The 285908-nt window shown below is 36.8% G+C and overlaps 16 protein-coding genes across 45 annotated transcripts in view; 10 read left to right on the top strand and 6 right to left on the bottom strand.

The window, feature by feature from the left end:
* The first annotated feature begins 400 nt into the window (after positions 1–400).
* On the top strand, positions 401–73337 carry mark3b (MAP/microtubule affinity-regulating kinase 3b). Of its 16 annotated transcripts, none has more exons than XM_048207604.1 (19): positions 401–1080; positions 7812–8003; positions 9015–9068; positions 35958–36006; positions 43025–43090; positions 43209–43279; positions 47650–47706; positions 48847–49083; positions 49470–49589; positions 50667–50766; positions 53034–53146; positions 54202–54352; positions 55277–55488; positions 56454–56557; positions 58528–58704; positions 61895–62164; positions 65270–65296; positions 69055–69099; positions 71829–73337. In XM_048207604.1, exons 1-19 carry the CDS (start codon positions 1030–1032, stop codon positions 72172–72174), a joined length of 2442 nt encoding a protein of 813 aa, XP_048063561.1. In that variant the 5' UTR covers positions 401–1029; the 3' UTR covers positions 72175–73337. The 16 variants fall into 16 exon arrangements, with proteins under 16 accessions (XP_048063561.1, XP_048063571.1, XP_048063570.1 ...); XM_048207601.1 differs by lacking the exon at positions 401–1080 and adding an exon at positions 3683–3955; XM_048207614.1 differs by lacking the exon at positions 69055–69099.
* Positions 73338–74755: 1418 nt separating this feature from the next.
* Positions 74756–80888, top strand: laptm4a (lysosomal protein transmembrane 4 alpha). Its single transcript, XM_048207617.1, has 7 exons — positions 74756–75008; positions 76010–76130; positions 76309–76385; positions 77089–77211; positions 77305–77400; positions 77503–77601; positions 79745–80888. Exons 1-7 carry the CDS (start codon positions 74883–74885, stop codon positions 79817–79819), a joined length of 717 nt encoding a protein of 238 aa, XP_048063574.1. The 5' UTR covers positions 74756–74882; the 3' UTR covers positions 79820–80888.
* A 132-nt stretch (positions 80889–81020) lies between these two features.
* On the top strand, positions 81021–93029 carry matn3a (matrilin 3a). Of its 7 annotated transcripts, none has more exons than XM_048207595.1 (10): positions 81021–81924; positions 82675–83700; positions 85012–85587; positions 86509–86634; positions 90534–90764; positions 91011–91163; positions 91374–91499; positions 92169–92267; positions 92409–92478; positions 92555–93029. In XM_048207595.1, exons 1-9 carry the CDS (start codon positions 81768–81770, stop codon positions 92462–92464), a joined length of 2550 nt encoding a protein of 849 aa, XP_048063552.1. In that variant the 5' UTR covers positions 81021–81767; the 3' UTR covers positions 92465–92478; positions 92555–93029. The 7 variants fall into 7 exon arrangements, with proteins under 7 accessions (XP_048063552.1, XP_048063551.1, XP_048063555.1 ...); XM_048207594.1 differs by having other exon boundaries at positions 90534–90773; XM_048207598.1 differs by lacking the exon at positions 82675–83700 and having other exon boundaries at positions 90534–90773.
* A 1408-nt stretch (positions 93030–94437) lies between these two features.
* ttc32 (tetratricopeptide repeat domain 32) lies at positions 94438–95461 on the top strand. The gene is made up of 3 exons (XM_048208104.1): positions 94438–94598; positions 94757–94923; positions 95120–95461. The coding sequence occupies exons 1-3, from the start codon at positions 94483–94485 to the stop codon at positions 95245–95247; spliced, it is 411 nt and encodes a 136-aa protein (XP_048064061.1). The 5' UTR covers positions 94438–94482; the 3' UTR covers positions 95248–95461.
* Positions 95462–96936: 1475 nt separating this feature from the next.
* On the top strand, positions 96937–103443 carry zpax1 (zona pellucida protein AX 1). The gene is made up of 21 exons (XM_048207593.1): positions 96937–97263; positions 97363–97439; positions 97580–97675; positions 97754–97878; positions 97952–98092; positions 98169–98276; positions 98353–98517; positions 98605–98701; positions 98924–99141; positions 99210–99363; positions 99673–99881; positions 99951–100068; positions 100154–100353; positions 100421–100535; positions 100639–100808; positions 100879–100991; positions 101083–101213; positions 102321–102510; positions 102916–103054; positions 103121–103223; positions 103325–103443. The coding sequence occupies exons 1-21, from the start codon at positions 97238–97240 to the stop codon at positions 103399–103401; spliced, it is 2772 nt and encodes a 923-aa protein (XP_048063550.1). The 5' UTR covers positions 96937–97237; the 3' UTR covers positions 103402–103443.
* Positions 103444–108815: 5372 nt separating this feature from the next.
* Positions 108816–111872, top strand: mixl1 (Mix paired-like homeobox). The gene is made up of 3 exons (XM_048207592.1): positions 108816–109388; positions 109489–109697; positions 111032–111872. The coding sequence occupies exons 1-3, from the start codon at positions 109289–109291 to the stop codon at positions 111695–111697; spliced, it is 975 nt and encodes a 324-aa protein (XP_048063549.1). The 5' UTR covers positions 108816–109288; the 3' UTR covers positions 111698–111872.
* Positions 111873–111899: 27 nt separating this feature from the next.
* lin9 (lin-9 DREAM MuvB core complex component) lies at positions 111900–121144 on the bottom strand. Its single transcript, XM_048207591.1, has 15 exons — positions 121017–121144; positions 119871–119903; positions 119660–119751; positions 119434–119538; positions 119198–119328; positions 118658–118783; positions 117513–117670; positions 117094–117227; positions 116859–116984; positions 116363–116464; positions 116187–116267; positions 115958–116083; positions 115657–115839; positions 115295–115392; positions 111900–112829 (listed from the first exon to the last, which is right to left on the bottom strand). The coding sequence occupies exons 1-15, from the start codon at positions 121045–121047 to the stop codon at positions 112724–112726; spliced, it is 1632 nt and encodes a 543-aa protein (XP_048063548.1). The 5' UTR covers positions 121048–121144; the 3' UTR covers positions 111900–112723.
* A 3586-nt stretch (positions 121145–124730) lies between these two features.
* Positions 124731–145164, bottom strand: LOC125278426 (poly [ADP-ribose] polymerase 1-like). The gene is made up of 23 exons (XM_048207589.1): positions 144878–145164; positions 144199–144361; positions 143948–144063; positions 143635–143849; positions 135305–135386; positions 134813–134929; positions 134487–134663; positions 134224–134398; positions 133125–133265; positions 132408–132650; positions 131509–131574; positions 131277–131409; positions 130639–130834; positions 129917–130045; positions 129732–129815; positions 129466–129588; positions 129249–129377; positions 129062–129160; positions 127760–127912; positions 127425–127552; positions 126790–126851; positions 126577–126691; positions 124731–125601 (listed from the first exon to the last, which is right to left on the bottom strand). Exons 1-23 carry the CDS (start codon positions 144998–145000, stop codon positions 125520–125522), a joined length of 3051 nt encoding a protein of 1016 aa, XP_048063546.1. The 5' UTR covers positions 145001–145164; the 3' UTR covers positions 124731–125519.
* LOC125278427 (adenosine receptor A1-like) lies at positions 135503–141804 on the top strand. Its single transcript, XM_048207590.1, has 2 exons — positions 135503–136331; positions 138402–141804. The coding sequence occupies exon 2, from the start codon at positions 138408–138410 to the stop codon at positions 139545–139547; it is 1140 nt and encodes a 379-aa protein (XP_048063547.1). The 5' UTR covers positions 135503–136331; positions 138402–138407; the 3' UTR covers positions 139548–141804.
* A 4814-nt stretch (positions 145165–149978) lies between the features above and the next one.
* On the bottom strand, positions 149979–152965 carry LOC125278425 (poly [ADP-ribose] polymerase 1-like). The gene is made up of 3 exons (XM_048207588.1): positions 152592–152965; positions 151829–152092; positions 149979–151312 (listed from the first exon to the last, which is right to left on the bottom strand). The coding sequence occupies exons 1-3, from the start codon at positions 152712–152714 to the stop codon at positions 151133–151135; spliced, it is 567 nt and encodes a 188-aa protein (XP_048063545.1). The 5' UTR covers positions 152715–152965; the 3' UTR covers positions 149979–151132.
* Positions 152966–153122: 157 nt separating this feature from the next.
* On the top strand, positions 153123–163499 carry LOC125278422 (adenosine receptor A1-like). 3 transcript variants are annotated; one of them, XM_048207586.1, is made up of 3 exons: positions 155726–155996; positions 161189–162088; positions 162229–163499. In XM_048207586.1, the coding sequence occupies exons 2-3, from the start codon at positions 161195–161197 to the stop codon at positions 162292–162294; spliced, it is 960 nt and encodes a 319-aa protein (XP_048063543.1). In that variant the 5' UTR covers positions 155726–155996; positions 161189–161194; the 3' UTR covers positions 162295–163499. The 3 variants fall into 3 exon arrangements, with proteins under 3 accessions (XP_048063542.1, XP_048063543.1, XP_048063541.1); XM_048207585.1 differs by lacking the exon at positions 155726–155996 and adding an exon at positions 153123–153425 and having other exon boundaries at positions 161189–163493; XM_048207584.1 differs by having other exon boundaries at positions 161189–163491.
* A 720-nt stretch (positions 163500–164219) lies between these two features.
* On the bottom strand, positions 164220–185001 carry si:dkey-206f10.1 (adenylate cyclase type 8). Of its 2 annotated transcripts, none has more exons than XM_048207579.1 (19): positions 181842–185001; positions 180019–181012; positions 179642–179791; positions 179371–179501; positions 178934–179045; positions 178334–178461; positions 177926–178084; positions 177542–177764; positions 177259–177444; positions 176337–176437; positions 176009–176213; positions 167986–168084; positions 167730–167902; positions 167551–167632; positions 167221–167379; positions 166702–166848; positions 166513–166605; positions 165467–165584; positions 164220–165041 (listed from the first exon to the last, which is right to left on the bottom strand). In XM_048207579.1, the coding sequence occupies exons 2-19, from the start codon at positions 180907–180909 to the stop codon at positions 164614–164616; spliced, it is 3585 nt and encodes a 1194-aa protein (XP_048063536.1). In that variant the 5' UTR covers positions 180910–181012; positions 181842–185001; the 3' UTR covers positions 164220–164613. The 2 variants fall into 2 exon arrangements, with proteins under 2 accessions (XP_048063536.1, XP_048063537.1); XM_048207580.1 differs by having other exon boundaries at positions 164221–165041; positions 177575–177764; positions 181842–184959.
* A 118-nt stretch (positions 185002–185119) lies between these two features.
* Positions 185120–231546, top strand: efr3bb (EFR3 homolog Bb (S. cerevisiae)). Of its 3 annotated transcripts, XM_048207582.1 has the most exons (24): positions 185120–185270; positions 185690–185854; positions 205351–205427; positions 209245–209372; positions 209487–209637; positions 210652–210773; positions 211148–211297; positions 214777–214911; positions 219211–219289; positions 219555–219690; positions 221111–221269; positions 221364–221475; positions 221746–221797; positions 221891–222063; positions 222852–222927; positions 223073–223234; positions 224708–224839; positions 224958–225025; positions 225160–225287; positions 225707–225798; positions 227569–227617; positions 227773–227879; positions 228006–228055; positions 228154–231546. In XM_048207582.1, exons 2-24 carry the CDS (start codon positions 185848–185850, stop codon positions 228257–228259), a joined length of 2451 nt encoding a protein of 816 aa, XP_048063539.1. In that variant the 5' UTR covers positions 185120–185270; positions 185690–185847; the 3' UTR covers positions 228260–231546. The 3 variants fall into 3 exon arrangements, with proteins under 3 accessions (XP_048063539.1, XP_048063538.1, XP_048063540.1); XM_048207581.1 differs by lacking the exons at positions 185120–185270; positions 185690–185854 and adding an exon at positions 187073–188378; XM_048207583.1 differs by lacking the exons at positions 185120–185270; positions 185690–185854 and adding an exon at positions 193320–193594.
* A 2654-nt stretch (positions 231547–234200) lies between these two features.
* On the bottom strand, positions 234201–239466 carry pomcb (proopiomelanocortin b). Its single transcript, XM_048207587.1, has 3 exons — positions 239240–239466; positions 237250–237369; positions 234201–234737 (listed from the first exon to the last, which is right to left on the bottom strand). Exons 2-3 carry the CDS (start codon positions 237367–237369, stop codon positions 234201–234203), a joined length of 657 nt encoding a protein of 218 aa, XP_048063544.1. The 5' UTR covers positions 239240–239466.
* A 3289-nt stretch (positions 239467–242755) lies between these two features.
* On the top strand, positions 242756–259121 carry si:ch211-203k16.3 (fibrinogen-like protein 1). The gene is made up of 7 exons (XM_048207578.1): positions 242756–243039; positions 248178–248679; positions 250875–251109; positions 252601–252738; positions 256085–256301; positions 256465–256660; positions 257995–259121. The coding sequence occupies exons 2-7, from the start codon at positions 248335–248337 to the stop codon at positions 258139–258141; spliced, it is 1278 nt and encodes a 425-aa protein (XP_048063535.1). The 5' UTR covers positions 242756–243039; positions 248178–248334; the 3' UTR covers positions 258142–259121.
* Positions 259122–261435: 2314 nt separating this feature from the next.
* Positions 261436–285908, bottom strand: part of snx9b (sorting nexin 9b) — a 26665-nt gene continuing 2192 nt past the window's right edge. Inside the window, exons 2-20 of one of the 4 annotated variants that reach the window (XM_048207574.1) lie at positions 285189–285275; positions 284998–285072; positions 282609–282707; positions 277427–277489; positions 274925–275087; positions 272793–272828; positions 271592–271730; positions 270600–270681; positions 270290–270415; positions 270096–270213; positions 269883–270013; positions 269636–269742; positions 269337–269440; positions 268879–268956; positions 268478–268554; positions 265797–265886; positions 265440–265554; positions 262426–262517; positions 261436–262336 (exon numbers count right to left, since the gene is read on the bottom strand). In XM_048207574.1, the coding sequence (XP_048063531.1) occupies positions 262289–262336; positions 262426–262517; positions 265440–265554; positions 265797–265886; positions 268478–268554; positions 268879–268956; positions 269337–269440; positions 269636–269742; positions 269883–270013; positions 270096–270213; positions 270290–270415; positions 270600–270681; positions 271592–271730; positions 272793–272828; positions 274925–275087; positions 277427–277489; positions 282609–282707; positions 284998–285072; positions 285189–285275 (1830 nt within the window). In that variant the 3' untranslated portion in view covers positions 261436–262288. The remainder of the gene's footprint in view (positions 262337–262425; positions 262518–265439; positions 265555–265796; positions 265887–268477; positions 268555–268878; positions 268957–269336; positions 269441–269635; positions 269743–269882; positions 270014–270095; positions 270214–270289; positions 270416–270599; positions 270682–271591; positions 271731–272792; positions 272829–274924; positions 275088–277426; positions 277490–282608; positions 282708–284997; positions 285073–285188; positions 285276–285908) is intronic. The other 3 variants (XM_048207575.1, XM_048207576.1, XM_048207577.1) reach the window with 3 other exon arrangements.

Raw genomic sequence — 285908 nt, 5'->3', positions numbered from 1 at the left:
AAGAAACCTCAGAACACCTGAACACTTTAATCTAGCTATAATGAGTACATGACCACATAAGATAGATAGCAAATAAATTAATATAAGTATATAAACAATTAATATAAATATAATTCTAAAGTACTATTATAGTGCTTTTCGTATTTATTTACCATAGATTTACATTATAATCAAATGTACTATGGAACATGTTCAAAAAGATTATCTGACATTTTCTAAACTGTTAAGTGTTTTCCACATTCCTGCATGCTCATGGTCACGAACGTCACTGGTTGAGCGCATCTGAGCATGGACCACTGAGGTACCACTGAGTTCTTTTGCCGGGTTTTTGTGCGACAGGTACATTTTTCTCCTTAGTAATCACCCCAGCAACAACAAACAGCGCCGCGCCGGCCAATGAGCTTGTGCAGCCGCCTCTGTCCTCACTTCCTCCGGCTGCGCTGCGCTGGGTTTGGCTTGGCACCATCAGCCAGCACGCAGCCATCTTGGACTGAGCTCTATCTGGACTGGCAAACCCACACTTCGGGATGGGAGGAATTTAATCAACCTGGAGTGATTTAGAGCAGATTGTCTGGAGCCAGGGGACGAGACTGCGCATTCGGAAAGCTTACATCAAGCTCCAGAACCGGTTTTAAGCGGACGCCCCCCTCCCCTTTTCCTTGTCTGAAAGCTGTGTGCAGTTTCTGAGGGGCCTGTGAACTGTTTGTGCTTGAGTTTACAATAGGCACTTTTTCAAAGTTTTTTAAAGTAATACAGTGCAGCATATTGGTTATGACCTGTTGGTTGCCAGATCTTTGTGGAGAGTTCCTCCTTTGTGTCACCGGTGACCTGTTGTGCCGTTATGCGTCTGGATAAATTATTGCATTAATCTGGATCTTTTATTTGTGCTGGAATTTGGTTTTGATGTCGATCGAATCCATGGTCTTCATCAGCTGGTGCCCGGCAGCTGTCCACCCTGCGAACTGAAGGTTGATGTGATCAGACAGACTTGGACTGCAAGATCCACTTTGGAGATAAAGACACATTAAAATGTCAACTAGAACACCACTACCTACTGTCAATGAGAAAGATACAGAAAACGTGAGTATGAAAAGCATTGAGGTTCGCTGGGGTTTGTGTGTAGTATTTCACAGCTTTCATTTGATGGCTGCAAATTCCTATTCACTTCTGAACTTTTGGAGAGTGCATGTGTTGATGAAACTATCAGCAGGGTTGTGAACGTGTTTCCTACAGTTGTGACATTTTCTGAAGTTATGGATGTTTTTACATCGCTCCATAGGCAAGTAGTCTGATCCGTCAGCGTGACACAGTTTTAAAAGAATAAACATCGAGACGCATGACGGTGTGACTCACGCGCAGCTTTACTCCGCTAAAGAACTGTCAAGTCACCCTCACGCGACTTCCTGTATCAATATTTCCGATACACTGATGCAGACTAACAATAATGTTTCCTCTAGAGTGATACAGTGTAGCAGAATTTCAGTTACACTGTAAAATGATACATTGTAATGAAGAATGTTACATTGTAACGATTCCACTAAAATGATACATTGTAACGATGTTTTCACTACAGAGGTACAGTGTAACAATGTTTCCTATGGTGCGAAACATTGTTTCAACTCCATAGTAACCTTTTTTTTTTTACTACCGTGATACAGTAAAAATATTTCCGCTACAATGTAACACTGACACAGTGTAACAATATTTCCGATACACTGCTGTAGACTAACAATGTTTCCTCTAGAGTGATACAGTGTAGCAGAATTTCTGAGTGATAGTTACGCACTGTATTTCCATTAAAATTATACATTGTAACGTTTTTTTCCTCTACAGAGGTACAGTGTAACAATGTTTCTGAGTGCGAAACATTTTTTCCAACTCCATTGTAACCTTTTTTACTACTGTGATACAGTAACAATATTTCCGCTACAGTGTAACACTGATGCAGTGTAACAATATTTCTGATACACTGATGCAGACTAAAAATGTTTCCTCTAGAGTGATACAGTCTAGTGAAATTTCTGCTAGAGTGATAGTTACACACTGTAATTCCACTAAAATGATAATTTGTAACAATGTTTTCCCCTACAGAGGTACATTGTAACGATGTTTCCAATAGTGTGAAACTTTGTACTCCATTGTAACTTTTTTACTACCGTGATACAGTAACAATATTTCCGCTACAATGTAACACTGATGCAGTGTAACAATATTTCTGCTACAATATAACAGTATTTTAACTACAGTTTTTTTTACAGAGAAACAGTCATATACATCACAGCAGTGTTTCCACTACACTGATAGAATGTAACATTGTTTTCTGCTGCATATTTATACAGTGTAGCAGTATTTCTGCTAATGATATTGTTACACTGTATTTTTCACTACAGTGGGTGATACAATATTTCCGCTACAGATGTACAAAGTAACAGTGTTTGTTATAGTGTGAAACACTGTTTTTGCTCCTGTGTAATAGTTTTGTTAACTACTCTGACACAGTGTAACAATATTTCCATTACAGTTGTAACGTGTAACAGTATTTGTAACCATGTTTCCATTAAACTGATACAATGTAAAAAAAAAAAAAAAAATTGCTACATATTGATACAATGTATTGGTATTTCTGCTAGAGTGATATTGTTACACAACTACAATGATAACTATTTACGGTTACACTTTATTTTACGGTGTCCTTGTTACTGTGTAATCATAAATTTAAGTACAGAGTAATATTAATTAACATGTACTTACTATAGGGTTATGGTGCTTAATTTGCTGTTGTTACTATAGTAAGTATATGTAACATTTGTAACAAGGACACTGTCAAATAAAGTGTAACCCTATTTTCTGCTGCAGAGGTACAGTGTAACAGCGTTTCCTATGAAACGACTTATGAAACAATCCAGTGTAAAAAATGTTTCCGATACAGTGTAACAGTTTTCCTTTGCACTATAAATTTACAGAGTAGCAAAATTTCAACCATAATGATTTTTAAAAATATTTCCAATTCAGCATGAGCGTAACATTGTTTCCACTGCACTGACACAATGTAACATTTTTCTGCTACACTGTTGTGTTCCACACAGCATATCACATGCACTGGCATCTTCTTTTTTTAAGTTTAAAGAGAATTCTCAGGTTTAAATTTGTATGAAAGTATAAAGGTGTATAAGTGCAGGTGATGTAACCAATCACTTTTTAAGTTTTTGTAGCTGTAACTTTTCGCAGCTGATGTAGATAGTCCTGCGTTGTATATTTAAAAGTGGTAAATATTTAAAAGTACAAATATTTAATGTTGGCAATCAATGAATAGGAGGTTACACATTCACAGTCACACATACACATTGCATGCATGACAAGAATACAAGAAATGTTGCTTCAGTAGTTTTAAATTAAATATAACACTGCATGACACTACTGTAACTGCCTGACATGTCACATAAACTACCCATTAACATTTGGTAATGTAGTTTTTAAATTGCATCCATAAAATAAAAAAACTGGAAATAGAATATTGAATGCCCCACTTATTTTTTAAAGCACTTTGAGTTACAGTGTCTATAAAAAGCGCTGTATAAATTAAGTTTATTGTGCTGGAGCTGTAGCTCTTGTGCGTCATTGATAGAAAAGGGACACACAGATAAGCGAGGAGACCTTACCTGCCTTGTTATGCAGTCTCATTACTGGTTAGTCCTTGAGTGACGACTATTCCCTTCTTTGGTACCCAGAGAGTTAAAGAGCGAGAGAGAGAAAGCTCAAATCATCTGCACCCGTCGGACCTCTAACGACAAGTGTCGGAAATGTTTTCATGCTCCTCTGAGCATCGGTTTGTGCCAGGCGATCAATGAGCTGTCTTCATCACAAAAACAGACCGATTGTCAGTTTTGATGCCATTCAGATCGCCAATGCTAGAATGAAGGGCTCCCACTCTGTCAAGAGGCACCGCATAACTATAGTAAGTGCTAATTATTCATTTTAATTAGGCTGATTAAATTTAGGATAGAGGGAAAAGGCTGTTAGTAATGAATCTTTTGTAATGTGCAAAGCCATTCAGAGTCAGAGAGTAAGCAGATTTGTTGACACAGGAAGGTTTTAATGTATAATGCACTTGAAACCCGTCCAGGCTGTGAGGTTTTAGAGCATATTTGGGAAATGTTTCATCAGAATTACAGTGAATATTGTGATTAGCCCCTTAAAAGGTGTAAAAACCGACTGATTGCATTGTAACACTTTGGCTGAATGCTGCTTTGACTGAAGCTGGATTGAGACGTTTAAAGTGAAACTATGTTGAGATCTTATCAGCAGCAATAATGTTTTATGGGTGGCTTGCATGTTGTGATAGAGAAATATCACTCTGTGCTCTAGAATGTCCTAGATGAGAGCATTTGTCCTAGAGTGAGAATTTAGGACAGTCTTTTTAAGGATCTCTCCTGGTCCTAAATAATGGTTTTAAATGGTTTTGCTCTGCAAACGTCAGTTAACATAGTTTCAGACTTGGCACTTGATGTTTTTTTTTAATGCATTCATGGGGGGGGGGGGGGGGGGGTATATACATATAATATAATATATAGTGCGGGACTTAATTTAATCCACTGGGAATTGATTGGATGCTACATACATTTAAGATGTTTGGCTCACTATTAGTTTATTGTAATAATGTTAACTGTTGTGGCTGGAGGATCTGTAATGGGAACTGATGCTGTGTTCCCCATATTGTGCATTTGTTTGTGAGCAGTTCCTGTAATTGCTTTTGATTTCATCCTTATTCCTGTTACCAGTATTCTTAGGACATGAGTAACTTAATAACCAACAGCTTAATGAGTCCCAGGCTAGTGGGCCAGTCAGGAACTTAAAGGGTTGGTTCACCCAAAAATAAAATAATGTCATTTATTACTCACCATCATGTTGTTCTACACCCGTAAGACCTTCAGAACACAAATTAAGATATTGTTGATGAAATCCGATGGCACAGTGAGGCATCCATTGCCAGCAATGTTACTGCACCTCTCAAGATCCATAAAGGTACTAAAACCATATTTACATATAATACACTTTTTGTGTGCCAAAAAAACAAAATAATGACTTTTCAACAATATCTATATAGGCCGATTTAAAAACACTGCTTCGGAGCTTTACGAATCGAATCAGTTAATCGGAGCGCCAAAGTCACGTGATTTCAGCAGTTTAGCCTTTTGATAGGAGATCCGAATCACTAATTCGAAACAAAAGTTTCATAAAGCTCCGAAGCAGTGTTTTGAAATCAGCCCACATAGATATTGTTGAAAATTTGTTATTTTGGCGCTCAAAAAGTATTCTTACCGCTTTATAATATTAAGATAGAACCACAGTATTCGCTATCTCACCGTTGGGCCGAACGGTTCTAAGAACAGTAAGGAATGGACCCATTTTGTGTTTTGCAATCATGCAATCAAATTTTGCAACATAATTTTTTTTTTTGTGGGCGGAGCCTACCTGGTGGCAGAAAATGACAGTTCTGTAGTAGCAGTCTATGGAAGCCATGGAATAAAAGTTAATTTCAAGTTTATATCTCACAATTCCTAGAAGGAAAAACAGAATTGTGAGATATACTCATTGTTCTATCTTTTTTTTTTCTCAGAATCGTGAGTTTATATCCCGCAATTCTGACTTGTTTTTCCCCTCAGAATTGTGATATTAAAAGCACAGTTGCGAGTTAAAAAGTCAGAACTTGGAGATATAAACACGCAAATGCAAGAAAAAAAAGTGATCCATTAAATGCAGCCTTGGTCAGCAAAATGGTATGACTAATGTCTGAGATCACACTGTAAATCTAGTATTTAAAATTTTATTTAAAACTGGACTTTAAAAAGTTTTAAGATTTTGAAGGTTATGATGTAAAATGAATAAAAATATTTAAGATTCTGCACAATTTATAGGTCATGAATCAAAATCATGACAAACATGAATCATCAGTGACCATGTGACCAAACTCTTTTGTACAGACAGTACATAGTGAAGCACAAGATGCTCTTTGCAACATCTTGGCACCTGCCTTTCCTTTTCTAAACTGTTATTTTGTGGTAATACAACTAAATGGGTATTGATTTTGAAAAACAGCTGATCTTTCTATAGAGTTATTGATGTCATGTGAATCATTGCTGGATGGTGCTGATGCTTTCATCGTTGTTTCAGTGCAGCTTTTATGAGCTTCTGTTATCTAGTTTGGACTTGAAATCTCATTCTGTAGTTTAAAGGAGTAGTTCAACCCAAAATGTAACTTCTGTGATCATTTACTAACCCTCATATTGTTTCAAACCTGTCTTCTGCGGAGCATAATAGGTGATTTTTCAACGATTCCTTCGTAGTAATCTGCATGACTAATGGTCATGTCTAAATTAATAGTAGAACTAAAACCTATGCAGTTTGAATGTCAAACTTAAGTATTCTTGACCCAGATCTACTAGTACTACCCAACTATAAACACCAGAGCTCTTTTCATAGCATGACTCACAGTGATGCAGGCCACATCTTGTCGATCTGTCTCCTCTCAGGTCTCCAGCCATGTCATACCTCATTTCCTGCAGCCCGTATTTAGAGACCTTGTTCATTTTTCTTTATCCCGACAGCACGCGTGCTGTGGTCTGTTCATCTACATTGGATATTATTATTAAGATGTCTGATAATTTGAGTCCCTCTGTTCCAGATGGACCGGCATGCTGCTTGAAAACGTATCATAGATGATTCCTCATTGTGCGAGCCAATGGTGTCATCTCTGCCTTTTGTTTGCTCAGTGATGCTGACATGTTTAATAGATTTCTACAACCATGGCCACTAATTATCATCGCTCTTCCATTACAGCTGGGTGTTTTTGTCTTTTGAGCAAACTTATAGTTTTAAATTGACTGTCACTTATAACTTTTTCACATAAAAACTGATCTAGCATTGGTGTACATTTCTAAAAAGGGCCAAGTATTAGATATACTAGACTGGCTCGAAGAAAAAAAAATCATCACATTTTGTAAAAGCACCATGTCTAAAAAGGATGCAGCTTCAGTATTTTTCAGCGAAAGAGGAAGTCAAAGCAGAAATCCAGGATATCGTCTGACATTTTGTCCAGATTACTTTATTTACATGTTTCCCTTCCTATGAGGGGAAACATTTTAGGCACCACAAACAGATGTAGACTGGAACTCTTTGACTGGCACGGTTCACAGATATATATCCTTGTAGGGAGGAAATGAAGATATTTCCCCCGGTGAAGCTCCTCTTTGAGGTTGTCGGGTTCAAATATCTTCATGCAATCAGCATTTGACATTCCCTGTATTTTCATTTGGCTGGCATTTAACGGTTGTCAGACTACCAAAACAAATGCGGTATACAGAGATCTCCGAAGTGATTAGAATTTTAATCAAACCTTTCTGACACATTCTGAGAATTTATCTAATCTAAAGCTGTTGAGCTGTATGAAAGTCAATCATTCAAAAGTTTGGCTTCGGTAAGAATTTTTAAATGTTTTTGAAAGTCTCTTATTCTCACCAAGGCAGCATCTATTTGAACAGAATTGCCATAAAAATAGGAATATTGTGAAATATTATTACAATTTAAAGTAACTATTTTCTATTTGAATATATTTTAAAATGTCATTTATTCCTGTGATCAAAGCTGAATTTTCAGTCTTCAGTGTCACATGACCCTTCAGAAATCATTCTAATATGCTTATTTGCTGCTCAAGAAACATTCTGATTATTATCAATGTTTGAAGATATGAAACTTTTAATCAGTAGTGTATTTGTCTTTACTAATCATCTTTCTTTTTTTTCATCTGTCTCCAGCACACATCACACACAGATGGGCGAAATGAAGTGGCGTCCCGTCCCGGGCGGTCAGGGGCCCGCTGTCGGAACTCCATCGCCTCCTGTGCTGATGAACAGCCACATATCGGCAACTATAGGCTCCTCAAAACCATCGGCAAGGGCAACTTTGCCAAGGTCAAATTGGCACGACACATTCTTACAGGACGAGAGGTGAGCTTTATGAAGATATGAATGAAGAAACTGGTTGGTTATAGTAAAAGTTTTTCAGTGTCATAGTAGCACTTTATGTAGAGGTTATATATTTAATATATTAAACTGTGTCGAAAAAAAAAACTTAATTATGCCAGATAACACTTAAGCAAAACATGGTCAGGTCAAAGTGTCTGAATCATTTTTGATTATACTTACAAAATAGCATGTTCTTAATAGCATATATATATATATATATATATATATATATATATATATATATATATATATATATATATATATGCTATTAAGAACATGCTATTTTGTAAGTATAATCAAACCTGTTTTTACATTAAAAATGTCACTATGGAAAAAAAATATGTATGTATGTTTATGTACATTTTTCTTTTGATACTGGGATGAAATAAATGGAGCCCTGTATGTCATGTGGGTAAAAATATGAATATCATGGCAATGAACTAACAATTTGTTCCCACAACTTACTAATACATCAGCACATTTTGCTAATTCATTCCCTCGCTTTAAGTAAAAACGATATAATGATTCGTTCCCTTGTTTAATAAATTGTGGCCATGTTGTAATAAATTGTTCCCTTGTTTTAGTTTAGTTATATCCTGTGCATGATTTAGTAAAATGAGGAAATTAATTATTATATTGTGTGCACGATTTACTTAAAAGGAGGGAGCGAATTCTTAATTCGTGGCCACGTTTATATATATATATATATATATATATATATATATATATATAAAATAGAATTTTATTTTATTTATTTATTTATTTGTTTGTTTATTTATTTATTTATTTTTTGTCCATATGTCATGTGCTGGGTTCCGTAGAAATATAAGCCGGATTTGTTCCTGACTGCTTTTGTGGGATTCACTCCGATGTTGAGTTGAGCTGTAGAGATAAAACCATCAAATTGATGCTCTTTTACTGGCTTCTCGTCAGACCTCATTGAACAAAGCAGTAAAATGTGTTTTTTTTCCCTCTTCTCTCTTTTTCCTGCAGGTGGCCATAAAAATAATTGATAAGACACAACTTAATCCTACCAGCCTTCAAAAGGTAAACATTTTAGGATTCCTGCTGAACTATAAAAATCCTGTCCCGCTCATTCTCAATCTCCCTTATCCTTCTCTCTTTTGCTGGTTTAAGGACAAGAGTGTGCCAGAATGGAATCCCCCCATTTGTTCTTGTAGAGGGAATTAAACATTAACCAGATATGTAGATAGCATTGCTTTACTTCTTTGCAAGTTAGAGGGACAGCTGGCTTTGCAACACTGGTTTTTATTGCCTATTTTTATAATCATCATAGTTGTCGTTTTGATTTGGCATTAGTTGACATGTTCGTTTTCATCAACACAAGATGCAGACCACAAATCAAAGGTACTTCTGTTCAGAGTGGTGCATGATGGGAGAGCAGTAGCTGATGGAGGAACCCTCAGTGGACTTGAATTTCAGAGGCAGCTAATTATAGCATAAGCCGAGAAATCAGAATGAGAGGCTCGAATAATAACTACACATTTGCAGAGCGCTTAGATGGGAAACTTTGCTTAGCTTAGGTCTCCTGAAGTTTGTTGCTTCTGATGTCATATTTCGTGCCAAAAATTGTGACCAACCTCTTTTTTTTCCCCTCTGGATGAACCATATAGATCACATTGTCACATTGAGGCCAATGTGAGGTGTTGATGTTCTCTTCGACTGGCTGCCCTTTTCCCTATAATTAGCTGCCACTTGTTTTTCCAGGCCATTGATTTAGGCCGTTTTCCATTTGCGAGCCGATTGACAGTCCATGGCTCAGGTTGTGTCTCTGGAGGGGAGGCGATGATTAGTTTGGGGCATAAGGGGCAAAGACTGGGTATGACCCAGTATGTATTTCTAATTAAGAATGTAGGGGTGTAACTCCGGCATCCTGGCCAAATTTGCCCATTGGCCTCTGTCCATGATCATGACCTCCTAATCATCCCCATAGATATATACACTGATTGGCTTCATCACCCTGTCTCCTCTCCATTAATAAGCTGGTGTGTGGTGGGCGTTCTGGCACAATATGGCTGCCATTGCATCATCAATAATATTTATTTATTTATTTTTATTTATTTATTTTTTTTAATTAAGGACACATTTATTTAAAAAAATAATACACTAATTTGTGGAAATAAACATTTTTACAACATTTACTAAATAATTCACTAAAATGATAATGTTAATTTTGCATGTAATGCCTCAGTTTTTCTCACTAATTTTAAACATGGCTGATACACACTACAGTTCAAAAGTTTGAGGTCAGTAAGAGTACTTTTTAATAAATTAATACTTTTATTCAGCAAGGATGCATTAAATTGATCAAAATTGACTGTAGAGATGATTATAATGTTACAAAAGATTTCTATTTGAAATAACCATTTCTTTCTATTCTTCAAATAATCTTGAATGTTGAACACAATCGTTTTCAGCATTGATAATAATGAGAAATGTTTCTTGAGCAGCAAATCAGCATATTAGAATGATTTCTGAAGGATCATGTGACACTGAAGACTGAAGTAATGATGCTGAAAATTCAACTTTGCCATCACAGAAATAAATTGCATATTAAAATATAATAAATAGAAAACAGTTTGTAATATTTCACTTAAATGCAGCCTTGGTGAGCACAAGAGACTTCTTTCAAAACCCTAAACTTTTGAACAGTAGTGTACATTTTAACCCGACAAGACTATAAGCAATATGACTAGTTTGGTCTAAATGCCTCGGTTAATGAAAATTCAAAAGTCAATTCTTTGGTGTCAAAGTGTTTCATTATCGTTCCATCATAGGATACTTTTTTGTTTGTATTATTTCTCACACCCTCTGCAAAGTTGTTTGCCATCTCTGCTCATAACTCATGTCAGCGGGAGTGTGTAATGACTGCCGTCTGTACTCCATAGTCCTGGGCAGGAGGCTGAGTCATTATCATTGCTGATTCAGACCCTGCAGCTGTAACTCACTTTCACTGCTTGACATTTCATAGCTCTGATATCTCATGTCTGATCTTTCGTATCATAACAGTGAAAGGGGGTTAGCATAACAGTGTTGGGGTAGTGGTAGTCTCAGCCTCAGACATCATACACACGGACCGTTGGTTAAAAGTCTGATGCATAAGGCACACAAAATAGGAAATGCTTCAGGAATTTTGAAGTCCTCATCTGATTGGTGGTCTGTATTGTGTTCTTTTACAGTCCGCCTGGAAACAAAGCCGTCCTGACACCAAAACCCCTTAATGGAAGAAAGCCATTATGTTTACAACCGTGACAATTAGGGGTTTTAAGAATCGTATCTGATCCGTGATCCGTACAGACCAGGCCCCACGATTTGGCACGCATATGTTTTGCGAATTAAATGCTAAGGCCCTGTTTCCACCTGGTATTAAGATGCATTTTGGTCTATCGGATCACAAGTGCACGAGGGAAACGCATATCCGTTTACACCTGTTTTTTTTAATCCGTCTCTTTTGTCTACTTTCAACCACTTCTGTCCTGATTTCTTCGAGGGGTGGGTCTATAGACAGGTAAATGCATGGGCTTTTTCAGATCTTTCGATCTAATGGACAAAATAAGCTTGCACAATTTACATGCAAATGAGACCAGAGACGATGGAAAAATACGGAGAGCATCAGTTTTTGTTTCTTTTCTGATAAGACCACACCGAATGCTGTAAGTGCATGGTAGAAATCAGCAATGGTGAGACAACATTGTGCTTGATACAATTTGTCTTCAAACCAAACTTGGGCCTTCAGTCGACAAAGTTTAAATCCCGTGCTTCTCATAATGTTTATGTATTAGTTCAGTAGGCAGAGAGTAGGCGGTCTTTACACTGCGTTCCAAATTATTGTGCAAGAGACAAATCAGTAAGATTTCTGTACAATAAACATTCAGATTTTAGTTTTTCTAAGAGAATGTTTGTTTGTTTATTTATCCATGTCTTTTTAGCTAACTGGTATCAATCTCAGACAAAATAATTTGCCAGATCTATGGAAACCCTACTTAGAGGTTGTTCCACATTATTAAGCAAGTCACAGTTCTCATGCAATATGGGGACGAAGAAAGATCTTTCTGAAGATGAAAAGCATGAAATGGTGCAATGTTGTGCAAAAGGCATGAAAACAACTAATATTGTGTGAAACTGAATGGAGATTATCGAATTATCATAAGATTTGTTAGTGATTTAGAGCACAGCAGAACTCGGTCAGATAAAGGCCTTTTAATGAAAGTTCCTGTCAAAAAAATTAATTGTATTAAAAGGGCAGCTATAAAAAAAGCCAGTGTTGAGCAGCAAACAGGTATTTGAAGCTGCTGGTGTCAATTATTTTGTCTGAGATTGATACCAGTTCCCATCTAAAAAGACATGGACAATGTCATAAATAAACAAACAAACATTTTCTTAGAAAAACTAAAATCTGAATGTTTATTGTACTGAAATCTTACTGATTATTATCTTACTGATAATTTGGAACGCAGTGTAGTGGCTGTTCGAACACATTTAACCCCATGAGCATTTACACTACAAAAGCAATCCAGTCGAATGCATTTTCTTTACCTCTGGAAGTGCTCGAAAGGACAAGCGCAAAACCTTTTACACCCCGTTTACACCTGTATTCAGTGTCGCCCACTTGTGATCCGATCAACTAAAACACATCTTAATACCAGGTGTAAACAGGGCCTACATTTCACCATCAATTCAGTACTCACATGCTGTTATCTGTGTGCGCAGTCGCATACACACACACACACACAGAAAGGTGATTCCTCTTTCGTATTTCCATGCGCTTGAACGGACACATACACACAAAATTGCCAAAATAACTGTCTCGGCAAGTATTCTTGTAAATGCAGTAGGTTATGTCTTAAGTGAGCGTAAACAGTTCTGAAAGAAATAGGTTGTGTATCATTATATTGGATCTGTGCATTCACACTTAAAGTGACAGCAACCTATAAATACCTGCTGCTGTCTTGTTATTCATGTTAATCAAACAACAAAACACAGCTTTAACAAAGAATCTGTTTTCAATTTATACTGTAGTGTTAAATTAGTTAGGCTAGTGGTTTTTGCTGTGTTATCGAAAAGTGTGCTTAAAGTAATAAATGGACCCCCAATTGCCAATTTAAAAAAAAAAAGAAAAAAAAGTGATCCGTTCCGTGAATCTAAAACTGTAGAATGACCCGAGCCGTGAGTTTGGTGATCCGTTGAACCACTAGTGACAATGAGCATTTATCAGGATCAACTAAACGCTGGAATTTCAAAAGGATGTGAAGTTCACAGGGCCATTGTTGCAGTAAACTTGCACAACATTCTTGAATGAATAACTTATTAGATGCATGCTGGTCTGTTTCTGCAGGGACATTGACTTTACATTTTCATGCCCCTAAACATTATGGTGAATAAATCGAACTGTGATTGGTTGCTTTACCTTTCGGTCAGACATCCTCCCCTGGGCGATCCTTGGCTAATGAAAGCTGTGATGGAGTCCAGACCTTCTGCTTTCAGTCTGAAGTTCTGGCAATGCTGGACTGGGGTAGTGGTAGCCTAATGGGTAAGACAATGGTTTGGATGGCAGTGCTAGAATTTGTCTAAATGTCTGACCTGTAGATGGGTGCAGTTGAAGAGAGACTTTCCTTTTTCTTGTTACAAGTAACAAGGTGCCTAAACTCCTCCTCATGTACTTTCTATAAACACCAGGGTTTCTCAAGAAAAACTGGGTCACAGATTGCTCGATAAAGATTCATTCTTGAATTATTTTCTTTAAGGCGATAAATATTGGAACGTTTTTTCTTCTAATTGACTAGAAGAATTTCTGAATTCAGCTTTATCCTTCTATCTTATCTTATTTTTCACTTAAGCATTAGATACAGCATCAGTTGCAAAAACAACCTTTTATAATGGCCGTTTATCTGTGTAGGGATCTTTGGCCGAGGTCTTGAGTGTTGTTTGTTGTGTAAGTGTATTGTTGTTTTCTGCTCTGGACTTGCTAATGAGACCCACATGTGGGAGTGAATGGGAAGCGATGACCCCGTTTGGTTAAATAATATTTTTGTCAGTAGTGGATGTCTGTACTGGACTGCCACAGACAATGGTTTGGATGGCAGCGCTAGAATTTGTCTAAATGTCTGACCCATATTGCCGTAGTCCACATCAATCCCTGCGCAAATAGATGTTAATATCATATTAATGCTATAGAAACATTTATTAAAGGGATATTTCATTCCAAAATGATAATTAGGTCATCATTTACTCATCCTCATAACCTGTATGACTTTCTTTCTTCTGTGGAATACAAAAGAATATATATATTGAAAAAATGCCTCAATTCAGTGGGATACAATGCTGTTTTGGTCTTCCATGTTCTTCAAAAGATCTTCTTTTATGTTCCTCAGAAGAAAGAAAGTCATACAGGTTTGGAACAACGTGAAGTTGAGTAAATGAAGACAGAATTTAAATTTTAGGGTGAACTGTCTCTTTATTTATGTTTCTTGTTGGTTTCAGATGTTTTTAGCTGTTTATATACTTACAAATAAAGACCGCACCAAATCACAATTAGAGTTTTGTGCTTTCAAGTCATCTCTATGCTAGTGTACTCCTAAACACTGACAAAATAACCTTTTGCATGCGGTTAAAATGTATAGTCTTTCATTCCTGGGACAATGGAGCAAAAATATTAATGATGCATCTTAAATTTGAGGGCATATACTTTTTTTTTTTTTTAATTTATACGTCTAATACCACATTATTATCAATATTATTACTATGCATAATAATAAATTATGTATTTAATTGGGGAGTATACATATTTTCTATGTAACATACCACACCATTATTATTATGATTATAATGTATTTTTATTTATTTGATCGTTTGTTTGTTTGTTAGAATCTTTAAACCCCAATTAAAAAAATCAAGCGGCATGTTCGTATTCAGGATACTTGTGATGCTTATCAACACTTTGCGGTTTATGACTAAGCAAAAGGCACTCTGAGATCATATTGCTGCTTACAGTGCAATTTAAAAAAACATGCAATGCATACTAGATATAGAGGAAAATTGCTACGCTCAATACTGAGTCAGTTTTTACACGTCTTGGAACCGTTTCATTTGGCACACAGCGCTTTGCCGTTAACCTTAATATTTAAATACAGCATCCACCCACACACCTCAGGCCCTCTCGCAGACAATGACCACTTCTGTGCTTCCCAGAGCTTTTTCTTCTACGTCTCTCACCGATGCCGTTTTTATTTGCGTCGGTGCGACCTCTTACGCAACCGACGAGAGTGGGAAGACAGGCTCTGGTGCTAGTTCCATCTCCTCATTTAAAATTAACCTCTTTTCATGTACGAATATCAGGTTGGAATCAGCGATCCACAGACGCTGCGATCGAGTCAAGGTTGAGAGCACGGAAGCACGCCGAGCGTTCAATAGCTGAAAGAAGCGGGTGAACGTCATCGCTGCGTGTCTTCAGATCGTGCATGTGGGCGTACGTGGGTGTTGATGTAAAGGAGAAGTTCCGTTCAGCGATCCCAGATGATTTTTTCTGCCGTCGGTATCCTAGAAACTCACATACAGCTTTCTTTCTCGCAGCTAGTGAATGAGGAACATCTGAGATCAGGGGATGTGAATGAAAATGGGATGAGTCACCATTTCTCTGGTGAAGAGAAGACTTTAAATCTGAAGTTCAGTCTTGATCACATCACTCTGATTTGGCCTAAATCAAAACCGGCCAACACCTGCTCAAATATGTTTATTTCTGGTGTGGTGCGCAGATGGTTCAGCCTCTACTTTGTGTGTGGTCATGAGGAAAGGGAAGGTGCCTAGGGGTATTTCATAAAGTACAGGTACTCTTCTGGATGGGTACTAGGGCTGCATGATCTATAAAAATATAATTGATATAACAGTATAGCAGTAGAACAATTGTCAAATCGCGCAGGCTGTGATTTAATTAAATAAATATGTATGTGAAATACTGCATGCATGTAAATGAACAAACAGTGTCGCGCTTCATTCTGAAACCAGCAGCACATATTTATACTTGCCGGCAACCCGTCAAAATAAAAGCTTGATGGTGTACTATTAGAAAATGAAGAAATTAAGACATTTATTTAGTGAAATGCTCCCCTCTAGAGTTAATTTCTCCAGTGAACTAACATGCTGTGGACACTAAATGACTTGACTGAGGTAAATGTAATGCTACGTGAGATATTATTCTGCGGTTTAAACAATGGTTGAGAGATTACATGTAAACATATCTATGCATGGATCGTCTGTTGTTCTTCTGCACTTTTACCTGTTGTTGCGGTTAGCAAACGGTGTTGCATTACCGCACGCGCCCCCTTCTGGATTGGAGTGTTGATCACCTGTGACTTACTGTATTTGTCATTTGACTGTATGCACCGAACCGTGATTGTTCGACCCCTAGTATTGTAATTTTACCATACAGTTCTGTTTATTGTTTTTATTTAATTATATTCACAATCAAATTATAATAATTATAGCTGTGTTCACGCCATGTCGTAATTTATAAGATTTCAACTTGTAAAAAGCGTTCACATCCTTGTAGAGCTTGTAATTACAATTTGTAAGCTGGGGATTTTCTGAGAGCTCCTACTTGTACCACGTGACCGCTGTACCACCTGATCACTGCAGATACATTTAGGCGTTGATAGTATTGCCATAGAAATGCATAATTCCCAGTCTGAGGACATGAACAGTTTCAGGTACACATCACATGTTGTCATCTTGAAATTATAGTAATTACAGCATGGCATGACGCAGCTATTTGATTTTATAGTCATTTTTGTATTTGTGAAAAACAGCGGGAATGCGGCCTATGAAAACAACTCTAGTGGAAAGAGAAAAGAAAAAAACAACAACTCTTCACTTTGTTTACTCAGAGGTTTGAGTTGGTTTGTGGAAAAAGCATACCTAAGTATGAACACTCAAATGTTTAGGTTTTTCCTGAATCACTTAACCCTACAAGGATTTTGCACTCTAATAAAAGTCCTCAGAATAAAAGTCATATTTCATTTAAAAAATATATTTTATTTTTTATGCAGATGCACTTCTCCAAAAAATCACCCCACTCACTCTAGAATGATTCATTCTTTTTAAATATAGTTATTCAACTCATCTGGTGAAAATCCCTATATTTTTTCATATCACAATAAATTTTGCAAAAAGACAAAATCTATTTTTTTCCAATATCATGCAGCACTAATGGCAAAGGAAAGGGAATGTTTACAAACCCACAAAACCTCTGCAGTCTGGCAGCGTTTTGCGGGGCTTTCGTCCCGCTGGCATTGACCTAATTTGTGCTTGCATCATCCAGAAAGCAATGCATATGTGCAGGTCCATTTGTTACTTATTTTACTTATTATGTCTGGATTTGACCTGAGATTTCATAACATCTGGATTGGTTATTATTTCTGTCCTCCTTTTGGATGTCATCTGAAAATATTAAAATAAAGAGCACAATTATGTGAATTACTTTTTATTAAGGATGTAAAATGTACAAATGTGGTAGCAAAAATCCACAAGCACAAAGGCAAGACTTTTTGGGTCGCTCCTCTAGCCAGACATGCAAATCTTCAAGTGGCTACTTTGTTCTTTTTTAATTCAACGTTTGCCAACTGCTGATATCCTGGACTTCCCATTTCCTGTTTTTATTCCATCAACCAGGTTTGACTTTTTTATTGTGAATCTCTCTGGTGTGCCTTCCTCTTACAGCGACATGTAGAAATTGTATTTAAGCAAATTCTCACTGCAGTTTTTAAAAACAAATCATATCAAAAAGAATAAAGACTGAAGAATGAAGAAAGCTTTTCTGCCAGAGGCAAGGCACTTGTGTCTGACGTTTCAGTTTTTACAAAAAGAACATGCATGAATGTAAAAATAAATTGCAATACATTCTTTATGTTAAACAGACTTATTAAGTGCAATAAGGCACAAAAAAGATCTTAGTGTGCTATTCGCAATGACTGACACACACCCAAAGCACTCACACAAAAAGACTCCTCTCTCAGATAGCGTGCGATCCTGAATTCAGTTCTCTTTAGTGCTTGAACGTTCAAAAACACAAAGAATTGTTTGTGTCTTAAGTGAACATAAACAGTTGGGGAAAAATTTGATGTGTAACATTATATTAGATCCATGTATTAGGTCTTAATATAATAAACCTGCTGCTGTCTGTGTCATTAATGTTAATTAAACAACAAAAGAAAAGAGGGAATCACTCACTGATCTTAACTGAATAACTTTTGTAGCTTTAATAATACATTTGAATATTCAATTTCTGTATTTTAAAAAAAAATTCTGAAAAAGATACAAAAAAGTTAACTCTTACAAAAATAACTATATTGTGATTATTAATATAGTAATTATTATTAATAAAATAATTTACAGGAAAGATAAATTGTGATGCATCGAGAATCATTCTATAACTAAATCATTTTATAATTAAATATTACTCTTTGAATCATGAGGCAAGTAAAGATTCACACCTAATTATATTTTGCATTCTGATAGGATATTGACAATCAGATTCATCCATTTATTCTTCATTCTTTATCATTTCTTTGTTTATTTAAAAAAAAAAAAATTCGGTTTATTTTGAGTTGAAGTTCCGTTCACATCCCCTGGTTTTCATGACATTCACACTGGCACTTTTTTGTAAGCGAAGGAAAGGTATAAAATCATGTCAACTGTGATCTACGCTTGTTTTCACAAAAATGGATATCATAAATTTAATCCCAAAGAACCAAAAGTTTAATCCCGTGAGTCAGGGATATGTTGAAGTCACATTAGGACACTCTTTCAGGTCTACACACACACACACACACACACACACACACACACAGGGATGACCTGAATGCATTTGTCCCATATTCGTTTAATCATCATGTCTACCCGTGTTTGAAGAGAAAAGGGGCAGAAAAGGTGTCAGGATTATGCAGGGGTCGGTCAGACCACATCGCATCCTGTCCAATGCAACAACACCCAGATGGGCTGAAAGCTCTCTTCTTCTCTTATCCGTTGGTGTCTATCCTCTTCTTGTTATTGTTCTGTTTGTGTGTCGAGGATGGAATATTTTCTTCATTTCGTCTGCCTCTCGCTCTGTGGGAAATTGTTATTAGATGCCAGACCTTACAGGGCACAGGTCGTGTTTCCTAGGTTGTAACTTCAGCTGCTCAGACACATTTGAGTTATTGTCTCTGATGCTTACTATTTAGATGACATTCATTTATTAAAACTACATTTGAATTACAGTTAACAACATAAGACATTAAATGCATGCAGTGCGGGAGAGAAATCTGTAGTTATTTCTAAGATAGGAGTGTACAGTCCTGGATGTGAGCGTTACACAACATATGCTCTGGATGTGTGCAAAAATGTGATTAATTGTATAATTTTACTTTAGTGTACACATTTTTTGATGGTCTGTGATGTCTTAAACTCCTTTAGGACTCTTACTTTTCACTTGAATCTTATGAAAAGGTCTTTAATGAAGCGAGATCAGATTTAGTTTTAGGTAGTTTAAAAACCCTTAAACACTTTTTCTTACTTTTTTATTTGTTTTATATATTTTTTATTGATATACTTTATTATTATATATTTGTATATTATTATTTACTTTTCACCATGAATATAGTTGTTTTAGCTGGTATGGTGTTAAATTATAAACAATCAATCAGCTATTATGTACGGAAGAGGATTAGGGCCAAGCAATAATAAAAAAATAAAACCATCTCGAGATTAAAGTTGTTAAATTTCGAGAAAAAAGTCTAAATAAAATGTTGAGAATAAACTTGTTAAATTACGAGAAAAAACGTGTTAAATTTCAAGAAAAAAGTAGAGATAAAATGTTGAGAATAAACTCGTTAAATTACGAGAAAAAACTTGTTAAATTTCAAGAAAAAAGTCGAGATAAAATGTTGAGAATAAACTCATTAAATTACGAGAAAAAACGTGTTAAATTTTGAGAAAAAAGTCGAAATAAAATGTTGAGAATAAACTCATTAAATTACTAGAAGAAAGTCGTTAAATTACGAGAACAAATTTGTTAAATTATGAGAAAAATGTCGTTAAATTTCGAGAAAAAAGTCGAGATAAAATGTTGAGAATAAACTCGTTAAATTACGAGAAAAAAACCCGTTAAATTTCGAGAAAAAAGTTAAATTAAATTATGAGTTTATTCTCAACTTTTTATCTCGACTTTTTTCTCGAAATTTAACGACATTTTTCTCATAATTTAACGAGATTGTTCCCGTAATTAAACGAGTTTGTTCTCGTAATTTAACGACTTTTTTCTCGTAATTTAATGAGTTTATTCTCAACATTTTATCTCGACTTTTTTCTCGAAATTTAACGATTTTTTTCTCGAAATTTAACAACTTTAATCTCGAGATGGTTTTATTTGTTTATTATTGCTTGGCCCTAATCCTCTTCCGTAATTATGCACACTACCCTTTAAAAAAATTGGGGCCATTCAGAATTTCTTTTAATATTTAAATTTATTTATTTATTTTTAATAATAAATGAATACTTTTATTCAACAAGGATGCATTAAATTGATCAAAAAGTAAATATTCATAATGTTATAAAAGATTTCTATTTAAAAAAAAATGCTGTTCTTTTAAACTTTATATTCATCAAAGAATAATGAAAATACAACACAGTAGTGTACATAAGAGATTTATAAAATTATGTAAGGAATTAATTACCAATACCTGTAGTTCAATTGGCTCTACTTTAACCCAGAATGTTGGAAAAAAAGGTCATAATAGGCAGCAAAACACATTATTCAGCCACGGTGTGTTTAGCTTGAAGCTTTAGTTACGCTATTCGACGAAAGTTAGGAGAAGCATTGTGCAAAGATTAATATACCACAATCACAGACATTCCTATTTGCGTGGGATCAGATTTCCCCAGAGTTAACTGAACAACAGTAGATAATTTGCGCCTTAATTTTACCAAGGTTGTGCAAGGGAAAAACACAGGCTTGTTTGATTCAGACAGGATTAAAATCACAAAGTTTGTCTGTGAGACTCAAATTTACCTAATTTCGTCATGGCAAATGAGTCGTGTCCAAACTGAGCTAAAGCTATGTCCCATTGTTAACCAGAATTGTGGCTTTCCTCACTTGATTGACATCTTTTAACTCTTTCAAAGTCATTTTATACTGTACATTGTTATAAAACTATGCTTGAGCGTACAGTATTTCTTTGAAATGTGCCTTTCATTTCAGCTCAGATGTGTAATGTCTTTGATCTTTGTTTAGATTCAGGTTGTTGTTTCGGCTGGTATTTAGTCTATCTTTTGGTTATTTTCGTCTTGTGTACGCGTCTGACGGAATGAATGACTTGTGAACAGTTGGTTGTGATCAAAGCAGATTGATTCTCCAGCATTGCTGCACAGTGTTCAAAACAAACAACCCAACATCTATTCTACACCTAGAAGCTCCATACTTTTAAACAAAGGAACATCTAAATATTTAGATCTTGAAGTTTCTATTTTGAGTCCCTGAAGTTTTTTTTTCTAACATGTCTGTGTTTGCTGTCATAAAAACTGCCTAATGTAATTATTCATCTTTTTCTGTTTAAGCCTCTAATATGCTGACACGCTCTTTGTTGTTAAAAAGTGAGAAAGATAACTTTGTGCCTCCTCAGAGAACAAATTTAGACTTGTCATTTTTTGTGTTTATTTAGTGGTGGTGCTAAAGCAGGAATCATTGTTACCAATGAGGGGTTTGGATTTCAACAAAACCCTAACATTAAATATTAAAGAGACAGTTCACCCAGAAAATCGAAATTCTGTCATTAATTACTCACCTTTATGTTGTTTCAAACCCGTAAGACTTTCCTTCATCTTCGGAACACAAATGAAAATCCTTTTGATGAAATCTGAGAGCTTTCTGTCTCTCCATTGACAGCTGTGCAACTACCATTTTGACGCTTCAAAAAGTTCATAAAGAGACCTTAAAACTACTCCATATGGATTGAGCGGTTTAGTCCAAATTTTCTGAAGAGACTTGATCGCTTTATATGATGAACAGATTGAATTTAGGCTTTTATAAATGTTTATATGTGAACAAAAGCCTTGGGTTTGTTTGTTTGTTCTTTGATGTTATTTAGGGCCCTATAATTTCCAATCCAGAATCCAGTCATAAAAACGGAATTTACTCTATAACGCGGAATGTCATGGAATTTGTCAAATTTTTGATGAATGAATTAAAAGCAGGTCAGTACACGTAAATTAAATCGCGATATAGACTAGCGACTGAATATTAAACCGCAAAAGACTATTTAAACATGAATCCTGCATGCCTGTGTGCCTCTGAAATGAATGATGCGGAAGCGCGGTTTCATTTACCTCACACCGCCTCACACACAATCGCGCGGGCGCACGCACGCTGAAGCACACGCGACGCTCGCAGTGTTTTCGTCCTCTGTCGCCTCACTATATGAACGCACAAATTCATCTCCAGAGCTGCTCTGAAAGTCACTTCATCAGCATTTAACCGCTTCGTTTGAGAAAACTACCGTCATAAACACAGAGAAACTCAAAGCTCTAATCAAACCGTCAAAATAAAAGTTCGATTTAACTTGACAGAAACATATTACTGTTGTACAGTAGAATTTAGATAAATTAATTTAATAATAAATTATTAAAATATATTTTAAACAATAATTTCAGTGTTTCTTTCATGTTTTAATTTTAACAGTAAAGCTCTGTTGTGCAGCACATTGTTTGACAAAAAGTTTAATTTCATGATTAAAAAATAAATTAAATGGTATGCGTTAATTTGATTGCCAGAAAAATTTAAATACACAACAAAATTTCTGAAGAAAAAAAAATCATAAAAATATATTTTTGAATTAATATTGTTGTTTTTAAGAATTCAATTAATTATTATTAATTATTAATTTTTATTATTAAAATGGAATTAAACCATTAAAATGGAGTCCAGAAAACAGAATTTGGTAAAAATAAAGTTTGAGGGGAAAGAATAAAACGTAGGGCCCTAAAAAAAAAAAGTAATTTTTTTGTTAAACTTTTATTAAATTGTTGGTAAATTGGACAAGATTCATTATTTCAATAAATTAGACATGCTTTTTGATTACTAAAATTTAATTTAACCATTAAAATGGAGTCAAAAAATAAATAAAACTGAAAAAACGGAATCCAGAAAAATTAATACGGAAAAAACGGAATTTGGGAAAAAATAAAACAGAATTTGGAAAAAAATAAAACGGATTTTATAGGGCCCTAGTTATTGTACGTGTCTGTATTATTTGAAAATCAATCATTTTAAAATTACTGTTTCACTGAATTTTTCATTGAATAAATGCAGCCTGGGTGAGCATAAGAAACTTCTTTCATTAAAACAAATCTTACCGACCCCAAACATTTGAACGGTAGTGTATATTCTAAAAAACACTCGGAACACGTTAGCAACCGCAAAGCAATGTCCTGGCAACAAGCACCACTCACTTTTCCTTAAGAGAAATATACAATGTAATTATTGCATCTGTTTCTTTTATGGCTCTTTTCTAAAAGATCCTAAAACAGGCACTTAATGAAGCGCTAAAATGGAATCAGGAATATGTCATGACAACCAAGCAGGCATTCTGTTTTTGCCGCCAAGCATTCCAAGCACTTGTTTTAACTCTTTTCATGAGCCATTTGAGAGTGTTTCATGTTCTCAGAAGTGGAGCAGTGAGGAACGGTAACTGCTGTTTGCATGCACCTTAAACGGGGAAATGAGCCATGGAGGAAGTTAAAGACACAAACACGTTAACATGCTGCTGAGGGAAAGCGGGCTCTTGTCCAATTAGGCCAGCCGAGAGATCCCTCTGAGCGAATCTTCTAATATTCTGTAATTATAATGTTCAGTAATTGTGATGGAGGTCTGTGTTCACTCACCCATTAGTGTGTCCAAACTTGTATATTCTGCCCAAACTTGTTTTATATTACTTTTTAAGTGTCCCTTTTCATGCTGTTATCATTCCCATATGCTGTTTGATTATCAGGTGATGGTAAATCTTGACTCTCTTCTTCTTCTTCTTCTTCTTCTTCTTCTTCTTTTTATGGGAAGCTCTTTATAACTTGCCCCAATAACCTGGAAGGCAGCCTGGATTTATCAAAGGAGGGAAAGAAAATTAAATGTTTTAGGAAATAAATATCACCCTGGCAATTCAGTGAGCTCTTAAAGCCGCCTCATATCCTTCATCTGTGGATTATTTTCTTTACCTAAATGTGTCTGTGTGTGTCCTTTTTTCACACTATTCTCTTCCAAATGTACAAAAGTCATCTGAATTGGGTGGACAGTGTTTTTTCTTCTGCTCGAGATGGAACTACATGAATGTTTACTAAAGTGGGAAATATAGTTTGAGTCATATGTTTGTGTGTTGTGTAGCACGTGCGCATTAAGTTTGACTTCCTGTTGCGGTTTGTGGTTTAGGGCCATTTTGTTTGATAGATCATAAAGTCATAGTGCTCAAAGAGAGATGTTCCTCTTTTTAAAGTAAACAAAGTTGGGTTTTATGTATCGTTTATCTTAAAGAAGAACTCATTTGGCATGAAATTGGCATGAAATGGCCCTTTTAATGTAGTGTGTTTGTTCTTGTGTACACTTGCATAATGAGTTATTGTACATTATCTGTCCCTTAATAGGCTCTGACACTGGACATGCTCTTGAATCATTCTCTACAATAGGGGCTTTAGCACCAAGGAACCTTTTCATAGTTCCTAGAACTAATGGTGGAAGTACCTGCTTTTTGGCATATTCGCACCACAGGAACTGGGAACGATTTTAGTTCAAGGAGCTAAATTAGCTCCTACTTCAGAGTAGGGTCTAACCCAGCAATACAGGTACTACCAGTGACGTAAGTGTACGCTGATTGGCCGAACGCGTTGCCAAGTCCGCGGTTTTCCCCTTTTTTCTTAATCGTTGGGTTGAAGGAACCCCAAATAGCATGATATTTAACCCCCTGGAATGCGAATTTTACCAGTGGAACCCCACCAAAAACGCGTATTTTACCCCCGGAATGCATAGCAATTGGGCGGGCAACCTGGCAACCCTGTCGAACAAACGCGAACCAGTGCCGGACATTTTTTTTGGACCTCTTAGCCTTTACGCTACGGAGGAAATCCAACGCAACTTTGAGGGGACCAAGCAAAACATGATTATGTATTTCTGCTCAGCTACCGACATTGGGCATCAACCACGTGGCAAACACTAATACTTTTTCATATACTGTCTATTTTCATTGTATAACAGTTCTGTCTAGTGAATTAGACAGGACTGTTAAACCGATCGTAAACTAATAAACACAGAGAAAGGGAGCGCTGTGTGCTCAGGCTCTGGCATTCTCAGTGCCATCAAAATGAATGTCCGCCACGTGTCCCCACCATCAAAATAAAAGTCACAACAACAAGCGTGACTTACGTCACTTCAGAGTTCCTACTGCCGGTGTGAATGCAAGCAGGAAAATGGCCCACGGGCAGGGTTGCCAGGTCTGTGCAACAAAAGTAGCCCAATGGCCAGTCAAAAATAGCCCAAAAATAGGCCAATGCGATTTTCTCCAATGCGGGGCGGCTGAATTGTCCAGTGAATTTGTGTGTCTGGGTGGTGTTTTGGGGCTGTTGAATCACCAAAATCGTACGTACAGGGGTAGAAATCAACCCGCAGAATTTTTTTTCACCCGCAGCAATAACTTAAAAGTAGCCCAATTCCACGAGAAAAACACGGACTTGGCAACACTGTCCTAGGGGAACACTCTGAGAACCACCCTAGTGGCTAGTTCCAATAACTTCCTAGTGTAAAAGCCCCTTATGTAGTCAGTGTGTGTATATGGACAGTATTGTTGGGATTTTTCACCAACACATTTATTTGTTGTGGAGTGAGGGGAACTAAAATAGCCTGTAGCTATGTTTATAGTGTTTATAATGTTTGTAAACATTTAGCTTTATTTACCGGTACTTTACATGATTTCTGAATGTATTAATAAAGTGCGACTTATACGTCTACTTATGTATATGTGTTGCATATTTTTTGACCATGCAGCAAATGTTTTAAAAATATCTTAAAACAATACTTACCCTAACCCACTAACCCTACCCAGCACGGTTTGTGCTACCCACAATTTGTGAATTATTGGCTTTAGAGTGCTTGAAACGATTGAAATTTCAGATCTTTAGACCTATCTACATTACCGCAGCAGCTCATAAGCTACAGATGTGTATTTGTAGTGGTAAAAACTCTGTGTGCAGTGTGGACGGCCCCTCTCTTTCTAGGTCGGTACAAATGACTACATCTCTGTGAGCGGCTTCCTGTTTATGAGATGTGCTGAGAGAGGAGGGGAGTGTGGGGTGATTGTTGAGGGACTGCTGAAGTGTTTCCTGTTTCTCCACTGCCAGTAGCCTACTGCTATCCAGAGTGACCAGTGTGCGATTGGTGTTTGTACAGTGGTGGGCGGGGCTATTTTACTAACCTCAGGAAATTAGCTTGCATTTTTGCTTTTCCTTCAGAGGCTCATCATCACAGCATCCTTTATCACTTGATAGTCTGTGGTAACTAAAACCTTTGTTTCCAAAATGTGATTAAATAATTATGCTACAAATACACTACCATTCCTACCATACCACGTTTGGGGTTGGTAGGAATAAAAAAAAAAAGAAAAGAAATTAGTACTTTTATTCAGCAAGAATGCATTAAATTAATCAAAAGTGACAATAAAAAACATTTATAATGTTGCAAAAGATTTCTATTTCAAATAAACTTTCAATAAAATTAAAGAATCATGAAAAAATGTCACGATTTCACAAAAATATTAAAGGTGCCATCGAACGTTTTTTTTTTTTACAAGATGTAATATAAGTCTAAGGTGTCCCCTGAATGTGTCTGTGAAGTTTCAGCTCAAAATACCCCATAGATTTTTTTTAATTAATTTTTTTAACTGCCTATTTTGGGGCATAATTAGAAATGCACCGATTCAGGCTGCGGCCCCCTTTAAATGCTCGTGCTCTCCGCCCCCTCCCGAGCTCTTGACTCTATCATTGCATAAACAAAGTTTACACAGCTAATATAACCCTCAAACTGGATCTTTACAAAGTGTTTGTCATGCATGCTGCATGCATACATCGGATTATGTGAGTATTGTATTCATTTGGATGTTTACATTTGAATCTGAATGAGTTTGATGGTGCTCCGTGGCTAACGGCTAATGCTACACTGTTGGAGAGATTTATAAAGAATGAAGTTGTGTTTATGAATTATACAGACTGCAAGTGTTTAATAATGAAAATAACGACGGCTCTTGTCTCCGTGAATACAGTAAGAAACGATGGTAACTTTAACCACATTTTTTTTCTTGTTATTTAACTATGCCAAGGTAAATTCAATTTTTAATTCTAGGGCACCTTTAACATTGATAATAATAAAAAAAAATTCTTGAGCAGCAAATCAGCATATTAGTATGATTTCTGAAGAATCATGTGACACTGAAGACTGGCGTAATTATGCTGAAAAATGTGCTTTGCCACCAAAGAAATAAATTCCATTTTAAAATATATTCAAATAGAACATTTGCATTGTAATAATATTTCTCAGTATTACTGTTTTTACAGTGTTTTTGATCAAATAAATGCAGCCTTGGTGAGCCCAAGAGACTTTTTTTTACACCAAATTGTATTCTGGAGAAATGTACCAGGCCAAAATAGCTTATTTTTGCAAGCTAATATCTCATTATATCATTTGAGATGTTTACCAGTGACTGATTCTTTGTTGGAAGTAAAAGCATGAACTGGACTTTTCTTTTCATCATTTTTCCGGTCTGCTGTCTTTGAAGTCACAGCTCAGTATAGTTAGTGAGGAGTTTGTTATTGTGCACGTTCCATCAGCCAATCAAACATTGTCATAATGTCATTTCTCCAGAGTGATTAGTCACATCATTGCATTTACTGCTCAGGTGATTGATTCAAGTACTTCAGTTGGTCTGATGGTAGGAAATTCCTTACAAATATTATTTTATAATTCATTGCACTAGTGTATTAAATTGACAGGCCTACATTTAATGCTCAAAACCTGATTATGCAAATCTGTTTGGCGAATAGAACAGCGCAGACAAAAACCTCTTCCTGTCACTTCAGAAGTTCTGAGTAGAGATGAGCTGTTTTCTGTGGTTTCCCAAACTAGCCTGTTTGTGCTTATAAGACTCAACATACATCTGTGGCCCTTTTCATGGGTTCTTAACAGCACTTGAAATCACTGTTTTTTGGGGTTTTTTTTTCTGAAGTTGTAAATAAAACAAAGATTATCGGAGTATAAACAAAAAATACTATTTCAGTCTTTATCAAAGTTGATAATAAAACAAAGATTATCAGATTACATTTTACAAGAAAATACTATTTCAGTCTTTCTACTTCAAAATGTTTATTTTTCTTTTTTCTCAGTCAGTCTTTTTTGGTTACTCCTGAGATTCCTAGATGGCATCTACCAATGAACAGTCATTTGGCCTTAAAATACTACCAACCTGACTCGTTCTGCCTCCTCATGACTGTCTCTGATGAATTGACAACATTCATGCAACCTTATCTTGGTTTTTCCCAGGCGTAAGAACCACGGGCAAAGGCAGAGGGTCTTCACTGATTGCAAAGAGAAGCATCATCACGTTGTGAAACTCTTGTGAATTATTCAGCGGTGCTGTTGTTTTTTTCCCACAGAACACCATTGAGAGTATTCATTGTGAAACACAGGAAGTAGCTGCCACCTCAGGGCATGAGAAAACCCACACATTTTTAGAGAGATGGGCACAAAAGTGCATGCTGCAATTGCGCTTTAATGCCACAATAATGAACATGTGCATGCATGGAAGCGCTTTTCAAAAATACTGCGCTAATTGCTTGTAGGTGTGTTACAGACAAGATTGCATCCATTTACAAAAGTGCATGCATGCGTCTTAGAGAAAGCTTTCCTCTGCAGGCAATCTCAGTGCAACTGCACACCTACACACCCAACATTAAGCACTTGATGTTGAAGAGAATGGCATCTACACCATGTGTCATTTACAGGAGAACGTTCAGTCCACCTAGAATTTAATGAAGACGGGCAGGTTGTCACCATCTCAGTCCAACCCCTGCAGGTCATTTTTCCCCATGTGATTATAATTCATGTGGGACTGGAGATTTCAAGCTTCAAAAAGGATCTATCATAGAAGTCTGTAGATTCTGAAGCCATACGATGTGTGAGGAACAGATGAAAATTTGAGTTATGTTGTAAACAAATCATTCTTTGGTCACACTTTATAGATTAGAGTCCAATTCTCACCATTAACTAACTATTAACTATGACTTTTGCCTCAGGAAACTCCTTAATTACTGCTTATTAATAGTTAGTAAGGTAGTTATTAAGTTTAGTTATTGGAAAGAATTATGGGATGTATAATATGGTCATGCAGAATATGGTCATGCTTTATAAGTACTAATAAACAGTTTTCCTAGTAATATTTATGTTAATAAGCAACGTTAATAGTTAGAATTACTAAATAACTGAAGTGTTACCCATTCTTCTTGTCTTATCTGATTGATACAAACACTTTAGTTATTTATTTATTTTATTAAATTATTTATTTTGGTATTTTCATAAGTTAAAAATTTAAGTCATTATTCACTGAAAACAAGCCATTCTTCTAGTCTGATCCGATTGATACTACACATATACTTTAATTATTTTATTACATTGTTTTTTTTATTTTCATAAGTTGAAATTTATAAACAAATTGCACTATTCTAGTCAAATTGATACTACACATGCTACATTATATTTATTTATTTATTTATTAAGCTGTTACTGTATTAAGTTTTATTATTTTCAGAAGTTAAAATTTAGGTCATTATTCACTTAAAATAGTCTGATATGATTGATACTACACATAATGCTACATTTTATTTATTTATTTATATATTTAACAATTATTGTTTTATTACGTTTTATTTTTATAAATTGAAATTTAAGGGTTAGGGTTTATGACAAACCTTTTCCTAACAGAAAATATAAATTATGTTTTGTATGTTTAACTTATAATTTTGCATTTAAGTAGTTTATAACATAATTTTTACTAAAATTACTAATTGGGTAGCATGATCCAAACTTTTGAGTCGCTTTTTAGGATTTAAAAAAAAAATAATTCCATGAATAATTAATTAATTTGAATTCTTATTGTATATAGTGATTCTTAATTTATATTTTTCTCATATTTTTCTCTCCTAAACACCTAAATGTGTCAGCGATGAGTGTTTGTTTTACACTCCCAGCAATGTGCTGTGTTGACATCAAAACAGGAAGCTCTGGGTGGCCGTTCGCAGTTTGTCATTCCCATCTCCAATACTACTGATGACTCATCGCTTATGATCCACTGATGATGTTAAACAGCTGATGTTCCACCTCAGAGCAGCTCCGTTCTAGACGCCATGCCTGTCTACGTCTGGATGGCTTCCGCTCATTAGCGGAGACCTCGCTCTCTTTAATTAGCGTTCTGTAATTTGTGGCTGCGGGCTGAAACTACTGCTGCGCGGTCTTTTCTACAACATGTGCTCCCAGCATCTCGCTTTCTGCAAGTCATAAGGAAAAGCCCCAGACCGTGGTCTCGGTAATCTGTTTTGCCAGTTTAAACACCATCAGCCTGTTATCAGGGCCTGATTATCAAGGAACCACCAGGTAGTGTTTTGTAGTTGAGTAGATCTCAGCTGTTGCTGCTGGTGCTTGTTATTATGCTTTGGTAGGACCAGTATAAATATAAATATACAATTCAATTTATATAATATAAAAACAATATATATATATTTTTTTTTTGCTACTTTAATATGTCTTAAAGATTTAGGCCTGGTTTATGCCAGTTGGGGCATTTTAGTAGCTTTTATCAATGTGCCTCAGAAAAAAAACATTACTGGTGTGCATCTTGAGACAAAACAATGGCACTGACATATTTTAAGATATGTCAGTACAAGTTACTTTTAGTTAAGACAGCTCAAATATGCATTTTAGTCTGGGACTAGCTTAATTATTGTCTGTGAAACCGAGGGTTAGTGTTTTAAACTGAATTAAATATATCAACATTGTCGTCATATGATCAAACAGTCAGTATTAATACTGTTCACAAATCTTAAATACACAAAAGAATTCTTGTTTTATTTTGAGTTAGACAAATTTGAATTCAGTCAAATTTAGTGAGTTAATTTGGATTAAAAGCTAAAGCTATTAAAGCTAACATTACACACTGTTGGAGAGATTTATAAAGAATGAAGTTGTGTTTATGAATTATACAGACTGCAAGTGTTTAAAAATGAAAATGGCGACGGCTCTTGTCTCCGTGAATACAGTAATAAACAATGGTAACTTTAACCACATTTAACAGTACATTAGCAACATGCTAACGAAACATTTAGAAAGACAATTTACAAATATCACTAAAAATATCATGATATCATGGATCATGTCTGTCATTTTTCGCTGTTGTCCTTGTGTAACGGAGGCCAGCTAGTAGTTGCTGTGCGAGTAAACCTCACTCCTCTGATCTCAAGAGATGCTCTAGCGACTGACGCTAGAGGTTGCAGCCTTTAGCCTCCTCGTTAGAGCGTCCGACTCCCACGCCGGAGACCCAGGTTCGAGACCCGCGCAGAGCGGGGTGAGAAGGACCTGGGTCGGAGGGGTTACACTTGCTTGCTTACCTAGTCTGATGATTCAGCTGTGCACATCCAGACGTCCTGCCCTTGTCTAATGCTTGAACATGAGCTGGCATATGCAAATATTGGGGGCGTACACCCCGACTGTTACGTAACAGTCTGTGTTATGTTCAGATTCGCCTGTTCTTCGGAGGTCTTTTAAACAAATGAGATTTATATAAGATGGAGGAAACAATGGTGTTTGAGACTCACTGTATGTCATTTCCATGTACTGAACTCTTGTTATTTAACTATGTCAAGATAAATTCAATTTTTAATTCTAGGTCACCTTTAAAATGTCTAAATTTAGACTTCTAATTTTTGACCGGCATTTTGTTTTGCTCTACATTAGAGGTCACCCTTCGACTCTCTCTTGAATGCACATACGGCCATTGCCGAAAGCCAGTGATTATAGTTTATAAAGTTATAAATATGGATATTTTTCCTACAAAACCCCATCACATTTGTTAACCCACTTGAGTCGTATGGATTACTTTTATAATGGATGGATGTGCTTTTTGGAGCTTCAAAAACTCGGGCACTATTCAATGCCATTACAAATCTGGGAAGAGTTAGGATATTATTTAATATAACTCCAATTATGTTTGGCTAAAAAAGAAGAAAGTCGTATACACCTAGAATGGCTTGGGGGTGAGTAAATTATGGGGTCATTTTCATTTTTGGGTGACTATTCCTTTACTGGTAAAGGGTTAAACATACTGGTTCGAACAGAAACTGATAAGTTTGTGAGTCTTTTTGGCTTATTCACTACCACTCTGATAATTTAGTGAAGGACTCCTCATACTGACTCTCATCAAACTGAAAACTCACGAGTTCTGGGGTCTTTTTAGTCCATTCACCATTTTGACAAATTTTGGTGAGTTAATTCAGAGGAGGGTAATCATACTGAATCAAACATACATTTGTGAGTCTTTTTGGACAATTCATTACTGCTCTAATAAATACAGAGAGTTCATGAAGTATTCATCAGGCTGATCAAATGAATAACTGAATTTCTGAGTCTTTTGGCTGATTCATTTCAAGAACCAGCTCATGAATTGTATCACACTATTTTTTCTGTATGGCTGTTTTGAGAGCAGCCAGCAAAGACATTGTAATGTGTTACAGACGTGTTATGTTGCCTTTATTCACTTATTTTGTCTCATTACATTCAGTGAAGTCTGCATATTTTTGTAAAATACGATTTCTTTTGCTGTGGCGCTGTAGATTCAGCTGCAGCGGAGCTATCTGTGTGGAAAATAAACTGCACAGCGGCTGTATGAACAGATTGTGTTACCACTTTTGATGCTTAAAGTCACAGGCTGTGTATACTGCTAAATTTAGTCTTTTACGCTCTGGCCTGTTTAAATGAGATGCCATTATTTAGATCTGCCATGCTTGGGGCGGCTACTGTACTGCAGCGTTGGGGTTCAACGGCCACAAACGTCCACTTTGATGTCAGCTCAGGTTATTCTAGAGTGCCTGACCGTGTCCACATTTTCTGATGTATGAGACAGCATGTTTGTACTAGTGCTTTAGTATAGATTGCTGGGTTTAGAACATTGCTGGCTGACTAAGAGCCTAATTAGCCCTGCACTCAGAGGCGGCTATTGATTTTTAGTAGTTTCTTTTTGTGCAATGACTACTGACTATTGAACTCTGTGAAATGGACACAAAACATTTTGTACCTTTCACTCTTTCTCATGCTTTCAGTCTTTTCGTATGTGACTGCACGCGTCAGAGTGACGTACGGACTGGACTCTTGAAAATAATTGAAAGAGGAAGGAGACTGGTGTGAACAGATATGTGGCAAAAACATAAAGAGAGAAAAATGGAATAGGAATAGAATTCTCAGTCAATTCTGAATGGTGCACAAGCCTTGTAGTGGTTCCCACCAGGGAGTCTCAACAAACTTCCAACGAGGCCTCAAGATGACTTAAATGTATTTAAAATGAGATAAATCAAGCATTAAAATAAGTTAAAACAACAAAAATCAAACTATTGTTTAGCATTTAATTACTTTTATAACAAAAAAAATACATATTTCTAGTTATGCTAAGCTCTAAAATATTTTATTGGGTAGAAATTGTGAGTAGGGGGGCCTTCAGATATTGTTGTGGACAATGGGTATGGAAAATTAAATCTGAATGGTATAGGTGAGAATTTATTTTTTTGAGTTGCACAACAAGTGTACTATAACTTTTCTAAATGCTCCAACATATTATTTTCGCCTGCTGAACGATAAACCAAAAATCCCATAGACTTACTTTAAAGGTGCCCTAGAATTAAAAATTGAATTTACCTTGGCATAGGTAAATAACAAGAGTTCAGTACATGGAAATGACATACAGTGAGTCTCAAACTCAATTGTTTCCTCCTCCTTATATAAATCTAATTTGTTTAAAAGACCTCCGAAGAATAGGCGAATCTCAATATAACAGACTGTTACGTGTTATGTAAACATCCAAATAAATACTATACTCACATAATCCGATGTATGCATGCAGCATGCATGACGAACACTTTGTAAAGATCCATTATGAGGGTTATATATTAGCTGTGTGAACTTTGTTTATGCAATGATAGAGTCGAGAGCTCGGGAGGGGGCGGAGAGCGTGAGCAATTAAAGGGGCCGCAGCCTGAATCGGCGCATTTCTAATTATGCACCAAAATAGGCAGTTAAAAAAATGTATTAAAAAAAATCTATGGGGTATTTTGAGCTGAAACTTCACAGACACATTCAGGGGACACCTTAGACTTATATTACATCTTGTTGTATTCTATATTACAACAAGTTGAGCCATATTTAGAGACCAGAATATCAGAGACGTGATTGTGAGCTCTTTTGACCCAGTAAGAAGCTACCTAGCAACTACCTAGAACAAATTTTTGGGGTCAATAAGACTTTTCAATGTTTGAATGAAGTCTTGCTCACCAAGGATGCATTTATTTGATCAAAAATACTTTAAAACAGAAATATTGTGAAATGTCACATGATCCTTCAGAAATCATTCTAATATTCTGATTTGGTGCTCAAGAAACTTTTCTTTTTTATCAGTGTCAAAAGCAATTGTGCTTAAAGGGTTAGTTCACCCAAAAATGAAAATTCTGTCATTAATTTCTCACCCTCATGTCGTTCCAAACCTGTAAGACCTTCGTTCATCTTCAGAACACAAAAATTAAGATATTTTTGCTGAAATCCGAGAGGTATCTGATTCGTCCGTAGACAGCAATATAACTACCACTTTCGAGGTCCAGAAAGGTACTAAAGACATTGTTAAAACAGTCGACGTGACTGCAGTGGTTCAACCTTCATTTTATGAACCGACAAGAACACTTTTTGTGTGCAAAACAAAACAAAAATAACGACTTTATCTAACAATATCTTCTCTTCTGTGTCATTCTCATACGTTGTTTACGTCCAGCGCCTCCAGGTTCTATGTCACAACGTTTACTCATTATTGGCCGGCTCCTGTGTCAGCATCACATGCGTCATGCTGCTCACGTGTACAGCGTCGGCCAATACTGAGCCGGCGTTCGGACGTAAACACGGAAGCCTTCACTGCAGCAACTGCGTAAGGATAATGACAGGAAAGAGAAGAGATTGTTAAATAAAGTTGTTATTTTTGTTTTGTTTTTGCGCACCAAAAGTATTCTCGTCGCTTTATAACATTAAGGTTGAACCACTGCAGTCACGTCGACCGTTTTAACAATGTCTTTAGTACCTTTCTGGACCTTAAAAGTGGTGGTAATAAGAGTCAGATACCTCTCGGATTTCATCAAAAATATCTTAATCTGCGTTTCGAAGGGTGTTACGGTTGTGGAAAGACATGAGGGTGAGTAATTAATGACAGAATTTTCATTTTTGGGTGAACTAACCCTTTAATATTTTTGTGGAAACCATGTAACATTTTTTTCAAGATTCTCTAATGAAAAGGAGGCTCAAAATATCATCATTTATTTGAAATAGAAAACTTTTGTATTATTATAAAAATCTTTCCTGTCACCTTTGATCATTTTAATGCGTCCTTGCTGAATAAAAGTATTTATTTATTTCAAAATAAATCTTACAGACCCCCAAACTTTTGAAAGGTAGCATACATCACCCTAGAATTGGGACTGAGTTTTGCACACCACTTGTCATCAGTGAATGTAAAAAAAAAAAAAAATCTAGCTCATCCTCATAATTTTTCTTTTTCTTTTCTTTTGCAGCTCTTCAGGGAAGTAAGAATAATGAAGATTCTAAATCATCCAAATATTGGTGAGTTGTCCTACAGTAATCTGTTTTTAGAAGCGCTCTCTCTCTCTCTCTCTCTCTCTCTGTGGAGATGTTTGGGAATGTGGCACACAAAGCGGACTGTAGTGGAGGCCTCTCTAATCCCCTGTGCAGGAACTCCCTCTGCTTTTCCCAGAGCCGCCACACCGCTCCTATTCAGACAGCCGACCAGCTCCTCCCGGCAGCACAAAAGCACTCCTGTATGCCTCTGTGTGTTCCATTGTTGAGCATCCATCATCTGACGGCCTGCACATGCCTCTCCTCCCCCCTCCTGTCTCATGATGTCATCTCTGTGTGGCCCCTCTCTCACCCCAATACCTTTATTGCCCCTCAGCGACCCCCATCTGCCATTCCCGGACATGAGCAGGTGTTTGTGTTCATGAGAGACCCTTGTTTCCTATTTTAATATATGTAGTTTTAGTTCTGGATCCTGACTCGACACTAAATCTTGTAGCACCAACAGGACATTTTATTCAGCAAGGATGCATTAAATTGATTAAAAATGACAGTAAAACATAACGGTTTCAACAAAATATTAAGCAGCACAACTGTTTTCAACATGGATGATAATAGGGAATTTTTCTTGAGCATCAAATCGGCATAGAATGATTTCTGAAGGATCATGTGACACTGAAGACTGGAGTAATGATGCTGAAAATTCAGCTTCAAAATTTATTAAAATAGAAAACAGTTATAAAATGTGACTGTTTTTGATATATTATTAAATATTGATCAAATAATTGCTTTTGTGAGCATAAGAGACTTCTTTCAAAAACATTTTCTGAAAGAGAACATCTTACCGACCCCAAAATAGTAATGACAAAAATAGTAAGTGTGATATTATAAAGACATGTTAAACATTGTTAAATAATATGCAAAATTAAATAAGTGGCTTATCTTTTGCCACTATATTTTATACAAATTACAATACGATTTGAGAAATATTTACTTTTATTACATTAATGGCATTGCTTTACTTGGAATTAGAAATAATTTTGTCGCAAAACTGTATGCAGATCAGAATCTTGACTGACAATAGAATAATTATTGCAGCCCATTTGAAAACCACTGATCTAGTGCATGAATTTGCTTCATTATAAAACGGTGACCACATAATAAAGACATACAATTTCAGTCAAATGTTATATGCTCCAATCACACAAGGCTTTGAGCCTGCAGAATGGAAACTTTTAAGTTTGTTTAAAAGTTCAGACTGTGACCTTTTAATTGTTTGTTGATAAAATGTCTTTGTGCTCTGGCAATTTGCAGGTCAGAGTTCACACAAATGGTTTGATATTGCATTGGATGGCATTGTCTTAGTATACAATAGCTTACGTTTACAGTTAACCTTGTTTGCATGTGCTTCAATGGAAATGGATTATAAAACCAGTTATTGCAGGAACTCTTCTTTCACTGTGACTTAAAAAAATACCTCATTGTTTTGCATACAAATCAACCATTTTTTGTTAATTTGTTCAAAATCTTGTATATAGTGTTTGTGAGACTGGGAGAACTTTGTTTGGCAACACATTTGAGATCTGTTTTTTCAAAAAGCAGTATTTAACTAAATATTTATTTCACTACAAAAAAGGACCTTTGGGAACAATACAGTGCAAATTGTTTCTTTCAACCACTTCACTGAAACAAACCGTCCAAACGGACTGATCTGCAAAAAATGAATCCGATTCCCAGCGCCAGTGAAAGTGTTTGACGCATTGTCGTGAAGATAACTTGTTACCAGCGAGTAGGAGGGAAGGTAATTGTTAACTCCCAGCTACGGCCCACGCACTTCCTAACCTTTCTCCCTTCATTCAGTTTTTTCCTCTGTCAGCCTTTTCACGTAACCTCTGTCTCTCAAAGACAGCCTTTCTCCTCACTCGCCCATCATTTGATCGCCTTTCATCCGCAGTCCTTAATTCAGTGAATGTAGAGCATCTTTCCAGGAATTGGGAAATGCAGGGGTTGTCATGACAATGCTTGCTTCCGCTTACACATGCGATGCCCTTTGCTATTATCAGCACGGACTGTGGCAGCACATGCTCGGGTATCGTCTCCTCCTGCCTGTCCTTGGGCTGTCTGGTCACGCGTTATCACTGCCCCAGAGATGACCTACTTTTTTTCCTACTCTCGCAAATGAGGGAAAAAGGCGGAGTTGTTTGCCAGAAGAGGATGTGGGTGGCGTTGATGTGGATCTGGTTGTGTCAAACTGGGAGCCTGGCACAATCAGGGCAGAGCTAAATGAAAGTACTCGCCCTTCTGTTGTTCCCAACCTGCATGGTTATTTTTGGTCCGGTGAAAAATTTCTGTAGGCATATTTGAAAAATTGTTACGCAGTTCTTGTAATCTATGAATAATGTCTGACAAGTTCCAGGAAAAAAAAAGAAAAAAAAACTCATAAAAGTTGACCATACTTCTTTTTCCCACTATGTCTTCAGAAGCCATTCAATAGCTTTTTGTGAGAAACAACTGCGCTTAGTCATGCCAACAGTACACGCCAACTTTTTCAGCAGGCTTAGTATTTTTCTATTCATTTTTTCCTATAGGGATTCCTGAAAAATCTGTATTAACCCTTTGATGCACAAGCTATGAAAACCCCTTCTAATGCACAACATGGGTCAAAAATGACCCGTATTCATTTCCTATGTTATTTCAATTTTGGCTGAGTGTTTCTTTGCTGAATATTTAAAAGAAATGTATTTTATCATTTATTTATTTCAGGTATTCCTTAAATATCTTGTTTTTGATTGTCAAAAATCATTGTTTATTTTTTCTTTCAGAACTGAGGTGGATGATGACATCACTGTAAAAAAGTGAAAGTACACTTTGCGCACAGTCAAACGCAGTTTAAATGTGTATGTGCAACCTGCACATGCAAAGTTACAGAAATCCGGTGGAAATTATAAAAAGTTAGAAAAATCTGTATGCTGACCCTCACGTACGCATAAAAAGTGAAGTATACTTTGGCCTTTAGAAAAGTAATGACACAAAAAAGTTTTCATTCAAAAAGAAAGGAAAAATTAAAATAAGGATTTGTTTATTGAGTAATACCTGGAATAATGAAATGTATTGTAATATATGCGATATAGAAAATAATAAGTCATTCAGGTCACTTTAGACCCATGTTGTATATGTCCAAAACTGTTACTTTTCTGGAACACTGACAGACTTAAAGGGTGACCAATTGCATTGATTTATGACAAAAAAAAAAAAAAAAAAAAAAATAAATATATATATATATATATATATATATATATATATATATATATATATATATATATATATATATATATACAGTGTGTGCAGAATTATTAGGCAAGTTGATTTTCTGATCATATTTTTTTCCCAAGCACATTTTACCAATTCCAATCCACATCAATCTTAATAACTACTATTAATATTGTTTTTAATCATTTATAAGTGATATATAATTGTTCATGAAGGCTGGAAATGAAAAATGCCTTATATTTAGGTGTGCAGAATTATTAGGCAGGTTTTCTTTTACAGGCAAAATGAGCCAAAAAAGTGATTTAACTCAGACTGAAAAGTCAAAAATTATTAAATACTCATGAGAAGGATGCAATACTAATGCAATATTAGAAATTGCAAAGTTAAAGCATGACCAAGGGACAGCAAAATGCTCATTGGGTCAGCGGGGTCAGACAAAAACAGGTGGAAAAGAAAAGACACATGTTAACTGCAAAATAATTAAGAATTAAGGTGAAGAATTAAGTGTGAAACCATCAGGAACCCTTTAGTCTCCAGCGCCACCATTTTCCAGAACTGCAACCTACCTGGAGTCTCCAGAAGTGCAAGGTCTCAGGATCTCAGAGACTTGGGTTAGCTAAAGAATCCTAAAAAATGACCCTCACTTGATAAGAATCACAAGCTGAAGTGTTATAAAATACATGAAGACTGGGTTTTTATAGGCCTTATAAACAGACAGCTTGAGAGTGACTCCTGAAGGACCAGCACCACATTCTCTTGAACCACTGTTTGAAGAATTTATCTTCCAGAATCTGGCAGTAAGTTTTGGAAGATCATTTTTAGTCCATCTCTGCAAGACAGACATTTCAGGATAAGAGATGGACTAAAAGTGAACTCAAACACCTTACTGCCAGATTCTGGATAAATTCTTCAAACAGTGGTACAAGAGGATGTGGTGCTGGTCCATCAGGAGTCACTCTCAAGCTGTCTGTCTATAAGGCCTATAAAACCCAGTCTTCATGTATTTTATAACACTTCAGCTTGTGATTCTTATTAAGTGCGGGTCATTTTTTAGGATTCTTTAGCTAACCTAAGTCTCTGAGATCCTGACACCTTGCACTTCTGGAGACTCCAGGTAGGTTGCAGTTCTGGAAAATGGTGGCGCTGGAGACTAAAGGGTTCCTGATGGTTTCACACTTAATTCTTCACCTTAATTCTTAATTATTTTGCAGTTAACATGTGTCTTTTCTTTTCCACCTGTTTTTGTCTGACCCCGCTGACCCAATGAGCATTTTGCTGTCCCTTGGTCATGCTTTAACTTTGCAATTTCTAATATTGCATTAGTATTGCATCCTTCTCATGAGTATTTAATAATTTTTGACTTTTCAGTCTGAGTTAAATCTCTTTTTTGGCTCATTTTGCCTGTAAAAGAAAACCTGCCTAATAATTCTGCACACCTAAATATAAGGCATTTTTCATTTCCAGCCTTCATGAACAATTATATATCACTTATAAATGATTAAAAACAATATTAATAGTAGTTATTAAGATTGATGTGGATTGGAATTGGTAAAATGTGCTTGGGAAAAAAATATGATCAGAAAATCAACTTGCCTAATAATTCTGCACACACTGTATATATAAGCCTAATATATTAAATATAAGACTTACATCCATCAAATATACAAAAGTAGCCTTGATAAGATTTGAAATGTGTGGCAGATGAACAGTTGTCTGCAGTAAATATGTTCCTACTTGCAAAAATTTGCAAATATTAAATATTTCTGTAATTAAAATACGAAAACAGTGTTTGTTTATAAAGTAAGAAAGAAAAAATAAACATAATTATTTGTAGAAAATCAAAAACAAGATATTTAATGAATACCTGGAATAAATAAATGACAAAATACATTTCTTTCAAAGATTCAGCGAAGAAACACTCAACCATGATTGAAATAACATAGGAAATGAATACGGGTCATTTTTGACCCATGTTGTGCATTAGAAGGGTAGTGATACAAAAATTATTTTTATTCAAAAAGTAAGAAAGAAAAAAATTTAAATGGGGATTTGTGATGATCAAAAACAAGTTAATTGAGGAATACCTGGAACACTGAATGATGAAATTAATTTCTTGCAAAGATATAGAAAATAAAATCTCAGCCAGGTCATTTTTGACCCATGTTGTGCATCAAAGGGTTAAAGAATTATTAGCCATGAACCAAACCAACCAGCAATGAGGTGAATTACATTAATACAAACTTTGATATGACTGTGTAATCAACAGATTTAATGAGGAAAAGAACTACAATCCCAATATATATACAATGTTTTTAAAAGATGCCTCTTCTGCTCACCAAGGTTGCATTTATTTGATTAAAAATACAAAAAAATCCAGTAATATTGTGAAATATTATTACAGTTTAAAATAACTGTTTTCTATTTGAATATATTGTAAAATGTAATTTATTCCTGTGATTAAAGCTGAATTTTCAGCATCATTACTCCAGTCTTTAGTGTCACATGATCCTTCAGAAATCATTCTAATGTTGATTTGATGCTCAAGAAACATTTCTTTATTATTATCATCAATGTTGAAAACAGTTGTGAAAAAAATCAGGATTCTTTGAAGAATAGAAAGTTCAAAAGAACAGCATTTATTTGAAATAGAATCTTTTGTAACATTATAAATGTCTTTACTTTTGATCAATTTAATGCATCCTTACCAAAGAAATTAAAAATTTCTCACTGACCACAAACTTTTGAACAGTAGTGTGTAATATTACAAAAGCTTTAAATAGTTTATATAATATATAATATAACCTGAAAGATTTATGATGACCTATTTTCAGAATAGATGAAATTTTGTTACCAGATCACTAAAGCTTTAGTGCGTGGTTGTGTAGAGTTGGAAGTCAATCATCACTGTCACAGAAGCAGAGCGCTGCCTTTGCTGGCATTTACGGTGTTACTAAATTTAGTGTGCATGTTGGGAATACTTGTTTGATGTTGTGTGTTGTCGGGTACTGTTACTTAAACCTGGCCCGTCACTCACATTTCAAACAGCGCTCAGTTACTGTAACGTTTTACTGGAGACATGGCATATTTGTGCAGTTGTAGCTCTGCAGGGACACTGTGAACTGAATTATATTTCAGCTCATTTCAAGAGCATGGCTGGAGAAACAATGTTTAAAATGTTGAATCAAAAGGTTTTAGAAAATACTATATTTTAGGAAGAAATGTCCAGGTTATATTCCAACCTAAAATCAAAAGAATAAAGTTAACGGTTAAATTTGTTAATTCATTAGGTGTAATGTAACTGCATTTATAAATTAAGTTAATGTTAATTTCTACAATTTTACATTCTTAACATTGCAAACTGGATGAAAGGACATTAGCATATTTATTATGATCGAACATGAATTTAACACCGTATAATAGTATATTTATAAATTAACCTGACTGTTGAAAAGCAATATTTAAAAAAATAATAATTTTATTTAGCAATTTAGTCTATTTATTATTGTTTCCACAAAGATATTAAGCAGCACAACCAGTTTCAACATTGACAAAAATAATAAAAGTTTCTTGAGCAGCAAAGCAGCTTATTAGAATGATTTCTGAAGGATCACATGACACTGAAGACTGGAGTAAAGAAAAGTCTGAACATCAGTAACCAAAAACTTTTACTTTTGTTTTGTGCTGCTCTGCATCCACGATGACAGACAACTGATATATTGGCTTGCAATATAAACAAAAATGTACTTAAGTTGGTCTCTTTCTCTGTCTTTTTCTACAGTAAAACTCTTTGAGGTCATAGAAACAGACAAGACACTTTATCTGGTGATGGAGTACGCCAGTGGTGGTGAGTTTGATGAAGCTAATGTGACGCTTCTAAAGTTATGTAATCTTGTGCAGACAAGCCTGTAATTCTACATAATGAAGCATATGAAACTGAGAATGTGCATCTCTTCTCTCCACAGGGGAGGTGTTTGACTACCTCGTAGCACATGGACGCATGAAGGAGAAGGAGGCCAGAGCTAAATTTAGACAGGTACAGTACTGCAGTGTGCTCAATACAACCCTGTCCCGCCCTCTCGCTCTCACCCGGGCCGCCCTGCCCATTCACACGGCTCCTGGTTGCCATGGAAATGGCAAGCTGTGAGGTGCAATTGGTTGACGCTTGTGTGATTGGCGGTTGATCCTGTGACAGCTGCGTGAAGGGTTTCCCAGTGGGTCGAATGTGGCCCATATACTCGACTTTTGGTTTTGGGTCAAAAACGAATTATGGTTTGAACAGATTAAGAACCGCTTGTGGAAAACCACAAACCCTCGTCAAAACTAATTTGCTGACATCACAGCAGTGTCAGAATCTGAGAATTTGGGAGTGTTTTAAAAAAACATAATGCGAATTTTTTCAGTATGTTATATACTATGCAAATTATGCATCTTTTTCCTATGCATAGAATAGCATGATACCAAATGTCGACAAAGTCCTCGGTATTCAGCAAGAACACCCTAAACCAGACAACAATGCATTGCACTCAACTTGATTTCTAGTGCGACCAATCAAATGTATCTATAATAACAGCAATTTAATAACATCTCTTTCTTGACTAATTTTTTGACTAGAACACAAATTTAAATAATAAATATAAATATCCCTGTATATTTTCATGATAACGATCTGATGCTACTTCCTAAGTTAAGCACTCAACATAATGAGACAACAATTTGGCTAATAGCTGCTTTAAAGTGCCCCATTATGCTTTTTCAAATATTACTTTCATGCAGTATATAATATAGCTGTTTGTGAAAGTGTTAAAGACCAACATGACAATGTAACAAATTTGCATAATGCCAACCTGTGGTCTTCATTGGCTGCCCACAAACAATGTCTACTTTGACCCGCCCTCAAACACTGTAGTTGTAGCTGAGGCCTGGAAGAGTTTGGTTTGTGTTGTCGCTGTTTTCAGCACCGTGAATCCACTTTGCTGCACTTTAAAAGGATGAGGTCTCACGCTGTAATTGATACAGTAAAAACTGACGCCATCGTTACTGTTCATATCACTGTGTATCAAGCACTGAGGAAGCCTACGGAGCTGGAATTCAGATATGGTAATAGGAATTTTGTTTCCGACACGTGCTGTAAGCAGCAAACCAATCGCAACAGACTGGGCCATCTGACCAATCAGAGCAGAGTAGACCAATCCCAACAGTATTTATTACATACTGTGCAGTAAGCAGTATGCTAATATTCCATCACAGTATCATTGAGATATTATTATAGTTTTGTTAATATTATGAATAAGATTTAATTTTAGTTTGAAGTTTTACTCATTTTGTTGTTTTTGTCATTTTAACTATTTTTTTTAAAAATGTGTACATAGTTTTGATTAAGTTATTATATTATTTTTTAACCAAATAAAATACTATTTAAAATGTAAAATTATTTATGCGAGTTGAAGACTCCAGCCATTATCAGTGTCCTAGATTATTTATGTTGTTCTACATAAAGGTGGTAACGTTTTATGGTTAAGATCACTTGACCAGCCGAATAATCCCTCTTTATCATAAACTTTTGGTTCTGAATAAATGAATCATGGTTGATAAATACATAACATTGATATTAGTAACTGTAAGCTTTAACTTTAGCATTTACTCAAATGTGCCATCAACAAAAACATCTCCAGGTGTTTAGTGCAGTGAGAGAGCTCTAATGAGACAGTCACCCACTGACAGCATCATTTGCTCCTTTTAATTACCCGAAGACCCCTTTCAACCTCGCTCCTTCCCACTGCGACCCATTGGTCTAATGGACGGGTATGGTGGGTTAGCCCGCAGCTGATGCAGACATCTGTAGTCATAGAGATGGGGTCTCCCTCTGGCTCCCTCCCTCCCTCCCTCCCATCCTCGTCTCCTCCATCTGAGCCCTCTGCTGCTGTGGAGACAGCTTATCTGGGTCAGGCATGAAGCACCGCTGAGATTTCTGAGCAGAGCAGAAAACGAACAGATTCTTCCACCAGCCAGAGAAAGAAATGGAAATCTGTCCCTCTGTCTGATGTCTGGGACACTTTCCATGGATAGAGCTGCATGAATATTAAACAGTATCAAAAATGTTATGCGTTGGAGAATGAGAAGAGAAAACCACAATGGTAATGAGCTATAATTTGGGAGCATTACACAATATCAAAAAGTGTGTGTATATATATATATATATATATATATATATATATATATATATATATATATATATATATATATATATATATATATATATATATATGTACAGTGCCCTCCACAATTATTGGCACCCTTGGTAAATATGATCAAAGAAGCCTGCAAAAAAAAATCTGCATTGTTTATCCTTTTGATCTTTCATTCAAAAATTCACAAAATTCTAGCCTTTCATTTAAGTAAAACATTTGGGAAAAAGCTCATTATGAAATAAATGTTTCACGTTGGCCACAATTATTGGCACCCAATTATTGCAATGTCTTTTTCCCAAGAAAACAGCTCTGAGTCTTCTTCTATAATGCCTGATGAGTTTGGAGAACATCAGAGGCCATTCCTTCATGCAGAATCTCTCCAGATCCTTCAGATTCCAGCTCCATGTTGGTGCTTCTTCTCAACAGTTCACTCCACTCATTTTCTTTAGGGTTCAGGTCAGGGAACTGGGATGGCCGTGGCAGAAGCTTCATTTTGTGCTCAGTGACACATTTTTGTGTTGGTTTTTATGTTTGTTTTGGATCATTGTCCTGATGGAAGATCCAACCACAACCCATTATTGGATTTCTAGCAGAAGCGGTCAGGTTTTGATTTTTCATCTGTTAGTATTTGATAGAATCCATGATACCATGTATCTGAACAAGATGTCCAGGACCTCCAGAAAAAAAAAATAGACCCACAACATTAAAGATCCAGCAGTATATTTAACAGTGGGCATGGGGTACTTTTTATCCCTGTGTGCACCAAACCCATCTGGTGGGTTTGCTGCCAAAAAAAACTTTTTTTTTTTTTAGTTTCATCTGACCATAGAAGCCGGTCCCGTTTGAAGTTCCAGTTGTGTCTGACAACTGAATATGCTGAAGATTGTTTTTGGATGAGTGAGGAGGATTTTTCTTGAAACCCTCCCAAACAACTTGTGGGGATGCTCTAGCAGCACCTTTCATAATGTGAGTTTCCTCCCACTTTCAATTGTTTTACTTCGATGAAAGATTAGAATTTTGTAAATTTTTTTGAATGAAAGATCAAAAGGATAAACAATGCAGATTTCTTTTTGCAGGCTTCTTTGATCATATTTACCATGGGTGCCAATAATTGGGCAGGGCACTGTATTAGTGTTCAATTAAAATAAAAAAAATACTTACTAATCACATTTTTCTGTAGTCGCACCCAACATTAACGTTTTTAATATATTTTTATATTGTAATAATTTTACATTTAAACTCCAAATTTATGTAGAAACAACATAAAGACAGTAGTCTATTTTAATTATCTATTTTAATTATTTGTTTAATGGAATTTTTTTTTTTATGAAAGAAGGCCAGTATCACAGATACTTTTGTGTGTTTTTGTCCTTTCAAGCACTGTCTGAAGCGGGTTTCTGTGCACACAAGTCGCGTATCGTATACATTAGCGCAATAATTTTGACAGCGTTAATATATATATATATATATATATATATGTTATATCTATATCTATATATATATATATATATATATATATATATATAACATACGAGCTTGATAAAAATGCTCATTTTAGAAGGAAATTTCAGATGGCACTTAGAGGCTTTTGCATCTGAAGTCTTCATATACATATATATATATATATATATGTATAAGAAAGCAAAGAATCCTGAATATATATATATATATATATATATATATATATATATATATATATATATATATATATATATATATATATATATATATATATATATATTCAGGATTCTTTGTTCAAAAGAAAAACAATTATTTGGGATCTTTTGTAACATTATACATCTTTACTGTCACTTTTGATCAATTTAATGCTTTATTAATAAAAGTAATAAAAGTATTAATTAAAAAAAATCACTGACCCCAAATGGTAGTGTATGTTAAATTTTGATGTATTGCTGTAGTTAAGAAGAAATGAGATCCCTCAATCTCACACCCAGATTCTGAAGCATCAGGCGTGCAGCTGAGCAGTCAGTTTCAGCAAGCCTCTCTCTCACCCCTCATTTATCATCCTGGACCATGTGTCAGAACCCACAGCACACATGCTTCCCCGTCCAATCAATGGCATTCTGGGAAAAAGCAATGATGCCAGTTAATGTGGCATATTGGCTGTTACACCACACCCTGTCTGTCATCCAATCAGTTCTGTCTCTCTCTCTCTCCACATTCTAAAACTCCTTTGTCTCCTTTTCTTCTTCAGATTGTTTCAGCGGTTCAGTATTGCCATCAAAAACACATTGTCCACAGAGATCTCAAGGTAAGGTCACTAGAGTGTTATTGTTTCATCTTTTTGCCCCAGCAAACACTGCTATTCTGTCAAAAGCCCTACACGTAGATGCTCCTTTTGTACCAAAATGGGACTTAAGTCAGTGCTTTAGTACAGAACAAATGATCAAATCAATTAGCGGTCATGTCTCTGACCAGCACAGAACAGGAGCAAGAACCCCTGCAGTTCTTGCTTCCTCTTTCCCGTCTCCCTTGCATCTGCTTTCCTGCTCTAAGTGTCCATGCTCCATTACACACTTTGTTTCCAGACTGATGCTCTGTAAATGATGCATGAGGCCAGTGTCAGAGTGAAGCGTCTAAATGACTCGTGTGAAGGAAGCCAGGTGGAAATGTGGGTTTTACTTGACTGACTTGTGTTGTGTGCTGTCACTTTTACTCTCTGTACTTGTCTGTGTTAATGTAGGTTAGTAAGGAGTAACTGTAAGGAGCATCTTAGAGAAATGACATTTACATTATGCATACAGTGAGGTCTAAAGCTGGGATTCAAAAGCAAATTTAAACCTGAAAATAAGCAGCAGATTTCAGGAATGTTTTGGGTGTTTTTCATAACAAAGAAACATTATGAAGCTGTCAAGTGATTAATCGCGATTAATCGCATCCAAAATAAGTTGGTGTTTATATAATATAAATGTGTGTACTGTGTATATATAAATACACAAACCTTTATTTTGGATGCAATTAATCACGATTAATCGTTTGACAGCACTAAAAATTAATAAGAAATATTTATTCTTGGGTGAAAAAAAACCCTGATTCCCACAAATATCCTGGTCACGTTTCAAGCCACATTTCATTAAATAAAATGTAAACTGTATGTGTTACTTAAAAAAAACCATTCTGGTTCTTAATAACAATGCAAAAAATCTTAATGGCCCTAAAATTATTATTTATTGTAATTTCATTATTATTTATTAATCTTTAAAATTTTATTTAATTAATAAATTAGTTTAATTATCATTATTATTTCTTATTATTTTGCAGTAAAATATGACAGACAAGAATCTAAATTGTCTTTGCATTTCATTAATCATAAATTCCCACTGAACAAACACAGTATATTCAAAAAGAGATTCCTTCAAACTCTCACTCTTTCTGTTGCTCTCTCATGCAGGCAGAAAACCTACTGCTGGATGCAGATATGAACATTAAGATCGCAGACTTCGGTTTCAGTAACGAATTTACTATTGGGAACAAACTAGACACGTTTTGCGGCAGCCCGCCGTATGCGGCCCCTGAACTTTTCCAGGGCAAAAAGTATGACGGACCGGAGGTGGATGTGTGGAGTCTGGGGGTCATACTCTACACACTGGTCAGTGGATCACTGCCCTTTGATGGACAGAATCTAAAGGTTAGTGTGCTCATTCCTGAAAGGTCACTTTTGCCCTCCTAAACCTTCACAGAGAATCATACAACTGAGAAGCCTGTGGATTTGTGTAGTGACTCATGAAAAATGCTGCATGAAATCAGTAATTTTATTAAAGCATTTAAGCCATAAGAGGTCATGCGTTTATAGTGGTTTTAAGCACAATGCAAAGGAGAATGGTAAAATCATGCAACCTCGTGGCTCATTACTTTTTTGAAATAGCAGTCAATAAAAACAATAAATAGTTCAAGAATGACTTCCAATAAATATGCAGTCATGATGTGCAGTCACAAGTGTTGCATATATAGGCTATTTGACTTCAGATCACATCCAATCAGATTTTACAGCCAAAATTATCTTTTTACCTAAAGGAACTTCGTGAGCGGGTGTTGAGGGGCAAATATCGAATTCCCTTCTACATGTCGACCGACTGTGAGAACCTCCTGAAACGCTTCCTGGTGCTGAACCCTGTCAAACGGGGCACACTCGAGGTGAGAGAAATTAAGAATTCACAAATGAATTGAAAAGACGTGCATTATTTTATATATATATATATATATATATATATATATATATATATATATATAATCTTACAAAGCCCAGGGAAACAGCGCCCCCATTGTTTGAGGACTGTAAGTGCAGGTTATTTGCGGTTCACACCAGTGATGCACATGCAGAATTATAGGTCTATTACAGGAAACTCAGACTGAAATGATGTCCACTAATGAATAATTGAGGATTTTAGAGAGTCTCTGTGCACTCAAGCATGTTGTACCACTCCCTGATAGTTATGTGGCTTTAATATGGGCACTTTGTTCAACACTTTATGCAACGAAAGTGATGAAAGCTGGTAAGGAATTAGATGTATACATATATATGTATATTTATATATATACATACACGGATAAAAAATTTAATTTGTATATTTAAAGTCCCCCTGTAGTCAATAATTTTGTCATTTTTAATAATTTAAAAATTATTTTTAAACTGATCACCAAAATGACATTTAAACGTTTTTTCCTTGAAAAAAAATTTCTTCATGCCTTAAAATAGCTTAAATGTAACTCTACACCCTTGCGTCATTAGGTATATGCAGTTCAATGAATATGCAAATTAGCCCCGTCTCCACTCACTCGCACCAGTTCAGAGATCCACTTGTCGACTATCACTTTGACGTGATTGGTTACAAAGTAGTTTGTGACGTCAGAAACACCAGCGATTTCAAACAGCCTTTTTGAAACTGTCTTTGGTTCACTGCAGTTTTAAGGAGAAAATGCTCAGCAATGGTGTTGACTTATGAATTTGCACATGGTTTGTCTTAAAGCATATTAAAAACACCACATAGACATATAAACTTGATTTTCACCACAGTTGTACTTCATAGAGTATTGCTTTGTACAGCAGTGTTATTGCAAAAAAAATCTGTCACACCTTTAGGGAGCATTGTATTTTGTGTCAGGAATCTTCCTGTTGACCCACTTTAAAACATGTATTTGGTTTCTTGCATAATCATGCATATTTATGATCTAGCAGCACCTCTCACACAGCCCTGTGTGTGTCTGTTTCAGCAAATCATGAAGGATCGATGGATCAACGCAGGCTGTGAAGAGGACGAGCTCAAACCGTTTGTGGAGCCGGAGCTCGACATCTCGGATCAGAAGAGAATTGGTATGAAAATCAACACTCTTAAATGCAATTATGTGTAGGAAATAAGCATAAAACTGTAGGACAGGGGTCTTCAAAAGTCCAAAATGTGACGTTTTTATTTAATTTATATTTTGAACTTGAAATGCATAAAGAAAAAAGCTTTATTTGAGATTATTCTGTTGCTTCAGGGTGATTGTGCCAGTAATGAGTTCCTACTGCTCTCCTATGGCTACAAGCTGCTGATGATCACATGTTCCTGACTGTGGTTTCCTCAAAAATGTTTTGCATTACAAAGCAGAACTCTTGGTTTTAAATGTGAAACTTGCCAGTTTTTTCAAAGAGTTGGAGAAAGGTCATTAGTGTATGAAACATACTCAACGCAAGGATGTGAACATAACTCTCCTAGCTACACAAACTTGATTTCGTGCATCATTGAATTCTGTCAGACCACAATGCATAACACATTACAAGTGCATATTGCATTTTTAGTGTTGCTATTAGCATCACTTGTCTTTAAAGTCAGTTTTCTGTCAGGTCAACAGTTTAAAGAGAATCTTGCTCAGCAAGTTAGTTAAAGTTAGTGAAACTGTTGACATGTTTATAGTTAGCTACTTTACAGTTCAAAAGTAAGATTAGGTAAGATTTTTCAAATAATAATATTTAATAATTTGTTACATTTAAATAGCGCTTTTCTGGGTACTCGAAGTGCTTTACAAAGAAGCATCTTATGCTCAGCAAGCCTGCATTTATTTGATCAAAAATACAGTAAAAACAGCAATATTTTGAAATACTATTACAATTTAAAATAAATGTTTTCTAATTTAATATTTTTAAAATGTAATTTATTCCTGTGATGGCAATGCTGAATTTTCAGCATCATTACTCCAGTCTTCAGTGTCACATGATCTTTCAGAAATCATTCTAACATGCTGATTTGCTGCTCAAGAAACATTTCTTATTATTATCAGTGTTGAAAACAGTTGTGCCGCTTGATATTTGTGTAGAAACTGTGATCTTTGTTTTTGGAAGTTCAAAAGATCAGCAATTATTTAAAAAAATATAAATCTTTTGCAACATTATAATTGTCCTTACTGTCACTTTTTATCAGTTTAATGCATCCTTGCTGAATGAAAGTTTTGTTTTGTTTTTTCAAAAAAACACACTTGAACATGTATCTAGTAATGTCCAGTTTAATTGCACATTTGAAGGCAACTCTATTGCCCCCTTGAGTACAGAGTTTTGTTACTGCCACAGTAACACAATCATTTATGTACTTGCTTACTTTCTGTTTTTAACTGAATAGACAAAACAGAATCCAAATTTACAGACATAATAACATCTTTCCCGCCCGCTCATCATTTATTTTTATTAGTGAGTTTTCGTGGGAGTGAGTCAGGGCTTTATGGTTCACGAGTGCCATCAGGGGAGATATTTGGGTTCCCCGCATTGCAAAACGTCCTACGAGCACCCTTTTTTCTTTTTTTTTGCTCAGCAGAAGCTGTTAGTCTGGCATGCTTCGTTCAACGTGACGCTGATAGTGGCTTGTGTGCCTCTGGGTTTGAGCAGAGTGCAGGGGTCGATGGTAGCTGAGGTCAGAACGGCCCCGTGCTTTCCGCTGCTGCAGGCCCGTCTGCCTTTCAAACCCTCCATTGATCTCTGAGCCCTAGTTTTTCTAGCGTTTACCGCTAGTGCAGGAACAGTTCAATTGAGCCGAGGCCGTCACATTTAGTCTAGCACATGAAACTGTGACGACAATGGCATTGATTGAGAGTGTTTTTTTCCAGGTAAAACTAAAATGATACCAGAAATCACTCTTTTTTTTTTAATTTGTGAAAGGCACTCACGCCGAGAGACAAAGTAACCAGACATCATTCATGAAGAATCTGGAATAAAACTTCTTTTTGATGTTCAAGGTTGGCTAAAGCACACTTTTCTCACCTTGCTCTTTATATATCAGTGATGTTTGTGCGCAAATATGGAAAGAGTCAAGATGCACAGGTTTTATCAGTCTACTTAAAAAGAAAAATGTTTACAAGGTACCACTCTGCTACAATGAGCTTTGGCCATTGAAAAAGTCCTCTTCCTCCCACAATACGCTGGCTATACGTATCCCGATCTTCGAGCAGAAGGAGCTGGATGAAAAATTTCGAACGATATCATCAATCCACAGTCTGACTTGTGATGCAGCCTGGAATAATTTGCACCATGTTTGTTCATTTGGCCATAGGAGAACAGAATTGTTGAATTGTTTTTAATAACCTGTCGGTACTGTATATGCTTTGTCGCAGATATTATGGTGGGAATGGGCTACTCACGGGAGGAGATCCACGAATCTCTAACCAGGATGAAGTACGATGAAATCACGGCTACCTACCTGCTTTTAGGCAGGAAGTCCACTGAGGTGAGTTAGTTTACATGACGTTTCAGAGCTGTTTGTTTGCGCAGTTGGGGGTTAAAAATTTAGCATGCTAAAGGAGAGCATACACTACCGTTCAAAAGTTTTGAGGTTTTAAATTTTTTGAAAGAATGTTCACCAAGACTGCATTTATTTGATCAAAAATACAGTAATTTTTTTTTTATATTTGTTATAATTTAAGTAATTTATTTATGTAATGTCAAAGCTGAATTTTCAGCATCATTACTCCAGTCTTCAGTGTCACATGATCCTTCAGAAAACATTCTAATATGCTGATTTGCTGCTCAAGAAACATTTCTTATTATCAATGTTGTACTGATATTTTTGTAGAAACCATGATAGATTTTTTTTCAGGATTCTTTGATTTAAGAAAAAAATGTTTTTAATATTTTGAAACATTTTAATGTCACTTTTGGTTAATTTAATGCATCATGGCTAAATAAATCTTACTGACCCCAAATATCTTATGTAAGATATGTTTTAGGCTAATTTGGCACGACTAAAGACTGTTCAACAACTACAGGGTGTTTCTGAGGACAAATTAGTGTCTGGATGGAATCTTTGAAAGCTATGCAGGAGTTTTGGTTTGTTTGCAGAATTGTTGTCTTTACTTTTGGAGATTTTTAACACAAAATGTACCCATTTTTTCCTCATTTATATCGCATTATAAATGTGAGTAACCACTTAGTTGCACTCTGCTCTATTATTAATTTGGTGTCATCGATTTTAGATTTATGCACCCATAAAGGTCATGTCGGTCAGACAACCCTTTCCTGCCTAAGTGCACGGAATAAACAGTATGAGCTGCAGTGTGTGCTAGTCTTTATGCCCATTGTCAAACGTCTGGCTATATAGCATGTCAATTGGCATTCTAAGCCCATATCACTGGTTATTCTTATCAAGCTGGATTAGCAAATTACATTCGCTCCTTTCCCACTGCGCACTAATCCTGCATTTGCAAGATGTCAGCGCTGACATCCAGACATAAGAAGAAGAGTCTGTCTCACACAGTTTATACGTTTTGTTTTGTCTGATCACAGTTGGAGGTGAGTGATTCCAGCTCCAGTAGTAACCTCTCTCTAGCCAAGGCCAGACCCAACAGCGAGCACAATAACGGCCAGTCGCCATCTCACCTCAAAGTCCAAAAGAACATCTCCTCCAACCAGAAACAGCGTCGTTACAGTGACCAGGGTGAACATGCTTTTTGATTTTTTCTTTTGTAAAGCTGCTTTATATCTAAATCGAATTTGTTTCATAACTGATGAATTTTGCTGCATCTTTATTATTGAACTGAATCAACATTAAACTGAATTGAGCTGAATAATAACACTATTGTCCTCTTTATAGTTTAATTGAGCTTGTTTCATAATTGATTAAATTTACACAGTTATTGAACTGAACTGAATCAACAATGAAATTACTCAAGCTGAAATTAATTAACGACATTATTGTCTTCTGTAGAGATGTTTATAGCTGAATTGAGCTCATTTCATAATTGATGGTTTACAGAGTTATTGAACTGAATATTTGATGAAGTTTGCATCAATGATTCTGTTATTTCCATTTATTACTGTGAAGCTGCTTTGAAACATATGGAAGATTGTTTCCGCCACTGAATAACAAAAATAAAAAAGATAATTGCAACTTTTTCTCACAATTCAGACTTTACAGACTTGACTTCATTTCTCAGAATTGTGAGTTATGTCTCAATTACCTTTTTTATTTTTTATTACTTTATATTACTTTAACAAGCTTCCATAGATAAACTGGCAATTGCGAGTTATAAAGTCCAATTCTGAGGAAAAAAGACTAAAAGACTAGAAATCATAACTCACAATTCTGACTTTATAACTTACAATTGCATGTTATAAAGCCAGAATTGCGAGATATAAACACACAATCCTGTGGAAACTCGCAATTCTGACTTAATAACACGCAATTGCAACTTTATATCACACAGTTCTGACTTTATAACTGGCAAATAATCGCAATTTTTTATTCAGTGGTGGAAACAAGCTTCCATAGAAACAATTTGTACTGTATAAAGCGGTAAATAAATAAAGGTGACTTGACTTGGCCTGACATAGTCTAATCTCCATTCCTCTCCATTCACAGCTGGTCCAACCATTCCCTCGGTGGGTTACCCCAAGAGAAGTCAGACCACTTCTGCAGAAAGTGACCATAAAGAGGAGGGCAGTGCACAGGCACGTAAGTCCAGCTCATCTGGAAGCCGTGGCATGGCTCCACCCAGCCCCATGTTGGGCAATGCCAACAACCCAAACAAGGCTGACATTCCTGATCGCAAAAAGAGCGCCGGTGCCCCTGGGGTAAGTTACTACCACCCAAAAACTTTTGTAATGTTATTGTTTTTATGACTAAAATCAATTTGAAGTTAATCCAACAAGTTGGAACAGCGTGTTGCTCATATATATTTATATCTATTTACATTTATGCATTTGGCAGATGCCTTTATCCAAAGCGACTTACATAGCATTATATCAATTCAAACATTCCCTGGGAACTGAACCCATAACCTCATCATTGTTTGTGCCTGCTCTATTGGTTGAGCTACAGAAATGCTTTAGTTATTAGTTATCATTTAGTTATTTCATGAATCATTAACTCACAGTACAACAATATCCAGCAGTATTATCAGTTTGACTGCACTGACAATATAGGATGAGAAAACTTGAACTGAATTGAGCTGAATAATGACACTGTTGTCTTTTCTTTATAATTTATTTTTTTTTTTTTCCAAATTGATGAAGTTTGCATCATCAACACAGTTATTGAACTGAACTGAATCAACATTGAACTGTTTTCAGTAGAGCTGCTTATATCAGTGTTTCCCAACCCTGTTCCTGGAGGCACAATAACTCTACACATTTTCCAACTCTTCCCAATCAAACACACCTGAATCAACTCATCAGCTCATAGTAGAGACTGCAAGACCAGAAATAGAGGGGTCAGATAAGGGAGACATCCAAAATGTGTACTGTTGGTGTGCCTCCAGGAACAGGGTTAGGAAACACTGGCTAACAACTAAATGGAACTTTTTAATAATGAATAAACTGAATTGAATCAACACTGAACTGAATGAATCCGAATAATGACTAATAATAATAATGATGAATAATAATGAATTTTACAGCAGAATTTTAATGTGTCTCATATTTGATAAAGTTTGCATCATTGATTGTTTTTTTTTTCCTGTTAATACTTTGAAACCATTTATATTGTATAAAATGCTATAAAAAAAATAAAGTTGACTTGACAACGTGTGTTTCTGCAGAGCAATTCTGTGTCTAGCGGTATGACCAGGAGAAACACGTACGTGTGTAGTGAGAGGAATGCCACAGACCGCCACGCCGTCATCCAGAATGGCAAAGAGAACAGGTGAGTCCCTGAGACCTCTCATTTTTAGCCAACATTTGGTAAATCTCTCTTCCCTTTAACAACAACAACAACGGATTACAGGAAATGCCACCGTGTTATTCAAAACAATGACTGACAACAAGAAACATCTTGCATCTTTCTAAAAACCAGATATTTTTATAAAAAGATATTGTCATCTACAGGCTTCTTGGTGTTTGTTGAGCTTCATCTGTTTTTTTTCCTTATGCAGCATTTGAAGATGGAGCTTTGGTTTAATACTTTACATTACTTTATCATGTAGACCTTAGACTTAATTGCTGAATTTTACTGCTGTAACTTTAGGGCTGTATAATTAATCAACTGAAAATATGAAAATTGCAATATGGTATCCACTTACAAAAGGCTGTGATTTAATTAAATAGTTTTATTGAGTTTTTTTTTGAACACCCTTGACACGGTTTAAAATGAAACCACTGTTTTTGTGCCTTTTTCTTCCTCTAGCCTTGATATCTCAACAGAAGCAATATGAGATAAATGCTTATCAAATCACAGTTGAAATGGCAGTATTTTTCAAAATATTCATAACTTATTTCATAATTACAAAATTATATAGTATTGTGTAATATTGTAATATAATATATACACTACCATTCAAAAGTTTGGGATCAGAAGTTTTTTAACGTTTCATCTGCTCAACAAGGCTGCATTTATTTAATTAAAAATACAGTAAAAACAGTAATATTGTGAAATATTATTACAATTTAAAATAATAGTTTTCTATTTGAATATATTTTACAATGTAATTTATTCCTGTGATGCAATGCTGAATTTTCAGCATCATTACTCCAGTCTTCAGTGTCACATGATCCTTCAGAAATCATTCTAATTTGCTGATTTGCTGCTCAAGAAACATTTCTTATTATTATCAATGTTAAAAACAGTTGTGTACTTTTTTTCAGGATTCCTTGATGAATAGAAAGTTCAAAAGAACAGCATTTTATTTTATGCTGAAAATGTAGCTTTGATCACAGGAATAAATTACATTTTAAAAAAATTTTCAAATAGAAAATAGTTATTTTAAATTGTAATAATATTTCACAATATAGCTGTTTTTACTTTATTTTTAATTAAATAAATGCAGCCTTAGTGAGCAGATGAAACTTCTTTTAAAAACATAAAAAAAACCTTACCGATCCCAAACTTTTGAACGGTACTATATATATATATATATATATATATATATATATATATATATATATATATATATATATATATATATATACTTAAAAAAAAAAAATATATATATATATATATATATATATATATATATATATACACACACTTAATTGTGCTGCCTTAGTATCTACCTAATATTCCATAATTTATTGGACATATTATAAGAAAAAATAAATGACAAATCTTTATATTTAATATGACAATATTTTTTTCACAAATTGCCAATACTTAAATATACGCAGTGCAAATTGTAGTGGTCAGAAACACTTAATGAGAAAGAATTATTATTATGGTCCATAGTGTTGCAGTTGTGTTGTCTAAGCATTTCTGAAAATATTGATGAATATTCTGGTGGAAGATCAGAGTCATGGTCAGAACATGGCCCCCAGGTTGATTTGGGATGTTTGCATCAGACTTTTCAGTTCACAAAGAGTCCTCTGTCCTGCTGACTCATGCAAACGATGTGCCACAAAACACCACGGTCAACCTCGCTGTGCCAGTCTGCCATGCTGAACCCGCTTAGAGAGAGAAAGAGAAACCATGTGCTAAATCCCATATCAGGGATACGCAACATTTTCAAAATTGAGTTGCTGGGTTGCCAGAACACCTAATCAACTATATTCACCATCCGTATCCTATATTACTCTGTTTATGCTTTTCTCTACTCACGTTTTTTCTCATTTGCTCTGCTTTGTTCGTACGTATATGTCTGATCCATCCCAATGCTGTTTATTTGCCCGTCTGCCTTTGGCCAGTCTGAGTGAAATGTCGGGATGTGTCAGCACGAGTCCGACGGCTTACGCTGTGGCTCTCGCCACCTCATCGGCCTCGGTCCGTCTGCGCCACCAAAAGGCCACGTCCCTCTCTGCCTCCGGACACACCTGCCGTGTCACCTTGCCGCCCGAAGGCAGCTCTGACCTCTTCAGGCCCAAGTAAAGACGAGTTTAGCGTCTGTCTCTAATCTTAGTGTGTCTCTTCATCGCCTGACTCTTCCTCCTCTCTAACGCCCTCTGACCTCTCTGCTGTCTGCGTCTTTGATTTCCCGCCACCCTCGTCTCATACCACTAGTGTTTCAACCAATCAGGGAGAACTCGTCATGGAGCTTCCGGTGCGTTTTAACATTTGAGGAGTTCCTGCATCTTCCCACTCAAACCGTTAACTAACTTCCTTGTGTCTAAACCCACTAATATAGGATATAAACTCCCATTAACCTAGTAAAAGCCTAGCGGAAAGACTGCTGATATGTTTGTTTTGATCATTATGTGTGCAAAAAAAAACATCTGTACACGGGTTATGAATTTTGTTGAGCACAGAGTGCTGGGATTAAAATATGGTCAAGTCACTATTATTGATGTTTGTTAGTTTGAAATGGTAAAAATGTACAAGGTTTCATATGTAAACAGTTAATATATGAACTAACAGTGAGCAATATATTTTTAAATATAAATTTACATTTAAAAAAAGTTGTTCATTGTTTCATGTTAGTTCACAGTGCATTAACTAATGTTCACAAATATACTTTGACTTTAGTAAATGCTGAAATTAACATTAACTAAGATTAATAAATACTGTAGAAGTATTGTTCATTCTTCGTTCATGTAAACTAATGTAGTTAAATAATGTTAACAAATGAAACCTTATTGTAAAGTGTTCAAAATTTTAAACTGACTTATATAGTGTTATATATGTCACTTTAAAATTTCGAAATCTATAATAGTTGCTTGACCGTATTTTAAAATAAAGATAAAACACATTGAAACGTTAGTATGGTATGTTTGTAGTTAATGTGATGAACTAAACCTGTGCTTACTCTGTTAGGACACCTGTGTGAATTTAAGGAGAACTGACTTCATATGTCCACAAAAAAAAAAAATCACCAAAACACTGGTTTATTAAAAGCATTTATGAAAATTATTTCTGAAAAAGATGTAGCATCATTTGTTTGCAGTACTGGTTTGATATTTTGCTACATTCTCTTATAATATTCAATGACATTTTTAACTGGCTTAAAGGGATAGTTACTCTAAAATGAAACTTCTGTCATCATTTCAGTGTTAAATTTTATATGCTTTTGTCTTTTTTTATTAGCTTTTTATATATTTCTTTTTAGTTTTATTTTAATTTTATTTTAGTTTTAGTTTAGTGATTCTAGTACCAAGGCAACATTTACATTTACATTTTTTGTTCAATTTTTATATATATATACACTACCGTTCAAAAGTTTGGGGTCAGTAAGATTTTTTTAATGTTTTAAAAGAAGTATCTTCTGCTCATCAAGCCTGCATTTATTTGATTAAAAATACAAACAAAAACAGTAACATTGTGAAATATTATTCCAATTTAAAACAGCTGTTTTCTATGTCATTGTACAGTAAAATGTAATTTATTCCTGTGATCAAAGCTGAATTTTCAGCATCATTACTTCAGTCTTCAGTGTCACATGATCCTTCAGAAATCAATCTAATATGATGATTTGATGCTCAAGAAACATTCATTATTATCAATATTATCAATGTTGAAAACAGTTATTTACATTTTTATTTCATTTCATTTTATTTCATGATGTATGATGAATAGAAAGTTCAAAAGAACAGCATTTGTCTGAAATCTAAATCTTTTGTAACATTAAACACTGCTGTTAAAAAGTTTGGGGTCAGTAAGAATTTTAATTTTATTTTTGGAGGATAGAAATAAAATTAATCAATACTTTTATTCATCAAGGATGAGTTAAACTGATCACAAGTTACAGTAAAGACAATTATAATGTTAGAAAATATTCTATTTTAAATAAAAGCTGTTCTTTTGAACTTTCTATTCATCGAAGAATTTTGAAAAAAATTTGTACACAACTGTTTTCAACATCGATAATAATAAGAAATGTTTCTTGAGCATCAAATCATCATATTAGATTGATTTCTGAAGGATCATGTGACACTGAAGACTGGAGTAACGATGCTGAAAATTCAGCTTTGATCACAGGAATAAATTACACTTTACTGTACATTGACATACATTGTAAAAAATGACTGTGATTTTAACAGTAAAAGACTGTAAAAATGCTGCGGTGAAAAACTGTCAATTGGTTTACAGAAAGCTTCCGTACTATATACGGTGAATAACTGTAATAGATCTAACGGTACATTTAATGTAATTTTACGGTAAAATACCGTTAAATTCACAGTTTTTGGAAGTGAAAAATAACAATTCATTGTAAAATTTACAGTGAAAAAACAAAAATTGACATTCCCACAATTCCCTGCATGACACTTCACATTTGATATATTTTCGTTGAAATAACTTTCTTCTTAGTTTTTCTCATTTTTTTCTAATCAGTTATGTACATTAGGGTTTTATGTTACATCTAATGTTGTTAAATTAATGTTTATTGCATTTTTAAAATTTCATGCATGTTACCATGATGGTGTTTAGTGCACCTTCTATATATTAGTATTGTCCTCCTCAGCTTGTGGAAAAGCTGCTTGTGATGAACTTTGATTCATCATGTGACTCTTATCACCACTGTGTTTGGTGACTGTCAGTGTATTATAAAGGTACAAAACAGATATTAGTACTTCATTAGGTTGGTAAATTAACATTATATCAGTTAATGAAATACGTTATTTTACCGTAAATTTAACAGATTTTTTTTTACGTTGCTACTGTATTTTTTACGGTAAAGTTCTGGCAACCACAGCTGCCGGTTTTTTACCGTAAATTTTACTGGGATTTTTTTTACAGTGTAGAAACTGCTGTTTTAAATTGGAATAATATTTCACAATATTACTGTTTTTGTTTGTATTTTTAATCAAATAAATGCAGGCTTGGTGAGCAGAAGATACTTCTTTTAAAACATTAAAAAATCTTACTGACCCCAAACTTTTGAACGGTAGTGTATGTGTATATATATATATATATATATATATATATATATATATATATATATATATATATATATATATATATATATATATATATATATAAAATATTTATATTTTAGCTTTTTCAGTGAACAAAAAAATGGTTTTAGTTAATAACAATACTGCATCATTTGCTCACCCTCATGTCACTGCTCACTGATTTTCCTATATCGTCATATTGTGACCCTGAATTTTCTCTCTTCAGTACGAGCGCAGCTCAGACGAGTCAGCGGAACCCTGGTTCCTCCACCCACAGTATTAGTAGCGCGACTCCCCCGGACCGCCTTCGTTTCCCACGAGGCACGCTGAGCCGCAGCACTTTCCACGGAGGCCAGCTGAGGGAGCGACGCACAGCCACCTATAATGGACCCCCTGCCTCTCCAACCTTATCGCACGACGCCACGCCACTCTCACAGTCCCGGAGCCGCGGATCAACAAACCTCTTCACGAAGCTCACATCCAAGCTCACACGCAGGTAAATGAACGCTCCATGCTCTCAATACACAACAAACCTTCCGACGCACCTTTGAGAAGTAACTATTACCTATGGAAGTCAGTTTTCAGTGCAATAAGAAGGAAAGTGTTTATTTGGAGTTTAGGAATTTGAAATATGCAACAGTTTGATAAATGCAAAAAGTGGTTCATTACTGGAAAAGATACAACAGCTACTATCAAACTACTTTAATCTTTTGATAAAATTATTTGATCATGTGTCTTAAAGGCACAATATGTAAGATTTTTGGATCATTAATATCAATAAAACCACTAGAACAATCCAGAGAAATAAGCAATTTTAACCAGGACACGGACCGTGTCCGTGCGTCGCCTATCAATGACATCATACCTACATTACCTTCGATTCCGGTTTTATTTTGTAGAAACCATGGAAACACCAAAGGCGCTTTAATATATTATGTGTTTTATTAGACAGGTGAGCAACTGTTTGGATACATTAATCGACAGAAAACTAATCATGTTATATAGCTCAACACAGTAAGGGGCCGTTCACACAGATCGCGTCTTTGCGTCTAAAAACGCGAGCCGCAGCGCTCAGGAGTGGTTTTAAAAAAAGCGCAGCATAGAACGCGAGAGTCTCGAGACGCACCTTTGAGACGACAATAACGGAAATAATAGACATAGGCAAACTGCAGAATTTACAGATACAAGTTTTGACATGGAAAAAAAGAAAATAAGATAATAATGAGCACCTCCTCCGCCATGTTGCCATTATATAAAACAGTTGTCATGCCAACTCGCAACGCTTGCCCCGCCTCCAAGTTCTTCTGATTGGTCCACTGTTTTGGAACTGACATTGATGAGCGGCGCTGCGTGTAAAAGTTGAAATTCTTTTAATAAAGTCCCTGTAAAGTCAATTCTGAGAATTCTTTCTAAACACTTTATAAATGTTACAAATGTATTGCTGAAACACATTACAAAGTCTGTGAATTGAGTAATGCTTAATTGTGAAGTTAGAGCGTTAAACAGTTTTTCACAAAGTCTCTGCTCAGGATTTTTTGGGCGGAGCTAAAACGGGGGTCTAATGACGCACATCGTCCCCCGAGCATAGCCCCTCCCCTAATACTATATAACTGTCGATGACGCACCGAGCGTGGCGCCGCCTCTAACTCTACAGCGGTTCACTCGCTCAATCTCGAGTGTCATTACAGTCATACAGCCCTTTGTACATTTAGCTAGTAATGCCGTCGTCACGCAAATACATATTACATGGTTGTTAAAATATACAATATGCTCGGTCTCCTTATTTAAATTTCCTAAAACGATGATATGAAGGATTCTAAAGTGATCGTTCTACACCGGATAATTTTACAAACCTTCATCAGACAGCTGGGATTCACAGATAATCCGCTGTTTTTGGTGAATGTGACTGAACAGACCTCGTCCCCCCCACCCGCCTCGGCCTTCTTACCGTCCCGTCGATAACCGATGATATATGGGGCCGGACAGAGTCTCTCCCGTCCCGGCCTTCATCCTCCTGTCTCGCGGCACCGTCATTTGTCGACTCGACAACAGTCCGGCAGTACGTGCCCAATGAGTGTAAGTTGTCGTGTGTGCTTATGTTATAATAAGTAGGTAGTCCACAGTAACTCTGCTATAATGTGCAACCCTCTAACGTGATTCTTTTGTTTATATGCATCAGTATGTTTGACTCATTAGACTCAAGTAAGTTGAGACGGCAGCTCTCATGAGTGGGTGTGGTTTCAGCGCCGACAGCGGACACGCCCCCAGCGTTTGAGAGCAGAGAGCGCTACCTATTTTTTCGAGATTTTGATAACTTATTTCATTTACTTGCAGATTTTTTTAATCATTCAGATTTGGCTGGGTGGTTAATAACACATTTTTCTGTGGTGTGACAAACTCAAAACACATACTTTAAAATGACTTTACAGGGACTTTAACTTGACACAGCGTCTTAACGCGGCGCTCGTGTCTCATGCCCGGAAAGGTCACGCCTCTTACTATAACGTGGAGATGCACGCGCTCAGTGTTATTGTAAACATGTCTTTAATTTTACCCTATCAATTTGAGCCGGAATCAGACCCGGTGATTGGACTGCGGGATGAAAATAACAGCGTTTCGACAAACACACTCTACAAACGCAACTCTTGTGTATTCCTGTGGGCGGAGGTTAGTCAAAAAACTGTTTTAGTGACGTCATTAAAGAAGGAAGTAGAGGGATGTAGTCCAAACTGGCCGTTCGATGTAGGCGACTTCTGTTAAATAAAATATCTCGCTTGGCATTGAACTTTGAGCTTTAAAATTTTACAGATTTTATTTATACTCTTAACAACAACATTACACACTAACTAAAGTTTGAAACATGGGATCACGAAGAACGGGACCTTTAAATCTCATTTTCTTGATTTACTGTGAGTACCATGTTTTACCATGCCTAATATCGATCTAGCTTACTGCAGGTTGCAACAAGTCATAATTGCCGCCGAGCGAATGCACAGAGTAGCATTATAACAGCTTTTAACACACAAATGTATCTAAAGAATAAACAGCACTGCATTACCCCACATACACGACCGGAAGCAGCAGAATCGCTCGTCTGCAGCATAATAAAAGCTCCACAGCTCTCAAGTCGTGTGTCGCGCTCGTCTCTCATTAGCTCCAGCGGCCTCGTTCTACTCCAGTGGTTTTCAGCCACACCCATACTGCTTCATACTACAGTAATGTCAATAAATCTTTAATACATTAGCTCATCCATTAATATGATTTCTGCCGTCATCAATAGGCATCATCAAGCTATGCCTTTGTTTTGAATTGCGAAATTTACATATTGTGCCTTTAAAGCATATTAAAACACCACATGGACATATAAACAACATTAAAAACTTGATTTTCACCACAGGGGGTCTTTAGAAATGTAGTTAAGTTAGTAGCTTTGCAAAAATTTGAAGTTACTTCCCAACACCCAACACTGGATGTTACACAATGGTTTTGGCATGTCAGAACTATATACGACATTCTAAGCGGCATCAGATTCCCCTATATGTCCTCAAGAGACAACACATCTGCTCCAGATGTTGATCGATGTTTTCTGTTTCTTTTGTAGAAATATGTCATTCAGGTTTACCAAAAGGTAGGACCCTCGATGGGCTGTGTGCAGTTAACCAGAGCTGAAATATGAAGTTTAACTCTTAACCCTAGCGTGAAGATGTTTTTCGATTAATTGCTTGTCACTCACCTTTGACACACTGTCTCTTAATCGGAGTGCAACTGAGCATGCCTGAGACTTCTGCTGTTTTCTGATGAACAGCACCTGAAGACAATACTAATCACCCATGCATGCCTGTTCATAGGATACAGCTGAGCACAATAGATTCATTAGTCTCCTTACAGTTTTATACATTAGAGCCTCATTTTTCATTCACGCCTTTTGTCCTCGAGGAAGGTTGTGTGTTTTTTGCATTGTTAGATAACCTACAGCGTACAGTAGTTCAATGATAGCATTCTTCAGTCAGCTATGAAATATCCAAATCCTCTGGACTGAAATAATGATGTTTTTCTATTTGTTTATATATAACTGAATTTCATGAAAACATGCCAGGGTCACATTTAACCTTAAAATTAAGAGAAATGGTATTATTGCCTTTTTCGGACCATATACAGTCAAACCAAAAATTATTCAGACATTTCTGATATTTTTTATATATTTTTACTAGTGGGTGCAGGACACTATAGTTCATTTATGTAAGTGAGGATAGCAAAATAAAGTAAACTGTGACATATTATACCCAAACATTCTTCATACAGTGGACTACCAGTAAAATTGATAAAAATTTGGGACCAAAAATTATTCAGACTCTTTGACCTGACCATGTTTTGCTTAAGTGTTATCTGACATAATTAAGATACATTTTTTCTGACACAATAACTCTGAGAACTTGTCAAATTTGATTATATATATAAATATATATAATTTTTAGCACATTTTCATTACTATAATGCATCTGGAGTCTTATAACAATGATGCATCTCTTTTTTTTGTGTGTGTGCGTAATTTCCATTATTCGTATTATTTTTATATATATTAAAATACATTTCAATTGTAATATATTATAATATGATTTTAGATATGATTTTTCTTTAAATCTGCTTAAATTTATAATTTAATCATATAACACTGTAAATAATATTATAAATATTAAATCACTTTTTAATAATTAAATCACTTTTTGCTTTACAGTAATGAGAATGAATTTTTCCTTTGTTACAGTTATGAGTATTTAGCAGGAAAACATGAAAATATTGTGCAAAAAATCGTTATGGTCCTAAAATAGGCTCCATTTTCTTTTAAGCAAAAATATTATTTATTATTCCTTACTTTTGTTGTGAATTTTGATGTGAAATACGGTGGGGATGTTCTTGACAGGTTTCGTCAGAGATTTATATAGGTCATCATGAATGTGTTCTGTGTTATATCCCTCAGAGATTCACCTTTAAATATTAATCTTTTCTGAAGATAAGGAAAGGCAAAACATTAATACATCTCCTACGACAGGGTAACAGACTTGCTCTTGGTTGTGTAATTCAGGCCACCCTGCTGGGCTCTTAATTTAGCAGCTGACAGATGTGGCGATTGAGAGGTGTTCTTTACAAGATTTCTGGAGTTAAGGTACCAATATTTGCTGTTGTGACAACCACCCTTTCCTTGTTTCAGCCCTCATGCTCCAGAATCCACCTCTAGAAGTAGCAGGATTTTCTGATTCTGATTTTCCAGCTCTTCCTTTTTGACCTACCCAGATGAATTGTTCCTCTAGGTGGTCTCGCAAATCCCAGCGCTTTTATTCCCGCCAGTGCTGTTATGACAGTTTGCTTTTCAATGGAGAACTTGTGATTTGTGTAATCCAGACGTTGGTCAGATGTCCCTTTTAAAATGACTGCAAATAAAGACTTTGTAAGCTCCTGTTCTTTATAAATGAGAGAACTTGGATTATTTTATTTGCTGCATGTTCATTAAAGTTAGTTATAAATAAGTTTGGCCTTTAAAAAAAAATCAGGATATATACAAGTTAAATTCTATTGACAGCATCTGTGGCCCATTGTCAAGTAACACAACATAAATTGTACTTATTCCTCAGTTTTGTTAAAAAAAATTTTTTTTTAAAAAATGTATTCAGTGCTGGTAAAACCGTGACTAAAATGATTTAAAATCACTGCATAGTTTAAATATTATTTATATTTTATTAAAACAATATTTAAATGATTTCAAATATGTGAAATATGTATTCTCTGCACATTTTTAATATTTCAAATATGCAGGGATTATAGTGTGTAATTACAGCATCTACAAGCAGGGTTTTTCTTTTCTTTTTGTTCTTTTTCTTTTTTTTTTGCCACAGATGCTATCAAGAGATCTAAAGTTGTATTTAACCCGTAATATTCCTTTCAGAAGTGGCATGATGCTGCAAGGATGCTGTCACAGTGGCTGTTGATCCGTTTCACAGTTTGCCTCTAATTGTTGCCCCATAAGAGCACTTCTCGGCCACCGTCCTCTCCTCTGACTGCTGCACACTGCCCACGCCGCTGCATGACCTCTCCTAATCTCTTTTTCATGTTCTACTCTGTAGAATGGATTATAAATGTCTTCTTATAACTGAATTTATCTGTATTAAATGTGTTTTGTATTATGTAGCATTAATGCAGTGGGTAATCTAGCGAACTGTACATGTGACCATACATTTAGAAACAGCCCATCATATACAGATGCCTATGAGAAAATAAGCATTTTTATGCTAAAATAATTTGTGCATATCTAAACTGATATATCATACACTACTATTCAAAAGTTTGAGGTCAGTCAGATTTTTAAATATTTTTAAAAGAAGTCTCTTATACTCACCAAGGCTCTATGTTTTTAAATATACAGTAAAAACTGTAATATTGTAAAATATTATTACAATTTAAAATAAGTTTTCTATTTGAATATATTCCTGTGATCAAAGCTGAATTTTCAGCATCATTACTCCAGTCTTCACTCCCTACAGATATCATTCTAATATCCTGATTAGGTGCATTAATTTGAAATAAAAATCTTTTGTAATATTATAAATGTTTTTACTTTCAATTTTGATCAATTTAATGCATCCTTGCTGAATGAAAGTATTTATTTCTTTAAAGAAAATTAATAAAATACTGACCCTAAATTTTTGAACGGTTGTGTACGTGTCGGTGAATTGTGAATTTTTAATTAAAAAGAAACTTTCCTAAAAAGTAAAGTGTCATGTGGTTGGGGTAAGTTGTGCCAGCAGCAGCTTTCAGCTTTATTCTCATTTCAGTTGATAGCAGATATCCTGAAATATTCATTAATATGCTAAAAAATAATGAATATTAAATATTAATAATTAGCTATATTAATTTCACTGCGGTCCCATTTCTCCCTGCCTTGAAGAGAGCTTGAGTAAAAAGTGGCACAACTTACCCCACTCTGCCCCACATTTTCTCTTTTAAGCAATTGTGCATTTTTTTAAATTAATTGTGAGAAACGCCTTCCTTTTACATCTCTCTTTCCAGACAGAATGAGTTCAGTTGTGTCCACTGCATGGAAACTATTTAGAACAGGAAGTTGAATCATAGGGTACAGGAAGGGTATCTGTAATCCCCTCTATCCCTCCATGAAGGTCAACTTTAAGTGCATGTCCAATATTCCTCTCCACTTGCACAGGAAATTGTATCTGTTGGTGGCGTTTTCTCCTTATTGTCTTTGGTTTTCTATTTTTCTTTTCTTCTAGGATGTCTGAAACACTACTGTTTTCTTATCTTTCTTTCCTTTATCAGTGAGTCTCAGATTTTCTTGCCTCTAAACTATTTTTCTCTTTTTCATCCTGGTCTTTAAAGAGTGCCGGCAGAATGCGATAGAAATGGGAGGTATGAGGACTCAAGGTGAGACGGGACATCTGGTTTTACAGTTCTGAATTTACACCATCATTTCCCATTTTTTGTTTGCGTTCTGGAGATTTAGTCCAGTTAAGGCCTGACATTATTCCACAGACTTAACCCCATTATGTTGATTAATTCTCCACAAACACTAGCATCTGACATAATTCCCTAAGATCGAGTGCAGTGAGTTTAACCACTGAAGCTTATGTGAGTCTCAAAAGGACCAATAAACTCAAAATCTGTTCTGTGAATATCAATATATTCTGATGTCACAAAGTCAATAAGCATTTGGTTGCATTGGCAGCTAGTTCTATTGCTCTGCCCCCTTGTGGCAAGAAGAAGGAAGTGCAACTGGATTATTAGTGGTGTTTGCTAAGGTCATAGCAATGTTGCTCATATTTAGAGATAGGGGCAACCACCCTCACTATATACTAACACTATATAGCATCCTATAGTGGATTTTGTGGATCTGAACTTGGAAACGTGACCATTTAAATGCATATTTTTACTTTATATTCTTATTTTTGCACCCTTGAGTTGCTCACTGCACTGCTTCTGTATCTCTGCATGGTTATTTTTGTGTTCACTGCATGTCAAATGCACTCAGTTGGTTCAGTGCATGATGTGTTGTAACTGAAAACAGTGAAAATTTGAAGAACTTGTTTTTGTTATGTTCATGTACACACACCAGTATCTTCAATGTGAAGGCCTGAAGCGTATGTGAATGCAAACATGTATGTGAACGTATGAAGCGTATGCGTATGCTATGCAATCTCGGCTTTAATGCAATTGTTTCAAAAAGAGACCGAATACATTCGGTAATAAAATGCAAGTACATTCTCATTGGCATTCTTTAAAAAAAAAAATGGCAGGAATTCGCATAAACTGTCAGATTGTTATTGCCACAGTAATGCAAGAATTTTGGGGGTCGATATGATTTTTTTTTTTAATGTTTTTAATAAAAGTCTCTTATGCTCACCAAGGCTGCATTTATTTGATCAAAAATACAGTAAAGTAATATTGTGAAATATTATTACAATTTAAAATAATTGGTTTCTAATGTGTTATATTTTAAAATATAATTTATTCCTGTGATGGCAAAGCTCTATTTTCAGCCTTGCTACTCCAGTCTTCAGTGTCACATGATCCCAGTGTTGGGGAAAGTTATTAAGTTTTAAAAGGAAAAGTTACTTTTTATGGAAAGTAATGTGTCGCTTTTGTATTACTTTTTCTCACCTAGACTGGTTTCCAATAACAAAAATTATTTTGTCAAATGTAAAGGCACTTTAAGACACAAAAGTTATTCATTATAAGTCTCAGGCTGAAGTAAATGAAGAAAGATTCACGCCTGTACAGTAGAGGGCGCAGCTTAAACAAACCTTTCAGCTGTGCTGCCTTTCTGGATCGCAGATGAATATGATGCAGGAGAACAATTGGTTCATCAAAGGTCAGCAGCTAGACATTGCTTAATAAAGTGAGATTAAATACATAAAGTATATTTGTATTATTTAACATATTTATTCATTGCAGGTTAATTATTTGAAAAAGTAACTACTACTTTAACTACTTTAAAAGTAATGCTTTACTCGTTACTTTTACGTCTGATTACGTAACTTGCGTTACTTGTTGTAATGCGTTACCCCCAACACTGCATGATCCTTCAGAAATCATTCCAATATACTGATTTACTGCCAACCAATGTTCAAAAAACAACCTTTACTTGAAGAGGAATCTTTTTAAACATTATAAATGTCTTTACTGTCACTTTTAAGCACTTTTTAATGTATCCTTGCTGAAAAAAATATTAATGTCTTTAAAAAATATACTAGTGTAGGTGATTTGAAAACTAAATAAAACTGTAAATGTACATTTAAATTACATTAACATGAACATTTTCCAAACGAACATACGCAATGAAAACTATAAATGATTGAAATTAAACTAAAATTAACAATCAAAATACAACAAAACTAGTGAAAACTAAAAATTCCCTGCAAAGGGATCAATGCATTAGCCAAGCATTCACATGTGCGTTTGTCTACTTGCATACGTCTCTGGCCTTAAAGGGTTAGTTCACCCAAAAATGAAAAATTCATTGTCATTTATTACTCACCATGTCGCTCCACACCCGTAAGACCTTCGTTCATCTTCGGAACACCAATTAAGATATTTTTGATGAAATCTGACAGGTCTCTGCATTCTCCATAGACAGAAATTTAATTACCACCTTCAAGGCCCAGAAAGGTACTAAAGACATCGTTAAAATAGTCAACGCGACTGCAGTGGTTCAACCTAAATTTCACGAAGCAGCGAGAATACTTTTTTGTGTGCAAAAACAAAACAAAAATAACAACTTTCATCTCTTCCCTGTCATTCTCTTACACTGTTTACATTGTAAACACAGTGCAGCGCTTCCAGGTTCTACGTCAGAACGCCGGCTCAGTATTGATTATTTTAACGATGTCTTTAGTACCTTTCTGGGCCTTGAAAGTGGTAATTAAATTGCTGTCTATGGAGGGACAGAAAGCTCTCAGATTTCATCAAAAAATATCTTAATTTGTGTTCCGAAGATGAACGAAGGTCTTACGGGTTTGGAAGGACACGAGGGTGAGTAATTAATGACAGAATTTTCATTTTTGTGTGAACTGACCCTTTAATGTTGTCATGTCTTCATATATTCACAAACCAACCGAATGCATATTTCTCTGATTGTTCTCTCTTCTCTCCTGCAGTCGAAATGTGTCTGGGGAGCAGAAAGAAGAACATAAAGACGCCAAACCCCGCTCGCTACGCTTCACCTGGAGCATGAAGACCACCTCCTCCATGGAGCCCACAGAGATGATGCGCGAGATCCGCAAAGTCCTGGACGCCAACAACTGCGATTACGAGCAGCGCGAGCGCTTCCTGCTTCTATGCGTCCACGGCGACGGCCACGCCGAGAGCTTGGTCCAATGGGAGATGGAGGTGTGCAAACTGCCCCGCCTCTCGCTAAACGGCGTCCGCTTCAAGCGGATATCAGGAACGTCCATCGCTTTCAAAAACATCGCCTCAAAAATTGCCAACGAACTAAAGCTGTAAGGGGGGAAAAAAAAAGTCGAAAATGTGAAAAGGCAGCAAAAAGGACTAAGGCACAAAACTAGAGTAATCAAGCTGTACATTCTTTTTGAACAAGTAGCAGATACAAGGATTGTTTTCCTCAAACACTTACAAAGTATGTACTGAAGATATTGTATAGAATCATGCCTTAGGCAATAATTTCCTGCATCTTTGAAGCATTATTAATATTATTATTGTTGTTATTGTTCTTGTGTATTATTATTTCAAACTGTAGGAAAACAAAATGACAGTTTTATTTCTTTTCTTTTGTTTTGGTTTGTTTATGCACTACTGCCGTAGGTGCCCCGTGGGGCCGAAAGATTAACAGCAGTGACTGAAAACATGTATTTGAACCAGACAGACAGAAGAGGGATGGTTAATCACTCCAGTATTTCTCTTTATCTTTCCAGCCCTCCTCCCAATATCCTTCTCGATTGCCAAAACAAATGGCCAATGTAGATTTAGATAAGAAACTTATTTGCACATTTTCCCTCAAAAGCACCACATGTGCTATCCATCCATTCCTCTGCTTTTCCACCCATTTTTTCCTCCTCAAACCCACATCCCGCTTCAGGATATTCCCACCTGTTGTTTTCTAGTGCTACACGTGGCTGAAGATGGCCTCCGCCGCGGGTCAGGATCGACGGGCTACTGCAATGGAACGTCAAGAACGAGATCGGGAATGTTTTCCTTCCTGGTCCGTTAAAGTATTTCGTTTGTTTCCTTACAAAGTGTTTTTTTTAAACATCTGAGGCGATGACGAAACGCTCTCATGTGTTGTTGTAATGTCTTTGCTTTGGCTCCGGCCCCCAGGGTGCACCATAGAGTCAGACGTGCTGAATCATTCTGGGACACGGTCCAGTTCACAACTTCAACTTGCCATTTCTAGGCTTCAGTGTTCACTCCCATCCCCAAGAACCATCGGCACTGTTGTTATTATTATTATTATTATTATTATTATTTTGTTTCGATGTTTCTGTTTTTTGGAATGTAAATAATGTACCTTAGTTTTGCAGCAACCGCATATTGATAAACTTTTTTTTTTTCTTTTCTAAGACTGGCTGTGAGTCGGAAACTATGGAAATTAATGTAACTCATCACAGAATAAGGTTAATCAGTGTCTCCATTAAAACAACTGAAAATCAGTGATTTGCAGAGTGGCTTTTGTTGGACTGGTTTTACAAGGCTCAATTCAGACAAATAAATGTTAATTATCAATGAAATCACAGGTGGAACATTTCATTTCTTTTAACGGCTCAATGACTACATAAATACATAACCAAAGACTACCTCTACATGATAAACCCCACAACCATGACGGTCATTGCATACTTTGTCCTCTATTGCCCTTTAAATGCAGTCATATTTAGGAGGTTTTATTGGAAGTGAAATGTCCTGTGATTTAAAAAGTTTAAGTCATGATGTTGTGGCCTTGATCTGGATCTTATTACTCAGTTTCCAAGCATAAAGTCTTGGTCTGGATCTGGGTCTTTGTTTAAGGTCTCAAGCAAGTCTATTTCTGGAAAATAGATGATAATTACCTCAACCACAGGTCAGCAAGGTTGTCATTTACAGAGAATCTGCAAGAATCCCATAGCTCTAAATTGCAACTTGGCTACTGTAAAAATGAGCTCATGGATTCAAATGAATGCTGCAATAAATTCATTAAAATCGACATCTTGTTTCAAAGCTGGATCTTTTGTAAAAAAATATTCATGTGTAGGCAGTAGGCACAATTTATATGTCAAAAAAAATTATTTAAAATGCAGTCAAATGTGTCCAAACTTTATATTATAATTAGTTATATTCTCCAAAATATGTTTTTAAACACAGAAATAGGTAGGGCAAAAAAAATAATAAATTGGTATTTTAGAAGATTATGTTAGTCTGTCAGGCATATCAAGGCTGCCTCATATATCACCTGATTCCTTATATAATTTCCAGCATCTTATCTATTATATAACAGCTCTTCAAACTCATAAACGCTTTTCCCAGAAAAGCAGAGCCCTGAACATCCATGCATCTGTCTACAGTTGAGTGAACTCATGTACATCATCATCCCCCTGTGCGACCCACCACTGCAGTAGTAATTATAACGCAGTCATGTGTGATTAAACTCTGACATTTCCATGCATGATCCGACTAGCCACGCCCCATTTTCTACGTGTGATTCATTTTCGCGAATCGGTTCATTTCAAAGAACCTGTTCAGAATGAATTCATTTACATCATGGCGTATTACGTCAATGGGCAAACAAGCGTTTTTATTATTATAATTATTATTAAGTTTTATGTTATGTATTAAAATCACTACTATGTCATGTGTGTTAATAAAACTGACGGAAGTCCTCTGTTCACTATGTTCGAAAGAGTCGGTTCTCGGTTCAATGAGGTGTTTACTCGAGAAACACCGTTCAGTTCGATTCATAAACGATTCGTTCAGTCCTAATGCTGAATTAATTGCTCAGTCTAGCCACTTCAACCCTCTCTTGTGAACCTGTTCAACCGATGTGTTAAAAAGATTCTACTCAAAAGAACGATTCGCTCCCGAATCGAGCATCGCTATGGTTTAGCTGTGACCACGCCCCCATTGTTTCTCACCCATCAGGGGGAGTTTTGCCAGAAGGATCGAGCGCTGTTGTTGTAGCTGCTGTTTTTGACAGAGGAGACTCATCTCGTCTCTTTTTCTCGATGTTTTTTCAAAGCACCGAGAACGACATGCGTTTCAAACCGTCTCGAGAGCGACTCTACAGCGCGCGCTGCTGCGGCTGCTGTCACGTGCGGACTGGAACCATCATCCTGGGTACCTGGTACATGGTACGAGGCGTAAAACATTCATTAAACGTCGTCTTGTAGATTTTAACACAACTAAACTATATCAGTAGTCTTCTCCCCGTCTTTCAGAGGCGTGTCTTTGTTTTAAAGCGCGTCTGTGTGGATGTTTTTGGCTGGCAGAGCCGTGTTAGCTCGATGTTTACGACTGCTAGGCTAACTCAATGTTTTGAATTGGAACTATCAACAAACAAGACGTGTAAACGGAATTAGACGTATTGAGTTGTTATTAAACAAATCATAAGGATCTTACCTGTCTATCGAAGTAGGAATATGTGATGTGGAGATAATATTTAAGTGCTATTTTATATTATATTTGTAGATGGCTAACAAGCTAACCGCTAGCTGAGGCCTGAGGTTGCATTTACTCAGCTGTCATTGGTTTGAAATTCAGTGCGTTGATAATTTACACGAAATGTGTTTAAAGTAAATCATTTATAATTATATAGCTATTATATATAAGTGGGTAAGTAAATTAATTTTTGTTTCAAATAGCTCTCTATTGTATGTTGGGTGTCAACTAGATTGTAAACAAACAAAACTCAACTAATAAACGATAATGAAGTGTTGCTTGGCAAGTTTATGAATACTTTTGGATAAAAATGGCACTGTTGATGAAAAAGAAAAATCGCTCCGACACTGTCAGTGGTAAATGTCGTTGTAAGTCATTGTGTTAAAGTCTGGGTGTTTCCAGGAAAAAAAACAGACCAAAGGTTTTTATTGAAGATTGACGCGTTTTCTGCCTTCCTTCCTTCCTTTTTTTTAAGTTATACATATATTATTAGTAAAAAGTGCAAGGCATATGTTTCAAGACCTTGACCTATTTTTCTTGTTGAATAATAAATACCAAATATACAGGAAGTAACATGACAGTGAATCATCTGACTTTCTGTCATATTAGACTCACTGTCATTTTTGATTTCAGTGTTATGTCTTTCTATCTACGTCATTTGTACTTTCTTTGCTAATATAATCTCTGTCCAAAGGTGGTGAACCTGTTGATGGGTATTCTGTTGACTGTGGCAGTAACTCACCCTGAGAACGTCCCAACTGTTGACCTGCAGTATGAGGTTATCGAGCATTACTTTGCCTCAGACAGGATGTCAGGTATGTTATGAAATTTAAGTCATTAAATGCCGTAATACAAATACAGTGTTGTGTAATGCTGTGTATTTGTGCCACATATTCATATTTAAGTATTTAATATAAAATCGAATTATTTGTATTTTGTATATTTTTTTTATATTTCTTCTATTTATATAAAACATGTCTTTTACCCCTGTAGAGAACGCCTGCGTGGGCTTTGCCATCTCTCTCCTGATGCTCACCATTAGTGCCATGATGGTGTATGGAGCCATTACTGTAAGTTTATATGATTAGTATGCCTGGCTATTTGTTTAATATTTGATGTTGAACAGAATAAAATATATTCTTTGGCCCTGTTAAAAGAGATGTCATGATGCACATATACTAGGGAGTTAAACATGGTAAACATTCTCTGAATTTTAAAGGCAATACACTGAGTTTCCTCCATTATCACTGTCAATGCGGAGTAAGTTTGATGGGTTAATGTATTGTGAGAATAATGCATTTCACCATTGTGTTCATCTGTACTTCACAGTCTTGCTTGATGCCATCTTTAAAAAACAGGTTGGATCTGTGTACATTTGTTTGCATAGTAGTTTCTGCTGTGAAATCTTGAGTTTACTGCTGTCAATGCACATTTGCCATACCCGAGCTTGTTACATCGAGTGAACATTGAGCTTTATAACTGTGTTTTAGACCCCGAGTATCCTCTGACTGCAAATTTTAGACATTATAGGTTGTGAAATGCTGTTCCAGTAGAGTCACGGCCTTGTCAGATCTGCTAATAGCTCCCTTTCCATATTAGGCATTCTCAGAACTTAGTTATTCAGCACAGCTCCTTTTATTCGCTCAAAACTGGATGATTCATTATTCCCTGGAGTTTTACAGGTTTGCATCAGCATTAAATTGGTGAGAAACAGTCTAAAAATGTAAGAGGAAAAAAAGCCCACCTTGACTGTTATTTTCTCCTCTCTCACAGAATCGTGATGGCTGGCTCATCCCGTTCTTTTGCTACCAGCTGTTTGACTTTGCACTGAGCTGCCTGGTGGCCATCAGCTCCCTCACGTACCTGCCCAGAATCAAGGACTACCTGGACCAGCTGGTCAGTCCGCCCTCTACTGCCCTGTCTCTCGCGAGCCTCTGACACTAGAAGTTAATTTAAAAATGTTTAACCTAAAATCTCTTTCTCTTTTAGCCGGACTTCCCCTACAAAGACAACCTGCTCTCTCTGGACTCCAGCTGTCTCCTGCTGTTTGTGCTGATCTTCTTTGCCTTTCTCATCATCCTCAAGGTAGATATCTGTTCCTCACCTGATGTTTCCAACACTGAATCGTACATATTTTATTTATAAGATCCAGATTACAGAGACTACTAATGTGTTTTGTTTTTTCAGGCCTATTTGATCAACTGTGTGTGGAACTGCTATAAGTACATAAACAACAGGAACACTCCAGAGATTGCCGTTTATCCTGCTTTTGAGACCCCACCTCAGGTATGTCCATCTTAACACGGTTCTCAGTCTGAACCTACTTTAAGTTTAGCAGATGATTGTAGATTAGATGCACTTTATTGATCCCTCAAAGGGGTAATTCACATATTAAAGCAGCACAATATAAATTATAACACATACAAAACAATGTAAAGTTAACTTAGTTAACACATTTTTTGCCACACCTGCTTAAGAAACTGACTTAAGAAAATTTACCAGCCAAAAATATTTTTTACCAGCCATGACACAAAAACAGGAAGTGGTTACACCAAAATTTTAGATTGTCCTTTGTTTGGTTAACATTACAAATGCAGACAGTAGCAGGATTATTAGGATGCTGTCACTTTAAGACCAAATGCGCACACAGATCATGCGTTTTGTGTTTGCGTTTATTTAAGACACAACCATGTTTATTAGGACACTTGCTGAGGCGGGGTTTTTTTTTTTTTTGTACATCATTTTGAGTGAATTTGTCCAGTGAAGCGCAGAAAGGCATCAAGTGCAAAGCGCAAAAAGTTTCAGGTTGCGCGCTTCGGATGTTTCCCATACAGCGCGCGATTAACAAATTCCCTTTTGCGTGTTCTAGCGCTTGAATATTTACATTGGAAAGGCTGAAACCCTCAACTGTACAGAGCGTAGTTCACGTTCATTCAGGTTCATGTTGTCACAGCATTGCATTGTTAGAATTCAAAAAATTGTTACTGGCCAACACAGTTTCATTCACTCACCAATGGCAATTTTTACTCTTATTTGGCGCTTATATACACACACACACACACACACTCAAATTAAATGTAACAATTTAAACATGTAAGTCTGTATAAAGATTGTTAATGATGTAGTGCTTAGGATAGTGCATATTGTTGTTGACTTTGATATGCACCTAAAAACATGGAGATCAAACTTTACTCTATTTACTTTAATATGTTGTTTAGTATATACAATAATGGTCTAATTGTGTATATTTCTTTACATTATTCTGAAGAAAAACATGGTTGTCATTGACTCTGAAACATCTTTTTCTTGTTTTTCAACACCTTGCTCTATTGTAGCATATAATGCCCACTTTTTGCAGTCAAAACCTCTTCACAAACAAATTCCACTTTTAATAATTCTGTCAATTTTGCCATTTTATTAACAACATTATAGCTGTTTTTGTCTATTAGAATAATATCTTTTGAATGCAAAACTTTAAAGGTTCTCTAAGCGAAACAAAACAGAGGCTAGCTAGACCCTCCCTCCGCCTCCCATCCGGTGTTTCCTGAAACAGTCATGAACGCGCATTTAAAATCATTCTTGTCGGTTATTGGCTGGAGCATGTTTATTATGATTTGTGGTCCAGGCTGCACCAGTTTGTTTTTGTTGCCATTTTTGGAGCTTGTGGCGACTACAGAGACCGTGTTTTTTTACAGTGTGTTCAGGGGACAGGCATGTAGACATGTTTGCTGTATGTGACAAAAAATGTTTTGGCCTAAAAACGCGTGACATTGCTTAGAGGACCTTTAATATCTGTGTTTTAGTATTATTTATCTGCTATATAAATCATTTATATAGTATATAAACTGCATTTATTAATATTTTGAATTAGCTTTTTTTTTAAATGTATTTTTAGTTCTCATTTTAATTCAAATTTAGCTAATTTTGTTATGTGCTTTTGTCATTTTTATTAGTTTTAGTTTTTAATTTCTATATAGCTTTAATTTATTTTTATTTCAGTTTTAGGTTTAGTAATTTTAGTACTTTATTTATTTCACTTAGCTGTCAAGGCAACATTTTTAATTTTCATTTAAGTTATTTAAATGACCAAAAACAATTTAGTTAATTTAGTTAAAAGTTAATAATAATACTGCTCTGTAGTGATTTCTTTTTTGCTGGGCTTTTATTCTGAAAAGGAGAGCATCCTAATAACCTCTCTCATTAGTAACAATGTAGCCCCTTAAAATACACCGTTACACACTGTGACAGTAGATGGCACTCTTTGCCTCTGAAAGAGCTTTTGAGGAATTTATTATTATTTTTTTCTAGACTTCTTAACAGACTGGCAGCTGTATCGTTTTTTGCTTGTTGTTACCAAAGGACTGTGCTGTGTGGTTTTGTTCAGGTAAATGACTGGCTTTATTTTAATGGTGTCTTCTTTTTATCATAGTATATCCTTCCCACCTATGAAATGGCCATGACTATGCCAGCGAAGGAGCCACCTCCTCCTTACATGCCAGCTTGAATTCCCCCGACTGGTTTCGTCAGTAAAAGCCAGTGCAGACACCCATCTTTGCCTTTCGATCCTGCCTTCCATTCCAACACATGGAGGGCATTTAGATTCCCAGCATCCACTCATCACATCAGCAGCTTACATATTCGCATAGACTTACCCATGACTATTTCTTTGGCATGACTCTCGTAACAGCTCGTCACTGCAGATCTATTTTTGTAAAACTATAAGAAAACAGTTGAAGCGGTACGGTGTTGGGGAAGAGATCGGTTGTGGCAGGATTTATTTTTAATTACTTAGTGTTGTATCTGAGATATGAAATGCCATTCTCTTTTGTGGACATCATGACTCGGGCTCTGCAATAAATTGTGCTTACGAAAGAATTATATAGTTAATTCATAGTCAATTACTAATGAAATGATTCTGAGATGGAGCAGATAATCTGCCGTGTGGTGTTTTTACCAATGAAAGCTTTCACTTTACCTGCCATCTTGAGATGTTTATTTTTCCATGCTTTTCAATGCTATATTTTGTTCCTGATGTCTTACTAGAGGATGTATTGTGAAAATCAACATTGCCCTACAACTTGACAGGGCACTTGCATTAAAAATCACCACCCTTGGCTAATAAATCTGTTTTGCTAGATTAAAAATATGTTTAGACAATCCAGTGTGATGGTTAAAATATATATTTTTTTCCATTGTGTACTTTATTAGTGGACGTAGGACTTTCATCCTTTCAAAAGCAAAAGAGCTCAAAGCACTTTTTATCTTTAAATAATTAGTGTGTGTGTGCGTGTGCGTGTGTGTGTGTGTGTGTGTTTTCCATCCATTGAACCATTGTGCACCATCATGTTAGCAGCTGTCACAGTGATCTGTTGTCATTGTAACTGCTGGGAAATTCTGGATAACACACAAGAGGAAACTTTCCTCACATGATTGACAATGATATAGAGTTAAAAAAGGAAACTGCTATAGCTGTATAAATCAGTGGATGCATGTTATTTTATTTTGTGGTCTGTTTCTTTTCTTGTATATGTTCTGTAATCTAATTACTTCAATAAACATTTTAAAACATTGAATCTGCCATCAGACTTTTTTTTGCCACAATGAACATTTGGTTCATTAGTATTATTCAGTAGGGCTGGGTATTGATACAAATTTCTTGATTCGATTTCAATTTGATATCAATTATTTTGTATATATATCAGGTACAGTAAATGATGAATTTTCTTTAAGAAAAAAATTTTATCAACTAATGCTGTAAACTACATGGGAGTCAGTTGGTACTAGATTACTATAATACTGAAGATTAAAATTAACTCATTTGTATACAAACACTTAAATTACACTCAAGGAAGTTTTTATAAGTTATAATAGAAACTTTACAATTACATAATATTTCTACTCCAATTTGTTTAATATATATATATATATATAACATTTAAATGGTGGCTGTCATAAAAATTACCGATTTATTCAAACATGCATTAAATATTTAAGAACATTTAAAATTATAATGAATATGGTGCACAAATTTAGCAAAATGTTCCTGTCTAGAGTTTATTTTTCTAGCTGACTAACGAGTTTATGGTCACTTAATATGGTTTTCCTGAGTTAAAGTTGTCGTTACGTGATATTGTTTACAAGCTGTTATACTGACATTTTTCCGAGGTAGAAATACTGATCGAGTGATTACACAAGACAGGATACTGATTTCAGTAAGTTGTACTCTGTCTTTTAACATACCTTCAGATGTTCATTCATGTTTATTTCGTGCTGTACATGGTATTAGAGAGGAGGGGATTTATGGGCTCCCCCTCCTTTATTTGGATTGGACAAAAATCTGACACGTTTTTTCTCAACCCTTTAAATGTGCAGTCCAGGATGCTGTCAGAAGCATACTGGTGTCAGTTATATACACACAAACCTGAAGCAGACTTAAGAAGAACGCAGAAACAATGAAGTCCTTCATTGGGAGTTTGGTATATTGCTTCTCTCTTCTGCTGGTGGATCTCTGTGAATCCTATGACCTTAACAATCCATCCTACGTTTTGGCCCAAAGTTACGCACAAAGAAGAAATCATGCACTTCCACACCGGACACTGAGCCCAGCAGGTAGGTTTCTGAACTTATTCCTATATGTTAGTTCCAACTGGCATGTTGACTAAGTAATTGTGTATTATTTACATTTTCAGTGTTTGCATTGTATCTTCAACTGCATCACTGCAATGGAACAATTATGGTTTCATTATTTTACTTGATGCATTACAAAAATTATTTGCTGACTTTGTGCATGATGTAACAGTAATATGAATACAATGTACCGGTAATTTATAGTGAAATGCACAATGTTAGAAATATGTTTAGTGCATTTATAATAGAATATGTGAAAATAAAATACATCCACGATTAAGCTTAGAAGGGCTAGTTCACCCAAAAAATAAAAACTGTCTACATTTACTCAACCTGTATGACTTTGTTTCATCTGTGGAACACGAGAAAATATACTGAAAAATGTCTCGCTGTTCTTTTGTCTAAACAATAAAAGTCGGTGGGGTCCGATGTTGTTCAGACCCCAACATTCTTCAGACAAAATCTTATTTTTATGTTCCACAGAAGAAAGAAATACATACAGGTTTAGAAGCACATGAGTAAATGATGACAGAATATTTTTTGTGCAAACTATCCCTTGTGTATGAATTCTATGAAGAAAAAAAAAAGCATTTGTGGGATATCTAAGTGGCATGTATTTTTAAAAAGTTTAACAATGAGGAATCGGGGCATGTATTGCAAACAATGCCAATTGTATTTGTTTGACTGATTGCCTAATTTCCTCTTCCTCTTCAACTTTCTGATGGTCCGTAGTATACAGGACTAAATACTGGTTAGATGGACCTGATCACCCTCACAAACAGAGGAGGAGGATTTTGCCCCATCTTATCCCAGTAGCTTATCCAGGACCCTCAGCTTCTTCTCAGCTCAAAGTTAATGACTGGCTTAAAGACATACCAACCACAAAGGTTCATAATACAAATAAAGACCAATCTCCACCTGTGGCACACAAGCAGCTGAAAGGTGTATGGGCACCAGTAGTTTGTCGAAAAGTTCAAGATCCAGAACAAACAGTTGTAGTTACAGGAGAATCAGGGGAAAGGACAGGCGTGTCAGTGATGGTGTCAAATCAACCACTTGTTGTTCCACAAAAACTGTATTCAGGTCCAGAAAAATCTGTGGTTCAATCAAATAACCAGCCAACCTTTTCGACAGTTGCTCCTGAGACAGGTTTTCACCCATCAAAGCCATCAATGACACATTCCTCGGATTTCGCAGCCTCGCAATCTTTAAATCTCTCCCTGCCTCAGAAATCCATGCCACAGTCCTTGTTAAAACTGCCACAAGAACAATATTCACAAGGCATTTCACCCCAATCCCTTCCAACCACTACCATGACACCAGAGGCATATCCTCAAAGTACCTTCTTCGAATCCCTGCCAACATCCACCCTTACACCAGAGACATACTCCCAGAGCACTTTATCCCAACCCTTGCCAAAGTTCACCTATACTCAAGAGCCATATCCTCAAAGAATCCCACCCCAATCAGCATTAAAGTCTACTGTCACACTAGAGTCGTATGCCCAAAGTGCCTTCCCTGAATCCCTGTCAACATCCACCCTGACACCAGAGACCAATCCCCAAAGCCATTCACCCCAGCCTGTGCCATTGCCCACTCATAGATCAGGGCCATATTATCAAAAGATCTCATCCCAATCTCTGTCAACATCCAATCTGACAAAAGAGGCACATCTTCAGACCGTCCCACAAGAATCATTACCAGAGGCACCAGGCAGGATTATTACCCACGGCAGGATAGCCATCACAGGGTCGACAGGTATAATTCCATGAATACTCTACTGCTTGGTTTAACCCTCCATCTATTCACGCAGGCGTGTTCAATCCTGCTCCTGGAGGAACAATGTCCTGCCATTGTGATCCAACCTGCCCCGACATGCTTGCCTGGAAGTTTTTAGTAATCAACCTTGTAATAGACCTTGATTAGCTCGTTCAGGTGTTAATAAGGATTGGAGCTAAATTCTACTAGGACAGTGGCCCCCCAGGAGCAATATTGGACACCTTTTACGTAAAAGCAGAAGGGATCTTAAGGTTTCTTTGTTTCGAAGGTGGATGAAGCAAAATGACATTAAAGGCATAGTTCACCGAAAAATAAAATTACCCCATGATTTACTCACCCTCAAGCCACGCTAGGCGTATATGACCATCTTCTTTCAGACAAACACAATTGGAGTTGTATTTAAAAAAATATCCTGGCTCTTCCAAGCTTTATAATGGTAGTGAATGGCACTCCTGATTTTGAAGTCCAAAAAAGTGCATCAGTCCATCATAATAGTAATCTCCAGGGGGTTAATAAAGGCCTTCTGAAGCAAAGCGATTGGTTTTTGTAAGAAAAATATCCATATTAAAAACTTTATAGACTAAAGTAACTAACTTTCGGCAGACGGCCAACGCAAGTCAACTTGCGTCAAAAGAGTAACTTCTGACGCGATGTATGACGTAGGTTGTAGGAGTAGCGTAAGCTTAGATGTCTCTCGCGGTTCAAACAAATGGGCAACAAACTCAAGCTCTTCTTCTCTTATATCAAAGATTTCTTGTTTTAGACTTCTAATTTCATCTGAACAAAGATAGTCATATACACCAGGGATCTGGGCTTGAGGGTAAGTAAATCATGGGAAAATTTTTATTTTTGGGTAAACTATTCCTTTAAGGGCCCAATTATGTGTTCCTTATTCCTTTATTATTCCTGTTGTAGGGCACCTTACAGATCAGTAAATGTGACCTTTCATATTCCAGAAGCATTCTAGTATTCCAGTGTGTTGAAGTATGTCATTTTGCCGAGGTCCAATGGTATTTGTTTTAGAAGTAATTTTAAAAGCGACCACACTCAATATCAGTTAACTGACTAATCTAATCTAATCTAATCTAATCTAACTAATCCTTTTGTTTACATGCCAAGTATATGCTTTACTCACTTTTACCATTGCACTGGGTCAAACCATATACCATCAACTCTAAATCCGGTTGTTTTACTAATCCTTTAATGGACTAAAACACCAGTTTTCATTATATCATATAGACATTGAGTAACACAACTTCTAAAGTGCTTAATTTCTACTGAACCTCTCAGCAACAGATTCACAGTGTAGGAGCCGTCCGTTGGACCTGGTCTTCATCATTGACAGCTCACGTAGCGTGCGTCCAGGTGAGTTCGAGAAGGTCAAGATCTTCCTGGCTGACATGGTGGACACTCTTGATGTTGGCCCCGATGCCACACGTGTCGCAGTGGTGAACTACGCCAGCACGGTCAAAATCGAGTTCCTGCTGAAAAACCATCTTACGAAAGACTCTATAAAGCAAGCAATCAACCGCATCGAACCCTTGGCAGCAGGAACCATGACTGGTATGGCCATCAAGAAAGCCATGGATGAAGCCTTTACTGAAAAGTCAGGTGCGAGGCCTAAATCGAAGAACATCTCAAAGGTTGCCATCATTGTCACCGACGGACGTCCTCAAGACCAAGTCGAGGAGGTGTCGGCTGCAGCACGGGCGTCAGGGATTGAGATTTACGCCGTTGGAGTGGACAGGGCTGACATGCGGTCACTGAAGCTCATGGCCAGCAATCCACTTGAGGACCATGTGTTCTATGTGGAGACCTACGGTGTTATCGAGAAGCTCACCTCGAAGTTTCGGGAGACATTGTGCGGTAGGGTTAATGCAAAAAAAAGGGGAGATGGGGCTCTATGTCTTTCCTTTTTATAGGATATAGGATCTCAATCCTTGGGAGTGGGTGATGATTCATTCTCTGGAAACCAGTTTGGTCTGAACACCAAATTTAAAAAAGTAATTTTCATCAGACATGAAAACAATTCAACATACATTGTGATCATTTGGCATTATTGTGTTTTCCAGAAGTTTGAATCGTCGGACCGCAACACATTCTGAAGGAAATATTTCTTCAGTATGTGAGTGCTGATAAAGTCCACCGATCATTCAAAGAAGCATTCTTTTACGTTTGGCTCATTTGAATGCTTTGAATCAGCTAATATATGTGCTTTGCATCCAATTTTTGTGGAATGAAGGTCTTTGAATGGAATGCTTTTCAAATTTAATATTGTCAATGTCTTTTCACAATTGTTGTTAGACTAGTGTACTTCAAGTATGTTTTTCATAGAAACCGCAGATAATTGAGAGCTTTGAATATTTGACTGACTGTTGTGGATAATAAAAATTGTTTGTCTTTTACAGGACGAGAGTCGATCTTTTGGACAATAAAATTGCTCAATCAAGTGCTGCGCTAGAAAAGTGCTTGCTAGTTACGCCTTCAAAGTGTACAAACAATTTGCTCAGTGCAGCTATCAGCTAGTCATCATAACATATTGATATAAATGCTAAATGCTATGCAAACTAAGGGCTTCAAATTTGCTAAATAATTTTAGAGCCAATAAAAGTCCCATAAAGTTTCTAGTGTGTCTTTAAGGGGCTTTACAGATATTTTGAACAATCTTTTTTCCCCCCCCTAAAATATAATTTAGATGTAACGAAATCCAGGCAGTTGCTAGCCCATGAACTTACTCTTGCTAGAGTGGCCTCATCACTCCAGTCGAGTAATGAAAGCTTGTTCCAGGTATGGACCCCTGTGCCATGGGACATGACTGTGAGCACATATGTGTCAGCAGTGGCTCCTCCTTTTACTGCAAGTGTCGGAAGGGCTATATTTTGAACGAAGACCAGAAAACATGTTCCCTAAAACGTAAGAGCCAGCAGATTATGCTAACTGCTTTACTTTAGATTTTGAAGACATACTTAGTACAAACATATCTGATTTGATCTAACAGTGACTAATTTAAGCTCAATAATAGAGAATGCTTACATTGCAACAACACTTGCAATTCTATTTGACTAACCCGTTTAGCTAGCAATTGCTTGCCAGCTTTTTACAAGTGTTCTGATTGTACTACTTGATATCATATGATGGCAGTCTATGATTCATTCATCTTATTGTGTGTGTGCTAAGTTACAGGTTACACGAAGATGTTCCAAAACTTAGTGAGCTGCCTTGCTGTTTACTGCCTACATAGGCAATTGCCTTCCCAGGCAACATTCTAGAGTATGATGTTAACATGCTAAGCTAACTATGCAAATCTCCATTAAGCATAATGTTTGTTAATGCCGTCTTTTTTTTATACATGTATTGAATGGGCTGCTGCCTTAGATGTAGGTGAAAATTATGTATTTTAGAAGGCAGCATAATCTTGTGGCTGTCTGATATGTGATTCATGCCTTAAAATGCTTTGAGCAGCTCACTAGGTTTTGGAACAGAGTTGTAGGCTAATTTAGCTATGTGTGTGCAGTGTAACATTATGTTTCTCAGCTGAATTCTAGCCACTGATTCAACCCTTGCAGAAAATCACTGTTGAATTACCGTGGTCTTTCCTGTTCTGAACTGTTCCGTTGCCAAAACAGTACAGTAGTAACATCAATGTTGCTGTAAACCTGAGACAGATGACAAACAAAATCTATTAGAGATTGTATTTCTTATGGGGCAAATGGAGCAGATTGCATAGAGGTGTATTGGTTACATCTTGGATTGAAAATGCCTCTCCCAATCAAAAGGATTGTTTGCAGTGTGAAGTTCAAAGCTTTTATTTGTCTAATAATTTCCGATAATTTCATTGAAGAAGTTAGTATTGAATTAGTATATTGCTTAGAATGAGACGGTAAGCTTGGCAATGCTATAATCAGCGGTGCACATGACGAGTGCGCATGCGTGGTAAAAAATAAACGTTGCGCAGCAGAAAACGTGCTTTTGAGTACCAACATTTTTGGGAACAGGGACATGTTTACTTAATTGGAGTATGATTTTTCTTCATCTCTGGTAAGATAGCAATCATGATGATAAGGGTGTTCATTAATCATTAGGGGTGCAACGAATCGTAGCCGTACGGCCCATGCGCATGGGATTCGTGGATTAACTGCTCAGTTTACCATCATAGAGTAAAAGTTTATCATTTGGACGTTTTTTTTCTTGCCATTTCACACATTTAAACGAGGAAGAAGAGGCGAAAATCGGGACTCGCGCGCTGTTATTTGTGCGCACAGCCGCACACACAGAGAGAGGTGCTCGAACACCGAATTGATTCCTCTTTTGCGTTTACTTGCTCTTAAAAAGACACATACACACCAATGATGCGCGGGTTGATCCAAAATGAGCGGGTGCCTGCGGTCACCCGCGGTTACGAGTCATCCAAAAATATTTTTAATGATATTCGGGTCGCGGTCGGTCGGGTCGTTTGAAATAAAGATGCCAATTAAACCTTTGTAATTTTCGGTTTTACTTACTAAAGGTTTCAGTTTTACTTTCATGGGTATTTGTGAACATTTATTTATGGATATTGTAGCCTCAGTCTTTGGCTTAGCCTACCTGTTTTTGTTCGTCTAAAATGCGTTAATAAATAGGCTACTTAATTAACATATTCTATCACTGCATTTTGTGTTTGTGAGAGCTTCAATTGGGCATTCACGTGGCGAAATAGCCTAAGCCTGCTAATACAAGTGGGAAATCCTTATTTACCATTTGAATGTTGAGCGTTATTAACTTTTGAATAAATGCTGACGCGGGACAAAATGCCCGATTTCCCAACACGTTGAACTGAGCAATGCCATTGTACCATTTTAATAGGCTACTTTTAAACGCATATAGCTCAGTAATGTCAGTTTTATGTATTTTCTGAGAGGGGGCGGGATTTTTGTTGGGAAAGTCGGGGGAGAGACGCACACTTCGATTAGACTGGATAAACACATGCAGCATCTTAATTGTTAAGAAAATGAAACGAAATAAATGAATAAATCAAGCCTTTATTACATAACACTAGGCTATATCATACAACATTCAGAAAAAGAACAGTTTGCGCTCCTAAGGGCTTTCACACTTTTCCAAAAGAGGGCCTTCTCTCAGTTGACCTGCTGATTAATTCTTCAAGCAGGGTCGAAACATAAACATCGCATTCATCAATAATATGCATCTAGACAGCTGAAATGGAAAATGATGGGCCGCCTCAAGAACTGCCTGCTCTCGCCGCTGCACCTCTGAGCGCACCACGTCAGGTCCTGAAACATTTCTCTCCTCCACAGGCTGGATTAATGGATATTATTGGCCAGGGAGGCTGATGGGGGGCGTATGGGAGGGGGCGTCTATGGCCCAATGACGCTACAATGAGCATTTACTACTTTTAAAAAAATGTGGGTCAGGAAGCGGGGTCGGGTACAATATTTTCCTTTTTTTTTTTCGGTCCGAGTTGCGGGCGGGTTAGTTGAAAACGTCGGTCGGGTGCGGGTTGTTTATACATTGACCCGCGCATCACTGATACACACAAAATTATGTAAGAATTACCCGTCTCTGCAAGTATTCTCTCGGTTATGTCATAAGTGAACAGTTGAGAAAGAAACCGGATATGTGTCAGTATATGCATTCGGTCTTAAAGTGACAGCAGCCTAATATTCCTGCTGTTGTCTGTGTCATAAATATTAAAGGGTTAGTTCACCCAAAAATGAAAATTCTGTCATTTATTACTTACCCTCATGCCGTTCCACACCAGTAAGACCTTCGTTAATCTTCGGAACACAAATTAAGATATTTTAGTTGAAATCCGATGGCTTCGTGAGGCCTCCATAGGGAGCAATGACACTTCCTCTGTCAAGATCCATTAATGTACTAAAAACATATTTAAATCGGTTCATGTGAGTACAGTGGTTCAATATTAATATTATAAAGCGACGAGAATATTTTTGGTGCGCCAAAAAAACCAAAATAACAACTTATTTAGTGATGGCCGATTTCAAAACACTGCTTCAGGAAGCATCGGAGCATAATGAATCAGTGTGTCGAATCTGCTGTTCGGAGCACCAAAGATACGTGATTTCAGCCGTTGGCAGTTTGACACGCAATCCGATTCATGATTCGATACATTGATTCATTTATGCTCCGATGCTTCATGAAGCAGTGATTTGAAATCGGCCATCACTAAATAAGTCGTTATTTTGTTTTTTTTTTGGCGCTCCAAAAATATTCTCGTCACTTTATAATATTAATATTTAACCACTGTACTCACATGAACCGATTTAAATATGTTTTTAGTACTTTAATGGATCTTGACAGAGGAAGTGTCATTGCTCCCTATGCAGGCCTCACTGAGCCATCGGATTTCAACTAAAATATCTTAATTTGTGTTCCGAAGATTAACAAAGGTCTTACGGGTGTGAAACGGCATGAGGGTAAGTAATAAATGACAGAATTTTCATTTTTGGGTGAACTAACCCTTAAATAAAATAAAAAATACAGCTTTAACAAAGATGAACATATATTTAATTTCTACAGTGAACAAATAGTGTTATTTTAAATTTAGGCAGCTTGTAGGATAAGTGTGCTGCGTAAAGTGCGAGTACCAAGCAGCATCTCCAGGTGCTCCCTTGAGAACCAGACCCAAAAAAGTTACGTGCACCCCTGGCTATAATGACATTTCCAGATTTTCATTTTTTTTTTGAATCCTCAAAACCTGCAATGGAAAAATCCCTGATGATTTTCTTGTTTGTTTTTTAAAGATATTACCGTGTACAGTATTGTCAATCTTAATGTCCTATGGCTTGTTCCAGATATGGACGCCTGTGAAATGGGACACAGCTGTCAACACATTTGCGTGAGCAGTGGCGACTCTTATCACTGCAAGTGCCGCTCAGGCTTTGTCTTGAACAATGACATGCAAACATGCTCCATTAGAGGCGCTGGTGCTTACGGGCATGGCGACAGTGTACACAGGGGTGACCGAAACAGAAAGAATGGTGGCGACGGAAACAGAAAGAATGGTGGCGACCAAAATGGTGAAGGTAGTGCTAGTGAGTTACGATCAGAAATGACTATGACTTTATGCATGCCATTTCGAGATCTGAAAATCAAATAAAACTCCATCAAGGTATTAGAACTAGTTTGTGATCCAACTGATATTGGATATTATTATTATTATTTGAACAAAAAGTTCTTAAAATGTTAACTTTGAATGTGTCCCAATGGATATTCTAGAAGTAGAAAAAAATAATCACAGACCTATTGGCCTTCGCTATGACTTATTTCAGGTGCGGATGCCTGTGCGTTGGGCCACGACTGCCAACACATTTGCATCTCCAGCGGTTCTTCCTATTACTGCTCGTGTCCCCCTGGCTTTGTCTTGATGCAAGACAAGAGATCATGCTTTAAAGCCAGTGATGGTGATGGTGATGGTAGTGCCAGTGAGTTTTCTGACCTTCATAAATGGTATTGTTATCATACCATTTTATGATAGGTTTCTTCAGCCAGCTGAGATTATGTAAATATGTTTGTTGTTAAAAATGTAATATTCTTTCAATGAGAATCTCACGTACTGGTAAATAGTTCTATTTTCTTGTATGTGTTGCTGAGGTTTGTTAGCTTCAGGGCTCTAGAGTTTTAACTGATTGCAGGTCTGGACTACTGTGCGCTGGGTCATGAATGTGAACACGTTTGCGTCAACGATGATTCTTCCTATCACTGTGAGTGCCGGCAGGGTTTTGTGTTGCAAGAAGACAAGAAAACATGTTCTAAAAAACGTAAGAGCTCAACCATGTGTTTTTCTATGCAATAGCGGGAATAAAATCAAACAAGCACCACTAAAAACATCATTCTCTGTGTGGTGGTGCATTATATGGATTTGAAATAAGTGGTGGGCAATGCCTACACACACTACTGGTCAAAAGTTTGGAATAATTCAGATTTTTTTAATGCTTTTGTCTCTTATGCTCACTAAAGATACATTTATTTGATCAGAAGTACAGCAAAAACAGTTATATTGTGAATTAATACTACAGTTTAAATAACTATTTGAATGCATTTTAAAATGTAATTTATTACTGTGATAGCAAAGCTGAATTCTCAGCATCATTGCTCCAGTCTTCAGTGTCACATGATCCTTCAGAAATTGGGATCACTAGGGAAAGCTTCATCTGTCAATGTCTTGTAATTTCTGACATGTTGAGTCAGTTGAACACTGATTCAACATCGATGTAAACGCATAATATGTAACACTCTCACAATGTTGTGAGACATTCAGAAATGAACAACATTGCATAAACTGTGTTGCACAGTGTTACATAGTTATTTATGAAATAACTTTCACTTTGGAGTTGGGTGGGGTAGATGAATTGATCAGTAATTATTACCCTAAATTCAAATCACCCTTTGCAAGGCTGTGATATTTCTTGTTTGACTGTGATGTGAAGAGGTGAAGGTGGAGATCGTTCAGGACCCTTGCATGTGTGAGGCCCGACTGGCTTTCCAGAGGCAGACACAAACCTCCCTACAGGACCTCAACGCCAAACATATCCTTTCTGTTTTAGTGGAACTACATTTCCAATAATGCATTCCTCTTAAATGAATAATTCACACATTTACTAAGCTTTTTGACTTTCATTTCTGGAAATGTTGCAATTTAAACCCTTTAACCTTAACGGCTGTTATACTTGCTGCTGTCACAAGAAAGGTTGAGCAAATGGAAAACATGCTGGGACGCATGTAACGGGGAAACTACTGGTGAGTAGGTATTCTCTGACATGATTTTTAAGGGATTTTATATAAAAAACAGTCTTACTTTACTTCTGTTCATCAGGTTCCACATGTTCAGAGCTTTCAGCAATCATCAGCGAAGCTTCATCACAGGCCACAGTGATCTCAAGAACCTCTTTATGACTTCAAAACACCTGAAAAACAGTTTCACATGTGTTCACAGAACACTGATAAGTCCCAGAAATGGATATTAATTGTATTCACATATAAATGAATATTAATGAGAGCTTAAATAAGTATTGATTGTGTAATAATGTGCTTTTGCTCTCCAGAAATGGTCAGTAGAAATTGTTTCATTTAAATAGACTAAATTATGCAATCTTTTGTAATCTGTTTTGCTTTGGAACATTATCTAAGGTGTACCTTTTATTGCTCATGTAAAAAAAAATGTTCAATATTATTACTGTTTAATCTTATGTAGACTCTCAAGTATAAATAAAGACATACTGTAATGTACAATATTTATAATCAAGCTATTTAATCAATAATATTCATTACATTAAAACTTTAAATACCTTAATAAACAGTCTCAAAGTCTCTTTGTTCGATTCATAGTATTTGCCTTGATTTCATTGCACATGGTGTACTGAAACAGTACAGACGTCCCTATAGAAATCATTATCACATAGTTCAGCTAGACAGACTATAGGTTTAACAGCAAGATGTCAAAAATCTGTCTGTCTGCAACCAATGTGAGATGTGCCTAAATCAATATCTCAAATATTACAGACCAACTGTAGACCTTCAGTCTAGACATAGACTAAACATGGGTGAAGTGCATGAAAACAAGCTTTTCTTGACAAGCCTTGTGAGATTTTGACTATTTAATCCCACGAGCTATACAAACATTTGAACATCCCACAATATCAGACAGATTGAGAACATCAAGATCCCTCTCTCACCCCAAATGAATCCCATCTAAAATCGATTCACAACCTCCTGGCAGTGGAGCGTTTTCAGTATAACATCAACTGATATTTCTCCATCACATGTTAAAGCAAACAGAGAAAGTATTCATCTGGTCGCAAGGAGATGGAATGAAAGAGATTTTTTGAAGAGGAATGATCAGTGCCCATCTGACTGCTCAAGGCTTTGCTCACATTAGATTTAAGTGACATGTGTTAATTCTCACAGCAAACACCAATATTTGTGTCAAAAGTGTGAGCAAAGACCATTCGGTTCAGTGCAAAATCCATCTGCCAGAATATGAGGTCTTGAAGTTCACTGAGATCTGGGTGAAGGTGCACCAGGCGCCATTGGTGCGTTTCAAACTGCTCAACTTATATGATTGCAACGTGAGACATTCACAACCGTTTTGAAGTACACAGCGGCCAGTATTTCTGCTGTCTGAACCTTGACTGGCACACTTTGCTGGTCATAAATTCCCTTCAAAGCATTCCCTGTGTACACATATTCCTTCCACTTGCATCTCAGATCATCTATTCTGTCAAAGACTGGGTGAAAAACAAGTCTGGTAAAGATTTTCACATCCTAACCTCACGGGTAAGCATGGAGCTGAGAAATTCCCCAGCAAATCACAAGAGTTAAAAAGGTTAGGTATAAAAATGTTATGCTAAAAGATATTGACATAACCAGAGGTGAATTTCTGTGCACAGTTGGTTTTTGTGATTGTGAGGACATTATGCTAGACACCTCACAGGAATATTTGCAAATGCATTTTTTTAGAAGTAAAATTAGCAGTATAAGTCGTAAATGTGGCACTTTGGAAGTTCACTCAATTTATATTAGCAGCCAAAGATGCAGTTTCAAGAGCGCTAATTACACTCCAGCTCAGAAGGGGACGCTCGCATACCGCCAGTGCACAGAAACATCCAATCAAATTGCAGCAAACGATCTATCGCTCATAAATATTAATTACGTTCAGTGACTGGACGTTCCATGAAAAAGTAAAACAACGTTAGTACGCACTAATTAATATTCATGAGTTGACTGTCGACAGTAGCGCGTCTCATGGAGGACAGCGAACTCATAATCCTACAAAAAGCACATGATGAGTTCAGCAGTAAGAATTTTAAACGAGCAGAGGAATTATACACAAAATTCATCGAGTCCTGCACCAATTCCAGGTATTAATGACTATAATTTTATGTGAATAAATGATTTAGTGCCAGTGTAAACATTAGCAGCATAGACTACATGTAAACTGTGAAGTACAGACATAAAACATTATGATAGCTTGCCATTCACTAATAATCACATGTTTCATATATATATATATCTCTAGAAAATGCAATGCTCATGATTTGGCCATCGCCTATAATAATCGAGGGCAGGTGAAGTATCTCAGGGTGGATTTCTATGAAGCTATGGTTGACTATACTTCGGCCATAGAGATCAACAGCCAATTTGAAGTGCCACTTTATAACAGAGGATTGATACGTTACAGATTAGGTAGGTACAAAGTTTAACCATAAGGCTGTAGATTAAGTTTTCTAAGTATTTTCTTCATGCATCCCACCTTGCTTATTTGAAGATAAACATGCTTAACAGCTTAAACATCTTCCTTTTTTTCAGAGCATTATTTCTGTCAATCTTTTGTGCTCCACTAAGGGCTGCTGTATGATTTCAATGTGTTTTTCCTCCCAAGGCTTTTTCAAGGAGGCTGAGAGTGACTTTCGGAGAGCCCTGGAGCTGAATCCTGATTTTAAAGATGCTAAAGAAAGTTTGAGTCAGACGCTCTGGGACAGCGAAGAAAAGATGAAGAGAGGCTACTAATGAGAGCAAATCATTAAATTTTACATATCTCATCTGAACCAAGTGGATTGAACTGTTGCGTCAACAATAAGTTATAATAGGCTTGCAGAGCTGGGTAGATTACTTATGAATTGTAATCAGTTACTGATTACAAATTACATGACAAAATTTGTAATCAGTAATATAATCTCAGATTACACATTTTTGGTAACATAATCGGACTACTTTTGGATTACATTTAGATTACTTTTGTGCTAACCCTTATTTGATGTCACATATATTGTAGGATAATCTTGTACTATTTTGACAGATACAAAGAAAAATTATATTCCAAAAAATATATTCTGTTCACCAACAAGAGCCTCAACAGATTATTTATAAAGTGCAATGTATGGACAGTTAATACTTCAAAATACTAACACTAATGTACCTGCTAGTGTTTGCTGATAGTAACACTGAATAAAATAATGATTTTAAAACATATTTACTTAAAATTAATTACATTTAGAAAACAGCAACATTACAAAAACAAATATTGAAAAACATGAAAATCACTGCTACATCAAATATTTAATCTATATTTCATATATTATTATTATTTAATTTATATTTCATATATATTAATCTATATTTCCCCCTCACCGCCGGAAAAACTCGAAGAATCACGAACGTATACAAGTGGCAGGTTTATTATGAAATAAATATGAATATTAAAAAAAGAAAAATTAGGAGAATCAATGAATTGTGAACAACTTACTGCCATTGTGTAAATATGTAATCATGTAATCCATAAAAAAGTAACTGTAGTCTGATTATGATTATTTTAAAAAGTAGTTGATTTTTGGAATCTGATTACGTAATTCAGATTGCATGTAATCCGTTACTACCCAGCTCTGTAGGCTTGTGCAGACTGATCGGCGTATGACATCAAAGTACCGAAAGAGCGATTGAGAGCATACGACTTCTTATGCTTTTGAATTGCTCTTGCAGAACTTTGATGCCATATGCCGATAGGTCTGCGCAGCGCCGATGCATCTCGAACAAGCCTATTGTCATAGGCTTGTGATTGTGCATGTGATTGTGCAGTTATGAATTTAAATAACATTTAAACATGTAATGTTTTTATATGTATAGTGATCATTTTTTTTGTCCTGAAAATGTGAGTGAATACTGTTCTGAATAAAATGCATGACAGTGTACATTTTCAATCACTTTGAATAACTGTTGATCTCAATCAGAAGTGGTGCAATAATTATGTATATATTTTTTTGAAATATACATATATGTGTGTTTTGCCTGTGTTTATGCATTTTGTAATCTTGTTAAAATACATTTTGTTGAATTTCACAAGACCTGTAAAGAATATGCCTGGTGCATATTTGCCTTCAAAATAAAACAAGAAATCAAAATTATATTTTAAATGTTGTACTATTTTAGGTTGATTTAAATAGAATTTAATTCCAGTATGGGTTGTATCCTCAAATTAAATACCACAAAAGAAAAAATTCTCATTACTGCTATTAGATCTTAAAATACAGTAGTCAACATTTGAAGTGGATCAAAACCTTTCATCAAGGTTGTCCTAAAACCTTCTTCTTAGGACAACTTTGATGAACTTTTTTGATCCACTCCAAATGTTTACTACTGTATGTCAGTGCCATTGTTTTGTTTCAAGACACATACAAATATTTTATTTATTTATTTTTTATTTTTTTAAAGAAAAGTTAATAAAGGCTACTTAAATGTCCTAATTTCTTGCAACGATCATTGGCTGGCTTAGCTTTCATTCAGTAATGGTAAGGAATTCCTCTCTCTAAATACTGCAGCATGATAGTTAACTCATGACACCTGCTCTTTAGTTGACGATGGGCATCACCTGTGCACAATGTTTGGTTTCTTTCCTTTTAGAAAACTTTATGAGTATTGCTTTCAGCTCTTGATCTTGAAGGCTTTAAATTGTGGTGGTTTCTGTAGATCTTGACCACCTGAGAACAGAGGCCTGTTTTTAGTAATGATGTCTTGGCTTCTTGGGATTTGGTAAGATATGTACTCTTGTTGAGAGTGTTTTGTTGCTGTTAAGTTGTTGTTGTTTTTTTGTTTGTTTGTTTTTTTTAAATACATTTTATTCTCTTTCAGTACTTTATGGATGTTGATGGTTGTGGTTTTGGCACAGAAGAATTTCAATGTGGTTCCAGCACAGAATTTCAACCAAAGTATGTTTTGAATACAATACAATACAATACAATACAATACAATACAATACAATACATTTAATTGTTTAGGTGTGGGTCATGAGTCATGATTGCCACTAATGTCTACTTTCCCTCTGTTTCTTTCAAATGATGTTTTTCAGGAACTGGACTGAAAACCGATTGTCTGGGAAATTATATGCGGCTAACTGTAGATAAATCTCTATCTGTTGGAAGTCTGGTTGAATTTGATGCTATCAGTAGGTTGCTTGTTATATTGCAAATCAAGATGATTGTAATCCATATTCATGTCTTAACCTTGTACTTATCCTTTTCAGATGGCTCCCAAATTGTGCCTATAACGCCAAACCTGGCTAGTCAATGTGGCTTTAGTATAGACTCTGATCCCTGGGGTAATTACAGAGTCTTTGCGTCTCTCCTCAACTGTTTTGCAGGGAATGAGGTAATTGGTTGTCTTTGGCCTTAAACAATTGCTATGTTCTACTGTCTCTCACTTCTGTATTTTCTCCATTCAGAATGATCATTTGTTTGATATTGACATGCGTGTCCGGGTGCAAGGTGTCAAAGCGGAGCAAGATTTCTTTCTGGTAGAGAAGACCTGTACCCATGACCAATGGGCCCCTCGTGAAATTCTTTGCGATCGGAATTATATGGAGGTAAATCTTTTGCTTGCTGCTTCCACAAATCAAGCAATGGTGCTTTTTAGAAATCCTGAACAATGGTTCCTCCTAGGTTTCCGTTAACCGATTGCCAGGGGAAATTACATCCATGCGTAGGCGGCCCAAGCAGGCCCAAGATAAAGTAATGTTTGATAACCAATGGACCGATACGGTTTCTGAGGTATGGAGATTCAGTTCTGGTTTTGTGTCCTCTTTGCATATGCAGCTTGGTCACACATGCACTCCTCACCTTCCAGGCTATTACCTCCAGATACAACATCTGGCGGATGGTATTTTTCACACCTACACAAAAAGCCATGGTGTTGGAAGATGCTCTAAAGACAGGATATGGAGTAACAACAACCAAGTCTCGATTGGTGCTGCGAAGTGGTTATGACATGCCTGAGACCTATGTAGAAAATGTGAGTGAAAACTCTAGTGCTACCTTCATTAGTTTGCTAAGAGATGGTGCTAAGAGAGCTAGAGCTAAGGTTGTACCTGCTCTACAGGTGAATGGAGTGCCAATGAAGATAATCAGGGTGACTACCTACTTCAAGAGACAGTGGTCCGTAACCATGTTGGATACTGTTGCTGCATGTCCAACTGGTATGTGACACTCGACCCAGTATTTTTTTTTTTTTTTAGGGTCCTTTGTTTCTTGTCCTGGAGAGCCACTTTGTTTCCTGAAGTGTTATGTTCCAATGAAATGCATCCAAGTCAACTAAATAAGGTCTTTGGGTTTACTTAAATTACCTCTAGGTGTGTTGGAACTAAACTCTTCAGGTAAGACCAGGATAGAGGAACCCTGATCTATTGCTTCACTTACAGGTGGACTGACTTTTACTGATGACATGATCACCTGGTACTTCCCCCGATTTAATCCACTAATGAGTTCTTCTAAGACCAGTATCCTTGGGATGTACATGGGAATTGATGGAAAGCGAATAAGCTCTGAACAAATGGCTGTTGGAGGATATGTCTTGACAATAGAAGATGACAAAATTGCAATGAAAATACCAATGGGTGGACCAGATGGCTACTACAAGGTTTGCCTTTTCTTGAATTTGACTGCTTTAAGTCTTGAGCTAAAGCTAATGGTTGTATCCTTTTGTAGAGTCATGTTGTGAATAACCAGTACCACATCAGATACAGCATCGAGGCAATGCTGGAATTACTATGGAGTGAGGGAGGCTTGGATGCTACTAGATACACAGTCCTCTTCCCCATCAAGACTCCTCTTATGCCTAGACCACCCCAATTTGTTGACCGTGAGTGTTGTGGGTTCTTTGATCCAAGCAGGTGTAATTAGTGCCACTAGCAGCGTCAAATAACATTGCAAAAAAAACCTTCCAAAACAAGGTTCCCTCTGTTTTCCTGAACATGTTGTCTTGCCCCTTACTTGCACCATTGGTTAAGCCAATATTTTAATGTTTGGCTTGGTTTACATGTGCTAACTGCTAATCCATTTGGTGTTGCTAGTGTAGCAGGAAAAAGGGAATTTTTTTTTTTTTTTTTTTTTTTTTTTTCCCTCAATATAAATATTAATGGCTGGCTTCTTGACATCCTTTCCCTTGTAGTCAGTGATACAGACCAAAGGATATTTGATGTGCTCTTGGGTCCTTTCCTTTATGATGTCGAGTTGGTAAACATCACCTTTTCCACTGGAGTACTTACTGTAGCAGAGGCCAATGTGAGGGGTTTCAACATACAGGAACAGCGCTTTCAAAATGGCTCCAAGGCGTTTCGACTGAAAGTCCCCTTCTCTGATCCTTTTGTTGTGAAAACTGTGAGTGTCAAATATAATTAAGCGGGGCTGTTTTGTTGCAATTTCTGATCTGCATTTGTTTCATTGCAGCAAACCGATCTATTGGCTATGGTTTATACTCTTCCCCTTGTCTACGGATTTATGATCCTCCCTGAATACACTCCGTTCTCCTACATTGCAAGTGTTGATGTCCGTCTTCAAGATATCGGTAAGTGACAATTTGGGTATCAGAAGACCTTTCTTACATATTGAAGGGACTGGATTTTGTTGCTGATGAGTTGTTCCCCATCCAGTTCTCCCAACTGTGGGTGGGACCTGTGACGAGGGAAATTTCTACGTAAAGATCTCCTATGGAAATATTGGCAAAAACTTTAATATTATGCTGGGTACGCGTGACCTGACTCCGGCCCGGAGTGCAGAGTATGGCATGAAGGAGAACGCTACTCACATTAGCTTGGTGGTGCCTTTCCTAGCCCTTGACGTTGCATTTGAGGTATGACTTCCCTTCATTACCTTTGTATACATTGCTGTGTTTTTAAATGTCTCGCTTTACTTGGCAGCTGATGTACCCATCATCCTTGAGAGCAAGACTTGATGTGTTGCTATGGGAGCCCGTCAACAAATGGTCCCTGAGTGATTTTTCCCTGGCTTGCAACTTTCCCATGACCATGACTGGTACGTTCTTTTTGCATGGTGTTATCAACCTTTTTAACAAGCACTTTCCATGGCATTTTGCATTGAAGAAAAATTGCAATGGATTTCACATGACCTTTTCCAGAGTGTTTCAGCAATGGCTCCATGTCAGCCCTTGCGGTAAAGGTGGAATCAGTACCTCAGCTTGTCCCCCGTCAACTTACCCTGAGAGATCCCTCATGCAGACCCAAATTCAGCAATGACCGCTTTGCCTACTTCTCTTTTGATGCAAACAGTTGTGGAACCACTAGAACGGTATGGAGGTGACCCTCTAGTTGCTCTAGTATTAAACATGCCCCCTCTTATGCTCCCGTCTCTCCCTCAGTTCTATGATGGCGTCTTGATGTATCAGAATGAAATCACTTTAGGTAACGGGCTACCAGTTTACCAGCAGGGTAGAAAAGGAGTACCCTCTAGTCCTCCTGATCCAGAGTATCGGTGAGATGGACTAAATATACACACCATTTTTGGATATAATATACTATGCCTGTTTGTCTTTTGAAATTAATGTGTTCTTTCTCTTTGTTAGAGTGATCATGTCCTGCTTTTACACTCTAAATGATACCCGGACAGTTGCCTTTTTCACAAAGCCACGGGAAAGTGAACCTTTGCCGGAGACTGGTTTTGGGGAGCTGCAAGTTGTACTGAGACTTTCTAGGGGTAGGCTAGAATGCTGTAATGACTTCTGTGCCATCTGCTGAAAGACCCAGATACTCTGAAGTCCACAATAACATCTGTGCAGAAGTGTACTTTGAACGAAAATTCCAATGATGCCCACATTGTTAAGAGCAGGGTCTATCACTTTCAGCTAAAATTACTTCATTTTGTACTACAAAGCAGTTTTCCTAAGTGTTCACATTTTCTCCGTCCTCAACTGACTGAACAAAAGTGAACTGGAGAATCTCCACAAAGGCCTTGCTACTGGCAAAGGCAATTGCTACTGGCCAATGATTGCTTAAAGGTTCACTTGGATGGTAAATGCCTTTCTGGAAATTGCTTTGGCAAATTTTCAAACCCCTGGATGGAGAGGGTGGAGCAGAACGAGCCTTTTCAAGTCAAGCTTCATACTTGCGAGGTTCATTGTGGGATTGTGAAGCTTGACTTCCTTAGGAATTAATTGAACGCTCCCTCTGCTCCCTGCCAGTGGACAATCACCATTAGTCTGCAGGAAAATGGATGGCAAGGGGCAGAGTTGATCCCTGCTCTTGAGTGATCTGGTCACATGGTCAGGGAAGGATTTTCTTGTTAATGCCAGATTTAAAACCAATTTTAGGTTTTTTTTTTTTTTTTTTTTTTTCCCCATGATGGATGACTAGGTCCTAAGTTTAAAACCTATCTTGCTTCCAAATCTAGTTGTCTGGGGGAAAAATTACATTATAAATATATTCAAGTAGTATTTGCTGCAGGGTCTATGATGGCCAGCTCCTCCTCTCGATGTCCAGTGGGGTGGAGGAATGGTACTCTCTCTCCACCCCACTGAATGTCCAGAGTTGTGGGTGTGGTTGTACATTTGCTCCTCTGCTCCTAATCACAACGGATGAGTCTGAGCCAAATTTAAGTATTTGTTTGCATTTAGTACTGAATTTGATCTCTTCACCCAAAATGGGGGGGTTAATATCAGGTGTAAAGTAGTGTCTAGGACAAATAAATAATAGCATTATATCCTATCCAGACTATAGTCCTAGTTCAGACTATATATAATTTAAAAAAAAAAAAAAAAAAAAGGTGGGATAACTTCATGGATCTTGTTTCTCCCTCTCAATCCAGATGGCTCTTATAATAACTTCTATGTAGAGGAGGACTACCCAGTTGTACAGTACTTAAGAAGTCCTCTGTTCTTTGAAGTGGTGTTGCTTCAGTCCACTGATCTTCAGATAGAGCTAGTCTTGGAGAACTGTTGGGCTACTCTGAAAGAAGGCCGGAACTCTACTCCAAGATGGGACTTGATCGTAGATGGGTAATTTAACTATTTATTGACCCTTTGCTAAGACTTTCATATTAAATGTTACTGATCAATCCTACCTAAGCAGCATGGGTTGTGGCCATCCACGTTACGCAAACCTTTATTTCTAAAGCAAGTCTATAGAAATCCTGTGTTTGATCCAAAAGACTTTCCTCAGTGTTCTCCTACAAATTAACTTTTAGATGGAGTTTAAAGTGTTAGAATTCTGTACCCATGCTGCTGCTGCTTATCAACTTTAAATGTTCCCAGGAACAGTTGCTATGCATGCAGCTAAAGCAAATTCAACGTACCTTAAATGCAGTGCGAGCTGCATAAAAGCATTTGTCAAGGGCATAAATGTAGGATTGCTGTGGAAGGACGGACTTTGTTTGCATCCAATTTATCTTTTGATCTTGACAGCTGTGTGAATCTGGCTGACCATTACCAGACCACTTTCCACCCTGTGCCTCTCGGTGTGGTTCCGTACCCATCTCACATGAAACGCTTTGAAATCAAGATGTTTACTTTTGTGCAGAATGATGTCATGATCCGAGATCAGGTAATTATCTTATCTAAGAAGTGACTGTGCACTAGGCTGTATCACTGATATTACTTCTCTCCCTAGATCTATGTGCACTGTGATGCTGTGCTCTGTGATGTCGATCAGAATGATGTTATCTGCAAGAGACAGTGTCCATCTCCCATTCCTTTAAAGACTGGAAATAAAGGTATGCTCCTGTTTCCTATACATCTATAAAATATTTGGAGCCAGTATGCTAAATTGTCCATTGGAGAGATTTTGCAACCCAATCTAACCCCCATGTTACAGTACGAAGAGCCGCTACTGATGCCCAGATCCAGAAAGCACAGTTATCAACAGGAAAAATACTGCTCTTTGCCTCTTAGTCAACTTGTTTTGCAATCTTAATAAAGTCTCCTTCAAAAAGCTTTCTTTGTGTCCTTCAGTTTGTCAATTTCGGCCTAATGTGTATTTGTGGAATTTCTATATGGCACTGCCTGGTTAAACCAAGGGAGAATAACACCATTAGTAATGTTTACCTGTAACTTCCTGGTGTTACATGGATGGTCATTTGAGTTCAGTTTTTTTTTTTTTTTTTTTTTTTTTTCCGCTTTCACTGTGGCGCAGGTACTCAGATCTGAACAGCTTTACAACTACCCCATTAATGGCAGACTATTAAAAAGTGCAGAAACTAGGTGGACAAAAGCATTCCTATACCAATTTACTTTTGCATTGTTACACGCCTTCAGATTTTGCATGATTATTGCAGCAAAAGGTCTAGTTTAGTCTGAATGATAAACAAGGCTGTTTGAGATTCCTATAGTAAAATTTATCAAGATGGGGTTTTTTTTTTTTTTTTTTTTTTTTTTTTTTTAATCTAGGTTGTACACTTCCATTTTTGAATCACAAATCTTTGAATCACAAATCTTGGCTACAATGAGCTTTCAGGCTCCCAAAACACCAAACTTTTGAAAACTGGTTTCAAAGTACAAGTTTTTGATATTATACTGTAAACTACAAAAACATGAATTTGAAAACACACATGCACATGACATAGTTTGTGTTCAGACATTCCACCTTATTTTTCAAGGTGTGTTCTGTGAATGCAAGATTTCTCATTTTAATTAGCCGCTATAGGGAAATTATGATGATATATCAAAGTGCAGTAAACTGTGAAGCAGTTATACACGCTGACTTGTAGTGCAAACGATGACAATACATTAAAATATGGTGAGCTATACCAGTTCACAATATCAAGCAGCATAAGCTGTTTTGTACAGCTAAAAATAATGAAGCAAATGACCCCAAAAGCCAGACACATTCTTTTTGGGGTTTTTTTTGTTTGTTTTTTAATACAAACCTGATTCCAAAAAAGTTGGGACACTGTACAAATTGTGAATAAAAACAGCGTGCAATGATGTGGAAGTTTCAAATACGGGAAAAATAAGTTTTTAAAATTCATGGCATCAACACATCTCAAAGTTGGGACAAGGCCCTGTTTACCACTGTGTGGCATCCCCTCTTCTTTTTATAACAGTCTGCAAACGTCTGGGGACTGAGACAAGTTGCTCAAGTTTAGGAATAGGAATGTTGTCCCATTCTTGTCTAATACAGACTTCTAGTTGCTCAACTGTCTTAGGTCTTCTTTGTCGCATCTTCCTCTTTGATGCGCCAAATGTTTTCTGTGGGTGAAAGATCTGGACTGCAGGCTGGCCATTTCAGTACCCGGATCCTCCTCCTACGCAGCCATGATGTTGTAATTGATGCAGTATGTGGTCTGGCATTGTCATGTTGGAAAATGCAAGGTCTTCCCTGAAAGAGACGACGTCTGGATGGGAGCATATGTTGTTCTAGAACTTGGATATACCTTTCAGCATTGATGGTGCCTTTCCAGATGTGTAAGCTGCCCATGCTACGCGCACTCATGCGACCCTATACCATCAGAGATGCAGGCTTCTGAACTGAGCGCTGATAACATCTTGGGTTGTCCTTGTCCTCTTTAGTCCGGATGACATGGCGTCCCAGTTTTCCAAAAAGAACTTCAAATTTTGATTCGTCTGACCACAGACCAGTTTTCCACTTTGCCACAGTCCATTTTAAATGAGCCTTGGCCCAGAGAAAATGCCTGCGCTTCTGGATCATGTTTAGATATGGCTTCTTCTTTGACCTATAGAGTTTTAGCCGGCAACGGTGAATGGCACGGTGGATTGTGTTCACCGACAATGTTTTCTGGAAGTATTCCTGAGCCATGTTGTGATTTCCATTACAGTAGCGTTCCTGTATGTGATGCAGTGCCATCTAAGGGCCTGAAGATCATGGGCATCCAGTATGGTTTTCCGGCCTTGACCCTTACGCACAGAGATTGTTCCAGATTCTCTGAATCTTTGAATGATATTATGCACTGTAGATGATGATAACTTCAAACTCTTTGCAATTTTTCTCTGAGAAACTCCTTTCTGATATTGCTCCACTATTTTTGGCCGCAGCATTGGGGGAATTGGTGATCCTCTGCCCATCTTGACTTCTGAGAGACACTGCCACTCTGAGAGGCTCTTTTTATACCCAATCATGTTGCCAATTGACCTAATAAGTTGCAAATTGGTCCTCTAGCTGTTCCTTATATGTATTTTCCAGCCTCTTATTGCTACCTGTCCCAACTTATCTATATTCTATTGTGAATAAAATATAAGTTTATGAGATTTGTGAATTATTGCATTCCTTTTTTATTCACAATTTGTACAGTGTCCCAACTTTTTTGGAATCGAGTTTGTGACTTGAGATAGGATTATCACATCTGATTGATTTTTGAAGGCAGTGTAGATGTATCCTTCCCTGCCTTTGATGTCCCAATTGCTTTCCATTCTGTGACAGTTGAGCTAAAAGATAAAGGCATCTAAAAGTTGCAGTTGGTGTAAATGTATGTTTTGACCATTGTTTTCCACTTTTGATGTCATTTCTAGTGAGAAATTACTACTGTAGTACTTAAATATTTGCTTAGATATCACCAAAGCTCATGCTAATTTTCCTGTAGATCATTAAACCATTACACTGCCTCAGATGTCTGTCCAAAATCCATTTCATGAGGTGCCTTCGTGCTCAAATGCTGCCTTCAAAGTCATTACTGGATAGGGCAGTGAGTCAACAAGTCAACTCTGTAAGGATTTTGATGCAGCCATTAAATTTACAGCTTAATGCACCCGTTCTTGCCTGAAAAATAAGGTGGATAAGAGGTAATAGTGTTTCTTTACAAAGTGGCATTGCCAACTACTGGACTGGCATGTGTAATACAGCGTTTTTAGTTCTTTCTGTTGATCAATGATTCTTTTTTCTTTATATTAACATAGGTTTCAGCTTCTTGTAATTTTGTGCATTTCCTATTGTGTTTCTTGAAAAAGGGAATCAATTAAAAACTAATTTAAAACTGGGACTTTGAAGAGATTTCAAATGTTCATTTAAAAGGTAAATCTCCTTATCTTGTATGTGTGTTAGGAGTGGAAACCTTCACACTTCTGCACTTATCTTTGCTGAAGTGTGGTCTGGGTGCCAGACTCATGACAGTGACACTTCTACTTCCTATTCCACCTAATGTGCCTTCCATTTTTGGAATGTGGCATACACATCTTTGTTTATTGTATAAAATGATCTTGCTTATCATTTCAAATCAGTTTTGAAACACGTTCTGATATCACAAAAATAGCAGAAAATGCTGGGATCAAAAGTAGTGATTGAAATTTGATGGCCAATAAGGCATCCACACCAAATATCAAAGGCTCAACAAATGTAATTCCTTAACAAATTTGATGTTTGTTGATTGTCTCATATTTCTTCAATGTAACAACACTGATTAGAAGAGAAAAGCTTGACTGTGGGTTGAAGGGACATTATGAGGGAATAAAAGCGTAGGAAGCAGAGCGAAAACAAAAGGAAGTCATTAGTCAGAGCTGAATAAAACACTTCGGCACATGGAGCCTCCCTTTCAGACACACCTCTGATAACATCTGTCTGTAAGCATCGCTTGCTTGTGTATTGATATTTATGACCTATTTACTTCTTTCCCCTTTAAAATGTGTTTTTGGGCAGCCACTGGTTATAAAAATGTATTTAATATTGTGTGAGAGATATTACAGGCGAAATACTTGTTCCCAAACCTGTGTCAATATGAAGTGAGCATGCATGTTGTGTGAATTTTGTCATGCTGGGTGATTTATATAAATATGTTCCTTGTGCTATATTTTAAGAGTGTAAACAAGTGTTATACTTTGGGAGGGTCAGCAAATCCTCAGGCCGGATCCTTCATGAAATTTGAGTCGTATACTTTTATGATGCCTTTCTTTTGCCATTTTTTGTTGATTGTACATTTATCAGCATGCAACATTTTTTATACTGCTATGCAGTGGTTAGGGTTATAATATAGTATAATATAAATTTTATGTGCTTTAATCCACTTGTGTTTTGAATAATGTCCGAGTTTTTAATGAAAACCTTCAAAATGAGGTTGGATTTTATAAGTATGGATCGTTTAACGATTAAAATGTGACACAAGTAACTACATTTATTTCACAAAGGTGAAATAAACAGCAATAATTACTTGTGGGTTTTGGATTATAGCATTTGTCTGAATAAAACAAAATTTATATAAAGACCTACTTAGGTTAATCAATACAAAAAATGTGTTATCTTTGAACGATATCATTTATTAAACAGAAAACTGCAATAATTGTTAATTTGGATTAGTTTTTTTCTACATTTTCAAAAAAAAAAAAAAAAAATAAAGTAAGAGAGAAGGAAAAACTCTAGACAAATGTCTAGACAAATGATGCCAACAAATTTGTGACATTGAGAGCAAAATGTCCCTCGCTAATCCCTCTGTCTATTGAGGTATTTTGGAGGTGAGAAAGCTTTGTCTATCAAAGATGGCAGCTGATGTGTTAACGGCTGATCATTAGCTGCTGCAGTTGGCTGCATCAAAAGACACAGACTTATGTTTGATGTTTCCAGATGGGGATATTTTTGAATAGGTGAGTTAATCATTGTGGCCCTGGATCTGATCAAAGTTAAAAAAGTTCATCTAGTGGAGGCATTTAAAGCTAGACAAAAGAGGATTAAACATTAGCATCATTGCAAAAGTACTGCAAATGTGTTTTCTTTAGTTTAGTTTATTGTCACTTCAGCCCCACACAAGTATTCAGTGGAGCAAAATGTCATTTCACCAGGTCTGCGGTGCAAATTACAGATGGGACAAAGAATACAGACTGTTTGGACCCTTAATGTGTTGTCTGTGTCAAGAAAAGCTGTCTGAATCATTGTCAGATTGCATGAACAGTTTTTACATGAACTCTACAGGCCACTGGGACAAATTTATCGATATGATACATGCTTTTTCCATGCCATTCAAAACAACCAATGAAAAAAATTAGAATAAAGTTTTAAAATAACACTACTTTTTCTTTGACTGTTTTTTTTTTTTTTTGGTCACAGGGGTTGTTCTTTACTAAAACAGATTTTAACTGTTTTCTTTTTGTTAAGTGACAGCCACTTTAAAACTTTTAATAGTTTATTTTTCTTACCATTCCCTTGCCATTTATTTTTGTTTTTGTGCTTTTTGTATTTTGTTTTGCTCTTTTACCCTTGTCCCAGACCCAGACTCTTAATCTTAAAATATGAATTAAATTATAAAAAAAACTCTGCTAATATAAAATATATATCACAAAGTAAAATTAAAGTTTTCTTTGTCAACATAATACTGATTTTTAACGTTCTAAATGATTTTCACAACACAAAATAGATAGTATAAATTTCTCTAGGCTACAACCACTTTTGTTGGAAACATTAGTGATTTTTTGATACATTTTAAAACAGAATTCTCTTATGATTCATATCTACAAAGAGCACATGCTAAAAATCTACAGGGTCCAATGAAAGACCCATATAAACATCTGAAGCCTTTCTACAAGTTACTGTATAAAACGCTGAGCAGTCTGCAGGAAGTGCAAGGCTGCAAACTGATCTGAAGAGCTGATCAGGAAAACATCTCAACCCAACAATACACGTACATGTTTTTTCAAGTCATGTGTATTCGGGTGGAGATCCCATTAAACTCACACACGAACCTTTTACAGATGCAAATGGCCCACGAATGTCAAAAATTCACACCTGCGTCCTGCCGCCCCTCAGCTTCACTTTGATCAGCACTGAGGACGGCTGGCTGACTGGGTATATAATGCCATTCGAAGGGAAGTCAAATTATTGCAACACGAGTAGGACTAGGTCACAATGGCAGTCGTGCATGGAAACCTTGGGAATGGACACTTGAAGCAATTCCAGCTTTTTCCAACCGCAGATTTGGAAAGGAGGACTAACATGCACACAACAGGTGGGTGTTTATTAAGGGATATTTTTTTTTAAAGCACTTGAGAGTGACTGAGTAATCAATACGTCTAATTTAAATCATTTTCATCCGTGTTTCTCTTCAGATTACGCAGCTCAAGACAGGATGAAGTTCCTCAATGGCGCCTCCAGGGCGGACAGCGCGAGCTTGTTTACGCACCGCAGAAAACGTACCAACTTCACGCAGCAGCAGATTGACGTCCTGGAGAAAGTTTACTTGGACACCAAATACCCTGATATTTATTTAAGAGAGAAACTTGAGGCACTGACCGGTTTGCCAGAGTCGAGAATTCAGGTGAGATTTCTGTTTGCAATCTTCCTCAGGAAAATACCTGCTTAAATGATTAGTTCACTTTCAAATGAAAATTAGCCCAAGCTTTATTCACCCTCAAGCCATCCTAGGTGTATATGACTTTCTTCTTTCTGATGAACACAATCTGACATATTTTAATAAATATCCTGACGCATCCGAGCTTTATAATGGCAGTGAGCGACCATCCACATCCATCCATCATAAACATACTCTACACGGCTCCGGGGGGTTAATAAAGGCCTTCTGAAGAAAAGCGATGCGTTTGTGTGAAAAAAATATCCATATTTAACAAGTTATGAAGTAAAATATCTAGCTTCCGCCTTCCATATTCAAGTTACGAAGAAAGCGTAAACTGGCATTGCGTCAGTTACGTTTTTTTCCGTAGGATGTAGCGTTAGCGTTTCTAACTGCTAGAGTTTTACATTTTCTTCATACGTTGAATACAGAAGGCGGTCTGGCTGAAGCTAGATATTTTACTTCATAACTTCTTAAATATAGATTTTTTTTTACACAAATGCATTGGTTCACTTCAGAAGGCCTTTATTAACCCCCCAGAGCTGTGTGAAGTACACGTTTATGACTTTCTTCAGCTCATACTCGTGACCCCTGTTCACTGCCATTATAAAGCTCGGATGTGTCAGGATATTTATTAAAATATCTCAGCTCGTGTTCATCAGAATGAAGAAAGTCATATACACATAGGATGGTTTGAGGGTGAGTAAGCTAGGGGTAATCTTCATTTAAAAGTGAATTAATCATTTAACATTAAAAGGGACTCCGGGGCTAGTTGTCAAACTTTTCCCCTGAAGTGAATATTTCCCAGAGTTAGGTTTATTTCTGTATAGACTGATACATTAATGTCTACAACAGCTTATGAAACATTTTATTGGCCAGGGAATCCTTTTTTTTTTTAATTCAACAAACTTTGACCTCACAGGGGTCAAAAGGTGACGTTTGACACAGATCTGAGAATTTGTAAACTCTAAAGTTAAAAAAACCCATCATCCATAAATGTAATATGCTATGTATTGAAGTTTATCTATATGAAATATTTAATCAAAATTTAAACAGTAAAACAACGCATTATTTAGTATGCAATTAAAATATATAACAGCTTGCCCCAACATTTATGAAAAATACCCTTGTCCTTGTTTTAGTAAAAGTGTGACAACAAGCCCCGGTTTCCTCTACAGTTGTCTGAATGTATGCCAGTGTAGTTTTGTTCTGTTTACTTGTTTGCTCTGTCACTGAAAATGTTGTATATAACGCTTGAATGGCATCAGGTTCCTAAACAAATGTGTTCATTTTCTATTCAGGTGTGGTTCCAGAACCGAAGGGCAAAGTCACGGCGGCAGGTGGGAGTTCCAGTTCCCAACAAGACCAGTGGAAATATCCTGACCACCAACAATCTCCTTATGAACCAGTTTACGACACATCAGAACCACACCGGCCTGGAGACACCAAGAACACCAAAGTTTGTCACGATGGACAACTTCAGTCAACAGATGATCAACTCTTCAGAAGAGAAGATCTGCACCATGAAAGGTGACATGTACGACCCGACCACGATTCCATGTATGTTCAGCGGAACCGAGGAGAACCAAATCAAAACAGATCACCTGAGCGTTGTGGTGCCACGCAATTACACACAGCAGTATCCGAAGGGACATGGACAGTTCACGGCCGCAAGCCATGCCAAGTCTACAATGAAGCAATTTTTGGTGGAGTACGACAACTTCCCACCGAACAAAACCATTGGGCCGGAGATGAAGGTGGTTATTCCACCTCTCCCATCACAGAATAACTTCATGATGTCCTCATCATCCCCCAAACACATTGCCTGTTCTGTCCAAAACATGCCAGTTAAGGTCCAGCCAGGAAGTTTTGGAACCTTTTCTCCTATCAGAGCAAGCGAAGCTGTCGAGTTCTCAGATTCCGACTCGGATTGGGAAAGAGAAGCCATTTTTAATGGGTTTATTTAGCTTTTTAGATTTTAACACTCGCAGACTTTATCTGAAGCTTTGAAGAACATTTAAGTTTTGAAAATCAGATATTTATTGTATATTTCAGATATTATTGTATATTATGTATGTGATAATCACACAATATGGGGTAAAAGGGAGACATTCTACATTCAGAATAAAAATCTCTATAAACCACCAAAATACAGACTCTGAGCCTTTATGAAGATAATAGAAATCAATTTATTTACAAATGTTTTGTTTTCATGCATACACTTACAGGTTAAAAAACCCCACAAAACTACCGCATTTAAAAACACACCAGTGGGGCATATGGGTGATTATTTCTTCTTCTAAGGATGAGACAAACTGTTTCATTCCACACAGCTGTCTGTTATAGGACTTGTATAAACAGATTGGTTGCTTTGCAAAAATACCTAAATCTGGCAAGTCAAAAATGTCCACATTACCCTATATATGATCGATTTATTGATATATTTTGAGTGAACTGTACAGTTATCTACAATGTACATATTTAAAACATACAGAACAGTTTAAAACAGACAGAACAGTACCTCTTCTCTCAGGACATTCAAAGTTAAGCACTTTGAGAGAGAGACAGAGGAAATAAAATTATGCAAAACGGTTTCAATCAAACAAACAAACTGCACCAATAAGTAGTGTCACTCGGCATACACCCTAGTTGGAAACCAGCGATAATAATAAAAATAAAGGGAAACTTAAATATAAAATTGAGTGCAAGTAACATCTCAAATTATGTCAAACATTTACGTCTACAAAACATAAAACTTCACGCTCCGTTTTTTTTTTTTTTGGCTAGCTAGTTGAACATCATCCAAGACACTCTGCTGCCTTCGGGCATGGAATTTGAACACTACTTTTGCAGGTACAGTTAGTGAACACACATTCTGACCTTTCATAACGTCAAACAGAACGAACACAAAAGAACAAAGTGGTGAGCTGAAGAGGTGAGTCGCTGTCCGTATTTGAGATTGGATTCCCAGGGGGTGTGCAAGTTTATTTCAGTCACGTTCTGTTGGTGTTGTTGGCAGAGAAAGCATGGAGGTTACCCAGCTGGCTCAGACCGCTTTGTATGTGTGCTACATGGATTTCCACATTGTCCTGAAAACAACTGCAGAAGACAGATTATTGTAGATGACAATGTTTTAAAAGCAAAGCACATTAATGTTTTGAGCTCTTTTTAGATGGGAACTGCACTGTGTGACTGGGAAATGGGAACAACAACAATGATGTAATATAAAAACTTAAAGGGTTAGTTCACCCAAAAATGAAAATTCTGTCATTAATTAATTACTCACCCTCATGTCGTTCTATACCCATAAGACCTTTGTTCACCTTCAGAGCACAAATTAAGATATTTTTGATAAAATCCGATGGCTCAGTGAGGCCTGCATCGCCAGCAAGACAATTAAATGCAAAGAAAATGCCTTTTCAATACCCAGAAAGCTACTTAAGACGTATTTAAAACAGTTCATGTGACTACCGTGGTTCAACCTTAATGTTATGAAGCGAAAAGAATACTTTTTGTGCACCAAAACAACAAATAACGACTTTATTCAATAATATCTGGTGATGGGCGATTTCAAAACACTGCTTAATGAAGCTTCGAAGCTTAACGAATCATTTGTTTTGAATCAGTGGTTCGGAGCGTGTGTCAAACTGCCAAAGTCACGCCCCCCAGTGGTGAACCATTTAAATTTTGAAACACTTATGATGTAACAAAGCCTCATTTACTGAAATCACATGACTTTGGCAGTTTGATACACTCCGAACTACTGATTCGAAACAAATGATTCGTTAAGCTTCAAAGCTTCATGAAGCAGTGTTTTGAAATCGCCCTCACTAGATAATGTTGAATAAACACGTTATTTTATTTTTTTTTGGCACACAAAGTATTGCCACTGTAGTCACATGAACTGTTTTAAATATGTCTTTAGTAGCTTTCTGGGCATCTGAATGTGTTAATTATCTTGCTGGCAACGGAGGCCTCACTGAGCCATCGGATTTCATCAAAAATATCTTAATATGCGTTCCGAAGATAAACGAAGGTCTTGCAGGTGTGGAACGATGTGAGGGTGAGTAATAAATGACAGAATTTACATTTTTGGGTGAACTAACCCTTTAACCCTCTAGTATTGTTTATTTGGGAGTCGCACTTGTGTTGTTTGTGGTCAAAAGTGACCAAACACTTGAAATTTTACTTTTTTTATTTTCAGTAAAATCAGTGTCAAAATTTTTGTTCAATAATATATCACATGAATTTGTTATTAACCTCGTTCTTTTATTTTAGTGAATTTGGAGTATTCTAAATGAGTGGCCGCGTGCACAAGGTTAGTCATTTGCATAAAACACGCCCAAACCATGTCCATATAAGGGCTTTCCGCACACACTTTCCTTAAGGCAGGAACAACTGAAAGTGAGTGAAACTGAGTAAGTGCTTTTTTTTGTGTACAAGTGCTTTCAGCTGTTCCTATATTTTGTCGTAAATTTAGAATGATTTTTACTACGAAATTTTTGGTGAATCATGATTTGTTCTTAAAATCGTTCCAACACAGATTTCATGCACAAATTTGTGCGTTTGTATTCTTAGTGAATGCGACCTGATGCCTTTTTGAAGGCAGATTAGTGCCATCTGGTGGGAGTAAAAAAAGAAAAACATCTGTAATGCCATGGTGTAACAACTAGATTCCTATATAGCTCTATATTATATATGTTTTTAGACACATAGGGGAGAGTGGGGTAAGTTGTCACACTCTTCATAATTCCAAAACTAGAGGCTCTATCTTATATATCAAATAGCCACTTTGTGTGACTTATTCCATAGTCAACTTCCTGGTCACATGTGGTCAAGATCACTCTAATCTGAGGTTAGCACAATTTTCTTATTTTTTGGCTTAAATTTGCACTTTAAATTTTATGCAATACAACTTTGTTAGGTATGAATGTTAAAAATTATTATTTTGCACAACATAGAGGAGACAATAACGTGTCTTTTGATACTTTAGCTGACGTGCTATGTTGAGCGAACCTTGAGATTTAGCCAACATAAGCACACATGTCAGTTTGGGGCAAGTTGTCTCAATATCTTTGGGGCAAGTCATGTTTTATGTCACATGTGACAACTTGCCTCAGTACAAATAAACACATAGAACATGCTCAAAAAAGAGGTTCAACATGTCAAGTCAGTTATGTTCAGAGATTAAACATGTTAAGTTAAGTGAGTTATCTGCAGTATTCCATTCAGTTATCATGGATCTATGTGCAAGCCAGAGAAAATTTGAGTTTAAAGTTCAAAGTAAAGTGGCCTTGCCACTTAATATGTTTTGATTGAAATGTGTATTGCTTGGGTTGAAATAATTGTTTTTCCAAATTCTCTAGGCATGATTGTTTATATTTCCAGTTCTGGTTTGAATTTAAAAACTAAAATCAATAATAACAATTAAGTAGTTGCGTTCTTATTTTTAGATAAAATAGTGTGACAACTTACCCGCTGATGGGGCAAATTGAAATGAAAAATGACCAAACACCACCAGAGGGTTTAAAAATGCAGGAAAAACAAAGCAAAACTAGTATTACCTGAGGTTGGAGTCATCTATTGAACTCTTTATGTCATTAAGAGAGTCTGTGAGTGATTTGAATTCAAACGAGTTCAAGTCTCCCCCTTCGGCCAAACACTGCATTAAATAAGGAGAGAAATATGATCAGGATCCAAAGTGAAGTACATCTGCATATAAAAGTGCTTGATAGAGCAGAACAAACAACTTAGTTAAGCTAGTATTATTAAGCTGGCGCATGGGAATCCTGGCTCACAAGTTCTTGGTCTGCGCTCTATGTAAATGCTTTTTAGTGAAAAGGAGGAGCAAAAATAATTTTCTCTTCAAAAAATATAAAAATGTTGTTGTAAACGGCATGCAACGGTAAACAGTATAGTCTGGTACCCTGATCTGCAGGAGGAGTGCTGTGAGACGAGAGACAAGCTGAGTGAGGCCGGGGCTCTGGACGCGCTGTTCTCCGTCAGGCAATGCGTTACTCAGACGCACAACGTCCTGTGACTCTTCTTCACAGCGCCGTCGCAGCTCACTGGGCTGATCTGCAGGCTGCATGCCCTGATCTGGGGCCAGCTGAACAGAGATGGGATTTGAATGCATGTTTTATGTCCAAAATATTACAAAGAAAACCAGAACTGAATGTCTGGAGAGTAAGTGTGGTAAGTGGGGAGGAAAAAAAAAAAAAGGGAACCTCATAGCAAAACTGCTGTACTTCATGGAGGACTTTGTTGAGGTCTTTATTAAGCTGTTCCAGGTCCAGCACTGTTGTGGCATATCGCTTCTGCAAGTCCAACCCAATTGGCATGGAATAGGACTTCTGCAGCAGAAGAATGGAAAAAGTTACTTGCTGTACAATCTGAGCACAAAAACCAACTCATATCAGCTCTTGTCTTTTACTGTCAAGCACTTTAAAATCTTACCAGTTTCTCAGCTTCTGTGTTCATCTCCTTCAAATGCTTTATATGTTCCTTTTTAATCATGAGGATTTTGGACAAGCGTGTCTAGCAGGAGAATAAAACGAAATGATGAAATTCATTTTGTAAAATGTAAAATGAATGCCAAGGAAATAGATAACATTAGTGATTGAAATTCTCACCACTTGCACAAGAAACTTGACAGGAAATCCACCCAGTGTCTCTCCATCAGTTCCTGTCAGTTTACTTCTCCAGGGAGACTGACTGAACAGCGGGTCGTTATCCTGGGAAGAGAGCAAAGTGAACTTTATTTTTCCTAAACATTTTGGTGGAATAATTATTGAACATCTGTTATTTGTGTCAGTGGTTCTCAACTGGCTTTTCTTAAGGACATAAGATTCTTATACTGAATCAAGTGGGTACCCTGCATAGCACCAAAACTGTCATAAAAGCAACACTGAAATGTATGAATGGCCCAACACTATGCAAAATTATTCATATGACAGAATTGGCTTTAAAGATTGAATGTTTGGATTCTAAATGACTCCTGAATTGTTTAATTTATTTGGCACTCAATTATTCACCACATTCACCCTAGCAGAACAGCCATTTTTTGGGTCATGACATCAGTTAACTACCACTGATTCAAGGAACTCCTCTTTGAATGTCTCATTTTACCATTAAAATGGACTGGGTTGAGCCTGGATAGGATCCACGGGGTGGGGTCAGAAAGTTCTGGAAACGAGGTGGCCGCTGTTTCTGAGCAAAAGCAGATATGGGCATCGTCTCATGAGGTTCATTACTCTGGGAAGAAAGCATTGGAGAGTGTTAGCCATTAAAATCAAATAAGTTTCCTTTTTGTATGAAGAGATTGGATGATTTTTTTTTTTGGATGAGACAGTTATTTTCTTACAAGCACTTCGTAGTCAGGAACAGTGTGTGTGCCGAGCCCATTTCTGTCAAAGGTCACGCGATATGTTGCTGCACTAGTATCCACTGCATCAATCTGACCAGTAAACAGGCCATCATGGACACCCCTAAGACGAGCTAGTGTTTAAAGAAAAAAAGGAAAAGGAAAAAAAAAGTTTTATCTGTATTCAAAACATTTCATTATGCAAAAAGTAATATCTATGATTTTCTTTGGTTCTAGAAGACATACATTTGCCAAGAAATTATGGCTCTAGAGTGCAAAACTTGGAAAACTAGAAGATCACCTGATCAGGTACTGATTCTCAAAATCTTAAGACAAAGTCTATTTTGAAATGTTCTTTTCACATCTGCTGATCGTGTAAGATAATAGCAGATATCAAAAGCGTATAATCAGATCCTCACCTGTAACTTTAGTGCCGATGACCAAGGGCAAAGGAATCTCATCTGGCAAGTCTTTGCATAAAGACATATCTGTGATTTTCCTCTGCTGCAGGAGACGCATTTTCTGCCTCTTCTGTTTCAGAGCCATTCGTTCTTCAGCGAAGAATGCTGAGGAACATCTGAAAAACATAATATATTAACACACAAGTCCAAGCATTTGCATTTCCATTCTAATGCAGCTTTTATGTGCAAGTATAGATGCAGAGCTGGACATTAACTTTTTTGCTCACCAGCCGCTGTGGCTAGTGGTTTTCCAAAGTTACTAGCCACTCAGCATTTTCACTGGCCACAATTTTGACATCAATACCATGGGGAAAAACTGCCATATAGATATTTTTAATATTATGTCATAATTTGGCAGCAGGTATTTTAGTCTGCTGTCACATGGATCCATTATGCTGTTACACATACATTTTCTTTCTCAACTGTTTATGTTAACTTAAAACGTAACTGACTGTGTTAACGTGAACACTCGCCAAGACAAGCATTTTGACATTATTTTGTGTGTATTTGACTGTTTAAGCACAGTAAGCAGTGAAAAAGAACTCAGTTTAGTACTGAGAAGAGGCTTTATGTGTGCACACTTTGGGTCTGCCCACAAAATCTACGGGAACAAGTAAAATTATGCACGCAATACAAGCCCTGTAACACCAACAATATTCATCTGGAGCAAATTAAATAAGTGAGTGCGGGGAGGCGGGTTTGTATGTCAACTTGTTGTCGGAGAGATGAGACAGTGATTAAGAACTGGTATCGTGTATCTATTCTGAGGAAAATTAGTATTGGAAGCATTTCAGATATTTCAGTATCGGTATGCATCAAAAAAAAAAAAAAAAAATAGATTTTTTGACATTGCCCTTAGTTTATTATTTCAGATGCATTTTTTACAATTGAAAAATGTAAATATTCAAAAAAAATTCAACCCGCCAAAGTGGCTAGTAGGAGTGACTGTGCTAAAATCCACCCGCATTTGACTGTTTGGCTGGTGTTAATGTCAAGCCCTGTCTAGATGTATACATATTATAATTGTAAATCATTAGTAATGTAGGTTATGGGCATTTATTGTGATTACTGTATAAGGTTAAAAAAATGAGGAGCCATTTAACCTTCGAGGTTTGCCCATAAGTCTTCTGATTGTTCCCCATTCAACTCTGGTCAACTTTCTGGTCTTTAGATTGGGAAAAGACTCCTTCAAACACAGGCAGAAGTCATTGTCTCCTTCAAATAAAGGCCTAAAAAACATGAAAATGATGACATTTGGAAAGACAATTAAAAATATTAGTGGTCAATCAATATAACAATATAATGCTGATACAAATATACAATTTAATGTTAGCAAATCGCATGTACATAATATTGTTTACTTTACACAATATTTATCTAGAATTTGCTTAAAATGAACACAAACAGTTTTTGATACATCTTCTGTTAATCAACCAAGCGGACTATTAAAGCAAATTTATTGAGTCTATTACTAGTCTAATAATCTATTTATAAAGGAAAAGCAATGTTGTGACATGTCTTATGGAAGAAAGACACTACTTTCACTTTCCGATACTCAAAATGATTACAAATTTAAGAATGTGAATATTAGCAGCATAAGAACTGGACACAGTGACTGAAAATATAAAGTCTACAGAACATACCTGTCAATATTTGAATAGAACCATTCATAGATGCACCATTTGTGCGCTTTGGGCAGTTTGAGCAAGTTTCTTAGTCTCAGTCCAATTTTCTGTGAAGCCCTTTTGTCTGGTGTTGTGACATTTGTAAGTTTCTGCAAAGGCAAACATTCAAAATGAACATGTAATTTCACAGATCTTCATGTCAAGAGATCAATCAATCCTTCTGATTACAAATACATCCTAGACGTCTCTCTCACCTGAGGCACAGTGGTGACCCTCTGACTCCTCCTGGGAGATCTGGAGGCGAGAGGTCGCTCCTCATCCTCACACGACAGTCGACTCCTCTTTGAGCTCCTTGTTGGCTGAAGGACAAATCAGACAGGAGACATTTAGGAGCAATAAAGGCTAAGATGCAAAACTGCTACCACTGCAAGCAAACCTAGAAATACAGCAACAAGCATAAACCATTAGATGGCAACTTACCGTTTCCACAGAAACGTAACTGCTCCGTCCCCTGGTGGTCTGAGATTTTGGTAAATTGTTCTTCTCATTTAGAGTATTAGACAAACTTCCTTCTGTAGAAGAACAAAACAACAGTGCCAACAATTACCCAGCTGTGCAGGGGATGTAAAGAGGCATTTTGTGACAATGTGCATTGCCATGTATTTGTATCAGAAACAAAAGACTGACGTACCTCTTAAACTTACAAGAGCTTTAGCTGAAGAGCCTGAAGATGAAAGAGCACAAAGAGTATATTTCTAAACATAAAATGTTCAAAAGCAACATATGATTAAGAGTTTGAAATAAGTCACCCAGGATAAAGTCCTAGATCATATTTCATTTACATTTTTATTTATCTTACAGCTCAAAGCTAATAAAGTTGAAAAAAGAAGCCCAAATAAAATTGCAATCATGTATCATTTATTTTTTATCTCTCTCTCTTTCTATACAGTGATTGCATATTTAATTAGAGCAGTAATAAATGACACAGCTTGTGGTTTATGGTTGGATCAACCTGATTGAACCAACCTGGTTAAAATAATAATAATGAAATAATAATCATTTTAGATCACCAACCATGATGATCCAACCAGAAACCACAAATAATATATTTGTAACCATACATTACAATGTGTAATTTATCACTGCTCTAGCTCAATATGCAATCACTTATATTGCAAATATTAACAGTAAAAATTATCAATTAATGGCAATAAAAACACTTGAAGAGCACAGCCGAGGAATTACATCATTATCCACCCTAATGCAATAAAAACAAAGCATGTATATATGACAGTGGAACAAAAAAATCCACTGAGAGCTATTTTGATGAATCATACAAAATCCAAACATCACTACTGCATCATACAGAGAGCTGGAAGAGTGCTGTGAACATATATAAAGTGTTTGTTTATCATATGGAAAGTGTTTTACAACACAAACAGACTGACACTGACAAGAACAACAAAACCCAGCAGCTGTCATCGAGTTACGACCCAATAAATGTCTATAAAGTTCAACCCCGCACGTATTGTAACCACCACGCTACTACTACCAGCCGTAAGGCTAGTTTTGATTATAAATAAGCGATTATAACGGTATTTAAAGGCGAAAATCTCTTCAGGTATGATATTTATTTATAGTAGTAGCTTCTGAAAGCTAACTGTTAGCTCGTTAGCCTCAGCGCTAATAACTTTGCGTCTATTTTAACACCACTCATAACATTGAGAAACACTTTAAATGTATGGCGAGTAAAATGAGTTATAAAGCGCTTTTATACTGGACACATGCTCGGCAGGAGAGTTATGAAGGTTTAGCGAGGAGTTCGTTTTTTACTCACTCTCGTCTAACAGCTGCTCGAGCTCCGCCATCTTGAATTAGCCGCGCCGGTTTTTCAAAGGCCGAGTGCCGCGATGCATTGTGGGACAGAGAGGGCAGTTCAAACAAACACTCCACTGTCTGCGCGCTCACAAACTATCAAAACATTTAAGATTTCAGCTGCATGGTACAGAAAAATGAGACTCTTTAGGTACATTAGGACTGATCAGGCAAGTGTTTTTTATTTTTAGACAGTTATTTATTTTCCTAAATCCTTATAAAACAGCCCAGGTGAAAAAATACTATAGTAGCCTAAATTATAGTAAATACTATAGTGTTTTTGAACCATACTATAGTAAATTGTAGTATACTGTATATATTATAGTATTTCACTCAAACCTTGTTTGGTACTAATCAGAAAAGTTCATAATGGATTTATCCATTGTCATAGACTAGTCAGATGTCAAAATAGATGAAAATAGGGCCTTTCCCTTAAGGGGATTTTGCAAATCTTACATTATTACATGTCAGCTGAAATAATAACAGGCATATTTTGCACAATCGTGTCAACATGACCTGTCACATTGGAACACTTGAAGAACAATTAAATATAACAAGCATACACACTCTTAAAGACACCCAAAGAATAACCATAAGGGTACAATAACAAGTAAATACTTGAAAATATGATGAGAATTAATATATAAAGTAGGAGTACATAAATATATGAAATCAAAAGTAAAATTGATAAATCATAAGCCATAAATGATTAACATAAATATAAATAAAATGCATGAATATGAATATTGACCATTTTGGATCCACCAATACCCTATATTAAAGAAAACTTACAGTACAGTATTGGGTAATGTAATTTGTTTATATTATTATAGTTGCAACTATAATATTACCACAACAAATTAATTCAAGAACTTTACTATAGTATGGTTCAAAAACACTATAGTATTTACTATAAATTACTATAGTATTTTTTCACCTGTGAGGTTTGAAAAGGTTTAGCTTTGGAATCTGATCCCCATAGGACTAAGCATTAGGAGAATTTGCCATAGTTCAGCAATTCTCAACCAGGGGACCGGGACACATTGATTAGAGGGCCTCAAGATGACATTTGATTTAAGTTATATATTTGACTACCAGTCAAAAGTTTGGACACGGTACGATTTTTAATGTTTTTAAAAGAAGTTTCGTCTGCTCACCAAGGCTGCATTTATTTAATTAAAAATACAGTAAAAACAGTAATATTGTGAAATATTATTACAATTTAAAATAACTGTTTTCTGTTTGAATATATTTTATAAAGTAATTTATTCCTGTGATCAACACTATATTTTCAGCATCATTACTCCAGTCTTCAGTGTCACATGATCCTTCAGAAATCATTCTGATAAGCTGATTTGCTGCTCAAGAAACATTTATTGTGTACAATTGTACAAAGTATTTGTGTACAATATATATTTTTTTTCAGGATTATTTTATGAATAGAAAGTTCAAAAGAACAGCATTTATTTGAAAAATTATCTTTTGTAACATTATAAATGTTATAAAAATAAAAATTCTTACTGACCCCAAACTTTTGAACGATAGTGTATAATGTTACAAAAGCTTTGTATTTTAGTTAAATGCTGTTCTTTTTAACTTTCTATTCATCAAGGAATCCTGAAAAAAAGTACACAACTGTTTTCAACACTGATAATAATCATAAATCAGCATATTAGAATGATTTCTGAAGGATCATGTGACACTGGAGACTGGAGTAATGATGCTGAAAATTTAGTGTTGATCACAGGAATAAATTATAAAATATATTCAAACAGAAAACAGTTATTTTAAATTGTAATAATTTTTCACAATATTACCGTTTTTACTGCATTTTTAATTAAATAAATGCAGCCTTGTTGAGCAGACGAAACTTCTTTTAAAAACATTATATATATATACATATATATATATATATACAGGTGCTGGTCATATAATTAGAATATCATCAAAAAGTTCATTTTTTTATTGTAAATTATTTTTAAAAATGAAACTTTCATATATTCTAGATTCCTTACATGTAAAGTAAAACATTTCAAAAGTTTTTTTTTTTTAAATTTTGATGATTAGAGCGTACAGCTCATGAAAGTCCAAAATCCAGTATCTCAAAATATTAGAATATTTCCTAAGATCAATCAAAAAATGAATTTTCAAAACAGAAAAGTTCAAGTTCTTTAAAGTATGTTCATTTGTACACTCAATACTTGGTCGGCAGCACACATTACAGCAAATGACTTGCTCCTAGCACAAATTACAGCATCAGTGAAGTGTGGCATGGAAGTGATCAGCCTGTGGCACTGCTGAGGCACTATTGAGCCTTCAGATCATCTGTATATTGTTGGATCGACTGTTTCTCATCTTTCTCTTGAAAATATCCCATAGATTCAGGGGTCAGGCATGTTGGCTGGCCAATAAAGCACAGTAATATCATGGTCAGCAATCCACTTGGAATTGGTTTTTGCACTGTAGGCAGGTGCTAAAGTCCTGCTGGAAAAGGAAATCAGCATCTCCATAAAGCTTGTCAGCAGATGGAAGCATAAAGTGCTCCAAAATCTCCTGGAAGATGGCTGCATTGACTTTGCACTTGATAAAACACAATGGACCAACACCAGCAGACGTCACGGCCCCCCCAAATCATTACTGACTTCAGAAACTTCCCACTAGACTTCAGTCTTCCAGTCTTCCTTCAGACTCTGGGACCATGATTTCAACATGAAATGCAAAATTTACTTTTATCTGAAAAGAGGACTTTTGACCACTGTTCACTAACCAGTTCTTTTTCTCCTTAGCCCAGGTAAGATGCTTCTGATGTTGTTTCTATTTCAGAAGTGGCTTGGTAGTCCTTTTCCTGAAGATGTCTGAGTGTGGTGACTCTTGATGCACTGACTCCGGCTTCATTCTACTCATTGTGAAGCTCTCCCGAGTGTTTGAATTGGCTTTACTTGACAGTATTCTCAAGCTTGGGGTCATCCCTGTTGCTTGTGCACTTTTGCCTACCCAATTTCTTCCTTCTAGTCAACTTTGCATTTAATATGCTTTGATACATCACTCTGTAAATAGCCACCACATTCAGTAATGACCATCTATGACTTGCTCTCTTTGTGGAGGGTGTCAATGATTGTCTCCTGGACCATTGCCAAGTCAGCAGTCTTCCCCATTAGTGTGGTTTCAAAGAACAAGAGATACCCGGAATTTATACTGTAGGGATGGTCATTTAATGAAACTCAAATGTAAATATTCTAATATTTTGAGATACTGGATTTTGGACTTTCATTAGCTGTACGCTCTAATCAACAAATTAAAAAAAAAAAAAAAAAACTTTTGAAATGTTTTACTGTACATGTAGGGAATCTAGAATAAATGAAAGTTTCATTTTTTAAAATAATTTACAATAAAAAAAAAGAACTTTTTCACGATATTCTATGACCAGCACCTGTATATATTTATATATTAAACCAGATACATAATAAATAATAAATAACATTTCATAAAGATATGCTTAGAACTGATGCTGTGTATGCAAATACTGAGCAATTGCAATTATAATGTACAGAAAAAGGTTAGTCTGGTACATTTTAGTTAAAATCAATTTTATTAAAACCAAAAACAATATTTATTCTTATTTCTTTTCTTTTTATTATGGAAGTGTTTGACAGAAATAAATGAGCTTCAAACAAAATAAGCCAAAACCCGTTTTATTTATGATGCAAAGACGTTTGTCAGGGCGCAAACAGCTTCTTGTCCACAAAAATTGTGGAGCAACGTTTACAAAAAAAAAATAAAAAATTACAGGTGTGTGTGTGAGTACAGCAGCAGCATTTGCTCTTAGCTTTTCATTGCCATTTTAGTTGGCCAAAGTACGTTTTTGCATGGGATAGAAAACTGAAAAGCAAAACTGGGATAGTTCACATTTAACATACAAAATATTTGTCCATACATTGGCAATTCTAGTAAAAGGTTACTCACTTACGGAAGGCTATATCCTAGCTTACAACATTTTTTTTTCTAAAACTGTACATTTTCTCTTTTATATAGTGAGAAGAAAACCAAAAACATGTACACTAGATGTGTTACAGTTAACCTGATTCCAGGTTTAGCAAAACTATTAAAACAAAGAAAAAGTCTATGAAACAATGGAAGACTGTCTACCTATTATTGTTGGTAGCTTACAAGAAAGATCTCCACAGATAATAATTCGAATAATTTCTGCGAATATATACCAAAGCCTGCAACATTTGCAACAATGCAGTGATACAATTTGTGACTGCAAATGAAGATTTAGATATAGCCACTTAACTTGCTCCAAACTAACAGACTAGAGCAACTGAGAATGTGCTGCCAAAGCGCTAGAGAACTGATTGAATTGTTTGTCAACCCATATGCTGCTTGGTCTTGGTGCTAAAGCTGTAGCAGTGGGCTTCAGTGGCATCCAAAAGCCCATCCACATGGACAGATCTCACCCGCTGTCTCACCAGAGAGAGGTTTGATAGTTGAAGCGAATCTTCAGCAGGTATTTCAGGTTAACCTGAGCAATATCATACACAATGTACCTAAAGGAAAGTTTGAGTCAAGGGAAACACAGTGGAAGATGATGAATGTGAAGTTATATGAATATAGGCAGTTTCTAAAAGCGATAGATGATATTTACACTGAATATTTATGCAAGTGAAAATAGCAGTATTTTCTTTACACTAAGTGTAAACAGTTTATAGATCCCATTTATACTCCTAACCCTACACATTATACATTTTATTCACGCTATGCGATGTGCCACGCATAGCGTACTGCAGTACTTCCGCCTACGTCACTTGCGACCTTTCCAACATGATTACGCAATGCCTGGTGCATCGCAGAGCAGGATGAGAATTTGTGGTTAAAAACAATATACATTTTTTATTTATTTATTTATTTATTTTTTTAGAAAATGACCGATCATTTCACTAGATAAGACCCTTATTCCTCGTCTGGGATCATGTAGAGCCCTATGAAGCTGCAGTGAAACTGACATTTGAACCTTCAAACCCGTTGGTAGCCGTTGAAGTCCACTATATGGAGAAAAATCCTGGAATGTTTTCCTCAAAAACCTTAAATTTCTTTTCAACTGAAGAAAGAAAGACAAACATCTTGGGGGAGAGTAAATTATCAGGAAATTTGAATTCTAAAGTGAACTAATCCTTTAAATAGGCACTTTAGTTCCACTTCTTGAATATTTTCTTAATTTTTAATTAAAAAAAAAAAATCCTGAAAGAATGAGTTTGGAAAAAAAATGGATTTGAACTTGACGTTGATCACGTCAAAAGCTAGTGCCGCCCGCCTTACGCTGTTACGAGCAGGATTCCTTTTATTATTTTGTCTGGCTTAATCAGACAATGGTGGGCGGAGTTAGTGTAAATGGCATCTGCAGATAAAAGATGGGCTATTTGCACTTAGTATAAAATAGATACAACGATAAATATATTTCAGATGCACATTTATGTAAAACAGCAGATGAAAGACAACAAATAATGCAGAAAACTAAAGGATACTCGTTGTAGAGCAGACTTGTGTCATCAATGTTTGTGTTGGTGCCTTTGCCCAGGGGAACGTCCACTCCATTCAGAGATACAGTAGCTCTTGGGTCCGGAGCAGTTCTTCCCAAACCTTCAGATAGCAAAAACATGTTAAAAACATTTGTCAGAAACAAAAAACACAGAACTACAACAAAATAAGATCTCTTTCCAAATAAAGAGGCACCTTACCTTTTACACTGTGTTTACCCTTTGGTAACTTTGTAATGTGTGAGGCCTTCTTCAGTTCATGCCTTTAGAGTAGAATAAAAATCAGAATTGAAGCAATGATGACAACAATGAATCATGAAAAGGGCTTAATTTTGCAAATAATCGTTGCCTTCCTAATTTCCAAGTGGTGACAAACACTACTGAAATAAAGAAACTAATACTTTTGAACAAGAATGCATTAAATTGACAATAAGGACATTTAAAATGTGACAAAAGATTTCTATTTCAAATAAACACTGTTCTTTTGAACTTTCTATTCATCAAAGAATCCTGAACAAAATGTATCATGTTCGCACAAAAATGATGCTGAAAATTCAGCTTTGTATCACAGGAAAAAAAAAATTACATTTTTAATATATTCAAATAAAACATTTGTATTGTAAAAAATAATCACATTTCATAACATTACTGTTTTTACTGTATTTTTGATCAAATAAATGCTTGGTGAGCAGAAGAGGCATGTTTCAAAATCAATAAAAAAAAAATCCCCAAACTTTTGAACAATAGTGTATTAACTTATTAAACTCTAGTGACATTGATAACATATTTACTCATGGAGACTTAAATCAAACTAGGACAAAAAGAGCATCTCTCACATGTTTCCAAGGGCAACCTCTCCTAACAGAATGAGGCCAACGGGATCAGCCTGGGACGTGTGGCAGTAGTTTGCACTCTTCGACACCATGTCAGCAAAGTAAACACCTTTGCCAAACATGTAACCTGTCTGTATTAAAGATCGCATAATCAGTATAGATATCAGTACAGTAGTATAGCAATATGTGTTTTATATGAAAGCAAAACAAGTATCATAAAATATGCATAAATTAAGAAAGAAACGTCTCTAATTGAATCATTAATCAATAAGAAGGTTTTTGCATCCTCATTTTTCAGAGAGAGGCAGCTGATGGCACTGGAGGGTGCAGAAACTTACCACTGGAGCCTCAGGAGGAGCGATACGCAGACCCTGAGACAGGATACCTGCGTAGTTGGTGGTGCGGGAGCCGTGCCACAACAGCTGCCGGTTGGGTAATTCTTTGAAGGGCCGGAAACGCTGGTACTCACCCTCCCTGTCAATCTTAAAGATCTAATGAAACAAAAACACAGTGGTTAGAGATAATAGTATGTTATTTTGCTCAGTGCATTTATGAAACAATAATTAATGCATTAGTTAACCCTGTAAAGTCTGACATATGAAGAAAAAAAATGCCAGAAAAATATATTTTTTTAAAGTTGTTTTTAACCCTTTAGACAAAACAAAAAAGTATACATGATTTGTTTTGTATTATATTTGATAAAATCAGACTTTTATGGCTCACAGTATGATATAAGAGAATACAGAGCTCACACTCGACAAGGGAAAAAAAACCCTCAATTTTATTCAGAGACCAAAACTGAGCAAAAATATGAAATTTGGTGAAAATGCTGATATTAAAATTACATTCTGATAGCTTGTAATGTAAATCAATGAGATCTTTACAACAGTATAACAGACTACTTACATAAAATGCATATCAATATCAGTTGACACCTAATAATATCCTTGTAAGATAATATTTAATGCAATGATGATTGAGAGATGTACAAAAAAAGTTCAAAAGCCTGATATCTCATTTGATACTCACATTTTAGCTTGATTTTTCTAAAAAATTATATATGGATAATCAAGTAAACCTAAGTTGTTTTACTTAGTAAGTGTTTATATTGAAATATTACTAACAATATAAAAAAAATATTGGTAACACTTTTGCAATAAGGTTTCATTAGTCATCATTAGCTATTTAATTGGTTAACATGAACTAAGAAACAATACTTCTACAGCATTTATTGATCTTAGTTAATGTTAATCAGTTATTGCACTGTGAACTAACATGAACAAACAGTGAACAGCTGGATTTTTACTGTAACAAATGTATTGCTCATTGTTAGTTCATGTTCGTTAATACATTAACTAATGTTAACAAATGAGACCTTATTGTAAAGTGTGACCAAATTATTCTTATGTTTACTTTACAAAAATCATTAAAGATTTCACAGCAAAAAGACACGAGTACCACGACCTGAAGGGGGATGTTTTTAGAATTATACTAAAGGTGCTTTACTTGTTAAAAAGTATAAACTATTAATCGGACGACAGATGTAGTAGATTGTGTAAAACAGGGTTTTCAGCAAAGTTTAAAGGCCTCAGAAATTTGAGTATCAAAGCGTACAGTAGGGTTTTTAGCGTTAATCTCACCTCCTCAACTTCCAGTGTGTAGGTGTTGTGAGTAGCAGCGTGTGTGTTCTTCACATATTGTAGGATAAGCTGAGCCTCATTTGATGACTTGTCGACCACCTATAAACACAAAATCAGCATCAAACACTATAGGCATGATTTTATCATGGTAGCGGCGAAGGAAAATTCACTTAAAAAGAAATGTTACCTCAATTTTGGTTTTGAGTTTCTCATAGTTAAGGTCAATGGGATCTTTCTTATTGTCCTCCACTCCTCCCCGTAGCAGGCTGTAGGCCACCTCGATGTCCAACAGGTTGTCCAGCATCTGCACCTTTTGCTATAATGAATATGCAACAGGTTTAAGTAATACATCACAACAAGACTGCTGCCGTGACAATTTCTTCAAAAGTTGGCCAAGCAATTACCTGTATGTAATCAACATTACTCAACAGCGGTGGTTTCTTCATACCGAAGTCGTGAGGTATCAGTGTGTAGAAGCGATTGGACAGGTCTAAGATCAGTGCTTCTGAAGCGCTATCTGCCACAGCCTACAGAAATAAATGAGAGCGAACAGGAAGTTAAAATAAAGGAGTGCATATTTGATTTGATTCTATTTTTTTTCCTTTTACGAAAAGACTGATGAACTGGGCTTTTACTACAAAAATATGGTTTCGGAACCACTAAGACTAACCTGTTGGACCTCGCTCAGAAGGGAATAGGCACTTTGGATCTGTCGCTTGCTTAGTTTTCCTAATGGCATCTTCTGCAAGTCAATCTGTAGGAGAAATTACACCCAGTTACATTGATATCTATGACCACAGATATTGCGTTTCTTAATTTTGCTATAAAAAAAAAAAAAAAGGGAAGTTAACACACCTCAAATTCAACCATGGCTTTCTTCATGCTCTCTACATCAAAGATCATTCGGATGAGGTCTTGGATGGGTTTGGCCAACTGAGATTTGGCGCCTGCACTTGCAGTCAACTTCTTCACAGCCTCCTCATCCTGGGTAAATATATGCGAAAAAGGTCCATAATTTAAGATTATAATCAATTTATAATTGTTTACCCTAATAATGCAATTGGGTCTGTTTTGACCTGGAAGAAATACATATTCTCTAAAAAAGTTTTAGTATGGGAACCACTACCAAAATACACATATTTTATATATATATATATATATATATATATATATATATATATATATATATATATATATATATATAAATAAATGAAAGTTTTTCTTAAAGATATAACCATTAAAAAAAGTTACAACCTTTGTATTTGGGTCCATTTTGACCTATGAGGCTTCATGATGTTATGCAGATTTGTTTGATCTCTATTAGATTTGTCCCAAAACTACTTTTGTAAAATATACTTGGCTTCTTTCCCATATCTCTCACACACTTTTAGGACTGTAACACTACATCATTAAACATTTGTAGGTTTTTTGCTGAAAGCAGAGTCCAAAAATCTAGTTCTTTTAATTCATGTTAACAAGCACTACTAAAACAGTAATATTCACAAAGATGTATGCACAATTCTGGCAATGATATGTCTTTCAACAGTTCTCTGGCTACATGTTGTCCCAGTTCTTACCTGTCCGTAGTCAATCTCGAGAGGGTAAAACTTATTGGGGTATTTTGTGAAGTTGCTTGAGGCCCAGGAATTCCCAGTTTTTTCCTCATACACGCTGCAGAAATTATCCATAGCCGAATTCTTATCGTAAAACTTGTCCAATTTGTTTCCCCCAATGGTGGTGCCGACTCGACCCCATGACCTGAACACCCAGTATCTGAAAAAGCAACAAGCATGCTCAAGAAAAGTGGAAATTGGTGCAGTTGCTGATATAAAATAATTGAAAAGGTATTTCCCTTATAATAAGTGCACATTACAAAAAGCTGGCATTAATGAACCTACATTTATTGTACCCTGAACTCACACTTTCATAAGAGAAATACCTTATGGGAAATATGCATAAATATACATACATTTTAAGGTTTTGAAGCAGGTGTTGGATAAAAATGCTGCTTGCAAAGCACTTACTATTAAGTCTAAGAAACTCGTATATACAGTATGAAATTACTATAGATTACGTTTAAATTGGCTGTATGATGATAAACAAAATAGTGCTGTGTTTGGGATGAAATTATGTTTTTATAACAGTAATCCATATAAAAAAAAAAAAAAAAAAAAAAAAAAAAAAAAAAAAAATCACAAAAATGGATTAGGCTCACCGTTTCTGGACATCATCCTCCAGCAGCTGTAATTTGTAGTACGAGTTTGTCCCTCTAACAATGTCCACGAGACCCAGTGTGGCGCTGTAAATCTTCCCGTTCTGATCCAGAACGTGAGCACAGTTTTCCAGACCTGAGCAATTAAATCATGATTAAGGCATTGCACAATCAATACATATCCAAATATAGACTCTTGTGTGAATGAGTTATGGGAAAAAAGACTCAGTCTCACCTGAGGCAGGATCTACTGCTGCCCCTCCTTTCACTGTCAGTTTCATTTTCTTTGATTTGCTTTCACCTGGAGGAGTAAGAAACCATATTATTCAGTAAAAAATATATGCTGAAAATCATGTAAGTGTGTTTCTGTAAACTTTCTGACAGTGCATTTGTGCATGTATATACAGAAAAATTTTTTCTAACAACCATAGAACAAAACTACAACAACTTAAATAAAAAAAAAACTGTTTATTTCTTAATGAATGTCCCTGGATTTATAATGAACTCTTTCCCCGCTAGTGTTTTAAAAAAAGTTGCCAGCGACCACTAGCTTTTTTTTCCCCCACAAAATTTATGGCCCCCAGAATATTTTGTTGTATAAATATCTGTTTGTTGAATGCAATATATCAAAACAAAGAACACAGCCTCTGCTTTATGAAAAAAAAAAAATCTTTTTTTACTTTTATTTTTAATCAACACTTTTTTGCCTGTGTTTTGATCCGGAGTCTCTTCTCTTTCAGAAGATGCATAATAGCGCCCCCTATCGTATAACAGTGAAAACATAGAAAGCCTGAAAATTCCATCAAAAAGTTAAAAGTTGATAATATTATATACATTATAAATAATAAAATATTTTTATAGAATATATATTATAAATATATTTGTTAAATAATTATATAATATTTCATATAATATATAATATATAATATATATTTATTTTTTTATTTTTTATTTTTTTAATTTTAATATCAAAGCTTAATCAAATCCCACCCAAAATCATTTGCATATTTAGTTTCAATCTGAAATATTTTATACTATTGAAGTTAAATGTGTTGCGAAAATAATGAAATAATCAAAAATAAAATCTTGCTTCATAAGATGTTTTGCAGGAAAACTAAAATACATCTCTCTAACCTTCTTCCTCTTTGACTCTGCCGGTACTCTTTGAGGAATGAGCTCCAGTGGATTTGGAGGCCGCGGTTGCAGCCTGGGCCTCGACTTTAACTTCAGCACCCCAAGGGGAGATGCCGTGCAGGGAGATGAGCTCCTGAAGGGCCTTGCCGGACTCCTTGATGTCAGTGAGGAAGTCCTCTGCCACCACACGCACACCTGCGTCCCTCACCTCTTCCATCTTCTTACTCATTTTTTCAATCTCCTCTGAGACACAAGAGGAACAGAGCAGGTTATTAAGGAGTTTCGAAGTGACACACGCCAAAAAATAAATAAGCTGGCACAAAATCAGAAGGGACAAATTTATTAATCGGCAAGTAGAAGCAGACCGCCGATTCCTGTGAGAACATACTGGCCTATATAGGACACCTAGTTAACACGCACACCTCATTTTGTATCATACACTCTTAGAAAAGGTTCCAAATGGGAGTTTTCGGAGCGATGCAATAGAACCACCATTTTTGGTTTTCCAAAGAATCTTTTTTAACTGTAAAGAACCTTTTGTGCAATGGAAAGTTCCATGGATGTTAAAGGTTCTTTATGGAACCATCAATGCTTTTTAAGAGAGTACTGGGCATAACTTACTTTAGTAATTTAGTTTACTTTAGCTAAACACAAAATCTGTCTATATAACAAGGAAGTTCACAAGAGTTTGGAAAAGAGCTACAGAGCATCACTCACTCTTGCTGCTGAGGCAGAGAGCAGCTTTGCTGGCGGTGCCTGTGATTTTTCCTCCCAGTTCTTCCACTGCATTTTTCAGCTCATCTTTGTTCTTTTTAAGTTTTCCCACAGCCAGCAGCTTCAATCCTGTCAGAGGCTTACCTAGAGAATATGTTGAGACAAAAGCATTTTTAGTTTACACCCATAAAAATTGAAAGAGCATAGTAATCCTTTACCTGCTTGCCAAATGATCAGTTCCAGAGAGAATAATAAATAAACAAGCGATAGACTGAAGCAGATTGTTTGAGATCAGCCGGGTTTCCATCCACATATTTTTATGTGCATTTTGGGGCATTACATAAGACATTCAAAATGTCAATATCAAGATGTATATAAAACTTTCATTTTTGTGTGAACTATGTGTTTAACTAAATAAAATAAAAGTAATGTTCATTTAATTTCAGCAATATTTGTCAGTATTATTGTTAACTGAATCTTTAACTATTGAAAATAGTTTTCACTAAGTGAAATAAAGCTGAAATTAAATATTAGATGAAATATAAATGTTAGATGAAAAATGGAAATGAAAATTAGAAATGCTGCTTTTGCCAACTAACGAAAATAAAATATTTTTTTAGTTAAAGTAGTTAAAGTACTAAAAAGTGTTATTTTATTATCATTGATATTGTATTGTAGTTTTCATGAATATTCTGAATTAGTTTTTAATTTTATATTTTTGTATTTCATCTGAAATTTAGTTAATTTTTTTTAAATAATTTTTTTTGTCTTTTTTTAATTAGTTCTTGTTTTTTTTTATGTCAAACAGTTTTTAGAAATTTTTACTTCAGTTTTAGTTTTAGTTATTTTAGTACATCAAGTTAAACTAAATGAAAACCAGGAATTTTGCCTTGGCAACTAGCTGAAGTTATATAAACACAAGAAATTAAAATGAAAACTGAAATATACAAGTTAAAGCTAATTCAAAACATTCTACACTAGCATATGAATAATACAAAAATAATTTTGTGTATATCTGATATGCTATCATTATTTGTGTGGGCATCTGCTGTTGAAAGACCACTGATCGACCACTAAACATACATCAGTATTTCTCACTGACCTGCGGGCACCTCTGTGAGGTTGTTACTGGAGGAAGTGGACATGCTCGGTGCGGCCGAGGTCGCAGAAGCCGTGGCAGAAGAGGGGGTAGGGGCCGCAGGTGGGGCATCTTTGGGAAACACACGGTCCTGCCGTTTGAACTTAAACTTCTTCAGAAACGGAATCTCACTGAACTCCTGAGGAAGAATAACGTTGTCAGAAGTCAGGACATGATAGGATTAGGCTGATTAAGTGCTGAAAATTAAAGACTACAGATCTACTAACCTTAGGAGTGACCCAGTCTTTGCGATCAGGTGTCTGAGTCTTGAATACACACTTGGTCCATGCAGAGATATCTCCGGTACAGTAGTATGCATCGCTCTTAAACACAAGTTGCCCTTTGCAAGTCTCACAAGGCTTCAGGGACCCAAATGCCATGCAATCTGATAGATGGTCCACAACCTGTCATTTTTTTTTAAAGAAATGGTACACAAAGTCATAAAGCTACAGTGAAAATAGTCAAAGATTCTATTTGATATCAGTCTTTTGATGCTGATATTGAAATTGCCAATCAGGTAAAATCTGCATGTTTGTCTGTATTGCACACTTACATTTGACTCCCCAGAGGGAACTTCCTGATTGTTAGCAATAAGCAGTTCCTTCATGTCATTGATGGAGCAGAACTTCTTTAACTTGTCTTTAATTCCCCAGATCAGCTGGCTTTGCTCCTAGAATACACCAAGAACCAGGCAAAAACATTTTTAGACTGATATATTTTCTAATATTTAAAGAAAAAACAAAGAGCAATCAGTTAAATGTTGGGAGCCAATGCTAGTCTAATTTTTACAGATGCCACAATTGATGTTTGATGCCAAAATTCATATTGTGACAGCGGGGAAAAGAGTGCTAAATGCAAATAATAAAATGCAACTAACTATATAATGATGTTAGGATAGAAAAACAAATAGGGTTTTGAATGTTTAAAAGGTTACAAGCAAAGTGTGAACTACATTATATTGGTGTAAATTAATTTGTTACTAGATAAAAAATAATCCACAATAATCCATACCATGTTACAGATGATAACAGGACACATCTCATACCTTCAGTTTCAGCTGCAGTTTTTCATCTTCTTTCTTCTGTTTCTTAGAGACTCCTCCATCAACATCATCTGCCTTTCTCTTCCTGAGAAAGAAAGGACATTTGTAAGAGAACAAACAAAGATGACCAGATGCGCAAGCCTAAAAACGCTTTATGAAATAACATTGTATATTCTATTGATGCCATTTTGAAATAAGGACATTACTTAAATATGCTGCGAACAATTTTCAATTCAAATCAATTAGAATCAATTTCTAAAAGGTCAACTTCAGCATTCACCTGTTAAATACTTCTGCATAATGATGCTATTGCTAATTACAAAGATGCTTTTGTTAATTTAAATAAAGCTGAAATACATAAAATATAAATATTAAATGAAGAACTGCTACATTGCTCCTTTATATTGATGTAAATGGGATATTCTCATTGTAAACTTGGAAGAAAAGAAAAAAAAAACCTGATCCATGATCTGATCACCTGATCCAAATGGTGAAAACTTTTCCGCCTTGTGGATTTGAGTTAATCCAACAGAGAGAATTTGGTCACCTCTGAGCTTGTGTAGCGGCTCATCTATCAGAGGACCTCATTAGAAGATTATCAGTCCTCTGAGTCACAGTCATGCCTGGACAGGCTCCTCTATCCGACAGCCATCATAATGCCGATCATTAATTAATCACCTCATGACAAACAAGCTGATCTCAACATCACCACTGCGCCTACTTCCCCTCTATAATGTAATTAACGCCCATTTGGGTGGCGATAATGATGACCCATAGCGGGAAAAACACAAACAAGAGCATTTTTTCCCATTAGAATGAAAGGCTTATAAAAGCCCATATCACAGTGACGGGTGAAATACAACACAGGGAGAGAGAAAATAAATTAATATAGATGAGGCATCTTTTGCTAATGGATGGAACATTTCTAAGTATATCCAAAGAAGTCAAATGCATCGGCAGAACATAGGCAAACAACGAACGAGTGACATCTCAAAGCAATAATATACGAAGCATACACGACAGAGACTTGGTATGTACATCAATAATATTTACTTTTAAAAAGATGTTTTGTAATTTAATATTTCATATTTCACAATTTTAAATGATATTTTTTGTTTTACTTTAACACATTTAATACGTTTATATACAGTCAAACCAAAAATTATTCAGACATTTTTTATATATTTTTACTAGTGGGTGCAGGACACTATAGTTCATTTATGTAACTGAGTATAGCAAAATAAAGTACACTGTGACATATTATACCCTAAAATTCTTCATACAGTGGACTACCAGTTAAATTGATAAAAGTTATAAAAATTATTCAGAAACTTTGACCTGACCATGTTTTGCTTAAGTGTTATCTGACATAATTAAGATAATTTTTTTCCGACACAGTTTAACTCTGAGATCTTGTCATATTTTATTACCTTTTGTTTAAACTATAGTGAATAAACTGTATTAATGAATGAAGGTGTCTGAATAAATTTTAGCTTGACTGTATATATGTGTGTGTTTGTGTCGTTAGTGTTGTCACGATACTGGAATGTCCAACTTCAATATGATACCTTAAAAAAATATTGGTATTTGATACCATTTTCAATATCACAGGGAAAACTGCCATATATACCACCATACAGAAAATTAGTTCTCTCATAATTTTTGGATAATTTTGTTGCAATAGCTTACACAGAATAGGGAAGTTTTATTTGAAACGTTATAAATAAATAAAATAAGAACAAATTAACAAACTGCAAACAATAGCACAAATAAATACAATAGAATAAAGAGATAAAAGAAATAAACATGGCTCTAAGTTTTCCAGGTGGGTCTAACAGTAGTATTCAGGTAAATACAACAGAAATTAAAGCAATCAAATGTAAAACAACACTGGATAATCTTCACTGTAAAAATGTAATTCAGAATAATGCTTACATTAAGAGTTACAAACGTTATTATTCAAGAGCAGCAAGGAATTTTCTTTTATTAACATGACTGAAAGCAGCAGGTTTATTAGGCTGCTGTCACTTTAAGAGCTTATGCACAGATCCAATATACTGTTACACAACATGCGTATTCTCTCAACAATGTACGTTCCAAAACGTACTGTATTTACCCGAATACTTGGCAAGAGAGGCATTCTGACAATTTTGTATGTATTTGACCATTTAATTTCATGATTAGAGTTGATTTTTTTGATGGTTTATTCAGAAGGTCAATTCCTCATTCAAAGGCATGGTAAAGGCAATCAGACAAATCATTTTAATACAAAGCTAGACATGTGCCGATATTCGGTAATACGATATATCACGATAATGAATATGCACAAGATTGTTATCATGGGCACTTCAAAATACTGTGAATAATTATTACGAATTATTCAAATTTTTATAATATATTTTAAGAATACTTTTATACGGTTGATGGGGAAATGCACAACACCACGGTATGCTGCGCCAAAGTGACATGCACACTAGATGTAAATAAGCCCAATGTGCATGAGAAACACATGGTGGAATGAGTGAAGGTGATGTGCTGAATAAAATTGCACATTCTCCCTCTGACAGCAGAGTGCGCTGATGGAACAGCAGAAATGCAGCGGTTACCCCGTAAACCCCGTAAACAAAGCAGCTGCACTACTACAGTATTTCAAATGCTTCAAACAGCCATTCAGTGTTTTGCATTCACAATGATGTTCATCACAGCACCAAATACTTAAAGACTTAATAGGCTATTTATTTTTAAACTTATTTTTTTTTTAATAAATGTTAAAGGTTTGAAAATAAATAGCCTATTAACGTTAAATTGAGACCTTATTGTAGTGTCACCTGTTGTTCTTTATAATTCATTTGCACTTTAATCTGTTTGGAACATTTTACTTTATCATTTTTATGTATTGCATTATTGTATTTAAATGTAAGAAAGAGTTCTTAAACCTGTTATACTATGAAACAGCCTTTATTGCAACTTATTTCAGTATTGTGATAATACCATATACCGTGATAAAAGCTTCAGCAATTATCACAACATGAAAATTTGATACCGTCGCATGTCTATACAAATCTTAATATCTGACCTTCGATCATCCATTTTTCTACAGGTCAAAATGAACGAGTCTATCGCCAACTTCACTTTCTCGCCGACTCTGCTCTACGTCAACACGACTTTTATGAATGCCACCTCTTATGAAAATAACACATTTGTGCAGTTCACCTATGGTCTGTCCACCATGTCCACACTTACGCAAAGTAAACTTACACAAACTACCTCTACTACTGCTAATACTACTACTGCTACAACTACAGCTACAACAACAACAGCTGCACCCAACATCCTAGCATCCATAAACCTGCCTTACATGATAGCCGAGCTTGTCATAGCCTTGCTCTCCACAGTGGGCAACCTGCTGGTTTGTGTTGCGGTGGGACTAAACAGAAAGCTCCAAACAGTTACTAATTACTTCCTGGTGTCACTAGCAGTGGCGGATATATGCGTGGGTTCCCTGGCGATTCCTTGCGCCATTATGACGGACCTGGGAATTCCACGGCACAATCTGTATCTGTGTTTGCTAATGTTATCTGTGCTCATCATGTTAACCCAGAGTTCCATCTTCAGCTTGCTGGCGGTCGCTGTGGAGCGTTATGTGGCCATTTTCATGCCCTTCCAATACCACCGGCTCATGACACCTCGCAACGCAGTGCTGGTCTTGTGTGTCACTTGGACACTGGCCTTCCTGATCGGTCTGGTGCCATTGATGGGCTGGCACAAGCCTCCGCCTGAGACGGGCTACTGTTTCTTCGTGTTGGTGGTGGATATGACCTACATGGTCTACTTCAACTTCTTCGCCTGCGTCCTGACCCCACTGGTGGTGATGTTCCTCATCTACGCGCAGATCTTCGTCACGGTCAAACGTCAGATGAGGAGGATTGCAGCAGAGCGGGGCGGCGCGACCAACACAGAGGGAACGGCGAAGATGAAGAAAGAGATGAAAATGGCCACGTCGCTCTTTCTGGTCCTTTTCCTTTTCACGGTCTGCTGGATTCCACTACATATCATAAACTGCTTCCTGCTGCTGTGCCCCTCATGTCCCGTTCCCCTACCACTGCTACTAACGGCCATTATTCTCTCCCACGCAAACTCAGCTGTTAACCCTTTTCTCTACGCCTACAAGATGAAAACCTTCAGAAAAGCCTTCAAGGCAATCTTTCTATGTGGCAGGGGCATCAGTGATGGTGATGAAGCATGATGATGGGGGACACAACAACACACAAAGACCCTGAACACTAAACAATTAGTCTAGTCCTAAAGTAAAGACTGAAAAGAATGTGTAAAACCAGACCTGTATTTTGTATGCATCACTCTCGTCCATATATTTCTAAAGAAACATTCTTTAATTTGAGAGAGAAAATACTATTTTTTACGTACGACTTAAGACTAGGGCTGCACGATTTGGGGTGGATCATATTGATATTCTTCTGATAAAACTTGTGATTGCGTAAAAATTAAATTTAAACTAAAAAGCTTCATACTATCAAATATGAATTATTAGAGGTCAAGCACTGAAGGTGCGATGACACCTATTGTCGTTCTTACAGTTATTCTTCTGTTTTTTTCTTCTTCTTCTGCTCAGGAAGTCTATGGCAGCCAATAGAACCACTTGCGAGAAAATTATGAAATTTGGCACACTGATAGAGGACAGTCCCAACATTAACCACAGCTAATTTGGAACATCTAGCTCAATCCATGTAGCGCCACTTCCTGTCCAAATTTTCACTCACGTTTATGCTAATAACTTTTGAAGCGTAAGGGTTAGCACCCTATGACGTCATTTTCCATCATGAAAATTTTTCCGCCATTTTGAATTTTGCTCGTCCTGGACTGTTTGTCCAATTTGTCCAATTTTCATGAAAATCGAATCAGATCATCTACAGACCATGCTGGCAAAAAGTTATCAAACGCTTTTTGACAAACCCAACCGTTCTCGAATAACGCACAAACGAATTTGACGAGGAGCACACAAAATTGGACATGAGGCTACATCTCCACAACGCTTTATCGTATTGAAACCAAACTTGATACATGACATCACAAGCATGACCTAAGGCTACATTCAGAGTCAGGAGATTTAAAAATAAAATAAAAATTGCTTATAACTACTGAACATTTTGCCCAAAAAACATAAAAGTTAGATTCGGGACAGCATGCCAAGTCAAATGATATACAATTTTCCCATATCGCCCATCTTGGGCATCGGCCATTTTGAATTTTGCAGTAAAATGCTGTATTTTATGAATGCATTAGCATATCACTACAAAACTCTGTATGGGTCATTGGCACAATGCCCTGAAAGAGCCTGAGAAGTTTTGAGCCAGCAACACCTACTCTTAAAATCAAATATTCACTTGCTTATAACTTTAGATTTGGAATTTCCATAGATTCCTAAATCCTTGCCAAGTCCAACCACACTAATACATTCCAGGTTTTGCCTAATGGCTTGTGCAATGTTGTGATTTAGCGTTTAAACAACTTTTGCTTATATCTTTGAAACCGTTTAACCATCCAATCGAGACAAAACCACTGTAGGAAAATCAGAAACATAGGTTGTTGCTAATTTGCTAATTGCCAAATGTCAAAATTTTGATAATAAGTGGCAAATAAATGCAATCAAAGTCAGGTGTGGGTCATTTTCTGTGTGCATACATATAAATCTGTATAACTCCTAAACGAAATTAGGTATTTTCACCAAATTTGACACGGTTATGTATGGGGGCACTCTGAGGACACACACAAAAAAAAAGCAGTGGGACAATAATTGAACAAAACATGAAATTGGCTCTAACTACAGTACCATTGGCTGATTGACTTCAAAACTGACATGCAGTGTCTTTGTCTCAGTTGCTATCAATGTCCATTATGACACTGGTGTACCTTGAAAAACATGGCCGTCTTTTTAAATACAATATTACATTAAAAGTGCAAGCAGTGATGAAAGGGCCCTTGCACATGGGGCCACCGCCACCCAGTAGCCTCAGGAAAACAGTAAATAGTGGGTGACATGCATATAAGCGAGTAAATATAGGAGAAATATGGCAGTCATTTCGACGTGCCACACTTCCTGCTGCCAACAGGTGGTGCTTTGACTATAACTGACTGAATATTGCAATGTAGATGTCTTCAGGCCAGGACTGTTATCAAACATGTGAAGTTTGGAGCAGATCGGACATTGTATGCCTGAGTTACAACAACTTCCTGTTTCATGGGGTTAATCGCATACTTTAGCACTTAGCCAAGTGTTGCATGAGTTAACGTGTTTCTAGCATGTTTGGTACTTCATGGCATATACAAATGTGTTTCTGGGAGAGAATTACAATGCAAAGCATGCCACTTCTTGTTTCCAGCAGGTGGCGCTATGACTAACTTAATATATTGGCATATAGATGTATTTAGGCCAGGACTCTTATCACACGTGTGAAGTTTGGGGACAGATCAGACATTGTATTCCTGAGTTACAACAACTTCCTCTTTCATGGCGCAACATCAGACTTTGCCAGGCCGCCACGGACACACCCTTCAATGAAAACTCAAGATCTTCGCAATTTAACGTCTCAAAGGCCTTAAGATTAGACTGACCAAATATGATGTTGTTCTGGTTAAATCTCTATGAGGAGGAGTTAAAGTACAACGTATGGAAATGGCAAAAAATTCAAAATATCTCACTTCCTGTTGGGTTCACAGATTTTGCACCCAGGGGCTTTTTTTGGAGGTATTGGGCTGTTACATGTGTCTACCGAATTTCATACCAGTACGTGAAACATAGAGCGAAGGGCGCTTAATTAAAATTTTGTAGGTGACGCTATCCAGATATTTTGCCACACCTAACTCTGAGACCCATATTAGACGTAAATTTCCACCACTTCTGATGCGTGTGCAAAGCTTCATGAGTTTTCGAGCATGCTTAGGCCCTTAAAAATGCGAAAAAATGAACAATTACAATTGGGTCCTCACACCATCGGTGCTTGGGCATTAAAAAAGATCTAAAGCAGTAACTGCAATGGTTTTGCATATTGCTGTATTTTACTTGTCTGGCTATCACCAGACCAAGCTCAATTTAAAAACTGAACATTGGTCTGGGGAGTCTGGATGTATTTTCTACTACACAAGAGGCGTGATCAACGAAGCATTATTCACGCAACTGGATACCAATCAGATCAACGATCCAGGTGACGTACTTTGCAGAGCGACGCGAAAACTCCAGACAGGATTAGTTTGTATTGGTTTGTAGCATTGATCAGCAGTTTGCAGAAGCAGCAATGGCAGAGCGATTTTTGCAGGTTGCGCAAAAAAAAAAAAAAACATGAAAGTGAGTGGTATTTACACCCACTCGAGCGATTTGTTTGCTAATCGTCGAGAGGTTAAAAGGAATTGCATTGATGGTCATGCTTGCCGTCGCTTCTCTATCGTCATCGTGTTGTACCCGCCAATAGCGAGCAAGGTGGATAAGCCAGTCTGTGATTGGTTCCCGCAAAAGTGTAACAGAAGCAGTAGAAATGAATGTACGGGTTTCCAGATTGAGTTGCCCGGCGAAATCAAATCGCCGGCAGATCAGACTGGGTTTACGCAGTCTAGTATTTTACAGATGCATTGGCATGCATGTCTTGGCACCATGCCCTGAAGGTACTCAAAACGTGTCAGGGCAGCACCCCCTTGAGGTCAAAATTTTTTAATGAAATTATATTATAAGCAATTATATTTCATTACAAATCAATGTATTTATGGGTTTTCAACCTTATTGCTTAAAACTAATTTATTTACTCATTTTTGCAGCTGGTCTGCTGATAGCTTATTTTTTTGCTTCTGTTGTGCTTGGACCCTTAACTGCTGCTTGCAGCTATATATATTTTGATTATGATTATAAATATTTACTAAAAAAGTTAAACAAAATAAGAAATATTACTATTGTAATATTTCACTGTAATATAAAAATGGTATCTAAGATCATTTTATTTTAAAGTACAACTTTAAAAATACAATAGTAACATGTATGCCTGTATTAATTTTGCACATTATAAGCAACCTAAACTCACAGCACAGACGTGAGTTTGTGTGGGGTAGCATTTACTGCGAACTGAGCTGCTCTGAGACACCGAAAACATGTGAAAAAGAAAACAAACGGACTTCACTCTGAAACACGCAGCACATATATATGCATTTAATTAAACTGCAGCAATTGTGATTTGATAATAGAACTAATCCATATTGTGATTTCAGTTTTATTCTGGTTAATCCTGCAGTCCTACTAAAAACCAGACAGCAAAAAGATATTGAACGCTCACCCTTCATTCTTCACTGCAGGAAGTCTTTTCTTTAGCTCCTCCTTGTCTTCATCTCGTAGAGCTCCGAAACCTTTGAGCTGGGCGGCACTGTACTCTGGTTTAAACACTAGTTCCTCACGGCGGCTCACAAAGCAGCCAGTATGGTACCAGCGATCTATCAGACCAAGCTGAGGTTTCTCTGGGTCCACGGTCTTCTTTGACACACGGATATGGTCCTGAACATCAGCAGGGAAGAACAGATTAACTTGTAACTAACTTGTTGTGTTTAAAAAGCATCATTTGTTAAACAAAATGTAATGCAATAAAGATGTACCTTTTCAATTTTTTGATCACATCCCTTGCAGGTGCTTCTGTTGGATTTGGCATACTCCACTGCAAAGTCATTCAATGTCTTCTCCCCTTTAGCTGCTCCCTTCTGCTCTCCTTTCCCTGCAAAGCAACAAGGATTAATGAATTAATTTAAGACTTAGTGACTTAAGCCTAACTGCTTTGCAGCCCATATGGCAAATCAAACAAAACAAAATCAGTTCTTAGGTCGAAAGGAACATTATTTTAACAAATCACCTCCAGTAGCACCTCCGCTCTCAATGGCTTTCTTCACTTTCTCCTGGTCATCCCAGCGCAGGTCAGTAAATCCGGATATGTCAGAGGGTGACTGTACTGCAGCCCGGAGCCAAAAGCAGGAAAAATGGTGCCAGTGAGGAACTTTGCCATCAAACATGGGAGACTGTGGGAGACAGACAGGTGCCGGATGATTAAGAAACATCCAGAGTAAAACACTAGTTTCCTGCAAAATGAAACTGAAAGCACATACAAGCATAACGTCACAGCAGTCTGGTCATTTTTTTGTTGAGAATTTAAAGTAAAACAGATCATGTCTAAACATATTTTGTGTATTGTACAGCACTTTTGCTTGTGTTACAGTAGTCTATCATTCTCAAATGTAAACATTGTGTTTATTAAGTCATGAATCCAGCTATGAGGGATGTGAAATTCAGTCATTTTAAACTCATTGTTTCTTTTGGGCTTCATTACATTATCAAATCATTACATTTGAAATCACTGTTTCAATGAGAACCATTTAAACTCCTCTTGGGCCTGCGAAATATTCATACAAACATGTAATGCAATTACATTAACAACACTGTGCATTCAAGAGCATACCTGCAAAACTAAACGGATTTACACCAAAATACTGTTGTTTAATAGCAGTTTTGGGTCAAAGCTGCACATAATTCATTACCTGCACCATAATGGCCATTCTCAGCGAGTCCTTAGCAATGTTTTCTTTGCATTTCTTGCAAGAGGCGCGTCCACTTTTCGCATATTCGGCTTTGTAGAGCTTGTCGTCCTGTGAATCAGCCATTTCTGCAGATATAATTGTGAAAAGTGGACGTTTTCGGGTTTAATTCTGGTCAGACAGGCCAACAACTACAATGCAAAGAGTAATAGCACTCAGTCCGCGTGCAGAAGCACCCGCGCAGAATACCAGCCCAAACCAATCGAGTCTACATTCCTCTGGAGAATATGCGCAGACAGTGTTAATCGAACTCGAGCTACCTTTCCGACAACGGTGTCTGTGTCCGAAATCATTCACTATTCCCTACATTAGTCCATTAATATAGTTCACTTGAAGGAGGGAATGAAAATGTCCACAATGGTATCGGACACTGCTTCAAATAGTGCCCTATTTAAGGGTATAGGAGGCGATTTCGGACACAGCCCGTGTATTTTTAATAACATGTTTTAAACATCACGACACTTGTACGTCCACAGTGGTAAGAAACAGTGGTGGTATGTTGTTAAAGGATTAGTTCACTTTCAAATGAAATTTTCCTGATAATTTACTCACCCCCATGTCATCCAAGATGTTCATGTCTTTCTTTCTTCAGTCGAAAAGAAATGAAGGCTTTTGATGAAAACATTCCAAGATTTTTCTCCATATAGTGGACTTCAATGGCCTCCAAACGGTTGAAGGTCAAAATTAGTTTCATTGCAGCTTCAAAGCGTTCAACACGATCCCAGACGAGAAATAAGGGTCTTATCTAGAGAAACCATCGCTCATTTTCTAAAAAAAATTTAAAATTATATACGTTTTAACCATAAATGTTAATCTTGAACCAGCTCTCTATTTCTTCTCTATTAGAATTCTGGCAGTGTATTACTGCCCTCCTCAGGTCAAAGTTTGAACTAAATTGTCATATACAATATGCTAGTGCAAGTAGAGGGTATGCACGTGACATCACAGTCGACTGTTACGACTGCGGTCACGCCTGCTAAGTGGCAAAAGACTGAGCGGCAGCATTGGTTTTCAGCGTGAATGTCGCGAAAAACACACAAAACACATTCAAAACGGGAAAGAGCTTTGTGATTGACTGTACAAATAGCTTTGACACAAAACCTGAGGTATATATTTAAAAACTGCCGAAAGCTACAGAAAAAAGAAGCAAATGGATTACTGCAATTCACAGAAGCTGGACTCCAGCAGAGAAACATGGATTTGCAGTTATCATTTTGTGTCAAATTGTTTTTGGATTTTGAGGTAAAATCATACTGTATATATTGTATTGTTATATATTGTGTTGACAAATTATCAATTAAATATTTTCCATCTTATATTCTGCATAATTGGTGTTTTTCAATAAACAACACTGACAAAAACTATACTATAAAACTATATATGTTTTAGGACAATATGACGATATAACATTGATATAAGTGATTACGCGGATTTAAACCTACCTATATTGTAGTTATATAAAATATTCACAGGCAGATTTGCTTTATGTATTTCCCCGCCGTCGAAATCAGGCACATGTAATGTCAGGAAACACGACTCCTGGCTGCATGTCAATATCCATGGATTAGGTTTATTTGACAAGTTGTAAGGAACACATTCAATTCCAACCTTTAGTGTAATCGTTTGTTTTACTTGCGTTTTCGCAGTTTCCTCTATTAAATCCAGTCATGCAGCAGGTTCTTTTGCCACTCAGTCCAGCTGAGGGAGCACGTTTTCGGTGGGAAAGTGAAGTCAATGCATACCCTCTATTCCAGAAGTGTAGGCACTGCTAAGTGTATTACTGCCCTCCACAGGTCAAAGTTTGAACTAATTTGTCATATACAATATATTAGTGCAAGTATATAACAATTAGTTAAAACTTTAACCTGTGGAGGGCAGTAATGCACTTAGCAGTGTCTACACTGCCGAATTAAATATAGAGAAGAAGAAGAGAGCTAGTTCAAGATGAGCATTTATGGTTAAAACGTATATAATTTTAATTTTTTTTTTAGAAAATGAGCTATGGTTTCTCTAGATAAGACCCTTATTCCTCGTCTGGGATCGTGTAGAACGCTTGAACGCTTGCAATGAAACTGTAATTTTGAACTTCAACCGTTTGGACTCCATTGAAGTCCACTATATGGAGAAAAAAAATCCTGGAATGTTTTCATCAAAAACCTGGGGGGGGTGGGGGGGGGAGTGTAAATTATCAGGAAATTTTAATTTGAAAGTGAACTAATCCTTTAATGATAACTTTCACTCCTTCTAACGTGATAACTTCTTCACTCCTAGATGTATAGATGGGAGAAATGAAACGCTGGTGACGCCTGCTGGTCAGAGCGGTGTACTCACATGAACTGATTTAAATATGTTTTTAGTACCTTTATGGATCTTGAGAGAGCAAGTGTTATTGCTCCCTATGGAGGCCTCACTGAGCCATCGGATTTCAACTAAAATATCTTAATTTGTGTTCTGAAGATTAACGAAGGTCTTACGGGTGTGGAACGGCATGAGGGTGAGTAATAAATGACAGAATTTTCATTTTTGGTTGAACTAACCCTTTAAATACGATTTACTTTGCTATACAGACATAGTTTTAAAAAGAAATCATAAAAAAAAAATGAAATAAAATTGTTTTGGAATGCAATATGAATGTTTCTTTGGCAGATGCAGAAGGAGGACTGGTAGGTACACACGATGGGTAGGTAGCAGACAACAGAAGACTGGATCCTTGGCGGCAGGTAAGCACACAGGTGAGTAGCAGGTAAGGAGTCTGTTCGCATAGTAATAACAAGACCAGACAAAGGAGTGCCGGATGTGTCGGTATATATGGGGTGCGTTGATGAGGTAGTGCAGGTGTAGTTAATCAGAATGCCGGAGAGAGTGAACAACTGGGAGCATGTTGGTCTGGTGATGATAGGCATACTGGTGTTTGAGATGGTTGCGATTCCGTGACAGTACCCCCTCCTCCATGGGCGGCTCCTGACATCCGGATGGTGCAACGACAGGGCCTGCCTCAACCTCTTGGATCTGGACGATTTGGATGATCAGAATGGAATTGGGTGAAAAGAGATGGATCGAGCACATTGTAAGGAATGAGGACGAACCAGACAAATGAATCGTTCAGATGATTCTTTCAAAACATAATTCCAGAAACCCAAGAGAATCTAATTTTCGGCTCCAGTCCGATTACAGAATAACCCCCTGCTAGGTACTTTTATGGTACCATGCTTCCTGACTGAAGGAAAGGTGGCAAACTTTTAAGCCATTTGTAGAAACCAAACGGTCGAAAAGACAACACAATTTAAGCCCACGAAGATAAAGAGACTCCTTTTCTTTTACTTTAACTTTGTTTTCCGTTGAGAGTCTCGTGTTCTAAGCAGGTTCTAAGTTAAGTTTTGCCGCAAAGTTTAACCAACGACTTTTGCTGCATCAACTTTAAACTCCAGCCAGTACAAGAGACTTCATTTCATTTGCCAGCACACTCAAACGTGAATGTTTTTTACCTAACCACAATCCGGACCTGAAAGATCCTTCAACAAATCATCCACTCGGAAAAACCCTTCTCTCCAAGCCAAGGAAGGCGGCGAGGAGATTCCCATTTAAAGGGTTAGTTCACCCAAAAATGAAAATAATGTAATTTATTACTCACCCTCATGCAGTTACACACCCGTAAGACCTTCATTAATCTTCGGAACGCAAATTGATATATTTTTGTTGAAATCCGATGGCTCAGTGAAGCCTGTATAGCCAGCAATGACATTTCCTCTCTCAAGATCCATTAATGTACTAGAAACATATTTAAATAAGTTCATGTGAGTACAGTGGTTCAATATTAATATTATAAAGCGACGAGAATATTTTTGGTGCCCCCCAAAAAAACAAAACAACAAATTATTTAGTGATGGTCGATTTCAAAACACACCTTCAGTTCGGAGCGCCAAAGTCACCTGATTTCAGCAGTTTAGCTGTTTGACACGCGATCCGAATCATGATTCGATACACCGATTCATTATGCTCCGAATCTTCCTGAAGCAGTGTTTTGGAATCGGCCATCACTATAGAAGTTATTTAGTTTTTTTTGGTGCACCAAAAATATTCTTGTGGCTTTATAATATTAATATTGAACCACTGTACTCACATGAACTGATTTAACTATGTTTTTAGTACATTAATGGATCTTGAGAGAGGAAATGTCATTGCTGGCTATGCAGGCCTCACTGAGTCATTGGATTTCAACCAAAATATCTTAATTTGTGTTCTGAAGATTAACGAAGGTCTTACGGGTGTAAAACGGCACGAGGGCGAGTAATTAATGACAGAATTTTCATTTTTGGGTGAACTAACCCTTTAAAGTCGACAAGCAAGTACTTCCAGATTCTAAAGCTGAACTGGTGCATTAAATTAATGATTCATGGTTCGTTCAGGTCAGGTCTTTTGAAGTGCATACTTTGCTAGAAATCATGCTCATCATTTCATTCTCTCTTAAAACTCTTTCTCATTTCCTTTCTTTCTGCAATGTGTATGAATGTTTGTGTGTGTGTTTGTGTTAGATTAGTTTGTGATAGAATAATCAATAAAGTCTCCTGTAGATTTTAAAAGAAAGTGTATTATGTATTATGTGCTCGACATTTTAATGTCTTAAACTGTCGATCTTGTTACCGCTATTAATTAGTGTTTTCACAATAATTGGATATTCAAATCCGCTACAAGACCTCATTATGGTCCAAGCGAATGAACGCAAAACAAGGTCTGCAAATAGATCGGTGGAATAGAAAGGTAAATCGTATTGGTCATAACTTTGGCATGTAATTATTAAAGAAAAAAAAAAACAACAGTAAAAGAACATGAAAATCAACACAGTGGTACTTGGGGAGTTTTAGAACAAGAATCAGGTGGAGTTTGCAGAAAACAAATTGATTTCATTGTTGGGAATAAACAGTTTAGGACCCTTGAAACCAGATATGTTGAATAAAGACCCAGAGTCAAAGTTTTTAAAAAAAATAAATAAATTGAAGAAAAATTTAATGAAGAATAGTTTGCAGTTTCATCAGCAGAAGCCAGCTTCAAGTCTCACAAGGAGTTCGTAGGCCGCTCTGCGTACATTCACATTTCCATAACAATTATACTCTAACAAAGTCTACTAACTACGTCATTACTTCAGGTGATTTGATTCTGATTGGCTAAGGAAAATAGACAAATTTAGTAATCTTTCACGCATGATGGACAGATAGTCAGAAGCATATCTCCATTCGTCACGATGCTGACGAGGGGATTCTGGATTTAGGTACTGGATGTCCTTATGGGTTCATGACATGGCGTCTGCTGGTCTTAAGCAGAGTGCCATTTGTCCAGTACAAAGGACCTGCACAGAACACTTAGCGCACATACAAAGATACACGTGATTCACAGCTTCGTCAAGGCTGAAGTTGATCTGAGCTCTGCTCTTTCCCAAAACATACTGATAACATGTACTTTTCTCTCAGTGAGAGGTACAGACAATATTCAAACTTATTTTCTAGTGTTTGAAAAGGAAAATAAATGCTTTAACATACATTGAAAAAGTCATTCAGATAATTTAACAGAAATATAAATGTTGATTAATAACTTGATTAATATATATTGAAGCGGCAGTGTATTCCAGAATCCATTTCTTCATTACTAACTACAGTTCAGATCCAAGGCAATATAAAATGGCTGTTACACAAAATTACATTTTAAATGGTATTTACATCTAAGTGAAAATCAGAAACAAACCTCTGATGTAAATGCAGAAAAAGTAAAGAATAAAATATAGATGATTAACTTATAAAACTATATTTTAACTTTAAAAAACAAATATTTTACATTTTCTTGTCTTCTTTATTATTCTTGTGCGGTACAAAATAATTGTAGTGATCATGAAACTTACAACGAATAGACAGTTTGTGCACAATTTGTACATATGAAGTATTTTATGCTGTCATGGCAGGAATAAGGAACAATTCTGCAAGTCCATATGAGGATTTTATATGATATTTGAGGTATCCTTTTGAAGATGAAGGCAGTGTCTCAACTCAAGTTACAGTGAATCCAAGTTTGATGTTTCACATCATAATTTTAAGTGGCTAAAGTTGCTAAAGTTAATTTAAGACTTAGTGACTTAAGCCTAACTGCTTTGCAGCCCATATGGCAAATCAAAAAAACAAAACAAAATCAGTGCTTAGTTCAAAAGGAACATTATTTTAACAAATCACCTCCAGTAGCACCTCCGCTCTCAATGGCTTTCTTCACTTTCTCCTGGTCATCCCAGCACAGGTCAGTAAGTCCGGATATGTCAGAGGGTGACTTTACTGCAGCCCGGAGCCAAAAGCAGGAAAAATGGTGCCAGTGAGGAACTTTGCCATCAAACATGGGAGACTGTGGGAGACAGACAGGTGCCGGATGATTAAGAAACATCCAGAGTAAAACACTAGTTTCCTGCAAAATGAAACTGAAAGCACATACAAGCATAACGTCACAGCAGTCTGGTCATTTTTTGGTTGAGAATTTAAAGTAAAACAGATCATGTCTAAACATATTTTGTGTATTGTACAGCTCTTTTGCTTGTGTTACAGTAGTCTATCATTCTCAAATGTAAACATTGTGTTTATTAAGTCATGAATCCAGCTATGAGGGATGTGAAATTCAGTCATTTTAAACTCATTGTTTCTTTTGGGCTTCATTATATTATCAAATCATTACATTTGAAATCACTGTTTCAATGAGAACCATTTAAACTCCTCTTGGGCCTGCGAAATATTCATACAAACGTGTAATGCAATTACATTAACAACACTATGCATTCAAGAGCATACCTGCAAAACTAAACGGATTTACACCAAAATACTGTTGTTTAATAGCAGTTTTGGGTCAAAGCTGCACATAATTCATTACCTGCACCATAATGGCCATTCTCAGCAAGTCCTTAGCAATGTTTTCTTGGCATAACATGCAAGATGTGCGTCTACTTTTCGCATATTCGGCTTTGTAGAGCTTCTTATTCTGTGAACCGCTCTTAATGGCTTTCTTCACTTTCTCCTGGTCATCCCAGCGCAGGTCAGTGAATCCGGATATGTCAGAGGGTGACTTTACTGCAGCCCGGAACCAAAAGCAGGAAAAATGGTGCCAGTGAGGCACTTTGCCATCAAACATGGGAGACTGTGGGAGACAGACAGGTGCTGGATGATTAAGAAATATCCATTGTAAAAGTTCCCTGCAAAATGAAACTGAAAGCACATAGAAACATAACGTCACAGCAGTCTGGTCATTTTTGGTTGAGAATTTAAAGTAAAAAAGATAATGTCTAAAAATATTTTGTGTATTGTACAGCACTTTTGCTTGTGTTACAGTAGTCTATCATTCTCAAATGTAAACATTGTGTTTATTAAGTCATGAATCCAGCTATGAGGGATGTGAAATTCAGTCATTTTAAACTCATTGTTTCTTTTGGGCTTCATTACATTATCAAATCATTACATTTGAAATCACTGTTTCAATGAGAACCATTTAAACTCCTTAAATATTCATACAAACATGTAATGCAATTACAATAACAACACTATGCATTCAAGAGCATACCTGCAAAACTAAACGGATTTACACCAAAATACTGATGTTTAATAGCAGTTTTGGGTCAAAGCTGCACATAATTCATTACCTGCACAATAATGGCCATTCTCAGCGAGTCCTTAGCAATGTTTTCTTTGCATAACTTGCAAGAGGCGCGTCCACTTTTCGCATATTCGGCTTTGTAGAGCTTGTCGTCCTGTGAATCAGCCATTTCTGCAGATATAACTGTGAAAAGGTGACGTTTTCGGGTTTATTTCTGGTCAGACAGGCCAACAACTGCAATGCAAAGATTAATAGCACCACTGTTTCCAACTATTTTCAAAGGAAAGTAGCTAAAGCCTGCCCAAAAAGTCGCTAAATGTCGCTAGATGACATCATGCGTAAATGAAAATATTCGTGATGTCATGACGTCGGTTGCATTCTGCCTGCCTAATGTGTTTTCTCTCCTAATCCGTGCTCACATACTGTATTTTAATATAATATAATATAATATAATATAATATAATATAATATAATATAGCCGAATGTCAAATAAAGCTGACGTTTCCTATATATAAATATATATATATATATATATATATATATATATATATATATATATATATATATATATATCAGAGGTCGCGTTAACCGAAAATTTTCCGTCATTGACGGAATTTTTTTATCAATGACGGAAAAATCTGAAGGCCGTCCGTCACGGTGACAGATTACACTCAGGGTGATCTACTGTAAATTGTAACTGTAATTCCCACCCCTGTCCAGTTGGTGGCGAGTGCGCTCCAATGTAGCAGCAGAGCACTGGATCCAGAACAAAAATAAAACTGGCAGGAATCTTTTGCTATGCGTTTGATACTGATAACGCACAGGCGAGTACCCAGAAGCTACAACTCTCTATCACGCCACATTAAAGAGCGCCAAAACGGTATTTATTGCTTGAATTTCTTAATGAAATGGACAGAATTTGAAATCTGAGACTTTTGTTCCATATCAAAAGCAACACAAAGCGTTAAACCTATTGCGATTTATTGGATGGGAGGCGCACAATGCACTGTTTAATCATCAACTGAAAACAGCATATAGCCTACCAAGAGATCGATTGTGATTTACGAATCGATATTGGTCTCATGCATGCGCAAAACAGCAAGGAGACATTTTAATTGTTTATTAATGAAGTAATGTTTTCTGAATCAGTGTCGGCTGCAAAGATGAAGTTGATATTGACTCTCATCATCTCCTCATGGATGCGCTAGAGAGAGAATGCACTTCATTCGGTTTAGTCTACATAATCAGAGTAGCCTATTTCTTTTCGTTTTGAATTAATTAGTTTTCGTTAAAGTAGGTATTTAAAGCTTTCTGTAGATATATTTCTCATGTCTGTGAGGCAAGCAGCCGCTGAGTTTCGGTTCATTTAGCTGACGCGTTCCAGTTCACGCGCCAGTGATCGCGCCCGCGCCTCCATGTCATGATTATATTGTCTGGTATATTTGCTTCTTATTTATTACATCCAGGCAATTGGTTAATGAAACATTTATTAAAATTAAGATACAATTTTTACAAAACGAAATTCACTTTAAAGAAATGCTTTCTACAAAATAAAACTTAATGAAGTGTTTAAAATCATGTCTGACCCTCTCCATGTCTCCCTATATATTGCGCATCTTATGATGCATCTAACTCATGCTGTTAACTTTTCATAATCAAATAGATGAATTTAAAATATAACAGGACTATTTAAACATAAATATAAAACTACGTTTTCTTTAATAGCTAACATCGTAGCCTATAGTACAGTACAGAGAAATTTCACGTGTGAATTACCCGTCATTTTAATTTTCATATTTTAATTATAATAACACATTTAATTGCTTTTATTTTTGTTCAAATGTTATAATAACACATTTAATTGCTTTTATTTGTGAACAAAAATAAAAGCAATTAAATGTGTTATTATAATTAAAATATGAAAATTAAAATGACGGGTAGTAATAGATTATGACGGAATTTTTACGACCCTGTCCGTCAAAATGACGGACAATGTTAAAGTCTAACGCAACCTCTGATATATATATATATATATATATATATATATATATATATATATAGCCTATATAAATGTTTATTTTTTTGTCCGGCAACAGAACGAGTATGATATAATGAATGACATTTTTATATATTTGTAAATTACATTAATTCAGAGAGTTCGGAAACTGGATGAACTAAAGCTCTGTGATAGTGAGTAATATAAGTGATAAGCACACGAGAAAAAATGGAAATCAAACCCATCAAACTAAATTCTTTAAATATAAAACAAAGGAGAATCAGAAATAGTGTTTGGTTCGTGCAACAGTGTAGACACTGCTAAGTGTATTACTGCCCTCCTCAGGTCAAAGTTTGGTCAAACTAAATTGTCATATACAATATGCTAGTGCAAGTATATAACAATTTAGTACAAACTTTGATCTGAGGAGGGCAGTAATACACTGCCGGAATTCTAATAGAGAAGAAGAAGAGAGCTAGTTCAAGATGAGCATTTATGGTTAAAAGGTATATCATTTTTTAATTTTTTTTAGAAAATGAGCTATGGTTTCTCTAGATAAGACCCTTATTTCTTGTCTGGTATCGCGTAGAACACTTTGAAGCTGCAATGAAACTGTAATTTTTAACTTTAACCGTTTGGGCTCCATTGAAGTCCACTATATGGAGAAAAATCCTGGAATGTTTTCATCAAAAACCTTCATTTATTTTTGACTGAAGAAAGAAAGACATGAACATCTTGGATGTTCATTGATAACTTTCACTCCTTCTAACTTGATAACCTCTTCATTCCTAGATGTATAGATGGGAGAAACGAAACGCTGGTGACGCCTGCTGGTCAGAGCGGTGTAAATGCACCGAAAACACAGTTCAAACGTGCATAAAAACACATTTTACAAATCAAATTCAAATGTTTTATTAAAATGTAATCTATGAAATGCAGTTAGCAAATCATATAATACTATCAAATATGAAGAGTCAGCATAATATGTGTTATTTAATTAAATTAAGGCTTGTTTTGTTTGTTTAATGGAGAGGAACTATAACTCTTTCTTTTTATTATGACAAATGTGTAATTAAAATGTCTACAAATGTATAAAAACTCAGATAAAAAAAAAAATATATATATATAGACACTGTTTCATTGGGTCACAGAGAACCATTAACAATTTACATTTCGAAGATCGTTTATTGCAGTCATGTGACTTGGGCAGTTTCATGCGCGCTCTGAATCACTGGTTTGAAAAACGTGATTCGCAAAGGTTTCGATGCTTCACTAGAAATCTTTCTGTTTGAATTTTAAATTACAGAAAATAATCGTGGTCAATAACTATAGTATTTTTGCCTGAACTATAGTTATCATGGTAAAGTTTTTGTAAGGGATGGGATGGGCAAACTTTGATATTCTGGAACTCTACTGAGCCTGGATTTTTATCGTGAAGACGAGAACAGAAAAAAGGTAAATAGCCTACATTAATTTTTTTATTTTATTTCATTCATACATATAAATATAGTCCATATTCATGTAATTTAATGTGTACAATATCATGGTGTTATGGTAGATTTTTTTGTGGACAAATTCTACACAAAGACTAACATACAACATCTGTTTGTGGTGAACATGTGGGTGTTAAGTGTGACATTTTCTATTTTAAATAAGATCCTCTGATTAAACATTAATTATATGAAAATATTTCCTGGTAAATAAAGGTGTACGTGTAAATATCCCCTTTAGCACACATTACTAACTACAGTTCAGTTCCAAGGCAATATATAGGCTAAAGACACATGTACATTTACATTTTAAATGGCATTTACATCTAAGTGAAAATCAGAAACAAACCTCTGATAATATTTTACATTTTATTATCTTCTTTATTAATCTTGTGGGGTACAAAATAATTGTAGTGATCATGAAACTTATAAAGAAGAGACAGTTTTGCACAATTTGTACATATGAGGTATTTTATGCTGTCATGGCAGGAATAAGGAACAATTCTGTAAACCGCCTTTTTCACATGATTATCAGAACGTTTACATTGGCTGTAGCAAAGTAAAATATACAACTGCAAAGTCTCATCAGATTGTTTCATTATAAGAAGTCCCAAGTGTAATGTATGAAAATATAATTTTAATTCAATTATTCTACTTGTGTTCTATAGACAAGTCCATATGAGGATTTTATATGATATTTGAGGTATTCTTTTGAAGATGAAGGCAGTGTCTCAACTCAAGTTACAGTGAATCCAAGTTTGATGTTTCACATCATAATTTTAGGTGGCTAAAGTTGCTGTTTGGCAGAGTGAAACCTCCATTGGTACCTCTCTGTTTCTCTCTGTGAATGGCCTGTACAAGGCCAAAGACCACAGCGGCCAGGGTGGTCCTCCCACTGCGTCCATTCTTTCCTCTGTCTGCAATACCGTTGCTTGCCATCTGACGCCTTTTGGTGCTGATGAAGTACGTTCGGACACGTCCCTTTCTCTCACTGACACCCTTGATGTATATCTCAACACGTAGCTCTAGCACGAAGCCCCAGTCTGCTAGAATATTACGTGTGGCCTCAGGGACCTGAATCCTTCCACTGACTCCAGTACTGTCCATCCGGCTTGCCAAATTCACTGTCATGCCCCAGATATCATACTGGGGTTTGGTGGCACCGATGACCCCAGCAACAACAGGGCCATGGGCAATTCCTAGGGGGTATATTGACGTTACTCTTATTATATACTCATTGTTATTGTCATAAATTATAGGTAACTGTATATAGACTTCATAGTCAGAGTAGACGGCATATTTAAAGGGACAGAAATGTTATTTTATTTTTTGGTAACACTTTACAATAAGGTTCATTAGTAAAACATTAGTTAATGTATTAACTAACATGAACTAACCATGAGCAATACATTTGTTACTGTATTTACTAATCTTTGTTAACGTTAGTTAATGAAAATACAGCTGTTCATTGTTTGTTCATGTTAGTTCACAATGTTAACAAGATTTAATAATGTATTAGTAAATGCTGAAATTAACATTAACAAAGATTAATAAATGCTGTCGAAGTGCAGTTCATCATTAGTTCACGTAAACTAATGTTAACGAACCTTATTGTAAAGTGTTACCATTTTTTTTTTTTTGTACAAGGAAAGCATACAGGGTCTGTCAAGATTCAAAAAGTCTTCCGAAGCCATTCAATTCTAATTAATTTAGCTGAATTATTTCTTAAATGTGATATGAACCAAAAACAAGGCTGTGAGAGACAGAAGTACAGTCTGATCAATATGTTAATACAACCCATATTTTTTATGGAAATGCACTGTGATTGACACACAGGTACACAACAATACTACAAAATATTTACTTCTATACCTTACAGTCTCATTTGCATCAGATTAGATATAGCATCTACTTTGACTGAGGTCTATTCCACGAGCCATTACCATTTTGTTAGCTTGGTTTACCTGATGATAAACCAGATGCTGCCATGTAGCCGGTTGATTTTCTCACACACAAAAAAAAGACTTCTCTAACACCTTTTCCAGAGAGAACCAAAAACAATGAGGGCTTGTGTAAGATAGATGAGAGATAAAACATCAGCAAAAAAGTTTCATCAAAGTCCTACCTCATCAAAGTCTGCAATGATCTCATTGAGCAGTCTGAGACACTCAACTCCCTCATGTTTGATCTCCTTCTGCTCATAGTAGTCATTAAAGCCAGCGATGGAGGCAAACATCACCCCCACCTCATCATAGGACTGAGAGTACAGCTCCTGAGAGGACAAAGACAACATATACTTTTATGTGGTCTTTGAAGTTTATTAGTTATGCGTCATTATTGCTTATCCACCTTATTTTGCAACACGAACATAAGCTATTTTCTGTGAATGTATGAGACTTCCATAAATAATTAGAAGAATTACTATTTGCACTACAAACCAGTGTTTTTATATATATACGATAATAAGTATTAAAATAATATAGCAAACACCAGTTTGCAATATCAAGCAGCATAACGGATTGTTTTTGTACAGGTCAAAAAACTGTAACCGGATGCCTGCTCTTACATTAAAGGTGCCCAAGAATGCTTTTTCACAAGATGTAATATAAGTCTAAGGTGTCTCCTGAATGTGTCTGTGAAGTTTCAGCTCAAAATACCCCATAGATTTTTTTTAATTCATTTTTTTAACTGCCTATTTTGGGGCACCATTAACAACGCACTGATTTACACTCGGCGCCGCCCCCTTAAATCGCGTGCTCCCTGCCACATGAGCTGTCGACTATATTACAGCGCATTTACAAAGTTCACACAGCTAATATAACCCTCAAATGGATCTTTACAAGATGTTCGTCATGCATGCTGTATGCATGCTTCGAATTATGTGAGTAAAGTATTTATTTGGATGTTAAAGTTTTATTCTGAGTGAATTTGAGGCTGTCCTCCATGGCTAACGGCTAATGCTACACTGTTGGAGAGATTTATAAAGAATGAAGTTGTGTTTATGCATTATACAGACTGCAAGTGTTTAAAAAATGAAAATAGCGACGGCTCTTGTCTCCGTGAATACAGTAAGAAACGATGGTAACTTTAACCTCATTTAACGGTACATTAGCAACATGCTAATGAAATATTTAGAAAGACAATTTACAAATATCAGTAAAAATATCATGCTATCATGGATTATGTCAGTTATTATTGCTTCATCTGCCATTTTTCCCTGTTGTTCTTGCTTACCTAGTCTGATGATTCACCTGTGCAGATCCAGACGTTAACTGGCTGCCCTTGTGTAATCCCTTTCATAATGTCGGGAACATGGGCTGGCATTATGCAAATATTGGGGCGTACACCCCGACTGTTACGTAACAGTCGGTGTTATGTTGAGATTAAACAAATGAGATTTATATAAGAAGGAGGAAACAATGGGGTTTGAGACTCACTGTATGTCTTTTCCATGTACTGAACTCTTGTTATTTAACTATGCCAAGGTAAATTCAATTTTTGAATCTAGGGCACCTTTAAAGGGTTAGTTCACCCAAAAATGAAAATTCTGTCATTTATTACTTACCCTCATGCCGTTCCACACCCGTAAGACCTTCATTAATCTTCAGAACACAAATTAAGATATTTTAATTGAAATCTGATGGCTCAGTGAGGCCTCCATAGGGAGCAATGACATTTCCTCTCTCAAGATCCATAAAGGTACTAAAAACATATTTAAATCGGTTCATGTGAGTACAGTGGTTCAATATTAATATTATAAAGTGACGAGAATATTTTTGGTGCGCCAAAAAAACAAAATAACGACTTATTTAGTGATGGCCGATTTCAAAACATTGCTTCATGAAGCATCTGAGCTTTATGAATCAATGAATCCGAATCATGATTCGGATAGCGTGTCAAACTGCCAATGACTGAAATCACGTGACTTTGGCGCTCCGAACTGCTGATTCAACACACTGATTCATTTGTGCTCCGATGCTTCCTGAAGCAGTGTTTTGAAATCAGCCATCACTAAATAAGTCGTTATTTTGTTTTTTTGGCGCACCAAAAATATTCTCGTCACTTTATAATATTAATATTGAACCACTGTACTCACATGAACTGATTTAAATATGTTTTTAGTAGAAATGTCATTGCTCCCTATGAAGGCCTCACAGAGCCATCGGATTTCAACTAAAATATCTTAATTTGTGTTCCGAAGATTAACGAAGGTCTTAAGGGTGTGAAACGGCATGAGGGTAAGTAATAAATGACAGAATTTTCATTTTTGGATGAACTAACCCTTTAAAAATATGGTGGATTGGATTAATGATTGACACTACCTCAAAACTGCTATGGACCTTTTTTCTTTTGTAATGTCTCTCAGCCATCTCTCTTTCTACTGTCAAATCTCCCTCTTGCTCACTCTTTCTCCTCCCCCATCATTAGTGTATATTATTTATATTTATATATATATTTTTTAAAGGAATTAATATTTTTATTCAGCAAGGATACATTAAATAGTTCAAAAGTGACAGAAAAGACATTTGTAATGTTACAAAAGATTTCGGTTTTCAAATAAATGTTCTTTTAAACTTTCTATTCAAATAATCCTGTAAAATCTAAGTTTCAATAAAAAATAATAAGCAGAACAACTGTTTTAATCATTGATGATAATAATAAGAAATGTTTCTTGAGCAGCAAATCAGCATATTAGAATGATTTCTGAAGGATCATGTGACACTAATGATGTAATGATGCTGAAAAAAATTCAGCTTTGCAATTACAGGAATAAGCTACATTTTAACATTAGTTATATTAAAAAATATAAATATATATAATTATTTACAAATATAATATGCATAAAAGTATATAAAAAGTGTTAAATAATGAAAGAACAACTGTTAAAGCATATGAGTTGTGATTTGTTTGTGTTTATCATCTACACTGTTCATTGACTCACTGCTTTACTTTGACTTAAAACACTTTCAGAGATGTAACACTGGATAACACATCAGATCTAGTAACATACAAGTATAAGTTCTTGATTTCTTTTTACGGTTTATTCAGAAGGTCAATTCCTCAGTCAAAGGCATAGTAAAGACAATCAGACAAATAATTTGAATACAAAGCTTAATAGCTGACTTTTAATCATTGTTTTTCTTTTTATGTCTACAGGTCACAATGAATGAGTCTATTACAAACTTCACTTTCTTGCTGACTCTGCTCTTCGTCAACACGACTTTTATGAATGCCACCTCTTATGACAATAACACATTTGTGCAGTTCACCTATGGTCTGTCCACACTTACGCAAGGTAAACTTACACAAACTGCCTCTACTACTGCTACTACAAATACAACAACAGCTGCACCCAACATCCTAACATCCATAAGCCTGCCTTACATGATAGCCGAGCTAGTCATAGCCTTGCTCTCCACAGTGGGCAACCTGCTGGTTTGTGTTGCGGTGGGACTAAACAGAAAGCTCCAAACAGTTACTAATTACTTCCTGGTGTCACTAGCAGTGGCGGATATATGCGTGGGTTCCCTGGCGATTCCTTGTGCCGTTATGGCGGACCTGGGAATTCCACGGCACAATCTGTATCTGTGTTTGCTAATGTTATCTGTGCTCATCATGTTAACCCAGAGTTCCGTCTTCAGCTTGCTGGCGGTCGCTGTGGAGCGTTATGTGGCCATTTTCATGCCCTTCCATTACCACCGTCTAATGACACCTCGCAACGCAGTGCTGGTCTTGTGTGTCACTTGGACACTGGCCTTCCTGATCGGTCTGGTGCCATTGATGGGCTGGCACAAGCCTCTGCCTGAGACGGGCTACTGTATCTTTGTGTTGGTGGTGGATATGACCTACATGGTCTACTTCAACTTCTTCGCCTGCGTCCTGACCCCACTGGTGGTGATGTTCCTCATCTACGAGCAGATCTTCGTCACGGTCAAACGTCAGATGAGGAGGATTGCAGCAGAGCGGGGCGGCGCGACCAACACAGAGGGAACGGCGAAGATGAAGAAAGAGATGAAAATGGCCACATCGCTCTTTCTGGTCCTCTTCTTTTTCACGGTCTGCTGGATTCCACTACATATCATAAACTGCTTCCTGCTGCTGTGCCCCTCATGTCCCGTTTTCCCACAGCTGCTACAAACGGCCATTATTCTCTCCCACGCAAACTCGGCTGTTAACCCTTTTCTCTACACCTACAGGATGAAAACCTTCAGAAAAGCCTTCAAGGCAGTCTTTCTATGTGGCAGGGGCATCAGGGATGGTGATGAGCAGCATGATGACAGGGGACGCAACAACACACAAAGACCCTGAACGCTAAACACTTAGTCTAGTCCTAAAGTAAAGACTGAAAAGTACCTTCAATCAAAACAATGGGAGTAAAAACTAAATTCTAAGGTGATTCGATGTGTCAAATTGAGATTTTTAAGATAAAAAATTTAAAATTTAAAATTCCATTTGAATAAAAAAGGTCAGGGTTTGCTGTGCTTGTTTGTAGAGCTGTACAATTTGGACAAACATTTTTTTTTATTTTATATCAATAGAACTATAAAATAATTATTGTTATTATGATTATAAAATGTACTAAAAAAAAATATACGAAAAATGAAGAGAGCCCTTAAAGTGTCTTTTTTGTTGTCAACAGGCAGTTTATTAGTGCTTCATGCTACATATTTGGGAAGATGGTTGGCACATGTTATGTTCAAATGCAAATTATAAGCAACCTAAACTCACAGCACAGAGGTGAGTTTGTGTGGAGTAGCATTTACTGAAAACTGAGCTGCTCTGAGACACCGAAAACACGTGAAAAAGGAAACAGTGCCACACTTCACTCTGAAACACGCAGCGCATGTTTGCATTTAATTAAACTGCAGCAATTGTGATTTGATAATAGCACTAATCCATATTGTGATTTCGGTTTCATTCCGATGAATCGTGCAGCCCTACTAAAGACCACAGACAGCAATACTTTGCTCCTGTTATGACAGATCCACACAAAATCTTTTAAGCTGAAATGGCTACACCACAGGTATGCAGCATTTTTTGTGAAGCTAAATAAAGCAAAAAGCATCCTAAAACAGTGCTCATACAGTTTGAGGCAACATGACAGCAAAAAGATATCGAATGCTCACCATTCATTCTTCACTGCAGGAAGTCTTTTCTTCAGCTCCAACTTGTCTTCATCTCATATAAATATGAAGAGTCAGTATAATATGTTATTTAATTCAATTGTAAGACTTGTTCAGTTTGTTTAATGGAGAGCTTTGTTAATCAACTCTTACTTTTTATTATGACAAATGTGTCATTAAAATGTCTACAATTGTATAAAAACTGATCCGAGTTCAGATATAGACATAGACACAGTTTCATGGGGTCACTAAGAACCACTGACATTTCGAATTCTCATTTATTGTTTATTGTTATTATTAAGTCACGTGATTTGGTCAGTTTCATGCGCGCTTTGAATCACTGATTCGAAATAAATGATTTGCAAAGGTTTCGATGCTTCGCTTGAAATCCTTCTGTTTGAATTTTGAAATACATAAAATAACTGTGGTCAATAACTATAGTATTTTGGCCTGAACTATAGTTATCATGGTAAAGTTTTTGTAAGGGATGGGATGGGCAAACATTGGCATCTGGGAACACTACTGAGCCCAGATTTTTATCATAAAGATAAGAACAGATAAAAGATAAATACATTAATCTATTTTTTATTTCATTCATACATATAAATATAGGCCTATGAAATCATTCCATTATGCAAATTCACGTAATTGAATGTGTAGTACTAGAAGAAAGAATACCATTCCATTTTCCATGGAATATTAGACAAATTCTACAAAAAGGCTATAAAATCAGTTTGTGGTAAATGTGTCATGTGGGTGTTAAGTATGACATTTTATATTTTTAAATAAGATCCTCTGATCATTAAACATTAATTATATGAAAGTATTTCCTGGTCAATAAATGTGTACGTGTTCCAAGGCAATATAAAATGGCTTTTACATGTACATTTACATTTTAAATGGCATTTACATATATATTAACATCTCAGTGAAAATCAGAAACAAACCTCTGATGAAAACGCAGAAAAAGTAAAGAATAAAATATAGACTATTAACTTATAAAACTATATTTTAACTTTAAAAACAAATATTTTAGACTTTAAAAAATATTTGACATTTTCTTATCTTTATTATTTTTGTGAGGTACAAAATAATTGTAGTGATCATGAAACTTACAAAGAAGAGACAGTTTGTACACAATTTGTACATATGAGGTATTTTATGCTGTCATGGCAGGAATAAGGAACAATTCTGTAAACCGCCTTTTTCACATGATTATCAGAACGTTTACATTGGCTGTAGCAAAGTAAAATATACAACTGCAAAGTCTCATCAGATTGTTTCATTATAAGAAGTCCCAAGTGAAATGTATGAAAATATAATTTTAATTCAATTATTCTACTTGTGTTCTATAGACAAGTCCATATGAGGATTTTATATGATATTTGAGGTATTCTTTTGAAGATGAAGGCAGTGTCTCAACTCAAGTTACAGTGAATGCAAGTTTGATGTTTCACATCATAATTTTAAGTGGCTAAAGTTGCTGTTTGGCAGAGTGAAACCTCCATTGGTACCTCTCTGTTTCTCTCTGTGAATGGCCTGTACAAGGCCAAAGACCACAGCGGCCAGGGTGGTCCTCCCACTGCGTCCATTCTTTCCTCTGTCTGCAATACCGTTGCTTGCCATCTGACGCCTTTTGGTGCTGATGAAGTACGTTCGGACACGTCCCTTTCTCTCACTGACACCCTTGATGTATATCTCACCACGTAGCTCTAGCACAAAACCCCAGTCTGCTAGAATATTACGTGTGGCCTCAGGGACCTGAATCCTTCCACTGACTCCAGTACTGTCCATCCGGCTTGCCAAATTCACTGTCATGCCCCAGATATCATACTGGGGTTTGGTGGCACCGATGACCCCAGCAACAACAGGGCCATGGGCAATTCCTAGGGGGTATATTGACGTTACTCTTATTATATACTCATTGTTATTGTCATAAATTATAGGTAACTGTATATAGACTTCATAGTCAGAGTAGATGACATATTTAAAGGGACAGATTTGATTTTTTTTTTTTTTTTTTTGTACAAGGAAAGCATACAGGGTCTGTCAAGATCCAAAAAGCCTTTTGAAGCCATTCAATTGTAATGAATTTAGCTGAATTATTTCTTATATGCGACATGAACCAAAACAAGGCTGTGAGAGACAGAAGTACAGTCTGATCAATGTTAATACAACCCATATTTTTTATGGAAATGTATTATGATTTGCACCCAGGTACACTTTATTTACTTCTATACCTTACAGTCTCATTTGCATCAGATTAGATATAGCATCTACTTTGACTGAGGTCTATTCCACGAGCCATTACCAACACGCAGCTGGAAATTGTTTGAAGAATGTTTGTTGATCTCTCTCAGGGTCTCTTGCATAGCCAGAGCGAACAGAACCAACTCACTGAGATGATGTAGGTCATTCACAACACGAGACTGTCAGGATGAAGTACAGAACAATTATGATGCATAGATAGTTGGAAATTACAAATGTAAAATATAGCTGCAAGCCCAAACCCCATCACCGCCGCCAACCCCAGTAACTTCAGGGCAGCTATGTACGATAGGCAATATGCATTTAAAGCAGGTAAATGTAAAAGTCGTTTGAATATGCCACATTTACTGCAGCCAGCTGGTGCCACTATGACTGCTGAGCCACAACAGTCACATACATTACATCATTTATATTTAGATAAACTGCATGTAACAGGATGTCATAGGTCATCATTTGCATCTCAAAGTGTCCCAGACGTATTTATGTTAAGGTCATTGTATATTTTTATTAACCTAATAAATAAACTAATTATATATATATTGTAAAGGCACTACAAATGAACAGGTAATATGACTTTGTTTTGTTATTCAAATTGATATTATAAGATAAGGCCTAAGATATGTCTTACCCTAATGCAGGCAACTGCAGACAGCAATGAATGAGTTAAACTCTAAGCGATCAAGAGTGTAAAATAGACTCTTTCTCTCTCTCACACACACACACACTTTGTAAGTCCAGATGTATTTATCTTAAATTATTTTAATATTTTTATTAACCTAATTATTAAACTAATTATATAGACATATGTTTTAAGTGCACTATAAATAAACTGAATTCATGCCTGTCTTATCCTGTAATGCTACTCAGCAATGAATGGGTTAAACTCTAAAACATCAAGAGTGTAAAATAGACACACAGAGGCAAAGTAAGGCCTAATGAACAGTTGTAAACTGTTTACCATTCAGTTAATTCAGTTCAATACAAATGCAATATCTGATAAAAGTATTATGTCTGTACAGTTTTGTTAAATGTATATAAGTAGGCTAATCATATGAATGGGGGGGGGGTCTTTCTGTTAGCATGTTTTACCTGTTTATCCGGTGATAAACCAGATGCTGCCATGTAGCAACTGCCAATGGTTTTGATTTTCTCAATGTCCAAAAAATATGATTCCTCCAACAACTTTTCCAGAGAGAACCAAAAACAATGAGGGCTTGTGTAAGACAGATGATAGATAAATATCAACAAAAAAAGTACAACCTTTCATCAAAATCCTACCTCATCAAAGTCTGCAATGATCTCATTGAGCAGTCTGAGACACTCAACTCCCTCATGTTTGATCTCCTTCTGCTCATAGTAGTCATTAAAGCCAGCGATGGAGGCAAACATCACCCCCACCTCATCATAGGACTGAGAGTACAGCTCCTGAGAGGACAAAGACAACATAAAGCTTTTTGTAGTTGATTTGTTGTGCGTCATTATTGCTTATCCACCTTATTTTGCACAATTTTCTGTGAATGTGTGAGGCTTCCGAAAAATTAGTTGCAGGTTAGGGATCGACACAACCTCAAAACTGCTACGGATGTTAATGATACCTCTCAAACTGTGCAGGTTATTGAGGTGTGATATTTCTAAGCTATTAGACTTACTGTTTTCACCTGACGGATGATAAGATCACCCTAGGATCATTGAAGCAAACTCTGCACAGGCAAGTACCACTCACATTTTCTTCAAGTTTAAAATTAGCTCATAATTAATATCATCACTGATAGTAGCTTAGATATGACTCTGATGTACCTGGTCATGTCTGTTCCTCTCTAGAAAGTGACGAGCAACATGTGCAGGCAGGATGTTATGCAGTAGACACTCATTGTGTTCCCTCAGGTCTCTCATCTCCTGCACTTCCTGCTGAGCTTGCAAACGCCATAGGAAGTCCAGCCGTGTTGTGGCCTCCCACTGAATCAGAATGAGATGGTACAGAATAAGGACATTAATTACATTTTTCCTATGTTTTCCCATTCCCTGCCAGATAATGACTACATGCTATAAAGAATATAATGCTTCAGAGCAATTTGTTGTCAAAACTGAACACTGAAACTAAAAAAAAACAAACTGAAAATTTCATACCCGTCGTCCATTGTAGAACACAGCTATGACAAACATTGCCATCAACAGCATTGAGACTCCCTTTCTTCTGAGGTAGTGGGACCTTGTAAGTATAAAATGCAAATAAACGTTAAGTGTATGAAAGTAGTTTTTAAAAGCATTTCTAAATAGTGTGTTAGAGATTTATCATAGACACGCACCTACTTAACTGTTTCTGCTCTGGTTGTTGTACATACAGCATGTGGAAGGACACTTCAATGAAGTAAATATAGACGGCCACCACCAACAACAGAATAGTCAACTTCAAGAGAGAGCTCAGCCTCAGGAACACAGCACAGGTCACCATAGAAACCACTCCACTCAGAATGAAGAACTGTATATATAAGTATGATAAGCATGAAATATAATAAGAGGTAGGTGAATTCTTGACAACAGAACTTTATATATAAGTCACACCTCTGGATAGGTGCAGGCAGTAAGCGTCTTCTGGCTGGTCTGATATTCCTCTGTTTCACTGGTGTTTATTTCTCTTGTCTCAGTATAGTTACACCATATCTGAATAAGCACAAAATAAAAGGAGTCAAACTGTCATTGTAAAGCCCAATTTTTATCCTCCAACAATTAAAACGTCTCGGTTACGTATGTAACCCTCGTTCCCTGAAGGAGGGAACGGAGACGTACGTCAGTAGTGACCGACGAATTGGGATATCGCTAGAGAGCCCTATCAGCTTCGAGTGAACTAAAACAAGCCAATGGAATTGGCGTGCGATATTTGCATAATGCGCACCGCCTCCGACAGGTGTATATAAATAGGAAGCAGATGCAATCGCACTCTGTTTTTCGCTGAGGAGACAACTGGTGTCCGCACAACAACGAGGGTACAGAAACTGTGGCGACGGGACGTACGTCTCCGTTCCCTCCTTCAGGGAACGAGGGTTACATACGTAACCGAGACGTTCCCTTTCAGTCGGTCACGTTCGACGTACGTCAGTAGTGACCGACGAATTGGGATACCAAATAAAGCGCCACAGTTACGAAACCCCTTCCAGTGCCCAGTGCAAGCTCTAGCCACCCGTCGCACCAATTGGGACGGTGAAGGGGGCAGGCTTACGCCGAGAGAGTCTACTGCTGTTCCGACATACCCACTAAGTAAACTAGACTACACTGGGGAAGCGAACCCGTAGGGGACGCTGCGGAGGCCACTACCTACCCAATGGGGGAGGAGTTTACGTGGAGAATACACATATGGACTGGCCCGGGGGGCAGTACGCATATGGAGTCCCTGGGATGGCTCCACCTGGGTAGGGGGAGACTCATCTGACAGGTGACAGCAGAGCTGGCTCTGCTAAGGGAAAGACACGGACTCGCCGTGGGGAGTTTTAAACCGTGGACAATTACACATATGGGACCGCTCACGTAGAGGAGTCACGACATATGGAACCCAGCCAACAGACAACGTCGGTGACGGATGTAGGCATGGCATCAGACACTCCGCAATGTCCGAGCCGAAGGGGGAGGCGGAGGAACTCGACAGGGTTCGCCAAGCGGGGAACACGACTGGAGTAAAAAATATGCATGTATCCGGCCCAGGGGGCGGGAATGGCATTGCAAGCCGACACTTAGAGCGGGTTCAACGCGTCTACCGGCTAGTGGAAGCGAGTACACGGGAAGATACCGGCTCTACACGTAGGCTATAAAACCTAGCGAACGTGTTAGGTGTCGCCCAGCCTGCAGCTCTACAGATATCTGTCAGCGAGGCGCCCTGAGCCAGCGCCCAGGAAGAGGCCACTCCTCTGGTGGAGTGGGCTCTCAACCCAAGCGGGCAAGGCACGCCTTGGGAATCGTGCGCCAAGGCGATGGCATCCACTATCCAGTGGGCCATCCTCTGCTTGGAGACAGCCTTTCCCTTCTGCTGGCCTCCGTAACAGACGAAGAGCTGATCTGAGGTCCTGAAGCTTCGCGTTCTGTCCACGTACACACGCAGAGCGCGGACGGGACAGAGCAAAGCTAGGGCTGGGTCTGCCTCCTCCGAAGGCAGCGCTTGCAGGTTCACTACCTGATCTCTGAAGGGAGTGGTAGGAACCTTGGGCACATATCCAGGCCGGGGTCTCAGGATGACGTGAGAATCACCGGGCCCGAATTCTAGGCACGCTTCGTCAACCGAAAATGCATGCAGATCCCCTACCCTCTTAAGGGAAGCCAATGCAACCAGAAGAACCGTTTTAAGAGACATTAGTTTCCTTTTTAGGTTGACTGATTGCAAGGCTCAAAGGGATGACCCCGGAGAGCTGTGAGAACCAGGGTCAGATCCCAAGAGGGTACGGAGGAAGGGCGAGGATTCAGTCTCCTTGCCCCCCTCAGGAACCTGACGATCAGATCGTGTTTCCCCAGGGACTTACCCTCAACTGCGTGGTGATGTGCAGCGATAGCGGCAACATACACCTTCAGGGTGGAGGGAGACAGCCTTCGCTCCAGCCCTTCTAGCAGGAAGGAAAGCACGGATCTGACCGAGCATAATCGGGGGTCCTCTCAGCGTGTGGCGCACCATTCAATGAATAGGTTCCACTTCAGCGCATAGAGGCTCCGAGTAGAGGGAGCTCTAGCGGAAGTGATGGTGTCTACGACCGCTTGCGGAAGATCACTCAGAACCTCCGCATCCCGTCCAGGGACCACACGTGGAGGTTCCACGGGTCGGGACGCGGGTGCCATAGGGTGCCCCGTCTCTGAGTCAGGAGGTCCTTCCTCAGAGGAATCGGCCAGGGAGGGGCTGTCGCGAGGAGTGTGAGGTCCGAGAACCAGGTCCGAGTGGGCCAGTACGGCGCCACTAACAAGACCTGCTCCCCGTCCTCCCTGACCTTGCACAAGAGTTGTGCGAGAAGGCTCACTGGGGGAAACGCATATTTGCGCAGACCCTGGGGCCAGCTGTGTGCCAGGGCATCCGTGTCGAGCGTGCCGCCGGTCAGGGAACGCCGGCCACTCGCCCGCAAGTGGAGGCTGCCGTGGCAGCTCGTCGGCTGCACGGTTGAGCACACCTGGGACATGAGTGGCCCGAAGGGACCTCAGATGCTTCTGACTCCACAACAAGAGATGGCGGGCGAGTTGCGACATGCGACGGGAGCGTAGACCACCTTGATGGTTGATGTACGCAACGGCCGCAGTGCTGTCCGAGCGGACCAGTACGTGCTTGTCTGACAGCAGCTCCTTGAAGCGGCCCAGTGCAAGACGTACTGCTAGCAACTCCAGGCAATTGATATGCCAATGCAGCTGAGGCCCCATCCAAAGACCCGACACTGCATGCCGTTGTACGTGGCCCCCCATCCCGTGGCAGAGGCGTCTGTGGAGACCACAGCATGCCTGGACACTTGTTCGAGGGGTACTCCGGCCCGCAGGAACGAAGGATCCGACCACCGGATGAGGGTGCGACGGCAGCTCGGTGTCACGGGGACACGGAGCGTGCCGCGCTGCCACGCCCATCTCGGGACCCGGCCACAGAGCCAGTGTTGAAGCGGCCTCATATGGAGCAATCCGAGCGGTGTTACCGCGGCTGCAGATGCCATATGCCCCAGGAGCCTCTGAAATACTTTCAGTGGGGCCGCTGTCCTGCGCTTGAGCGTGCTCAGGCAGGTCAACACCGACTGGATGCGTTCCTCGGTGAGGCGCGCAGTCCGGGCGACCGAGTCTAGCTCGAGACCGAGACAAGAGATCCTCTGCCCGGGGGAGAGTTGCTCTTGTCCCAGTTGACCCGAAGCCCCAACCGGCTGAGGTGAGCTAAAACCATATCCCTGTGTTCGCACAACTGCGCTCGCGAGCTGGCCAGGATCAACCAGTCGTCGAGGTAGTTGAGAATACGAACGCCTTGTTCCTTGAGGGGAACAATGGCCGCCTCCGCAACCTTCGTGAAGACGCGGGGCGACAGGGCCAGCCCGAAGGGTAGGACTTTGTACTGATATGCTCGACCCTCGAACGCAAACCGTAGAAAGGGTCTGTGGCGAGGCAGAATCGAGACATGAAAGTACGCGTCCTTCAGGTCGATCGCTGCAAACCAATCCCGGGGACGGACGCATTCGAAAACGCGCTTCTGCGCATCTTGAACGGCAACTTGTAAAGGTACCGGTTCAAGACGCACAGATCCAGGATTGGCCATAGCCCACCGCCCTTTTTGGTACAATGAAGTAGTGGACTGTAAAACCACGACTTCATATCGGCTGGAGGGACCGGCTCGATTGCATCCTTCGCCAGGAGGACAGCAATCTCCGCCCGGAGAACAGGTGCGTTGTCCAGTGACACCTGAGTGTAGTGGACACCCCTGAAAACCGGGGACACCGGGCGAACTGAATCGCATAGCCGAGTCTGATGGTACGAATGAGCCAGCTGGACAGACTGGGGAGTGCTATCCACGCTTCCAGACACCGAGCCAGCGGGACCAAAGGCACCACAGACGCACCGGGGGTGGGCAGCGAGGCAGAGTACGGGGACCCGACTCGGACGGCATGGGAGCGGCCCGGAGTGTGGTCAGATTCTGCGAGGCAGCAGTGCGTATGGGAGACGGCGCACGGGGCGCGGCCTGCACCATCACACTGCCACCTGCTGGCGATGTGAGGGGGGCTGCGTGTGACAAGGCAGGGCCTCGCACACTGACAGCCGCAAGCAGAGTACGGGGACCCGACTCGGACGGCATGGGAGCGGCCCGGAGTGTGGTCAGACTCTGCGAGGTAGCAGTGTGAATGGGAGACGGCACATGGGGTGCGGCCTGAACCACCACACTGGAACCTGCTGGTGAAGTGAGAGAGGGCTGAGAGTGGCAAGGGGGGGCCTTGCACACTACCAGCCACACCCTCTTGGGACCTGGAGGATCAGATAACAGTTCTATTCGTGGGTACCGCTGGACTCCGGAGAGCCAGCGGCGGAACAGACCAGAAATCTCCACCCGGCCCTCCTCCGGGGAAAGAACTGTTTACTTCAGCTGCAGGTCACCATATCCCCAGGACCACCTCCTGCTAACCAACTGGGTTGGCTGCGGGGAGAGTGGGCTGGGTTTTAGGCCAGCTTGTGAGATGAGCACATCGAGAAAGTGTACTAGACGATAACACATCCCAGCAAGACTAGTCAGGGGTGTTTCCGGACCACCATGGTGGACATTGTCTGGCCAGAGGCCTGCGCTATGACCTGCATCATGCGTAGCTCAACCCTGACTCAGAACTACCCACATGCAATGAGTGCTTTGGCCTACCACGGACTTGCCGGGGCCAAGACCCATGCAGGGCAGAGGTGGTGTGCCCGTAGCACTGCGACCCCACCCTAAATGGTAGTGAGAGAGAAAAAACTTGTAATGCAGATTATGGCCCCCTTGGCGTTCCATATTTAACACCAAAGAGGCTACAAAACTGCCAAGTTTTTCCATGCACGTCCGGGCACAGGGGGCGGGGCAAGGCGAGTGCGCGTCACACAACGCCCCCAGGGGCCCGGGAAAGCATGGTTGTCAAGTCTGAATCTGATTCAGCATGAGCACATCACGACTGTGGGACGCTCAGCATCATCTTCATTTTCAGAGCCCAACAATACTCTCTCCAATGTAGCAGTCGACATCTGATCCTCTGCTGGAGCTCCGACTAAGACGCTAGGTCCCTCATGAGAAGGACCAGCAATCCAAGCAGAAGCTACCAGCCATGTTGGACAGTGAATGTGGTCGTCCAACTGGACGACACACGGCGCACTGGGCGCCGACGTGGCCATGTTTTATTAAACATGAACCACTCACGGACATAGTCACAACATGTTTGCGATGCACTAGAGGAGTGGGGGGCCCACGGAGAATGGCTCGGCGGGTATAGCCCCACTGTGATCCTCTGGTCACCCAGGCTTATTAACCAAAGTAGTATTTTTCTTATTCAGAAAAATAAACTAGATCGGGGAATAAGTGAGGGGACTCCACCTCATTAAAGGCGCTTGAGTCTCGACCGTGCATCTAGAGCGCCAGACGACGCGCAGGGTTGCCATGGCAACGCACGCTGTCAGCCGGCAGCTCGACGGCACACGGCGCGCTGAACGCTCAAGCCCTTACGAGAAAGGCGAGACAAACAACGCGCCGACGTGGGCATATTCTCATAAGAGAATATGAACCACCCACAAACACAGTCTCAGCACACTAAGCAGACATGAGAGAAAGTGATTGTGGCCGTCAGTGAGGATAGGAAACGACCGCCTCCAGAAACGCACAGACAGAATGACGTCTTGAAAAAGACGCAGTGTCTGTCTGTGAAGCTCTTTTAGAAGGGGAAGAGTCAGCTCTCTCGTGCTGAAGCACACAGGGAGTGACACGATGTGTTCAGGTACACCACTCCCCGAACACACCGGGAGGAACCAGCCCAAATCGCAACAGACAACTGCGTTTTATATGGGAATTCAGTTACTGTTAAAACAGCAGTTGAGAGCTTAAGCTCAGGCTCCCCGGGAAGCTCGCGACCTCGCTGTTGTGCCTTAACGCCAACACAAACAGACGCTGAATCTCCAAGGCTGTTTAGTTTCACTCTTGTGAAGTCTGAAGCTGGACACCAACTGTTGGCTCCGAAGCGAAAGACAGAGTGCGATTGCATCTGCTTCCTATTTATATACACCTGTCGGAGGCGGTGCGCATTATGCAAATATCGCACGCCAATTCCATTGGCTTGTTTTAGTTCACTCGAAGCTGATAGGGCTCTCTAGCGATATCCCAATTCGTCGGTCACTACTGACGTACGTCGAACGTGACCGACTGAAAGGGAACATACTATTCGGTTGTTAAGTCTGACGTCACGCGGCAGCACTTCCGGGTCCAAACGCTCTGTCTCATACCACAAGAAAAACAACAAACGGTGCTAATATACACACATAGTGTGGTGTAATACTACAAAAACCTTATAATCATAACCTTTATCTCCATACCAAAATTCCAAATGGCCAGACAGTGATTCATCTTTTATAAATCGTGCTAATATACACACATAGTGTGGTGTAATACTACAAAAACCTTATAATCATAACCTTTATCTCCATATACCAAAATTCCAAATGGCCAGACAGTGATTCATCTTTTGTAAATCGTTAAAATATTAATGTCTGTGAGCACGGAGACTGTTGTGTAGACATTTAATACTTATATATGTAAGTATTTAAAATGTTTAACTTTTTAAAATGTTTGAGGTTTAATATAAATAAATAGAGCTCATAAACGGCTGTCGATGGCATTTGCAAGTGAAACGAGTTGAGGCTTGGACCCAGAAACGGCGTTCCTTACGTCACAGCGGATAGGGCTTTTCACACTTGAAACAGTTAACACTGAGTCATTCTAAACCCCGGGTAAACAGAATCCTGGGTTATCTTGCTTAATGTTTCAAACTGCTCATAATTTACCCTGTGCAATTAATCCTGGGTATTTATAAGATGACATTTGACATTGTACATTCCTAAATCCTGGGTTAACATTCTTATTTGCATATTTACGGTGTCAGTGTCATTGATTGGATAAACGAAGCATGCAACCTGTTTACATAGACTGTACTATTGAGATTATACTGAATGGACATTTCAGACTATAAAAGGTAAGAATGAAACAGTCTCTTCTTCATTCAAATTATAGCGTTTTCTGTCAGCATTTGACATTTTCCCTCTCAAACGCTGAATTTACTGTTTATACACAGTGCGCAGTGTTTCCGTGACTGTCCAAAGCAGGCAAATATGAGTAGACGATTGGTTATCTGTTGGCAAAGCGTCTAGCTGTAACATTCTAACGTTGTTTCACACTGTATAAGTTTGGCACCGCAATGTGGGGTTAACATTGCAAAAGCTGTGCTAACTCTGCTCCGGAGCAGGGCTTCATAAGCAGTTGGTGGCTTTTAACCCCTCTTCATAAGTGGGGTTAAAAGTAGTGTTTAGAATGATGATAACCTGGGGTTAAGCACAGAGTGAAAATCCCTTATGAGACCGTTTAAGTAATTTGATATGGTAAGTAGTCATTTAGCACACTTTTATCCAAAGCAACTTCACAAAATACAAGGTGAGCAGGGTTAAGTGTCTTATTCAAGGGTTGTGTCTAGATAACCCCTTCCAAAACAACTTGCGAGATTCACATTCGACATTCATACACAGTTTATTTAAAATCCCACAGTAATCCTATCTCTGACCCTATCCTTGGTAGGAGCACATGCAAATCCCATGAGAGTTTCACAGAACAATGTTTACCATCTCGAAACAACCTTGGTCAAGGACTCAATGCTTCAAACAGCCACCTGAGCTTAGCCATGAGCTTACCAGCCCTGAGCTTTACCCACTATGCCACACCATCCAAAAAAAACAACAACAAAAAACCTACACGTTATGTTTGGGTATTGCTCAAGAGGCAAATTGATGACATTTACCACCTAAATTGCCATCATAACCAATCACAGAATTCAAAATTGAGTTTTTTAAAATTGCACAAAAAATAAATTCATGCAAGTCTCACCATGTCAAAGAGGGCCATGCCAAAGTTGATGGCTATAGCCGTGACAGTGAGAATGTTACGCATACTGTTGTTTTCATGGATCCAGCAGCAGAACTGCTGAAGGATGCCAGGAGAATGTTTGAACTCTTCAGCCAGGACCATCACAAGCAATAATAGATATCCCAGCAAGAACAGACAAAACTGTAATGCTGTCCAGTGATACAACCTGCAGATAAGACAATGAAGGCAGTGGAGAATGAAGGTGAAGTTTAACACATAAGCTCTATGTAAAAGTGACAAAAATATAATCTTATTCACGTGATAAACATCAGTTGACTAGACTCTTTACCTGGGTACAGGGATGAGGGCTTGGACAGTCATGAGGAGAAGAAACATGATGAAGGAGCAAACTAAATTGGTCTTAAACATCTCATCCCTCACCTGTGAGAACTGAACCAAGGAGCAAAATATAAACAGTCAGTTTTTGGATTTAAAAGACACCCTTAAGGTGATGATACACGGGGCAACTTTTTGAGCAATGTTGCCGAGCAACGTTGCTTGGGCACTTTCCCACTGAGAATGAGCAACAAATATATATCTGGATACGTTAGATCGGTCGTGGGCAATTTTTTGAGATCCTCCAATCAGAATGTTAGCAGCCAATCACGTGACCAGTTCGGAGCTTTCAGAAAAAATTCAAACAAGATGGCAGCCTCTCAGCGGCAGTGGAGCGGAGAAAAGGAGTGTGAACTTTTATCTTTTTACACTAGTAAGTTGTCATGCGTCAACCCAAAACAGGGAATTTACCTCATATATTGCTTAAAATACCAACAACTGTCCGAAAGTAATGTGTGTATGCTGTAATGAAGCTATTGAATGATTTCAGTTAAATACTAAAAAGACGGGATTTTTTAATGTCTCCAGTAGCGTAGGCTGTAGGGCGTTTGACATTTGAATAGCTTTTGACGCGATCGACGCGGGTTCGAATCCGCCTTTTGCCGAGCAACATTGCTCAAAAAGTTGCCCCGTGTATCATCACCTTTAGGTTTAGAAAGAAAACATACACATTTCAGTTTAATCCAGGTTGGAGCTAAACTCTCTGGATCTTGAGGTCTGGAGTTGAGGACCCCGATCTAGACTATCCAAACCAGTGTTAATGTAGTCCGAGTCGAGACAGAGACCAAGTCATGTCTGAGTTTGTGACCAGACTCTGTCTCGAGTCCAAGACAATTTTTTTTTTCACATATCACATCACACCCTGCCCCTTGTACCTTCTCCTCAATGTGTGTATCCTTAAACACCAACGTGGCTGGAGTGATGTGCTCCTGACGCATGCGCTCACTGCTGCGGAGATCAACTGCGTGCTCTATCCGTTTGTTGATCTCCTTGGACGTGGATCTGCACACTGAGGATGAAGGAAGTTGTGTGTAAGAGCCACTGGAGAAGGAGGCCAAGATCTGCAAGGTTAAAATAAACCAGACAGGTAGACCCATTATACAAGAATTGGAAATCATCTTCAGTGTTTTTCTTTGTTCTACTGATAGAGAGCCATACACAGTTAATATCAATGATGTTGCTACATGGAACCTCTTTGTTCCAGGGACGGGTTTTTGAATGATCTGCTTTAATTTCATCTAGGTCCTCTTCCTTGTGGCAGATAAGGAAAGTGTCAATTTTGTGTTTTCGCAGGAACTCATTGCGTTCATAACCACGCCCTTCCTCTGTTTGGTAGTTCCCATCCAAGCAGTCCAAAGTAGCGCGTGAAATGTGAATGCGTCTATTGATAAAACAGACAGTCAGAAGAGAGTGTTACACACAGAAGCAATTCCTTGTAAGTGAAATTGTTCAAACAACTAGTCTGTTTAAAGTCTTGGAGCAAAGATTGGGGTAATGTAAGATTGGAATGTCTACCCCCTGTATAAAGTTTTGGTCACTCACCCAGGGATCCCCCCTGCTTCAAGCATGTTGGCAATGCCTACATCCCAGGACCACACATCAAACTGCCATTTTTGTAGACCAAGAACCCCACAAAGAACAGAGCCAGAGTGGATCCCAATCCGCATATCCATGTCAAAGTTCAGTTGTCTCCTTATAGATCTAAGAATATACAGATACAAATCCTTGATTCCTGTACAAATAAGCTCAGAAGGAGAGTAAACTAATATTAGTTTAAGTCACAGAGCCATTGATTCAGCTTTCCAGAATTAGGCAACCAAAATGATGTTCACCTTATCCAGTGTTACAGTTGTTCATGGCATGCACTTCGATCATCTAAAGCACATAATATTTCCAACTCTACAGAAACTCTCAGAACATGGTTATACAGGGAATGGCACTGTGTTGTACCGTATAGTGCTGATCATAGCTAGTCCCATCTCCACACAGCAGCGGGCATGTGCTCGCTGAGGCTCTGGTACTCCAGACACACAGTAGTAACAGTCCCCTAAGATTTTTATTCTCAAGCAGTCATATTCCTAAAAAGACACAAATTGGAAATATCAACCGAACACATCTTAGATGAGTTTTAAAATGCACTATAGTGATTTGTCAATGATTTTAAATGAGTGAGATATGAGTGAGTGAAGTGACCTGTAGCCAATTTGTGACCTGTGACCATTTCACCGATCCAAGTGCACAGACCAGTGAGTATTGAACACACACCCGGAGCAGTGGGCAGCCTTTTTTCTTTTTCTTTTTTTTTTTTGCTGCAGCACCCAGGGAGCAATTGGGGGTTAGGTGCCTTGCTCAAGGGCACCTCAGTTGTGGGTAATGTGGAGAGTGCTGTTTATTCACTTCCCCCACTTACATTTTCTGCCGGTACTGAGACTCAGACCCACAACCTCGGACTCTCTAACCATTAGGATACAACTGCCCACAAATTAAGACACTCTATTGGAAGCTCTAAAATCCCAACTTCAGACAGTCATATAAAATCGGAAAGCTTACCTCAGCTAGCCGGTCAAATTGTCCAAAGAGCTCATTGAGTAAGCGCACTAACTCCTGAGCAGACATGTTCATGGATAATAGTGTGAAGCCCTTTATATCAGCAAAGAGGATACTGTGAAGGAAAGATAATAAGTGAGGTGATGATAAAGATTAAGTAGTGACAGTGAGAAATTAGTAATATTTTTTAGTTCAGTCATGAATTGCATCTTTCCATGAGGACCAAACTGCAAATTACATTTCCAGTGACATTAGGGTGTTAAAGACAACATAGACATTACATTCTTTAGGTGATCCAAATGTTTGTTTGGTTTTTTTAGTAAATTCAAATGATCTCCTCTAGAAAATAATATTTAATTTGGAATGGAATAGTCATATTCTATTTATCCTTGCTGTATATCTTATCGCTGAAACATGTCCTGATAGAGGCTATGAGATACCTGACATCTTTGTACTGATGGATATATATTTTGTGAAATTGCTGAGGATCGAGGTCATCATCCATAGAAGTCATATCAGCAATCATCTCCAAGGCAACAAAGCGGGGTAGGATCGACAGCACCAAACGCTCCTGAGATGGGAACAAAAGCTGACCTCAGAACTTTTACTTTTATACTAGATGTGTTCTTCCAATCGTTCATATTAACACTAATTTGTTACCATTACTGGACAAACGATACTGGAATCTCATACAGACTTTAATTCTCTTGCCTGTCTCTGGTTTTCCGTTTCTAGTTTCATGCGGCCTTCGATGCAGCGGCGTGTCTCAAGAAAGGCTTGTCTCTGGGACCGGTCGGTCAGGTAATGGATGAACAGACCCGCCACGTTCATGCATGTGTACAGTAAAGCCTTGGCGAGAATCTAAAGATAAAGAGGCCAATTGAGAATCAGTCTCTTAGAAAGGAAACGGAAATGACTGTACCTGGGAGAACTAGAGCTAGATTGATAAATGATTTGTTTGGTTAGACAAGCAACTCATACATCCATCACCATATACACCTGTCACTGACTCATCCATATATATATATATATATATATATATATATATATATATATATATCATTTATCCATCCATGATCCATCTCTACCTTTCTTAGCAGTCCCACTTCACTGAGGTTACGTATGGTCTCTGCAATGAGGTGCAATATGGAGGTGAGTGTGCCAGCTCCGATAGCCCAGAGCAGTGACAGTGGCAGCAGAGTGTATGTGGCAAACAGGGTGAACAGAACATACCAGGATTGGTCTCTTTCCAATCCGTATGCCAGCCCACCCAATATCTGAGCAGTCTGTGACAGCCAGCTAGCCATACCAGCGTAATGCAACCACCTTGGGGAATGTGAGCGTTTACAGGTGAGTACCAAAACACACAGGGCAGTTGCGCAGGCCATGAAGAACCCTGTAAACCAGCCCAGGAGTATGTCCGAACCATCCGGTGCCAGGGCCAGGTAGAGCAAAAGCAGGTGCAGTTTGGCAGCTGCATCAATAATGTTTGTGACAACTAATGAGGTTCTTCTGGTGTGTGAGGAATGGCGCTGGTAGAGTTTCTCGAGATCTTTGGATTTGAAGATGTGTCTCAATGTTGGCACATACACCCCATGGATGATGTGGCCCCAGTGCACAAAAAAGTCAGCATCACTGACATAGTCCGCAGATGCTCCAGTCTGCGTACTAGATGAACTACCGCGTTCCCCGAAAAAGGATGGATGAACTCTGGCAACCGAGGAACGCCGTTTTGTCATACCCCGTGATGCTTTGTTGCGTATCTGTTGGTTGATTTCCTCAATATAGGCATCAGTGACGTGAATCTTCTGGGCCGGCTCCATGCCGAACTGCTGCCTCAGCCCCCGTTGGCTGATGATGTGTTTCACAGCATTCTGCCACAGCAGTTGTTTGCGCCGTACACCTGGTGACATTGGAGTGGATATGCAGGATGGTGGCTGCATCTTGTGAATGTCAGTCGTGTCACTGAATGTTACCATGACAACCACAGGCTTATCTTGCCACCATTACTCATGAAATAGGAACTCGCTGAATCTCCTTTTCAGAGAGGAGTTTAGGTGGCCCATTCAGGGTCATCTGCATCTGAAAATAGAAAAAAGGAAATTACAGCACTTAATATGCATTTTCTCTGCCATAAGCAAATTCTTGTTGCTTTACTTGTTGCTAACTGCATTAGCTGAATGTATTCAACAGGTGTACAAGTAACAACATTGTTGACACATCAGGCTGATTAACTGGACCTGTGATGTCACCCTATGCTCTAAAAGAGGCTGCCAGATTTAGTACTGAGCTCCGTAATACTGTTAGCTGCTATAAACAATCCCACCGTACACAACCCATCCCACACCTGTGATCCAAACTTAAACCAGCTCTTACTCAGAAAGCATAGATCAGTTTACAGATTTCAGATGTAAACAGAAGTGATCAACGCAAGAGATCTTTTATGCAGTCCTTACCACAATGTACAATACAGTGTAAATGTTGTTTCTAAAACTAGATAATAAATTAAAAGCAAAATGCTGGTATAAAATTCTATATACAGTATTATTTTTTTTCAGTATATCCTAATTTTAGTATATCCTAGTATATCCTAATTAGTGTATCCTAATTTTTTTTTCTATATAATTAAACATTTATTTTTTACACTAATATAAAAACTGACTGGAAAATATTATAACCTACACATTAGGATTTTTTTCTGTAAAATATATAAATATACAAAACAGATTATTTATACATATGATATGTATATTATTTTATTATTATATAATTATTTAAACATATAAGTAATGTTAATGTATATTTATACATCAAAATAGAAATATATTATATATACATCCAACATTTCCCATAATTTTTTATGTATCAATCATGAAGCAAGTGCATTGGAAATAATAGTTAATTTGCTTACCTGTGAAGTAATAAACTTCCCAACACTTCTTTGTACATTTTGCTGCTCTTTGAAAAATCCACTTCTTCATCTCCATCAAAGAGTCGTTCCTTTGATTCTCTTCATCCTAGATATTGTTGTTATGCACAGCATTCTTCTCAAAAGGCAGGTAAAGTAAGACATATGCAAAATATCTACGCAATCTATATACCAACTTGGTGAAGAAAAAGCACAACACGTTTTTCCAATTCAATGAGCTGAGAAGCGATCAACAGATTGCCACGCCGAAAGCGAGACGGAAGCTCAAGTTTCCCAAATAGGATTACTTACTCAGCACTCATGCCCTGGCTACTCAGAGCATCCATCACTGACATCACATGATGCAGAGTAGAGAAAACCTGAGCGAATAAGAGCCCTTCAGGGTCAAAGTTCAGTACCTTAACACTTCTGAGAGATTTCTGTCAATAAATCTCTCATGAAATAAGATAAAACGGTAAACAATGTAAATGCAAAGGGTACAAAATACGTGCATACAGGATGAAAATCCATGTAAAATGACATATACAATTTTGACACAACGTTTATATTTAAAATAATAGAGGCAGGGCAGAGGAGTAAAAGATATCAAAAGAAAGTATCTGATTGGCTGAACTGAGCTAAGCAGGTCAGTAGGATCAGTTAATGTTGGCTATAAGCTGGATAAAGTGCTTGAGACAGAATTTACTAAATGTGCACTCTGCACAAGACTTCAGACAGAGACCTGATGAGGAGAAAGTCTTCACAAGGCAAAATCAGGAAATACCAAACAATGCAAACTAAAAGGTAGTGACTCGCTTGCCCCCTTACTGTTGCTGTACCAGGATACAGTAATGGTATCAATTGCTGATACATCATGACACATGATATACCACTGTACCATTCACATATACATGTATACTTAGATACATACCATGATACTGTACATGTCCAAAACACCACAATCATTTACAATGGTACTCTTTTATGTAAACCCTTCAGTGCAATCATATTTAAATGAAGGAGTTTGTCCATAACCATAGTTCTGAAATAAAGTGCACATTCTTAATTAAAGAAAATGTGAATGGTACTTGCCTGCGCTAAAATTGCTGCCCAAATACTAGCGATTTGTGGGTACAAGGGTGTTGCTAGGTGGTGGCTAGGATGTTCTGGTTGTTCATTCACTGTGTGAAAATGGTCTGATCGCTTAGAAAATAAGTTTAATACTTAAGGTTGGGGATTTCAGCAAACACCTAAACCTAAGCAAGTAAGGCTTGCCTTAGCAAAAATCCACTAATGTTATTTCACATGAGGAAAATGAGGAAACACCAGACAGAGAAATATTGGTAGACTTATTGAACACATTGACCATGGTCACCATGGATGTAGGCTTACTGTCAGTTAATACAGTCAATCTACAAAATACTGCATCACATTAATGGAAATGAAAAGTAAAAAAAAAAAAAAAAGAGTGCTTTTCATGCAGCTTCATTACTGGGAGAGGATGAGATTTTACTGTGGACTGTGGTGTATGGTGGGCTCTAGAGGGACTTAATCAGCATTAGCAATGGTAGCTTGGCTCTAATGGGATTCCCAGAGCTCACTAATCAGTTAATACACACATGATTGAATCCAGTTCTCCTTAAACAGCAACAGATCTTTCCTGAGCCCTATACCTGCTGCCAGGCACCCAGCTAAGGCTTCAAAACTGCTATTTCTGATCCTGGCCAAACCCCATCTGAGTTAAACTTAGCAGTTACTTTTCTTGTGCACAAGGAGGTCAAACCACATTTTGGTGAACTAGTCTAACAGAGGCCAGCTAGTAAAGAGATAAACCTCAAAAATAAGGTAAAACCTCACTCCTTTGGCCTCAAGAGGTGTGTTAGCGACTGAGGCTATGGTTTTTAGCGTCCTTGTTAGCGTGCCCGCCTCTCAAGCTGGAAACGCTGGTTCGGATCCTGCTTGAAGCGGTGTGAGTAGAACTAAAGGGATTACACTTGCCAAATGAATTATGCAAAATGTTGGCTAGAAGTGCACCTTACTGATGATGGATTTTTAATCACTTGAAAACTGCTCCATTAATCAAAGTGGGATCCTTTTTTTTTTAAATAATAAGTGACGAATTGTCAAACAGCAGTGGATCCATTTTTGCCTGCCTTGAAGTGTACACTAAACAGAGAATATGAGGTAGATTAGAGATAGGACAAGGATGTGTTTCACTGATATTTACCTTGGTCACTAAAACATGGCAAGCATTATTTCATTATTTGGAATGGCACAATACATCTTAATGTATATTAATTGAGTGCATAATTCGTGGACACAGTTGACTGGTATACTACAGACAGAAATATACAATAAGAAAGATACTAAAGTAGCAGAGAGGTTATATTGGGTGAATGTGATTTAAGGTAGAGAGTATTAGCTCTTCTAAAAACACCCGTAAAGAAGGTGGCTCCTGGCCAGTGTAAACACACACACACACACACACACACACACACACACAAACAAAATCATTTAGAAACATTATGTTTCAGCAGCATAATGTCATGATGTTATTGTTGCTTTTATTGAATTTAATTGGTTAATCTTAATTTAACTAAAGTGTTAACAGTTTGAAACATATATATTAATGATATTTATTTAATCTAAATGTTTCTAATCTTGATTGAGAAAAATAGACTGAGAATGTGCCTGCATTACCTGCAAAATTTCTATGGTCAAGCCTTGCCCAGCACCACTTGCATGACATGCTGCCATCAGGTGGTTGTATCAGCTGCACTTCACAATGCATCACTGCTCACGTGCCTGCCTGACATCACTTAAGAGAGCATCTTCATCATCATATGTCTTCATCTGTAACTTCAGTGCAATTAAAAGCCTTTCCCAATGATTCCAGGAACCTAAAGAGCCATTTCTCGGAAAAGTCAAAAAACAACAAAATAGAAACTGGTACTTTGTTGCATGATGAATTATTCTGGAAGTGTTTAGCTATTAATTTTGATTTGCATTATTATTGTTATTAATAATAAAAAAAAAAAAAAAACTGACACTTCAATGCATGATGAATTCATATGGACATGTTCAGCTATTAATTTTAATTCACATTATTAATAATAAAAAATAGAGCAGCAACCAACGCTTCAGTGCATGATGAATTAATTTGGTTTATCTAATAAACGTAAAAAAATAATAATAATAATAAAAAAAAACTATTACTATTATTAAAATTACTTAATGCATGATGAATTAATCTGGAAGGGTTGAGTTCCTCTATGCAGCTTTCCTGTAATAGTGCAGCTCTCAGAGGAAGTGTGTGAGTCTGAATCACTGTGTGGAGGCACTGAATTCGAGTCACTTATGTTTATTTTGGCTCGTTGACGGAACATGAGAGGAGCTTTATGTTCTACCAGACTATGCAGCTGAAAACAAGCGGTGAGGAAATAAAAAATATGAGATTAAGGTTTTTTATATGTAGTTATGAAAGTGTTGATATGTCAAACGAGCATGTTCAAACATTTTTTTTTTTTTTTGTAATAAGTGTACATATTACACACCCTGTCTGGACAGTTAATTTCTTAAGATGTTCCTCACATTATTTGAGGATTATAAAGTCAGTTTATTAACTGAATGAAAAGAAAAACGCTGTTAACGTGGTTAATTACTAAAATATTTACATTCGCGTTTTGTTAGAAATCGCTTACAATAACAGACTGGAAAGCTACAAGAAAAAAAATTTTCACAAAAGATGGACTGATATCATAAGACGCACAAACATGTTGTTAATTGTATCCAAATGTAAGCAGTATTCAAGTACAGCGGGATCTGTTTTGAATCTCATCTGTGTGCTTCAGCGGTAGGCCCCACACCAGCCTGCGGCTTTCCTACTGTGAGTGAACGGAAAGTAGCGTCCTTGTTTGGCGTGAAGTCCGGCTTTGGACCGCTGGACGCCGGTGCGTCGCAGTAACTGGTTGAGTGCAAGAGCGACATCTGGCGTAACTTGGAAGCCATCATGACCGGTATGAGCTTGATTCTACATTATCAAAAGTTCAATGCATGTGAAGTACATACATACAGATAACATTTTGAATCGCATAATGGAATTTATATAACTAAATTAATCCTTACAAAAATTCACCATGGTAAACTAGTCACTATAGTATCTATAGTTACTATAAGCTAATTGGAAACTGGTTACAACAGTACATTTTTAAAGGGTTAGTTCACCCCAAAATGAAATTTCTGTCATTAATTATTCACCCTCATGTCGTTCCAAACCCGCAAAACCTTCTTCGGAACACAAATTAAGATATTTTTGATGAAGTCCGAGAGGTTTTTTGTCTCCCATAGAAAGCAATGAAATTACAACATTCAAAGTCCAGAGAAGTAGTAAAGACATCATTACAATAGTCAACGTGACTACAGTTATTCAATCTTAATGTTATGAAGCAACGAGAATACTTTTTGTGTGCAAAAACAAAACAAAAATAACGACTTTATTCAACTATTTTTCTCTACCCTGTCAGTCTTTTACGCAGTTGACGCAGTGCAGAGCTTCTGTGTTTGCGTCTGAAAGTGAGCACCATGACACATGCGTGTGATGCTGATGCAGGAACCGGCCAATAATGAGCCGGCGTTGAATAAAGTCGTCATTTTTGTTTTTTGTTTTTGCGCACAAAAAGTATTCTCGTCGCTTCATAACATTAAGGTTAAACCACTGTAGTCACATTGACTATTTTAACAATGTCTTTACTACTTTTCTAGACCTTGAATGTGGTAATTTCCTTGCTTTTTATAGATAAAATCCTCTCGGATTTCATTAAAAATATCTTAATTTGTGTTCTGAAGATGAACGAAGGACTTACAGGTTTGGAACGATATGAGGCTGAGTACTTAATGACAGCAATTTCATTTTTGGGTGAACTAACCATTTGGTTTGGTTGAATTTGGCTGTGCTTTTGGAGAGGTTTTGCAGGTATAACGCTTTTAATTAGCTGGTTGGCATGCAGAGTATGTAATACAATTGTGTTTAATTGTCCACATCACTCAGTGTGTCTGGTGGAAGCATTTATGGCCAGCTTCCCAGAAATGAGAAATGTCTGTGCATAAACACCACATCTTTGTCAATGAAAGTTTTAGCAGATCTTTAAAGTTGGCATGAATAGAAATTCACCCTATCTATTTTCTATATGCATCTCAAGGATCTTATTGTGAACAGTTCATCCATACTTATGTTTATGCTTTTCATTTGGCTGAAAAATTTCCACACGCAGATTTAGCTCATGTTGGTCATGCAGATTTGCTGTGATGACCAACAGAAAGCTGCATGGAAAGTGTGAGCAGTGCTTTATACATCAGTATGCTATTAACAGTGGACCTTTTTTGCCAGCAAATCTTTGCCAAAATTTTATCCAGTCATTTAGTTTGCATAAACTCGCCCCTTTCTTACAATGGACTGCAAGATTGCATTCAGATCTGCCACCATCCAATCAACAACTGATTGATTGAATCACGTCCCCACCCTAGCAGCCCTACATTTTTTTCTTATTTGATTTGGATGTTTGGATGTACACCACAATACTTAATAAAAGATCTGTTGCTACTTCCATCACATTATGACTTTATGGATTCTGCAAACTTTTTTGTTCTTTTGTTCAGATTTTGAGAGTATTAATACACCCGCTGTTAGTAGTAACCGGAAGCATTTGTAAGTTATAGTCATTTCCATTCTGCAGAAGTCTCTGGAGGTTTGTTTTTTGAATGTTTCTGCTGGTGCAGATTTCTTTTGGGCCTACTTGTAGTCTTGTTTGCAAGGACGGTCCTTGGATTTGGCCAGTTTGCATTTCTCTCTCTTTCACTCTCTCTCTCTTTCTCTCTCGTTCTCATTAATAAACATCTCACTGACACAATGAGTTCCACTATTCCTCCTCCGTCATTGTCTCAATAAACTCCAGAGAGAAAGAGAGTGTGGGAGTTTGTCGGACCGAGGAGACGCTGTCAGTGTCAAGGCAAGTGAGACAAGGCACAGGAATCTGCCCAGCGTTGAAGGAATGCCGTGAGCTGAGCACCCTGTTAAAACCCAGTGATTATCTTTAAAAAGAGAGACCTGAGGAAGTACAAGGACAAGATACTTTGCAGAGGATTTAGTTTGCTTGCTTATTTTTTTGTAAAAATCTAAATTTTGAAGAATTAAAGAATATTATTTCAGTAGTGTTTGGTGGGAGCTTTTCAGAGAGTTTCTAATTTGTTTGATTTGACTTTGAGTATTGGATCAGCAAGTTAGTTTGCTTTGTGCATTTTGTACTTTAGTACATTAGAGGATAATGTGAGTTGCAAGACAACAGGCTGCTCTTTTGATTATTTTCATTTGCTAGTTTGTTTAGATAACCAAGCGGTTATCTAAATAAATATTTTCGTGACTTTAAGAGTTGTTTGTGAGGTTGGGAGCTGATATTCTTATGCCCATGGCTGTCCCAGAACCTGTTGCCACCCGGAGGTTGGCACTGGACTGTCGTACCCTGCTGGATCACCGCCCGAGCCGTGGTAAGAGGTCCTGTCTCTGCCAGGATACTGATGTATTCTTCTCACAGAATCAGATTTGCTCAGTATAATGCCATTGTGCTCATGGAGCAACTCTAGTGTTGTGTCATTTCACATTTAAGTATATAACTTAAAAGATTAGTTCACTGCAGAATTAAAATTTCCTGATAATTTACTCACCCCATGTCATCCAAGATGTTCATGTCTTTCTTTCTTCAGTTGAAAAGAAATGAAGGTTTTTGATGAAAACATTCCAGGATTTTTCTCCATATAGTGGACTTTAATGGCTACCAATGGGTTAAAGGTGCAAATTGCAGTTTCAATGCAGCTTCAAAAGGCTCTACACGATCCCAGACTTATCTACCGAAACAAGTCATTTTTTTTAAAAAAATATAAAATTGATATACTTTTTAACCACAAATGCTCATCCTACACTGCTTTGCGATGCGGCGTGCATTACGTAATCACGTTAGAAAGGTTACACATGGCGTAGGTGGAAGTACTGGAGTAGGGTGACAAACTCCATCTCATTTTCTCCTCCTACTTCAAAATCATCCAACATCGTTGTTTTATCTTTTTTTTAAAGGGCGTTTGAGTTAGTGTTTGCATGTTCATTTTGTAGACACTGGATCTGTACTTCCACCTACGGCAAACGTGACCTTTCCAACGTGATTACATAATGCGTGGCGGATCACAGAGCTAGTGCAAGACGAGCATTTATGGTTAAAAAGTATATAAATTTTGATTTTTTTTTTTTTTTTTTTTTGGAAAATGACTGATCGTTTCACTAGACAAGACTCTTATTCCTCTTCTGGGATTGTGTAGAGCCCTTTGAAGCTGCACTGAAAATGACATTTGGACCTTCAACCCGTTGAGCCCTGGTGAAGTCCACTATATGGAGAAAAATCCTGGAATGTTTTCTCAACCTTAAAGGTCCCGTTTTTCGTGTTTTTTTTTTTAAGCTTTGATTGTGTTTATAGTGTGCAATATAACGTGTTCATGTTTCATGTGTAAAAAAACACAGTATTTTTCACATAATTTGCTTATCTGTATACCGCTGTTTCCACTGTCATAAAAACGGGCTGATGACTTCCTTGTTCTATGAAGTCCCTCCTTCAGAAATACGTAATGAGTTCTGATTGTGCCAGCGGTTCCTGTGTTGTGATTCGACAGCAGCTTAGCGAACCTTGCCCGGAAAGGTCACGCCTCTTACCATAACGTGGAGATGCACGCGCTCAGTGTTATTGTAAACATGTCTTTAATTTTACCCTATCAATTTGAGCCGGAATCAGACCCGGTGATTGGACTGCGGGATGAAAATAACAGCGTTTCGACGACATGGCGACAAACACACTCTACAAACGCAACTCTTGTGTATTCCTGTGGGCGGAGGTTAGTCAAAAAACTGTTTTAGTGACGTCATTAAAGAAGGAAGTAGAGGGATGTAGTCCAAACTGGTTGTTCGATGTAGGCGACTTCTGTTAAATAAAATATCTCGCTTGGCATTGAACTTTGAGCTTTAAAATTTTACAGATTTTATTTATACTCTAACAACAACATTACACACTAACTAAAGTTTGAAACATGGGATCACGAAGAACGGGACCTTTAATTTCTTTTCGACTGAAGAAAGAAAGACATGAACATCTTGGATGAAATGGGGGTGAGTAAATTATCAGGAAAATTTAATTCTGAAGTGAACTAATCCTTTAAAGGGACAATTCATCCAAAAATGAAAATTCTGTCAGTGTGTGAATTCATGTGAAGAATGTCAGAAACCAAACAGTTGATGCACCCCATTGACTTCCATAGTATTTTTTATTAATTTTTTTTCCATACTATGGAAGTCAGTGGAGCCCATCAACTTCGTGGTTTCCGACATTCTTCAAAATATCTTTTGTGTTCAGCAGAAGAAAGAAATTCATACAGGTTTGGAACAACTTGAGGGTGAGAAAGTGATGACAAAATGTTAGATTTTTCTGCTTGATTGATTGATAAAATATTTTAAAGGAAATTTATTGTACGTTTTTAGGTCAAAAGACAAGTACAAAACATAAGAATGTTGTCTGCCAATGCAAAACGCTCTGCAGTTGTGCAAGATTGTTGCGGATGGTTGCCAGGGTGTTGCTATGCAGTTGCTAAGTTGTTCTGGGTCATTGCTATATTCTGGGTGACTGTTAGGTGGTTGTTTACTAACCTAAGTCAAAAGCACCACTATTTCTATTTGCGAGTGATGACAGCGCAGAGATACCTGGATGCTGCAATCCTGACAGATTTATTTAGTGCGTCGTCATGGAAACACTCATCTGTGACTGAAACTTGGCATCTGTGCTCCGTTTGGTTTTAATTAAGCACATTTAGTTGCTAATTAGGCAAGCCAAATTCCTGTGTAAATGTCAGTTGGCTGTTAGTAAGCTAATATCTTTTCAAGATCCTCAGATGACAGTTCTGACAGGTTAATATTTTTAATCTAAATTCTGCTAAAAAACTGTGCATTCACAATTTCTCCAGCTCTGCAACAACTGGTTTCAACTGAACATTTTCTTTCTTTTTGTTTGTTTGTTTGGACATTTGCCCAAATTTGACATTTATATCTGATTTGCTTTGACATTCAAAAAATTGCTATTGTTGTCTAGCAGTGTTTATTTATATTTTATATTATTGTGCTATTCATATTTTAAATGATCTTTTGTTTTTATACTTTCGGTTTTTATTTAAATTTAAGTGTCATCAATTTTGTTTTTGTCATTTTTATTTTTTATTCTGTTTAGCTGTAATTTATTATTCTTTCAGTATTAGTAATTTTAGCACTTTTAGTAGCCTAATTTTTAGCCTAAGTTTTTCATCTAATATTTATATTTTACTTAATCTTGAACAAAAGCAATTTTAATAGTTTTGTTTTGGTTAACAATAATGACACTGGATATAGTCTAGTTTTGATATGGCTTAGATACAATCACAACACATGCTTGTAAAAGTGTTTCAGATAAGATGGCTGTCATTGTTATTGCATATCTCTAAAGGAATATAGTGCCACTGCCAGCAGAATTTTTAGCATGTGTGAAAGCCTACACATTAGCGGTGCTGTTGTATGTTTTCCACAGCACACACATGTGAGAGGAGGAGTGAGTCTGTAGGAGGCGAATGTTGGATTGCAGTTTGAAACCATGCAGTTTGAGAGAGAGAAAGGTTATGTTTGGAATAGCATACTAACATACTGCTCTAAAGCCCTATTCCGGCGGTAATTGTTACCCAGAGGGACGTAATGTAATTTCAGCATTTACAGATGGTAGTCTGCGATTTAATTGCCATCTGATTCGGAAATGTTAGTGTTTTTCTCTGATGTCCCTGGGGAAAATTCCAGGCTGAATTAACGACTGTTTTTAGACAAACTCCAAGATCGTGTGGGGAATTTAATTCCCGTCTGAATCAATATGTCTAAGTTTGGGAGGAACTAGTGATGGAAAAGTCTTTTTCAAACCACTGCTGATGTAGCCATTCACACTTAAAATGGCTGAATTTTCATTTATTTGTTTGGCTCTCATAAAGTCCAGCTGTTTTGAATATTTGAACAATTTATGATTTATATGAATATAAATGAATTTATACATATTTGTATTATGTATACAGTAAATTAAAATAATTAATCTTTGTATTAATATATAATGTCATATCTATTCCATACCATGTGAGAAGTAAACTTCCAGTTTTTTTTGTCCTGCATGCATGATCTGAATTAAAATTATTATATTTACAGTCCACCTGACAAGTAATTACTGTCCAAATAGGGCTTGTTTCTGCTATTTATACACTTACCAATCAAAAGTTTGGGGCCAGTAAGAGGTTTTTTTAGTTTTTTTTTTTTTTTTAAGGGAATTATGACTTTCATGTAGCAAGAATGCATTAAATTGATCAGAAGTGACAGTAAAGCCATGATATGTAATGTTTCAAAAGATTTCTATTTTAACTTTCTTTTTAACGTTCTATTCATCAAAGAATCCTTAAAAAATGTATGGAGAGTTTTTCACAAATATATTAAGCAGTATAGCTGTTTCAACATTGATAATGATAAGTAATGTTTCTTGAGTAGCAAATCAGCATATTAAAATGGTTTCTGAAGGATCATGTGACACTAAAGACTGTAATGATGCTGAAAATTCAGCTTTCCCATCACAGGATTGGAATAAATGATTCTAATAAATACATGTTAGGAATTATTAAAACTGTTATTATAGGTTGTAATAATATTTCTCAATATTAATATTTTTACTTTATAATTTTTGATCAAATAAATGCAGCATTGATGAGCATGTGAGACATCTTTAAAAAAAATAATATAGCATCTTACAGACCCCAAACTTCTGAATGGTAGTGTATACTGTTTGCTGTTTTCAGTATTTTTCAGAAATTTCAAAAACATCTGACAATATTGACATAAAAAATGGCTGCTTACTCTTTTATTGTAATGTTTCTTTAAAAAGTTCATATTTATATTTTAATTTTTGGTAACACTTTAGTCTAGGGTCCAGTTCTCACTATTACCTAGTTGCTTATTAGTATGCATATTGCTAAAATATTGGCTGTTTGTTAGCCAATATCTACCTCAATATTAATAAGCAGTAATTAGGCGTTTGAAGCAAAGTCGTAGTTAATAGTGAGAATTGGACCCTAGAACAAAGTATAACCCAATTCTTTTCTTTTTATTAAATTTTTTAATATATTAAGAAATAAGAATCAGTGATATATAATGTCCACTATGCAGTAAGCAGTACACTACTAGTATTTGATTCTGAACACAACCAGAGAATGAGATGTTGAGAATGTGGGAGGAGCTTCTGCAGAGAATGAATGAGTACAACCCTCTCTCTCCTCCTCTCTCTACCTCTCTCTCTGGCTCCTCCTTCTTTGAGTGGTGATTGGTGAGCAGAAGGTGTATACTCGTGCGTGTAAAATGAGCATTATTCGTTTGAGACCTGTATGCGCAGGCTGGTGCAATAGCCAAGGTCATCCCAGCAGCATCATAGCTTACCCATCACTGTCCATTAGTATGTGTGAATGCTCCCGCTTTGTATCGCATCACTTTTAGACGCCAGAGCAGTAAGACCGCATGTGCATGAGCGTGTAGTGTCTCCAAAAATCCCTCTCTAGCTGCATCTAAGACGCTGCAGGGAAGGATTGAGAAGAGAGAGCACCTTCACTGACATCAAGAGCAATGTATGGTAAGCGCTAAGCTTGTCTATGTGTGTGTGTCCTGCAGGCTTTTGTGCATAATAAAGGGAAACCGGAATCTTCCCAGGCTGCATTCCTTGAGCACTCAAGCGTGACTTCTCTTTAGTGCACTCAGTAACTCGTGATAAACGCAAGTGTGGATCTGTCCAACGGACGCTGTCATGAGATTGCTTTATGGTAGGTTTGTTTGATTGCTCTCATGGTGATGGGCTTCTTATGAAGGACAAAGTTTTCTAAGTGCGTGTCCATTTAATCTGCTGGATTGTCTTGGAGATGCAATGGATGGCTTGGAGACACTGTGTATGTTTGGTGACCCTTTAGTGCGATTACTTAATTGTGGTGTTAACAGATCACATTACCAATGGATGTTTATTGATTCAAATGTGTCAGGACGCAGTTCACCTCCTATTGACAAGTTAACATGGCATGTCAGCTAATTATGTCACAGAAGAGCTAATTAATGCACTATTGCTGTCAGGCACTTCCTTAAACTGTCAACACAGCCTTGAACATTTTTAGGAGCACAGTCAGGACTACCTTCTGACAGAAATTAATTTTTCTCATTATGGGGAGATATCTGCTCCCTTAAATTGAATTCCATGGGCATTTTTTTTTTTTTTACTTTTGTAAGGGGATTTTTTTTTTCTAACCTTAAATGTCATCTTTTACGTCAATTTATTACATTTACGTTTATATATTTGTTAAAAAAATTAATTAAACAAAATAAATTCAATTAGAATAATTGAATTCACAATATGGCTGTTACTAGTGTTGAGCAGATTCTTAAACACCTCTGATTGGCCATTGTGTTCACACGCTCAACAGATACGCCTGTGATTGGCTACAATGAAAAACAAAAAAAAAGATCGGAAATCACGCTGCGCACAGACATTGAGAAGCACAGAAAACATGTTGTCTTCACTATCAACGCAATATTTATTAATAAAATAGTTTCGATAGCTTACTGAAAAGTTAAAAAGCTATAGTGGTAATGTATCTGTTTTTGATGTATTTAAACTTGCAGCTTCATTATTATTATTAGATGCAGATAATGCACATGCACAACCTTTCTCTATCTGTCACTAATTCATTTAAAAAAATTTTATCTTTCAAAACAACTTTATCTCTATGTCTGATTTAAACTAAAGCATGCAGAATGCTAGATCCCCTGCCAAAATAGCGCGTCGGGTGGTTCCTTGCCACCACGCCGTTCGTTCAAATCTTGCAGTCACTTTTCTGGGAAAATGAGCACCCCTCTCTCTTGTCTTTAATGTCTTTATATTTCTCCTGATATTACAAAGCAACTGATAATGATAGGGAAATTTCAGAAGAGCGATCTTCTCTTCTGCAAGAGCAAGACATTTATATTTGATGCCGATTGCCCGGGAAAGTAAAACCGCTTTGAATTACCGGCTTGTGTGAAATGCGCTGTACAAATAAACAAATAAAAGTTCCTTACCTTGTGTGATAAGTACAAACTGTGTTAAAATCAAATATGAGGAGAGATGAAGACTGAAAAACACAAAATAAGATATTTCTGAAGCCTACAAACACACGGTCTGACCAGTAAAACTCACTGATAATCACTTACCATCATGTGAAAAAGAAAGTACACCCTTTTGAATTCTATCTGGTCTTTAGCAGATCTTAAAATTAGGTAAATACAACCTCAGATGAACAACACCACATGACATAATATTACATTGTATCATTATTTATTTAACAAAAATATAGCCAAAATGGAGAAGCCATGTGTGGCAAACTAGGTCACTCTATGATTAATTGCTTTTAGAACCACCTTTAGCAGCAATACCTTGTAGTAATGATTTTCTATATGACTATGTCAGACTCTGACATCATTGTGGAAGAATTTTGGCCCACTTTTCTTTACAACGTTGCTTCAGTTCATTTTTGGGCATCTGTTTATGCACAGCTCTTTAAGGTCCTGCCACAACATTTCAGTCAGGATGAGGTCTGAACTTTGACTGGGCCAGTGCAACATCTTGATTCTTTTCTTTTTTAGCCATTCTAGATTTACTGGTGTGCTTGGGAACATTGTCCTGTTGCAATTACCCAAGCTTTAGCTGTCAGACAGATGGCCTCACATTTGAATACTTTGGTATGCAGAGGAGTTCATGGTCAAAACAAGCCCAAATCAAACGTGGTGCTGTGCATTATGGTCAAACATCTCCACTTTGGATTTGTCTGTCCAAAGAACATTGTTCCAGAAGTCTTGTGGTTTGTTCAAACCTAAGCCATGCTGCCATGTTCTTTTTAGAGAGAAAAGGCTTTCTCCTGGCAGCCCTTCCAAACAAGCCATACGTGTACAGTCTTTTTCTAATTGTACTGTCATGAACTTTAATATTTAACATGCCAACTGAGGCCTGTAGAGTCTGATATGTAGCTCTTGGGTTTTTTGCAGTTTCTCTGAGCAGTGCACGGTCTGAACTTGGGGTGAATTTGCTGTGACGTCCACTCCTGGGAAGATTGGCAACTCTCTTGAATGTTTCCCATTTGTGAATAATCTTCCTCACTGTGTAATGGACTTCAGATTGTTTGGAAATGACCTTGTAACCCTTTCTAGATTGATGGGCAGCAACAATTGCGCACCTAAGATTATTGCTGATGTCTTTCCTCCTTGGCATTGTGTTAACACACATCTGAATGCTCTGGACCAGCAAACTGCCAAGACTTCTGCTTTTATACAGTTGGTCACGCTTGCTGATGATCAGTTAATCAAAGGCATTTAATTAGCAACGCCTGACTGTTACTTACCCTCTTAATTCCTATGGAAGCAATAAGGGTGTACTTAGTTTGTCACACATGGCTTCTCCATTTTGTCCTAGTTTTTGTTAAATAAACCATGACACAGTGTAATATGTCCAAATTTATGGACTCATTATTACCATAATACCCCTCATTCACACCATAATACCCTCATTCTGCAAGAATGTTTAAACGTTACTCCATATTCGCAAAATAACATTTAGTTTCTAAACTGTTTCTTTTGTAAACAAAGCTTTGTACTTGACTTGTGTTCCAGTATCCACGTAAAAATGCATACCACCGCCGCTGGTATCCTGCCTCCGTGGTGTTGCTATTGTCACTGTCAACAGCACAGCCCTACTCTGCTCATTGACAGTAAAGGTGAATCTAATGTAATCTAATGATCAGTGTACAAATATTAATAGATTTTTCTTAATTCAGTTGAAATCATTACTCATATAAGGCCCTATCATATACTCGGCACAGAGTGTTTTTTGCTAGTTTCAGCCCGACCCAGTTATCATTTTCATGTCCTGCGGCACGTTGTTTAAATAGCAAATGCATTTGTGCGCCCATGGGTGTGTTGGTCTGAAAACAAGGTGTGTTCAGGCGTATTGTTAGCGCGTTGCTTTTTTTAGATAACTGAAATAGACTGCGCCACTGACCAACTGAAACCTGGTCTAAAGTCAATGGCGCAATATTGTTTTTGTTATTTAAAAAGAGCGCATTAGTAATATGCGCCTATAGGCGGGTGCACAACGTGCCTATTACACAAACAGGGATCCTTTTAAAAATAAAAGGATTACTATGTAAAAGATTAATATTTTATAATATAATATAATTTTATATAATAATATTATATAAAAATGCTTTGGTGAAATCCGGCTTGTCCCATAGATGGTCTGCTCTCGCGCTTTAACCTCGCGCACGAGCAGATCCGTTTCCTCGATAGAGAAGCGTTCAGTTTTTCCACTTGCAATTTCCACCATGTAAATAGCGTATCCGCCATGGCACGAGCGCAACTGGGTTTTAAAGGCAATGGGAGATGAAACTGATGGGTTTATTGCACATTACACCCAAAACACACCCATTGCTCATTGAGAGAATAGGTACAACCCTTTTAGACCATGCGCCGGGCACGGCAACCATTTTTCCCATCGTTAAACTAGCAAAAGTGGATTCGGACACGCTCTAAGTGCACTTGCACCGTGCGCTTTAGACCATGCACTTAGATCGTTAGAATAGGGCCCAATGTGTTGTTGGACTTAGACATTTAAAATCATGTTATTGTCTATCATGAGCAGCTGATTCAGGTAGAGGTGTGTGTGTGTATACTGGAGATGTCTGCTGAGGCAGCCCCTCTCCCCTCTCATGTAAAAATAGAAGATTGTAGTCCCTGGCTGTGTGTTATGTAACATCACTGAAGGACAGCACAACATCTCCTATTACTGACCCACTGAGCTGTTCACATTGCTGAATATGTGTGTGTATCATGTGAATTAATTATGTAGAAACAATTAAAAGTAAGACATTCGCAGATTGTTTCCCACTGCAAAGTATAAACACAGTATCTCTGGGCTCCTTTTAAAACAATGGAGTTTGAGTTTTTTTTCTGGCCAATGGCATATGAGATTTATTGTGTTTAACGTAATGCTCTGGTCTTGAGAGGTGAAATAAAGCTAAATTACTTAATATGTCTTGAACACGTTACATTTCCAAACTTTAAAATGAATAAATGCAATTTGGTTAATTTGCAATGTATTTTTAATTGTTACTGAATAAAGATGCCAGAGCTTTTGAAATGAAGACTTCATGAAGGGCTCTAGTGATTATATTGATGTTCATTTGTTTCCTATGATATTTGCAGTCCTTGAGTAGAACCGAGTCTTTACCTTTTGAAAAATGCCTTGTAACTAGCTGAATACCCTGTTATAGGGCATTGTCGAGAGATTGTAACGTACCCTGAGTAATCTTAGCAAACATATTCATCCACTATAATCAGGGAACCTCTGCATAATCAAGGCTCTGTTGCAGCTGGGAATGATGTGCTGATTGTGAATTTACACAGGTGCCTGAGAGAGGAAGCAGGAGGTTTCTGGATTCAGCCTTGAGACTCAGCCTTAAAAATGCCTCATGATGAGCAGCACTGATTGCTGATAACTGACAGTCTGTTTGTTTGTGTGACAGAAAGAGAATCTGTTTAAAAATCAAATTTGCCTTGATCTTTTGACATATAAGAGGTCTTTGTACAAGATGCAAATAAGAGATTCATTTTGCAGTGTTTCGGAGGTTATATCGAGAGTTTTTGCGAATGTGCATAACTCACATTAGACTGAAGTCATGGACCGCTTCGGTGTTCTTTGATCGCTTTTTTTAATGTAATGGCTATATTCCTAGTTTGAAAAAACATTTTTTTTATGTTACTGAAATAATCAATGTTAAGTCTTCTTTTACTAATCTGTAAAAAAGCAATTCATTATGGTTCTTGGCTCGTTTTGTCTGTAGCCAGAATGTGATGTTTTTTCCCCACCAAAAAACTTTGCAACTGGTTAAAAAGGTATTTAAACAACAGATAGGCAGATTCAAGTAGATTTTAATGAGGTAATTATAAAAACTAGCCCCTACAAAAGGAAAAAAAAGTGTATGTATGTAATATATATTCCCCCCCCGAAGGACATTGTGTAATTCGCACCCTGGTTATACAAAATCACATCATAGGCCCGCCCACTGGCATTTATTCGCTTAACAGCTGACATTTGCTTACATGAGATGTGAGCATTGTGTCGTGTCACATCAAAAGCAACCAGAACCCATTATAATCAGTGATGCTGTCTACACTGGATACAGTATACAAATACCATTCACTTTGACGCGTAGAATTTAAACAGCTCGTTGGCGTCTCTGTAATGACTTCAGAAGGATCCCATTTTATTGGCATCCTCGGGATTGTGTCAGAGGGTTATATGTTTGTTCGGAGCATTTTGTTTTGTAAACAAGACACTGCATTGGATTTGACAGCAGCTGCATCACAAACTGCAAGTAAATGATTTCATAATGCTTTGTCTGTAAATGACGGTTTTATATGAATAATGTTTTCAAAACACTCGCATGCAATAGCGAGTGGGCATTGATACTGTTTCCTATGCAATGATGTTAGCCGATCACGTTTATTGACAAAATGGATCATTTCAGACAGTGGGTCAGAATCAAGGTTGAAAATAAATGTTGTTCTGCATTTTTATATAATAATATATATATATATATATATATATATATATATATATATATATATATATATATATATATATATATATATATATATATATATATAATTTTGTGCATAAAACTTTAATGTTATAAGTGAACCTCAAGGAACATATTTATAATTGTCTTTGATATCTTGAGGTCCAGAAGCCTTTATTTGCTTTGTGCTATCATGGCTTTAACAGAATAAAAGACTAAATATTTATTATATTATTATGTTTAATTATATTTTTATAATATATTTTTATTGTATTTTTATTTATTGTAATATATTTATAAATTATTTTGAAAAAAAGTGAAATATTATTACTAACAATATCAATATTATAATTGATGTTATATATAATTGATATATAATTATATATAAATGTGATTATAATATAGATATAATAATATATGTAATATACGTAATTGGAATTGTGTTACCAGACACCTAAATGCTCTAGACCAGCAAACTGCCAAAACTTGATTAGCAGCGCTTGACTTATCCTCTTAATTCCTATGGAAGCAGTAAGGGTGTACTTAGTTTGTCACACATTAGCTTCTCCATTTTGGCCTAGTTTTTGTTAAATAAACCATGACATAGTGTAATATGTCATGTGCTTTTCCTCTGAGGTTGTATTTACCTTATCTACAATGTAACATGTCTTCTGTTTTAAGTTCTACACCAGATATTGGCAGGTGTTGGGAAATGCAATTTTACATCATGGTTTGTAAATGTTTGAGAGTAGTATTCATAAATATGCCATGATAAATGTAGACGATTATCCGTCTAAAGACATAAATCAAGATCAATGAAGCATGATGTCTGAGAGATCAGCAGGGAGACACATCCACTCTCAATTTAAAATGTATACATATATCACAGAATTACTTTTTTGCACTGTCGTTTATAGTTGCTTTTAAATGTGCTTTTAAATATTTCGCCTTTAAAAGTAAAGGATGATGCATGTATGCTTTTGCTTGAAGCCATGTGGTATGAGAGAGAGGAACAGATTTGTTTCTGCTGCATCCTGTGATGGAGGAAACTGCTTCCTGCTGTTTGAATGACCGTCATTAGCACCGTCTCCTTCCTTCCCTCCCTCTCTAATCTCGTTCCTTCTGTCTGATTTTAATTGCCATTTTCTTTTCTCTCTCAGTATCAGTCTGTAGAGAATGTGTTCGAATGTATTGATTTCCCCCACAGTTTTGTCCCCATGACACAGTTTGGTTGGCCTGTTGACACCACAAATTAATTGATGGTGACAGTTCTGTCAACATCACAGATTTTGGCACAAGAAAAGGACACAGAGAGTTCACTCTTTCCCATCTGTGGCTAAACCCCTGTGATATCTCAGCCTTGCTGTCATCCTGAACGCTAAACTACAGAGGAACGACCGCTTGATAAATGACAGAACATGAGCCGTTCTGCTGTCTGAGAGGATTACTGGTGTTAGTGTAGTGTTCTGCTGTGCAATATGTGAAATGCATAATTTGTCAGTGTGAAAAAAAAACCTTACCAGACAGCAACAAGGGTAGCAGAAACTATATGTTGCCAGGAACGCCCACAAAGTGAACACCAGCAACTCCATGAAGTTACACTTATTTGTCATTAGGGCTGGGTATTGCCACAAATTTTTCTCAAGGAAAAAATCTCTCAACTAATATTGTAAACTATATATAGGAGTGTTGTAACTGTTATTAAAGTGGAAGAGATGATCAGTTCACCCTTCATTTGAACTGAGAGGCTACAGCGATCTGTCACCACATTAAACAGCACAAAAACGGTGTTTACTTTTTGAATTTCATAATAAAATGGACAGAATTTGAAATCTGAGACTTTGTTTCATAGCAAAAGTAACAACGCACAAAGCTTATTGCGATTTATTGGATGGGAGGCGTGCTACATGTTTAGTGCATTCATCAAACAAAAACAGGATAGACTAATCAATTCTTGGAATTTAAAAATCGATATCATTTCGTAAAAATGAGAATTGATTAAAATCGAGATATTTTTTTGCCCAGCAATATTAGTCATTATTAACTACAGCGTTGAACAAAAAGGATGACCCTCTGACCCGGGACAAGTGTAAGAGAATTTCTGACCAGTTTACAGAAATACCATTTGGCCACTGCTGCAAAAAAATATTTTGTAACATTATAAATGTCTTTACTGTCACTTTTAATTAATTTTATGCACCCTTGCTGAATAAAAGTATCAATTTCTTTAAAAAAGCAAAAAATAAAAACAACTTGCTGACCCCAAACTTTTGAACAAGTACTAGTGTACATCGTTGAGCCAAAACATATGCTAAATATGCTGTTGGTCCTCCACGTGCTGCCAAAACGACACCGACTTTCCGAGGCATGGGCTCTACAAGACCCCTATAGATGTCCTGTGGTATCAGGCACCAAGATGTTAGCAGCAGATCCTTTGAGTCCTGTAGGTTGCGAGGTGGATCCGACGTGGATCAAACTTGTTGGTCCCGCACATCCCACAAATGCTCACTTAGATTGAAATCTGGGGAATTTGGAGACCAGGGCAACACCTTGAATTCTTCATCATGTTCCTCAAACCATTCCTGAACAATGTGTGCAGTGTGGCAAGGTGCATTATCCTGCTGAAAGAGGGCACTTCCACTAGGGAACACCACTGTCATGAAGAGGTGTACCTGGTCTGCAACAATGTTTAGGTAGGTAGCACATGTCAAATTTACGTCCACATGAATGGCGGGACCCAGGTTTTCCGAGCAGAACATTGCCCAGAGCATCACACTCCCTCCACTGGCTTGTCCTCCACAGTGCATCATGGTGCCATCACTTACCCAGGTAATCTCAGTGTATGTTGGCATTGCAACTCATAATTGTAACTACTGGCCCAAGCCGCCAAACTGCAGAAAACATCCTTTCTGTTGAGCCTTGATTGAATTTTAATCATGAAATTCATTCAGTGCATGTACAAAATCATTCAGTGCATTTACAAAAATACACACTTTCCCTTGTATATACATTTTATACCAAATTTGTGATGTTGGGGAATAAAACTAGTAAAACGGGTGCAATATATACAGAAGTATAAACCATGTAGATTAGTTTTGTTTTATGTCAAGGTAGAGCCAGCTGTGTTTTTATGTAGATTTCTGCTCATATGTGAAGAGTGTGTCGGTGGTGTTTTGCTTGTGACGTTGACCTGAGGCATGTGGCGGATCACTGTTTCAGTGAAAACGGAGCAGCCTTGACTAGCCAAGCCTGAGGCCAGTGCCTATCACGACAAAGGTTAAAGTTTATGTGCTTAGGCTTCATTGGCATGACAGATAACACTACATGAGCTTTGCCAAACCACCTGCAACTTATCAGCATATAATGAATAATAAAAGATGCAAAAATAGAGTTTTCTGCCTGTCTCTCTATGTCTTTATCTACTAGATGGAGATTTGTGTGTGTGTATGAGATGTGTGGGAGAGAGACACAAGTGTGAAACACAGCTGTTTGTGAGGGGGTGGCAGCAGTGGCTGTCAGTGTGGTGCCATCTCTGTCTGTTCATGTGGGTTCAGAGTCACGGCGCAGAGCAGCAGCTCCCCTTCACTCACGTGGCAGCAGCTATCAGCCTCCAAACCCATTACCATAAAACCTACAAACCCTAAAGCAGTAGTCAAGCCAACTATGGAAATTATGTCATCATTTGCTCACCTTGATGTCTTTCCAAACAGGTGTTTAGCACAATCTCAGTGGTGCTCTATTACATAAAATGAAAGTTGATGGGCTTTTAAGCTCCAAAAAGGACTAAAAAGCACCATAAATGTATCATGCAAGTAGTTCATAAGTCTCCCGAAGCTATGTGTGGGCTGGAACAAATAGAAATTTCATGAAAATGTACACTCTTCACACTGCTCAAAAGATTGGGGTCAGTATGATGATTTTATGTTGATAATTTTTTTTATTCAGCTAGAATGCATTAAATTGATCAAAAATGACACTGAAGACATTGGTAATGTGACAAAAGATTTCCATTTCAAAGGTTGTTCTTTTGAACTTTCTATTCATCAAAGAATCCTGAAAAAATGGTACAATGGTTTCCACAAAAAATATTAAGCAGCACGAATTCAGCGAATTAGGATGATTTCTAAAGGGTCTTGAGACACTTAAATGACGGCTGCTGAAAATTCAGCATTGCATCACAGGAATAAATTACATTTTAAAATAGAAATAAATTATGCATTTTCACAATATTACAATATTAGTTTTTACTGCCTTAGAGAACATAAGAAACCTTCTTTTAAAACATTCCAAATTCCAAACTTTTACAATCCAAACGATAGTGTGTATTCCACTGTTTTTACCATATATTCTAAGTCTTTTGAAGCCACAGAATAGCTTTGTTTCAGAAAACGGATTAAAATGTTAGTCATTATTTGCAAACGATCTTCCCCTCTGTTGCAGCTTTGAAACTGCATTCCTTTTAGATGTCTTATTTGCTCTTATATTTAAAAATGGCGAGGATTGACTTTGTGATGCCCAATGGCGTTGATTGTCCTGTGTGTTGTAAACAGCTGCTTTGCAAAAAATGTGAATATGCTATATACAAGAGCTATTTTTAGCTGATTAATTCCCTTTCATTGTATGCAGAAGATCAGCCTGAATATTCGATTTCTCCTTTTGTGTTTTTTACGGACACAAAACAACACATTTGGAACAACATGAGGATGTAACACACATAAATGGGTTCATTGAAGGCAATAGATGAGTTGAGCAGCAGGGTAAAGCTTTTCTTTGAAGTCAAAATAGAGCGGAAGCTAAAAATAGACGCCTTGGCTCTTTTCCTCAAACATTCATTTTAGTGGAACAGATCAGAAAAACCATTCACAGATCGGAAGATTTGCCCCTCACTGACGTCGTTCAGAGATTAAGGTCTTTCTTTTCTCAACATGAGCAAGATCTCCATGAAATCAGTTTTCAAAAAGGGATTTTATCTTTGCATAGTTTTAAGTTAGCAGCGTGGAAGAAAACACTTCAGGCAAGTTATTGCCTCCAGAAGTTCATTGTTTTGCCTTCACGCTGTTCAGTGGGACACATGTGACTCATCACTGCTGAGATTCGTGGGCCAATTGGATCGCAGATTTTCCCTCTGCATATTTGCAGCCTATGTCAGACGATGTGTTATATGTTGCATGATTTTCCTCAAGGTTGTCTGTGTTTGACAGATGCAGCTTATGCCATTTTTGACCTAGATGAAGGACCATCCACAAGCCCACACACCCCCATTTGAACACATCCTCAGTAATTGAAGTTTGCATCATTGTTACAATAATGGCTTGATGTGCTGTTGTTGTTTTTCCCCCATGTTGTCACACTAGACTAATGATCCAAGGTCATAGCCTGGAAAAGTGGACATTATGAGCAAAAAATGATTATAGTATTGTCTCAAATTTTGGTCAATAGCAATATATATTTAAAAAAGGCTTATCTCAGATTTCAAGAAATGTTATATGTTTTAAGATGACAGCAAACATGCGTTTTTCCATGTGGATCTAACATAATCAGCACTCGTGAGGAATATGATACTTTGTCAATGTCTTTCTATGGTGTTGATGACAACCCAGAACCCTTTTTATGATGCCATTTGTGGGCGGAAATCAGCTGTCTTCCTAAAATCAATGGCACTTTTCTTACAGAAATGAATCCTTAACCACATTTCCCCTTGATTTTTCTCTCTCTCTCTTTCTCTCTCTCTCTGCAGGGGTGTGTGGTTGTTGTGGGGCGCTGAGGCCACGCTACAAGAGACTGGTGGACAACATCTTCCCTGAAGACCCAGAGGTGAGGACATTCTGTCTCTCTCAGCTCCATCCTTTTACTTTTAAACCATCGCTGAGAGTCTATTTACAGTCAAACAGCCCTTGTTTGCTTCTCAAACCACCTGTTTACTATTGCATTGATGCTCTTGGCAGATGCTTGCTTTCTGAGACCACTTAAAATAAAGTGCATTTAGTGTGTAAGAGGCAATTACCTACGCAGGTGTCCGAGGATGCGAGCCAGGAGTGAATCGACTTGCAGCCTTTGCTGAGACAGAGTTCAACACCATTTTATGTTATTTGCTCAAAAACTATCCTCCTGAAAGCTGAGATATCTGAAATCTCTCCTTCAGTTCATTTTTGTGAGCCTATGAGCTGCGGTAGCTCAGTAAATTAGTCGTGTTCAGTGTGGGTTAAAACCAGCAGGGGTGGACAATATGACCGAATTCTTATTTCACAATATTAGAAATTTTATTTCACAATAACAATATATATATTTTGTGTTATTTTATCTAATTTCTGTTATTAAAAATAGAAAAAAGCAAATTGCAAACAATATAACAAAAATATGAATTAAGCAAATTAAGTTTTTCAGGTACAATAGATTTATTTAACATGTAGGTTTAACAACCTACAGAAATTTAATAATTAAATTTATAAATAAATATTGCATAGTCTTCTTCACTGTATGAATTAAATATATATTTATTCTTATTAAAGCTAAAAACAAAAGTTATTTAGTCAAGAGCTGTAAGTTATTTTCTCTTTTGTTTGATTCACATTAATGACAGAGCAGCAGGTAGGTTTATTAGGCTGCTGTCACTTTAATGGGGCGTTCACACCAGACGCGACTTGCGCGAATAAATCGTGCTATTCGCGCGTAGTTGGACGCTTGAACATTTTGAGTTTACTCGCTTCATTCGCGCGACATTCGCTTCATTTGCGCATGAAATTCACTTCACAACAGACGCAAATTCGCGTCATGAGAGGTGCTCTCCCGCTCCTTTATGTGTCCCAGACTCTTCCACTTCTTTCTGCACACTTCCTCTGAATAAACACAACTCGTCAGGGGGAAAGTAGTTGTAAATTACAGCGAATAAGATCATTTTGCCGGCTTTAGCTAGCTTGTAGTCTCAATATGTATATATATAGCTCAAATTGAGAAAAGACTTACCAGATTGTCCGACCTCCTCACTCACTTTCCTTTAAGCGAGATCCTTTTTATTCCTGTTTCTATAAAAGTATGAAGATGTACAGCGACAATGATTTTGTCCTCCATTGTTGTTTCGGATTTCTGCCTCAGCTCGCTACATCACGTCACTACTAAAGCAAGCTCCTGATTGGTTAATCCGGCGCGATTTTTGGCCAAAGTTCGGGCATTTGACGCTGCATCATTCACGCGAATTGCGTCATTTGTGCCACCTCATTCGCACGAATCACGCTGCAGGATGTCTGTTCGCGTCTTTGCATTGACTTAACATGTAAATCACTCGCGCTTAACGTTTCATTCGCGTCTGGTGTGAACACACCATAAGACCAAACGCTCGGATCCATTGTACTGATACACATCCGGTTTACACGCTACTGTTTACTTTCACTGTAGATACTGTATAACTGACTGTGTTTACATGAATACTTTACACATTGGGCATTTTGACATTAATTGCGTGTTGGGCTGCACGATTATGACAAGCCCTATTCAAAAAACTTTTTTGAATAGCTTTATGCCATTGTTTGAAGCGACTGCATGCCATATTGTTATATCAAAATAAACAAGCTGAAAACACTCTTCCAGAGAAACTTTTATTCCTTTTCTGTAGCATTAAGCCTCAAATGTCAAATATACATTGCTTTGGTATCTTCTTGCATGATTTTATAATGTTATACTAAAACTAAAATTAAAGGTCCCATTTTTCGTGGTTTTTTGAAGCTTTGATTGTGTTTATAGTGTGCAATATAACATGTGTTCATGTTTCGCGTGTAAAAAAAACACAGTATTTTTCACATAATTTACTTATCTGTATACCGCTGTCATAAAAACGGGCTGATGACTTCCTTGTTCTATGAAGTCCCTCCTTCAGAAATACGTAACGAGTTCTGATTGTGCCAGCGGTTCCTGTGTTGTGATTCGACAGCAGCTTCTGCTCCATCTTTCAAGAATAATCTTTGTGCGAATCCGGCATTAAACTGATTGAGATTGAGGAAGCTGTTCTCAGCAAAATGTGCTGCACATAGTTTTACATGTGGATTATAATTTTCGGGAACCGAGTTAAACATAAATTGTAACCATTGATCTCTAAGTACAGCGTCCCTGGGAAGGCCAAACAAAGGTGATTGGACTGCGGGATGAAAATAACAGCGTTTCGACAACATGGCGACAAACACACTCTACAAACGCAACTCTTGCTCTTCTCCGTGGGAGCGCAACAAGACCATGCCCCCTTTTTTGTGTATTCCTGTGGGCGGAGGTTAGTCGAAAAACTGTTTTAGTGACGTCATTAAAGAAGGAAGTAGAGGGATGTAGTCCAAACTGGCCGTTCGATGCAGGCGACTTCTGTTAAATAAAATATCTCGCTTGGCATTGAACTTTGAGCTTTAAAATTACAGATTTTATTTATACTCTAACAACAACATTACACACTAACTAAAGTTTGAAACATGGGATCACGAAAAACGGGACCTTTTAAAACAATGGGAAAAAACCCTTAAGATAACCTGTAGAAAGAAAAAAAAAAACATCATAAGCACAGATTCATGTAAATGGACTTTTATTTTGTAATTGCGCCTTTGAACGATTACATAATTGTGGCATCCGTAATTGTAATCATGATTACAAATTCGATTAATTTTGTGTATATATATATATATATATATATATATATATATATATATATATATATATATATATATACATACCGCAATACGATACACACAATATAGCAAAATCTTTAATGATAGACATTTTAGACGTCGTAACGATAGATATCGTCATACCAGATATCGTCATATCCAGCTACCAAACAACTACCAATAGTAACATTCCTCCATAGTACCAAAAACTGTCCATAGAAATCATTTTTTCTCCCTAAAGTTTGGATTATTAAGTGGTTGACTAATTATCCAAGACTCAACGAGTCAGTTAGGTCATTTACAAGGTTATCTAAAATGTTTTAGCTTCAATATTTCATATTTTTAGCAGTGATGCGAATGAGTAGGGGAACAAATGAGTAGGCGAGTTTAGCAAGCTTCCAACAGACTGTCAACTCACTAAAACAATTTTAGAGAAGTTGCATTTCTGAATTCATCCCCTTTAAAGCACTACAGCCATCAAAGCACCACTTTTGTAACAACTCCACTGTCTTCATTTCAAGACAGTTACTGTCGCTACCTTAGGTCACCTGCTGTGAGCAATATTCCCATCACTATGCAGAATCTGTAAGTGTTCTTTTGTGATAGATTTGTGCAATTATTTAGGTATTTGAAAATGTGTTATTCGCTCTGTTAAAGCGTGTACTTGTGTTCTGTCTGCACTATTTTAAATGCAAATATGCTTCCCAGGTAGGAATGTACAATATATTGTTACCACATTAGTTACTGGCTGATTTTTGTTTCTATATTTGAATATATTGAGTCTACATTTAAATGTTTATTTATGCATGCTCATGTTTCCTTTTTTAATTTTTAAAAAGACTAATAAATAATGCTGCAAAATGCCATCGCAGGAATAAATTACGGAACATCAAGATCAAAAAGGTTGAAACATAACTGGATATTTAATTCCTACCTTATTACAAGTCTGCTGTGGTTATTGATGCTTTCTGTGTGCATGTTTATGTCTGTAGGATGGGTTGGTAAAGGCTAACATGGAGAAGCTGACATTTTATGCGCTGTCGGCTCCAGAGAAGTTGGATCGGATCGGGGCATACCTGTCTGAGAGACTGTCCCGTGATGTAGCTAGACACCGTTATGGGTACTGAAATTCATAAGCCTAATCTGAGACATCCCATCTTATATTTTGTAATACATCTTTTTTATCTTTCTCCTGTTACTCCTGCCTGTATTCAGTGTGCGTTTGTCTCTTCAGATATGTGTGTATTGCGATGGAAGCCCTCGACCAGCTGCTAATGGCCTGCCACTGTCAGAGTATCAACCTGTTTGTGGAGAGTTTCCTGAAGATGGTGCGAAAACTCCTGGAGGCTGACAAGCCAAACCTGCAAATCCTGGGGACAAACTCAGTACGTAAACACTGTTGTATGAGTAAATGAGTATTCTATGGCGTTGAACATGCACCCACATATACAACATATAATATTCAGTGTCTAACCCAATTTATTTTATTCTGTATCACCCAGAACCACCTTAGCTACTGCACACTGCAGATATCAGTCACATATAAAAGCCCCTTTTAAACTGATTTAATTCTCAGCGGCGTTTCACAATGACCTTATTTACCTGGAAATGCTTTAGGACAGAGATGCGTTAGTCAGAACTGCACCCACATCTGTTCTCTGAAAGGTCATTGGGTTCTGCAAAGGCCGCATCCCATAATAAGGAAATGTAGGACTACAGTGTATGCAATTATTAATTAATTACAGATTTAATATGCAGGCTCTAGTTTAAAATGAGTCATTAAATCATCTAAGTGACAGGGTCTCATCCATCAGTTCTCTGACATTTCTATAATAAGGCATTTTAATTTTGTTTTATTCATGGCCTCAGTGATCTTGACTCAAAATAGCTAAATATATAAATAACCTAAAATATGCCAAATGATAAAAGATTGGGTTCCTTTTTTTATCTAAAAAATTATAAGACTTTGTTACAGATTTGTAGTTAATGTAAATATTTGTGAATATAACATCTAAGTATTTGAATGTGCATAAACCAAAGACCCTGTTCTAAACTTAAAATAATATAATAATGTTATTAATTTAATTAATTTGCTTCCATGCAGGTGAAGTCTGTTCCTCTATATGGATATTTATTTATTTATTTATTTATTTTTGTAGGTGTCAGAAAAGCTTTTATTGCACAGTAATGATGATGAGGTCAACTGGGGTTAATGTAGAACAAAACATCACATTAACATTTAATCTTTGATAATACTGTCTCGTAATCACCCACTAGCTGGCCCTGGGTAGAGCAGCATTTGCAGTCTTTTTAAGGAAATGGCTTTTTAAACTGATTTGACTTTGGTTTGCCTGGTTATGTAATTAATTTATTTCTATTAAATTGCTCTCATTTTCCAGTTTGTGAAGTTTGCTAACATCGAGGAGGACACTCCCTCGTATCATCGCAGTTATGATTTCTTCGTGTCACGGTTTAGCGAGATGTGCCATTCCAGCTATGAGGATCCTGACATCCGCACCAAGTGAGCGAACACATGCACACATCTGACAGTGTGCATTCAATCTAGATAGATAGGTTTATTGATAGATAGAATATTAAATAGAACATACACTATATACTGTACGCACTATCCACCTTATTTTTAAAATAAGAGCGTAACCATTTGTAAGTTAAATGTGCGAGGCTTCCGTTTTCAGTTATTTTACCTGTACAAAAACAGTCTGTATTCTGTTTTATATTGCAAATTCATATTTATCATATTAGTTTCTAGTTATTTACCTATAGCAGCGCTAATGAATCAGAAGTCATTTACAGAAACTTACTCATTTCCACATTGAAAAATAAGGTGGATACACACACGTTTTTCCCAACTAACTAAGTACTTCCTCATCTCAGAATCCGAATGGCTGGCATCAAAGGTCTGCAGGGGGTAGTGAGGAAGACCGTAAACGATGAGTTGCAGGCGAACATCTGGGACCCTCAGCACATGGACAAGATCGTCCCCTCGCTGCTCTTCAACCTGCAGTCTGGTGAAGGCACAGAGAGGTGAGAGTGTTGGGCTTCAACTGGCCTATAATTGACTCTTATTATATCTATGTGAACAGGGTGTGTGAAGGTATGTAAAAACATATGTTGACAGGCAGGTAGGACATCCTATCTTATCCCTCGCACCGAAGGATATGATTGAACGAACATTTCATGGTCCTACGCCTTCCACAGACGATATAAATACATTTAGACCACTTAAAGGTGCTAAAGAGGATCTTTTCGTCGACTGAGAAACCAAAGACTGTTAGTGAGTTTTTGAAATGAGCGCATGCGTAAGAACAACCCCCCTCCTTCACAGCGCCTGTGGAGTGTGGAAAGTTACTGGAGCGTGCAGCCGCGCGCGTCTCTCACAAGGAACGTTATGGCAGTGATTGACAAGCCAGAGGGCCAATGTTTTGGCTGATGTTTTTAAGGCCCTACCTTGTGCACAGGTGATGTATATTAATATTATTCCTTTCAGTGCACCTAATAAATAGTCTTTTATCAGTTAGTAAAGACAGTTTCAAGTAATATTGCAAAAATGTATAAAACAAAACATCCTCTTTAGCACCTTTAATGACATCTTGATATAACTCATGTGACTCTATAGCTGCTGTAGCATATTTTACTGGACTGTCCTGCTTTTAATGTTTCTAGTCAACGGTTTTATTAAGAAATTTCAGTCGATGTTTTTAAAAAATGTAGAATTTCTGTCAGATATTAAACTCAAGTATTTTAATATAGTTTATGTTATAAGAAATGTAATTATATACAGTTTATTTATATTGTATTTTTATTTTATTTTTTGCTATGAATATAACTTTTGATGCTAATATGGCCATTAAAATATATATAAATATAAAATATGTGACTGACTATGTATATATATATATATATATTATATATATATATATGCCACTATTGGAAATGCCTATACTTCCCCAGTTTGGGAACAGTGAGATTTTATTTCTTTATGCTCACCAAGGTTGCATTTATTTGATCAAAACATGCAGTACAAGTACAACACTAATATTATGAAATATTATTACAATTTAAAATAAATGTTTTCTATATTGTAAAATGTAATTTATTCCTGTGATTCAAAGCTGAATTTTCAGCATCATTACTCCAGTCTTCAGTGTCACATGATCCTTCAGAAATCATTCTAATATGCTGATTTGCTGCTCGAAACATTTCTTATTATTATCAATGTTGAAAAATGTTGTGTTGCTTAATATATTTTTGTGGATATCATGATACCTTTTTTCAAGATTATTTGATGAATAGGAAGTTCACAAGAACAGCATTTATTACAACTTGAGTTAAGATTAGGGTTACAGCTGATTTTTGCACATGTACAACATTTAAATTTTGTATTGATATGTAAAGTTGTGGCTTTTGAAACCATAATTGACCTACTGCTGCACCGCACCAAATGTGAGTGGCGCATTGTGACATGTCAAACTAAATCGTTGCCATTATAATCCACCATGACTGGTCTTTGTTGATGTGCACCCTACGCAGCCATAATTACACCGCAGGAGGAGACTTTAATTGCCCCTTTCTGCTGTTTGGTATGTGCTAATTGCTGTTTGATGTAAAGGGCAGCTGATAATTAACTCATCCTGTCAGATGTGCACATTTCAGATGGGCAGAACAGCAAGGCTGGTTTACTGCGGTCACAGCAATGAACTAAAACACAATGTGTTTGTTTCTGGTAAACTAAACAGTCCAGCATCCTTCTGGATGTGTGGTGAGAAGATTTTAGCTGAAGTGAGAAGAGTTTCTGCAGATTTAGACAGTTGTCATCTGGTTTTATAACCGAGCGACCGTGAACAGTGCAGCAGGCTGACTGACAGCAGGGTGTGTGAGGGCAGAGGAACAGTGTGATTAATTAATGATGAGACGAACCCTGTGAGACTCTCCGCTCTTTTTCTGACACACACAGTGAAGCTCACACAGGAAGTATTCCTTTATATATGACATATTGTCTGACTTTTGGGGTCCTAAGTTACACAAAAATAATTTTCTTAATCTATATTTTCTATAAAAAACAAAACATCAGAACATACTTAAAGAGTTAGTTCACCCAAAAATTCTGTCATTAATTACTCACCCTCAAGTTATTCCAAACCTGCTAGGCTTTCGTTCATCTTTGGAACACAATTGAAGATATTTTTAATGAAATCTGAGCGATTTCTGTCCCTCCATTGACAGCTGCGCAACTACAACTTTGACACTTCAGATTTCAAAAGCGATTGTGTCTCTTCCAAATGTTTGGACTAAACCACTCAATTCATATGGATTAGCTTTGCAGTCTTTTTCTGAACATTTTAAAGCATCAATCTGGTTGTGTAGCTGTCAATCGAGGGACAGAAATCTCTCAGATTTCACTGAATATATCTTTATTTGTGTTCCGAAGATGAACGAAAGTCTTACGGGTTTTGAACACGAGGGTGAGTAAATGATGAGAGAATTTTCATTTTTAGGTGAACTATACCTTTAAGATAAATTTACTTGGGAAGAAAAATATGTATGGCATCTTGATATAACTCATGTGACACTTTAGCTGCTGTAGCATACTTTACTGGACTGTCCTGCTTTTTACAGGCAATGGTTTTATTAAGACATTTCAATAGTAGATGTTTTTAATAATTCAAATTGTATACAGTATTATTGTATTTTTAATTTCAGACTTTCAGGCTTTTAAGTTACACTAACACATTTTCTTAATCTCTGTTTTGTCTTGTTTTCTTGTAAAAAACAAACAAAACAACAACATCAGAACATACTTAAAATTATACTTCAGAACTTACTTAAGAATTACTTCAGAATTTACTTCACAAGCAAATTATGATAATAAAATTATGATAATAAGTATCACAATCTCCACTTAATCCACTTAATGGATTAAGTTGAGATTAGCCAATAATAATAATAATAGAGGTTATTATAAGTCTTAGGCCCGGTTTCACAGACAGGGCTTAGACTAAGCCAGGATTAGGCCTTAGTTCAATTAGGGCATTTAAGTAGCTTTTATAAACGTGCCTTAGAAAAAAACATTACTGGTGTGCATCTTAAGACAAAACAATGGCACTGACATATTTATGTTATGTCAGTGCAAGTTGCTTTCAGTTAAAACAGCTCAAACATGCATTTTTGTCTAGGACTAGCTTAAGCCTTGTCTGTGAAACTGGGGGTTAAAGTTACAGTATCAAAAACAGTCAGAGAAAATGTATAAATTGTGAGGTTTTTAATGCAGAAATCTCTGACTAACATTAGAAGTGGACTGCTATAAATTGGTTTATTTCTGCTTTAGGTCTGCTGTTTTATTGAACGTTTTACACTTTTGAACACTCATTAGGTGATTTGATATGTCAGTATTTTTTTTTATTTTTTTTATTCAGCTTCTTCTTGGAAACCCAAGCTCTTTTTCAATTCTCAGTTGAGAAGAGCTGAAAACTAAAAGCCTCCTTTTCTTTCTGTTTCCTCTGCAGTCGCTCTCCCTCCCCGCTGCAGGCCAGTGAGAAGGAGAAAGAAAGCCCAGCCGAGCTGACAGAGCGCTGCTTTCGGGAACTGCTGGGCCGTGCCGCCTATGGCAACATCAAGAACGCAGTCACCCCTGTGCTTATGTAAGAGACCCGCCACATACCACGCCTGTCAAAATAGGTTATAAAAGGATGAGGATATTATTTTTGTAAATCTATGCTGGTATTGCTTTAGTTTTTAAAGTATAGCTTGATTCTTATAGGCTATATTCACTTAAAGGCAGGGTAGGTAAAAAAATGTATAAAAAACATTTTTTTCCAAATTTTTTTTAAACTTTATTTATATATCAATACATAATTAAAATTTAAGTACTCTGAAAAAGAAAGTATAAAAATCGAGTGTCTGTAGACCTCTCACGACTGTTTTAAAGACAGCTCATTATTTCCATTCACTCCACCCCCTCCCTTCTGGGCTCCTTCCAAAGCCACGCCCCCAAAACGCATGAACGTGCGACTCCGACCACTGAGCTGGAAGACGCATTATTTACCTGAGACGAGCGGAGAGGAAGGAGCACAGTGCATGTAGTGACATCATGTCAGAATCACATGTAATAAAAATAACTTTATAATTATGAAGATAAACAAACAAGATGTATTTTAGTACTCACTATCAAGCTAGCATATTGATATTGGTAAAGTTTAAAATATATATTTTTTGATTCGCTAACGAGCTAGTTATCTATAAGGCAAAGCTAATAACAGGTTGCATGATGCACGTTTTCCATTACCATCATTTACACTGTGATGAAGATGAATTTTGTGTAAGATTCATAACATATACGTTGTTCTACAGATAAACAGAGTAACATACACTCAAATATCAACTCACAACTGCATTGCAGACACAAAATAATAACACACACATACAACAAAGTGTGTACGACACACACAGATACAAGATAAAGACATCAGTAAACATAGGTAGAGAATATAAAAACAAAACAAAGGCGAAAAAAAACGTGCAGGTAAACTTACAGGTGAACATGGTAAAAGAGTTAGACGGAGGGTAAATATAGTTCTAAGAAAAGTTCCTAGATGCGGAGTAACGTTAGGCCTACTATCTGTTAAACATGTATTTAGTTATCTAAAGCAAAATTATGCACAATTCAACACTATAGCTATCATCTTGAGCTAGGCCTATAGATTATTTATCGTCTCTACTACGGCTCGCTAAGTAATGTTATGTTAGCTATATTACGCAGTTATGTGTGCTAATGACACATGCTTCATGAAAAAATAAACAAAAAAATATGTATGATCAAAATACAAAAAGAAAGATTTACCTGTCCAGCAGAAATAAAGCCATCAAGGAGTCACTTTTCAGCCCCTTGAGTTCCCTCAGTTCTCGCCATCGCTGGAGAGCCACGCCGATATTAACTCGCGTTTTATTTCTTTGTTTATCCAAAGACTTTTTGTTCATTGCCTTTTCTTGTACTGTTACTGTCTTCCTTTTTTTGCCTGGTTTGCCTTCACTAACTGCATAGGCCGGTACTGTGAATTTTGCTTGCTGTTTCTCTGCCATTGTTTTGGTATTCCTAGGATCCATGCCTCTTGAATTCCCCAAATCAAACGTGCGTGCGCAAGTGGGCAGGTCATGTGTGGCAAAAGGGTGGTTGCCATGGTTGCGAGAGAGTGACAGTCGCCTAAGCCAATCCTATGTTTCGTCCTGGATGGAAATAATGAGCTGTGTTTAATACAGATTAAACGGTATAGAGTCACTCGATTTTTATACTCTTTTTATCAGAGTTCTTACATTTTAATTATGCATGGATATATATAGAATGTTTAAACAAATTTGGAACAAAATTTTTTACCTACCCTGCCTTTAAGATTTAGTAAATTTGTTTTATAATTCCAGTCTCTTAAAGGCACAGTATGTAAGATTTTTGGATTAAAATATCCAAAAACCACTAGACCAGCATTATATATTTTGTTGACTTGTGTACTTACATTATCCCAAGTGTTTATAAGCAATTTTGTCACGGACCACGGACCATGTCCGTGCATCACCTATCAATGACATCATACCTGCGTTACCCTCGGTTTCCAGTTTTATTTTGTAGAAACCATGGGAAAACCAAAGATGCTTGAAAATATTACACTACGTTCCAAATTATTATGCAAGTGACATATCAGTAAGATTTCAGTACAATAAACATTCAGATTTTAGTTTTTCTAGGAAAATGTTTGTTTGTTTATTTATCCATGTATTTTTAGATAACTGGTATCAATCTCAGACAAAATAATTTGCCAGATCTATGAAAACCCTACTTAGAGGTTGTTCCACATTATTAAGCAAGTCACAGTTCTCATGCAATATGGGGAGGAAGAAAGATCTTTCTGAAGATGAAAAGCATGAAATGGTCCAATGTTGTGCAAAAGGCATGAAAACAACTAATATTGTGTGAAACTTAATGGAGATTATCGAATTATCATACAATTTGTGAGTGATATAGAGCACAGCAGAACTCGGTCAGATAAAGGTTGATAAAGGTTTATTAAGGAAAGTTCCTGTCAAAAAAATTAATTGTATTAAAAGGGCAGCTATAAAAAAGCCAGTGTTGAGCAGCAAACAGATATTTGAAGCTGCTATTGTCTCTGGACTCTCATGAACCTCCCCATACAGGCTGGCAGTTGTGCGTAAAGATGCATTTCAGCCACCACTAACCAAACCTCACAAGGAGAAACATTTACAGTGGGTTTAGAAATACATTTTCAAACAGTTTTATTGCTGTGGTGCTTTTTTGCAGCATGGGATAGTGTATAGTACATTGTATTTCAGAAGGCACTATCCTCCTTTTTATAGCATAGCTGAAAATGGCCAGTTATGAACTCCACATATCTTGCAAAAGTCATTTTAATACCCTCAGAGACCCTAAAGGGACCTTACATCTCACTTCCCAATATTCCAGCCCAAATCATCACCCGCCAGCTCCCTGCTGACGTCACAGTCTTGTTGGAATGTGGTGGCCATTCACCAACTATCCAGAAATCCATCCATTTAGACAATCCATTGTAGTACGGCATTAGTCAGTGAATAAAACTATTTAAAAATGAGTATTTCTAAACCCACTGTAAACATTTCTCGTTGTGAGCTTTGGTTTAGAGTGGCTAAAATATATCTTTATGCACAACTGCCAGCCTGCATGGAGAGCTTCTCAAGACTCCAGAGACACTAGAAGCTTCAAATACCTGTTTGCTGCTCAACACTGGCTTTTTTTATAGCTGCCCTTTTAATACAATTAATTTTTTTGACAGGAACTTTAATTAATAAGCCTTTATCTGACCGAGTTCTGCTGTGCTCTAAATCACTCAAAAATCTTATGATAATTTGATAATTTCCATTCAGTTTCACACAATATTAGTTGTTTTCATGCCTTTTGCACAACATTGCACCATTTCATGCTTTTCATCTTCAGAAAGATCTTTCTTCCTCCCCATATTGCATGAGAACTGTGACTTGCTTAATAATGTGGAACAACCTCTAAGTAGGGTTTTCATAGATCTGGCCAATTATTTTGTCTGAGATTGATACCAGTTATCTAAAAAGACATGGATAAATAAACAAACAAACATTTTCTTAGAAAAACTAAAATCTGAATGTTTATTCTACTGAAATCTTACTGATATGTCACTTGCATAATAATTTGGAACGCAGTGTATGTTTTGTTAGACAAGGGAACAACTGTTTGGATACATTTATAGACAGGCTACCCATTGTTATATCGCTCAACACGTTTAGTCTTATGGTTTGAATCTCGTTTTCTTGATTATATTAATATATATTATATATATTAATATTAATATGATATTCAAATATCGATCTAGCTTACTGCAGTGTGCAACAAGTGCCTCATAGCAGACACTGAGTAAAGTTATAACATCATTTTCAACACACAAATGTATCTAATATGATAAACAGTGCTGCGTTACCCCACATACACCTGACTGGAGGAAGCGGAAGCGGCGACTATGGCATAAAATCTCGAGCCGTGTGTCACGCTCGTCTCTCATTAGCAATCGCTACAGCTGCCTCTTTCAGCTACAACATCACTCAGCCCTGCTCTGCTTCATATAGTAATGTCAATAATATCATCCATGAACGTTGTTTCTGCCCGAGTTCCATCCCGATTATTTTCCATCGCTGTGAGGTGAAGACATCATCAAGCTACTCCTTTGTTTTGAATAGTCGACCTGTAGCGGTGAAAAATTACACTGTGCCTTTAATGTTGGCATATTGATTAAGAGTAATTAAAACTCATCTCAGTTTTAGACTATTTATGAGTTCATAATTAATCTCACTGCAGGTGGTGTGAATCTAATTTTTCAGTCACTTTTGGCTTCATTTCTCTAGTTCAAGCTCTCTCGGTTCTCTCACCGCAGGCATCTTGATAATCACTCTCTGTGGGAAGGCAAAACATTTGCAGTGCGCTGCTTTAAGATCATCATGTACTCCATTCAGGTGAGTTCAGTGATGTTTTTAATTGTGGCAAGAATCAAAATTTTATTGTAATTTTAATCACACATTCAATGTGAATAGTTACACTTTATTAATATGTTATTATTTTTGCAATTCTGTTTAGTTACAATTATTAGTGATGCAAAGATTATTATTTTTAAATTATATTTACATTTATATACATATTTTTAATCACAAATTTTAATAAAGATTTTTAACCTGGTCATTTAAATCTCTCTTCTTTGTCTCTTTCTTTCTGTCCCACTAGTCTCAGCATTCTCATCTAGTCATCCAGCAGCTCTTGGGTCATTTAGATGCCAACAGTAAGAGCTCAGCCACAGTGCGTGCTGGGATCGTGGAGGTCCTTCTGGAGGCGGCTGCCATCGCTGCCAGTGGCTCTGTTGGTGGGTGTGGAATTACAACACTGGTTAATGTGAATCACTGTGATAATTATACTAAACATTTAGTAGTGTAGCCAGTATAAAACTTACTGCACAGGAACAGAGTGGTATCTTATGATATGTGATATGTGTTATGCACAAGCTATAACACATACCACATATTTCATGCCTGTGCTCAGTATCTGGGTCACTCTCCCCCAGACGTTAAGCTGCTCCTCTGGGAGAACAGAAGTGTGACATTGCATCTGACCCAATCTAGATTTCAGCCAAAAATATACAATTTACAGCCCAGCTCTCCTCTCCGACATCAAGTGAGTGCTCACACCTAATGTCACGTGTGAAAGCCCTGTCACACTTCTTCTGGCAGCACTGCTGCTGACCCAATGGGGCGGCGCCACCTGCAACTCTAACATGACAGTTCGGTACGTACCTCAGTTTTGAACTAAACTGAACTAAACTAAACATATAATTCCTTTTTTTAAAAAAAAAACAAAAAAATTGCCTCTGTTTTTAGATAAATTCAATATGGCAAAAAAAAAAAAATTGCATATAAGGCAGGTTTTGCATTAATTTCTAAATTTAATTATAAAGTTAGTTAGTACTCCAATACATCTTTGAAATATAATCATTTACACAGTGTCTGTCTTAACTTGTTTTCATGACAAATTTATTGAAACATTCATTAAACAGTTAAGACATTACTAACATATTAAGTAAATATAATGAATAGGCTAATATAGTGCATATATGAAATGCTCCTCTCTAAAGTTCATTTCTCTAGTGAACTAACATGCTATCAACACTAAATGCCTGAGGTAAATGTAATGCAATGAGAGAGATTTTTTTCAAGCTGTTTTATTGATGTCTTTCCGTAGTTGAAACACGTTGAGTGATTGCGTGTAAACTTACCGAGTGATTGTCTCTTCTTTTTCTGCGCTTTTTACTGGTAGCAAACAGCATTGCATTACCGGGTGCACCCCTTTCTGGATTAGATTAGTGTGGATCGCCTGTGTCCGACTGTATTCATCATGTGACTGCATGCACTGAACCATGACGTCTGTACAGTTCGGTTTGGGATGAATACATGTACCGTTACACCTCTTAAATTATACTTTTTATATATATATTTGCATTACTACATCACCAAACAGAATTGGAAAAATAAGAATATTTGATTGCACCACAGAGTTATGAGGATTGTGTCAAATATTTTGCTGTTTAAAAAATTATCCACCCAGAATCTTATAATTGCTTTGCAAATTGTTTTTATTATTAAAAAGAGTGAGTTAAAACAACAATTTGTTCAAAAATTGTACACCGATATCTCCAGTTGTACTGATTTAGTCTGCTCAGCTGCAGATTACTAATATTAAAAAAAGTGGCTGCATATATTATTAATGTGTGTGTTTGTTGCTTATTTTAGGCCCCACAGTGCTGGAGGTGTTCAACACACTGCTCCGGCATCTGAGGCTCAGTGTGGACTATGAACTCACAGGATCCTATGACTGCAACAACCTCGGCACCAAGATCATCAAGGAGCACGAGGAGAGACAGCTACAGGAAGCCGTCATCAGGACTATCGGTGTGTCTGTGAGCAGAATACGACAGACGTTTCACGGTCTTCTTTAAGTTTCTTTATTTTTAATTACTATGGTCTGTGTCTTTTTTATAATCAGGCTCATTTGCAAACACGTTACCCACGTATCAGCGCTCTGAAGTGATGCTCTTCATCATGGGAAAGATCCCAATTCCAGGCATGCATCTCACACTACCCTCTACAGGCTCAGGGTGAGCACTGCAGCCACTACATACATTTTTACTATGAAAATCCCACAAGTTAATGTAATTAAACATTATTGTGGTAGATAAAAGCAATTATTATACATTACATTTAATGGACATAAAATGTTTTCTTTATTTTCATACCATTGCATTTAAGTTTGTGGTAATTGTGTTTAGGTGAAAGTCTTTGCAAATCTCAGTTTTATTTTAAAGCTTAAATGTCTTCACTTTTCACATTTTCTAAGGTGAACATAATTTCTTGTGTCTGTACTGCAGGATTGAAGGCAACCGAATGATCCAAGTCATGCTGTTGAAGTCCTTGAGACAGGTGAAGTCTACCTACTTGATGCCTCATTAAAGAGAATTTCATCAAAACAAAGATTTGATGTTGTAAATGTTCTTTCTTTTCTTCACTGTCCAGGTCACATGTGGCTTCCAGACGACTAACATGCTGACAGCTCTGCCCAACTCCTTTCTGGACCCATTGTTGTCATTTGCTCTGCTAGAGGATGCAGAAATTCGGCTGCTGGTGCTGGAAATTCTGGTCAGCCTCATTGACCGCCATGACAACCTCCCCAAGTTCTCCACCATCAGGTTACTGTCTTTAATGCATTTAGGTCTAGGTGTTCTGATCATGGAGTATACGCTACCGTTCAAAAGTTTACAATTGTAAAATGTTTTTAAAAGAAGTGTCTTCTGCTCACCAAGGCTGCACTTATTTGATCAAAAATACAGTAAAAACAGTAATATTGTGAATTATTCTTAAAGTTTAAATAGCTGTTTTCTGTTTGAATACATTTTTAAAAGGACTTTACTCCTGTGATGCAAAGCTGAATTTTCAGCATCAGTCTTCAGTGTCACATGATGCTTCAGAAATCATTCTAATATGCTGATTTGCTGCTCAAGAAATATTATTATCAATGATAAAAACAGTTGTGCTACTTAATATTTTTAAATAAAATATTTTTATCAGAATACTTTTATGAATAGAAAGTTTAAAATGACAGATTTTTTTTTGAAAAAGAAATCTATTGTAACATAAATGTCTTTACTCTCACTTTTGATCACTTTAATGCATCCTTTCTGAATAAAAGAAAAAGAAAAAAACTTACTGACCCCAATCTTTTGAATGGTTCTATATGCTGACAAACCAGGGGACTCGAGTGGTCAGCTTCCATCTAAATTGACCCTATTTACTTTCATAATAAATGTGACCCTGGACCACAAAACCAGTCATAAGTCGCACAGGTATATTTGTAGCAATAGCCAACAATACATTGTATGATTTGACAAACTTTCAAAAACAACAGAATCTAAAATTTTACTTTTTACTGTTTTACTTGTTTTTCTATGGTTTCATGTGTCACTTTGTCCCCATGCAGTATCATCTCTGATATCTCTGTACTTAAACTCAAAGTGGACAAGTGCTCACGTCAAGACAACCTCTTCATGAAGAAGGTACAGCACCCCTCTGTCCATCGCTCACCTTCCTGTTGTCATTATCATTCTGATCTTAAGTCAGTGCTTCTGTTGAGATTGCATGTAATGTCCGAAGGGCTGATGTTGTGTTGAAGTGTTTTGACTGTGATATCTCTGTTTTTAGCATGCGCAGCATCTGTACAGACACATCTACCTGTGCAGTAAGGAACAGAGCAGCGTGCAGCCTCACTTTGAAAAGCTCTACTCACTCCTGGCCCTCATCAGCATGGAGCTGGCCAACGAAGAGGTGGTGGTGGACCTTATCCGTGTGGCGCTCGCTCTGCAGGTGTGTTTACACTCCTAAAGTCCCCATGAAATCAGATTTTACCATGAATATGTTATTAGCTTTTAAACAACAGTTATATTTCATTCCACCTATTTTTATGTCCATTTTGGAATATTGCTGAATGGAAACGGCAAGATGCGCATAAATTCTAAAAATGAGCATTAAAAACTTGTGTATTCATCTGAGTTGGTTCAATTTTTTTATCCAATAAGAAAACATGCACATAAACTATGATGGAAACCCAATTACCATACCAAATAAATTCCTCGATGCACATCAAAAAAGACTTTGCGATGGGACAGCATAACTGGACCAACCAGTGGATGGATCTTGTTGCACAGTATCTGAAATGCTGTTATGGTTGTTCTGAAATTCCTGAACAAAGTCTGTCATCAAAGTGGTTCAGTATAATTACCTCACAGAACTGTCTTACATGACTGCGTTCCCAAACAGCAGGCATTCACCTCCAAAAGCAAGTTAACATTACCATGTTTATTGTGTTTCGTCTGCGTGCTATGAGGAGTAGCATATTATATATGAAAATTATTATATACAGTGGCTTCTCCTACTGCATCAGCTTACATTTTTCTTAGTGATATTTATCTCCAGTTTATCAGGAAGTGACAACTCACTGGATGGAAATGGTGCTTTATATCACAAATGTTTTATGCAATATTCCAATTTTGGTTAAATTCACAACTTTGGATGCAAAAATAGCTAATGACAAAATTCACATTTAGAAGATGTATGCATTCAAAATTTACAGTCTCAAATCTTGGAAAGTATGTTAGTCCTGCACACATACAGTACAGCAGGGCCACCAAATATGACATTAGAGATTACAGAAATCCGTTACCTCTCTTCAATCTTAAATATGTGTGTCTATTGTAGAACTCCTTGTATATGAAAATGATATATGAAAATGAGTTCAGGGTGAAATCGCTATGAGTTTTTATATAGCTGTAAGGTGTGTTCCTGTTGCGCCCCCTACTGTACGGCTGTGAATTTGCTTTACCTTGTAAATTTGTCATCTCTCTCTTCTGCTCTAATCTCTCTTAATTTTTTTTAATCTAGTTTTCATTTTCACGTCATGGAAGTTCAATATTTATTCTTTTCCTGTGCTGATGGCACAAATGGGAACACAGAAAAACTATATTTGCAATGGTCTCCATAACCCTTCTATAGTTTACTTGCGAGTCCGTCAAGCCACACATAAAAGCACAAGAAACAAAACTAAACTATTCATCTTGGTCAGCTCTTTTATGCCTTTTTTTATTGAGGCTAGGTCATTTTTTCATTAATTTGAAACTCAAACTGAGTTTTTAAATTAGAATTTCAACTCAAAAATGTGATTTTTGAATTTTCAAAATTAATTTTTTTTGTTTCGTCATGACCTACATGTTTTAACAAGGAATTGATAAAGACTTTGGTTTCAGTGTTTCTTCTCATCTTCCTGTGTTGCTTTCCATCCAGGACTTGGCTCTGAGCATTGAGGAGATGTTACCAGTGTATAACCGCTGTGCTGTTCATGCGCTGTCCTCTGCTTACCTCAATCTCATCAGTCAGCTCACCACCGTTCCTGCGTTCTGCCAGCACGTTCATGAGGTCAGTGCCATATAGACGCTGAACACAACCACCAGCTCTGCAGTCACTAAATGTTTGTTTTTATCAGCTGTATTGCATAACAATTTAAGATGAATAAAATGTATCAACCTTTTTGCAGGTGATTGAAATGAGGCAAAAAGAATTTCCTTACCTGTTACCTGAGGACGTCTTCATTGAAAACCCAAAGTAAGACAAGCTGATTGTTTAATATTGTTTGTACTGTATTTTGGTCAAATAAATGCAAATAAATGTATTTATTTATTTTAAATGTGTATATATTTTATGAATTATGATTTGCTTGTCCTCTGTTGATTTCCCAGGATTCCTAAGACACTGGAGAAGCTGGAAGGAGAGGTGTTGTTCCAACAGGCCAAGATCACTGAGGTTCTTGGAGGAAGTGGCTACAATACTGAACGACTAGCTACACCTTACGTCCCACAGTTTACAGGTGCATAACGGAGCATTTTGTGCCACATAATATCAAAAATAACTATATTTTTAATAGATGTCTCTTCTATAAATGTTTCTTTATAAATGTCTTATTGTGCACAAATTATCATTGTGCACCAATCAAATACCAACGGATAACCTTCTCTTCATTGTCTCTCGCTGAATACACTTTTTCACTTGGAAATGTCACATGGCACACTCTAAATGCACTGCGTGAGCCGTTCATGTTGTAGAATACATGCAATGTAATTCTTATTGTAGATAAGCAGCTACACAGACTATAGCCAATGCAGTCAAGGCATTTGCATTGCAGATTAACTGATTAGCTTTAGTCTGATTAAAGTTGTTTCTGCTTATTAGCTGACTGACAGATATTGATTGAGTAAACAGTTGATTAATTCCACCCTCTTCCCTTAGATGAGGACCGGCTGTCAAAGAGAAAGAGTATTGGAGAAACAATATCTCTCCAGGTGGAGGTAGAGTCCAGAAACAGTCCCGACAAAGAGGAGGTAAATGAAAGCATGCAACCCTTACAGACACATTTGGCGTGTTTAAATTTTAACGAAGCCATTACAGGCACGTTTATGAAACTTTTATTTTCAGAAATTTGGCATTCACAGGTATAGCAAATCAAGCCAACACACATTTACCTGTTTAAAGAAGAAAGAATTATATTAGAATTTGTTTATATATATATATATATATATATTAGAAAATATAATATATATTATTGAATACTTTTCAAATATTACATATATATTCCTTGTTCCTGAATGTATCACAATTAAATATCTAAAGTAAACATAAAAATATTGCGTATAAAAATATATATACAACTATGTTGTAATATATAAATGTAATATAAATATATATATTATAATTAGGGCTGTCAAAATAACACGTTAATTTCGGTTAATTAATCTGAGAAAAAATAACGCGTTAAAAAAAAATAACGCAGATTAATCCATTCCGTATTGACCTTTGAACTTGGAGCCGTTCTAGCCACCATTCGACTGTAAAATGAAGGAGGGAGACGACTGCTGCGCTGATGGACAGAACGAGCAGAGCTCCTCCCTCGTGCGTGCGAGCTCTCTCTGTCTTTAAAGTAAGCACCGTCTTTGCACTCTCTCTACCTCACACATAATAATCTAAATCAACTGACACAATGCTAAAAGTTCGTAAGACCGAATCCATGTTTCACGAGGCGCATTCGGAGAATGTTTTTCCTGAATAACCGTTGGGTGTGAATAGTGCTCAAAAGAACGTCACCTCATCTTCTCTGACAGGCGCCCTGCACGTGCAGCTGACATAAACCACACTTTCAGTAAACAAAAAGAAAATCCTATCCAGTGGTGAAGTGTTTTCTGTGTTGACAAATCTTTTGCGATGTCCTAATAACAGTCGCGATTCGCACGCAACACGTCAACGTCCGCTAATGTCCGATTCGCGACCTAATGACTCATTTGAAAAGATTCATTTTAATGAATCATGACAACAACTGATCTGTCCACACAGTCTATAATGAATCATTTACTCGAACATCTCTGAAATGAGAACATAAGTGTGTTTACCCCATTTAGCAAGAGTGGTTAGTAAAATTAGCCTTAATAATCCACAATATTTTCAGGTTATTTAAATGACAATGTGTAGTAAATTAGGCCTACCTATAAAATCAGTTAGTTTAGACTGGAGTGAGGTGAAACCAGAACAAAGCAAGTTGTTGTTAGCTAGGTGCATTCAATTGTATATGGTAGAAAATTATATTATTAGTTAATATAACTTCTAAATGCTACTTTTTAACACTTTTCAGGTTTAGCAAAAAAGCATCTTCTCTTACAAACCCCAAAATTTATTTATTTTTTTTTTGCAAAGAGGGCAAGAAAGAATTACAGTGAGAGTGACGGGTACTTTACTGTCAATATCGGGCTCGCAGATCACGTGGGTAGGGCACTTTTTACTGTTTGTGTGGATGACCATGTCTGTCACCACCGAAGACCATTTTTGACCCAGGAAAAACCCTGCATTGATTCATTTGAATTGAAATATTTAATACTTTCACACCAAAAATTATGTATGCGATTAATTTAGATTAATTAATCACAGAGTATGTAATTAATTAGATTAAAATTTTTAATCGATTGACAGCCCTAATTATAATATATATATGTGTATCTAATATATAAACGTATGTTAAATTTACAATTAAATAACAAGGTTTTATCGGATATAGCTGACTTGTGGGGACGAATTGTTCTGATGTATGTTTTCCTTTCCTACAGAGAACACCAGCTGAAGAAATCACTTTTGAAACACTAAAAAACGCCATCGGTGGGTTGATTTAATGAGAATTGAACTTTCTCTAGACTGTCTCGGCAGATATTTTCAGAACCTGCATAATGTAATCGTTTGTATCAATATTGCTTTGTTAACTCCTCTATTAGCTGAACAGTGCTAAAGTGTGTTTGTGTGTGCGCATTCTCCAGTGGACAGTGTAGGCGTAGAGGAACAGGAGAAGGAACGCAGGAGACAGGTGGTTGAGAAGTTCCAGAAGGCCCCATTTGAGGAAATAGCTGCCCACTGTGGTGCCAGAGTAAGTTAACCTCATAGTGTTTTTCCTTTTATTTCATGAAAATTTATGCCACTGTTGTCTTCTCTCACACTGATCAGCTCAATATTGTAATTTAGGGCTAATATTTGTTCTTCTGTTTCCTCCCAGGCTTCAATGCTGCAGAGCAAACTTAATCAAATCTTTGAAATCACGATCAGGTGGGTTGCAGCACGGCTCATTTCAAACATCAGCCCTCTCTGGTAAAGATGTTTGCGGTGATAAATCTTCTTATCTTTTCACTCTTTTTTGCTTGCAGGCCTCCTCCCAGTCCATCTGGAACCATCACATCAAGTTACGGCCAAACCCAGAGTCGATCTGTCCCCGTTTATGAGATGAAGTTCCCGGACTTGTGCGTTTACTAGTGCAGCTCAACTCAGGATTCAGGAACCTTCAGTAGCAGCAAGAGGTGCCGGGAGCTGGAGGGTTTTAACTATTAAATTATATTTTTATGTTTTTAATGAAGGAAAACTAAGAGGTCAGCCCTCCTCTATCCTATAAGCTTCATTGCTGTATTGTCCCGTTTCCCGCCTATGCTGTTACTGTAGACAGTAACTTTTCGAACATTTGGGTTCAGTTACGCTGAGTTTTCTGTATGTACAAATATTTCCCACATATTCTTGGTTATTCTGCTCCTCCATAGCTCACATAGACATGTATTTGGGCAAGTATTGCAGCAAAATTCCAACTCAACGGGGGCACAAAACCTATTAAGAACATGTCTGGGTTATATTTCACCCCTAAAATCACAAGAAAGAAATAATAAATAATATTTTGAATGAATAAATTAAAAAACTTATTTTAGGACCTTTAAGATTTTTATTTTTTTTTTTGCAATGTGACATTGTTTTCATGACAATTAAGCACATTTACCCCTAAATTCTCATTGTAATGTTAAAGAAAATATTTAAATTGTTTATATATTTATTGTAGGAATTCTTCTACTGTCTTTAATTATGCACATTTCAGTGCTGATTTCAATTACAAATCATTTCATTACAGTCATTCCTTATTGTAATAAACTATAGTGAAATCACCAGTATTTAAGGCGGTATTTATTATTTTGGAGGTGAATAGCATTTACTTGTCATAAAAAAATAATGTTATGATGCAAAATAATCTTAATGATCATAAAATAGGCTTCATTTTCTTTATGATCTATATATATATATATGTATATGTGTGTGCATATATATATATATAGATGCACTTTTTTATCGTACAATAAATTATGATGAAGAGGAGTTTTATAGAGAAAAAGGTGAAACTTCCCCCTCTGTCATCTCATGATAAATTGTGACAAATCAAGCTTACAAACCTTTCTACCAAGAGTTTAAATCCTATTTGTATCAACGAAGCCCATTTATTACTCAACACGTCTCTCGAATGATTTTTACTTGTTGGTGCTAATTTTTGTTCCTAGTAGTTTGAACATTTAGTGAATAATTAACTTTATATTGTTTTCTTTAAACATTGGAAGCTTATTATCACAAAGTGTTCTCAGTCTGTGTAGATATCTGGAGTTCGGATCACTGGAGGTCACCGTCTTATGTGTTAAACACAGTTAAGTGGTGTTAAGGAGCTCTGGTGCTCAAAAAACTATTTAATTAACACTTTTTTTCTATTTATCTAACCATACTCATTTGCATTCATCTGTAACCTGCTGTGTTGTGCTTATTTTTGAGTGCTTCCGCACAGTGTTGTGGCATTAGACAATTTTTCAAATTATTTTTATTTTGTAAACATCAGCATAATTTTTACTGTGTATATAAAGTTGTGTATAAGGTCTATGAATATATGTAAATAGCTGTTTGTTAGTTTTAGAATGTTCTGGTTTAGTCCTTGTTTGGTCATTGTCTGAATGAGAGTGTGTATTTCCTCATAAAGAACAAATCAATATGACACCTTCATTTTAATAGAGTTTGCAAAATTCATAGATTTGTTTTTGTGATTGACTGCTAGCTCCAGGGTTCAGAGGCAAATGAAGAAAAAACAGTCTATCAGGAAAGGCATCATCACCATTCATCACACTCCTGGTCAAACAAATTTTTTTTGATACAAGTTTTGTCATTTGAATTACATAAATCTCTACAAATATCCCAGATCATGCCGAGAGATATTTCAGTGCTGATCTGCGTCTCTATATATAATAGTTTAGGGATAATATACAGCCAGGGTTTATTTTGCTATTGTGACCGTCTGACTGTACATTATCCTGCTTATTACATCCTGCTAATTACCAAATAAAAAAATATATGGATATGAGATATTCATTCTGAGTTGATATTATTTAATTATCTTAATTGTAGATTAGCTTACTTGTAGATGTGCTAAGAAAAAAGTCCATTATAACGTAGAAAACAGTCGGCCTAGCAACAAAACATGCAATACAACAACATTACAATATTAATTTAGAATTTACTTTTAATCTGCAATCCAAGTTATGTTTTTTATGGACTAGTTAGCTAACATATTTATCGATAATGTAACAAGTCTTCCTGTATTTTAAGTTCTCTGGCTCTTTGTTTTTCTTATCAGTTCATTGTTCTTCCAAGCTGTTTCTTTCTTTCTTTCTTTCTTCTAGCCACCTATCAAAGATTTTCTCTTCACAGTAAAATTAAGTTAGTAACTGTTTTGAGTTGCCATTGAGCTATTCTAACTTGTTTTGGTCTGAAAAGCGAGCGCGTTGAGTGATACGAAAATCATTCACAGTTTAGCGGTCATTATACAAAATTTATCCTATTGGCAAATAAGAATCAAGTATTTTAGAGGCTGTATAATAAATTCTATTTTTACCATTTGATGGAAAACTTTAAACCTGTAGGTTCGGAACCTTCCGTTTTCCTCGTCTTTCAAATTATTCATGTTTAGCTAGCAGACCTTTATGTGTTGTCTGCATATTTTAGTCCCATCATGTGAAAGGACTGTTTTTTTTGTATGGCTGTGGATTTTTATAGTGCCATTAACTGAACTGCTGTGCTTTTTCTAGAGGATTCTCTCAGCATGCTGTTATTTATGTCATCAATTGGTGACTGCATACAGTATATGTTTTAAGTGTTACTTTTCATGTTTTTAATAGCAGATAACATGAGGCCAAGTATAAAAACAGATTAAATCATTTTTGCCATGAATTCATTACTCATTTATATTACACAGACAGAGCAGTAGATATTTTAACGATCCAACAAAAATAACCAGTAAAAGTAAATGCTATGATTCCTGTAGTCTGTAGTGTCTTTACCCTAGTATTTGTCACTGCCGTCCTTAGTATTAGTATGCAATTGCTATACGAGTATTCCCTTGAAATGAATATGAAGTGTAGCTCTTGCCCCGATTATATCAATGTAAACGCTCAGTAGTTCTGTAAATACATCTCACATTTCTTCAGCATTGTAGTTCAGTAATGGATTTAATGTCTGTGAGAATGTTAATTTCTGGGCTGTGATGTGTCAAAGTTAGTCATTTAATATGATGTCTTTGCAATTTAACTGTCATTTCTGATGTAAATGGAGTCTTGAATTGGAGAGCTCTGTTTCTGGGCTGTGTGTAGCACTGATGAAACATCAATCACAATGTATGTTTCTTTTTCTAATGAATTAAAGTTTTCCCTCTGATTTGTTTGCAAATAGACAATAAAACATTTTCTATATAATGCAGTGTGCACATTTGAAATGTTTTGCCGCGAAACTCAAAAAGCTTTAAACTGGGAGTTATTTTAAACTGATTGTTATATATTTTTTTTTTGTCATATTTTCGTCAAACTGTTATTTTAGACTGTTTTTAACATCTGAAGTTAGGGGTGCTGAAACTTTGGAGTTTGCCAGTGACCTTGTTTTATTGTTTTTTTGCTTAAAGGTTTTCCTTTCATTGTTCAGCAAATGTAATCATATAATTTGATCTTGGAAGGGTTTGAGAAAAAATGTCTGAGTTCAAATCGAGATCTCTTACTTTTAGACTACAGGATTTTTTTATTTTTTTTGTAAGCAAAATGTAAGCAAAAGTCTCTATTTGCTGTGTAGGAGAAAAAAGATATGATTTTTATGAAGAGATGACGTTTGTGATCTGTTTTATTGAAATCTCTGTCCTTATTTAAAGGGTTGCTTCACCACTGGCAAAATGGGCTTTTAATAAAACTTGGCTGCTTGTAGAAAGGTGATTTAATTTATTTATTTATTTTTTATTGGTGCTACCTGCACTGGGCATGTTGTCATCGAAAGACACTCCCACCAATCTGCTATGGATACACTTACCAGAGTCAAATAGCACCTTGCTTTAGTAGCAGATACTTCTTAGCAAACTTTAAGTCATAATGGGTGTCGACTGTATTGTTCCCAGGGGCAAGAATTCAAAGAGTAAACGTTTAGCTGAAGTTATTTCAGTTTCCAGTGAAGGATCCAGCGCGTTGTAGGCAGTGGTTAAAGCTGCAAAGAATTGTAAATGAGAACACTGCGACAGAAAATCTGAAATACCTTCGTGTTTGTAGTCAATATTTTAAATGGGATGACCTTGAACACAGTATTTTAGGTCATGTGGATAGGAAAAACTGCCTATATAATCTTGGTCCAGGTAACATGGAGATTGTAAACATTGTTCATTTTCACTACCTACATTGTAACAATTCAAAAAAAGACACTAAAGACACTAAAAGATTTTCTAAATGTGGGAGACCACAAACGTGATGATAAAAAAAAAATCAGATTTAACAGTTTAATGCTACAATGTGACCAAGATGGCACAACACACATGAACCGATTCTATTCGCAAACAACTCGACTGTGAACACGTGAAAATCTCACAAAATCTCTCGCGGTCAAACGTGACTTTAGAGTAAACAAACATGGTGGATGATGGGCAAGAAGAAATGGTGATGATAGTGTTTGGACTTCTTTTTACAAAAAACTGCAGGGAAAAAAAAGAAAAAGGTTTGGATGAAGTCGTATTATGCCTCCGTTTTCCATCAGCTCGCTTTCTGATTGGGTATCGTTTCATTTCGCATTTGTCATTTCGGTTCCCCACACACAACAGGATTTCTGATCGTAAATATTCAACATGTTGGATATTTACGATTTGAGATCGTTGCGGCTCCGACGTTCTTCCGACCAGATTGAATCACTCTTAACCCAAGTGTACCGCACAAGTCCTGAAAAGTGAAGCCAAAGCATTTTGATTGGCCCCTAGTGGCTGCCTGCAGTATGGATCAAAACCCTGGCCTCTCCATCTAATGGGATGTGAGATATACTAAAAAATCCAATTACACTTAAAAAAAAATTTTTTCAAAGATGGTTTCTGTCATTTTAGCTAGTTCTTATCACGCAGACGTATGTTCAAGTGTTCATTTTTCCAATAAGTTTGGATTTAGTTAGTTATTTGATGCTATAAAAACGGGATGTAACGTCATGTTTGACAGCTGTGCTTGCGATTGAGTCTGTGGTAGTATGGGTGGGACCTTGATACTGTGGCTCCACAACTGTGCAGACTTGGGCTCCAAACGACGTAATTGGCAATGACCATTACTGGGATATTTTGGCTTCAATTTCCTATAGTGAATGCTCTCCATTTTTGTTTTAGTCTATGCTCTTAACACACCTTACACCACAGGAAAATCAAGATAATCGTGATTTAGGATTGTTGGAAGGGGAGAATTGGGCCGAAAATCGTCCTGATTATTTTGTAGTGTGTGGGTGTCTTTATTTGGTATAAATGCACAGATGATAAAGGCAATAATTATTTTAAATTATGGCCCATATTATGAATCTTTAAAGTTATTATAAATCTATAAATATGTGGTTTTGCTTTTTCCTTTTACCTCCAGATTAGAGCAAACATGATATACAGTTAAAAAAGATAGGTAACTGTGTAACTCTTTTGTAACCCGGCATAAAGAGTCCAGTTTACTGTGGAAACTGAAAAAAATCCCTTATATTTCCTATTTCCCATATTGATCAATTCAGAGCAATTGACAAACACAGAAATTCACAGCTGGCAACATTGCAAATTCAGTTTAATGTAGTAATGTAGTACTGTACAGTATATTACAGTAAAACTAACTCAGATAACCAGCATTTCTGAATATCCTTTCTTTTTAAATCCCAGAGATGATCATTACAGTGCCGTGTTTCTAAATGAACTGCGAATATCAAGTAATGAGTTTTCTTCTTTTTTTTCACAGGACACTAACATTTCATGCCCTGTACTTTTGGTTCAGAGGAAGCTTTTTTTATTTATTTTTTTTTAAATTAAGGTAACCGATATTAAGGGCACATTTAAATGTTTTGACACCAAATATTCCATCCGTTCACTCCTCTCTTAATCTTTGAACAGCTGTCCATCTTTAACAATGACGTTTCGTATGAATGTGAGCAGTGGCTTGTTAGATTGATCTGAAAAGGGCCTCATGAAACCTCCGTAGCGTTTGTCAGGTGGTGTGTTCCAGCGGAAATGGGTCATGCGATACTTCCCGTTGTTCTTTACATTGTTCCTGTTTTGAATATTGAGCTTGTCTCCCTGCCCTCGCTCCACCCGGATGCTTTCCACCGGCTCCTCTGGTTCCACCGGCTCCTCCTCCAGAGCGCCATCAGTGAAGACTTTGACGGGTCGACGCTTGCGGCCCATGGGTTTGCCCCAGCGGAAGTGCTCCATTGAGTAAGACCTCCTCTCGTCATTGTGAGGGGTTTCTCCAGTGGGGTCTTGAAGCTCGATCAAGTCGGGAGACAGAGCTGATAAGAGCAGGGCCAAACTGAGACTCTCTTCCTCAACCTCTTCTTCACTGTTCAGTTGCTCAGATGAAGACACTCTTCCGTAATTGGAGGATTCTTGTGCAGATCTGCACTGCCTGATACACAGCTGCACATAGATACGACACAGAGGACATAGATACGTTAACCATGGAAGCGGCTTTTGTTAACAAACATTTTTTACATTTTACAAAGCTTAACAGATTATTAGTTTTTGTGCACTCAAATTGTTGTATTTTTAATCTTTTCATATGTACTCATACCATAATTGGGTATATATATAGTATATATATATATATATATATACTGTATATACTGTATATAGGCACCCTTAGTAAATATAATCAAAGATGATAAATCTGTATTGTTTATCCTTTTGATCTTTAATTCTTAAAATTTGCAAAATTCTAACCTTTCTTTGAAGGTAAAGAATTGAAAGTGGGGGAAACTCACATTATGAAATAAATGTTTTTCTCCAAAACACGGCCACAATTATTGGCACCCTTTTATTCAAAACTTTTTGCAACCTCCTTTTCCCAAGATAACAGCTCTGAGTCGTCTTCTATAATGCCTGATGAGTTTGGAGAACACCTGAGGAGAGATCAGAGACCATTCCTTCATGCAGAATCTCTCCAGATCCTTCAGATTCCAGCTCCATGTTGGTGCTTCTTCTCTTCAGTTCACTCCACTCATTTTCTTTAGGGATCAGGTCAGAGGACTGAGATGGTCATGGCAGAAGCTTCATTTTGTGCTCAGTGACACATGTTTTTGTTGATTTTTATGTTTGTTTTGGATCATTGTCCTGAATGAAAGATCCAACCATGGCTCATTATAGGATTTCTAGCAGAAGCGGTCAGGTTTCGATTTTTTATCTGTTAGTATTTGATAGAATCCATGAAGCCATGTATCTGAGCAAGATGTCCAGGACCTCCAGCAGAAAAATAGGCCCACAACATTAAAGATCCAGCAGTATATTTAACAATGGGCATGGGGTACTTTTTATCCATGTGTGCACCAAACCCATCTGGTGGGTTTGCTGCCAAAAAGCTATTTTTTTAGTTTCATCTGACCATAGAAGCCGGTCCCATTTGAAGTTCCAGTCTTTTCTGACAACTGAATATGCTGGAGTTTGTTTCTGGATGAGAGCAGAGGCTTTTTCTCCCAAAAACTTCCAAACAACTTGTGGGGATGTAGGTGCTGTTTGATAATTCTTTTTAGGCTTTCTGAGACTCAAGACTCAACTAATCTCTGCAATTCTCCAGCTGTGATCCTTGGAGAGTCTTTGGCCACTCAAACTTTCCTCCTCACCGTGTGTTAGGACGATTTAGACACTCGTCCTCTTCCAGGCAGGTTTGTAACATCTTTAGTTGATTGAAACTTCTTAATTATTGCCCTAATAGTGGAAATGGGGATTTTCAATGCTTTAGCTATTTTCTTATAGCCACTTTCTATTTTGTGAAGCTCAACAATCTTTTGCTGCACATCAGAACTATATTCTTTGGTTTTACTCATTATGATGAATGATTAAGGGAATTTGGCCTTTGTGTTTCCTCATATTTGTACTCCTGTGGAACAGGAAGTCATGGCTGGATAATTTCATGCTCCTTGTCACCCTGGTGTGCCAAAAAATGTAAATGTGAATGGGAATATACTTCAGAGATATTTTACTTAAGAATTTCTAGGGGTGCCAACATGTATTAGAGAAAAACATTTATTTCATAATGTGAGTTTCCCCCCACTTTCAATTGTTCTACTTAAATGAAAGATTAGAATTTTGTACATTTTTTTGAATGAAAGATCAAAAGGATAAACAATGCAGATTTATTTTCACAGCCGCTTTTGCTTATATTTACTAAGGGTACCAATGATATATATATATATAAAATGCTGATTTTATATGCTGGTTCATTTAAAAATATTATTATATTTATTTTTGCACTATAAAAGGAATCACCATTGAGAATATATATGTGTGTGTGTGTGTGTATATATATATGTGTGTGTGTGTGTGTATAATTTCTTAGAGGTTCTAAAAATATTTTTTCTTAATTTTCTTCATTCGAATATGCATATAATTTCTTTTTTCTTTCTGATTTTTTTTCCTTTTTTTAATGAGATTTACTCAGTTACTTAATGTGAGATTAATTGTTAGATTTGTGGTCTCTTTGATTATATAATTCATTATATAAATATGTCTATATGACTGAAAAGACAAATAAAAAAATGAATACAAAAAATTATACTAACTGTGTGTTTTATTCTTTTCTTATAAAATTAGAAATGTCTTTACTTTCACTGTGATCCATTTAATGCATCCTGGCTGAATAAAAAATATTTAAAAATCTTTCTATTCATCAAAGAATCCTTAAAAAATGTTACTTTTTAAAATAAATGTTTCTTGATCAGCAAATCAGGATATTAAAATGATTTCTGAAGGATCATGTGACACTGAAGACTGGAGTAATGATGTTGAAAATTCAGCTTTGACATCACAGGAATGAATTACATCTTAATATATATTAAAACAGAAAACGGTTATTTCACAATATTACTTTTTTTTTTTTATCGAAGATAGTGTATATCTTTAAAGTCATGTTATTAATGCCTTTGAACGATCTTACCAATTTTTGCTCATTAGATTTAAGGCCCATGCAGTCTATCAAATCCAAGCAGCGGCCGTCTACATATGGGCTGTGGAAACACAAGACTGCTGCAGCCAAAACCCAGGAAGGACAGAGCATCTGAAAACAAGCAACAAGACAAAGATCTCATCAGTTCTTCCATCCCTCAAGTATCATTCGCATGACTCAGAATGGAAAGCTGCAAAGAAAATGCCTGAGATATATATAAAGTCAAGGACGAGTTTCATTGCTCAGGTATTTTACTTGAATCGCCTTTGATTTGATTGCGCTGAATGGATCACATGGCCTCCCCATCATCTGTGCACTGAGGAGTCACTGAATCACAATGATGGCGTGTGGGCAGGTCGCATACGGTTATGAGAAGCGGTTATGAGCTTTCAGTCTTTTTTTATATATAACCAAAATATTCTGTGATTGGTGACATTTGACTGTTCAGGGTGCTTAAAAGAAAGAAGAGAAGTGAACTTAAAGACTTTTATCTACTCTGCTCATTCATTTGTACCTGGTCTTTTATGGCTAACCTATAATGACGTCATGACACACACACACACACACACAGATCTGAGAGGAAGTGGTCCATTAATATCACACCACGACGTCAACAGCAGTGTTGTGTCAGGGATGAAAGGACCGCTGAAATAAATCTGCTTCAGTTTGCAGGCTCTCTAGTCTTGCGGTTTGAGACTCATTAGACTGTCCATGAAAGTTCACCAAAATTGTTTTTTGGAAAGGATGATGACTCAGTTCTTGTCTGAAAACACTCCAGAATTATAGTTCAAAAGCCTCTTATGATCCTGTTATATATTACACCATTTCACAGGGGAAGAAAAAAGGTCTATGAATATTCTCAAAAACCAGAAAAGTGGATCAAGTTATTGAATTTTAATTTTTTCTTCCTTACATTATTAGATATTGCTTGATGATTCACCCTGCTCATCCACACTTCAATTTATAATAAAGTACCACACACACACACACACAGGTTTGTTTTGCTATCTTAGTGAGGACATTCCATAGGCGTAATGGTTTTTATACTGTACAAACTGTACATCTATCCCTCTACACCTACCCCTACCCCTAAACCTACCCATCACAGAAAACATCCTGCATTTTTACACTTTTAATAAAACATTTTTTAGTATGTTTTTAAAGCTATTTTGAATATGAGGACTCATGAAATGTCCTCATATTTCATGTTTATGTCATAATACCAGTGTAATACCCGTGTAACTTTTAAAATCTCTGTCCTCATAAATCACAAAAACACATGCACGCACACACACACACACACACACACACATGTATATATATATATATATATATATATATATATATATATATATATATATAATATAAATAATGTGTATGTGTGTGTTCATGGTTAATAGACGTATCATTATAAATAGAATTATTAAATTTAATATATATATATATATATATATATATATATATATATATATGTGTGTGTGTGTGTGTGTGTGTGTGTGTGTGTGTGTGTAAAAAAAAAGCAGTTCTTTAATAAAGTAGTAATAATAATTTAAAATAATCATTTAAAATCTATTATTTTAGAGATTTTTTTTCTTGAAACATTTTTTGTCAATAAAATTCAATTGAGAAATTTTGAAAAGCTATAGGTTTACTTCACATAAAATACATCATAATACGTAATAATAGTCATAATGCATAATAATAGTCTTAATACATAATAACAACAATAAAGTTATTTAAATACACTTAGTCATTCTCAAGATCATCAAATATTCAGCAGTTTTTGTCTTTAATTTGAATTCCCAGTCATGCATGTTTCAATCATACCTCTAAAATCAGATTGTTTTTTAATTGTAAAGTTTGGATTATGTTATTTACAAAGACAAATGACACATTTTCTGTGACACTGTTCAAAAATGATAGAAGCCTTATAGACAGATGCAGTATTAAGCAGTGATTTCATTGTCCATATTCTTCTTACCTTTCTAAATTTGTAGATGAGTTGAAGTTCTGAATCTTCTCTTCTTTGGGTCTCCAGCCTGTATCGAGCTCACCTCCACTGCTCTCGGTTATCACTTTTTTTTCCTGGCGTCTTGTGAATGGATATCTCTCTCTCTCTCTCTCTCTCTCTCTCTCTCTCTTGTTCTCTCCTACTTTCTGAATGAGCTCTGGTCTCTTATATACTCAGAGGTGCATGGCAACCCCTCAAGGCTGGAAGATGATCAGGTGGGTCTCTGCTTCTCTGCTGAGGTGAGTGAGGGGGTGGATGCACTGGGGAAATTACTAATATAAAACAAACCTTTCTAACTTTTTATTCATCTTTATACCTCTCGGTTTTTGAAACATTAGAACATCCACAGGATGTGGCAGGTGTTTTATGGATCGGATGCTGCGGTTCTGAGTATTTGTGCCATTTGAGACACCTGGAAACTAATGGGACGCTGTTTTAGTAAAAAAAAAAACTAGATTGGACAGGAAATTTAAGTGAAATGACAAAGATCAAAGATTCCTTGTCATACGGAACAGCATTTAAGCAGTGTGCAGATCGATCAGACTGACCAGATGCATTATATAAGCTGAACAATTATACTAACTTAATTTCTCATCTCTTTGTTGTTTCTTTTCTTAATCAAGCCTATTTATGCCCCCAAGGTTCATCAGCAGCAAATGTAATTACTATTGGAGGAAAGGTAATGTTGTGTTGTCGTGGTAACGCATGATAAATCAATTACTCTCTTTTCACTCTCACATGCTCACACTAATTCACTGAAAGAGAAGTAATTCAGAAAAAAAAAAAAAAAAAACAATTTAAGAGCAATTAAAAACATCATAGCATTGTTTTTTAAGGTCTGGAAATGCTCTACATTGGATAAATAAAGGATGATTGTAGAGCTTTAAGTACAAATGTAAGCACAAACATTTTTTGTTACTTGAAACAAAAACTTGAACTGAAATAAAAAAATAAAAAAATTCAGCTAGCTGTCAAGGCAACATTTCTCATTTTTGTTTAGTTTAATTTGAAGTGCTACAATGACCAAAAACTAAATAACTTTATTGTATAAAATATACCTTTTTTTTTTTTCTTTTTACTGAAAATGAGTAAAAACAGAAAATAAAAATGTAATTCAAAATATTAACAAAAAATATAATAGCATATCAATGATTCTGAAATTACACTGGCACATAGAGAATGTGTGGAATATTTCATTATAAAACCTAATAGTCAAAAACTTATGTGCAGGTTTGGACCTTTGAAATTGAGATGTTGAATTGAACATTTTGTTTCTAACCCTAACCGATAACATTATGAGTCAATAACACTGATTATCTCTTCATCACGCCACCTGTTAGTGGATGGGATATATTAGACAGCAAGTGAACATTTTGTCCTCAAAGTTGATGTGTTAGAAGCAGGAAAAATGGGCAAGCGTAAGAATTTGAGTGAGTTTGACAAGAGCCGAATTGTGATGGCTGGACGACTGGGTCAGAGCATCTCCAAAACTGCAGCTCTTGTGGGGTGTTCCCGGTCTGCAGTGGTCAGTATCTATCAAAAGTGGTCCAAGGAAGGAACAGTGGTGAACCGGAGACAGGGTCATGGGCGGCCAAGAGTCATTGATGCACGTGGGGAGCGAAGGCTGGACCGTGTGGTCCGATCCAGCAGACGAGCTACTGTAGCTCAAATTGCTCAAGAAGTTAATGCTGGTTCTGATAGAAAGGTGTCAGAACACACAGTGCATCTCAGTTTGTTGCGTATGGAGCTGCATAGCCGCAAACCAGTCAGGGTGCGAATGCTGACCCCTGTCCACCACCGAAAGCGCCAACAGTGGACACATGAGCATCAGAATTGTTCCACGGCCCATGCCCTATGACCCTGGTCCATGTTCTGTTCCCCTGCATGGGCCTGGCCCACCATCCCTAAAACCTCCCCCAAGACTGCCTCCGCTTCACCACCTTCTGTCACGTCTAGTTTTGATTTTGTTTCCTTCATTTATGCTGCGTTCTCATCACCTCGTATTTACCGGACACTTGAGATGACAACACGTGACGTTATATTCGGAGCTGTTCATGTCCTTTGACTGGTGTTTGTTCTCCTGTGGTAGAAATCGTGTACCGGGGAGGGGGGAAATGGAAACGCACGGGCACCGTTCAAGACACCCACCCCCTTGTGCATGTCACTGGTTCAGCTATTATATTTGGGTTCCAGTGAAAAGCAGTTGCTCACCTCAGGTCCTGAGAAGATCAGAATAATTAGTTAACAGGATCTGAAAGTCTCTCTGGGGAAGCACTGCCTCTAGAAGGCTGTACAAACACAACAAACGTTACATGCTGTGCAACACGCTTCACATTTCCAGATGAATACATTAGTTTTAACGTAATTATCATGCAGTGGGTCCAGCAGTCTGAGACCACTAGAAAATGCATTTTCATGACAAATTACATAACGATTTGTTCTTCACTATTATTGATAATGATCCAAAGAGCATCTTGTGCTTAAAATTGATAGATAGATAAATAAATAAATAACCCAAAAATCTGAACTTTTGTACAAGAAGTTCACATGGTCAGTGACAAAAAGTTGAATCTTAAATGTGGTCTCAGACATTTTGACCCCAGTGTATATTATATATAAATACAGTCAAACCAAAATGTATTCAGACACCTTGAACATTTCATTTATTAATTCGGTTTATTCACTATAGTTTAAAAAAAAAAAAGGTAATTAAATATGACAAGATCTCAGAGTTAAACTGTGTCAAAAAAGAAAAAATCTTAATTATGTCAGATAACACTTAAGAAAAAACATGGTCACGTCAAAGTTGTTTGGTTCCAAATTTTTATCAGTTTTACTGGTAGTCCACTGTATGAATATTTGGGTATAATATGTCACAGTTTACTTTGTTTTGCTATCCTCACATCCTCACTGTATTTTTGGAAAGTGTGTATCTTTGGAAAGTGTATATATATATATATATATATATATATATATATATATATATATATATATATATATATATATATATATATATATATATATATATATATATACACTTATATAAATATTAATATTATCATTTAATAGTAAATAATGTAAATATTATGTATTATTGCATTTATGATGTGCATTGTTTTAAATTGTGCATTGTTTTGTAAAATATGTAAATCCACTATGAGCTTGTATGTTGAGCTTGTTGATATATAAAGCTTTTATGACTTGTATAGTATATCTTATGTTTACTTTGAAAACATTATTAAAGATTTTACAGCAAAAAGACACGTTTTTAGAATTCTATATTAAATGGCCATCTGAAAAAGTATAAACTATCAATCAGAGGACAATAAACATGTAATAGATTGTGTACAACAGGTTTTCTTGATCATTTAGATGCCTTATAAAAGTTATTAAATATGATACAGAAGGCTTTATAAGTTACTGATGGTGTGCATTTAGTGTATTGATTGTTAGTAAACATGTTTTAAATACACAATACCATCAACACTTTTTTTCTAGTGTAAAATAATTTGGTGTATTAATTGTTTGTCCATCTGATGTAATTGTTCAGACCTCAGCATATAGAGTAAGGATAGTCTGAGTGGCTGTTGTTCAGTGCCTGGATTGTCTCTCCTTCCTTTCTTCTAACCAGGAATCCAATTACACAGGATTACAAGGATAAGTTGCCACTCTGCAACACATAGGGTGTAGGAAGAGAGAGGGAGAGGGATGGCAGCATATGTCTATATTTCCTCAGAAGACAAACAAAACGTCTCCGACTACTGAAACAGGTAAAGATGAAGCCTTGTGACTGTTTCCCTGTAGAGTTTGCTCGCATAATCTCTGCTAATGACACCTTTTGGAAAATGTTGTCGTAGTTGATCGTAACAGTGTGTCAGCAGTGCGTTCAACAGCTTTGCAGATAGTTTGAGAAATCTCTCATGTGAGATGTTGTGATGCATGAGTTGTGGTGTCACGGGTAAATCAAATGCCCTCCAAACAAACATATGTATACTGCATTTACACTTGTAATCAAAATGTCACTTCAGAGACATAGCATGCTTTATCAATATGATTCATTCTCAGTGTTATTCTTTTGTTTATACTGCAGTTTAGTGGCTCTCAGGCATTGCTCGGTAATATGGTTTGGCATATTCAGCATTTCTCTGTTGGATCTAGTGCACTAGGCTTGGGCCAGAGCCACAAGGTGCTTTGGAAGACGTGATACTTTAGCATTAAAAGGTCTGCTTAAGGTGTTGGTAAAGTATGGGTCAGCTCAAGGCACTTCCTGCATGTTTTTCCTCCTAGACAGGAGAGATTGAATACATGTACATGCATTGATTTTGTCCCCATAATGCATTTGAATATATATATATATATGTTTGTGTATAAATCACTTGTTTTTCTGAAGTAACACTGTCCAACAGCAACCCCCCCAAGTAAAGTTACAGCGCCTCCCCTGAGCCCATTGAGTTTTAACAGACCCCCATAGAGTGCAATGCCTCCATCGCACTATTAATTGGATATAATAGGATATGATTGATTTGTGTGATGAATCCCACTTCTTGTTTTCGTGCGCGTTTGCAAATCGGTCTGAATGAACAAAATTATGACGTTAATGGGAAGGGTAATTAAAAAGTAAGTAAACAGCTCAGCCATTTCACCACCTTGTCACATCATCAAACTTGAAATGGCCTGAAAACATGATGACTGTGGGGGGATTAGTGAGCAATCAGCTTGTTGAAAATAAATGTAGCCTACATCTTTCTTGAAAGTTTAAAGGGGACCTATTATGCCTAAGATGTGTCTGTGAAGTATCAGCTCAAAATACCCCACAGATCATTTATTATAGCCAAAGACTATAGAATAACACAAGACGTGTCACTCGTATTGTTTTGAATGGGAGAAAGTGTAACGCGCAATATGGCGGAATAAGTCCCGCCTTCTAAATAAGAGCCAATCGCTGACTGGTAAAGTCATCGCATCACTGCAGCAGCCGTTAGAAGCACCGGTTTCTATAGAAACAGTCAGACGCGCGCCTCTGAAACATGGCAGAAGAGACGCGCATTTAGGTCTGCGCATGCGCATTAGCTTGATCCAGCCTAAAAAATGCAGTTTTTTTGTCATGATTCGAGCGTTTGGATAAAACATTTATAAGACAGCTGTTGTCAGAATTCATTGGTGATTTCAAATATGAAATGTAATCGTAAGGTTGGCGAACAGTTTTGGAGAATTTGATGTTTCCCCATTCAAAGAGATAGGGCATGATGCCCAGGATGTGAAATGACTTGTCTTAAAGGGACTTTGTTATAGCTTGTCAAATTTGCCTCTATTTGAGTGTGAGCAAAAACACGCCATTTTTGTGTGTGTCCCTTTAAATGCAAATGAGCTGCTGCTCCCGGTCCACTTTCCAGAAGAGGGCGGAGCTTTAACAGCTCACGCTTCAGTTGCTCAACAACAACAAAGCTGGAGAATCTCAGACAGCCAAAATGAGGATTGTCAGTAACGGTGTTCAGCCTTACATTATTCAAACCGGAGTTGGACACTGATGGAGAGACTCAGGAAGAGGTTACAACTTTTAGATTCAACTCATCGACTAGCATGTGCCGCCATGTTAATCTTTTGTGCAAATCCAGCGTTGAATCAACTCTCGTTTGTGAAGCAGTCCGGCGTAAAATGACGGGATGGCAACAACAACTCTTCCTCTTCTCTAAAGCAGCCCAACATGGCCACACCCCCTTTGTTGCGTGTTCTCGAGGGCGGGGTTTGTGTAAATTTAGAGGTTTGTGATGTCACCAACCCAGGAAGAAGCTCGTTGTAGTCCCTACCAGCCATTTGTTGTAGTCCTTAAAAAACGATTTCTGTAAAAGAAAAAATAGCTTTGCATTGAACTTTGAGTGTCGTAACTTTGCAGATGTTGTTTATGCCTAAACAGCAACATTACACACTAACTGAAGTTAAAAAAGTGAAATCATAATTAACCACTCCTTTAAAAATGCAGAACATTTTCTGTGATGGGTAAATTTAGGGGTAGGGGATAAAAAATACAGTATAAAAATCATGTCTCTGAGTGTCCCCATAAAACATGAAAACCCAACGTGTGTTAAGGATATAGTAAATTAATAATTGTATTATTTGTATTTTATATTAGATAAAAAAATAACAAAATAACAGTAAAAAAATAAACAAGAATCCGGAACGTAGAAGGAAAAAGTATATTAAAACTGACATATGGAATAATGACTATATGGAATGTGGACACCTGAACACCGCACCGCATGAGCTTGTTGAGCATTTATTTTCAAAACCATAAACATTAATAGGGCGTTGGTCCTTCCTGACAGCTTCAACTCTCCGAGGAAAGGTTTAGATGTTGAACGTGTCTGTGGGGATTTGCTCCCATTCAGACTTGAGCATTATCAGTGAGGTAAGGCGCTAATGTGAACTGATAGGTGATTTGGGAATTCAAAGTTCAGCCCTGGGCTTTGCGCAGTCAACTTATTCCACACCAGACAAAATCATTTTTATGGACTTCACTGTGTGTGTGCACAGCATCAGTTTCAATATCTTTTAAATAATATGCATTCAGTTCAATAACATGCAGACATTTTTAGGTGTCCAAATATTTTTTTTTTTTTTCAGGGCCGTTGTACATGTTTAAACAGTTTTTATTGAGATTTTGTCATATTTCTCTAAATGTAATGGATAAAGGTGTTATCGTTTGAAACTAGATGCCTACTTCACTTATTTTTAGCGTGCCCATCCTCTTCGAGATTAAATACTTTCACTGCTGCCGTCTTCTTGAACCCACATAAGCACATAAAAAAGTGACACAGGTCATGAAAGCACCTTAACCCGTGCCTTAATCAGGACAACCAGGCTGACCTCTAATAAGAGCAGCGGCATGGCTCAAGATGTGTTTGTGGGATTTATTTCAAATATCACATTGAGATTTTATGACAGATCATGTACTTCTTTCCCCCCTTAAGCCCAAATGCAAAGACCGAATCTTCAATCCAGTGTGATTTTTGACAGCTGACCTATAGTTCTCTGACAGGAGTGCACTGATGTCACATCGTCGAGTGCTTAAAATAAATGACCTATTAATGTTATCATCATAGACCATTTACAATCTCGCCAGACTTCGTTTTTCAACTTTTTCGAGTGATGTCAAAACAGTGTGTGGGTTGTATAACTTAATGCTTAAAAATCTCAGCTTATAACCCAAAGTTATATTTCTTTGAGCCCCAGAAGTGGTGATTCACTATATCTTTATGCAAGGCACTTGCATAAGAAAGTTTGAATAAGAATAAGAAAGTGGCAGCTAAATAATAATTAGATTAGAAAATGTAAGTGGTGCTTGCACATGGACTCGCTGCCATGATATTGAAGTTGACCTAATAATTTTTTGCATGATTTCTCATGTCTCTGACTACACAATATTACTCTAATTTTTGCATGATTTCTCATATTTCTTATGTCTGTGTCAGTGATATTCTTGTCTTTACCTTTTTTGATCCAATAAGCAGCCTTCAAATTTGTAAACATGTTGAAAATCTGTGCCAGTTTATCTTCTTGCAGTTTCTTTCAAACTTCTTTTTGCATCATGTAACCGTCAACAGTAATATTTAAAAAAAAAAAAGATAAACAAATAATCATGAAATAGTAGTATATTTATATATGTAAATAATAAATATTAAAAATATAATAAATATGTAAATATGACCGAATAAATACAGTATAATCCAAAATAATATTTTTTTAATACATTTTTTTGCTGCTAATACAGCATTCAAATTTGTAAACAGACATAGTGTTGAAAAACTGTCAATTGCAATTTCTTTTGCATCACGTAACTGTCAACAGAAAAAAAATGATTTTTTATTGAAATATGATATATAAATATTCATGAAATAAAAAATTTATATTTATAAATGTAAATAATAAATATTAAAAATAAAACAAATATCTAAATAAATAAATTCTAATATAGAATTATTTTTATTTTTTTTCCATTTTATTTAATTTAAATTGTTTTGCTACTAATACAGCAAAAATGAGTTAGTTACACTCACCGGCCACTTTTATTAGGTTGCTAGTACCAGACCAACTTTTGCCTTCAGAACTGCCTTAATTCTTCATGGTATAGATTCAACAAGGTGCTAAAAACATTCCTCAGAGGTTTTGGTCCATATTGTCATGACAGCATCACGCATTTGCTGCAGATTTGTCAGCTGCACATCCATGATGCGAATCTCCTTCAACATCCCAAAGCTGCTTTGGATTGAGATCTGATGACTGTGGAGGCCATCTGAATGTAGTGAACTCACTGTCATATTCAAGAAACCAGTTTGAGATAAACTGAGTTTTTTGACATGGCGCGTTATCCTGCTGGAAGTAGCCATCAGAAGATGGGAACACTGTGGTCATAAAGGGATGGACATGGTCAGCAACAATACTCAGGTAGGCTGTGGCATTTAAACAATGCTCAATTAGTACTAAGTGTGCCAAGAAAATATCCCCAAACCATTACACCAGCAGCAGCCTGAACCGTTGACACAAGGCAGGATGGATCCATGCTTTCATGTTGTTTACGCCAAATTCTGACCCTACCATCTGAATGTTGCGGCAGAAATCGAAACCCATCAGATCAGGCAATGTTTTTCCATTCTTCTATTGTCCAATTTTGGTGAGCCCATGCAAACTGAAGCCACCTGTTTGCTGACAGGAGTGGCACCGGTGTGGTGTTCTTCTGTTGTAGCCCATCTGCTTCAAGGTTCAGAGATGCTCTTCTGCAGACCTCGGTTGGAACGAGTGGATGTTTGAGTTACCGTTGCTTTGCATTGTCCTCAGCCTGAGTTGCTGCAATGTGATGTACCTAATAAAATGGCAAGCGAGTGTAGTTTAATGCTTTTGGTTTTGTTTTCAGGTAAATTGCATTGGAAACGGGGACAGTCCTAGACAGCGTTCCTGCGTGACAAGCTCTTCCCAAGACTTGAGACTGGAGGTCAGAGAGCTTGTACCCTGGCCTTCTCCCCCAGGGTCCTTCCAACAAGGTGGGAAGGGGGATCAGCCAAACCGACCACATGGAGGACAGGCCTCTCTCGCCCCTCTTGCTGGCCATATTGTTTTTGTTAACATGTGCGAGCGAAGATGACCACTCACTGCACACACATCAGGTCAGTACTGCTCAGTGTGGTGAATACAGCAATCAGGTCCTGGAGGACGGCATGTGCCGACTCATGGCCACGCTGCCTCAACTGGACGACCAGCGCTGCCCGGACATGTTCCGCTGTACAGATGAGGTTTCATACTGGCTTCATGAAAATGAGGAACGCAAACAGCAGATTCTGGCCCTGCGCGAGACAGTGTCTGAACTGCAGGAGGAGCTTCGCAACCACCGTCATCGAGTCAAAGTGTTAGAACTACAAGTGAGTCCAAGAATCAATCAATTAATCAATCACTCTGTCTCTATCTGTAATATTTCAAATGTGTCTAACTGTCTTTAGGGCTGACTGATTCATCATTTATAAGGTGTTGGAGAAATATTATAATTAGAAGATTAAGTTATTCATAATTATTCTTATTATGAACAAATAATATTCATAAAAACAACAATTACATTATAAATCATTTTGTTCAAAATAGTTCTAAATTAATTGTTTAATTATTCTAAATAATAAATATTTATAAATAATTCTGATTTTGTGCCCTTCTGACTGCTCTTAATGAAACAAAATCTGATATTTCACATCTTTCTGACCTGTACCTGACTCAATGCCCTTAATAACCTGTGGGTCAAGCTTTTTCTGATTCCCTGATTCAATTTGGAAGCATTTGGATACCTGTTCTCACTTATTCTATTTAAAGAACTGCCCATCTAAACAGTAAGGCAGGTGTAAAAAACCTGAAAACCATACTTGAGTAAAACTAGAGATACCTACCTTACTACAGTGAAAATCCGACTCTATGAGTAAAAGTCATAGAGTACCTTATTATAACAGTACTTTTTTTAGTTGTACTGAATGTAGGCTTAAATATGCATAAAATCTCCACACCTCAAAGACTACAGCAACTACCTGCTAATGCACTCACTTTCATGTAAAGTAGCCTTGTTGTTTGGGTGAGTAAAGGCAAAACGCACAAGATATAGTACCTTCAATGCCCTGTAGAGGGCGATTATTGTTTCTTTTGTAGCAGAAATAAACTGCTGCAGAAAAAGATAGGTGCCATGCAAAATTTAACGAGTAAATGCCTTACTAATTACAACTGTATTGGAGTAAAGAGTACATATACTTATTCGAAAATGTAGCCAAAAAGATACTTAAAGGTACATTATGTAACTTCTAGTAGGTTAAAAAAACAAAACTGCATGCATTTTGCAGAAGTTCAAGAACGTTGTTTTGGTTGCGCTTCAGCTCTGCTGGTTATCCTACTGCTCAAAACATCACTACAAGGCTTAAGAGATTTAACCCGTTTAGATGGAAAGGATCTCAAGCTGACTAGCTGAAGATGTTGCTGTAGCTATACCCATTAAAGACATGGTACATAAATGCCAGCACAGTGCTACAGCAACCATAGTGAAATGACCCTTTACAATAGATAATGCTTTATAATGAACTCTGTTAGAGAGCTACATATAGAAATTTAACGTCGTCGCCGTATAGCTTTTACAACATTTCAAATCCCTCACTCCGAAAAGCCAAGCCAATGTTGGTTCTTGTTTTATTACAAGCTCTGTCGCATTCTCTTTTTGCCAGCAGACTCTCCGCAACTTTTCTCTATTTACGGATATGACGAGACACGCACGGGCGAGTGACTTACGTACGCAATTTCCCACGAAAATCATCCCGATGGGTCTAAAATATAAACACTTATAAATAGGCTTACAATAGAATCAGGGCAAAACAAAAACATGTTTTAGAAGAAGAAATGATGATGTAGTTAAATTTTGTGTCTCTCATGTGTAGCACTGGAATATCCAATGCATTCTATTGAATTTTTCATTGAAAAACCATGGAGCACCATATACATATATATGAATTTCAGTATATTTCAAAACACCATACTGTTATCATTTGATACTGTACCATGGTACCATTACAGTGCTTTTGTATTTTCCAAATTCCTTCGAGTACTATTATACTAAATACCATATTTATATACGGTATATCATAATTGTTCAATACCATGGTATACATTAAAGTACCATAGTATTACCATCTGATACCATCACTGGAGCTTTGTTGTACAGTAAGTGTCCCCTTCGAGTGCTTCTGTAAATTCCATGTTGCTCCGGCCAACTCGGCTTGGCGGTTTTCAGCCTAAAGTCTCCTTGACCCGAAGGCTAACGAGATTAGCACAGGAGACCTTACCTCTCTCCACGTGCCTTCATTAGTATGCACTCTTAAGCTCTTCATGCTGTTAAACGAGGGGATGATTCACAGCTCACACCCACACGGCCAGATCCTGTCTGCCTCTCCCTCTCTGCTTTTCACTCCTGGCTTTACGCAAACACACAATATGCTGCAGCCTCTTGAGAAGGTCTCATTCTGCAAAGGAATTGTTCTTCTGATCACCTTTTTTGATTGAGAGTCGTGATGTTTGTCTATTTGACCTTTCACAGAGTGAAGAGAAGAACCGCAATAATTCATCTATTGAGCAGCGCTTGCACGAGCTGGAAGATCATTATGCTGAGGCCACAACCCTGTTGCACATCCAGGGCTCTCTGATCTATGACCTCCAGGCCCAAATCCATAACCTTTCCCTGCTGGTGGAAAAAGTCAGACGTAACCCTGGCTGCATGATCAACATAGTCCGAACCAGCCCGCTGATCAATGCACAGGAAGCCCTGCATCCCGGTAGGCTAAGTCTGGGAATTTCGAAAAGGTTCCTTTTTAAGATGCATGGTTATATCCCAACCAATCAATAGCCAAACAGCAACATAGTGTGGCCCAGATCCCTCCCACATCTGGTACATCTGGATTACACATGGACCAGATGTGGGCCGGATCTGGGCCGACACTATGTTGCTGTCAGGGTATGCAAAACCAGGACTGACTGTTAAATGGATAGATCACCCAAAGATGAAAATTCTGTCATCATTTACTTACCACCGTGTTGTTCCAAACCCATAAGACTTTAATTAATTTTGGAAACACAAAAATATTATTAATGAAATCTGAGAGATTTCTGTCCCTCCACTGAAAGTCCATTCACCCAAAAATCTGCCTCTTCAAAACATTCATAAAGAGATTGTAAAAAATAAATCCATATGAATTGAACAGTTTAATCCAAGTCTTCTGAAGAGACTTGATCGCTTAATATGATGAACAGATTGAATTTAGGCTTTTATTCACATACACCATGTACAGAATTATTAGGTACGTTGATTTTCTGATCATATCTTTTTCCCAAGCACATTTTACCAATTCCAAACCACATCAATCTTAGTAACTACTATTAATTTTGTATCTAATCATTTATAAGTGATATATTATTGTTCATTAAGGTTACAGGCAAAATGAGCCAAAAAGAGATTTCACTCAGACTGAAAAGTTAAAAATTATTAAATGCTCATGAGAAAGATGCAATTCTAGAAATTGCAAAGTTAAGGCATGACCATGGACAGCAAAACGTTCATTGGGTCAGCAGGGTCAGACAAAAACAGGTGAAAAAGAAAAGACACATGTTAACTTCAAAAGAATTAAGAAGTAAGGTGAATAATTAAGTGTGAAACCATCAGGAACCCTTTAGTCTCCAGCACCAAAAGTTTCCAGAGCTGTAACCCACCTGGAGTCTCCAGAAGTGCACGGTGTCCGGATCTCAGAGACTTAGGTTAGGTAAAGAACTTAATAAAAATCACAAGCTGAAGTGTTATAAAATACATGAAGACTAGAAGATAAATTCTTCAAACAGTGGTACAAGAGGATGTAGTGCTGGTCCTTCAAGAGTCACTCTCAATCTGTCTATAAAGACTATAAAAAAACAGGTCTTAAAATTTCCAGGTCTTCAAGACCTGCTCCATTCATATGGATTTTTTTTTTTTTTTGTGCCTTTATGACTTTTTTTGGTCTTCTAAGTTTTGGTGTCAGGGTCTAATATCTCTATTTGTGTTCTGAAGATTAACCAATGTCTACTGGGGATGACATATTTTTCATTTTTGGGTGAACTATTCCTTTAAGATTTTGGCTAGTATAGAATCATGGTGAGTTACTGGCATGAACCAACAGAGGGTGACAAATCATAGAACAATTTATCAGACAGAATCCGAATCATCTTCTTTATTCCATATAGTTTAATGAGAACTGAACATTTTTATGTTAATGTGTTGTATGTGTTTTTCACTCCAGAGGTGCAGCATGTCAGGAACTGCCCCATCGACTGTGCTTCCATCTACTATAATGGAGTGCGTCGTTCTGGGATCTACACCGTTGTGCCCTCGCTGGGGGCCATGCCTGTGGAAGTCTACTGTGATATGGACACAGACGGTACGAAACCACACAACACAGGCAATAGTGACTGTCCAGGACTCAACAATAAGGATGAGCCCATTATTTTGTGCCAGTTGATGGTCCTGTTGGGCCAGTTTTTATTTTTATGCTGCAGACCTATTTGATTTTCTGTGGCACATTGACAATTCTGCTGAGAAAAAGTATATTTTATATATAGCTATTATATATATTTATTTTATTTAGTGATTTTTTTTTTTTTTTTTTTTTTTTTACATTTTATTAGGTTGTTTTTTTAATATTGCTATTTAAATTAAATTTATTTTTATTTCAGTTTTCATTTTTTATTTATTTAGCTGTTAATAATTTTATTGCTTCAACTTAAACTTATTTCAGTTTATTATTGTCAAGGCAGCATATAGACCCCTTAATCGCCTACGTCACTGTGACGTCACCGCTCTAGCTCGAGGCAAAACATAAATAAGAACTCATAGCGGGCGCGCTAAAAGTTTGAGGTATTGACTTTAAAATGTCGTCTTGTTGTGTTTTTGGCTGCCAGAATAGAAGGAACAGTACTTTTGGTTCAAAACTAAAGTTTTACCAGATACCGGCAGACATTCCTTCACAGAAATCAAAAAGATAATTGTGGTTGAATGCAATACGGCGTACAGACTGGATGGAGACGATCATAAATAATACTCGTGTTTGCAGTGCACACTTCATATCAGGTAAAATAATCGATGCATATGTAATGGTGTGTTGGTTTTATCTAGTACAAATCAGCAGGTTTCTGTTTTATAGGTGAAAGGTTCCCAACTTTCAGCGCACTAGCTAGCTTAAATATTAAACAAACATACAGCGATAGATGTGTGTGCCATCCTTTGAATGGTCTCTTAAAATAATCCACGTTGCTAGCCATAATCATAGTTAGCCCAGTGTTAGGTTACATTAGACAATAAGCCTTGACAAAATTCCCCAAACCACCCGAAAGCAATTCATATGTTGTCTAGGAAATATCCAAAACTTAAGTTAATTTATTACATATTCGGAAAGTTCTGAACCTTCTTCTGCATCTATGTTTAATAAATCCCTCCTAAAACATGCTAGCTTACGCTTGTCAACATTGAGTCCGGCGTCTCTTTTTGCCTCCAGCTAAGCCCCGCCCACCAGGAAACGTTGCAATGTTTACAAACTTTTAAGGGGTCTATATATATATATATATGTATATACACAGAGAGTATTCAGACCCCCTTACATTTTTCACTCTTTGTTATATTGCAGCCATTTGCTAAAATCATTTAAGTTCATTTTTTTCCTCATTAATATACACACAGCACCCCATATTGACAGAAAAACACAGAATTGTTGACATTTTTGCAGATTTATTAAAAAAGAAAAACTGAAATATCACATGGTCCTAAGTATTCAGACCCTTTGCTGTGACACTCATATATTTAACTCAGGTGCTGTCCATTTCTTCTGATCATCCTTGAGATGGTTCTACACCTTCATTTGAGTCCAGCTGTGTTTGATTATACTGATTGGACTTGATTAGGAAAGCCACACACCTGTCTATATAAGACCTTACAGCTCACAGTGCATGTCAGAGCAAATGAGAATCATGAGGTCAAAGGAACTGCCTGAAGAGCTCAGAGACAGAATTGTGGCAAGGCACAGATCTGGCCAAGGTTACAAAAAAAATTCTGCTGCACTTAAGGTTTTTAAGAGCACAGTGGCCTCCATAATCCTTAAATGGAAGATGTTTGGGATGACCAGAACCCTTCCTAGAGCTGGCCGTCCGGCCAAACTGAGATATCGGGGGAGAAGAGCCTTGGTGAGAGAGGTAAAGAAGAACCCAAAGATCACTGTGGCTGAGCTCCAGAGATGCAGTCGGGAGATGGGAGAAAGTTGTAGAAAGTCAACCATCACTGCAGCCCTCCACCAGTCGGGGCTTTATGGCAGAGTGGCCCAACGGAAGCATCTCCTCAGTGCAAGACACATGAAAGCCCGCCTGAAGGACTCCAAGATGGTGAGAAATAAGATTCTCTGGTCTGATGAGACCAAGATAGAACTTTTTGGCCTTAATTCTAAGCGGTGTGTGTGGAGAAAACCAGGCACTGCTCATCACCTGTCCAATACAGTCCCAACAGTGAAGCATGGTGGTGGCAGCATCATACTGTGGGGGTGTTTTTCAGCTGCAGGGACAGGACGACTGGTTGCAATTGAGGGAAAGATGAATGCGGCCAAGTACAGGGATATCCTGGACGAAAACCTTCTCCAGAGTGCTCAGGACCTCAGACTGGGCTGAAGGTTTAGCTTCCAACAAGACAATGACCCTAAGCACACAGCTAAAATAAAGAAGGAGTGGCTTCACAACAACTCCGTGACTGTTCTTGAATGGCCAAGCCAGAGCCCTGACTTAAACCCAATTGAGCACCAACGTTTACCATCCAACCTGACAGAACTGGAGAGGATCTGCAAGGAGGAATGGCAGAGGATCCCCAAATCTTTCCCAAAAAGACTCATGGCTGTATTAGATCAAAAGGGTGCTTCTACTAAATACTGAGCAAAGGGTCTGAATACTTAGGACCATGTGATCTTTCAGTTTTTCTTTTTTAATAAATCTGCAAACATGTCAACAATTCAGTGTTTTTCTGTCAATATGGGGTGCTGTGTGTACATTAATGAGGGAAAAAAAATGAACTTAAATGATTTTAGCAAATGGCTGCAATATAACAAAGAGTGAAAAATTTAAGGGGGTCTGAATACTTTCCATACCCACTGTATATAATATACATATAATATAATTTGTTTATTTTTTATTTCAGCTTTAGTTCACTTAATATTTTATAATAGTTTTAGTTAACGATAACCACGCTGATTTATACATTTGTTTTTAGTGCTTGGACCAGTGAAAATGTTGGGAAAGTACAAATCTGAACATTTGCAGTTCGCACCCACTAGACCAGAAAATGCTTATTTTTGTTTTGTTAGAAATCTACTGTGGATGAGTCAGTGTTTTATTTTTATATTGTTTATTGGAAAATTCTGAGACTTAGCATAGCAAAAGAAATTCCGGTAATGAACATTTAAATTACTTCTCTTTTTTTTATGTCTAATAAGACTTCAGTTTTGTGCTGAAATTGCACCAGCGGGGCACATGAGGAACCTCTTTGAGGCTTAAAATAGCATGTGCAATCTTTTTGATGACCTGCAAAACACTATAGTATAATTGCTGTGGTCATAAGATGAAACCTAAATGACCTGGCATGTCCATTAAAAGAGATTTGATTGTTGAATGCTTGGACGTATACTCATTTTACACTTCCTCACTAATAAAAACATTCATTTGATCATTCAAGCACATGCATAATGTATGTCTCAGGTGGCGGTTGGACTGTGTTCCAGCGTAGGCAAGATGGCTCCGTGAACTTTGACCGCAGCTGGAAGGAGTATAAAGAAGGATTTGGAGACCTACACACCGAATACTGGCTGGGAAATGAGCACATACATGACCTGACCAGCCAGGGAGACTACGTGCTCCGTATTGACCTGGAGGACTGGAGCGGGAAACACAAACACGCTGTTTATCAGAGTTTCAGGTGAGGCACATTAATCACTCACTGACTGGAATGACTTCAAACGGATGCACACTGTTCAGTAGTGACTAAACATCTGGCCTGGTAACTAAAAACACTTCAAACCCTTGATGAACTATCAGCATTGCGCTTGTGAGGAATCCATACTTTGTCTGTGCATTTGCAGTGTGGAGGACGAGACCACTCAGTACCGTCTGCATGTGACGGGCTTCAGCGGGACAGTGGAGGACTCCTTCAGCTGGTACCATGACAAGCAGGGCTTCAGCACACCCGACACGGGCAACATCTGTGCCGAGATCTCCCATGCCGGCTGGTGGTATAACCAGTGTTTCTACGCAAACCTCAATGGCATCTACTACAAGGTATGATGTGGCCTGTTGGTTCTAGACCTACTGTAGGCTGTTAACTCAAAGGTTGTAGTGTTAAATCATGAGCTGATGCTGTTGTCTTTGAGAAAGACACTGAACCCCAGGTTCACTGCCTACAATATGTATTACTTTGGCAAACAACTTTTCTGCTAAATGAAGAATAATCTAATGTAAAATCTTAAATAATTTGTCATTTAACCTGCATGTGTGTAATATTTTTATCATGTTCTTAAAAGTCTTTTTTTTTTTTTTTATTAAATGCAAATTGCATTCAAGTTATTGGAAATGTATTTTTTATGATTTTATGAAATGCATTTTTTATGACTATTATAAAAACTGTGTATAATAATATAAAGTATCTTAATAAAAAATATATGAGTATACACATCCATATCATTATTTTCCAAAACTTGATTTTTTACATTTGCAACTTTTTCATTTTTTTCCACATTTTAATGGAATTACATTTTTATATATATATATATATATCTATATCTATATATATATATATATATATATATATATATATATATATAAATGTAATTCCATTAAAATGTTTTCAAAAATTATTTTATATATAAATAATAATTATATATATATATATATAAAAATAAGTATTATATATATATATTTATATTTATTTATAAAAAATAATAATATATATATATATATATATATATATATATATATATATATATATATTTTCTAGCTTTGCTAGAACATACATATCCAAAAATTTTGAAAAACTGTTTTTAAACTTTTTTTTTTTTTTTTTTTTTTTGCTGAAATTGCAATTTTGGCAAAAATTCAAATTAACATGAGCCACATGACATTGGGAACCTCAAAATAGGATGTGCAATCTTTTTGATGACCTGCAAAACACTATAGTATACTTGCTGTGGTCATAGATGAAACATAACATCACATTTAAAACTTGTTTTTAAACTTTTTTTTCTATTTGCAATTTTTGCTAATTAAATTTCAAAAGATCAAAGGTTCAATTTATTTGATAATTTTTGCTAACATAACAGAAAGTCATGAGGGTCTACAAAAGTCTTCTGTGATATAATTTCCTGTTTTATGGAATTCTTGTCACATGAACAACAAAATTGATTTTTTGCAAGACAAAGTCTATTGGCTTATGAACACAGGACTGTTAAACCAACTAGACATTTTTGAAATTTCAGAAAAACATACTCATTATAAAGATGTGCATTCAGGTGATTGTCTGAATAAATGCACAGATTTAAAAAGTGACAAGTATTGATATACTCACAAGCTAAATGATCTTTGATGATGTCTAAGTAATGTTCTGTTCTGATGGATAGGGCGGCCGCTACTCTCTGAAGGGGAAGAACCCTCTTGGTCCGGACGGTATCGTTTGGTACACCTGGAAAGATTCCGATTTTTACTCTCTGAGGAAGGTCAGCATGATGATCCGACCCAAAACCTTCCGACAGCATCTGTCACCCTGAATCAGGCCCGACCAATGAGCTCGGGATCATACGTCAATCAGCCAATCACAGTTCTCAGAGCCACAGCGATGGAGGATGGAAGGAGAGAGATAAACGTGTATGGACTGGCTCATTTCTCTGAATGTATTCAAGAAGGCCATTTTTTACAGTAGGTTTATACCAAAGACCAGAGAAGGACTGCTGCTGAAACAGTCAGTGTTTGCCATTCAGTCAGCCTAATATGTATGTTACATGCCTATATTTTATATACCCATGGATTTAAGATTTAAATAAACATTTTGTTGACTTATTTTATAAATGTGTATTAAAAATAGATTTAATTTCTGTAGAGTACATTGGGAGAAAAGGCCCTTATTTTATTTTCTCTCAAAGCACTAAATAGCAACAAACACCTCACTGCAGTTTCTTAAGCACCTGGGATCATTGCATGATGATTTATGATTGCATTTAATCAAACATAAAAGTTTGGGGTGTGTAAGATTTTACAGCAGCATTTATTTGATCAAAAATACAGTAAAAACGGTAAAAAAACAACAACAAAAAAAGTCTTTACTGTCACTTTTAATCAATTTAATGTCCATGCTGAATAAAAGTATTAATTTCTATAAAAAAAAAAACCTTTTGTGCTTATGTTTTGAAATATATAATTAAACATATAATAATATATTTTTTAAATATTGCATAATTATGTAGAATCCCTTACATTATCACATACTTTGATTGGCGGAGAAAAAACATCATAAAAGTATAGTATTTGAGGTAAAAAGCCCCTTAAAAAAAGTCCCAAAAAAGCCAAAGACCAAAGCCAAAAACATTGTAGCTTAAACAAATATGCCTGTAATAATAATGTAGGTTCCTGATGTACACTCTAATGTACTAAAAGCAAAAAATAATATAGTTAAAAAACACCTTTTAAAATATTATAAAATACCTGAGTTTATGAAATGCCAAAAGTGATTGAAATAAATGGGAAATGATAACCTTTGTTGAAGTGGTTATTTTGTTATTTCTCTGCTATTATAAATATGCATTGCAGAATGATTTCTGTTCTATCGTGAGATTAATAAACCACAACATCACACAGAGAGGTCTTATTGGCGTGTAAAGCACATTCAGACAAACAACACATCTTTTGAGACAGCCTCATTCATATTCTCCATAAATACACAGCTGACTCACGAGTCTCACTGGTCTTTTAAACCTTAAGAGCCGACTCGCTGTTAATAAACAGTGTTGTTAAAATGTCACTGCTGATTTTCAGACCACTTTTTTTTTTTGGCAGCTTCAGGTCTTTCATGAAAACTACAGATTATTCTTCCGTGTTTTTGTATCCCCGCCCATGGACGTTAGATCGACAGAGGGTTATTATTAGAACAGTTATTGTAAGAGTAGGTTTTATTTCTTTTTCGTCGCGGTATCATCTCCATATTTTGCAGCTTTTGCCTCTGCCTACAACGCATTGGATCCTGCACTGGAAACCAAAAGAAACTCATTCCCACTATTCCTACTCTTTGAATTCTTGCACACAGGATCAATACAAATCGACACCATTATGACAAAGTTTGCTAAGAAGTATGTTCTACTATAGCAGACTAGTGGGCATGGCCTTGTACAGCAACATGCCTAGTGCGTAAATAATGGGTGTTGAAATTTTCCTACCTATTTGGCAAAATGAAAGACAACAGCCTTTTTTCTTTGTTTTCTCTAGTCGGGTAGCATCAATTTGCTTTTTTTTTTTCACTTTTCTGCTGCATAGGCATCCAAGTTTTGTTGAAAAGTACCAGTGAAGTATCCCCTTAAACTGGTTACCAAAACCACACAGTCTAGGGCTAGGATTTGAGACATGAGTGCTATAATAAAATGCGTTATAATGACCATTAATGTCTTTTAAATTACATGGTTCATATACTAACTGAAGCTATAGGGTATGAAATCAAGCATTTTTTTTTTTTTTAGTTAGCTTATGTACTATCATAGCATACATCTTCCTGATTAGCCTGCTAGCTTAGCTTATATTATATTAGATGTTTTTTGCTTCCATATCAGTTTCCAGTTTGTTTTATTATGCAATACATCAAGCATGTTGTTTGTGCCCTTAATGACGTAATAAACATCATGTAATAGTGAAATTGCATAGTTTGCGTTTGCTTTTTAATAATCATTTGAAACTTCGCAAACTGGCAGCTCCAGTAATAATGAAAAGATTTATCGTGAACTGTCATGGAAATTACCATGTATAACCCTTAAAGGATTGGTCCACTTTTAAATACACTTTTCCTGATAAATTTACTCACCCCCATGTCATCGAAGATGTTTATGTCTTTCTCTCTTCAGTCGAAAAGAAATGAAGGTTTTTGAGGAAAACATTCCAGGATTATTCTCCTTACAGTGGATTGATAGATGAGTAATAAGGGTCTTATCTAGCGAATCGATCGGTCATTTTCAAAAAAAATACAACCGTTTATGCTTTATAAACAAAATATCGCCTTGAACGTACTTTCCGCTTCCGCATTCTTCAAACGCTTACGCTGAATGTCCTACGCCTTCCCTATTCCCCTTCCCCAAGTTACGGAAAAAAACGAAACTGGCGCCGCGTTATGCGGAAGTAATGCGGAAGTGGAAAGTAAGTTCAAGGCGATATTTTGTTTATAAAGCATAAACGGTTGTATTTTTTTTTAAAATGACCGATCGATTCGCTAGATAAGACCCTTATTACTCATCTGGTACCGTTTAAAGCCCCTGAAGCTGCACTGAAACTGTAATTTTGACCTTCAATCTGTTGGTAGCCATTGAAATCCACTGTAAGGAGAATAATCCTGGAATGTTTTCCTCAAAAACCTTCATTTCTTTTCGACTGACGAAAGAAAGACATGAACATCTTGGATGACATGGGGGTGAGTAAATTTATCAGGAAAAGTGTATTTAAAAGTGGACTAATCCTTTAATCAAACAATTGAATAATTAAAAAGGAATTTATACATGTATGATATTCTTTATGGAATTCATTTGGCACGACCCTCACAGTGCATTATAGGTATTCTATAGCAGTTGAGTGCATAGACATAAATTTGTTGTTTACGGTTGAGTGTACATCACTTGTACACTAGTTATTGCGGTGCATTATGGGATTGAATGAGTGCACTCGATAACATTCAGACACCACAAATGGCAGTCCCTTCAAATAGTGCCCCATTTAAGGGTATAGGGTGTGGTTTCAGACTCTCTTTCAGGGTTTTCTGTTACACTGCATTCATTTTTAGAAAGACACACTTATACAGAAAAAAATGCATTGCATGGCATACAAATCAGTATTTATTAAATCATAATCTCAATTGTTTTGTCATTCTGTGTGCAAGAGACTTGCAAACACTGCTATACATATAAAATATATGAACAACTGGAAAACATGCACCTGACGGAGTATAATTTCATTTTTACAGGATAAGAAATTGGTGATAATTGCACTGAGGTGGAAGCATCAAACTGAGCACAATCTCTGTTTGTAATTTGGCTTTGGGGAGAGAGAAAATAACTAAATGTCAATGTCTCTTATGGGGAAAAAGGACCAGCCCTCCTGAAATCACCTCCAGAACCTTCTAATGAAAACTATTAGGTTGTTTTTGGCTGTCACCAAATACAAACAGGATGATGCATCTCAAAGGCCATAGTAAAGTGCAGTGGATAAAAAGCATGTTTTTTTTTTTGCAGGACCTATACAAAAAAGGCACAATGAAACTAGGCTTGTATATGTATATGTTCAGATCACTTGTAGAAAAGTAGTACATTACGTCATGTCTCTCTCAATGCATGTTCATATTTATCTTATATCAAAACTATGAGGGTCATATAACAGAATGAGGAACATCCGAATCAACAACTAGACAATTATAATAATTAAAGCCCTGTATAATATGATTCTTCAGACAATCTGTAGCTGCTTTTAAAAACACTTGAGCTTGGCCAGTTCTCGCGCAGGAGCGTGCTTTCTGAGACGCTATCTTTGGCCTGAGATCGAAAGGATATATTTATGGCACTGATATCATGACACAAATAACAGGAATAGAAAAAATAGAGCGAGAATAATCATGTAAGAGGAACAGAGAAAACGAAGAGAGAACAAGGCAGCTTCCGGGTGGTCGCTCCACCGTTACATTGTAGTGAACCGACTGTGAGCGTGTCGTAGTTTCTCTGCAATCTGTGAAAAGCAAACACCATTTTAATGGCTTTAACATTTCCAAACATAATGGATGTTCTTTAACTTTTACTATCGTTTAGATACTTTACCATCTCATAGAATTTGACTTGCTCCTCCAGGTACTGCTGCATCACCCTGTTGTAGTCATAGATACGGTTGCTATGGAAGTGGTTCATCTCCGCTGCACAGAGGACAGATGTGTCAAATTCATTCATTAAAAAGTTTCCAGCTCTGTTTGTAAAGACTTGATCACAGTCACAACAGACGCATACAAACACCGGATGATAGATGTGTTGTGTTGGGTCAGTGCATTACAGGGTTCACACTCTTTCTGTCCAATGAATTTACAGGATTTTCTTTCTTTTCAAATAAATTATTATTTATAGAATAATACTATAAAGTATCTCCAGAGATTCACACAAACCCCTAATTACAATAGAGCTAATAACAGAGAAGTAGTGAAGAGAGAAATAATAATATACACTACTCTTCGAAAGTTTTTAGTCAGGATTTATTTATTTTTATTTTTTTTGGAAAGAAATTAACTTCAATTTAATGCATCCTTGCTAAAGGTATCAAGTGTGACAGCAAAACATATAAAATACTCTAATACAAAGAATCCTAAAAAAAATTTATTATGATTCCCTAAAAATTATTAAACTGTTTTCAACATTGATAATTACGGAAGAGGATTAGGGCCAAGCAATAATAAAAAAATAAAACCATCTCGAGATTAAAGTTGTTAAATTTCGAGAAAAAAGTCGAGATAAAATGTTGAGAATAAACTCATTAAATTACGAGAAAAAACGTGTTAAATTTCAAGAAAAAAGTCGAGATATAATGTTGAGAATAAACTTATGAGAAAAAAGTCATTAAATTACGAGAACAAATTCGTTAAATTTCGAGAAAAAAGTCGTTAAATTGAGAAAAAAGTCGAGATAAAATGTTGAGAATAAACTCGTTAAATTACGAGAACAAATTCGTTAAATTATGAGAAAAATGTAGTTAAATTTCGAGAAAAAAAATTCGAGATAAAATGTTGAGAATAAAGTTATTAAATTACGAGAAAAAATTCATTAAATTATGAATTTGTTCTCATAATTTAACTTTTTTCTAGTAATTTAATGACTTTATTCTCATAATTTAATGACTTTATTCTCAACATTTTATCTCGACTTTTTTCTCGAATGTAACGACATTTTTCTCATAATTTAACGAATTTGTTCTCGTAATTTAATTACTTTTTTCTCGTAATTTAATTACTTTATTCTCAAAATTTTATCTCGACTTTTTTCTCATAATTTAACGAATTTGTTCTCGTAATTTAATTACTTTATTCTCAACATTTTATCTGGACTTTTTTCTTGAAATTTAACGAGTTTTTTCTTGTAATTTAACGAGTTTATTCTCAACATTTTATCTCGACTTTTTTCTTGAAATTTAACAAGTTTTTTCTCGTAATTTAACAAGTTTATTCTCAACATTTTATCTCAAATTTTTTCTCGAAATTTAACGACATTTTTTTCATAATTTAACAAATTTGTTCTCGTAATTTAACGACTTTTTCCTCGTAATTTAATGACTTGATTCTCAACATTTTATCTTGACTTTTTTCTTGAAATTTAACGAGTTTTTTCTCATAATTTAACGAATTTGTTCTCGTAATTTAACAACTTTTTTCTCGTAATTTAATGACTTTATTCTCAACATTTTATCTCGGCTTTTTTCTTGAAATTTAACGATTTTTTTCTCGTAATTTAATGACTTTATTCTCAACATTTTATCTTGACTTTTTTCTTGAAATTTAACGAGTTTTTTCTTGTAATTTAACGAGTTTATTCTCAACATTTTATCTCGACTTTTTTCTTGAAATTTAACAAGTTTTCTCTCGTAATTTAACAAGTTTATTCTCAACATTTTATCTCGACTTTTTTCTCGAAATTTAACGACATTTTTTTCATAATTTAACAAATTTGTTCTCGTAATTTAACGACTTTTTCCTCGTAATTTAATGACTTGATTCTCAACATTTTATCTTGACTTTTTTCTTGAAATTTAACGAGTTTTTTCTCATAATTTAACGAATTTGTTCTCGTAATTTAACAACTTTTTTCTCGTAATTTAATGACTTTATTCTCAACATTTTATCTCGACTTTTTTCTTGAAATTTAACGATTTTTTTCTCGTAATTTAATGACTTTATTCTCAACATTTTATCTTGACTTTTTTTCTTGAAATTTAACGAGTTTTTTCTTGTAATTTAACGAGTTTATTCTCAACATTTTATCTCGACTTTTTTCTCGAAATTTAACAACTTTAATCTCGAGATGGTTTTATTTTTTTATTATTGCTTTGCCCTAATCCTCTTCCGTACATCATAATAAGAAATGTTTCTTAAGCAGCAAATCAGCGTATTAGAATGATTTCTGAAGGATCATCTGACACTGAAGACTGAAGTGAAATATAATTATCTTTTGAGACCAGAATAACAAAACTATTACATTTTACAATATATTCAAATAGAAAACAGTTATTTTACACTGTAATAATATTTCACAATGTTTCTGTTTTTACTGTATTTTTGATCAAATAAATGCAGCCTTGGTGAGCAGAAGAGAGTTACAGGATTTATTAAAATATAATAATTTGTACTGCATTTTACTGTACATAAGATATCTAATAAATATGTACATTAAAATACAAATACAGTATAATAATCCATCCACCCATTTTCACCCATTTTTTATACAATAAAACAATATAATCTAGTAAAATAATGAGAAAACCCATACATTTAAACTGTGCATAAATAGAAAAATGTATAATGAATCAAGAAATCCTGGTGTGAAAATCAGAAATTCCCTATTATTTCCAGGTTTTCCAGGCCCGTGGGAACCCTGTAATTATATTTATTGAGCCTGTTGAAAATTATAGTTGTTGTTCCTGCATTCTAATGTGCTAATTAGTGGAATTATGACTCTCCAACATGTTTAAACCATTCACATCAAACTAGCTATGTGCTAAACTACACCTCTGTTACTAAATAAAGGTCTTTTAAAAGTGGTTAATGCTTCTTGGAGTCAGTGCAAGTAGGTCACAATACCTTGCAGAGCGTATGACATGGTGCTGGCACGTTTAGACATGGTGGTCTTATCTGAGGAGCTGATTTTACCGGCGGCCACTAGTTTATCGCCTTCCTTTACCTTCTCTATGGCAGCCTGTGCAAGAGAAAGAGGCCTCAAAATCCAGTAAGCGAAGTGAATTCTCCAATATTCTATGCTCCCGTCCTCTTATTATAGGTTCGGCGGCTCTGTTCAAACACTTAGTGAGCTGCCTAAAAGGTCACTTACGCCATTATATGATAGTTAGGATGCTCACTAGGTTTTAAAGCAGAGTGTGTGTCTTTAAGAACTGCTAATCTCCAGGCAGACAAGGTGAAAGTAATAGTTCTTTCATTTACCTTGTGAACTCCAATAGTGTCAGGAAAGCATCCCAGCAGACCTTTGTACTCATTGTTGGTTTCCATGAGGAAGTGAAGGTCTTTCCTAGGCTAGAGAGAGAGAGAGAAAGACAGACAAAACTGAATGATTGAACCAGACAGAGCCCAAACACACCCAGGGTCACTTTGTTCAACCGCTCACGAAGCGTTCACGTCACTCGAACACATGTATGCGCACACATGGATGTGCTCTTACAGACAGGAATTTGAATTCAACTGAACAACAATTAACTGTGGAGACAATAGGTAACTAAAAGAATGAATTCCCTTACAACTAGACTTAAATAATCATTAAACAAAAGGCAATTCAGTTCCAGTCCATAATTTGTTCATAATTATTTTAACACTAAAATTTAAATTTAAATTAAACAATTATTTAAAATTTCACATAAACAAAGCACTGGTTTGTAACTTCAATATTCATCCTGTGTGATCCAATCTTAAGAAGTCAGCATTAAATACAGGTGTAAAAAGTGTTTAAATGTCACTATTAATAACAACTGTATGACTTTTGTATAATATCAGTCTTTAAATGTTCTTGCAATAGTTCAACTTTGGCACAATCAAACATACTTAAGTATGTATATCTTTAGTTGGACTTCTGCACAATTAGAGTACAAAATAAGTTGTTCCAGTTTAACAGGCTTTAAGTATACCAGTTTTGTATACCAAAAAGTACAATTTCAGGGTATTTTTATTTAGCACATACATATGTAAATGTATATGTAGTATATTTAGCACAAAATAAATGTATTTTAAAGGTGCCCTAATATTAAAAATTGAATTTACCTCGGCATAGTTAAATAACAAGAGTTCAGTACATGGAAAAGACATACACTGAGTTTCAAACTCCATTGTTTCCTCCTTCTTGTATAAATCTCATTTGTTTAAAAGACCTCAGAAGAACAGGCGAATCTCAACATAATACCGACTGTTACGTAACAGTCGGGGTGTACGCCCCCAATATTTGCATATGCCAGCCCATGTTCCCAACATCATGAAAGGCATTAGACAAGGGCAGCCAGTATTAACGTCTGGATCTGTGCACAGCTGAATCATCAGACTAGGTAAGCAAGCAAGAACAACAGCGAAAAATGGCAGATGGAGCAATAATAACTGACATGATCCATAATAACATGATATTTTTAGTGATATTTGTAAATTGTCTTTCTAAATGTTTCGTTAGCATGTTGCTAATGTAGGCTACTGTTGGTTAAAGTTACCATCGTTTATTACTGTATTCACGGAGACAAGAGCCGTCGCTATTTTCATTTTTAAACACTTGTAGTCTGTATAATTCCTAAACAACTTCATTCTTTATAAATCTCTCAAACAGTGTGTAATGTTAGCTTTAGCCACGTAGTACTATCAAACTCGTTCAGAATCAAATATAAACACCCAAATAAATACTATACTCACATGACCCGAAGCATGCATGCAGCATGCATGACGAACATCTTGTAAAGATCCATTTGAGGGTTATATTAGCTGTGTGAACTTTGTAAATGCACTGTATTATAGAGTCGCGAGCTCGATGGGCAGGGAGCGTGAGATTTAAAGGGCCAGCAGCCCTGAATCGGTGAATAGTTAATGATGCCCCAAAATAGGCAGCTAAAAAAATTAATTTAAAAAAATCTATGGGGTATTTTGAGCTGAAACTTCAGACACATTCAGGGGACACCTTAGACTTATATTACATCTTGTAAAAAACGTTCGATGGCACCTTTAAATACATTTTAGGTTTTTTTTCCTCCCTACTAGGGGGGTTAATGGAGCTCTAAAAATATTCAATGCTACACTGGCGCCACAAGACCACTTATCAGACAAGTGAAGTCCTTCCAACAATCACAGTTTGGAGGCCAAAACAACAACCACGTTTTCATTCATTGCATGTTTCATTCATTGATAACAATGAAGATGAATAACACAGGGCTAAATGAGTCAGAGGCTGAACAATCACACAACTATGGCTTTCTCCACCTATATGGCAGCTTTCAGAGTCCTGATCATCCTTTCTGGGTTTATTTTGAAATGACCTTAAATATACTACTGTTCAAAAGTTTGGGGTCAGTAAGATTTTTTTTTAAATATGAAAAATTAGTACTTTTATTTAACAAGGATGCATTAAATGTGACGGTAAAGACATTTATATTACAAGATTTCTATTTCAAATAAATGCTGGAGAATCCCAAAGAATCCTAAAAATGTATTAGGTTTCTTCAAAAACATTAAGCATTGCAAATGTTTTCATATTAGGACGATTTCTGAAGGATCATGTGACACTGAGGACTGGAGTAATGATGCTGAAAGTTCAGCTGTACATCACAGGAATGCTTTACATTTTAAAATACATTGAAATAGAAAACATTTATTTTAAATTGTAATAATATTTATCAATATTACTGTATTTTTTAAAAAAAAAATGAATGTAGTCTTGGTGAGACTTCTTTCGAAAACATTAAAAAAAAAAAAATTACTGACCCCAAACTTTTGGAACGGTAGTGTAATTTCTTGGTGGCCAAGAATGTTTTGATACGCAAACACCTACGTTTCCCCTATCACGTAAGAGGTTTTAAGACAAACAACTTCTTGGAAACACTGTAGAACGTCTCAGTTCTCTCTTATATCAGGGTTTTCAATACCTGCTCCGCCACCATCTGAGCGATCTCCTCATAGGTCTTTCCTGCTGCCGTCAGCGCGTCTGTGAGCGCAGCCTCTCCTGTGGGTCAAACAGAATTCACACACATTCAAGACAATGAAAACAGATTAAAAGTTGAACATCTAGACTGCTGGTTCAAGCTCAAGCGAGGAGACTGAGGAAGGTCACGATCTTGCTTTATCAACATAGTGCCCTCGTCTAATCTTTCAGGGTGGCGATACCTGCAAATAATATACTATTTGTACAAAGTCGCTTGGTACAGAAAAAAGTAGCATTAACAAGGAACAAGAAGGTGTTCAATAAAGTTTCTCAGAACTAGAAACAGAGAATATTTTTTACGTCATTGACTTTCTTTAGTAAGAGGAACCGAATAGTTTCTGATACCTTCATATCCACTGCTGGTGAACACCGAGGACAGGTTTTGGAAAGCTTTGCCAATGCGTTGATATTCCTTTGGAAGTGCTGAGAAAAACAAGCAGAACAGGAAATAAGACTAATCAGCCTGAGACTCTTGAAAGTTGAAGTATGATATTTCATTTGTAGAGATTTTTATAAATCACAATACACTCCCATCAGAATATAGTTTTTCAAAGTTGGACAGTGAAATATGAGGCATGAACAAAGTACAAAATCTCAGAAACAAGCAAATTTGGCTCTTTTTCATCAAAGTGCCAGTTAAAGGAAATGTGGAGAGGCGCTGTAAGATTTTGTGATACTGTTATTTTAAAATGTAATGTATTCCTGTGATCAAACCTGAATTTTAGGCATCATTACTCCAGTCTTCAGTTTCAATCTTTCATATAGAGAGTGCAACTTTAAGTGTCATAACAAGTGATACTCACGGCCTGTGCAGCGTTTCCAGTGTTCATTTCCTATTGTCAGCAAGTCTTTCACACCGTCGTCCATCGCCCTGGTGAAACGGCTGAACTGCTCACACTTCTGCTCTCTAAAGGCAACAAGACAACACTGATGAACATCACCATCAAGAGGTTGCTCATTATTAGCTGGCAGACAATCTTGGACAAGCAAAAAAATCAGCTTCTGGCTGATCACATCAGCTTGACTTGGTCAAACTTACAAAAGATCAAGCTAATAACCATCTTGGACCAGCTAAAGTCCTAAAGTGGGCTGTAGGACTTACACTTCAATCAGATCAAGGTCTGGCAGTGCCTCAGGCTCTATAGTGGAGAAAATCATGACGCCGACAGTCTCGTCTTTTTCTGCTTTTCTCTTTCCCGTTTTCCAGTCCTGTAAATAAAGATGTGTAATAAAATACTGTAACAACAACGGCTTTGTCTCAAAACCTAATAAGCAACAAATTTAGATGAAAGATGGAAAGATTGATTAGTCAATAGCTATACATTTTTTAATACTAAAAACACTCTTACCTTCTCATCTTTGTAGGTGAGAAACAGCTGGAAGACTTCACTGCAGGAGACGACCGGATGCCGGCACATTCGCGTCATCCAAGCCTGAAGCCTCTCCATACGCATTTTTATAAACTCCTCCTCAAATCGACCTAAAAAGGGGGGCATTAATCAACCTCATTTTAATTTCAAACTTCTTTACAGGGAGCAATATGTAAAAAAAAAAGTGCTTACCTGTCACCTGTTTATCAGGCAGGGAGGGGATTGGAATCGCCGACCCAAATTTATCCAAAAGCCTTTCATATAACCAATCGAAGTGCTTGTATCTGTGATTGACAGGCTTGTTTGTTGTCTGCAAAAGGACAGCATTAAACAACATCAGCTGGAATGAAGCTATTTAATTTAAACATGACTGTTTCTGTACTTACGGTAGGCGTGACTTGGTACTCAATGTAACTCTTGAGGCCGTACATTTTGGTGCCCTTTTTAGGGTCAGCGACAACACAGTCCAGCTGATAGTCTGGATACGCCCACACTGGCCCAACTTCTCCCATCTGAAATACAGTGTATATATTTACATATTCATGTCAGATAAATACTTGAATATGATACAGTAAATACAACCCTTGATGAAGCCATGAATACCATTTCAGTACACTATTACAACAGTAAAAACGTGATATTACAGTTACAAAGCATCATCAATCAAAGAAACAATACAGTAAATGAGTGACTTACATAAACAGGCAACTTGGTTCCTTTGGCGGCCTGTTTAGAGAGCAGGTACAACTCAGGACCTGATTTAGAGAAACCAGGGAATCTGCAAAGAGAGGATGGGGCTTACAAAAGGACAAAGCATGAAATGATTATTAAAAAAAAAAAAAAAAACATTAATAAACCACAACCTGATATTGGAATCAAGAAAACTGTGAAAAAGCACATCAATTGGAAAACATCTTATACAGAACGATTTTTAAATAAAATAGTAGTGACAAGTGTCAGGGGTACACATGCATTATGTAATCAGATTACTTTTTGATGTATAACAGGTAAAGTAAATTTAAAATTTAATTAAAAATCTCTTCATAACGTAGTCACTTAGACTTGCACTTGTGTGTGTGGGAACAGACAAAAAGTACAAAAGTAACAAAACGCTTTACTTTCAGCTAAGTATTGCAGTTAGTTCCTAGATCCGAACCACTGATTTGAAACAAAAGATTCGTAAAGTTTCGAAGCAGTGTTTTGTTTTGAAATCGGCCATCACTAGATATTGTTTAAAAGTCGTTTTTTGTTTTTTTTTTGGTGCAAAAAAAGTATTCGGCACTTTATAATATTAAGGTTGAACCACTGTACTCACATGAACACAACTTTTAAATATGTCTTTAGTAGCTTTCTGGGCATCTGAAAGTGTTAACTGTCTTGCTGGCAATGGAGGCCATCGGATTTCATCAAAAATATCTTAATTTGTGTTCTGAAGATGAAGGTCTTACGGGTGTAGAACAACATGAGGGTGAGTAATAAATGACAATTTTCATTAGGCCACTGATAAAGTGATAACTGGACAATGTGCATTTTCTGTTTTCAATATTTTAAGTAAACTTTAAATAAATAAATATGGTGTAAAAAGTTTTAATTTTAGCAGTTTTGTGTGCATCTTGTTTGCTTTATTATGTGTATCATTATGTGACTCTTGGATGTGTGTCCAATCTGTGTTGTGCAATCCGACTTACTTATTAAGTGCAATTTTCATGGATGAACCATGAGCTCCGCCTCTGTTAATAGCGCCACCTTCTCCAACCTCAGATTCAGCATAGCCACCCGATGACTTCACGTCATCCCACTCCTCGTCCCATTCATCGTCTTCTGCACCTATAAACAATCATTATACACACTTCAAACTAAAAAATCACTGAGAATATGGTGTTAGTTAGAGACAGGACAAGGACAAATCAGACATGCTAACTAACCTTTGACAAAGCTTTATTGGTCTACATTTATGCAAAAACTAATTTAAACATTTTTACACAATAAAAACATCAGAAACTTTATATATGATGGATATTCATCATTATAAGATAGAAAGTCTAGGTTTCTCAGAACAGTAAAACAAAATCTATACACCAAATTAATTTGAAAGGTAGTAAAAACACATGAAGGAATGCTAAAAAGTTTCCACGTCAGTATTAATGTGACCATTTAACAGAAAGCAAAAAAGAAAAGAAGAAGTTTCAATATGTTAGTTTATGGAAGAGGATTAGGGCCAAGCAATAATAAAAAAAAAGAAAACCATCTCGAGATTAAAGTTAAATTTAGAGAAAAAAACTTGTTAAATTTCAAGAAAAAAGTCGAGATAAAATGTTGAGAATAAACTCGTTAAATTACGAGAAAAAAGTCGTTAAATTTCGAGAAAAAAATTGAGATAAAATGTTGAGAATAAACTCATTAAATTATGAGAATAAAGTCATTAAATTACGAGAAAAAAAGTCGTTAAAATTATGAGAACAAATTCGTAATTTAACGAATTTGTTCTCGTAATTTAACGATTTTTTTCTCATAATTTAAAGACTTTATTCTCAACATTTTATCTCGACTTTTTCTCGAAATTTAATGAGTTTTTTCTCTTAATTTAACGAGTTTATTCTCAACATTATATCTTGACTTTTTTCTCAAAATTTAAAGAGTTTTTTCTCGAAATTTAACAGCTTTAATCTCGAGATGGTTTTATTTTTTTATTATTGCTTGGCCCTAATCCTCTTCCGTATTAATTAGCCCCACTGGGGACTATAGTTGAAGAATACACAGCAAAATTCACAGCAAGAAAAACCCTTAATAAAAAATAAATAAAAAAAACATTCTCATACACGCACACTGTTCAGCTCATGCAGCTTGTTATTAAAACAACACAGTCCTTACACGAATTTCATGATTTACCTGAGAGCTCAATAAGACATGGGTAGGGGTAAATGTCTTCAGAAAAGAAGGAAAAGATGATTTGTTATTATAAAATAAATCTATTAAGCTCCATTTAAAACTATTAAACTGATTGTGCAAGCACTGAGGGTAAAAATCAAACCATATTTAATTCCTAGAACCTTGTGAGTAATTCAGTGAAAGAATAATCTTGCTCAATAACAATAAATCAGTTTTCAGTGGAAAACATCTCCAAAACAAGTCTCTGTTTATCTTGAAGCTGTATTTTACAGAACAGGGAAAATGTGAATTTCAGCTCCTTACTGCTTCAAAATTAAACAAATGATCTTCCAGAGATGACATCACTGTTGGCAAAGTTTAGACTAACATTAACACATGACTCAAAGACACAGATTAGATCACTTAACCACACCCACATTTTCCACAACTAGTTGTAAAACAATTTATATACTTTCAAAAAAAAACAATGCATACTGAATGCTACATATTCCACAAAGCAACTTGGCTTTCCATTTATGGTGTCGCATGAACCTAAAGCAATATCATCTGTAATTTTTAACATCTTTTGTGCCTCTTTATATGACTGAACTGCCAAGAGTTAAGAAAATTTTATACAAAACTTTGTTCATTAGTGCATACTGTGCAACTTATACAAACATTAGGAAATATACAGTAAATACTGCACAGCATGTTAGTGTTCCATTAATGCATTCTTACTCTCTTGTAAGCTGTTTTGGTAATAAAGAATCTGCCAAGAACATCCATGTAACACAGCTCTTTGGCTACTCACAAACTCCAGAGCCTTCCTACTTTCTAAATATGCTGGACTGAAACCCTTTAAGAGGAATGTAACAGCTCCCAGGGAGGAATAAACATTATGATAAGTTTTTATGCCTTGTGGCTGTAGTGTTCAGTTTTCCATTTAGGCATAAAAAGACACAATGAAATAATTGTAAATTATTACTTACAATATATAACATTCATAGTTCCCATTCATTTTGACCAATGCATTTTCCAAGACCTTTTCTGTTGTTTGCAATTACTGATTAAGAACTTTTCAAAATCATTTTAATTCAGACTGGTTTGATAATGAGTCATTAAGACAGAGTTCAACGGAATTATTGTCATGAACCCACTCAAAGAAATGATTTGCTCACGATTCAGACATCATTGCGGTGCTTGCAAGATTTATTCTTCACAAGAGTGAACTCTTGGATAGATCATAGCTATGTGATCCCTGAACATCGCAGTCCAGCTGAACAGATATGAGTGATCATATCATATTCCTTTGGATACTTTGGATTTATTTTCCCTATTTTGTCATATTCAGGTTGGAGCTGTGGCCTAACAGTTAGTGCTCAAAGTCCAGGCATGTTGAGTACTGGCACTCTTGCTGGACACACAGGTTCAATTCTCTCCTTAATTTTATGTCCTCCTGTCTGTACGGTCTCCAAAATCCCCAAAATACAATAAGAAAAGAATCATATTCGGTTTATGTTCTAGATTCATTTGCTTAGACCAGTGGTTCTCAACCAGATGCCCAGGGCCCACTAAGGGGCCTCAGCAAACTTCCAAGGATGACTTGATTTAAAATAAGAAAAACACAAATTAAAAAGCTAAAGCAACTAAAAATCTAAATATTTCTCATTTGAATTTACTCCCTCAACAACTGTTTGTTTCTTTTGAAAAAAATTGGATATTTTAATATGAGGTGCCCTCATTTTAAAGCTAGGATTTTAGACATGGAAAATTAATAAACATTTTAGCTATAAAGCTATAAAATTCACTCCCACTGTTCATTCACTACACCCACCTAACATTTCCTGCTGGTACTGGGAATCGAACCAGCGACCTTTGGGTTACAAGGTTGACTCTCTAACAATTAGGCCACAACTGCTAAAAGAACATTTTTATTACTTTTTATTACTATTTTTATTATTATTTAGCTACTTTTTATTACTATATTTATTTTTATAGCTCCCACAGATTAAAATTCATCTGAAAACAAAACTAGGGCTTGGGGGACTTTCAAATTTTGTTGTGGACAATGGGACACCTTGGAGTCATTTGAGTCGTTTGAGAACCAATGGTTTAGACTGAACAATCAAACATGGGTCTATTTGAGTTGTTACCTGGACCCTGGTAGGCCTGCGGGTGCCCCTGTCCTCCAGAATGCCATGCATTGCTGCTGGTTTTCCCCGTCTCTGTGCCCTCTGGTTGAGCCGGCCAGTTATTAGAAAACCCCCCAGAGGCATTATTGTCAAACGCTGCCCATGGATCATTTCCATTACTTGTCTAAAAGAAGGAAAAAGAACAAATTTACAATTCCTCAATTATCACAATTGGTTAAAAAAAAAAAAAAAAAATTAAAGGGGACCTATTATGCTCCTTTTTACAAAACAAGTCTCTGATGTCCCCAGAGTGTGAGTTTTAGCTCAAAATACCCCACAGATTATTTTTTATATCATGTTAAAATTGCCACTTTAGGGGGTGAGCCGTTTTTGTGTGTTTCCCTTTAAATGCAAATGAGCTGGTGCTCCCGGCCCCCTTTCAAGAAGAGGGCAGAGCTTCAAAAGCTCCTGCTCCGGCATACCAGCAACAACAAAACAGGACAAATCTCACACACTGAAAATGTCAGAAAGTGTCAGTGGCGGCGCTCAGCCTTATATGTTTCAGAATCATCCTTCGTGAAAATCCAGCTTTGAAAAGCAAAACGTAAAAGACTTTTCTTCAGGACATTTCCTTCTAAATTAAATTTAACTATGATGTCCTCAGTGACTCAGATGGTGGGAGTCTATGGAGACTCTTATGTTCATTGGTACATCCCAAAACAACACTAGTAATGCCTCTTTGGCACAAACATTGTATAACTCCAGCTGCTACAGTGAGGATTCAGAAATGGCACTCAGAGCTGTGTCTATGCTAATAGAGCTCTGAATCAGCTCGTTTGAAGAGAGCTTTTGATTTATGGGAATTATAAAAAAGATAAATGAGTGGATTTTTACCATTATAGGCTGGTTGTTCTCACACATCAAATACCTTATAAAAGTGAATTTTGCAGAATAGGTACCCTTTAAATAGGAGCATTTTCACTAATGGTCTCAGAACAAAACTCACAGCATAGCATAAGTCTGCCTTGAACATAAGGAAAAACAGCTTTGTGATTCCCTATTGATTCAATTCATGTTCAGCTGGTTGAGGTCAGCCCCATGTTTTGTTTTGTCCTGTAGATTGTATGTATTATAAATGCACATGATCACAAGCTTTCATAACACAAGCCACATGTATCATTCGCCTTCATGTTAGGCATGCATTTTTGGCCATTCCTGCCTATCAATGAAAAGTTCTTTTTTATCTGTGAAACTTTAAAAAGAAGAAAATAAAAAAAGCCCACTCACATCCAATGACAAGTGCTCCAATAACCTTTGGTTGTTATTATTACTAGCCTGAAAAACACTATTTGGGTAGCTATTTTCAGATGTCGGTCGATTCAAGGACTTCTAAAGAAAGCCCAGGAAATGGGAATATACGTATATAGATGGACATGTTGAATAGAAAGTGATGTTTACCTTCCTGATGGATGCTTCGGCTTGTCAACACTGAACAATTGACACTAAATGGACCTCTGGCTGGCCTTGATGACACAAAAGCCCAGAGCCACAGAGATAGAAAACATAAGCTCTGTGTTTCCGAATCATCGTCATCTGGCCGCCCACACATACCCACATCATCCAGACTTCATTCATGTTATCATCCGTCATAATCAATAACACATTTCAGGAACTCTAAGCACGACAAGCTGCTCCGAGCACAACAACTGATTTCTGGCAAATGCATGCCAAAAGATAGTTGCAATTATCATTCTGTTATTTTACCACAGTCGACAACAGACATGCATCAAAGTCCAACACTCTCTGTTTGGTTTCTACTTATTTGCTCATGCAAAAACCACATCATGCATCAAGAATGTCGCACCATGCTGCGAAAGACTGTTTTAGAAGGTGTTTATGTGTGTGCCTGGAATTAGGAATTTGGAAATGTTTGTTTTCCTCCTCATCTGTAAGCTGCTTAAAAGTGCACGCTAAAGTAAATGGAAAATGTAATACAGTTTATTGGCTTTTTTGAGAAACTTAATTCAGTAGAGGGCAAGTTTTTCTTGTGGCATTCTGTTTTTTTTCAAGCTCATGAATACAAATTTATCAGTGTGCAGTCAGTACAGGTGGCTAAAAAAAAAGCAGATCATTTAAAATCTTGATAACAGAACAGCTTTTAGTTCACTTCAACAAACATATGAAAACTGAAACTGTGGCATAAATAGAAAAGAATTACAAATATTTCTGTAACATAAAAAGCAGATTCTGCAACATAAATCAGAAGCGGCTATCCAACATATAACTGAATCATTGATTGCATTTATGTTTTAAAAGCTGGAAGACTGTGACGTGACCATTTAGCCGAAACAGTGCTGATCAGTTTGATCGACGTGTGATTTGTAGTGTGATCAGTGGGGTCTGATTCAATCTGAACGCATTCAGACCCCAAGAACAGGGTGTATAGGTTTTGGTCTTGTTAGTGAGGGCTCCATGATCGAGCATGCATGGCCCCTGAGTCCATGCCAAATGAATTTTGGGTACCTCATCTGGAGAGGTGGAGGAGACGCCTGGGGTGACTGGGGTTTCCGGCTGAGCTACTTCCACCTTAGGGGAAAGACGTGACATCATCATAAAGCGCCTGAAAGGGAAGGGTTACCCTGACATGACTCTAAAGTCAAACCTTTCTCATCAAACCACTGATTTGCTCAATAGCAAAGGCACAGAAGGGATTACAATAGAGACATTTCTAGATATGGCTTATTCATCAAATAGTTTTAAAAGCCGAGTGCTGACTAATTCACAATCATGCAACTTCACCATCAGCATCCACTTGATTTATGACACGTTTCAGACAAATGCTTGTATCATCAAAACTCAACTACAACTCAAGCAGTCTATGCCTCAGATGACCTCACATGACTCATAAAACACCAGTTTTTATTGTGTTTTCTGTACAACTTTTCAACAGACACTGCTGCACCTTTATTTCAATTGGTGTTTTTCGTAACGGCCTGTTGTTAGTAGTGTAATCTTTTTCAGATAACCCTGCTCCCCAATGAAACGCACTCTACAAAATACTTAGGCCTAAATTTAAGATGCATGTATTTGAATGGCATCTATTTGGATTACTAAATTTAAATCAGTCATACATAACTGAAAGAGGTAAAAATAAGTAAACTTTTCTGTACTAATAAACTGAATGCATTTTAAAATACACAATAACCAGATTCATATTAATCAATGAATCCTCAAATTTGTTTAAATTTTAACTAATTGAATGTTGTCAGGTATATTAGCTAGATATTTTACTTTATAACTTGTTAAATATAGATATTTTTCTAACTCAAATGCATCGCTTTGCTTCAGAAGACCTTTATTAACCCCCTGGAGCCGTGTGGAGTACGTTTATGATGGATGGATGTCTTTCTTTCTTTAGCTTCATACTCGTTGTTTCCTGTTCACTGCCATTATAAAGCGTGGATGCATCAGGATATTTCTTAATATAACTCTGATTGTGTTCATCAGAAAGAAGAAAGTCATATACACCAAGGATGGCTTGAGGGTGAGTAAAGCTTGGGGAAATTTTAATTTTACATGTTAAAACAGTGTAATCTAAATGGGTGGAAATTTAATATGCAATTCAAATACAAAAAAGATTTTTGTATTTGAATTGCATATTAAATTTCCACCCATTTAGATTACACTGTTGAATTTAGGCTTAAATATATATATATTTTTTTTTAGCACACAGAAACAAAAATATCTATATATGACCGCATTGTGTGTGTGTCTGTGTGTATGTGTGTATGACATTCTGTATCACTACACTCTAAAAACTAATTCAGGGGACCTTTAGTCATTACTTAAATATATATATTGTTGTGAAATTAAAAATAAAGTTCTGAAATGCTGTTAGACTTTTTACTTGTAATTGTTATTTTATTGAGCTTGGATGACACACAAATGATGCCTATTGATTCGATACACTATCATGACTTGTCATAGTTTAACATTTTCAGTTAATCAAAAATGTATTTAATTTTAAGTTCTGTTAATGTAAAATACAATCTGATGACGTGTAAATGTGTTTCATTGTTTTGAGTTGTATGAACACTTCTTTTAATTTAGATGAACTTAAGTTAAGTGAAACTGGGCTGGGATTTATATTTCCCATCATGCTTTGCCCATGGCACTTGAAAGGGAGAGTAAATGCTAAAATTAAGTGTTATATAATGTTTTTTGCACAAGATTAATGGTAAGGGAGATTTAGCAGTAATTAGTGTTTTGTTATGCTAATTTAGAAGAGTTTCTGTTAATGTGGGTTTTTAGTGGTGACAAGCGGTGCTTGGTAAGTTCTTAGAAATGCGATTTATTGTGTCCAAAAAGTGTCTTCACCTTACTTAAAACATTATGTTGGATCATCTTAAATAGTTGCATTCATGTTGACAATTATTAAGTTCATGTTAGAAATGTGTTTTTATTGTGGCAAAAAAATGTCTTCGCCTTACTTAAAACATCATGTTGGATCAACTCAAAATATTGCTTTGAATTAATGTAATTCTCCCAACTGGCTTAAGTTAAAAATTCTAGTGGAAAACGTTAACATGTTTTTTTTTTTGTTGAACCAATGTTTTATTTTTTAGAGTGTATATGACCCACCAATAAAAAATGTCTCTTGAGAAAGCTGGCTAAAATTTATGCCTGCAGATCACAGGGAAGTCTGTGGTTAACAGTGCCACACATTTCACAATGACTCATAAATATCTTGCATTGCTGCTGGTTTCACATCTGTTATCAGAGATCTATCGAGCACATGCAGACTACAGATAACAGGTTAAAGTCTGTCTCTTGACTAGTCAATCAGCTTCAGGCTTTGATATAACACCATAGGAAATTGTTTGTCATCAGGGGGTGGTTTTACATGATCATATCATGAATCATAATTATACCATACACTAAAAGGGACTATACACTAAAGGTACTGACAAGCTTTTGAACTTGGAGACAACATGAACTCAACATTGATCCTAAATACGGAAAAAAGTTTTTTTTCCCATAATCTTTAATCAAAATATAATAGCTTTCTATGCCTCTGAGGCTGATGGTTAATATTAATCAACTAAATGCTTAAATGAACATGAAAACATGAAAAGTGTTTACCTGACCCTTGTGAAAAAGAAGTGCACTTAATTGTATTGAATGAGCACTTGTAGTGTACTTAAAATATTATATTTAAAAACAAAAACTACTTGAAGATAATAAAATATTACTGAATAAATGGCAACTTAAGTGCACTTAGAGTACACTTTCATGACTATATTTCTTAACACACTTTAGTAGACTTTTAAAAAGTGCACTTTGTTATAATATCACATTAAAAATTGTATTTCTTTTTCACAAGGGTGCAGAACTCAATGCGCTGCCAAGGTGTTCTAAGTGTTCTAATTCATTTCACCCTAATCAAATCTTGATATTATTTCCTGCTGAATGTTCTGAAATGTGTCACTTAAAGGGTTAGTTCACCCAAAAATGAAAGTAATGTCATTAACTACTCACCCTCATGTCGTTCTACACCCGTAAGACCTTCGTTCATCTTCAGAACACAAATTAAGATGTTTTTGTTTAAATCCGATGGCTCAGTGAGGCCTCTATAGACAGCAATGTCATTGAACTTCTTAAGATCCAGAAAGGTTCTCAAAACATATTTAAAATCTTTTGTTTCGAATCAGTGATTCGGAGTGCCAAAGTCACGTGATTTCAGCAGTTTGGCATTTTGACACACGATCCGAATCACTGATTTGAAACAAAAAATTTTAAGCAGTGTTTTGAAATCGGCCATCACTATTTATCTTTGGAAAGCTGTTACTTTGTTTTTTGGCGCACAAAAAGTATTCTCATCGAATATTAAAGGTGCCCTAGATTATGTTTTTAAAAGATGTAATATAAGTCTAAGGTGTCCCCTGAATGTGTCTGTGAAGTTTCAGATCAAAATACCCAATAGATTTTTTTTTTTTTTTTTTTTTTAACTGCCTATTTTGGGGCATCATTATAAACGTGCCGATTTTATGCTGCGGCCCCTTTAAATCCCGTGGTCCACGCCCACAGAGCTCGCGCTTGATTTGAACAGTGCCTTAAAGTTTACACAGCTAATATAACCCTCAAAATGGATCTTTACAAAGCGTTCGTCATGCATGCGGCATGCATGGGTCGGATTATGTGAGTATTGTATACTGTTATATTGTTTACTTCTGATTTTGAATGAGTTTGATAGTGCTCCGTGGCTAACGGCTAATGCTACTCTGTTGGAGAGATTTATAAAGAATGAAGTTGTGTTTATGAATTATACAGACTGCAAGTGTTTAAAAATGAAAATAGCGACAGCTCTTGTCTCCGTGAATACAGTAATAACCGATGGTAACTTTAACCACATTTAACAGTACATTAGCAACATGCTAACGAAACATTTAGAAAGACAATTTACAAATATCACTAAAAATATCATGATATCATGGATCATGTCAGTTATTATTGCTCCATCTGCCATTTTCTTTCTTATTGTTCTTGCTTGCTTACCTAGTCTGATGATTTGGTTGTGCACATCCAGACGTTACTGGCTGCCCTTGTCTAATGCCTTTTATAATGTTGGAAACGTGGGCTGGCATATGCAAATATGGGGGGCGTACACCCCGACTGTTACGTAACAGTCGGTGTTATGTTGAGATTCGCCTGTTCTTCGGAGGTCTTTTAAACAAATGAGATTTATATAAAAAGGAGGAAACAATGGAGTTTGAGACTCACTGTATGTCATTTCCATGTACTGAACTCTTGTTATTTAACAATGCCAAGATAAATTACATTTTTCATTCGAGGGCACCTTTAAGATTGAACCACTGAACTCACATGAACTGTTTTAATTATATTTTGAGTTCCTTTCTGGATCTTGAGAAGCTCAGTGACATTGCTGTCTATAAAGGCCTCACTGAGCCATCAGATTTCATCAAAAATAACTTAATTTGTGTTACGAAGATGAATGAAGGCCTTACGGGTGTAGAACGACATGAGGGTGAGAAATAAATGACATTATTTTCATTTTTGGGTGAACTAACCCTTTAAATGGAAGCTAAATGTTAGCTGTTTCATGTTGTCTTTAATACCACTAAAAACTATAAAAACTGGCCACTGGAAACAAATGCTGGGCAACTGAAAGCGATAGCTGTCAAACAGCTTCCCACTCCTCAAAATACTGCTGATCAAATCATGGTTCCTCCGAAAAACAAAGCAGCATATGAAAAGACTTCAGCCCACTCAATGAAATCGTCTGTCTCAGCACTGAGGGCCAAACCCACAGTACATCACTAGTCCAAACACTTCACCCTGTATTTTAATTAAAAATCATCATCCTCCACATTTGGCTTCTCGCTGATCCTCTGAATAAGGTACACAGGATGTTTTACCCTCAGACTTAGAGTTTGCTTGCACACACATTTTTACATTCTGAGTAAGACATTTTATGCTTCGGAACGGGAATCTCCCTTCCTGCTCATTTCCTCTCAGGATGTTAAACAGCAGGAGAAATGCACTGAGAAGGAGTTGCTACACAGAGAACGAACCGAACAGTGCGTTTTAGACACAATAAATAAAACTGACTGATTTATGTGAGGCATTAGTCAACAGACTGACCTATTCACATGGGAAATTTACCATCAGCCTCATGGTGGCTTACCTGTGCGGTGCTGGCTGGGGTCGGCACGTGACTGTCGAAGAACGAGAGATCGAGGGGGGCTGCATTTCCTCCAGAGGTAAAAGGCTTAGCCTGGTTAATCTAGAAGAACATGAAAAGATGAAGAGTCAAATAAGACAGAATTAAATAAGTGTGTCATGCTTTCTGTTATTTGAGACTAAATATAAGTATAAAAAATATTTTATAGTATAATAGTAATAATTTTAGTTTATAATAATAGTTTTAATAAAAAATTAGTAATAAAATCTTAAATTCTAATGATTATTTAAATATTTTATTTTTATTTTATATTTTTTTTTTTTTTTTCTGCCCCCTGAAATTTCCTCACCAACGAACATTTTATCTGAAAAACAATGTTTAGGATATAATATCTCATGCATTATGATTGCTGGTATCATATGTATTGGTAGACAAACTTGTTCCCAAATTGCCCAAATTGTTTAAAATCTCCTCAGGGTACAAATATTTTCATAATTGGCTGCTGAATTTTTACTAAGGCCTCAAATATATCCATAAAAAGGCCATGGATATACTAAATGTATCTTGATCTTCAAAAACAAGCCTTGATTGACTTTTTGTAAGTCCCTATCATGAGGAAAATTGTGAGATTAACATTTTTGTTGGGTATGGTAAAATATCCTGCTAATTTTGATAGGAAAAGTCCTGAAAAGTGGCTCCTGGATGACTTTATATGAAAGTTCGGTCTAGGTCAAGGCCTATTTTTCTTTATTTTCCCTACTTTTCATTTTTAAAAAGTACATGAAATAGCTTTTGTAACCGATTTACTTCCATTTTTTTAAAAAAACATCAGAATCCAAAAACATAAAAAAACAGCTTTGGGTGCCAAAGAATGTGAATTTGTAGAAGTGTGAACATGTGGTCATTTGTTTGGCTCTGAGAAAAGAGAAATGAAGGAAGCTCGTGTGTTTGTACGATAGTGCAGCTGTGAGTTCAGGTCAGGAGGGAGATCTAAATGCATGTCTGGTGCAGCAGAAGGCAGAATCACTCCACCACCTATTTATACAGAGAGTAAACTGTTTACCAGGTCTCCATGTGCATTACTGCCTCAGGATGGCTTTATAATGTGATTTTGTTCAGCAGCACAGAATGATGCACTTAAAAACAAAGATACTGCTGCACTGAACGTTCAGATTTATGAATGTTTTTGAGGCTTAATTTTCAATAAATGATATTGGTAGAACTATTATTTCAAATGTTAATGTTAAATTTCCATATTTGTAAAATACGGTGGCACTAACATTAATTCAGCCTTAAAGGGATAGTTCACCCAAAAAATGAAATTTCTGTCATCATTTACTCACCCTTAAGTTGTTCCAAACCAGTATGAATTTCTTTCTTCTGCTGAACACAAAAGAAGATATTTTGAAGAATGTTGGTAACCAACCAGTTGATGGACCCCATTGATTTCCATAGTATGGAGGGGGGAAAAAATACTATGGAAGTCAATGAAGCCCATCAACTATTTGGTTACTGACATTCTTCAAAATATCTTCTTTTGTGTTCAGCAGAAGAAAGAAATTCATACAGGTTTGGAACAACTTGAGTAAATTTTCATTTTAGGGTGAACTATCCCTTTAAGCCTTGAATTGAACACTACACTATCACACTTTAACTCTGGCTGGCCACAGGAAAAGAAAACACTTCCTGTTGATCAAACAGGTCACATTCCAACAGCAACAGTTCCTCTGTCCTTTTGGTATTGAAACACATGGCAGTGTATTTGTCCATGATGGAGACCATCTAATAATTGGCTAATATTTTGAAATATTAGTTGATAAACATAAACCTGAACTTTGAAATGCACATATTCTGTTTTCAAATATTTTAGTATCTATTGTGTAAAATAAATGTTCTCTTATCTTGTTATAGCTACTATCATCTCAAAGATTTGAAAAAAAGTTTTTAAAAGAAGTCTAGTACGCTGATCAAGGCTGCATTTATTTGATCAAAAATACATTAAAAACATTTATATTGCGAAATATTACAATTTTAAAACTGTTTATATTTAATTTTAAAACGTAATTCATTCCTGAGATGGCAAAGCTGAATATTCAGCATCATTACTCCAGTCTTCAGTGTCACATGATCCTTCAGAAATCATCCTAATATGCTGATTTGCTTTTACTATCAATGTTGAAATCAGTTGCTTAATTAATGCTTAATATTTTTGCGGAAACTATGATACATTTTTTTTTAGGATTCTTTGAAATTAGAAATATTTGGTAACATTATAAATGTCTTTCCTGTCACTTTTGATCTATTCAGTGCCTCCTCGCTTAATAAATCTATTCATTTCTTCATTAAAGTAGTGTATATACATATGAAAAAGCCTTGGTTGAACACTGCTTACCTCTATATAGTCCTCTGGTACCAATCCGACATCTCCTCGGGAGTTCCTTGCCTCGATCCATCCTCCACCAACGTTCTGGGAATAGAAGGGAATGGATCAGCGTTACAGAGAAAGTTTTGATCCATCCATACACATGCATCATCTCGGAGCAGACCAGGCGTTATGAAACATTATGCATGTGAAAAACTCACCTGATTGGTTATTGTGATTGTCTCACCCTCTCGGACCGACAGCTCATTATTCCCAGGCTCTGCCGTGAAATCATATAAAACCTGTGCCTGTGTGGAGGCAGAACAGCAAGTAAAGCACATGCATATACAGACACCAAATGTGTTGAGACATGTTAGCAATCATTTATTATTAAGGAAACAGAACCAGCAAGACTTGTTTGGTTGGATTTTTTTGGACAGTATTAAAAGCACATGACCTTAGCATCAACCCAATTACTGTTTAACTCACACAGTTTCTGGAAGTAATCTGAGGGCTGTTTAGAACTAAATCAAAAAAATATTGAATTATACATCATACAAAGAATTTTTTAATGAAAATTGCATGTCCTATTTTTTCTTGCTTTCTTATTTGGTGAATTATAACATTTTGTCATGAGATTCATCCATAAGTTAGTGAACTAAGATGATAAAAGATGATGGAAGTCAAAACTGAATTATACAGAGCATGTTTTTGTGATAAACCTAAGCATACAAATGGTCACCAAATAAAATCATTCCACAGTGCACAGAGGGGAAAAAACACTTTCCACAAAGCTCCCGTTATTCTAACACACATAGAGCCAACACAGAAACACACACACACACACACACACACACACACACATCCTGAAGCTATCGAAACAGCAAACAGTGAGGTCTGTATGAACAGTAAGACAGGGTTTCTCTATGTAAGGATTCACA

Source organism: Megalobrama amblycephala, linkage group LG11 (genome assembly GCF_018812025.1).
Source record: "Megalobrama amblycephala isolate DHTTF-2021 linkage group LG11, ASM1881202v1, whole genome shotgun sequence".
NCBI classification, from domain to species: domain Eukaryota; kingdom Metazoa; phylum Chordata; class Actinopteri; order Cypriniformes; family Xenocyprididae; genus Megalobrama; species Megalobrama amblycephala.
This window is presented reverse-complemented; position numbering and strand designations above follow the sequence as displayed.

Coding starts and splice junctions, on each gene's coding strand:
- LOC125278426 (XM_048207589.1), bottom strand. CDS start 145,000: ATGGCTGATTCACAGGACGACAAGCTCTACAAAGCCGAATATGCGAAA. Junction 132,651..133,124: donor TCTCTGCCTCAGCAGCAAGA/GTGAGTGATGCT, acceptor CTTGTGTCTCAG/AGGAGATTGAAAAAATGAGT. Junction 129,816..129,916: donor AAGCCATGGTTGAATTTGAG/GTGTGTTAACTT, acceptor TTTCTCCTACAG/ATTGACTTGCAGAAGATGCC.
- LOC125278422 (XM_048207585.1), top strand. CDS start 161,195: ATGAATGAGTCTATTACAAACTTCACTTTCTTGCTGACTCTGCTCTTC.
- LOC125278425 (XM_048207588.1), bottom strand. CDS start 152,714: ATGGCTGATTCACAGGACGACAAGCTCTACAAAGCCGAATATGCGAAA. Junction 152,093..152,591: donor GAATGGCCATTATTGTGCAG/GTAATGAATTAT, acceptor TGTCTCCCACAG/TCTCCCATGTTTGATGGCAA. Junction 151,313..151,828: donor GAATGGCCATTATGGTGCAG/GTAATGAATTAT, acceptor TGTCTCCCACAG/TCTCCCATGTTTGATGGCAA.
- si:ch211-203k16.3 (XM_048207578.1), top strand. CDS start 248,335: ATGGAGGACAGGCCTCTCTCGCCCCTCTTGCTGGCCATATTGTTTTTG. Junction 251,110..252,600: donor ACAGGAAGCCCTGCATCCCG/GTAGGCTAAGTC, acceptor TTTTCACTCCAG/AGGTGCAGCATGTCAGGAAC. Junction 256,661..257,994: donor TCAATGGCATCTACTACAAG/GTATGATGTGGC, acceptor TCTGATGGATAG/GGCGGCCGCTACTCTCTGAA.
- si:dkey-206f10.1 (XM_048207579.1), bottom strand. CDS start 180,909: ATGGTAACATTCAGTGACACGACTGACATTCACAAGATGCAGCCACCA. Junction 178,462..178,933: donor AATTTGACCGGCTAGCTGAG/GTAAGCTTTCCG, acceptor GTGTCTTTTTAG/GAATATGACTGCTTGAGAAT. Junction 176,438..177,258: donor ATACACACATTGAGGAGAAG/GTACAAGGGGCA, acceptor TCCTTGGTTCAG/TTCTCACAGGTGAGGGATGA.
- laptm4a (XM_048207617.1), top strand. CDS start 74,883: ATGTTTTTTCAAAGCACCGAGAACGACATGCGTTTCAAACCGTCTCGA. Junction 76,131..76,308: donor TGCCTCAGACAGGATGTCAG/GTATGTTATGAA, acceptor TTACCCCTGTAG/AGAACGCCTGCGTGGGCTTT. Junction 77,602..79,744: donor CTTTTGAGACCCCACCTCAG/GTATGTCCATCT, acceptor TTTTTATCATAG/TATATCCTTCCCACCTATGA.
- LOC125278427 (XM_048207590.1), top strand. CDS start 138,408: ATGAACGAGTCTATCGCCAACTTCACTTTCTCGCCGACTCTGCTCTAC.
- mark3b (XM_048207601.1), top strand. CDS start 3,845: ATGAGCTGTCTTCATCACAAAAACAGACCGATTGTCAGTTTTGATGCC. Junction 49,590..50,666: donor TCAAACGGGGCACACTCGAG/GTGAGAGAAATT, acceptor TGTCTGTTTCAG/CAAATCATGAAGGATCGATG. Junction 69,100..71,828: donor GGGAGGTATGAGGACTCAAG/GTGAGACGGGAC, acceptor TCTCTCCTGCAG/TCGAAATGTGTCTGGGGAGC.
- lin9 (XM_048207591.1), bottom strand. CDS start 121,047: ATGGCGGAGCTCGAGCAGCTGTTAGACGAGA. Junction 118,784..119,197: donor TTCTATTCAAATATTGACAG/GTATGTTCTGTA, acceptor CATGTTTTTTAG/GCCTTTATTTGAAGGAGACA. Junction 115,840..115,957: donor TACAGCAGTTTTGCTATGAG/GTTCCCTTTTTT, acceptor ATCTCTGTTCAG/CTGGCCCCAGATCAGGGCAT.
- efr3bb (XM_048207581.1), top strand. CDS start 188,294: ATGCCCATGGCTGTCCCAGAACCTGTTGCCACCCGGAGGTTGGCACTG. Junction 205,428..209,244: donor TCTTCCCTGAAGACCCAGAG/GTGAGGACATTC, acceptor TTATGTCTGTAG/GATGGGTTGGTAAAGGCTAA. Junction 221,476..221,745: donor CTACCCTCTACAGGCTCAGG/GTGAGCACTGCA, acceptor TCTGTACTGCAG/GATTGAAGGCAACCGAATGA.
- mixl1 (XM_048207592.1), top strand. CDS start 109,289: ATGGCAGTCGTGCATGGAAACCTTGGGAATGGACACTTGAAGCAATTC. Junction 109,389..109,488: donor GACTAACATGCACACAACAG/GTGGGTGTTTAT, acceptor GTTTCTCTTCAG/ATTACGCAGCTCAAGACAGG. Junction 109,698..111,031: donor TGCCAGAGTCGAGAATTCAG/GTGAGATTTCTG, acceptor TTTTCTATTCAG/GTGTGGTTCCAGAACCGAAG.
- pomcb (XM_048207587.1), bottom strand. CDS start 237,369: ATGCTCTGTCCTTCCTGGGTTTTGGCTGCAGCAGTCTTGTGTTTCCAC. Junction 234,738..237,249: donor AATCTAATGAGCAAAAATTG/GTAAGATCGTTC, acceptor ATCTATGTGCAG/CTGTGTATCAGGCAGTGCAG.
- zpax1 (XM_048207593.1), top strand. CDS start 97,238: ATGATGTCTTGGCTTCTTGGGATTTG. Junction 97,264..97,362: donor TCTTGGCTTCTTGGGATTTG/GTAAGATATGTA, acceptor ATTCTCTTTCAG/TACTTTATGGATGTTGATGG. Junction 101,214..102,320: donor TGTACTGAGACTTTCTAGGG/GTAGGCTAGAAT, acceptor CTCTCAATCCAG/ATGGCTCTTATAATAACTTC.
- matn3a (XM_048207594.1), top strand. CDS start 81,768: ATGAAGTCCTTCATTGGGAGTTTGGTATATTGCTTCTCTCTTCTGCTG. Junction 81,925..82,674: donor CCGGACACTGAGCCCAGCAG/GTAGGTTTCTGA, acceptor GATGGTCCGTAG/TATACAGGACTAAATACTGG. Junction 91,164..91,373: donor TGATGGTGATGGTAGTGCCA/GTGAGTTTTCTG, acceptor AACTGATTGCAG/GTCTGGACTACTGTGCGCTG.
- ttc32 (XM_048208104.1), top strand. CDS start 94,483: ATGGAGGACAGCGAACTCATAATCCTACAAAAAGCACATGATGAGTTC. Junction 94,599..94,756: donor GAGTCCTGCACCAATTCCAG/GTATTAATGACT, acceptor ATATATCTCTAG/AAAATGCAATGCTCATGATT. Junction 94,924..95,119: donor ATTGATACGTTACAGATTAG/GTAGGTACAAAG, acceptor TTTCCTCCCAAG/GCTTTTTCAAGGAGGCTGAG.